At 39.7% G+C, this 288,358-nt stretch overlaps 6 protein-coding genes across 10 annotated transcripts; 4 read left to right on the top strand and 2 right to left on the bottom strand.

The window, feature by feature from the left end:
- Nucleotides 1-28,970: 28,970 nt before the first annotated feature.
- Nucleotides 28,971-89,122, bottom strand: CTPS2 (CTP synthase 2). The gene is made up of 19 exons (XM_005516663.3): nt 89,004-89,122; nt 87,384-87,589; nt 84,959-85,129; nt 84,583-84,683; nt 82,720-82,836; nt 81,954-82,037; nt 79,299-79,379; nt 77,793-77,944; nt 77,413-77,545; nt 75,330-75,418; nt 74,330-74,424; nt 73,461-73,523; nt 72,811-72,854; nt 44,924-45,020; nt 43,062-43,117; nt 42,251-42,347; nt 40,759-40,903; nt 32,225-32,335; nt 28,971-30,559 (listed from the first exon to the last, which is right to left on the bottom strand). Exons 2-18 carry the CDS (start codon nt 87,547-87,549, stop codon nt 32,266-32,268), a joined length of 1,761 nt encoding a protein of 586 aa, XP_005516720.1. The 5' UTR covers nt 87,550-87,589; nt 89,004-89,122; the 3' UTR covers nt 28,971-30,559; nt 32,225-32,265.
- S100G (S100 calcium binding protein G) lies at nt 65,808-68,289 on the top strand. Its single transcript, XM_088051489.1, has 3 exons — nt 65,808-65,859; nt 66,071-66,230; nt 68,047-68,289. The coding sequence occupies exons 2-3, from the start codon at nt 66,099-66,101 to the stop codon at nt 68,158-68,160; spliced, it is 246 nt and encodes an 81-aa protein (XP_087907615.1). The 5' UTR covers nt 65,808-65,859; nt 66,071-66,098; the 3' UTR covers nt 68,161-68,289.
- Nucleotides 89,123-89,394: 272 nt separating the features above from the next.
- On the top strand, nt 89,395-109,999 carry SYAP1 (synapse associated protein 1). The gene is made up of 9 exons (XM_005516664.2): nt 89,395-89,644; nt 92,846-92,964; nt 95,242-95,308; nt 96,664-96,737; nt 97,040-97,179; nt 98,741-98,886; nt 102,763-102,821; nt 103,790-103,937; nt 105,556-109,999. Exons 1-9 carry the CDS (start codon nt 89,446-89,448, stop codon nt 105,681-105,683), a joined length of 1,080 nt encoding a protein of 359 aa, XP_005516721.2. The 5' UTR covers nt 89,395-89,445; the 3' UTR covers nt 105,684-109,999.
- A 16,174-nt stretch (nt 110,000-126,173) lies between these two features.
- Nucleotides 126,174-150,520, top strand: TXLNG (taxilin gamma). Of its 2 annotated transcripts, none has more exons than XM_005516665.3 (10): nt 126,174-126,286; nt 134,868-135,183; nt 135,866-135,957; nt 139,184-139,354; nt 140,114-140,308; nt 141,712-141,831; nt 142,783-142,857; nt 145,466-145,558; nt 146,068-146,163; nt 147,149-150,520. In XM_005516665.3, exons 1-10 carry the CDS (start codon nt 126,182-126,184, stop codon nt 147,467-147,469), a joined length of 1,584 nt encoding a protein of 527 aa, XP_005516722.2. In that variant the 5' UTR covers nt 126,174-126,181; the 3' UTR covers nt 147,470-150,520. The 2 variants fall into 2 exon arrangements, with proteins under 2 accessions (XP_005516722.2, XP_087908183.1); XM_088052057.1 differs by lacking the exon at nt 126,174-126,286 and adding an exon at nt 131,230-131,259.
- Nucleotides 150,521-156,866: 6,346 nt separating this feature from the next.
- On the bottom strand, nt 156,867-191,708 carry RBBP7 (RB binding protein 7, chromatin remodeling factor). Its single transcript, XM_088068699.1, is given in 14 exon segments — nt 156,867-157,240; nt 158,054-158,164; nt 158,677-158,734; nt 159,624-159,700; nt 160,249-160,326; nt 160,416-160,542; nt 161,454-161,614; nt 162,147-162,262; nt 162,571-162,744; nt 163,197-163,334; nt 164,142-164,152; nt 165,170-165,516; nt 190,952-190,991; nt 191,551-191,708. Coding segments are annotated over 14 exon segments (1,665 nt in total). The 3' UTR covers nt 156,867-157,171.
- Nucleotides 191,642-287,322, top strand: REPS2 (RALBP1 associated Eps domain containing 2). 4 transcript variants are annotated; one of them, XM_005516666.3, is made up of 18 exons: nt 191,642-191,904; nt 225,827-225,950; nt 228,158-228,306; nt 229,818-229,941; nt 232,746-232,843; nt 234,488-234,626; nt 236,105-236,168; nt 238,454-238,596; nt 241,687-241,781; nt 245,032-245,101; nt 246,983-247,048; nt 251,322-251,364; nt 254,317-254,453; nt 265,591-265,655; nt 276,783-276,866; nt 279,413-279,558; nt 281,635-281,740; nt 282,304-287,322. In XM_005516666.3, exons 1-18 carry the CDS (start codon nt 191,707-191,709, stop codon nt 282,370-282,372), a joined length of 1,920 nt encoding a protein of 639 aa, XP_005516723.2. In that variant the 5' UTR covers nt 191,642-191,706; the 3' UTR covers nt 282,373-287,322. The 4 variants fall into 4 exon arrangements, with proteins under 4 accessions (XP_005516723.2, XP_087907907.1, XP_087907908.1 ...); XM_088051781.1 differs by having other exon boundaries at nt 191,651-191,904; nt 245,035-245,101; XM_014252431.2 differs by lacking the exon at nt 191,642-191,904 and adding an exon at nt 225,262-225,330.
- The last annotated feature ends 1,036 nt before the right edge of the window (nt 287,323-288,358 follow it).

The raw sequence follows: 288,358 nt of genomic DNA, 5'->3' as shown, positions 1-288,358 counted from the left end.
AAAGACAACCCTGTGCCTGCTGTCATGCTGAGGTCCACAGGCAATCAATCACTGGAGTGTCTGCTTGCTGCTGACAGACAGATAAGTGCCTCCTCTTTTCTGTTTTCAAATTATTTCAAGCAACAAAAACAGATACCCAAAACCAATCTCTGAATGCTACTTGAGCAGCAGAGCCAGGGCCTCCAGACAGCGGAAAAGCAGCCCCTGAGCTGGTGATGTGGGGAGAGATGGACTTGGGGCAACCTCACTGAAATGTGATGCTGTATCAGCAAGGATGACCAGGAAGTCCTACCTGAGGAACCTGGGTCAGAAAAAACACTTAGCTGTTTTATAAAGACTTGCCCATAGGAAAGAGAGTGTTACCTTATACATGACAAACCTGTGGGGGGAGAGAGAAGCAGCCTATGGGGAAGGACTGTCCACAGCTCTGGGGTGTGGAGGGAGAGGAGAAGTGCAAGAACATCTGAGAGCCAGTGGATTTGCTAACATACCTTCCAGATATGAAAAATCTCGATGAAAGAGCCATGCTCTGGAAACGTCTGAAGGCCTTTCACTGGAAAGATGCTAAAAGGGGCTTAGGGAAAGACTTTTTGCACTTTACTAAATTCTGTTTGCTTTATTCTAGTTTTTGTTGAACTTTATGTTCCATGTAGCTTTAAAACATAAGCCCCAGAATTCTACAGTTACAGTCTGTCTTTCTTCTCAAGAGAAAAATTGATTCAAAAATTCTTTTTAAATATTCTAGTTTTCTGTGAAGGTTATTGAGTGACAGCCTGAAAAATTAATATGGACAGAAATATCAATTTTATAAACACCAGGTACAGTTATTTTACAGGTGTGAATCCAAATGTAATAACTCATATTATGCAGGCTTCCCAGGTCAAACACTCCATTGGAGGGAATGGAGAAGTTATTTTCTCTACCAAATGTTTTTTTCAAATTTCTTTTGACGAGTAAAAAGTAAGCATATTAATACACATAATTTGTTCTAAATAAATGTAGAAATCTACTTATTTTCTACATCTTCAAGATATCGTTCATTAGTTTCAGCTCCTGCCACCTCATACCAATTAATTTATTAATTTTTAAGCAACTGAAGGGAATGGATTTAGATGACACCTTGATTTCTAACTGATGAGCTCTGTACTACAGATGCTTTTGAGTCAAATAGCTGGAGCAGCCTGACTGGAGTGATTTTTAGTGAAATGTCACAAGAGCATGTGATGAGCTATTGCCTGTCCACATTGGCCCTGAGGCAGCAGGTCAGGGCAGGGATGCTCAGAGTTGCCAGCATGCCTGGCCTCACATGAAGAGAGAAACTCAGGGGCTTGTCTAGGGATGGTGGCAGTCAAAAATTCCCCATCCTTCCCATCTCTGTGAGTAACAAGAGTGAACTGAGACATTTCCAATGCCACTGGCCAAAACTATAAAGGAAAGTATTTTTCAGCTTCCAAATCGTGTTTGAATTTGTTTTTACATAGAATGGCAGAGAAGTATGGCCTAGAACAAAAAATAAGCTGAAATTTCACAGAATCACAGAATATTCTGAGTTAGAAGGGACCCACAGGGATGATCAAGCCCCAATCTGAAGTGAATGTCCCATTCAGGGAGCCCATGCAGGGCTCAAACCCACAACCCAAACTGTATTATTAACACCACACTATGACCAACTGTACTGCAAGATATCTTCTGTGGAAATCAAAGCCATGACTGTGGACTAAAATTTCACTGAAGAAACTTTTAGATAGTACATTAGAAACATTTTTCTAGCATCAGCAACCCCCCAGCTGGCAATTTCTCTGCCAGTTCCTCTCCTAGGGAGACTGAAATTTAGCTACTACAGGACAACACAGAAATTCTCCCTCACAAATCCAGGATTGTATTTGTTTGTACTTTGGCACTCCTGCCAGTAGTCACACAGGGAAAAAGACACATTTTCTTTTCCATGCACAGGGTATACATGGGCCAGGGGCAGCCCTTTCATGGTGAAACAGATTCAAGTTGAATCAAATGGGGTGAGAGAAAGTCAAGTAAGGCACTCCACACCGCTTAAAAGTTGCTCACTTTTCTTGGGTCAGACAAGGAGGACATCAAGGGGATGAGGAAGCTCTTCCTTACCTGTCGTGTCTCAGTCTGGCCTGACTGGTGTTGTTTAAAGCAATTACTCTGTATTAGCCAGGGGAAAGTCCATAAAGGTCCTAGGGAGCTGGTGATTTCACAGTGTCATGGATCAGATCCATGCTCATTAAGCTTCAGTGGTTTCCACCTGATCTTTCCAAGCAGTGTTCACTCTCATCCTGGCCCCAGCTGAAAACCTGCTGTCATTACCCATCCTAAAGATGATGTTACATGTTTCTCATTCCCACTGGCAGAATAAAACATCTGGGAGTTGTTTGCACTAGTAGCAGTCTGGAAAATATGAATATATTTTTTCAAAAGCAAAGGAACAAACTCCAACAATGACTTTGGCTTTGATTTGCTGGAGAGGGTGCTGATGATTGTATCTGTGAGAGAAGATGTTCTCATTTATTCTGAATAGTGAAAATATATTGAAAAAGGATGGATGGAGGGAAGGAGGGAGGGAAGGAGGGAGGGAGGGAGGGAGGGAGGGAGGGAGGAAGTGGCGGAAGTGGCGGAAGGAAGTGGCGGAAGTGGCGGAAGTGGCGGAAGTGGCGGAAGTGGCGGAAGGAAGGAAGGAAGGAAGGAAGGAAGGAAGGAAGGAAGGAAGGAAGGAAGGAAGGAAGGAAGGAAGGAAGGAAGGAAGGAAGGAAGTGGCGGAAGGAAGGAAGGAAGGAAGGAAGGAAGGAAGGAAGGAAGGAAGGAAGGAAGGAAGGAAGGAAGGAAGGAAGGAAGGAAGGAAGGAAGGAAGGAAGGAAGGAAGGAAGGAAGGAAGGAAGGAAGGAAGGAAGGAAGGAAGGAAGGAAGGAAGTGGCGGAAGGAAGGAAGGAAGTGGCGGAAGGAAGGAAGGAAGGAAGTGGCGGAAGGAAGGAAGTGGCGGAAGGAAGTGGCGGAAGGAAGGAAGGAAGGAAGGAAGGAAGGAAGTGGCGGAAGGAAGGAAGGAAGGAAGGAAGGAAGGAAGGAAGGAAGGAAGGAAGGAAGGAAGGAAGGAAGGAAGGAAGGAAGGAAGGAAGGAAGGAAGTGGTGGAAGGAAGGAAGGAAGGAAGTGGTGGAAGGAAATGGCGGAAGGGAGGGAGGGAGGAGAGGAAGGGAGGGAGGGAGGGAGGAGAGGAAGGAGAGGAAGGAGAGGAATCATGTTGTTCTAGCAGGACCTGCTCAGCCTGATCCCCAGGTCTCAGCCTGATCCAGTGGTAAGTGTGTGATGGCACTGAAGGTGATCTGCTCCATGACCTGTCAGGCTGACAGGCCTCTCATTCCCTGGATCCTCCTTCTGGCCCCTCTTGTAGGAGATCACCTCTGCCAACCCCCAGTCAACTGGCACCTCCTCAGTTAGCCAGGACTGCTGATACATGACTGAAAGTAGCTCAGTGAACGTTTCCAGCACAGGGAACTGTGCTGGCATTACACAAGAACAGGCACTGATACTGTAAATAGTGGAGCAAGAAACTCACTCCCCTTGTAGGAGCTGATAGGGACACGATTTTTCTTTCTATGTGGTATCTGCCTCATTTTAGGATCCTATACATTCAATTCACTTGGAGCTATTTTATTCCAGCAGTGGTTGTCACACAACTTGCCACACAGCTGTTGTCAATTAATAACAACGGGATACTATAGTAAAATGAACGGCCTATTAGTTCACATCCTGGTTTATTTTCATGCCTCGCTCTTGAGAAAACCAACAGGCAGCTGCACTGTGACTTTGAACTGGTCCCTATTCATTTCCTACTGGGGTGTGCTTGGCCACCAAAATATATTATGCATGCACACCAGCTCAAAGGAGCCTCGTTCTTGCTTCAAGCCCGTGGAAATAATACATTGGATCTGATGGTTATACAAATAGTAGTAATTATGCAGAAATCAGCCCATGTTCCCTTGGTAATGGCACCTCATTAATTTTGCTGAAACCTCCCTAAATTATAGCAATGAATTCTCCTGTCAGGTTTGGGTTAGGGTTTTCTTTGTTTGTTTGTTTTTCCCTTTCATAAGCAAATTGTGCCATAGAAAATTAAGAAGGGGACATTTCTGCTGGGTTGCAATGGATAGATTTCCCATCCAGTAAAACAGCAGTGGTGAGAAAAAGTGATGTCTAGTACACACTGAAACTGGACTTGCTAACTGCTGTAGAGAAAGTATTACTTTCACCAAAAAAAAATCAAGAATTAGTTCCAGAAGTGGCAGAGCCCAGTTTCCAATGGATTGCTGTAGGCAGTTGAATTGCATGAAGGCTGCAGCGTGAACTCACCATGTCAGTAAACATGACAGAATACTGCAGGGAGAAAGTAATAATAATAATTTTGACAAAAGCTGCTATTAGGCCAGTTGGGGTTTTTTTTATAGTAGTAGTTAATGCCAGATAATCTCCTTTGGAGACAACCTTTGACAGAGGAGAGGACTCTTCACTTGACCCTGTGCACTGTGCAGCTGAAAGTCAGCCATGAAACACAATTCACAAGAGGCTTTGAAGACAGACAGGCATCCCTTGGCTCTTCACATGGGTGCTCTGGCCAATGGCACAACCTGAGCTCTAGCTGGAGTAAGAAAATAAGTGGAAATGCAATGTCTTTGAGACCTTCAGGAGTTTGGCAAATCTGTTTAAAACTAAACAACAAGTCTGAAAATTATTGATAAGGGATATGGTAGATATGTCTCTGCAGCAAAAGAGACTGAGCTTAGTTTCTTCAGGAACCAGGCTAATTAAGATATACACTTTCATTACTGTCACTTTTCACATCAAGTTTTCTTCACATTTTGTCACCCTGTCCTGTTGATGGAGGGGGTTGGTGAACACCTGGCAGCCAGCCAAGGTAAGCCCAACACATTCCTTTTTATGTTTACTCTTTTTCAAAAGTTCTTCTCTGACTATTTACTCTGATAGACTCCATATCTGATACCCCTTATTTTCTCTGTCTTCTGCTCAGGTGTTTCTTATGTAAAAACATGATCACCCATTGTTTAAAACTACGACACCCATGTTTTTATTAAGCTTTAGTTTTTTATTTGCTTCCTTTTAATTCACCAGTCGTGCTACTTAATAATTTTATTTTGCTTTGCCTTTCAAAGTCCATATTCAGTCTTTACAAGTGCAACACATTAATCATTTAATTCTTGAGGTACACATAGTACTTCCAACAAATGCAACCATAGCCTTTCCTCTAACAAGCTTACAGCTCAAATGATAGATGATAGAAGCCTGAGCTGGGGGCAATCACAGAATGATAAGACTTTCACAGTATACACTTGAGAATGAATTGACCACAGGATGTATATAGATCATCACATCCTTGATGGCATGTAACCGTGTAATCAGTGCCTGATAATGGCTTCAAGACATCAAAGCAATGAGGTTTTAAAACAACGTTCTTGTTAGAGTTGTGGGAACAACAAAATAAGTCATCCTTAAGCTGGAGCCTGGTGTGTTTCTAAAAAGGACTGTGAGATGATGTTGCCTGCAGCAGTGGGAGAATGTTTTGTTTTTTTAATTTTACTTTTTCTCCACAGTATTTTGTATTTGCTTGTTGTGAACAGGGAGGGAAAGGGGCTCTTTACAGTGTAAATTTACAGAAGGTGAATGTCAAAGCTGCATGCATAAGGGACAGCAGCCAAGGCTCAGCACCTTGGGAATGGATGAAAAAGTGCCATCATGAGATCTAGAATGAAAGCAGGGTAATGACCCTTCCTTTCCACTGCCTTGCCCACCTGCACCTGTGGTAGCTCCTGTCCATGCCTAAGAGGTGAAAGTATTTGGTTTATTGCACAAGAAATGGACATTGTGCATTGGACTGATCCCAGCAGATCACAGACTAACCCAGTGACAGCTGTCAATCTGCCTTCAGAGAACGGCACCTGGCACTGCTAACTTGCCAAACCACATTAAAATAAAGCATAAACTATTTTCCAAATAAACAGTTGTTCTAGCTTTTAGAGAGAATGGAAAATCAGGGAGGAGAAGGAAGGTGGTCTGCAGGTCAGAAAGAGAAGTAGGGGCACATGGCCAGAAAATGATCTCACAATTGACTGTGATCTGCTTTTGAAAAATAGTTTCTACTCCATCTGCACTAGTATATTTGATGAGAAATTATACTGCTGGAAGAGTGGCTAGACATCTTAAGAAAAAATTAAAGGTTTATTTGATTATATGGGGATAAAGCATTTGTGCAGACAAAGCATAATTAAATACCACACTGTACAGCCCTCAGAATGTTGCTGCAAGGTTAAGGTACTGTCTTTTTCCCTCCCTTGTGCACTGATTGCATTTTGCCTACACACACACACACACACATACACACAGTCTGTCAGTTTGCTGGATTTGCGACTTTTCTCCCAATTTGAAATAGTATTTTCTTACTGGAAAAAATACTTTTGTACCACTGCTGATACCTTCCCAAATATTGGTAGTATTCAGGGAACCATGACAGGGAATGGCTTATTCATCCTGTGTGTTTCTGTCTCTGATCATACCTAGAGACTGACTCCTGTTTGAAATACGCATGTTTCCTGACTGCTTGCCTAGAAAAACAGATATCTGAATGACAAAGGCTGAAAGGGAAACTGCAGTGTAACTGTAGTCTTTAAATTTTTTTTATTGGATTTTAAGTCGGAAATTTTTTTCTGCAGTGCTCCATGGCAGAGAAGTCCAGGAGTTTCTGCTTAGTACCTTCTTGGTGGCTTTGGAGCCCCAGACCCCAGGAGCCAGACTTTATGGATTCTGCTTTCTCACTGGTTTCTGCCACACCTGACCTCACACAACTGAATGCTTCATCGTCTGTCACTGCACAGAAGCCAGGCAACACTGTTTTGTTGGAGTTTTTAAGCACCTCTAAGTGATTTGACACATAACTAATTCTACAAAAGCTCTCCTCAGCTTTTCCATTCTGCGCCTACTTCACTGTCCTCTTCAAGTTGTCTTTTGCAGCATGGCTGCTGAAACTTTGACATGGAAAAGGGCACCTGCTGTTTCTGTAATCTCTGTCTGCCACCCCATCCATGCCCACCCAGGGAAGCTTGTCAGCTTATTACATTGTGCAGTGGGGGGCAAGGATGGCCTTTGGTCAGCACCCAGCATGCAGGGATCTTTCTCTGAGCAAGCACATCTGAGCACAACAGCAACACAAACATATTGACAAAACAGTATTTGGAATAGAAACAGGATTCTGCCACAAACACTCTCGAGAGCTCCTTTCCCCTCTCTGTTGCTGTGAGGAGTTTGATCTCTCTCTGTGCACTGCCTTCACCAAACGTCTTCCACAGCACTCAGGGGTTCTGGGTAATCTGAGTTTCAAGTGCATTCCTCCTTTGTTTTGAATGCAGACATAATAGTAACACTCCTCCTTGATTTTCTTGAAGAGTTTTGTTAATGCATTTCATAGTGATTTGACTTTCTCTCTATTGCCTATTTTTAAGTGTCTTTCTGGCAATAAAGATGTATTTTCCCTCATGAGAGAGTGGAGAGTGTTTACTCCTCAGCTCTTTAGATCTGCTTCACCTTACTCCATCTCTTTCAGATAAGCCATTTATATCAGGGTTGGGGAAATACAGTACATCAAACTTTCTGAAACAAGACAGGAGCAAAAAAATCTGGGGTGTGATGGTTCTGGTATGGCGTGACACAACACTTGTGCCACGTCTTGGTGGTGGAAAAAGGATTCAGCAGCCATCACTGCTGAGGCCCTCAGAGACGTTTCTTACTCAGATCTGGAGTTAGCATCCACAACCTGTTTCCCAGAAAACCACCAGTGGTTAAACACATGGCAAACTATAGCATGTGTCTCTTAATTCTTGAGAAAAATTACTCAAAATCCCTTACATATCCCCTATGTTACAACAATCCAAACACCCTGAAGGGAGGGGAAAATGAGGTAAAATGCAGCATGGATGAAGAGGCAAGAGGACCAGATGGGACAGTCCCCCTGACAGCAAGACGTGTGATCAGTGAAAGGGTCTCCAGAACAATGGTGCAACACCACTGACCTGCCCATCAAACATCACCTTGCTGTTGAGCAGGTATTTTGGCAGTCAGCTCTGTGGGGAGGTTTGTCCTGAAAACTGCTTACTCATTGCTTCATGTCTGGAATAAAAGCTGAGAGCCTGAGGGAAGTTTCATCCTCACAGGTTCAAAGGCCTTCATATAAAACATGACTGGAGGTGCCATCAAACAAAGTTCTTCATGTCCAGCCTTTGTCTGGTGATGCAGCTTTTCTCTTGCCACTCCAGACTCCATTTCAGTCACCCAGAATAGGTAATGCATTATTCCTTCATGTTCATATACAGATGAACAGAAGGTGTAGTCACTATAATAGATCTGGGTCCAGCTCAGCTTTGTCTCAAAAATAATTATGGTTTTAGATCAAGCCAAGCTTAGCTTTTGTCCCGAGTATGGATTTCAGACCAGCCCAAGTATGTAAGCAACCCAACATGTAAGCTCTTTGCAAGGCTGGTTTTGAGCTTTCCAAGAAGCAAAAGGCCTCTGGTACAGACCTGTGTCACTGCACCTGCCTTGATTTGAACTGAAATGATCACTAATCTCTTGAATCTAAAACATATTTTTTGCTTCTCAAAAACGATAGAAAAAAGGGTCTGTTGACAGCTGCTGTTAGGCAAGAAGATATCAAAATGTGCTAAAACAGAGTTTCTTTAGCAGTGTGCCAGAGTCTTCAAATTTTTTTCACCTAGTAAAAATCTGGGATAGTAGCAAAGACTGATTCACACTGTTATTCTAGGCAATTAAGGAATTTTAACGTTTTACCACTTTTTGAAATATCTTAAGCCACAGGTAATTCACTGTAGTCCTAACATCTGTCATTTCCTTGGGAATATTTCACTTGTCAGAAATTAAAATGCATTACTACTAATGAGATATTCTGATTTCAGATTGTCATTTCCAATTCTAAATATAAAAGTACCAGCACATATGACCCCCCACAACTGAATAATTTTATCATCTTTCTCAGAAGTAGCCTCAGTACTTTTGTTTTTTCTTGTAGAAGAAAAGCCTTTACTATAATGACACCCTTATAGTCAAGTGGAAGACATAACATAGATATAATGGAATGAAATAATTGCATCAGTGATTTTGCAATATTTTTTACATAAAAGAGAATAAAAAAATACAAAAGGAAAGTTCTTTAAGTTCTTATGTACAGTCATATAAGGCAGCTTTTGGGTTTGTTTCCAAATGCATGAAAAAAAATACCTAAAAGCAGAGTCTCTGAAAAACGAGTCTCAGCTTTGTCTTTGAAAACTGCAGCAACAGCAGGCAATGTTTGTGCTATTTGTAAATCTCTATAAATTAAATGCCTTTTCTTTTCATGATACCAATATCTCACTTTGCAAACTACGCAGCTATTCATGAGACCTTTTAAAATACAAGTAGCAGATTCATAAACAAGCTGGATTTCAGGGATAATTTTGCCATATGCAAACCTCATATCCATCTCCTGCAGAGATTTTCCTTTTTCAGCAGACCCCTTGCAGCAGGCAAAAGTTTCTGTTGGCATCATCATCCATCTTACTATTTGGCCCTCTCAGCCTTGTATTCTCTATATTGGATATCCTGTATTCGATGTAGGGTATAAGATGTCTCAGGAGGGAACCAACAAGTAAGCAGACATTTATAGACTCTCCCTTTATCTAGCACTCGTAGTTGGAATTATCCCAGTAATTGCTGCACTTATACAACCTGTTCCTATTCTATAATTTAATTCCTCTTCACATGTCTATACATTATAATACTCCTCTGTATACCCCCTTCAATGTTTTACAAGTTGTTTTTAGATGAGTATTAGTAAGTGTATTAATAATGGTGATTAAATAATAGGAATATTTCTTAACTACTTCCTGCTCAGTACTGAGAAACTGTATTATGAATAAACTGTTCTGGTTTATTCTAATAGAAAAATATTTCAGAATACAGCACTCTACTGGATATCTAATTAGGTCAATATTCAGACAGACACTAACTATGTCCCCTTTTCCCATCTCATGTCCATTTGAAAGACAAGAGGAGCTGGTAGATTTCTGCCAAATTCTTCTCCTTTTCCTGAGAATAAGACCACGTGAGGAGATTAAGAGATAAAGGATTTTTTTGGATCATCAGGTCTAGTTTTCTGTTATCTCTATTAGTCATGTCACACACATTTTTCCATAAAGAGTCAAGTGTCTAAGTTTATTTTTCACTCATATCAGTGATCATCTACTGGTTAGGAACATCAGGCTCATTTCCACTTGGAAATTATTCTTGTCCTTGTTTATTTCCAGTTGGTCTTGTATCAGCATTTAGGTCAGCTAAATGCAGTGAGGTCCTTTGGTTAGCTGCCAGAAAATGGGGCTTCCTCTCTTCTCATTCTCCTCTCCTTCTTACCCTTGTTCTTACTCCTCCAGAAAGCACAGATCGTCACAACCATGTGCTGTGTTTTGGGTGGGACCTTATCAGTGGTTCACAGAGGGTAAATAAGACTTTTCCAGTGTCTGCTGAAAGAGCTCTGCCTGATCCAGCCACCGTGTTGGCCTTCCCACAGTAGCATCTCAACCTGCTCACCCTGCAGCTGCTTAGAGTAACAAAGTCTTGTTCCTTCTTCCTTTGTTTGCAGCTGATGAACTCCAGCTCACAGCGGGAATTTTAGGTACTTAGCGACTTTGTAATTTTGACTTCTATAATGTCATTATTTCTTTATTATGTCAAGATTTAAAGTCATCTTTTGTTCCTGCACTGTTCCTCCCTTCCAGCTGTTTCCACCTAGAACTCATCAGTATATTTCTACCTTTTCTGTCAAACTCTAAGATATTTCTGAGTCCCAAATCCAGTATCCAAGGAATTCAGTTCTTTTTTCCACTGCTCATTAGTTCCCCTTGCCCCTTGCATTTTGCTTATCACACATTTCCTTAGTTATCATATACAAATTAACACACAAAACTCCAGCCCTATTAATCATTTCCAGTGAGGAAATGTTTAACCTAAGTTAATCCAGGCAGATTAAAGCTGTTTCACTCCCCTTTTATCAAAAATTAATTGATTCATGAGGGATAAGTATTAAGTTAGACTGACAAAATCTACTGTCAGGAGATGGCAAATCTATGTTGTGTTTTATACCATTCCCCATTTAGTTCCTTGCCTTTAATTATTGTTTTAGAATTATGGGATGAATATTGCTCTAAGTTTCTAATTTGACTGCATTCAGCATTTTGAACTCAAATTTGTTTATGGGAATTGGCATATTTTATCATCAAGTTAATAATTACTGAGTTCACTTGAAAACACAATAATGTTTAATTATTTATAAGGCTTTCTGTGATGGACTATGTCTATTTGAGCACCTATTCTGCTGAATAAACTTCTTATTTGCTTTAAAGTACATTACAAAGTCTAAATTACTGCCATTTTTCCACCATCATAACCTTGATTTTGAAATTGTCTTTTTTATTATTGATCTGCTCTTTCATTTTTATCTGATCAGTCTAAAGAATGCCTGCTTCTCTATACAGAGCAATAAACAGAGAAAACCCAGGGAAAATGTGCCTCACTGTTTTTTCCATGGTTCTTCATTCTACATCTGAAAAGGGAGTTTCTTCATTCATACTGCAATTCTTAAAATGTTTTTAACTTGGAGAAGTATTCAAATATTAATCTACTCAAATGCCTTCACACCAACAAGCACAGATATTAACACTAGGGGGAAAAAAAGCAGCTGAAGATGTGTGTGAATTAATTGTTAATCACACAGTACCATTGTACATTTGTTTTTTTTAAAACTAGCACAAAAAGCCTTTCTGACTGCCATTCTTAGAAGTGTCTCTCTAATCACCTGAAGCATTTATCTTCACACGTCAAAAAACTAGAGGAGTTGACCTAGTTGCTAGATTTAAGGGAAACAAGATATACAAAGGAAGATGCTGGAGGTTTTCAAGACAAGATGTTGCCAGGGTTACATGAATTTGCTCATTCAATCCTCTCCACCACACTTGAACTATTCCAGAACTGCTTCATGTGCCTGCACACTGAAATAAGTGCATGCACCAAAGTCCTGAGAATATAATTTCTAGATGTGGAGAAACACAGCATGCTGTGTTCAACACTGTTTTCAGCTCATTTTGTTCCTTACTCCTTATCAAATCAAATAGTCTATGTCAAAAAAAAAAGAATGAGGTGGTCTTGGTTTGAGGGAACTAACTATTCAGGTGATCAATATATTTTGGTTCTATTTCCATAATGACATGGTTTAATCAGAGTCTTAGCATTTCATATTAGACTTCATGGTAGTACTGAAGAGTTGCAGAAAAGTAAACCTACTTTTTAAGTGTGTTTCCATTCATATCTCACCTTATCAGTATCCAATCAAAATAAAATACTTGTTATAAAAGAGTACACTGTAAAACTCCTTTAGAGTAAGACAAATGTTAAGATTTGAACCATGTGGAGTTTTCCTGGCCCTGCCTGGCCTTGCACCACAGGTCCCCTGTGGCATCCCTTGCCACTCAGCAACCTGGTCACTGTCACATCCCAGTCCTGCCTGCCCCTGCCTCGTGTGTGAATCTCAAACTCACACTGCAGCAGTTTCTCTGCTGGATTCTGGACATGGCTCACTGCCTTGCTTCCTCTGGGACTGTTGGTTCCTGCCACTGTCACCAACCCACCCCTCCTCAGACCCTGTGGAATAGTGCCCACTGCAGAGGGCCAACTAAACCCAAGCTCCAAGGGCACCAAGGGATGACAACTCTGTGCAAAAAAGCTCAAGTCCTGTGGGAGCTGTGGTGAGAATGAGTCTTCCTCTCTCTTTCATTCTTCTAGATGGCTCTGATTTTCCAGGTTGGGGATCAGTCCAACTCAGCACAGTCAGTTGGGAGCCTGACACAGCTTTTCTGTTGGACTGTCCTTTGAGCAAGAAGAATTATGGCAGCATTTGCAGCAGTTAGCCTTGCAAGCCAGTGGAGAGGTTTATTCTGCCTGAGAAGGTGCTTCTTTTGCCGTATTACAACCACCACACCACAGCAGCTACCAATCATGCCTCTGAGCTTCCCTGGGCATCTACAGGGCCAAGGAGAAGCCAGCAGTATGTGAAGCTTGATTTCATCTCAGAAACATCTAATAGGTCTCTGGATGCTGATTGCTACAGATCTCAGCACACCACAGGGTATAAGAAACTAACCTCAGTTTCCATGGGTGACCCATAAAGCATCCCTTTCCTCAGACTGTGCCAATAGTTCTAGTCTTTGCTACGTTTCTCAAGGCCAGTCACTAATTACCCCACTGATTGATGCAGAAAGCTGTGAGGATACACTGCTTTTGTCATCAAGCAACTTTTTAAAAAAATCTTCATTAAGGAAAGCCGGAGATGTGGTTTGTGAGAGGTCCATATGGACAGAACCAAAAGATCTGCTAGACCTACTGGTAAGGCTGAGACCAGAATGATCTCACCTGCTGTATTTTCATTATGAAAATGCGCCTCAGCAAATGGTTAACATTACTTGGGCATGCCTTACCTGGTTCTTGTGAGAACACTTAGTGCAGTGCCCTGCACACCTTAAGTTTTGAAGGACTCACAGAAAGGGGGCAGAAATGGGTTCAGCCTGCTACAGGCACTCTGCCATTGTGACTGCACTGTGGTCTTACACAGATGTAATCCCAGCAGTGCCAGTGCTGTTCAGGCATGTACATCCAAATGAAATGCAGTGTTCAGAACAGAGGCATTATGCCTTGCCTTGCATCATGGCATACAGCCCAGCCCAGCTGCCTTTTGCACAACCTGGCCCCAGAGCCTCTGGATTCCTGATTCCACAAGCAACTCCTAGTGTTCAGCAGCAGAACAGAAGGGCAGAACACAAGCTGTGCATTCACCACCTGCCCCTAAAGGCAGCTCTCCTGGTTCCCAGCCCTGCCTTATTACGGAGCAGGGTCCCTGTAGGGCATAGAGGGGGGTTTCCAAATCCCTGGAGGAGGAGGAGGAGAAGGAGGAGGAGGAGATGAGGTCGAAAATTATGCTGGAGTGAAGAACTGGGGCAGGAGAACTCAAGTATGACCTTGAATTGTAGTGTTCACTGTGGAGACACATCACAGGCTTGTCACCTCTCCTTTGTTCTTGTTCCAGCTGAGCACTCAATGTTCCAATTCTCTCCTAATCAGCATCACACTTTGTGAGCAACACAGAAAGTTTCCCATTTTCTAGATACATCAAAATAATGCCTTGCTTTAATCTCCTTCCTGCAGAGAAACAGAGGGAGAAAGATGTTCTTCCATCTCTTCTTCCCTATACTAAGAGCTGTTTAGTGCAGCCTTATTGACAATACTCGAAAACAATCTAGCTCACTGCCTTCAGAACTGAAAAACAGGACAATCAGGAATCACATAAAATCTATGCTGTCACCACTTTAAAAGCCCTTTAATGGACAGCTCTTAAACCCAGGATCAGATCAGAGGCATGTCCAGGCAGAGAATGACTTAGGGTGCAGTGTGACAAGGTTACAAAACCTAGGCCCCTCCATCTCATTTGTTCTGAAATTTATCTCCATAGTCTTGGACTCACAAAGCAACTGCAAACACTCACTGAAGACAGATAGTCTTCTTGAAATGAGGGTCAAATACTGGGTGACACTCAGCACTAGTAGAACCATAGCTAAAATACCCCAGCTGGATAGAGACAATATATGTCTGCTAGACAACAAATACGTTTTTGCAAGAATTTCCTATTGGCAGTCTTGAAAATCATGCAATATGGTTACTTAAATGCTTGGCTTAGCTACTGAGAAGAGACAACTGCAGATATAAAAAGACAGTATCAGTTTGTGGGAACTTTATTCCATGGTCTGATGGTCTTTGGGGCAGCATAAGAGAACCTGCGCATGAAACAAGAAAACAGGCAAGTAAGCAGTGATCCTGACAAATGGCATAGCCACTTATTCTAATTAACTAAATTTAATTACTGGAGTCAGACAAACTGTCTTTCTACAAGCAGCCAACAAAATCAATACCAAGGATTAGTCACAGCAAATATAGTAGTGCTGCCTGTTAGAAAAGTGGCTGGACATTTCTTATTAGAAGACCTGCTTTTAAACTAAATCTCCCTTGCACAGCTCCATCTGTCTGAACAGAAATTGTCCATATGCGATGTCTATTTTTGACTAATTTTTCCAGAAAATTTTAGCAGAAAGAGTATAACCATTTCCAAGAATCAAAGCAGTGAACAGGATACCACTTTGCCATGCAACTTTCCAGGACAATTATTTCCACCTTCTTAGCCTTTGCTTCAGAGGGAGTACTTAAAATGCAGTAGAAAGTGGAAGCTAGCATCAGGAACTGCAACTGTGCTTTCCATAGGGTCTAGCTAAACTCAGCTAAGCTTTGCAGTCCTCAGACACTCCACAGATGCTCTGAAGTGTTTGACAGCAGAAATACCCAGAGGTGCAGCCCTCCCTAAGAACACTGCACCTATTTCCCTCACTGACGCAATCCAGAAAACCTCTCAACATACAGGAGCACTGGGAAACTCCCCTGAACAGCTGCTGTGAGTCACTGGGGATAAACAAAGAATTTGTACTTAATTGTACCTTAGGTGCCACTCAAGCAACTCAAGAGAGGGACCAGCTCTTTATGAATAAGGGATGCAAATCAAAATAACAAGAAATAAAAAGACTGGCCGGGTACAGCAGATTCAGACTTAGGCCTGGGACAGGAAGGAGGCTGGGGAAGAAGAGCCAAAGGACCAAAAGCTCAAGAACTGGGCCCATGGGAACCTCATGAGGTTAAACAGGGACAAGTACCAAATGCTGCACCAGGGTCAGGGCAATCACCAGTATCCAAAGAAAAGCTGGACATGAGTTGCAGGCCAGAAAGCCACCTGTAGCCTGGGCAGCATCAAAAACAGGCAAGGGAGGGGCTTCTGGCCCCTGCTCTGTGCTCATGAGACCGTACACACAATACTGCATCCAGCTCTAGGGTCCCTGACATAGGAAGGACATCAGCTTGCCAGAGTGAGTCCAGAGGAGGCTGTGAAAATGATCATGAGGGCAGCAGCACCTCTCCCATGAAGACAGGTTGAGAGAGTTGGAGTTGTTTAGCCTGGAGAGATGGCTCTGGGGTGACATTATAGCACCTGGCTAAAGGGGAAGGTACCTAAAGGGGGCTACAAGAGAGCTGGGGAGGAACTTTTTACAAGGATGTGTAGTGGTAGGACAAGGAGTAATGCCTTTAAACTGAATTTTTTGTAGGTTTTGATTAGATATTAGGAAGAAATTCTTGACTGTGAGAGTGGTGAGACAGTGGAACAGGTTGGCCAGAGAGGGTGGATGCCCCATCTCTGCAAACATTCAAGGTTGTTGCAGTTTGTTTATTTAATTTTGTTAAGCACATGTTAAGATTGTTGGTACATTCCTGTTTCCCCCTTGTTGTGTAGTAGTAGTTTAGCCCTAGTTGTCAATATTGTTAACCCCTCCCCTTTTTCCTGAAAATTCCCTGTCAGTTGTCTTCACCCTGCCCCATCTCCTCTATCCATCATTGCAAACCCCGCCTTTCCTTCCAGCTCCTTCTGTGTATTTCATCCCTTCATTGATAAGTTATTGGTTACTATGTTGTTACCCTGCCCTCATTGTATCCCCATTGATCCCCAATATTGTAAACTCCTCCCCTTACTCCTCCCTCTGCGATCCCTGATTGGACCCTGAATTGTGCCCACCCCTGAATAAAACCCGATGCACAGAGGTGCTCGGGGCTCTTTCTCCTGCTCCGTTGTCCCAGCTGGAGCCCTTGCCTCCGTTCCCTTCGCCGTAATAAGCTTATTCTTGGGAAGTGCAGCAGACTGAGCCTCCTCTGTCCTTTTGCCGCAACCCACGACGCCTGAGTCAGCAGAGCCTGGCAGGGGTCGGAGCTCTGTAGGTTCCACAGTGGGATCACATTTCCCCTGCGGTTCCCCACTCCCGGCCGCTGCCCGTGCCAGAGTGGCGTCACAGAGCTAGCCCAAACTTCCGGTGCGGCTGAGGAGCAGCGTCACAAGGTCAGCATGAACAGGGCTCTGAGCAGCTTGGTTTAGATTAAGATGTTGTTGGTCACTGCAGAGGGATTTGGTCTAGGTGACTTTTAAAGGTGCCTCTTAAATCATTCTATGATTTTATCTTGAGACAAGCACCCAAATGGTGGCTCTAGTCCATATTCTGTGGAGGCTCTCACACACACCAGTGTTCTCTCCAAGGTGGTCTCCATGTGGACAAAATTCCCTCAGTGAAAGCCGGACAGAAACTTTGATGCAGTCTAAGAGGTTCCTCAGTGCAATAAGGAACTCCAGGACAAGGGGAAGAACAGGGACTGGAAGGAAGCAGAAGATACGGCACATCGCAAGGCAGGAGAGAATACTGCTGTGAGTGACAGAAAAAAGATTAATATTTCTTATAAAAGAAGAATTCTGATCAATACAAATTAAAATGTCAGTAAGGCAAAGTAAACACATAAATTTTATTAATCCTCTCTACCATGTGTGCTGAGCATTCCTGGCCCACAACAAGAAGAGGCAACCAAGCCTTACCCAACCAGGCAACGAAGCCATCAATAAACCTATCACCACTATGCCTAAGGGAATTCTCTCCTAACCCATTTAAGTTGCAGTGAGCTTAGGAGTAGCTGTCAGATCAGACCTTGATGATCTTTCTAATAATCTCTTCAGGCCACCGGGAAAGAAATAAAATTGAACATTTTATTATCTGACTTGCCGTGGGTTTGGATTTGGTGTTTTTTTCATTTCTTATTTGAGAAATCCAGCCTTTCAAGGACTGTCTTCAAAATCTTTCTACTCATTTCCTTGGGTGGGGCTTCCAGAGAGACATATAACCACATTAAACCAATAATCAATTAATAATTTAATAATTAATATTCACGTGAAGACAATTTAACCTGCTCTGGTTTACTTTACTGTGAGGTGGACAAAAAGACCTCATATTTGCTGCACCTGGGGGAGCAGTCACCTCTGAAAGCATCACAGGTATTCCAGCAGGAGTGATCTGTGTTCAGCCTCAATTTATGTTGTGCAAATTCTTAGCACAAGTTTGTGTCCCAGAGCATCTGTTCACTGCCAAAATTTTGTCCTAGTAATAAAAAAAATAAAAAACAAAAAATAAATAAAACATAAAACACATGTTTCTGTATTTCAGTAGTTGTCAAACATTTGGGCTGGAAATGTTGGTTGGCATACAAACATTGAGAGATGAACAAAGTAATCTGCAGTCTTTATTCATCTAGGGTTCCCCGTAATATGTCTGTTAAGGGAGAAGGCCAGATTATTTCCTGTCTCCTGTGAATCTGCATTCTGAAAATGCATGAAAAAACCCCAGCAAAAGCAATTCAAACATTGAGTTAAGTCATGCTTTGTAAAATAAGTGACATAAATTTGCATGGACAAGAAGGGCAGTCACAGGAAAAGCATTAGAATGCAGCACACAGAGAGACAACTCTCTCTCTTGGTTTCATCTCAACATAATTTAGCTCTCATGCTCTTAAAAAACAGGTGTCACTGTACAGTACTAAATCAGACATGCAGAGTTGTGACTGATCGAAGCTCAGCCAGCCGTCCAGCCTAGCATTTCTGCTATTTTGCTTCATCAGACAGAGCCCCTGATGTGTCTGGTACTTGTCTGAAGCAGTCATGAAGGCAGGCATTGTCAGTACTACACCATCTCTCTTCAGCTTCCCTACCTGCACTGGTGGGAAAGGAGCCACTGAACAACAGGAAACACACTCAATTCTTAGAATCTCAATTCATTCTTCACAAAACAGGTTGTAAACCTTGTTTCAATCTATGCTAGCTATCAGATAACCTGAGTTTTTTCAGGGCAGGTTTTTAGCTGACTCACATCTTGGGGAAAAGCCATGATGCCAGGACTTTCCCACAGTCACCTTTAGAAAACTGCTGCTGTGGTTTCAGATTTAGCAAAGGACTTATCCCATTGCAGACAAGTATAAGGAGAGGGAGAGGAAGACAGAAATACACTTTCCTCTCTTCATGTCAAATTGCTGCATTTAATGGCATCAGTAGTGCAGTAGTGAAGTCTGGCTGAGAACCCCTCACATAAGTTGTTGCATGGCAAAGAAGGAAACTCAGGAGATAAAAGCCCAGGCAAGCATCACACCTGTGATTCTCTTCCCTTGGCAGGCACATCTGGCTTTAGGGAGTGTAAGGGTCACTTTAAGGGAGCTACAGCAAGCACTGTGAATAACTTTTTTTCCTACACTAGCTCGTTTTAGATTTGCTGCCAATTTTTTTATTTGGAGCGTTGTTATAACACTTTGATACAAGAAAATAATCACTGATGGGAGCTAGTAATTATCTGTTGCAGAGATCACAAGAAGAAAAGAAAGAAATAATAAAACATTGGCTGCAGCGCAGTGCATTAACTTGATGCCTTCAAATTCTCCTCAGCTTTCATCTCTTTTTATTTTAGTTACTGCTACTCATCTCTGTGTGGCCTCCTGTGGTTCCTGATCCCTTCCATCCAAAAGGCATATATTAAACCTTAGAACTCTGTCCAGCTTTTTACCAATGAACAATTGTCAAAAGAAAAATACAAATAATTGACAACTTTTTTAAGTCACTTCATAACCTTACCTTCTGGCTTAACTTGCTTCCAGCTCCAAACATCTCCTATTCATGTAAGAATCAAATAGGGAATATTTTTGTTTTCATACAATGTGTCTTCCCAGTCTTATTCCAACACACATTTGTTGTCATCGTTGTAGAAATAAAAAATGCATCTGTTCTTTATAAGAACATGAAGCTTTAGCAGAAAGAAGCCCCATGGGGCTCATATGTCTCTGTTCCCTCTAGTCCTAGTCTCTTCTTTTCATCCTTGGGATGAGAATACAGACAATGTGGGTGTTTGAAGGACATTGTAACGTTACCTTTTCCAACCCCAGGTGGCTAAAATGCTCCCTGATGAATGCCATAAGGAGTCCTTCATTGCAGCTGTCTTGGTGCACAGATGTTGGCTCCCTCCATAGGACAGGTTTGCTGGTGACAGGACAGACCCGTGTGCTCTGTGCCCCACCCCTGAAAGCCACCAAATGAAACCAGAGCAAGGATTTGGATATTTAAGCACTACATGCTCTCTAAGCCTGAGCCCTATGAATAATCACAAAGTTTAAATGCCAAAGCTGCCATAGCCTCATACCTTTGTCATCATGAGCTATTTCACTTTGATAAATTGCATTAGTGATTCTGTGTCTCCCATGGCCAAAGCCACCCTTGAGTTAAAGACCCACCAGTTTTGGTGACACTCATGCCCAGATTTTCACAGTGTGCTAAAATCTTTGTGAAATCTGGTACCATTTATATTGAAGAGGAGATCTGGCCTCTTAATGGGTGTATCATAGTGAGACTAGAGAAAGCCTAATGAAATCCATGCTGGGATATTTCATTATCTTGCAAGCAATAAAGCCATCAAAACAAAGCCATTCGTTATCTTTCCTATTAGGGAAGAAAACAAGTGATCTATATAATTTAGATTATCTCATTGTCCTCCCTGTTCAAAAATGATAGCAGCATAATGAACATTAAAAAAGGCAATGTATATTATTCACTTGTTTCTTTCCACAGTAAGAAAGCAGTGCCTTAGAAGGAGGAATAAGCTTGAGGGCTCAGCTGCATAAAAATTGCCTATTTTACAGCTCATTGCATTGTTAAGTAACATTATAGTGTAATTTGGCCTTTGGGATACAGTTTTACATAGGCTAGACTAGCACTTACAAATTTTTTTTAATATTCTTTTCCCCCAAAAATGCTACACATAACCAAATTCAATATTTGGATTTTCAAATCTGCACTAAGTGGAAATGACTATGAGCATATATGACAGTAGGCTGCTTCTGGACTCTAAAAACATAATTGTTTCTAAAGTGATATATTAAACACTTCAGAATTGCTCATTTCTACTGTCTGTCTTTTTAAAACAGATTATAGGGTCTTTATGATAAGAGCTCTGTCACACTGGCATGCCATAAGGCTGTGATCGTAGTAAGAGATTTGGGACATTTAAAAAACGCAATTATTATAGTAATTTTTGTCCTGCTTTCATAAGAAAAAAAAAATATTTCTGTGACTGCAGCATTTTTCCCTATCCCTTCCTCAGTCTGTCAGTTCTCACAGCTTTCAGGAAATTTTCAAACAAGTGCAACAAAGAAACAAGGGTGTCAGAAATGTTGAATTCCACCAAACTTTGTGGAAATAGGCTAGAAATGCCTAGGTAAAAGGCAGTTATTACTGCCAAAAGACACCAGAGAGTTGAGCAAAGTGTATTGGGTACACTGCTACCAAAGCAAGCCTTGGTAGGAGCCCTTCTGGCCTGAAGTCACAGGCAACTGCTCTGGGATTCACACCTCATCTCTGGTGGCAATGACAATGCTTAAAAAGGATATTTAATGTGCTCCAAAGCACACATCTTCCACAGCTGCCTAGAACACTGGGGACAAATGAAAACAAAAGCTCAGCTGCAGAATCGCCATTGGTAGCATGGGAAAGACACTCAGTACAGACACCGTGTTTAATGAAGATTACACGAGAAGTAGACCAAAGCAATTGTAGAGTAGGTTTAGCCAGTGTTTGAATTCAACAAGGCTGGGATTTCTCATCTAGGGAATGCCTTTTCACAGTTTCCATGGCATTTTTATTTCAATTAAGCCAAAATGAGATTCTAGTCTCCTTGGCTGTGGGAAATAAACTGAAGCCAAAATATGTTGCTTAGAGGCAGTGGCTGAAATAAAATGGAAATTCAGAAGAATGTGTCGTTATATTGCCCATTTCTAGATGACTAAAGAAAACAGCATATAAAAGAGCAGAATCATGTATTTTACTTTCAGACTGGATTCTCCTACGAATAAACAGCAAAATCCCCAACTAGTAGTAAGGACAACCAGACTGTGTGAAAGCAAAAATGTTCCAGGTTTCCCCTAATAAGAAATTGCCCTACAAAGAATATGACCAGCAGACATCATTTTTTAAAAAGCTCACTTGCAATAAAATTTTTTTATTTAGTGGAAGAAATCAAAACTAGGAAGCAAATAGTGGTATTTCATCTCAGAAGGGGAGGGGGAATTCTGCATTATGCTCTGGAAATCAATTCTTAATAAACAAATGCTTTATTAAATAATTACTAATTCAGGCAACTAAAATGGTTATCCTGTGGCAGCACCTCAGCCTTGTGTTACAGATTCACCGTAATATACAAATCTGTAATTGTAAGTTGGCAGTAGAAGGTCCTTTGTGGTAATTTAGCTTTAAAGCAATTAAGCTCTTAATGCCACTGTAGCATAAATTTTTCCTACCATTTTCAGCTTAGCTGAAAGGAAAAGGCTAAATGTTGCCTTTGGGTGCGTGAAGCTGGAACTAAGAAATGGGGAACAAAACCTCTGCCTTGGATTTCCAGAGGGTGGACTTTGGCCTGTTCAGGACATTGGTTCAGAGAGTCCCATGGGAGAAATAGCCCTTAGGGGTCCATGGAGGCTGGACATGCTTTAAATAAAGAAATCTTAATGGCACAGAAGCAGCTCACAGGAGCTGAAAAATAAGCCAGTGGGAAAAACCAGTCTGGTTAAACAGGAAGCTTTCCCTTGAAAGGGAAAAAAGAGAGTTTATGGCATTTGGAAGTAGGGGCAGGCAATTCAGGAAGAGTACAAGGATGTCGTTAGGTCATGTAGAGAGAGAATTAGAAAGGCAAAAGCTCAGCTAGAACTCAATCTGGCCACTGCTGTGAAAGATAATAAAAAAGTGGTTTTATGAATACATTAACAACAAAGGGAGGGCTAAGGAAAATCTGCATCTTTTGTTAGATGTGGAAGCAAACATTGTAACCAAGGGTGAGAAAAAGGCTGAGATGGAAAGGCTGGAAAAGCCCTTTGCCTCAGTCTTCAAGAGAAAGACAGGTTATCCTCTGGGCAGCTGGCCCTGTGAGCTGGTAGACGAGGATGGGGAACAGAATAGATACCCTGCAGTCCAGAGGAAGCAGTCAGTGACCTGCTGTGCCACTTAGATGCTCACAGGCATATGGGGACAGATGGGATCTGGGGACCTACAGACCTGTCAGCCTGTCCTCGGTGCTAGGAATGGTCACGGAGCTGCTCATCTTGAGTGCCATCGTGTGGCACACACAGGTCAGCCAGGGGATCAGGCACAGCCAGCACAGCCAGCCAGCACTTAGGAAAGACAAGTCCTGCTTGACCAACCTGACCTTCTTTGGTGACAAGGTGACCTGCCTGCTGGGTGAGGGGAAGGCTGTGGATGTGCCTACCTGCACCTCAGTAAACCCTTTGACTCCTTCTCACAGCATTTTTCTGGAGCAGCTGGCAGCCCATGGTTGGATGGGAGGACTCCTCGCTGGGTTAAGGACTGGCTGATGGCTGGGCCCAGGGAGTGGTGGTGAACAGAGAAAAATCCAGCTGGTGGCTGGTCACCAGTGGGGTCCCTCAAGGCTCATTATTAGGGTCAGTCCTATTTTATACCCTTGTCAATGATCTAGATGAGGAAATCAAGTGTACCCCCAGTCAGTTTGTAGATGACACCAAGTTGTGCAGGAGGGAGTGTTGATCTGCTGGAGTATAGAAAGGCTCTGCAGAGGGATATGGGTTTGTGGGGTGAAGTATTAGAAGTATTAGGTCAAGATACATTGCCGGAAAAAACAAACTAAATTTCAAGTACACAAGCTCTCCTTCAGATGACCCAAAAGCCTGCCAAAACACTTCTAAATAAATATTTCCTTTTCATGAAGACAGTTACATCTGCCATCAAGTTTGCTTCTCCTATAATTTCACAGTCAAACTGTTAACTCATGTGCAAAAAGTCAGCAAAGCAGAGGGTATTAGTTCAGACAGCAGCAGACACTCATTCTTTTATCAAGTTCATATTCTGAACACTACAGCAAATATTACCAAAATTTTTTAAGCCTGTACAGTAGAATTAAAATTACATAAATTAGCAGCCTTGTAAATTAAGGCTCCTTACTGTTAAAGAACAAAACAGGCTGGTAACAGTCTTTTATCTTTTTCACACTGACATATTCTTCTCACACAATGAGACGACCAACAGATGTTTAACAAATTGTCTTGGAAAAAGCTGATTCAGAGGACTGACATTGGCACATTTTCATTTGCACCTAGATTTTTTTTTTATTATTTTTTTTAATTAGTCATATTTTAAGCTATGATCTTGGTTGAACTTTTACATTTGTAGCACTGCAACAATATAAAAAGCACACAAGCATGACCTTTGTGTGATTCCTCTGACCCACCCTAGTAAGCTTTCTGTCACAAGTCTCAAATAAAACAATCCCAGGAGTTCTTCTACACACTTCTCAAATTAACAAGCAATCATGTCTTTTTTCCCCAGTGAAGTCAGAGCTGCATTACCCTGAGTAAAGAGCAGACCATTACATGTATAGTCTCATACATAATTCAGTTCATTATTTGAGTAGCAGATCTCCTAGTTCATGCCCCTCAGGAGGTCTGATTATCTCCTGATCACAATATTATTCTGCTATCTAACTTCGTGTAGCCAGGAGAGCTCTGTATCTTCAGTGAGTTGGAGAGAAATCTTTGTCAGTCAAAACCTTTCTTAAAGTTCGTGTAAAACTGAAAGGAGATACTCTCAAGAGTGATATCCCTGTAAGTTTGTAAACAAAATCTGGCAATAAAACAGCATACAAAGAAAAACCTAAATTGTTAGGTTCAAACTCAACTATACACTCACCAGCACTGTCTAAAGTTTATAGAAGAAGGCACATTATGCTCCTAAGACTAAGCACAGGGGAAGTACATTAGCCAGCCACAAGCCTTAGAAGTCAATGCTTTACCTGTTCAAAATTTTGGATGCCTTTTCAATTTCTCAAACCTAGGGACTCAGCCAAGGCATATTATTAGGCAGGTATGTTAAGAAGAGTTCAAGCTCTTCCAGGCATTGGAACTATGCTGAGAACAGTTTTCTTTTATGTGCGCAGGCTTCCTTCTATCCCTTTTTGGATAAACTAAATTAAAATCCTGGGTAGGACAGATGATGAGTAGCATATTCCAGCAGAGGAAAAGATAATAAGCTCGTGCCTGAGGCTGGCACTAGCAGAAGCACAAACTGGCACAGGCTCTTACAAGCCAGCAGGGACAGTAACTGGATGGAGGAAGCAATGATGCAGCAATTTACATCCATAGGAGAGAAAAAGGAGGGGAGGTGCTGTCACTTCTTCCTGTTCAGTCTGTGCCATCCCAGAGAAAAAGGGTTCAAGACTCACTTGCCCAAAACCAGAAAGCCTCTTTTTTATGGCACTGGTTTAACAAATGGGAGTCCTGTGCTCTGGCTCCTTTTCCAATGACAGTTTCTGTCTTTTGTTCAGTATCTATTTAAAATTCATACACAGTCTGAAGATGTATGAGGGCTCAGGTGTTCTCCCTCCCTCCCAAGGAATCTCTTGCTGCCTCACCTGCAGAATCATAGAATCACATCCTTGCTGTTTTTCCAACACGGGACCAGTGGGGATTTTGGCAGATGGCCCTGATATTATGAGACCATGAACAATGGTACTGAGAACAGACTTTAACCGTGAGGAGCAGGCAGCCCCCAGAGGAGAGGGGGCCTGGCTGCTTCTGAAGCTCAGGATGAAATTGGTCTTGTCTCCTACATCCTGGGGGAGTGCTCTGGGAGATGGATTGTTATTTTTCCAGGGAGGGAGGCACTACATGATAACTCATGATGACAGATTCTGTTGCTGCTGTGTTTTGTGTGGAGCTGGTCCCAGCAAGGGCAGTCAGAGATGTTTATCCAAGCACCACACAGGGAACACACAGGGACAAGCCCCTGGCTGGACCTCAACAGGAAAGGATTGCTAAATTCAAGGCTTTGACTAACGTGAAAATGGGTTTGAGGCCCAAGAGAAGAATGAATTTTGTATTCTGGGGAGTTCAGGCTGTTCAGGGGTGAGGCTGCTCAACTGAGCCCCCAAAAACAAGGGAGCCAGATACATTTAGCTGATTAGTAACAATGAGTAGATGGTAGTGACTGATTCCCAGTTCAGCACCTGCACGTATCAGGATCTATTATGCTTGGATTGTGCTCGGATTGTGCTTTAATCCAAGACTTGGGTCAGTCCTTAGGTTATCCAAACAATGCTACCGTTAACTTCACTAGCATCTTCCAACTTTTCAGTTTCTTAAATTATTAACTGAGGGTCCACAGAACTAGAAAAGATAGCCTTACCTTTCCAGGAGCATTCCTGAAACACAGAATACTGTCCACACTTCAGGAAAAGCTGGTTTTCTAGGCTCTGGTCCAAATTTGTGAGAGCATGTTACCAGGAGTCCAATAAGGCAACCAATTTCTTCAAATGAATTAGGATGTTACAAGCAGGGAAAATATTCCATATGCAAACAAATCATCAAAGTCTAAAGATTAAAGTACACAATTTTTACAAGATGAAAGACATTTTAATAACTTTATTCCAGTAGTAGGTCAGCTAGGTCACAGCAGGATGTGAAATCCTGCAATCCATGAGGTATTTTAAAAAGCAAGAAACCAGACAGTACTCAAGATTACTTACTTTTATATGAATAAAGAACAAAAGAACTCATCCACTTCTGTGTTCCATGAAAAGTTAATTCACATTTTAAAATATAAAGTTTAAAAAATGTTTACAGATAAAATTAAGACAATCAACCAGAGACTGGAAAATAAGCATTTCTGGAATTCAGAGGGAATTTCCAACTGAGGCAACACTGACAATTTTTTTGGACATCTAACATGCTGATGTAAATGTTCTGAACCATTTTAGGGGAGCTATACAACTATGAGCCTGCTGCATAGTAGAACATATGCAGACTCTTTTTGTGTAATTATTTTAGATGAGCTCTCAATCCATTTTACCCTGTTAGCACATGGTAGTTACCAATTCAGACACAACTGAAAACCTGAAAAATCTGGACAGTACCCAATAAAGGGAGAAATATCTGAGATACTAAATTCATTTTCATCAAAAATACAAAGGCTGCTACCTGAGAAAATGTGAGAAATCCTGGAACAAAATACCAACAATGTCAACAGAGGGGACAGGGTGAACTGATAAGAGGAAGAGTTTGTCTGGATGTTATCACAGAGCTAACAGTTAGCAATTCACTTTGCTAGCAGGGAAAAACTAAGCACTGTATGGGGTAAAATGTCGAGGCACAGAAATACACAACTCCCATGCAGATGGAAGGAAGAAGCCCAGGGAAGTCCCAGGGAAGAAGCTTCCTTCTGCCTGTGTGCAAGGATGAGGTGTTATTCAATCCTAGCTACTGAAACAACTGCATCATTTGTTTACCTCCCTGTCATGCTGAGTGAGTGAGTTTCTGCAGAATGCTGGAAGAGGCCACATGTTCTCCTGAGGGCAATGTAATTCTGACTGCCCCTTGCTCCACCTCGTCCCTTTCTCAGCAGGTTTTGGTCACCTCATGTATGCAAACAGCGAAGTTGTGGGAAACGAGCTTCAGTCAGTTCCACGCAGGTTTCCACAGCCCCTGTTCACTTGTGCTGATCTGGCTTCGCTGCCAGCTCAAGTCCTCTAGGCTGTAATCACACTCCCTACTGTCACTGATGCAGTTTGGGGAGAATCTTCCATTTGCATTGCCATGACAGCTGTAACAGCTCTCATGAGAAGGTTAGCTCAGGTTGATAAGTCAGTTGTTGCTTTTACACATGACTCTCCCTTATCTCCTCAACATCATTTTGGGCAGCAAGCCCCTGCCCATGTGATTGTTGACAATCTGCCTTTTCTTTCCTGAAAACTTCATTTAACTTCCAGCTGCAATTCCTGCTTACACAGGTTCTTGCAGAGAACTTATCCTCTATTTTTAAGGAATTGCTCAAAACTTCTATTGTCTTCCTGGGAAGCCAGGGCTTAGATGCCTCTAGAGGATTTCAGGAGTGTGCCAGAGTCCCATGAACCTCAGGTCACAGCCTTTTTTGGTACTACTCTGAATCAACAGTCACACTCTATCTGATATTAATATAACTTCAGAAAAACAGCAATCTGGCCCATCCTCCCACAAGAATCCCTGATGAGGAATAGTGTATGTTTGGTCAAGCAAATCCTCCTTATTAGATCCAGCCTCTGCAGGTGTTGCACACTAGCACATGAAGGTTATGTCTCCAAGCAGTTAAATCAGGGGAAGAAACCTCAGCTTCAGGGTAGTACACATTCAGTATGTTAGGCAGGTGCTAAAGGACCGCACCTATAAAGCTGACAATGAAACAGGAACCCACACTGCCAAGATGCAGTACTTGACTGGAAACACTCAGCAAGATAAAGTTCTGTCCACAGAATCACTGAAGTGCAATACCTGCCCTGCAGTCCCATCCAAAGGTGGATGCTGCTCCCCTTCTTTACAAACAAGAGCAGATTCTGGTCCAACTCAACCAAGCTACCAAACTTTCTGTGGCACTTCACTGCGATCCCTCCAGCTGGACCATCTCTCTCTCATACTGGGCAGCCCAGAGCTGGACACAGCACTCTGTGTGTGACCTCACCAGGACTAAACAGGGGGGAAGGACTGCCTTCCTCAGCCTCCTGGCAACACTCATAAGGCAGCCCAGGATCTGGCTGGAAAAGGTTTGCTTGCCTTCTTCCATTTCAGCATGCTGCTGCTTCTGTCAGCTCAAGTATGAGATGGATCCCTTGAGGCAGAGCACTGCTTTTACATGGAAGAACACTGGTGAGGGTGCCCTTCCAGCTACACTCCAGGTTAGATGTCTTTCTGACCCCTCTTTTTTTATTTAATATATCACAGTTTCACATAGACAATACAACTGGGACATGATTAAATGATGAATTTTTTCCTTAACTCCACAATTCACAAGTATTGGCACTATGATTCCAAACACTTCCAAATAACTCCATTTATTGAAAATGTTTTGAAAATACAGTCACATATTACAGACGATCCTAGGAAATTCTTCACTTTTCACAAAGCAGTGGCTAGTGTCTCTCAGGGGGGAAGACATACAGTGATACCAATTCTGCTGTCAATATTTCTAAGGCACATATTCATAAACTACTTTAGGGAAGTGCAGCCATAAAAATACATTTTATGTTTCATTACCATTAAAGCTTCTTTTAGTGAAGAGACAAATTCCTGTGTAACCTGAAATTTTCTAGAGCAATGTAGAAATCTCAAACTTGCTGTTTTACAAAGCTGTAATAAGGAACACAGTGCTTATTTTTGTGAAGATACTGACTTTTGATGAATTAAAGAAGACACTTTGCCCAAAACCAAAACGAAACACAATACTCAAAATTTAGAATTTTTCTTTATAGGAAGGTGTTTTCCAAGCATCTGAAGCCCATCAGTTACACAGCTCAGGTTCAGGTGACAGGTTTGATGATGTCCCACTGCTAATGGGATCCTTACACCCCTTACACCCTAATGCTGCCTCACACCCAGAACAGCACCTCTCATCCTCCTCTTCTGTCCCACTGGTTCAGGCTGCAGCCCTGGCTTTTGCAGGGCTGCTGGCAGTTGTGATGCAGTGGCATAACTTCTGGTTTCTAAATTAAAACATAAAATTTCATTCTATTTGGGAATAAGTGCAACAATGATGGAGTGGTCACAGGATGCAGGAAAACAAGGGTGAACCTTACATAATTCACTTCATACCTATTTACTGCAATTAACTGAGTGTGGCACAGCTGGAGCCCAGATAACACCCCAAGTTTATGACTGGTTTTTCTACAACTTTCACACAAGTGTTAAAACTGGAGTTTAATATATGAACGTATTTACTTTCTCTCTTACAAAATGCAAATATGAAACCACTTTTTAATACCACTTCTGTAATTCTGTAGGTCAGAATTATGTTCAGTATTATCAGACTTCCAAGGAGAAATAGAGCAAATGAATTTATGTGAAATCAAATCACTTACAAAAGCAAAGTGAAAAAACTTGAATCCAACATTAATTACCATAATCACATAGAGCTGAGATACAGCAATCATTTTTCATTTGTACATATTGAACAGCAAAAAAAGTAAAAAAATATATATACAAGCTCAATAGGGAAAAAACCTGGAACAGTTTTCTGCTGCTCAAGAGTAAGACAATTTTCCCTTAAATGTTTTAGTGTATTTCCCACCACATTCCCAAGAACTAATGCATTTTTTCTTCCTGTTCCAAGGACAACTGAAATCAGTCAAATCTTCCTTCAAATCAAGAAAGATGTGAACTAGTGAATTGATACATATTCACCTGAGATTACTCTGAAATATAGGACAAGATAATAATGATTAACGGCTAAGGTGCACAACCTTTTGGTAACTTTTGCAGAGAAACAGCATTTACACAGAACAGTTCTGTAAAACTGTTATCTGTAATGAGAATTATTGAACATAGCAGAGGAAGAAACAGTATGAGAACTGCAAGCAGCTTACTCTTCTACTTTCTTCTATTCAATAATGTCCTGTTTCCAAGTTTCTGTAACATAAAAAGAGGGAGAGGAAGGAAGAATAAATGTAAAAGAATCAATTATTAAAAATATTTCATCTGTAACTCAGTTTATTTCATGCTTATGTAATTTTCATTCAAATTTGTTAACTCATTTCGAAGTAGTCCTATGCAAATTCTACAAATAGATGCATTTTATATGCATCAAACAGCCTAAAGTGAAACCACAAAGCTAAATATAGTCTACATGTGTATCCAGCTCTGATTAATGTAGAATTAATCATGAGATAAAAAAATAAATAAGCCAATGCTTTTCTCATTTTTTTATATCTGGATTTAGTTATTTAATCTTTTCTAGAGAAATTCTGTTTAATAACAATTGGTAGCCACTAGTGACATGTTCAAACAAAGTCAGCTTGGCTACTGATAACCACTTAAAAGCATCACGGAAGTACATTCATCCAAGCACTGAACAAGTCACGCTGCAACAGTAAACAGAGAGCTACCATTCAGAAATTCCACTGAGGAAAGCAAGGGCTCTTCCAGAGGGACTGTCCTGTACCTTGTGCTGCTCTCAAGAAACCATTATGATGTTTGGAGGTGGGAAGGATCCAGGCAAGAATGAAAAGGAACATTTTGTCTACTTGTTTTTTGGTTATTTTAGGACAGGCATCAGTACTGTATGTACATGTACCAGGTCATTAAATCACTTAACGCTCTGTTCTTCGCTCTCGTGATTTGGGGATGGATCATTATCTTTAACATGCTGTACAGGAGAGCAAAAAAGAATTCAACTGAAAATCCCAGAAGAAACCCATACATCTAAGGGCTGAACTCAAATTTCTAGTATCTCATGCCCCTACTTTGATCAGGAGACCATGAGGCAGAAATGCATCATTCATATATAGCCTTAATTGTCTGCTTGGCACAGTTGCTTAGTGTCAACACCATGTGAGACGTAATCGGAGGGGAAAGTTATGCCCTCCTTACAAAAGTGCTCAGAGATATTGAGAAGCTGAATGAGAGTGTCATACCAGACCCAGCTCTGATGAATCTGCATAGGAAAAATAAAGTAAGACGAAGTTTCAAGCCCAGATCCTGCAGAGATCAGGTGTTTCACAGGAAATACAACCTCCAAACTAAAAGGAAATATATGACTACCATGTTTACAGGTGAATAAAGAACTAATCCAACATCACTTTGGCAAAGCCTATGGCAAACAAAGCTACAATTTTATAAAACCTGTTTGTATCTTTATCACTCTGCAGATTAAATACAAGTATTTATGTTGGGATGTCTTTGTCCTATCAATGCATCAGATTCCAATTATAGGTGCATATTAAGGCAAAAGAAAAAGTAATGTCTATACAGTGTAGTAGAAGTGATTCCAAATTGTAAACTGAAACACAAAAAGAAAAACGTAATTTAAAAAGGTATTTTTAGTATATCTTCAAACACTAGCACAACTTGGTTTTGTACAGCATCCTACATAAAAGATGTACCCAAAATACTAAGCAGACTTTAACATCTCAATTTCAGAGTTAAGCAGCAGAAGAGGAAACAATTAAATGCTACAGACAAGAAAGAAGACATAAGCTCTCATATGGGACTTGAAACAAATGGAAGAATTAACTTTATCTCCTAAGTCTAGAATAAATCAGCATCCTAAAGCAGTATCAAAACATTTCAGTTTACCTCAATAGCATCATCCATTTCTGTGCTCTCATATAATCATTTCAGCTTGTGTCAGAATAAGGAAACTCTTTTTCTGGAGAGCTGTCATCACTTAGGTCACTGTAGCTGTCACTGTTGGAACCAAAAACAATTCAGAAATATCTAAACCAAGTATTTTATATCAAGCCCTCCAACCCATGATGCATATAATCAACACTTTCCTCAAATGCAACCCATTTCCATAAAACTTCTTTGGGCTCATGCTAAATGGCTCATGGTATTTTAGAACACCTTCCTCTAAAGGAATAGGCTGAAGTTCGTAGTTTAAGACTTGATGTGAAATAATGCTCTACCTGATAAATAGTATGTTCAATTTCTTTTTGCTTGACTCCTGTACATTCATTCTGCATTTTGTTGGTGCTGCATGTCTATGGTCATGGTTAACAAGATAGATAATAACAGGTATTCAGAGCTAAAAATAAAAGGAATTTCTCCCTTATGCTAAAGAAAACCATTGTTTTAACAACAAAAACTTAAGACAACTTTATTAACTCACAATTCTTCAGTTTACACTTAAATGACAATTCTTGCTGATCTAGTCGGAACAGAAATAATTTTCATTGCACCAAGCAATATCCTGACACCTTTTCTAGAGGTTTTATCCCCTTTTGCTGTGTCCTGGGAGAAGCAGGCTGGTTTTCAGAGACTAAACTGCCATGCAAGTGATTGCTATCTAAGTGGCAAGAACAAGGAAACAAGTGAAGAACAGGAATCACCACAGTCACTGAGAGAAAGAAGTGCCCACAAACCACATTTTCAATCAGTGTGATGTCTATTGGGTCTCCAGGTTTATCTTTAAGTGCACTTGAGAAGTGCCTCCAGCCTCAACCCCTCCCTACTATATTTCACTTCTACGATCTGTTTTCCAGATATTTTCATTTCCCCAGATGAGAAGTCAGCAAAGGGAGCCCAGGGAACTGATAGGTACGTTTGAGCAGCAGTAATTCTGGTCAGTCCTGTGACCCTTCAGAGCACAGGCCATGGTGGGTACAGGTGGGGATCTCAGACCTCATTTGTGTGGGAGCACCACAACAGCCTTGGGTACCAACTCTATGCCAGCCACTGACTGCACAGCTGTCTTGTCACACCTCCCCTTTCCCACACACTCCTTCATCCTCCACACAACAGGACCCCACTCACTCGTGTTCCCCATCTCTGGGCACGATCTCCCACTGAGACATCAAGCCCATGACCCACCCAGACAGAGCCTTATCAGGGGAAGCAGTGAGTGCCTGCTGGGTAATGCTTCGAGGGAGCCATGCAGCCCCACAGCTGGAGATCTTTGATGAGACTGCACTGTGGAACAGTGAACAACTGCACTCAGCTACCTGGTGCTTGTTACTGAGCACTGCTTTGGAGCCTGAATTTCATCCTCTCTTCTTAGAGAGAAAAGGAAAACCAAAGAAAGAATAGGTAAAAAAATCAGACACTTAAACAGAGTGGGACAGGAGGAATGGTACCAACAGTCACCTCATTTTATTTCTACCTCTGGTAGGAAAGTCTCCCACAGTTACTGCAAGTCACTGTACCAAATTTGTGTAAAACAGCATAGATATCCTGGCTGTCCTAACATTAAGACTTTGTCTACAGCATTCTGCCCTTTCTTTGCATGACATGCACACTGCTGATGTGGTTCGTATAAAGGGTGTACCATATCAGGCTAGTGTGAAATGCTCAATTTGATCATTTCATCGGCTGGTTATCAATTACACAGTTCAAGTGAGGAAAGTGTTGTTGACAGTATGATCAAACATGCCAGATGCACACAGACAAACACAACATCACCAACATTGTACTTACTTTTTTCTGAAAGTACCCATGGAAACATGGAACAAAAATTCAGTATTATTAAAACAGTTTTGCATTTTCACATCACAGCAAAATAGCAAATACTGTCCACAGAATAGAGAATATAACTGATTGTAGAGAACAGAATAATCTTATGACAGCCCTGATTTAAGTACAAAGTCTTCAGAAAACTTTTTTTTTTTAATTAGCTCTGCTGCCCAGTGGCAATCAGCCCAAAACCATGCCAGAGCTCTGTAAATAACACAGTATGGGAGTCAGGTGCTTAAGTAAAAGTGCTCACTGACGAACAAGGTGAGTGGAGAACTGCCCAGCTTCATCTCTTGGAGGCAGTCAGGTGCTGATGCCCACCCAAAACTCTCATCACAGGTCCTCCCCCACTCAGTGACACAGGTTTTAGAGGGATTCACCCACAGAAGTAGTCACACAGCCTGGCTGCTTCTGTGATTTCACTGACTTACCACCCAAACTTCTTAAGCCTGTTTTCAGTTTGCCGAAGCTCAGGCTCACTTGGCCACTAGTGCAGAGGCTAAAACATTTACTCAGCCAAGGACAATTTTGCTCCTGTTCCCACAATGCCCAATTTCAGTACAAGATTTGACACCACATCCCAAAGAAGGGCTGTCATCATCACATTCTTCACTCCTGCAGCAGCACCTCACAGTCTCCCCTACTTTAGGGTTGCTCTATGGGGTGTAAGTCATTTCTATGTCTCATAAGCAGGCCACAGGGCAAGAAAGGCAGGGGAAATACCCAGGAAAGCATCAGCCCTTGGGCTTCAGACTCAGGTAGCTGTCATTCTCACAATTTCAGCTGTTTGAATTATATGTCTAAGCACACCCAGAACCTGTGGCATCATCTTAAAAATAACACCTTGAGCCCCATGGAAACCTGAACTTCCAAGCGTTAGGCTGCCAGCGGACTTGAAAGCAAAGAGGGACTCGTGAAACTTGGCATATCTACACCTGTGTGCCACAGCTTCAAACCAACACTGGTGTCAGGTTTCTAAGATTTACTCCAATGTCAAACATATTAGTATCATGTGTAATCTGAAGGAAAATTGTAGGTGGCATTAACCATAAGCAAGTCATCTTTTCTTTTTGAAATACATGTGTACTTTGCTCCAAATTACAATGAGTTGTACACAGATGTTAAACACAAAACCCAAGTGGATGCTTCATGCTCACAGTTGTTAATATTAAGTAACCTTACTTAAATCTGCTGTCTGTAAAAGTGGTGGTGATGAGACATCAAATAAACTCAGCTTTCCTTAATGAAATGCTTTTTAACACTGAGCCAAACACTGAAAAAATACATTTATATTTGCTTCAACAAGCTTTCTCTCAGTTTGTGTTCAAATTAATTACCAATTATCTTGGGCAGGAGCCTGACACCCACTTCTTCTTACTTGTAACAATTCTTGCAACAGCAAGAATTTTCTCTTAACAACAAGGAGCTGCTGAGCAGATCAGAGGCCACAAGTTCTAAGACCTAAGTCCAACAGAGTTTTTTTTTGTGGTTTCGGGTTTTTGTGGGTTTGTTTGTTTTGTGGGTTGGTGGTTGGGCTTTTTTTGGGTGGTTGGTTGGTTTTTTGGGAGTTTGTGGTTTTTGTTTGGGTTTTTTGTTTTGTTTGTGTTTGTGTTTGTTTGGATTTTTGTTTATTTAGGGATTTTTGTTTGTTTGGGGGAAAGTTTTGTGTCTTTTTAGGGTTGTTTTGGGGTTTTTTGGTTGGTGGTGGTGGTGGTTTTTTGGGTTTTTTTGGGGTTTTTTTTCTGGAATCTTGAGTATGAAGTGGCAACCAAGGAAAAAAAACATAACAAAACTCTATGCAGTGTCACTGCATCTAGTTAGTCACTTTAGTCATTACAATGAAGAATTTTGGTCTCTTCATTCCTGTAAAATTTGTACTCTGTGAACATTCTGTTTTACACTCAGAAAATCCAGATCAATATTCTTTAGAAACAAAGTATTTGGCAGTTTGAGGGGAGATTTTCTTTCATTAATTTTTAATTTAGAATTGACAAAAAACTCTTTTTCCAGAAACGTGAGGAATTAAAACAGTTACTACAGTAATGCTATGCCCTGCAAGAAGCCAAGCTAAGTGCATTTCTTCCTCAGTGCAAATTAAAGATACATGAAGTACAGATAAATTTAGTACAGGCTGCAGTTGTTGAAGTTGTTTAACTTTTGAGGACTCAGCAAAAGGAAATCTGCAAATTATTATAATTTCTTTGCCCCCCCAAAAAAAAGCTGAATTATTAAAATTATGTCATTAAAACATTACTTTGAATAAATGCGCATTTGATTGTGCAATGGTTATAATTGCAGTCACCCATATTCTTGGTACATATTTTTATGATCATTATATGGTCATAAAAATCATAGATATCATTTAAGGTCATAAAAATTGTATCTATCATTTAAAATTATGGTCATCATGTTACATTGTGCTTCCATAAAACATCATTTCATCTGGGAATCCCTCAGCACAAACCCAAAACTCCCCAGTTCTGACCTGCCAACCACCTGCACTCAGATATCTGGACCTAGGATAGTATCTTGGATAGGCACCAGCAGCTCACTACAATCACTGGAGAGAAGCAGGCTCTGGCAGTGTTCTATGCATAACTGACCCACAGAACAGTTGTAACAAGCTATTTGGTTCCTTAAAGCGCATTTTCACTTAAAAACTATATTAAAAGACTTAAGGTGACTAGCTCAGAAGGGTTTTCACTGTAAACATCTAACATACTGACATAACTAGCCATTACTAAGTACCAGCAGGGTTAAAGAAAGGATTTCCTTTAAAACTTTTCTATAGTTTTCTGTAAGAGCTCTGAGACTAACAGGGTCTTTGCTGTCCCAACCATCCCCACCTGGGAAGCAGTCACTTGTCTTCTGCAGTGACTGTGGTGACAGTGAGGACACCATCCCTACTAGGACAGCTCCCACCCCTGGCTCCTGGAGTGTCATCTTTCGTGGAGCAGACCCTCTCTTGCTGCTCTCTTGACAATCTTCAAATCCCATTTCCTTCAAATCACGTCTGGATTCGGCCAATGGCAGAAGAATGATGCTGTGCCAAATGTGTTCTTGTCTGGGAACAATGTACAGGGGACATGAGGCACCAGAATGTGTCACACAGGTTGTTTCCTGTTCTATTCATGGCTGCTTTCCTCCACAGCTGATCCAACAGATAGCTGGACCATGCTAATGCAGTAAGCACCATATGGGCAAATTTTCTGAAGTTTTTCGCATTTTATTTAATGCACCATTCCTTCTGTTCTCTGGCCACTTTTGTTCCTTGTCTCTGAACACAGCTCATATGTCATCTTCCATTAATAATTTGCCCAGAACTCAAAAGAGCACTCTGTGACTAGATGGCATTGGATTGGTGACTCACATTAGCATATTCACTAACGCTTTGCAAAAGTTTTTTTTGGCAGTAGTCAGTGTTGCGTACACTTACTCACCTAGGGGCACCTCTAATTTCCTATATTTCCTCCCTTGTACTGGATATTTGTGTTTAAATTACTTATCTTTAGTTTCTTATCCTCTTCCTCCAAAGATGTCATTATATTCAGCAGGGATTACTAAATTCCCTACATATCTTTTTGTTACTTTGTTCTGAATACTGCTTTCAGTTCTTATTCAAATGACATTATTTGCAAATAAAATTAATGCACTCGGGCTTTCTGTTGCAGGCCATTAATAAAGGTGCTGGTTGTAAACAAAGAAGAAATAAAGCCTGCTGATGCTAAACTGGATAAGGGGGAAAAAAACAAAACAAAACAAAACAAGCAACATGGCTTTATTGTACTCCAGTGGTTTTGCAACCCATATTATACTGTTCCCAAAGATAAGTCAGTTTTTATTAATTTTTCCAAATGAAACTACATAGATTTCAGTAAAAGCCAACATCATTACATGTGAAGGTCCCCTCTTCATCCACTGGTTTCCTATTAAAACCCATTATTTTCTCTTATAAAGCAGCATATTTGTGGGTATTGTACACATTGAGTCTCATGTTGTTTTCGTTTTCTCTGTCCTTGAAAATGAAAATATAAACTGGTAGCTTCCCACCACATTCCTCACTTCTATATAGAATGGTGACTTCAGTATTTCCATGGAAATGTTTGGCAAAGGTCATGACCTAAAACCATTCGTAAGGAAATGAAGTGCAGGACTTTGATGGTTGGGCACTCGTGCCATAAAGCACAAGAGGCTGAAACCACAAAGGTAATTTGGGTGCCCAACTAGTACTTCCGGTAAATAAGTAACAATTTATCACTGAGTTACTCTGATCCTTTGCTCTGTTCTTGACTGCCTCTTGGTGTATACACCAAAATTTCTAGGAACTAAATTTCCCCCAGAGGACACTTTCCAGTCTCAAACCAGGTATGCTCACGCCTATGTGGGCCTGTGTCTGTACCACACTAGGCCTCACATAAATTTAAGAGACGGTTTATTCACTTTCATTTATTTAGGGCACTCTCCTGGAAGTTGTAATGTACCCTTTAATTTATTATTAGCTTTGCTTACTAGCTAGGGCTTCTGTCCAGGTGTCAAATATTCTAAAATTGCACTCTAATTATGGGGCTGTTAAATGTTCTGGAGTAATAGTTTCCTGTTAAGACTCTCATGCTGAAATACGTATTTCTTTTTGTCTCAGGACTTCATAATTCACTCTCTTTTCAGTGTTTATGGCAGCCTTGCATAGGTGATCTGCTCATCTTGCTGGTTTCCACAAATTCTCTTGCAGCTTACTCTGCTGTAGTCAACAGCACAACTACAACTCACGTGGGTGGTGCTGGATGAGGTGTGCAGAAAATCCTCTCCTCAGATTTCTTTCAGCCTTGCTAGGACATGCCTTAGCTTTACAACTCAATGAAATCACCAGCATTCTGGGGTTTAAAGGTTTACATTGGAAATCTTTCCACTCAGCAGGTAGGTATGTTAATATGAGTGTGTGTGCTGTAATTAACACTGCAATTCCCTCCTGAACATTCTTCTGTACAAAATCTTCCTCTTTTAGCCTGAAAATGCCTTCCTGTTCCAGTGCTGTCTCTCAAGACACACAGGTGTATTACTTCATTGCTGTGTAACTAGATAAATAGCAAAATCTGTAATTTTATATATTAAGTTTTGGGGTATAGATTTTTGACTTTGCTAAATGTTTAATAAAATTAAAATTAGAAGTTTATTCTATTCTATTCTGAACATGAAGAAAAAGAGTTGGGTATACATTCTGAATGATTAATTCAAGTACGTCTAAGCGGGGAAAATTCAGTAATGGCTGAAACTTTAGATCAAGGTTAGATAGCATAGTTGTTATAATGCTAAGGGATGTAAAGTAGCAGGACACGTGCAGAGGACTCATTGAAAATGAAGTAATTTTTCTTGAGAGAAAAAAGTAGGGTTACTTATGGGACAAAGCAGTGTGAGAAAGGATACTGGGGCCTGTGAAGTGAGATGTAGTGTGAGTCAGAGTGCCCACCAAGAGGGTAAGACTGAAGATCACTGTGATTGAAGACTCTGCCTTGCCAAGCACCACAAAAATTTGATCTGTGTATTGCACCAGCACACCTTTTAAAAAGTAGCTAAGGTTATGACCACTTGTAACAATAACAGGCTAAGGTAATAGGAGTGTTTCAATCAAGCTGTAGATCACAAATTCATCTCTTCATATGTGCATCACTGCATAATCAGGCAGAGTGAATAAACACTGATACCTGTAAAGGAGTAGGGAACCAGAAGAGATTGGTCTGGTCTGGCCCGGCTGTTTTCCCATTAATACTCAAACTTGAATAAAATTTCTACTCCTCTCTTAACAAACAGACCTTATTTTAATAGTACACACACACACAAAAAAAAGCCCAGCCTACAGAATTAATAAGTTTGGTGTCTTGTTTAGAGGAAAAGCCAACATGCCAGAGTTGGATCTGTTCAATGTTACTATTCAGTCATTTTATTATTTAATTTTTTTTGTCATTGCTCCCAAGGTTTCCCTCTGACTTCTTTATTATTGCTATTATAATGAAGTTTTAACTGTTATTAAGATTATTGAAATAAACAATTTCAAAAAACATTGGCTAAAAAAACATTGGTACATTCAATAAACCAAAGGCTCTGTGTCCAAGAGACCAAGGACAGAGTTTTGGCTGAACCATCCAGCTCTGACCTAGATCCAAATCCTTCTGTAAGTCTAAAGATATCCCAACTGTTTTATTTCAGGCCTGTCTCTGAAAGATAGTACTTATTTAGCTACTGCAAAATAAAATCAGTGTTTTCTTTGTTGTTGCTATCATCATTCAAGTACAGCTAGGTACGAATATCACTTCACTGCTTGATCCTCTAGCAAATCTCTCCCTATGAAGCTACTGTCAATGGAAGTTAACACAGAAGGCTGCCATCTTCATTTGAATTTATTAACAGTTTTTGCTTTTTTTCTGATTGTAATGTGAGGTTCTGCCTTTAGCCCTAACAGCCTCTGAAAAGGAAGAAGTGAGGAACTGTGCTTCCTGCTTAGAGGTTATTTTACACCCAGGTATAGGACAGGCACACACAGCCACAAGTAAATCAATATGTGAAGAACTCCTTTTCCTCTTCTCGGCTTCTGAATTGAAGGATGAATTGAAGTCCCTCCAAAAATGTGACTGTCAAATTGCAGGCAAGCAACAAAGAAAGATTACCTTGGGGACAATTTACATCCACGCTGCAGATATGCATTCAGTGTCCCAGTTGCTGCTAGCAACAATCCGAGGTATGGAGGTGAAGGTTTCATAGGTCTGGAGGAAAATTCTGGGTGGAACTGAACTCCCACAAAGTACGGGTGATCTACAAGATAGACATCGAAAAAAATTACACAATTTAGGGAAGAAAAAGTAGAAAAACTTTTAGGAAAAAACCTTATTGAAGATTTCAGACTAGTGTCCAGAAGCTGGAGCAGCACATGTGAATTTAAGGGTGAGGCAGCAGAAAACTTCTTTCCACAAAAAGCAACTGACAACAGAGGCAGGTTAGTAGGGCAAACTAAGGAAAAAGCATCCTATGATTCAAAATTATAGAATAATAAACCTGTACCAACATGTAAGGGTGGGGGGAGAGCGGCACAACTGGAAAAGTCAGAGTTTACATTTATCATAGTATTTTTCTTAGTATTTTGGTTTCCATTATCTATTTATGCATGTCTATTCACAGCAGGGACAAACTCAAAGTTAAATCAGGTTGTTGACAGCTTTGTCTAGTCAAGTTTTGAAAGTCTCTGCTGCAAGAATGAAGATTTCACAAACTCTGTAGGTAATATACTCCAGTAATGTCATATATTTTGGCTGTACTGGATGCATACACATTTCATATACTCAAGGAAAATGAACACATATTGGGACCTGACCAAGAATATTTGAGAATGCTTAGGGAGCAGGGCAATGTCACTGTGAAACTGGCATATAGATAAAAATCTATAAAAGGCCAGAGGCCCCTGATGACTAGAAAAAGGCAGTCATCATGCCCTTCTTCAAGACAAAAAGAAGGACCCAAGGAACAATAGAACATTCCTGACCTTCATAACATGAAGGTCAGGAAGACTGGCAAAACAAGTCTGAGAAGAATCTGTCTTTGGATGCAAGGAGAGCACTGGCTTTCCTTAATTCTGACTTCAGCAAAGCGTTTCATATGGTTTCCTACTCTTTAAGTTGGAAGATGTGGGCTATGGGTAGACCACACAGTGTGTTAAAAAAATGGCCAGACTTCTGGATTCAAAGAACAGTGGTGAGTGGTCCAAGCAACAGCATACTTAGAGACACACAAAACTTGACTGATACAACTGTGGAGAACCTGACCTGTATTTGAAGGTAGCCCTGTGCTGAAGCAGAAGGCTGGACTATATGACCTCCCAAATCCTTCAATGATTCTACATAGACAAATCCCCCTAAGATAAATTTAGGACCTTTTGGAGCACATTTGTCCCACAAAATCAAATACAAGCACAGTCTTTGCAAAGTGTAAGACTTTTCCTAATCTGAATTTTCACCCATTGTAATACACAAGTGGAGTTAGCGGTATCCCCAAAATAATCTTGGTTGTTATGACAGCTAAATTTTGTGCCTACATGAAATTCAACAACCTATAGCTTATATAGTTTTAATAGATGCAAGAAGTATTACAAACAAGTAAGACACTCACTCTCCAATTCAATAATTTCCATCCTGTTCCCCTCTGTATCATGGCCAACAAATTTCAAACCTTTCTCTTCAAAGCAATGAGTCAATTCTGGGTTCACCTGAAACATTGAAAGTAATAATAATTGTAGTTCTGTTTAGTTTTTGGCTTTAACAAACAGTAGCAGTTAATGGCAATGGTTGTTACATGCATACAAGAATTAAGAGAATTGGGTAAAGGTTGGGAACTTTTGCTTTCTTGTTTTAACAACTCTGGCATAAATTTGTAGAAGTGGACATGTTTATTAAATAGACAAATCAGTAATTTTAAAAGTTACATTCAAAAATTGAAGCCAAGGTCCCTCCTGCTTGCTGCCCTCCTGAATCCAAGCAGCCTGCATTCCCTCTTTTCTAAATGGCCCACTAGATGTAGACTGACCTCCCCTTTGAACACTGCATTTCAGTGGTTATGACAAAGGCTGTGATGCAGCTCTTCCTTCAAACTGAGGAGCTCTGCAGTGAACTGTCTCATTTCCTTGATGTTTTAACCACTCAGTTAATATCCAAACTTTGCACAGGTTTACTACCACCACGTTCTACTCCCTTTTACAGAAAGTTAATATTATCTGAATCAGTTACAGCATGCACATATCAGATGGTTCATGCCCTTTAGAAACACTGATGGAGTCAGATCCCTTTTGAACTACCTCAGAGATAACTCCAGGAGTCCACCTCTTGTGTGTCTCCTTGAATGACAGTATTTTGAAAGTATTCAGGCACCTTATCTCAGGTGTTTGCACACACAGGAGTGGACCCATACAAAGGACAGTGCGTACCTCGTATCGATGCCTGTGTCGCTCCTCTACAAACATTTCATCACCATAAAGCTTCCCTGAATATACAACAAAAGAGAAATTCAAGCCAGTGTGTTGCTTTAATAGTTGCTACAATTATTCCTGGTAATTTAAACCTCAAAGAAGTCACATTTAACACATGTTAAACATAACAAGATATTCACCTCACTGCATTCTTCTGTTCGTCCTGAGTGATGACTAGTTCCTTTTAATTTACTGTTACCTGAGTTTATTCAGGATTCATATTCAACATCCCTTGACTGGAAATAGCTTAGGCAGACTAGAATCTAAACCTGTTATAACTAATTTAAACTGTACAGCTAAATTAAAAAAAAATAAAAAAGTCTGAGTGAACCAGCTATGTAAAATCCCTTCAGGGTTTTACAACAGTTGCACACAAAAGATGCAGGCAAGGAAGCCTTTTAGTAGCATCTGTTCCATTTTAATAGGTTATGCATGGCACCTGGCATAGTACCTCTAAAGAACAGACTATTGCTTTTCTGTTTTCCTGATCTCATTACCCAAATGATTATTGCAGTCTTCTGTGCATCATCTTGAACACTCCACATTTCACAGCAACAAGTTAGAGGTATGCAGTAAACCAGATTTTAACCATATCTCTTACTTATAATCATGGCTCAAATTTTGCTCTCAATTTACAATAAGCCCATGACAATTACTGTCTTGCTAAGGGAGTGGTACATGAACCAAACCAAGAACATCTTTAAAAATTGTGGAATAATAGTATGGCCATTTTACAAAAAATAGTATAGGTCTTAATTTTAAGGGACCACCTTTTCAAAACTATTATTTCCATCCAAGTTGTAAAGTGTAAGAAGAAGAAATCAGATTTCCTGATTAAACTACCATAGCTTTTTATGACTCTTTCTAAAGATCTGAACGGATCTGAACAATTCTAAATATTGCTCAAGAGTTACAACACATGTTGATTTATATTAACTTTCCCAAGAAGTGTTTAGGTCACACAAAAATTTGTACACTGTGATGTGCATATCACGCATAAGCAAAGTATCACCCAGGCTAGTAAGATCACTAGTATGGGCATCTCTAGAACTGAAGATTTTTCATTAAATGATATTTATATTATAAAATACCATATATATATTATATTACGGTATTACACTTCGGTTTCCTACAGAAGTAGATGTCATTTTTAAATACTCAGAAGGATACATTCCTTAAGTTTAACATAGCTAAAGAGAGAACAGCTCAGATCAGTATCAGGGGCAGGGCAATATAAGAAATACACACCTATTTAGTCAATGGACAAGAATCTATTTTTTATACCTTTGCAGCATCATCTACATTACTATGTAAAATTGTCTGATTAATAGGAAACAAGTATTATTTCAATTTTAAAATACACATAGATAAAATTATTTTTTTTCCTACATTCTGGTTGCTTTTATTTTGCTATCTGAAGCATCCTGTTATAGCAAATAATTTTCCTTTCCTTCAACAGGTACTTTGCTTTCCCAAAACAAGACTGCTCCCACGGTCAGGCTAGAAAATACGAAGAAAGCACTCTGACATTCCCAAGAACATAATGAATTAAACAGCCATGAAATGTATTTCAGTTGTCTCAACATTTTACTCATTTTTTTTAAAAAAGCATTGGACTCCCCAGTTTCACTGGGAATTATGGATGACTGTCACATCTGTTACACTCCAATTCTCAGTACATGTAAATAACAGGATCAGAGTGAATGAGCTCAGGGAAGCTGCCACCTGACTGTTTGCTTAAGATTATAGCATTTCTGATTTTCCTCGTTACAAAGCTCCTACCCAATAGGCAAAGTCATAAGAGCAGAAAAATAACTTACTTAAAACAGAATTTTCAGTTTTAAAAACAGTCCTCCTCTTCCCCAGCCTCATTGTTCCTCCCATATCTCCAGGATTGTGTTCTGGCATGTCAATAACCTGTAGAGGAAAGTTGATCAGACACTGTTTCATTCAATAAATAAAAAAATCCTAAAACAAACAATTGCCTAGCAAGTTGAACAGATTTATAAATGGCAAGTTTCCGTATTTTACCTCCAATCACTATTTGTCTTTTGTTTTTCTAATGTTCTGTTCTTCAATACTACACTGAAGTAATAGACCGACAGTGTTAACTAGTTTGTGACAAATGTTTTCATGCAATGTTTAGATTAACAAAAGCAACTTACTAATTCCTTATTTTATTTTTTGGGGGTGGAAAAATACCACCTTTCTCTTAAAAATTATACCCAAATGTTACCAATAGGATAACTCTGCCCAAAGCTATTCTTTGTGCTAAGCTAGTACACAGATTTTTAAAAATACAAATTCACAGAGAAAGAAAGTCCGCCAAGTGATAAATTCACCATCTCTGGAAAAACAAAGTTCCTGAACCTCACAGAGGATGAAAGATTATCCTGGGGAAATATTCCCATATTTATAATATTCCAACTAGGCTATTTCTTATATTGCTCTTTCTTCTGCTGAGGCAGAAACAGTTGTGCTATCAAGTCAGAAGACCACCTCCTTCTTTGGAAGTAGGAAGAGGGGAAGGGCTTGCAGTAGCAGAGTGAAAAAGGACACTTGTAGCAAGATGTTAAGGCTGTAAAAGCGGAGTATGAGAAGAGGTGACTCCAGTATGTGTGTGCTATTTCAGATTACAGATAAACCTAATTTATCACAGAAAATGGAAAACCATTCCCCCCACTTTACTAAAGGGTTTATCAGACTGCTGAAGAGTTCACAAAACACTGGGTTGCCTTGTATGAAGAATATGTTATTTAACCTAAAATTTAAATACAAGGATGTGCAAATACTGGCTTTGAGGACTGAAGCAGATGGATCAAATGGCTTCTATGGGGGTCAAGTGAAACCCAGGATGGTGGGATTCAGGGCACGTGAGAAACCACAACTTAAGGGAAGGAGTGTACTTAGTTTTGCTCAGTTTGAAAAATCCTGCAGGGTCTCCCTCCAGTTTAGAGGAAATCTGTCTAAGAGAGGTAAAACAGTTCAAAATTGTAGAAACATGAGCTGAAGCTTTGACCTACATGCTTGTAATCACATAAACACAGTCAGTGAGGAATGCAATGACAAAGAAAAGTTCTAAAAATACAAATATTCACATATGTAGGTAATCTCGAATGAATTTTTATTAACCTTAATTTGCCCTCTGAGAGTAATGAAAACAATATCTGATGATACACTTCATAAAGTGAAGTCATTCAATTTAGGAGGGACAGTGGAAAGCGCTTAACCTTTGGCCTTGTGCCAATGCATTTCAGCTGTGTAATTATCTCTGTACAACCTTATACCTTCAAAATGTTATTTATAAGCCATGTATTCATTATAAAATGTCATGAGGAGCAGCTGTGATCAAACCAATAGGATATTATGGATACTTCAATTACCTCTCCGATCAAAGTTGAAGACTTTGCAAGACATTGAGCTAAGCCCTCCTCCACAAATTCAAAAAATAAAAGAAAACCTAGTAATTGAATCCTTACTATTTGTAAAGTATAAAATTTACTGAATTTATTTTCATTCATTTAATTTCACTTTTTTCCTGAAGTAGTGACCACAAAAAAAAAAAAAAAAAAAAGTGTCTCAGAAGTAGAGCATCTGCTCTGGTGAAGTTTTCTGTCATCCTCTGGGTCAGACCCCCACATGGTGCTGCAAACCCTACAAAAAATCTGGCTGGAGAAATGGTCTCATAGGGAAGGTTCAGGTGAGTTTCAACATCAACTGTGCATGTGTGCACAGCTCTCCATCTTTCCCAATACTGTTAGATTTATAGTAAGAAACAGACAAGGTTTGATTTATTAACTTTTGTCATCAGGTGACAAAAGGAGCTACTTATGAAACGTTACCTCAGAACTGCTCTGGCTCTGTGGCTCAGATGAACTCCAGCAACTACAACAGCAGAGCCCTCAATGTTTATTTATTACTTGAGTTTCTCTGCAACAAAGTCTGTGCAGGAAGCTTTTGAAACCAAAGTGGCACTGCTGCCCTATAGCCCAAAGAAAGTACTGAGAATCAGAAAAGCAACTCAAATAAATGAAATATTTTTCCATATTATACAGAATTTATTTGATCAGAAAAAGATGAGTTTTCCAACAGTGGTCATTTTGAACAACTATGCAACTGAATAGATTCTTCAAAGAGCTTATGATTCCTGGCACAGAATAAATCAGTTCTTTGTATGCATTAGTTCTTTGAAGGGCAGCACAGAACAGGCAGGTACTACAAGCAACAAAAAGTATCAGTATGGAGGATGCAAGAATAGGTAAGACACCAATTAAGTCTTTCTTACCCAAATTTCTGAAAACTGCCAGCACTTACAGCGATTTTATAGAGATCATGTATTACACCAGACAGCCAACATGAAATTAAGAATGAATCACTGTAACACAACACAAAGCACACTCTAGATATAAAGCCGTCTGATCACTATTTAATCATATTATTAATGAATAGTGACTTCAACTATCCATGAACAGAAACCTTCTTTCAGAGATCTACTGCTTGGATTGTTTTACTGTTACTAGAAAATATATAAAAGCCAATGAGAAAACCCTTCAAGCCCTGACATTCAATATAGAGTAGCCAAGGTCCCGAAAGCCCCACATATAATAATTTCAGTAATCACGGCAGGACTATTGCATTTTTTCTTTGTTTTGCCTCACATCCTGCGACGTCATTTTGAGAAATACATCTACTCTGGCTACCTTGGCAAGGGAAGGAGAAGGAGTGAGAAGTGTCTGGTTGGGTTTTGTTTGCAGGCTTTGTTTTTGAGGGGTTGGGGAGGGAGACAAGCATTACTTGATTTGAACAAGTGATTGCTAAGCAGCGTTGGAAGCATGTTCTTACAAGTCTGGGGTCTAGGTGTTTTTCTCTTTTCACTCTACCCTTGACTGGTGAGCAAAAGATTTATCAATGCTGAAATAAATTATTACACATGTAAGTGCTGATCAAAGCATCAGGAGATGCCACAGCCCTGGAGATTACCCGAACACTGAAAAGAGGCTCTAAATACAGCACCCGAGATGTGTAAAGTTGACAGGAGCAGGGAATGCAGTGACAGGTTCTGATGAATACTAATCCCTGCTGAACACAGCTATGAAAAAAAATCCAGCAGTGCAAACTGACAAGGACTCAACCCAAACCTAAGAAACATCCTTTTCTTTACTCTTCCATTATTCTTCTGCAGGATTAGTTAGTACTTGCTAGATTTGATCTGACCAATCAATCATAAATTCATCAGTAAACAAACCCAAACACCTGCAAATGGGATGTTTATACTAACATCTATTCTGTTTTAGAAACAAACTAGTACAAATACTTTAAAATACTTTTAATACTTTAAAAGTTGACAAGTGCACACTATCAGGGGCAATGAGAGCTTCCAACTTGGCAAGGAAACCAAAATGACAGATTTTCCCTGTTTATTAAAAAAGTGGGTTACATTTTCAGTTACTGAAAGAAAGTGCAAATATTACATCTGCCTAAATCCCTTGCTCCCTTTTCCCCCCAGAGATATCCTAGCTCCAAGCAAATTCCATCACTGCTCACCCATCTAAAACACTCAGTGTCCTAGGACTAAATTACTTGCCAACAAAGCCACTTGCAGATTTCAGACTACTCAGTGCTTCCTTACTCTGACTGAAGTAATGCTGTTTTTAAAAGGATGTTCACCATCATGTGTAAGACCAAAGCAGAAATTATCAACAGCTGATTTATGCAATTACATACTGATATGAGTAACCAGCTTGAAAATTTGTCCTCTACTGTCTTCAACAAACTACAGCACAGTATCCAAACATTCCAATAAATACGAATTTAAATTTCTTAAAACTCTTAAAATCCCATAGAATATTACTGTCAACCATTTTCCAGTTTGAGTGATCCTCTTCTCCATAGATTTGTTGTTTCTTATTTTAGAATTAAGTAACTGCCATGGAGCATTTATTTATTGAAGTCCAAAAGCTCTCTAAGGATTCTGTCTAAGCAGAAATTCTGCTACAGAATGTTTTGTAACATTTTCTCTAGAAGAATTCATAAAGGGTGTGGCTTCTTTTCAAACAGTGCTTACTCACTCGTAAGCAGAGTGCAATGAACTGAGGAAGTTAATAGAGATGTTGATATGCAAAGTCCATAAAGATATTGCTTAACAGCATTTTGAGAACTCATTCAAGTTATTCCAAACACATGTCCTAGAGTCGGCTTAAAGACTTAATCAAGCAGAAAGTTTCAGACTTAGCATTAGTGAAAGGCACAGGGTCAGACAGTGCTGGCTATAGAAATACACTGGAGTGTCAGTCACACCATGCCATGCAGGATTTGCCACAGACTTGAGTAACTAAAAAGGATGTGGAAGAGTGTTCCCAGACTTCAGAGTGGTCCATCTCACACTATAATTAATGACTAAATACTAATTTAATTTCAGAAAGATCAGCAAATGTGTAGCTGGGAGAAATCTTTCATCTTATCATATACATCTTTAAAAAATCAGAACTCTGCCTTTCAACTCACTGCCTTTGAAAAGGACTTCTGCAGCTGCAATTCCTAGTAGGTGAAATTTTGCCCTTATCAAATGTCCTTAAATATGTATCAGGTATATCAGAAAAAGGAAGGCATGAAGCAAGTCTGCATCTCTGAGCATCGTAAAGCAGAGCGAAGAACCTAGAGAGTGAGCTAGAGCCTGGTGCTCTCTTCATCAAACACCCCCCACCCACAATGGTGAGACAGGAACAAACACAGCCTGAGACTGTTTCAACAGTAGTAATATGCTTGGATGGTCTTTGACTCAGAGAACTATTACATCCTGCAGGGAACTGCCACGGAGCACTGGGCCACAGACAAGCCCCATTAGTTAAACTACACAAAGAAGCCATGGAAACATGAGATTGTCCATAGTAGAGACAAAGCACAGCAGATGTTTTACCCTCCAAACTGCCCAGTGTTCTATACTTGCTCTTCCCTGAGTTCTCATGCATGAGCAAGCATCCATTCCAGTTGTTCCTCATTCATTAACAGACCTGTGTTAGTTTGAACCGCTTCATGATCAGTCATCTCTGCCTTCAGCAAGCAAGACAGAAGGAAAATTATTTACTTCAAGGAAAGTAAGCAGGAAAACTGATTATTTCAAGTGGTCACTACTCCAGACCTTCACTGAGGAGAATTACTGGTATTGGCTTTCAGGCAATGCTCAGTGCCATGACCTGCACTACCCTAGTGCTTCTTGAAGAAATTCTGTTCACCTGCCACAAAAAAACAGTATCTTCACAGGGAAGATAAGGAGAACTAGCAACTTTTTTCCATCCCATTTCTGTAAAGTAATCAGACCACCATCACACTTGCAAGAGAGCCTGCCTGGATTCCAACCACTGATCCTTCACACAGAATGATGTCACCACCCATTTTGATGCTCTGTCCACCTTCCAAATCTGCTCAGTGACAATTTGGTACTTGATTACCAGGGACACAGAAACTGAGGCATTTCTTTTAGAAAGGAAGTGAATGGGAAGCAAGTAGAAAATTACAGATTGACCCATTTTAATTCTTTTTCTAGTTGGAAAGTATTTTTGTTGTACTGTAAAACTTCCCAGCAAAACATAGAGTTGAGAAGAAATCCCTGGAAGAGGTCTTGGATCAGTTGAAAGACACCTATTTATTTTATTTACTGGATATGGAAAAGCATCCTATTGAAAGGATAGCTATTTAAATAAGAAAAGACAAGGTACCTTAGCTGAAAAGTTGAAAAAGAGACTGGAAGTTTTCAAGTAAGAGTTCTAGTCACAGAAGAAAGAAGGAAGTGCAAATGCTACCCAGAACATGAAATCCATGTCAGTTTTAAGAACACAAACCTGAACATCCGTAATTTTTGTGTACTGGCTTCTGTTTTAAGAGAAATTACATTATTGTCTTTTTGATTCAGCCTCATAATTAATTTTTACATTATCTGACAACACACATTTGACTGAAGCTTAAACAAGTTCTAGCAGCTAAGATGATTTCACCAACTAGGTTTAGTTCCGTCTGATTAATATATCATTAAATTGAGGCTTTAAACAGAAGGACAAAAATATACAATCACACTGGTTGATACTGACATATGAAAATTCCTTACCTAAAATTTGGAGTAAATAAATGAAACAGGAAGATCCATAAGGACTTCTCTGCTAGAGATATCTAGGAATCAGCCCAGTTCCACTCCTTCATTTAGGAATTAGGGTATTACGCTTCATATTATGCCCAAAAATCATTGGCTGACCACCACTTTAATGGCTGATTGATCACCTTTTGATATAGACACCAGAATTTACATTTCTGCATCAAAAATAATTTGGTACTAATTGGGCCAAATTGGTATCTCTGATAGATGAACATTCTAAGAAAATCAGCTGAATAGAAGGAAAAACAATGCACTTACTCAGAATAAAAAACCGCTGATGTTTAACTCTTTGAAGAACAAAAACCCCATAGTACAATTCAAGATCCCAAGGAAAAGCAAAGTAGTGAGAAAATATCTTGAAACTTGTTAAAGACACCACTGAGCAAGCATGTTAAACTGCTACAAGGTATTTTGCAAGCTGTATGTCTTTGGAAAAAAATCCCACTAAAGAGAACTGCAGACAGTTGTGAAAGTAAATCTTTATCTATACCCAGTGCCAAAATCTTGTGGCAGTCATTCCTTTAACATGCAGCTCAGCTGAGTCCACTCTGGAAAACCACACAAAGCTGTCAGCTCATGCCAACCACTACAACCTTTAATTGAAGCAATTTGTTCTCATGCACAAGTCTATTTTCTTTTCAACTGTTCTTTTCCATCTAAGCTGAAATTTTGTATAAATATAAACAGATGTAGATAATGAAGGCTGGAGTAGCTCTCTTACTAATCAACAGTACACTCATGCTTCTTCCTACCTTCCACCCCATTCTCTTCATTTACATTTTTGCATTTTGAAACAGCATCCCACAAAGGATCACAATGAGGATGAACACTGTGCAAGCTAAAGTAACTGGTGTTGGAAAGCACGCAGGATTACGTTTACTGTTTAAACTCATCCACGTCTACCATGCAGATACCTAGAAATATTTTACATGCATTTTTACAATGTCCTCCTTCTCTCTTCCTCTTTGAAAGCTTCTGGTCCTGTTTAAATGTCATGCCAGTTCCCTCACCTCCACTTCCGACACCCCATAACAAATCATACTAAATGGAAGGCACTCTAGAACTGAAGCTGACTCCTTCATTACTTAGTGGTCCTCCCAGTTAATTTACTAATTACTACAGAAATTCTAGTAATGTTAATCTTATGGATTAAGAGCAGAACAGACATACTATAACAGGAAATATCTAGGCAGAAAGCCCCTGGCTCTATCACTCTAATTTTAAATACTACTCTTGTCTTCCATTGCATGCCCAGAACAATAAATATACTTTGATTATAGAGAATATGAATGCTGGGTATCTTGTTAGGCATAGAGTATTGACATTTATTCTTCTGAAAAGCTCTCCAGCAACAAGCAATGGAATTTTCTTTCCCCCATGAATTCAACAGCAGATTACTTTCATGAGCCCTTATCCTCCCTCCTGGACATACATCATAATGTTTCTCTTCTCATTCTGGAAAAACTAAAGCCAAGAGCTGGATATCATATAGTGGTCATCAAGGTACTGACTTGTAATTCTAGGATTTTCTAAATCCTATAATTTCCTATTGTAAAGTATATTAGAAAACAAGATCACATAGGGAGATAATTACAACAATGCAACTTTAAACAGATTAACTTATAGGTACTTTGGTATTTTCATTACTGTCTATCCAACAACAGTAAACATATTTTCAGCTTCAGAAAACCAAAAGGAATGATTTATATTAATATCATAGCAGAGATTAATTACCTTGATTACGTCTGCAAGGCATTTCAGGGATGCTTTGAGACACATGCTCTACATTACACTTAATAGCTTCCTGCTTCCATTGCAGAAAAGCAGTTGGCCAAAGACCATCTTGTCTGGAAGATTCTTTATTCTGATAAAACACTTATGACCCACAATACTTTTTTTTTATTTTTTATTTCAAGTAGAAGCCATGATGTCTTCCTTCTGAGCAGGATCCCTCCTGTCTCATTTTGTCTGTCTTACTTCCTCCAAAAACCTAATAAACATCACTGTTCAGATTATAATTTAATTCTGCACTTCTTGTGATCTTCTCCCCCAGCACATTAACTCTATCCACTTCAACATGAAATGACAAAAATTCTCTGGAATTTGCTTTCCTTAACTGTGTTTATAAGGTATAATCAGGGGGTCAGGTTCAGACACCATTCAAAAGGACAAGTGGCTTGACCAGTTGCACCCATGACATGTGCATCAAACGCTGATCGCTTTCTCTCCCAAAAGGGCACCAGTGAGCACCACTGGGATGCCTGGATTCATGTAACAAGCTCCAGAGTTAACATGACAACAGAGACATGCCTGTGCAGCTCTTGCTTGCTAACAGATCATAAAACCAGAATTGCAAATCTTCATATTCAGTTTTAGGGATGGACACGGTACACGCTTTTAAAATATAAACCAACAGGAAGAGCTACCTGTGAGGAAGTAAGAAGAGAGAAGCAGAGAGGATGTGTAATACAAATGGAGAACCACTAGAAAAAGGTCAGAGAGGAGGAGGAATTGGATCTTCAGATCACTTCTTATTTAGCAGTAAGATGGTGAAAGCCTATAGGAAAAAAATTATCAATATTGTTTCTAAGAAAGTAACATTTATAGAACCAACATTATACTTGTGCAGATCAAGCATTTAAATTAGCATGACATCAGCTGAACACACCCAGCAGAATTACAGACACCCTCTGTGAAAAGTGTGGGTGGCCAGGCACAGATTAATCCAACAGATAATGCAGTGATCTACTCAAATGCTACAAATGTTTACTGAGAAACCAAAAGACATTGCCACACAGCCACAGTTCCAGGCTGTGTCACCACAGCAGGACACAACAGGCACCCAGCACAACCAACCTCACAGAGGCCAAGTTTTCCAGTGGTACCCATACAAAAATAATTTCTATCCTTCACCTGCTCCTCTGATAGTCTACAACAGCGGAATGAAGAAACAGAGAGCATGAGAAAAAAAAATTAGTTTAAAAGCACAGATCTACAGTGTATCACTGTCAAATCCATTGCAACTGCAGTTCTGTTGTTCAGTGCCTAACCCCCCTAGTACTGCTGTATTATCACATACAATGATGGATGGGAAGCAAATAAATATAGAATTAAGGAAACAGAAAACCTCGTTAATAAAACAGTCTTCCTTTTGAGAAACTTTCATAATTTTCTTATACTTCACATTATTTTTCTTCTATCACATTAATTTTATTGGGGGGGGTCAGGGGGCAGAGTATTTATTAAAACTACAACTTTAGCTAATAGCTTTTTGTTTATTTTTAATAAAAATTAAATACTTTACAACATAATGAACAGGCAATTCACATCTAATAAAATACAGCCTTCAATACAACCACTTAATTGATTTAGATCCCTTATTTTCAATTGTCCATGTTTTCATTGTCCATGTACTTCTAGGCACATGATCAATTCCAGTTCTCACTCTTGGGTATCTATTAGGAAAAGGGTGGAAGTCCTCAGCTGCTACACAAACTTTTCTCTGCAGGTATCAAGCCTCTTTACAAAGGCAAGTGTGTTTCATTGCCTCCATTTGGTACGGGAAAAATAAGGCAGATTAAACAATTTTTTTAACCTAGCAGAACCAGGACTTCTGTGATATCTAAACTTGTTCCTACACTTTAGAAACAAGGCAGCTAAGGATACAGAAAGCACACATTCCCAGGGGACCTTCTAACAAGGCCAGTGCCTTAATGTAACTTGGTCCCTTATCTGAGTAGGAGAAATGTCTACAGAAATGGCATTCATAAAATTGGACAGTTCATGTAGTTTTCAACATATGAACTCCAGCAATCTGAGTTACGCAGGAATCTGTGAAGAGGTAAACTATTTCATGTTGCCTAATTTCTAGATGTTTTGTTAGTACACAATTTCTGCAAGCTTTTAAGGCAGGCGGGTGGAGAAGATGTTTTGGAGCTGTTATATTCAGCAATATAATCACAGCATTAAGGGATCTGGACAATTCCCCTTTCTTTACATTATTAACTTGCCAAATAGAACAATGGTGAGGAACTAGTTCACTAGTTACAGCGTTTCCCCTGTTTTCTCACATAACTTCAGCTACATTTATTTCTAAATAAATAATTTAAGGGAACCACCTGAGTGCTTGTCTCTGTAGGGACAACAATAAAGACAGGGGCCAATACATTCCAGCTGGAGAATCTCACCAAAACAAGTGGAAGCTTGAAATGCTCATCTAAGTCATGAGATAACCAGTACTGTTCTGCCCTAACATGTACTACACACCTGCACAAAAACAGTTTTGTAAATGTCTCTTCAACATCCATTCTTTGTCAACACTCTATACGCCATCCCAGAGCATCCTCAGTTCATTCTGAAGTGACACACAATATATTGCAGCACTGCCAATGCAGACTCGGGCATACAGTTCTCCATTGAATAAAATGTTCTCTGCTTATTAAATCAAACACTGACAGACACCTACATCCACTTCATCCAGAAAAATGTTTTGTGCACAGCATAAATTTCCCTATTTGATTTACAATTAGTTACACGTAATTCCTTTTGTAAGTACTGGAAAGGGCAAGGCTTTTTTGATAATCCAACATGCATTTCTAGCTAGAAAAACACTTTTTTATGAAGAAAATGTTAAGAAAGGAAAAAGATGGGAGGTTTCGAACAGCAAGAAAGCATTCTTCACAGAAACTAAATGTCCAAATAAAGACAACACAAATATTTTTGAGCTTATATATATAAATACCAAATCATTAATTCCATCCCCCAAATATTTAAGAAGGAACTTGTAAAAGGCATCAAACTAAGAGTCAATTATTTTTATTCATTTTCATTTAAGGAGAAAAATGGCATTGTGAAGTTACTCAATTATCAGGACTAAAAGTAAAACTCAGAACTATGACCATGGCAGAAAAAACATGAGCATTCTGCTTGTGTGCAGTGTCAAGGAGCTGAAAGACATTGCCAAGCTAAAATCCATCTTCAGGGGGAACTCTGACATGCCCATCTCAAATTGAAGTGTTAAAAGAAGTGGTTACAAAACAGGCAAAATAGGCAGTAAAAAAATCACTGGAAACAGATGGTACTCATTCACTTTTGAAGCAACTGAAGGGTGAAAGAGCTGATCCAGTACCTGTGTGAGTGACTGCACATCAGCCTTGTCACCCACAGCCTGCCACGTGGCAAATGCCTCAGTGGAGATAGAGACTCATAGTCTGAACCACCTGATGGCCATGCCAGGCAATGGAGCTGATGCTTTAACAAAAATGTATAAGTACGTTGGGACATTGCCAACAAAGATTCTGTAAATGGAGAGACAGGCCAAGTCTGGCCAAGTGGGCCTTTGGTCTAGATGGAGCTGTGGTCTGACCCAGTGTGCTCTTCTTAAAGTAAAGGTGATACCCTAATATGCACTGTAGAACACCACACACATTGCTTTCCTGTGATATAATCATAGGTGTGCTTAGTTCACAAATGTATTTCATCAGCTCAGGCTGGGTTCTAAGAGGAAAGCAGGGTTCTCTCCTTTTAATTCCTTTAAAGGTCCTCTCAGTGCTATTTGTCACTTGACCTTCATGTTTTGCTGAGTTTCCAAGTATGGGGTGGAATGAAGAAAATAGGTTCACTGAAAAAATTATTTTTAGAAACTTTTTCAGCTGTTTGCTTAAGTACCAGCTCTCTTATTTCTCCAAGAAAACAGATATTATTAAATGTCTCATTACTTTGGTTTCAGCTCAGAAAATGCAAGTAAAAATTAGTTAAGTTGGGTGGGAAGGTGATAATATAAATATATTCACCAGATAATGGTGTTAATGATACTAAATCTCAAAAATGATAATTTGCTTTGTATGAGTTAATTCACACCGTTTCCTTAGTCTCACTTACAATTCCACATTAACAGTGAGAGAAACAGCAAGACAACACAAACCTTGCAAGAACTCTGTTTATTGCTACTTAAAATGGATTATTCTGAGAAAGATTAAAATATTTCTTTGCCACAAGACAAAAACGTTGTACACTAAGTCAAGCTGTGCAAGAAAATACTGTGGCTGATCTGTGTCGTTTGCAGACGCAGCATGTCTGCTGTGATTTGTCAAAATTAATTTTTCATTTTACAGTTTGAGTAATACTGAGGTTCTGGTGTTTTTCCCAGGCTCTTGGGCAACTGCTGGGTTTCCTTCTCATCAGTGAAGACCAAAGCTAACAGTTTCATGGCAAGTTATGTCTCTGATGCCTACACAGGCTCTCCCTAATTAGCCAGGCCAAATGACAATGCCAGTGTCATAGTGTCAGCCAATAAATCTGTATTATCTTTCAGCTGCAATGTAATAATCAGCAAGTGTTTTTAGACATACATTTTCATTAAGTTCAAATTTATAATTCCACATTCTTCACAGCTAGATATTAGGGCTTTTAAATACTAGGATCCAATGAGCATTAGGAGACTGTGCAGATGTGCTGGGAAAAATGGACTTTAGTAATGTCTCAAAGGAAAACCAATGTTTCTCCTTTTTTAACATTTCAGCATAGCTTGCACAGGTATCTTGGGGTTACACAGGTCTGCTCCAAACTGGTGCCAGCCTCAAGGCTGAGCTCCACATGGCATCTGGTGCACTACCTCACAAGCTAAAGACACTTAAAATTTTCTTATAAAATTCTCTCCACTTTTGATTTGGAATCCTAAGAAATTACTTAAATCTACATTTTGTTACAGTTTAGCTGTGAACTCCTGTGTATTTCAGGAAGAAAAAAAACAAACAAAAAACCAAATTCCTTTTGTGTTGAAGGGAAGACTAGTCACTAACCTAAAATAAATTAAACTGGCTTTAAGGTAAATTCAACTTAATTGATAGTTTGTTTCCTCACTAGCACAGCTGAGTAGTGAGTTATGGCTGAGGTGGATAATTTGTTCATTTCAGTTTACAACAAAATGCAAATCTACTTCTTCAAAGTTCTGGTTTACAGATGTTTGAATTGCTCATTTGATGCACTTGTGTAAACTAAGAATTTCCAAACTACTATTCCTGTTACTTATTGAACCTAGAATAATTTGGCTTTGATTTAATAATCAAATTGGGTAATTAGAAAATCTAAAATTAAGCTAGGTATACAAGCACTGTTCTTCCTTAACTACAGTTTCAGTAAGTAGCAACAAGTTAAATTTCTTTCAATAGGCTATCATGTAAAATCATGTAAAAAATAGGAAACTGATTGCTCTATACTGTTAGTTAGACAACTTCCACTCTTCCCATAGGCCTCATTAGTCCCTCTAATTTCTTTGATTTTCCCTCATATCCTACTCTTACTTGGTCAACAGAGGATGGGGAGAGACTTTTCTAGGAGCTTCTTGCTTCCACTGTCCTAAATTCCCATTAACATAGAATTTTAATTAAATCAATGAAAGTTATTAATGGTAATTTTGACAGTTTTCCTTTGGAAATAATTTAGCAAACATCTATCATATCTACATACTAATACATCAAAATGCTAACAAGATGGGGGATTCATATGCCAAAGGTAAAGCCATTACTTTGTAGCATCATTTTTGTTATGTTTCCCATTGGTAATAAAACATACCCCAGAATACCACTAATAATCTGATTTTACATGGCATGGCTCACTTGCAGACTTCTGACTGAGAATTAGTAATTTCTGGAGCTCTACTGGTGCCTATAAGCACCTCTTTCTTCAAATCAAAGAGAGAGCTTTAAAGTTCTTACTGGTGTTGTATTTATTTCTCTGCCTCTGCATTTTGTACTGCTGAGTCTGGTCAGGCCAGCAAGGCTGACCATCCAGATACACAGTGCTGAAGATGAAGAAATTGAAGAGATTCATTCAGATGTTTCTACCAAGAGATGACCTCCATTTCTTCCTGCCTAAGGGCACCACTCATGGTTGCTGCTGTTTTCCCCAAACTTACCTTTTCCTGGCGGAATGTAGGTGGTCATTATCTAGCACAAGCACCTTCAGCTCAGTATTTTGGCACTATCTCAACAACTCCCTTCCACTTCAGCAGTAAAGTCAGCACAGCTCCAGCAGGGTCACAGGGACCTAAAGGGTCACTGCAGGACAATTTTGATGGAAGACCTTCAATGACTGATTTCTAAGGGCTTCAACACAGTTAACTGTGCTGAGAGCCCCCTGTCCCTACGCAGTGTACATCCATGGTAGAGTACACAGGGGTGTGTGGGGTCAAAACACCAGAAAACTCACCCTCCCAGCTTCTGCTGTTTAACACAAAAGCCAAAACTGTTTTAGGGAATCTGGAACCCAGGATTCCCCATCTTTCCCACATATACACAAAGAGAATCAAGATGATCCTATCATGTCACCATACCATCATCTCAAGCTGTAGGCTTTACAAGAAAGCAACACAAACTCATATGGTATCAGACTCCTGTCTGTCAAATCATTTTAAATAAATTCTAAGAATACAAAATGGATTACACCCTTCCAGGATCAAGACAACCAGATATGACATTTCTGACTCACTAGTAGGATTATTACATTGACAGACAGTAGTCCTGGACTCGCATGAAAACAGATTATAACTATTTCTAGTTAAAAAAATATGCTGGGCAAGGGAGTTTCTTACTGGTACATTTTCCCTTTTGAGATCAGGCATCTCAGTATCATGTAATCCCTAAATTATGTGCCCATGTGTCTTAAGAGATGCACCTCTAGACCACTTTTGAACAGTCCATCAGGTTTGTATTGTTGAGAGCAACAACAATGCTATGAAAATTAATTACAAATTCATTTTGTAATTCATCTTGATTCTAACTCTCCTCATCGATTTTTTCTTCAGGATGAAGAAAGATTTTTAGATACAGCTGTGACATCTAGAGACTCCAGGCATCTCCAGTGTCAAAGGACAGCTGAGAAAAGACCTAATCTCACCACGAAGAAATAAACTCACTAATGCCTCTTGTACAGCACTATTTTACTTATACTTACTTTGCCCAACCTGAAACTCAACCAAAGCCACTCCTCCATAAATCCATATATGCTTTGTTGGAATGGCGATTTACACATTGTAGATCGCTCTAAAGAATTTCAAAAAACATACCAGAGTTTACTACGGAACAGAAAGGTTTAGGGTTTTAGCAATTACCTAACTGTAAATTTCAGCTATGGCAGTAACTACCATATTGCACTGCTGCACAAGTCAAGGGTCACAACATGGAAGGAAAATTTTGAAATACATTCTCCCTCAAAACTATCTTGTGCAATGTAGAATATCTACATCACAGGGAGTTTCAGCAATAAATTAGTCTGCCAGATGTGTACATATGGCAGCAACAGCTGACACATATAGTTACAATGAGTAACACATCACCAATTTAAAGCTGACTACAAACAATGCATCTTATTAAATAATTCATCCCTGTAGCAGTCGCACCCAGTCCTATTTAGGGAGACACCTTCAACATCTCATTAGGTGTATGTCACAAGGGAGGGCCTGCAAGAGACTCTTGTCAGGATAACCCATATAGCTGAAGTTTAATTTGTGAGATGAGACAACCCTTTTACATGTCACCACCACAGGTTTTACAAACAATGACAATTTCAACATAGGGAATGCATCACCTCTGACACATAAAGGATTTTACAATTCATCCCCAACTTCCATCTAACAGTTCCATCCCTCAAAGCAATGTCATGTTCTCTACAATGGCTGTAGTGCAGTTTTCTGAACTTCTCACTCATAATCATTTGATCTTTTTCAGAAAGTTTGTTCACTGAATGTTCATTTTCTCTCAGTCTGTCCTTTGTCTCCTTGTAGCTTAACGGTAAGAATCAACTGACAACACTGAAATGTTCTATCACAACTCCCCTATTTGCACTACAGAGCTAGCTCCCATACCTACCATCTAGCACACACCCTGGAAAAATTACCCATGGGTTAGACTGTTAGAAGCCTGTTCCTTTTTGTAGACAGGTCCAGAATGTCTGAAGATGACTACCGGCGGTTGTGGGAATGATTCTCTGCAAAACTCACCAAAGCCCTTAGAGCTCAAATGAATACACACCATGGTAGCAGCACACATCTGCATCTCCAGGGATTTCATTATTTGCACATTATCTACAGTACAATGTATCCCATGTTTACCTTCAGATGCAGCATGGGGATTGGTAATTTACACAGGCACAGACACATGTACATTCTTCATACTAGCACTAGTTCTATACAAATTCTGCTTAGCTTTTTTACTCAATAAGAAATCAAACTTGACACCTGTGCAAGATTTCTTTGCAAATCAGATAGGATTTCATATGTTCCAGAGAGTCCCCAGTCCAGCCCAATTTACTTTAATTGTCCCATCATCTTTCTCTCACATCTCCCATCTTTCTCTGCTACAAAAAATAAGCAAGGTTAACAAAAGGCTTTGATCTAGCAATGGATGTCTGTAAGCTTGAGATGATGCATAAGCACTATATAAGTAGAAATAAGTCAACACTAAGCACAAAGCCACTTCCTGCTCTTTCTTTTCAAGTGCTCAGCATCCACAAAGGTATGTTCTCCATTACAGCAAACTTCACTTTGACAGCAGATGGTTTCAATACTGTGGCTAGGCTGTAAAATAAGCCTCACAGAGATTCCTGAAATTGCTTTAAAGTAGCTGGGCTTACATACAAGTGAGCCTGGTACTGCTACCATAAAATAAACCAAAGAGGTGGAAAAATACTGGAGGATTAGGGTGTTAACCCATCACCAGAGGATTAAACAGGATGATTTGAGATAGTCACTGCCCTCAGGTGACAGCCCCACCCCTGTAGAGAGTGCCCTGTCCCTTCCAACAGTGTCAATGAATGACATAGAAATCCAGTTGCAGACCAACCCAGTTTACAGTCCAGCACATTAAGGTAAACAAGGAGCACAGATTCACATAACATTCAGCCATCAATGGTGGCAGGAAGTATGTGACAAGGATAAAAGAGACAGCACCTGGGTTACCATCCCATTTAATTCATCATTAAATGCACATGACTGTGACGCCATAAATTTCATCCCTCCTACCACTAGTGGTGATGCCTAAACTTCAGTCATCCTTGCAGCTTCTGTTCCTTACTCTCCACTGTGACTGGAATTGCCAGCCCCAAATATGCCAACAAACCAGTTTACTAGGGAAATATTCACCAATAGCCAGTTTTGAGTGAATACTGAATCTGCACCCACCATCACTGAAAGAAAATGACACACAACCATCACAAGGACATGTGATGTGCATCCCTAAACAAACTTAAAAGACATCACCAACTTAGTCCTCTTTTTGCTAATGGCTTTGTATCTAAGCTAAAATAAGTATGTTAATTCCAAAAGGATACTGTGCTTAATATGAATTCTCTAGACCACAGCAAGTCCAACTGAATTATGTCATAAACGGCAAGAATTATATCTTTTCATACATGCAAGAAAGGGCAGCAAGACACTGGAACCAAAGCTGGATTGCTGCTTCTGCACTGGCAGTCAGCTTGCACAGATGTCAAAGCTCCAAGTGCCGTTCTTTAACATAGATAAATACTTCTGTCTGCTAGTCACACATCATCTAAGGGCAATAACAATAACACATTATCTTCCCGTAGTTTTGTTCAAATTCTTAGTAAGCAACCAGAATTCCTTACACCTGGACATCATTCTGCCATTGCTGGGCTGTGCTGGATAAGATGGATGTATTTCAGAACAGCACTTAAGTCCTATAAAGAGGCCTTCTGAAAAAGTGTACTGTGGCCTGTCAAACTGAGTTCTGTGCTGATTCCAGTACAGAGTTCAGAGATGCCACACAGACTGTTGGAGGAGGGCACTGTGGGCCAAATGAGAATGAAGAGGACAAAGACCCAGGAGATCAAACTCCAAATCCCAGTTCTGCCAGTCTCCCATTCAAATAGCCTCATGGATTACAGTGCCTTGTGAATGGAGCTGACCTGAGGACACTGGATTTATCCCCAGATTTGGCATACAACACTTGAGGAAATCACCCAAATTTCCAGACATTGGTCTCTCACTTTCCCAGGAAGATGTTTCAGTAAAACTGGTTATCTATTTTGCAATTAGGAGGTGCTCTTTAATGAACCCTTGGCAAATTAACAAGGCTAATGCGCTGAATTCCAAGTTGTGATCCCTCGAAACGCAGGTTTTCCGTACCACTAAGCATCTTACTACTATGTTTTATACTCAGGGAGGTGCCTCAGGTACAAAGGGAAGTCATTTGAATACTTAAAACAAATCTTGCAAATACTGTAATGTAAACAATACAGATCAGACATACAAGCTTCCTGGCACTGCTTCCAAAAGGGATAAAGCAGTAAGGATGGTGAGGCTACCAGACAGGAGCTGCAGGGAGGAATTAGCAGGTGGGGAACAGAAGCCATAGCAGATCACCCAGTTACACAATACTACTAAAATCTGACCACCTACCAAAGGTGGAAAAGAGGATGAAAGGAGAAAGAGACAGATATTTCTTTTTCATTTTGTTGGCAGAAAGAAGACAAAAGGATTTATTACTATCTTATTGTCATGAACGACCACAGAGTTCATGCCCCGGTTTGGTGTATGGGACTCACCCTCACCCCTACAATGCACCCCAGGCCACGAGCCCCACACTTGCTTGCACTGCTACTCCCATATCCCATAGCAGCAGGAGAGGTTCTGTTAGTATAAACAGCAGCAGCAGCTCCTGAATTTCTGTAGAACCAAAAAGCAAACATAGGAGAAGGTGCACTTTCAGCTTTGTCCCTCAGCTGGACTGGACAGATACTGGGGGATGCCTTGCCCCAGTCCTGTGAATTCTAAGCCAAATGGCAAGTTTTGCACTGAATATTACATCAGTGTGTTTGTCCTCTCCACAATTTGAAATTAAGTGTCAAGAAACTTGACAAAGTCTTCCACTGTTAAAAACCTGTAGCTGGACACCTCCCTGTAAAACAACACATATTGTCCTCATCAACCAAATGTCTCTTGAAATATTTAAATGTGCAACACCTTGAGCACCCAGAGAGGTGAACCAGTGGCACAACTTTGGACACGGCATCTCAAGCAGAATGGGAAATAACTGATGAAAGTCAAGAAGAAATTACTAGATCTAAGTAGCAGGGCTCACAAAGGAAGACTAAACTAGGAAGGAAAAAAAGGGGGAAAAAAAGGAGGATAGGGAATTTCACTGATGTCAAAGGCCACTTTAAAAAAGATGCCTGTTCTGTCTGTCTGCAGAGACAGGAGAATCAAAGCGCTTAAGTACAGCAAGGCTTGTAGACACACAGAAATACACTCTAACAAAACCCATAAGAAATAGACCAGATAAAGAGGCTGTGGATTCCCTATTATTTAAGGCACTTAAATTCAGCAGACATCCAGCATAAATACTGATGACCCTGCTCCAGAGAAAAGGAAATTAATTATATGATCTCTAGGGACTCTTCTAATACTTTTCTGACACTTGGAAGTGAGTGAAAGCACATTCAAATGGGCTGCTAATGCAAGATGTACATCTACATAATTAATCTACCAAAGTTTGCCTGGTTTTCTCAGGAAACCTCCTACTTACCTGTTACGGAATCCTACACCCATACATCTGCATTTCCAAAAACATCCCTTCTGCCCCATCCATCTCCTACAGACCCACAAAGCACTTGGTTTAGAGTCATAAATGATGAAATGACAACTGATTCTGAAGAAGTGATGGACAGGATGAAAAATCTAGTCAGTGGGACTGGAGGCAAGCCCCAAAAAAATGACAACAGACAGCAGGCAGATTAGAAACCACAAGTAGAAACCACAGCCAGAGCCAGCAACTCGGCAGTTGCAAAGTTAACAGTGTTGGGTCATGAAGCATCAACCAAGGCTGATTATCAAGTCCAAGATGTCCCACAGACCATCAATGGAACACGAATAAAACCATCAGGAACATTCAGAATGGAACATGAAGAACCTGCAGGTCACAATACTCAGTTATAAAGGTGTTCCCAAGAAAGGACTGTTTTTCAGAACCTCACATTCAACTTTCTCACTTAGAATACTTCAGGTTTTTTCCATTCACATCATGGAATGTTTTGATTCTTAGCACTAGCAACAAAAATTTTATGCCAGTGGAACTTCATCTCTTTTCTGTGCTAAGAAATAGCATAATGTGGAGAAGTGTGATTAACTACACACACAAAAAGCAAGTCGTTTCTTAATATTTTATTTACGTACTTGGATATTTTAAAAACACCCTTATATTTGCCATTTTCCAAAATGCCACTAAAATAACAAATGCTATACATATCGCCATAGGAGTCTTTTTCACACTTCTCTGAGTGTAATTCATCTTGAAATGAAGAATACACAAATTCAAGCAAGAAAACCTCTCCAGTAACACCTATAAAGACCAAGTAAATATACATCAAGTGCAGTGGATAATGATGACACATTTCAGAGATAAAGAAAATAGTACTCATTTCTTCTGCTAAAGTATCCTATTCCTTTGACTACTGAAAACACAGTAACTAGTGCACTGACTCAATGACACATGGCAGTTTCATAATTAGGGTGGAGCATGCCAGCAACTATAAAGGTTGTCCCAGTCTGAGACTCTCACTGCTGGATACCTCTGAAAGCTTCGGGTTCTGAGTGAGGTAAGCATAACCTAAATATATTGGGTCTTTCAAATCCTTAAACCTAACTTAGATAATTTCCTTTACTGGGAAACTTTATCAATTTTACAGAAAAAAAAACACAACTCTTCTCATCTAGGTTAAGTATTACTCATTAAATGGTTAATTAGACAATGAAGAGAGTGTCAGATATATTTCAAACTGTGATTGTTATCATCTGTTTTGCTTGCAGTTATTCTTCAAGACAACATCAGAGAAACATGGAACATTTACTCAATGAAAACCTTCTGAAGTATTTTACCCAGTATGCTTTACAGGAGGGCAGCACCAGTGCACTGTCCATCGGTGGGCTGAAGAATTTACTTCAGAATCAATTTGCACAGTACCTGAAGGTAAGTTTCACTCTCATTGTATTCACTGTGCTTGCATGGAATGCACAAGAAAAAGGAAATACAGGCAATGATGTTCAAGGCAGATTACTGTACCTAAATTGTTTCATTGGATCCTTAATTATTAAATAAGGCTTGGCTTATAAAACTTCATTTACATTGATGAACAGTAGCTCCAAACAGAAATTTGAGCACAGAGTTTATAAAAAAGTCCCATGAAATCAAATGCAAAATAATCTAAGAGCTTTTCTGTTTGGGTTTGCTCTTTTGCGTTTGGGATTTTTTTCACGCAAGCCAAATTTTACCTGAAATACCTGAGTCTTATAAAATATTTTTAATTCAATCTAAAGAATTCATCTTGAATCTATAAAACATACAGAAAAGAATCTATAAACCTAAAAGAATGTATAAAGTGAAACAGTAGAACACGTTTAAAAGCAAGTGACCTCAGCCAATTTCTATCTACATTAAATTACCACCAATACAAAATAAAAGAAGTTTTGCCATTCCAGAATGATTCTAAGTAATGCCACCAAGCTAGAGAGAGAAATACCAATTTCCTGTATCTAGAAAAAAAACCAAAAACTTATGTTCTGATTTTATATCTATTCTCTGCCAAATCTTTCCTGAACTGCATTAGGACTCAATTTAGATTCTTCTGCTAGACAAATCTTTCAATACTGTGTTTTGGATATCTCACAAAAGCAATTTTTGCTAAAGGTCTGAAATAAGTGGCAATTCCATAGAAAAATACGGTATTTTGAGAATGACAGTAATCCAATTTAGTCATTTCAATTAACATGAAATGGCTTATTAACAACAGACTCCCCAAAAAACCCTACTGAAACACCAACGTTTTTTTCTTTCCCTCAAAAGACAGCTTAGAAATTGATTGCTAAAAATTAATAGAAATGTGATGGCAAATTCAGAAATACAATGCTTTTTATAACACTGAAGACAATTCAGCATCATACACGTTTTCCCAGACATGTGGAAATGGAACTGTTCAGAAAAAGAAATACTGATGTTTTCTATCTGGACCTCAGACATTTTCAAACAACAAGTCTGTTTGCAGACATTTATGGTACCATAATAAATCAATATCAAAACATAACAGGTTGTTACAAAACATGCAGAGATACATGGTATGAGCAAAAGATAACATTTTATAAATTTAAATTATAACTCCAAATTTAGCTTATATTATTTAATTAGCCTGATCAGGGTTCTTACTAGAATATTCACTGCATCAGGATGCTACATGCACTCTTTACCAGACACAACAAATAAAAGCTAATAATCTAAACTAAATTTAATACATTAGCAAGATGTTTTTAACAGTAAATACAGTATTCCTACTAAAGAGTGGGGAAGGGAGGGAAAGAGACCCTCAGATCCTGGCCCAAAGCATAAAGCAGCAACATTTTTTCAAAACGTGCATGCAGGGCCCAATTTAGTATCTAATAAAGGAGTAGGTTGTATGCATATTAATTTTTACTGGTGATCATGTACCTGCTGAAGCTATTTCACCTGCTCCATTTCCCAGATCCTGAATTTACCCAGAAGACTGAAGTAACTCATCTGAGTAATACTTCATATTTCTCAAATGGTTATATATCTTTGTTAACATTTTTGACAAGCAAGAGCAGACACTGTCCTCCTAGCTTAACCAGTCAAACCAGTAAATACACCACCAGCAACACTGATTGTTATTGACTGCATCATTTCTTGGCAACATTCTTCATAGAAAAATGCTCATGGTGATCTAATTATTTCATTCTCTTTTTTTTTTTTTTTAATTCTTGTCCTATAAAAACAGGATCAATTCTCACTTGATAACATAATTAAATCGTTGGACAAAAATAAGGATGGATCTGTCAGCTTTGATGAGTTTATGATGATTGTAAAAAAGATAACTAGTACAGGACAGTGAGCCATCTGCAAGAACAAGTATCACTGCTTTGAAGAAGAGCCTGGCATTTGTTTACATTACGTGTACATCTAAACCACAGATTTGTTATTATTTTAAAGCATATGGAATAAAGATTTAACAGATAAGAAAGTATGTTTGTATTGTGTTTCATCCACAGTCAACAACCACACATTCCAGCTAAAATATCTTCCAACTAGTTCAGAACTACTGTTTCTATTTCATGCTACATTTGAGGTGTTATTCTGCTTTACCTGGGCTATTATTTGGACCTCTAGAGAAATTCAAATCACACAGTTTCTAAAACAGACAAAAAGAAAGGTGCAGCATGCCATTTGAGGAGTACTCCCCAACACTCCTCACAGTTCAGTTTCATCATTCACAAAAGATGACACTCCATAAAACAAGCAGTTCAAACTTTCAGAAGATGAAGCCCTTATTTTCAATAGCAGTGTAACAATGCCAAGTATGATAACTGCAACATTAGATGCTAATTTTAAACTATATTTACATAAGTATGTACTTTTTTTGTTATGACTCTGTGAGTACAGACATATATATATACATTTATATATATATATATATATGTATACATTTATATATATATATATAAACTGAGTGACTTGTTGCAGTTGAAGTTCATTAGCGTAATTTGGTGCAGTCTTAACCTTTTCACTGCATAATTCCTGCATCAGATGTGTTTTCATGGGCATTGTTATCTACTTCAAGAAGAAATTAGTGAAAGAGAAATATGAAGAATGGACATTTTGAAGACAAGTAATCAGTGGATTAGGCACTAATCCTACTAGAGAACTTGAAAATTTTCACTGAATTTTAACACCAACATCATCCATTATCTTGATAAATCACTTAGATCTACGTTGCTTAAGGACTCAAAGACTTGGCTTAATTGCAAAGCCTGTGAAGTGCATTCAAGATCCCCTGCTACTGTGTTTCCTATCTGAATTTCCCCCCCCATGAAATGAGGAATAAAGTACTCCACACCAGTGATGCACGAATAGAAGCCTTAAAAAATACGTTTAAACATTTTATGATTGCCCTAACATGCTCCCAGGCCATTCTTTTACAAAACCCCTTTAGTTGTTGAAATGTGTTTTTTCTTGGAAGAAAGAAAATTGTATGTATTACTTTTTTTCTGGTTTACAAAAGCATTCTAAATTAACAGTATGCTTTGATTTCAAAAGTAATTTCACTACATGCACATTTTGCTAACTAAGCTCCACTAGCAACTTTACACACACACCTGAGTATAATCACAGAATTTTAGGGCATGCTTTTGCATGTGTGAGACATACATTCCTTTTCATCTCTTAGACAACCTTAGAAATTTTGGAATTTAATCAGGTTACTGACATCTGAACAGGAAACATGGGGACCAGGAAACTAACATGTTTTAAGAGTGTCACCTACTGGCAAAATATACTTCTGCACAATTTCTTGAGTATGTAGAAAATGCAGTTATTTTACCCAGTGCAGTAAATTCAGGTTCATGATCCTATACAAGGTGTAATTGTTCATGAAAAACAATGATCACAATTAAAATTAGCTTTGTTTAATCAAAAATAAAAAAAAAAGGAAAATTTTTTACAGAAAGTTATTTATTTCTTCCAGAACAGTATTAGATGCAGCTGCAATAAAACTGACTAATAACATAACTAAAAGGATCATAAAAAAAAAAATAAATCTAAGTTTAATAGTAGAGAAATATGAGGGAAATGGAAAAAAACAAATAACTCTTCATCCATCCAGTGAATCCAGTTCATTAGTCATTCAGACCATATAGTTTCCTTTTAAAGGAGTTATTTTTGAAATTACCACTTGCATAAGAAAATTCATAGCAAGCTCTACACTCAAACAAATGCGTTGCTTTTTTGAACAGCCATCCTTCCTGCAAAGGAGGTAAAAATTTACCCATCATTATTTTTCAAAAAGACTAGGAAATAAAGCAGAAAGCTTAAAAACATATAATGGGAACATTACCTGCAAATGATCAACCAAGATGAGACCAAGAACTTGGGCTGTGCTCACAGCTCATGTATCTCCTTCATCTTTCCTACTGAACTAAGGGAAATGCTCCAGGCCTGGGGAAGAGTGGCTGGAAAGCTGTCCTGAGGAAAAGGGCACTGAGGTGTTGGAGTATGTCCAGCAAACAACAGAGCTGATGAAGGTCTGGAGCACAAGTGTGACAAGGAACTGCTGAGGAAGCTGGGGTTTAGCCCGGAAAAAAGGAGGCTCAGGGGTGACCCTATCAAGCCCTACAACTGCGTGACAAGAGGCTACAGCCAGATAGGGATCGAGCTGTTCTCCCAGGCAGCCAGTGACAGGATGAGAGGAAATGGCCTCAAGCTGTGCCATGGGAGGTTGAGGTTGGAAATCAGGACTAATTTCTTCTCTGAAAGGGTTGTTAAGCATTGGAATGGGCTCCCCAGGGATGTGGTGAGGTCATCATCTCTAGAGATGTTCAAGACACAAATGCATGTGATACTTAGGGCCATGGTGCAGTTGACAAGGTGGTATTTGGTTTAAGATTGGACTTGATGATTTTGGAGGTCTTTTCCAACCTAAATGATTCTGTGATTCTCTGTAATACTGAGTTACATAAGTACTTGACAATTGTAGTTTTTATTTCCAGCAAAGAAATTTGAAAAATATTCAAATTTTCATAGATGCAGACAATAAAAAGAAAAACAAAAGAGACCAAAATATTTTCTAAGTATTTTACATGAAGCTATCAACTTCAGTAGTACAGTTTTGAGTACCTGAATGCTCAGCAAATTAAGAAGCAATGTAAGTAACTGCATATTTTATGATGCCACTCAGTTCCCCTGCCAAACTACATGTCAAGTTTTGTCTCTTTTTTAAAAAATAAAAGGAAACGTAACTATTGCCTCACAAGTATCTTTCTTTTCCCTCTTCAGTTTTCAAAGGAGGGGAAACCAAAATAAAAATACACTGCTTCAGTCCTAAGTTAGGCACAGTTACTACATCAGTTTGATAGTTCAAAAGCTTCAGTAATCTGCTGCTCTTCCAATTGTTTTTATTGATTATATAGAATATCTAAACAGCTTTCAGCACAAAATGGACTCTGCTAAAGCAGATTATTTAGCAGCTGTAATTATTGGTAGTGCAAATCTCCCACTTGGAATGATTTACATCTGTTTCTTGGCCAGAACTGAGGTGTCAAAGATCAGATTAAGATGCTGAAATATGACTGTCAATAACCAATTTCAGAACCTTAATGCAGCTCAGAAAAACAGACTAGCCATTATACATACTGCAATGATAACACTTCCATTGTAAACAATGTATTAATCTTCTATGACACATACATTCACTCCATTATTTTCTTAATTTTATGTCCACATAATTTTCTCTTTAACATATCTACCTGATTTGCCCTTGAATGTAAACCACAAATCACCCAGTTAAATACCATTAAATAAAACTGGCACTCAAAAAGCTCTAGAAATAAGGATGCCCCAGAATCAGTCTTCTGTGCTCTACCTTCCTACAACCTAAAATTTTACAGTAAGCTTTCAACATCTTCCACATTTTACAACATATTACTATTATGAAATTGACTCCTGCAGTGAAAGAGTACATATTTGCACATAGTCAAGGAGAAAGAAGAGACCTCTAACTATAGCAAGGCCACAAATTTGATGCCAAAAGCAAAGTTTATCTTCACTCACCTGAGGACTTCTCCAAACACCACCAAGTTCTAGCAGCTAGTCTCACCCTGAAACTCTGAAGGTCTTCAATTTACCTTCAAAATTTCCGGCTAGATTTTCTTTCCTATGCAAACAAGCAACTTCGACAAACTGAGCAAATGCTCTAAAAACCCATTTCAGACTAAGCAGACGTGAAAAAAGTATGTTTTACTTGCAAATCCAACAAAATTCTTTTGAAAGAAACAGTAGGCCACTGTGAGCAACCCACCTAATTCACCACTAGAGCAAATGTTTGCATGTCACACCAAAATACTACTTTATTTCTCATATTTATTTCTGTTCGTTTTCATTTTCTTAAAAACCCTCTTTCCCTGATCACTCTTAAGTTTACTACATTAATAATGTGATGAAATCCACTCTAAAATCCTATCATCAGCATATGATGCAGAGAGCCCTGCCATATCTGGGGCATTGACATTTTTGTCAAAAGGACGACCATAAGATGCATGGGGAGGACAGGTGTAGTGGTTATTTATACTAAATATATACATATATATCTATCTATATATATATATATTTGTATAAATAAGAAATATAAGAATTTTTCAACCCATTTCCATTTAATCCTGATCTTGTCACATAAATTTTTATTTTGGTAATAGCTTATGCTACACCTTTCAGTTCCCTTTCATATTTTATTCTCTAGTAGAGCCAACTCCCAGCATGAGTTTACACACAAGGAAACTATTAGAAAAATCACAAAAATAAAGCTAAGGCAATTCACAGAAGCAAAGAGCCAATGGCAAGAGACTATCAAAAGAAAATACCTTTCTAAACAATACTGAGTAAGAACAGAAGATACCACCTCATGTCCTACCACGTAAAAACTAACACAGGAGGAGCTCACTTTCTAACAAAGATGAATGTTCACGAACACATGCAAGGAAAAAACAGTACTTACAACTGGGTTTTTTGTGTCTGGGTCAAATTCTGTAGAATTTGCATCTGGAACAGAAGTTCAAAGTAAACACAGTACATTTGCTCTACATGCACTACAAGCTCATAACAGCTCTGTGGCATTTCAGGGCTTGTCTACATTTATGTTACAATCTCACATGCTGAAATGCATCCTGCACCACTTTTGAAGCAATCACAGGAAGTATATGACCTCAGACACATAAGTTTCCTTTCCTGCTTCCCAAAACACTTTCCTTTCAGCTCTTAGTATTAGAAATTCATTGATAAGTTAAATGTCTTCATACTACTACTGCAATGGCTCTTGTCTGGCCACTCTGGCTAATGAAGGCAAGTGAGAAAACCACTTCTCACCACCAGCACACTTCAGAAAGACTAGAGGTGAACTCTAAGCACACTTTCTTCTACACTCTTAGATCCAAAAGCAGGTTTCAAACCATCTGCATAACAAAGAGTTTTTACTCCCTTATACAAAGAGGTAGCAAAGGGTACCTAGCTGAAAATGATCTTGCTGCAAGAGTTAAGTATCTAACAATCATAAGATCTGTAAACAGTTCTAATAATAGACATACATTTCATATAGAGAATAAAAATTCCTCTAAACAAATGATATTCATACCAGCATCCTGAGCTCACCTTCCCAATTCAAACAGTTTCTTGCGAATTCCACAACTGCTAACTGCATTCCCAGGCAAACTCCTAAATGAGAAAACAGAAACTCCAGAATTTCCAGGACAAAGGGTAGGACTAATTAAGTACTTGCTGTTCTGTCTTAAACCTGACTGCTTTGAAATCTTGGTATTTGTTACATATATACAGACTTAGAAAAAGCTAAACCAAAAGCAGCTGCTCAATGTAAAACTCACACTTCAAATTTGGCACACAATAAATACATGTGACGTAATTATGTGCTTTAAACCCTTTCAAAGATACTTTATTCCTCTCATGTATTTTACCAAAAATTACTGCAAAGACAAACAGAAGCTGAAAGCTTGGATATATCCAGATGCAAACTCCTTTGGCAGCTACTCAGACACTTTAAAAAAAGTAAGAAATGTGGAGTAGGAAGTAAAGCCTCAGAGGCACACAAACAGCACTTACGACGTCTTTGGACTTTATCGTAATAACATATACCAGTAAATAAAAACAAAACATTTAATAGAGCAAAAGTGGTCCAAAGACACCTATGTTTTCTGCACTTTGTTTAATAAAGAGAATGATATTGATATAATTACAATGAGAAGCAAAGACTCTCCATTTTTGTACATGCAAATTAAACCTTTTCAGAAGGGATTGTCTTTTTTTCCTTCCTCATACAGCAGATGTGGTACAGGACTATGCTCCTGGGGATTCTTTACATGGCAGATAGTCACAACATCACATATACTTCCCTAAGACAGCATCCTTCCCTAATGTGGGAGTTTGGGTTTTGTATTTTTCTAATCAAATCAATTAGCTTGCTATACATTCCTAAACACAGTAATTTCTCACTCTAATGATCTTACCAAGGAAAGGCTTTTTCTTTGTTCTTGCCCAGGAGATAGCTTGGAGCTTGCCTTCTGTTCCCCTAATTCCAAAACCTCCTGGGACCAGAATGCCACTGTAATGACAGCCATATATAAAAGAATTAACATATAGAATCAAGTCAGCAGAGGAATCCACACAACTTGAAGACACTTGAGATTATAACTCTTATATATATATAACATATATATATGTGTATATATATATATATATGTAACTTTTATATATATAAAAAACTTACATTTGTATCTATATAAAAAAAGATTATAAGCAAGATTATATATAAGCAAGGACAATTCATTACAAGTATGTTTTCTATGACCATTCAGAATACAAAGAAATTAACTCCAAAATTGGACATGTTTCATCTACCCACCCCAATCCTCATCTGACCAATATCACACTTCCATGAAGTTTCATCACAGTGAAAATCCCACTGCTTATTTAAATATAGCTCAAATAAACTAGCTATATATTCACTACTTAAAATCCTAACACCCAAAACTTAGATCTTCTAACACCGAAAAAACTAAATGCATCTAGACAAGAAACAACATCCCTTTAAAAATACAAATTTAAATCCTAGCAATGATTCTTAATAGAGACATTTGCAGTGTACATTTACAAGCATTCTTCACTATGCTGCATATTGACAACAAAAAATATGTGACAACTGATCTGCACTATATAAAAAGTCCAGATATTCAGAAAAGCAAAACAACAACAACAAAAAAAAATCAAAACCCTAAACCAACAGCCAAAAACCTGCAATTTGTCTAAAGAGATTCAGCAGACCTTGAGGATATATGTTGATATTACAATTTGCTAAAGCTTTTCACCACCCATGCAATTTATCCTTTCACTTAAGTAACAGAATTCTGGATGCATTGAGAAATTATTTGATTTATTGAAACATTTTTCATCACATGAAATAAGTATCATGGTCTGCATTTGGGATGCAGAATGCCCAATGTCACTTACTCTGCTTTGCACAGTTTGTGCCATGCCTGGTGATATTTCACTGAGTTCTCTGCTTCTGTAGAACGCTCAAGTTCTGTTGAATCTATGTACTAATAGAGAAAAATATGCAATGAAATGGTCTCTTCTTCTACAGAAAGAACAGCAAACAGTATATAATCAAGTGTTAAGAGAAATTATTAGGAGTTTCAAGTGAATTTGCCAATAAACATGTAACAACTTCACTGAAGACCCAGTATTTGCTTTTAAGGTGGGGTGTTTGCTCTAACTGCAGCAATCTGTGCCCTTTTCTTTGCACATAGCTCAGGAGCTGTGTCTGCCTGCAGCCTCCAGGTAAGCAGAGTAACTAGAATGCTTTGTAACTCTGAACCAGGTTACTTTCCTATGGCAACCAGGGCTAAACAAGGACTGGTGCTGACCTTATCCTGCCTTCCCATTAGGATGTGGCCAGGATGTTTACTTTCCTGGCTTTTGCGTGCCACAGCTGGTCCAAAACTGCATTGTCTTTGAGAAAGGTGTTCCTGGGGATTCTTGGGTAGAAAGGGAGAAAAACTCGTTATCTATGCCCTACTAGAAATACTGCATTAGAATCTCCAGTGTCATTAAAAAGCACAGATCCTGATGCACCGCTAGAGTGAAGTGAGGGGAAAATGTACTGCACCGGGGACACAAAAGATCAGAGTTTGATTCTGGGTTTTGTCAGTCTTTTTCTCATATTAACATAATTAATAACATTCTGATGTAGAGTCCATTCTCCATAAAAATGAGATCATCTGAAATGGCAGAACTCACCTGTGTGCAGAGAAAGGCAACTGACAAAGAGATTGCTGAAAGTTTCCCAGACAAGACTGCTTTCTAGCAAATATTTTCTACTTTTTCCACATTCCAGAAGGCATCAAAAATACAACAGAAAAATAACTACTTTTGAATGTTGCTATTCTATACTAGAAGAATATTACACAATCAACTAAAAAGACACTATGATACTGCAAGGTTGGAAAGAGAAATTAATGACAGTTGGAGTTAATTGTATTCTCCTTGCCAAACATATAGAGAACGAACATTTATCAATTTAAGAAGCACCAACATTTCATCATTCAGGTTAAGCAGTTTCTTCAGAGTATGGGATTGTACTGAAAGCCTCTGGGCATAAACACTAAAAGGAGGTTTGGACAGTGAAGTACAGTGGGAGCTGTGTCTGTTAACATTTCAACACTGCACTGGAGCTCAGCAGCCATCAGCTTTCATGCTTGTTAATGCAGAAGCCTCACCAAAATTAAGACCAGCTGCACGTGAAACTTGCTGTGCATTTGCAGACAGGGCACCTTTCACCTTTTTTTTCTAAAAGCAAAGCTATTTTTCATAAAGAAAAAAATTCCCACTCCACAGCTATCAGTACAAAACACAACAGTGACACTATCACATAGGAGAAGTCTCAAGCCTCACTCCCTGCTCAAAGCAAGTCAAATTAGAGCAGGCTGCTTAAGGATCTAAAAATCTCCAGGGATCAATTCTGGCTGTTCCCACTTTCTTGTTTCTTCATGCACACAGAAACAACTTTTTAGAGTATTAGCTAATAATCTTCTCAGGGAACAAAAGAAGTCTAACCACCTGCCATTTCCAAAAATCCTAACTTTCACCTTTTCTTTTTTTTCTTTTTTTTAAGACTGGTACATTTGCTCTTTTCTAGTAATAGAATAATTAGGTTGGAAGATCCTTGAATCCAACTGTTAACCCAGGACTGCCAAGGTCACCATAAAACTATGCGTCATGAAAACAAGTGAAATTGAAACTACGATAGTAAATATAAATTTGCAGATAAAGTCTGCTTTTTCACCAGATCCAGTCTGGGCAACTTCAGTGTTCCTTTAAGGTAAGTTTAGTTTCAAGTAAAATATTTAAATCTGTAAACATTTCTTTTGAAAAACTGGATGCTTGGCCAGTCAGTATTTATCTGCATGATTCATTTTCTAATTTTCACATGACTTAAAACTGCCTCACATGATGGGAACTAGTAGGTTACCACAGAATGATACAGTAGTAGAATCAAAGTATTCCTGAAAGCAAAAGCCAGAAATATCCTCACCATTAAATCCAGTTTGTAATTAATTGCCAGTGCAGAGTGTTCCAGAGCTTTGAAAACAGATGCATAGCAGTCACTTAGCTTTGTGTACTTGCCGACGAGAGCTATGGAACACACCTTCAGCAACCTTTCGTATCTGATAAAAACAAGTTCTTCAGTCACTACACCAAATTTCACAAAATAAAATCATTTCAACGTTTGCTTTTTCTTAACTCCACAAAATATCTTCCAAAATTTCCAAACTGCCAATGGTTTTAAACCCAGACCATTCCCAGGTGTTGATAAGCACTACACCCAGTCAGTCCAGTTTGGTGACTTCATAGCAGCTAAAACCTAACCTGAATTACAGCACTTCCAGAGAAAGCAGCAGGGACGTAGAATACCTGCAAGCCATTTTCTTCCACTTCATTAGAAGATCACTTGGCTGGTCATCAATAGGTAAATTTAGCCTCTGTTTAAAATACTTAATGATGCCTTGCTCCTCCAATAGGATCGGTACTCGATAAGTAGAAGAGACGTCATGAATAAATATCACCTAACAAAAAAAGGCAGAACATAAAAAAATTAAATTTTTCATAGAAAACATTTGTTCTACTTTTGGATACTACATGCATTTTTTATTCTACACACATTCTGGTTTTTAAATACCTTCCTTTTGAATGAGCAGGAGAGCACAGCTATTTAATATTTAAGGTTCCATTAAATCTACAAGACAGAAGTTACTCAAAAAGTAAAAATATGTTTTACTTCACACCATCATACAGGCTTGTCAAGCCTATCAATGCATCAGTTTTAATGCAAACATCTGGCCCCACAAGCACTTGTGCTTGCTAGCACTTCCTTCCTCCCCTCTCACAAACCTGAAGAGTATTAACCATGAAAGCAAGAAAACAAATTAAACCTAACAAAACAGACCAAATTTGGTTGTGATAAAGTCTCCTAAAAGTATTTTGCTAGCGAACTAGGATATGTAACAGTCCATTTAAGGACCTTTTTGTTAAGAACACATTTCTTATAAACTGCACCCAATCTGCCAGCAATTAAGCTGATTATGTGTGGTTTACCTGAGATCACAGAACTTAGAATCTTGAGCACAAGTGTTCTCTTCCCTGAAGACATAACAGTAAAGGATACTCTCTTTGCTACCCTTGAGCTACTTCTGTTCATCACAAACTTTGGACATCTGTGTGCTGCCCCATGCCTCTCTATGTGCCCATCCAATCTGAAATGCCACATGATCACTTGCATCTGTTCTACCTTCAGCATTACCCACTACATTGATGAGTAAAATGTTCTCACTTGCAAAAATATTACAGCAGTCAATCAATCAAAATTAATATTCAAATAGCAATTAATTGTAAATTATTAAGGAAAAAAACAGATGTGAATTATAGAAGAATATATAACTATGCAGTAGATGGATGCTTAAGGGCATAAATAGCTTATTATATATTATCACAGTAAGAGTGCTTATGTGGCTGTGACCATCTGTGGACATAAGCAAATCACCTAGCTTTAACCACACTTTGCATCCATTGTTACAATCACCTGAGACAATTTATGGGTAATAAATACATAATAATAAATAATGAAGTAAACCAGCCATAGTTGTGAAAACTGTACAGTTTCATGCTATGTATAACAACTAACCATGCACTCAAAATCTATTTTTATTAGCTATTATGCAACATGCATTTAAATTATTAATGACTGTTTGACATAAAACTTAATATATATACTCCTGATATTTTGAAAATGCTATAGCATCCAAAAGAGCAAGATAAAAATTATAAAAACAATTACATATGAATGAAGCAGTCAGAAGTTGAAAAAGAGAAATGCAAAGAAATATTTGTACACTTTCCCACACATAATATTGAAGTACAGACCTGCTCAGGCTCCACATGACAAAACATGGAAATCTTCTCCTTCACAGCCATCTCTATAGGTTTTGCACTTCTGCAGACAATCTGTCATAACAAAAGGAAAAACTTAAATATTTACTAGGCAAACCAATAGAAGATCCTCAGTACCTCAGAGAGAAATTAATCTCCTTTGGAAGCAGAGCACAAACAAATGTGCCTTTTTTTACTCTTTCCCATCTTCTGGAGTTCTACAATATATCATAGCTCACAAGTATCACAAGCAAGGCAGAAGAAAATCAGTCACCTGCCCATACTGATCAATTTTCATTCATCTTTCATTGGCATTCTCTGTAATATTGCTTCCTCAAATTCTTCTTTCTTATAACTACTATTGGAACAATCTTTGCCTCAAGTCTGGCAGCTCTGTAAGTATGAATATAATGAATCAAAAGGAATATTGTAATCTTATCAGGAAGATCAGATTTAAATTGAGAGCAATAATTCTTAGCTTACATGCATGAGTATTTCAGTACTTTAGCACCTTTTTAATTTACACATCATGACAAAAAGGAGGCCAAAGAAGAGAAAACTAATTTTGAATTATATGGAGTTTTTACTGGTCCTAATATTTTGCTGATACATTTAAACCCCAGTAATTTTATAAAATATTGACAATTTTTAACCAATGAAAAAAAAATAGTTATATGTTTTCATGTTTGTTGGAAGGGTTTTTTTTTTTTTTGCATTATGTAACTCCAGGCAACTAGATCAAAATGCAGAACTGCTCTAGTAAAGTGCCTACTGATTACTGTGTACTCCCTTAAGTTATTTTGAAACCTGAAAGTATAAAAAAAAGTAGGATGATCCTGTTGCGAGGTTCATTACTTTCCCCATCTTTCTAGCAAATGCAACTACATAATTTATCAAGCCCCTTTTGCTCAGAAACTTGTAGCTGCCCTCTGATCACCTTGCTAATGTAGCTTAGCTGCACTGATACCGATGGAGTCTAATTAACTTGACCTACCCTTAGAAGTAATTCTAGAAACAGAAAAAAGGGCAAGGGAAAATTAGTGTGCTTTTAAATCAAAATGTAATTAGGAAACGATTTGTACATTCTATTCACTTGAGCATAATTCATATGTGAAATGTGGTACAATTTGAAGCTGAAGGTGTAATTCATAAACCTTGATACTACGAGCATGTGAGTAAACCTACTTTGAAATCTATCATCTGTTTTTAATTAAAGACAAATTTAAAGTTTATGCAGACACAGAAATCAAAACAATCAGAATCAGCATGAAAATAACAAAACCACAATAAAAATGACAGAGATACACCACAAAGGAACATAACACACAGGAGATGAGGAGCAATTGAATCCAACAGAGCAGCCCTGACAAGTGCACACTCGAAGTGCTGCATCAGAGTACAGGATCTCTACATCCACAGCCTGCTCATCTGGCACTGAGAACACCCTGAACAGAGGGGAGAACAAAGAGGCTCAGGCACACAGAGCTGAGCAGCCACCCCAGGGATGCCCGGGAGCAGGCAGGGAGGCAGCAGGGATTCAGAACAGGATGAACCGGCTCGGGCAGCTCAGGCAGCCTGGCAGTACAGCTCATGCAGGAAGCTTTCCTGGCTGCTCCTGAAGGAGCTGCCCCATGTGCTGCCTGGCCAAGACAGCAACCATTTAAATACTGGCCTGAAACAGCACTCAAGGAACTTTATAAGAGCATCAAGAGGCTGCACCCCGAGTGAGATCTGTCCCTCCTTCAGGCATCAACAGAAGCAGTCAAAAAACAAAAATTATATTGTGCTCCTGGCAGTCCCAGAACAGCTCCAGGCAAGAACCCAAGATGCAAGACAGTGACTATGTTTGTCTGTTGTCCTTTTATTACACAAACTCACTGAACAGGCTTTTTAAAGAAAATTATTTTTTGAAGTGGAGGGAGAAGTCAGGCCCTGGCAATTGTCCTAAAGGCCTCCAAAAAGCACAGGCAACTTCCCCTATGCAGTTAGCACTTCAAGAGTGATTTTGGACATTAGGCCGTGAAACTTGGAGGACAGTACAGCATTACATTAATAAAAATCTTTCCTTCCACAAGCTGGTTATGATTCCATGTCACAACCATTTGACACCAAACACATCTTTCACATATCCTATTTCCAAATCCATTGGTTTTTAGTTAAAAACATTCATAAATGTAAAATGAAAGAGCTCAAAAAAGAATAGAAAGAAGCACAACACAAAATTTAGCTGTGTGACTATCTTCTTAAGAATAATTTTTCTTTTTTGAGGAAATACACATTGCTTCTTCTTAATAATGCATTAAAAATTTCTGAATGTTACAAGATAGAAACATTCTAAGTCTTCCTACAAAGTGAATTGAGATTTCAACTATTTTTACCAGTGAAGTATTATTTTTGCAAAAGCTTGCCTTTAGAAGAACATAGCTACAGTCCCAAGATATTGCAAGAAGTTAGTTGAATTAAGTTAGCTTAGGGTGATTTTGAGTAATTTGATTTCCTGTGGTTTTAATGGAGCTACGCAGTACATATTTAGCATTTCTCCTAATATTCTCATCTCTCCTGAGAGACTACAGCTTATTCTTTGAACACAGGTTATGTAAGGACATTTCTAGATGACGTATAAATAAAAATCCGTACTTATTGACTCACCAAATCTGGAGACAAGCCTAGACCCCTCAGTGCTCGAACACTGTTCTGTGTTGGTTTTGTCTTCTGTTCACCAGTAGCATTAGGCTGGAAAGGCACATTTTGAAAGCTCAAATACCACCTCACATCTACTAACAAAGCACTTACAGATTAAAAAAGAAAATTCATTGCATGTAATATTATTTGCAGGAAATATATCCAAAAAAGAGCCATAATATGCCAGAAACAGAAATGGCACAACTGTTATTACTTGTATATGAAATACTGTGAAGAAACCAAAGGGTTCCAACTCAGGTTAAGCTTCTTTCGTTGTTTTTTTTTCCAGAGAAAAAAATTCCATATAATTTTCTGAGGCAGAGGAAGAATAGTCCAAAAGTTGGATAAGGCTAAAAAATGGAGAATGTCCAACACAGCACAAAACCTTCAGTGACTGTTCTTGGAATATTCACATGTAGTAAATAATTCTGTTCGCAAATACACAGAATTAATCCTCTCAATTGCTGTTCAATTCTCTAATCCACAGCTATAGTTGGCAATTATCTTTTTGTCTGTAGAAGGCAAAATCTATCATCATTACAAACCTTTGCTAACCAAAATATCCCCAGTGAGTAGTGAAGCAAAATTTAGAGTCCAAATAAAAAATACTTCTAGTCCTGTACAAGGAGTTATAGTGGTCTTGACTTGACTCCAGCATGAAAGGGTTAATGAGACAAGTAAACTATAGAGCCAATATAGAGTAAAATTTATTTTATTAATTCTAATAACTTACCTGTGGTACTAGGCTAACATGGATATTACAGAAGTTCTCTCTTTTTGCTTTGAACTGAAACTGTCTAAATGCTTCAACAAATGGCATTCCTTCAATATCTCCAATTGTTCCACCCAGCTGAAAAGAAAATGGATATGTCAGAGTGGCAGAAAGCAAAAACAAAAGAAAAACAAGTCTCATGTATTTCAAGATGTTTTCTGAAACTTTTATCTCAAAAAAAAACCCCTGACAATTGAAATTTGCAAAGATACTCTACAAAGTGCTTTCATCTACTCTGCACAGTTTGCATCTTGTGGAAAACATTAAACAATTTTCCAGTTTTGTTATGTTCACTTTCCACCGAATACATAAGCTTCCCACGGGAAGATGTGTAGTGCTGCTGAATAATACATGCTTCACACTGCCTTCAAAGGGGTGAACCAGTAATCAATAGTTAAGCTGATGTGAAGATTTTTGCATAGAAAAACTTAATTTGTGATTAACTAGAGACAGACATTTCTCAGTATTACCATAGCTTTCCAACATCAATAATTCTTTATTAACAAGCCAAAAGGCAAGACTAAGTTTATGCTGAAATTTATTTATAAAGGCAGAAATCAGACGCCTTTCAAAGACACAGTGAGCTATAGCAGACTAAGCACTGAATAAAGCAGCTTTGCACACAATTCTGATGAAATATTTGTATTTCAGAATGATCTTCTTGTGCCACCAAGTGGTTTTGGCCAGACTTACATATTTTTGGTATTCCAGTACCAGAAAAACTGACAACTACATTTGTACATCACACTCATTTAGTCTAACTCCTTCAGAATTTTACAATGAAAAAAATGTTACCATTATTTTTAGAGTACTGAAGAAAAAAAAATTTATCAGGCTGCAGGTACAAGTGTGCAATAAAAAAACAAACAAAACCAAACCAAACCTGTAGTTTATGGAGTGATATGATCATCACTTATTAATGTTTTTGTACAACTTTTGTATTTACTTTTTCATATTTTTTTTAACTTAAATATTTGACTCCCACTGTGAATATCATAAAAAGATGTATAGATATACTGGTAAGTGTATTTCAATCAAGGCAAATTGTTCTGAAGAAACACTGAGTAGTTCTGCTGTTGGGTCACATAGCTTATAGTACTATTGATTGCAGTGGTCACTTTTGGCATTAAATCTGTGACATCGTCTTTCATATTCTCAAATATAATCTTTTTTCATTATTTTCTGCTGTAATAATACTACTAGCACTTACTGGCTCTCATCCAGTTGTCTCAATGCCCTACTAAGCATGGGTAAAACTCACCTTTCCATTGTGCAGAACATTAGTGGGTGAAGTAATTAACAAAGTTGCCTCCAAAGATCTTAAAGACAGCATCAGAAATTGGAAAACTAACTTACACATTGTTTAAATATATTCCTTTAAGCATGACCACAAGCAACAAGATGAACATTTGAAGTTCTATGGAAAGCTACAATGTTAAAGGTCCTCCTTACTGACCATAGAAGATTTCAAGTATTACACAAGTTTTCTCCAACTATTAACAATATAAAGCTTCAGTCAAGCATATGGATCTTGGAATAGACAGTTCACATTACAGTAACTGCTTTAATTCTCTAAGTTAATAAATTCTGAAGAAGCTCAATTTCAGACGTATTCTAGAGTGGATTTACTCAAGTAAACAACAGCTGTAGAGATAAGACCATGCCTATCCCTTTCAGAACAAAGCAAAGAATATAGAATGTGTCTTTGAATTTCTACTCTCCATAAAACTTCAGCCTGACCTTTTTACAGGAAGCAGGAAAGAGAAAGCAAACGAGCTCATTATGCTCACTGTAGATATACAACCTAAAAGGTTCCATACATACCTCAATTACACAGATTTGTGGCTCCTTTTTGTCATCATCCACTGGAACTTTTGCCTGATTCATTACCCATTCCTGAACTGCATCAGTAATGTGTGGAACAACTGTAAAACAAAATCAAAGGCGGCAAGCACAACTTACTTTAGGCCCATATTACTAATTTTTGCATGCAAAAGGGGTAAAGTGAACAGAAAGCCAAGAAAGTACTAGGTTCTTTCTCTAGTTCTCCTTTCCTTGAGCCCAGAAGACAGGAATATGCCCATATCTTTTGGAAGGGAGAAAGGAGTAAGGTGGTGGAGCAAGAAGCAGCCTATTCGAGCTGATCCCTTCTTTTGAGAAGACTGAATGGACTAGTATCCCACAAAATCAATAATATTACCTTGAACAGTTTTTCCCAGATAATCACCATGTCTTTCTTTATTAATGACATGCTGATATATCTTTCCAGTGGTGATATTGTTATCTTTATAGAGATTGATGTCCAAAAATCTCTCATAATTTCCCAAATCTAAGTCAACTTCTCCACCATCATTCAATACAAAAACTTCACCTGCAAAAACAGACAGAAAAACAATAAAATAATCAGAATTATCAAACACACAGCAGGAATACCATAGATGTCTTAAAAAAGAATAAAAATAATTTAAAGTATATATAACAACATATCAATAAAGTCCATACGGGAACTCAATCTGCATTGCCATTCTGTATGACTTAATACCCAAGTCATTAGTTTTACATCTAATGTCCATCCCTCAGACGCATACAATTTTGCAAATAAAATATAAGTTATATTGCCAAAATATTTAAGCAACATAAATATTTAACCAGCATTTCAACAGCAGAATAATCCTTCATTGGAAGAAAACAATCTCTAGGAATCATAAATCAGCAACAAATTAAATATTCATTTATTGGAGGAGAGAAAAACTATGCTTTTATAAGCATGAATTATTATACATGCTCAAAGCGTTTCACTATAAATTCTTGTTGTTTGGATCTATTTTAATGACTGAGGCTTGGATCAGGAGTAAAGTTATAATGAACAAAAATGCTTCTTCAAACATGATGATTGTTTCCGAGTCAGTTGTTTCATCCAGTATATTTGGTTCACCATGTCCACAGCAAGGGTTACTTCTGACCCTAAAAAATTCATTTAAAATACCCTTCAGGTTCACACTTTTCTTAGGCCTCTAAAGAGTCTCTAAATTCTGAATCTAGTCAACTTCTGACAGAACTCAATTTTCTAGATCTTGAGGTAAGGCTGGAAAGCTCTTCAGAAAAACTGTAAATATTCTGCCATGACCCAATAAATCAATGGCAAAACAAGTTATGTGACTAATGCAGAAAAAAATAAGAAGTGGACTACAGAAATGTATATATATCCTACCAAAGTACAGCACTCCACTTCCATGAACTGCCTAACAAATCACTCCAATGTGTAAAACAGAGTGGAAGAATTATTCCTGATTCTGTGGGCACTTAATAATTCCTCTATATGTAGACAATGTATTAAATCATCATATATTTATACATCAATCATCCTCTAAATCATCATTTCTGCCAAGAAGTCGAATGGAATCAACATTTCTCTTAAGCAGGCCTTGAAAGAAAAGAATTCAAAAAGTATTATTAAAAAGCCTCTAATGTTTACTGGAAAACACTGAATTAATCATATCAATCATATTTCTGTCCAAATGTTAATGAAGGAGGCTTGCCATTCTGGCTCATGTAACTTCCATGTACTATGTAGCAAGCCAGTGTTTCTTCACAAGCAGTAAGAAAATTTTCAGTGAAAAAAAAGAATTCCATGCCATAATATTTCACCTCCCCTGTACCTGGTCCAGAGAAGGAAAATATCCTCACAATCTCAAGCAATCACAGCAGTTGTATGACCCACCCAACTGCTTAAGAAGCAGCACATGTGCTCATTAAAGTGCAGTAAATTTTTTTACTGCAAAAAAAAACTCATTTTAAGAGAAGTCTGATGTGCTCTGCTCTTCCTCTACTTAAAAAGCAAAGTAGTGTTTTTTCAGTTAAGAAGATACACATATTTATCTTCAGTTCCAAAAATCTTGGTGTGAATTAAAAGTAAGCAAATAAAATCCAAAAACATAAAAATAATTAGAAATGTCTACTGGCTGAAGGCACTTGGAAAACCAGTTTTTAATAAATGTACAAGTAACAAGCCACACAGTAGAAGGAACATTAAACATTATGAATAAAATGTCTTCTAACTCATCAGCAACAGTCAATACAACCAATGTGGCTTAGAGAACCAATCAATCAAATTATGCATCTACTTTAAAATCATAGCATTAGCAGGTTCTCTAAGCTTCACTAATGTTTTTGACCAGAATTTTTTTACTAAAATGAGAATTTAAGCTAACTCTCATGAAGGTACTTATATTAGAAGGCACTAATACCCAGAACAGCATTCTCAAGTAACTGTTAAGGGCTTAAGTTTCAAGTAACTTTTATAGCACTATTTAAAAGGGGTTTTTAATCAAGTTGAACTGAAGAGAGCACTAACTGACCCAGGCTAGGATTTTCCCAGTGAAGTGGTATTTTAGAGAAAGGAAGCATCTGCTCATAACAGTATCTTCAAAAAAACTTGATTCTGTTTCTTAACTTAGAGCACACAGTGTCCTTGAGAACACAGAGTAAGCAACAGACTTTCAAAGTAATGATAAAACCACTTGTAAGCACTCACTGCTGTTTCTTAAATAATAAAAAATAAAACCAGAACACATAATTGTAAATACAAATGTTTATGGGAAAGGGAACAGCACTGATCTTCATACCATGTTCGTACGGTGAAAAGGTTCCAGCATCTATGTTTATGTAAGGATCAATTTTGATTGCAGTGACACGTAGACCACATGATTTCAGAATGGTGCCAATGCTGCTTGCAATGATCCCTTTGCCAATGCCTGAGATGACACCACCAGTCACTAGGATGTACTTCATTGGAAAATCAGCACACGTGCACAGACCTTGAGCTGGAAATCTAAACCAAGAGAGATGTACATCTGGTGAACGTTAAATTCATGTCTGGGAAGATCAGAGACTCAATCTGCAAAGAATCTATACTTAAATGACATTCAGCAACACACAATAAAAATGACCACTTTGGAATCTGGGAGCAGGATTCACCTCTCCCAGGTTAAAAACCAGTATGTAATATAAACAGGTTCACCTAAACAGGTCCTGATGAGGCTAATCAACACACAGAGCCAAGGTATTAATTTACAGTTCTACACAGAAAGGAGTGATGGGTGGCAAATCCACAAAATAACTACAAAAACTTTTTACCATTTATATGTTTTAGCAAACAAAGGTACCAGTGTTCATCAGCTACAAGCTGCATTTTTCCACCCATCTGAGACAAGATAACACGTACCTCATCTGTACACAAATTCTCATTCCATTCAGGTGGCTGTGGAGGCTAATCATGGAACAATTTCTGAACAGTGACAGCATGGCTCATCATAGAGCAAGAACTCTAGGGCCAAGAAAATCTTTCCTTACTTCAATACCCAATTCACCCAAAACAACATGCAACAGCACATCATCTAATGGCCCTCAGTATAAAGCAGCATGGTTCTTCAGCTGTTGGTATGAAGCAGCAGATAGTCAATGAACATTTTAACTCTTTTTATTATACTGAAGTAATATAAATAAGGCGTGGATCTTCAGGAGACTGAGTTCTGAAATGTAACAGTGTTTGTTAGGAACACTCTCACATTTCTGTTATTAGGAATTAATAAACTATTTGCTTATCAATATGATCAAAAGGACAACCATAACCATTAAATGTATTTAAGTCAGGAGAAAAAGGAACATCAGGGATAAACTTTTCCCTGTTATTTAATTTTCATATATGATTTTTTTTAATAGAAAAGATTTTAAGACTTGGACCCTATCTCTGTTTAGACTATTCCTTCAGAGCTCAGCCAACTTAGTTGTCAACATTGACATCATAAACATCTAAGCCATTTCCAAAGCTCTTTTCAGGAAAACAGGGGGGATAATTTCAACAACGGTATACATCTTGAGTACACGCCACTTTAGAACTCGTAAATCTTGCTTACAGAAACCAAAATTAAAACTTTGCTGTGACTTCAGCAAAAAACAGCGATATGCCAGCAGCTTCAGGAAACGCATTTATTTGAAATAGGTAGAGAGCTGCAGGTGGTCTGGAAATTCACTCGTAAAAGATGAAGGAAATAAGAGTTAGGGGAGGGAGAGCTGAAAGCGAATACTGGAAGAAATCATTTTGCTGGGACATGGCACACGGAACACTTTGTCCAGCCTTATCTACAGGAGCTGCCACCTCCAGCACAGATTTGTGGGTGCTGCACCCCAAACGCGCCGCACCGCGGGAGCGCTCGGGGCGCTGCAGGGAGAGGCCTCTGACTTACGGAGCTGTGAAAGGCGGCTGCTCCGACCAGAGCCCGGCAGCGCAGACGAGGAGAGCCAGCCGCGGGAGAACCGAGCCCAAGGCTCCGCCGGCGGGGCGGGGGCGGCGCCTGCCCGGGGGGGCACAGCCCCTGCAGGTAACGCGCCTCCGAGCGCAGCGCCGGCAGCAGGCAGCGGGGACCGGGGCCGCCCCCGCTGGGGACACCCCACCTCGCTGGGGACACCCCCCCGCTGGGGACACTCCCTCGCTGGGGACACTCCCTCGCTGGGGACACCCCCCCGCTGGGGACACCCCCACAGGTGCCGCCGCGCGCCCGCTCCGCCCGGGCCCGCCCTTCCCGCGGCGCTGGCGGCGGAAGTGGCGCACGCGGAAGCCGCGCGCACGGCCCCCCGGTTTCCGCAGCGGCGCCGGCGCGCCCCCAGCGCGGCCGCCGCCCCTGAGCCATGTTGCGCGGCCTGGGCAGCTGGCTGGGGCTGGAGCGGGCGGGCGAGGAGCAGCTGCTGCCCGCCGGCAAGAGCAGCGGCCCCGCGGAGCGGGAGCAGGACCAGGAGGAGGAGGAGGAGGCAGGGTCGGCCGGACAGGAGCAGGGCGAGCTGCAGGGGGACTCGGAGGCGCTGCTCAGCCAGGCCAAGGGGTTCGGCAGTGAGTGTCCCGGGGCTGCCGGCTTTCAAATATGAGCTGAGGGTGCAAATGTGCCTTTCGCTTATCGCATCTTTCGGAGCTGTTTTTAAAGGAGCAACGTTTCTTAAGTATCTGTTCTGTTGGCACTAGGGGAGGAAGTCTCTGTGGAGAGAACAGATCTGTCTGCGTAGAATAATCTACTTCGTGGAATGCTGTGGGCGTTTGTGATTTTTTTCATAGGAAAATAATGGGATTTGATGATTTTGTTGAACATGTTTGCATTCTTAGAATCACAGAATGGTTTGGGTTGGAAAGGACCTTGAAGATAATCTCATTCTGACGCCCGTGCCGTGCGCAGGGGCACTTTTTGCTAGACCAGGCTTAAAGCCACATCCAGCCTGGCCTTGAACGCTGCCAGGAATGAGACAAAGCTGTAATTTGCTATAAATAAAATTCCTACTTTACTGTAGTGAATTTTTGGATAAAATTAATCCATAGTATAGACCTATACTCATTACTAAAGCTTTTTTTAAAAAGAGGTTTGGGTTTTTTTAAAACTGATGCTCTGAAATTCTGGATCAGTATTATCTGAGATCTGATCATCTGAGATTAATCTGAGCTGGTTCTTTACTGTGCATCTTCTTGGGCAACTGAACTGCAGCAGTTTGGTCTGTGTACTTCGGTCAAATATCTGTCTAGTTGTGGTAAATTGGTTCTAATCTACTGATTGCTCTGATTGTTCTAATCTGCAAATTGCTCTGATTGTTCAGGAAGGCAAAAGGACTCTGAGTTGCAGGGAAAGAATAAGTATTGATTATTATTAATATAAAGATCTGTCCCATAACTTGCTCTGTAAGTGAAAATTTGGTTTAGTGGTAAGTGGGTCCATTGTATGTTACACCAGAGTAGATTGTGGTGGAGAGGCTTCCTTGCTTGTTTTCTTGTTGTTACACATTTTTACACCCTTTCTTGTTTTAACACATAATCCTAGAAACCTCTGCATGGCCAGCAACTTGGATAGCTGTGTAAAAAGATTCCCCTGGCACATAAAGAATTTTACTGGTAAAACAAGCCCTATAGACATTATTTTTTTGTTCATTATCATGCCGTTACAGAAATTATGAGCGTTTCACCAAAGTGAACTAATAATAGAAATATTGCTAGATACATGTTTTTAATACAGGTATGGACTTGTAAGATGGAAGACGAATTTCTTAGTCATTTGAAAGTGTTATTTTCCACCACTAATCCTATTTTTCTAAGGCTAAATACCACCCTTTCTGCAGTTTTAGAAGTACCTTAGTTCAAAACAGTATTTGCCCTAATTGGAAATAAAAAGCATTTTGCTCTTCACCATGGTTCCAGGACTGGCCAAAACCACTTTGTGCAATAATGCCAGAATGTCACTCCAGACAGCAAATATCTCTGCACTTTTGCACCTAAAACAATTGCATATGTGAGAGTTTCCAGGGATACATGAAACAGTCAATAAAAGCTGGTGAGGAGTGAGCTGTCCAGTAGGTTGCTGCTTCCTCTACTCTCTCATAAGGGGAATAATTTATGTGTCTATATCTAAAACATGGAACTTAACCTTTTTCTTATACCTGAATCATGTGATGGGTTATAAAGCCTGATAACAGATATAAAAGGTGCTAGTAACTACTTGAAGGATGATGTTTGGTTACCACCATTCTGTGACTTGTAAGCGAAAGTTACATATAAAAAATTGTCTTAAGGCTTGGCTAGACCTCTGCATATTTTGGTATTGATTTGGTGATATCATAACAAGAGAACATTTTATCCAGCACAGAATGTAGTCAGCTTTCCAAAAGGTGATATCAGTGTTCCAAAGTAACTAATTTTACCAGTTGCTAACAACCATGTGTTAAAGGAACTTTTTTTTATTATTTTATTTTTTTCATTATAAGATAAGTTTTTACATTTCTAACCCATAGGGAAACAGGATTTTTTGAGAGTTCTTGAGAAGGAAAGTGGTCTTTTGTTTGAAACAGAAGTGCTGGGTTTTGGTGGAGTTTTGTTTATTTGTTTGGTTTTGGGGTGGTTGGTTGGTTGGTTGGTTGGTTGGTTTTTTTGACAACCCCCTTTACAGAAGTCAGAGGTGATTTTCTGAAATAACTGAAATATGTGACTCCTATTGAGCTGACTACCAAGCAGCACCCCCATTTTGCAGGGCTGCTCTCCAGACACTCCTCTGCCAATTTATATTCATCCCATGTGCAGAATCGAGTATTTATTCTTGTTAAATTTCATGCCATTGATGTTTGCCTAAATGTTCCAATCTATCTAGATCCCTCTGCATTTATTTTATTTACTATGGCACTGACACAATGTATGTACTGGAACTGAGATACCATAGTCATAATGCAACTATTGAGATACAATTAAGCGCCTGTGACATCATGCCATCTGAGAAATAGTACCAGTGTTTTAAAATCACTTGTCTATAAGCTTGCAAGTTTGTTCTCCTTAATTAAAATAGAATAATACAGTGCAGATGGCCATACTTTGTGTGTGTAGTTCTTTCTCTGCCACCTCTCTTCACTTCAGCACTACTAATACAAAGAATGTGAGTCTTTGAGAATATTTTTCATTGCTGTTCTGACACTGAATATTGTCAGAAAATATGGCTCTGAAAAACGAGTGCTTTTCATGGAGCTAGAGAGGAAGACAGTGCAAGATAGATAAGGACAAACATCAAGAGCAAGCTTCTGTGCTAAGACTTTTGAAGGAGGTGTTACATGCCTGAAATATTTCATGGATTTTCTGCCTCGGTTTATAAAACTTTATTGTGCATGTTGATTTTCTTAAAAAATGTAATTCTGTGTTAATACTGTGACTAAGTTACTTTATGGCTTAATGTATCCAAAATACTTACATAAAATTAGGAAAGACACATTGCTTCAGAAGATTCATTGGAAAGGAGTATTTAGAGGATCATTACCAATGTTTGATTTAGTAAACAAGGTTCATGTATAAATATTTGATTTACAGAAAATTGTGATCATCATTAAAGAATATAAACTAGAAAAGGATAAATAGAATTTTAGGGGTTTTTTGTAGGCCAGAAGCCAGGTTAAGTTATTTTGAAAAAAACTTTTAAGTAGGTATCCAAATGTCTAAAGAGAAGGAAAAATACATGTAGAAAGAGAACTGAACGTAAAGAAATCTATTCTCAGGTCTTTCTTTTTTTGTCTATGAAAGGTTACCTCTTCAATTTTGCCTCTGCTGCTACAAAAAAGATATCTGAGTCTGTTGCTGAAACAGCACAGACTATAAAGAAGTCTGTAGAAGAAGGAAAAATTGACAGTATCATCGATAAGGTAATTTGTTTCTAGACAGTTGATCTGGAAGATCTGTTTCTTACTGTTGTTACAACATGTGGCAAATCTGGCATTTGGTAACATTTCTTTCTGTATGCTATCTTTAGATATTGTCTTTCAAGAGATACTGTGCATCTCTTGTCATGATGAATGATATGACTGAAATGTTTATTCATGGTAGAGTTGCCAAAACAATGGTCACCCTGTTTTTATCAGTGCTGCACCTGTGTTTCTTCAGTTCCCTCAGGATGTTGATATGCTGGAGAAAGATCAGAAGAAAATATGAAAAATGCTGATGTAGGTGGAAGGGCTGGAAAAATTTGAGAAAGGCAGCTGGGGAATGTCTGTCCCAAGATGTGTGGACTGGTTTCTTTTTTGCCCCACAGCTTATTTAGTTGGAAAAATTAATGAGGTAGCTTGCTTAAAGAAAGGCACCTCTGTGCAAAGGTCAGAATTAGCTTGGCACTGTACATATTGCATCCTAGGACCCTAGGGGTATACAGGTACATTTTCATAAAAACCAGTGAGCTAATGAAACAGTACCTTGTTATTGTCCTGGCTTTTTCCCCACCCTGACCCTGACATGCTGCTCTTGTCCTCTCTTCCTGTCAGCTCCAGTTGCTTAACTTGTGCCAACAAGTGTTCTTCCAGTGCTGTAAGCCACAAACTTTACAGATGGAAAAGAAAAAAAGAAAAAGGCAGCAATAAGTACCATTAAGTGTTCTGTGTTTGTTATTGGGAGTATCTTGGAAGGGAAGGGAAAGGGAGCTGGTCAAAACCATCCCAACTGTAGTAGGACTCTGCATCCAGGAGTGTCTGACACAGGCAAACCCCTTTTCCAGCTCCTGCCTCTCAGACAGCCCTCCCACGGAACTACAGCATTGCCTGTTTATTTTTTTAATGCAATAGAAGTCTACTTCTTGATATAATTAGTGTTTGTGTTATCTTCCAAATGAATCATCAAATTACATCAAATTAATTTCTATTATGATCACATTTTACATTTTGTCTTCAGATTTCATTGACAGTTGGCTGTATAATAATAGCAGAGATCTATTTCCTTCTACAGTAATATCAGAGTCTAATGTAATTTTGATCTACATCAGAAAGGAAAAGTCAAGTAACAAGGTTATTTTTAAATTTAATACACTAATAATAATGCCCCTAAGAAACTGTAGCTAAATACCATATTTTGTAAGTATATTTTATGCCTCAAATACCGTTTTCTTTTTTCTGTAAATGTCTTAGAGTAATATGAATTCTCTGTTTTGATTAATCAGTATTACATAGAGGAGAATTATACCTGTATCATCATAAGGCTTTCTTCTTATACCATATAATTATTTTTATTCCATAAGTAGAAAAAATAATAGAACTTTAAACCAGAAGGAACCACAATAATCTGTTTGCATAACTGACACTACTGTAGTTCTCTCACTGATAGTGATAGTAAACTGGAATACTGGATCACTGAAGGAAAACAAAGTATAGCACAATTTATCAAGATTTAGCTTGAAGACTTCTGTGCATTTTGGCAACTTGTTAATCCATAGACCTCACTGCATAAAAGTTGTATTTTGTGAGTGGTTTAAGTATTCATTTCTAACTTCATCTTTTTTGCCTCTGCTTTCAACCACAGAACACTTGCATTCTTACTTCTAGATTATGGCATTCCAAATTATGAGACCATTCTCCATTTTTTAAATTCTGAATTCAATATAGAATATTTCTAAATACGATTTTTTTAATGAAAATTTGTCAACATAAATGGAAAAGTTATTTTCTTTCAGCAAAGCAAGTGTTCTGAAATCCAACTTTACAATTTTGAAAGTCCTGTTTTTTCAATGGATGTATTTCTTAGGCAACTCTTGAAGCTTCTTTAAGGCTAAGTGTTAGTGCTTTAAAAACATGTTTAAATAAGTCTAAACAGTCTGCATGGTCTGTATTTGATACAGTGAGACACTAAGTGGATATGCATTGAATGCCAGTGTTCAAATTATCAGCTAAGATTTTCCATCTTTTTTTCCTTGTCCCCTGAACTTAATAAAACTATAAATATAATTTTGAAAGCATACACAATAGTTTTAAATGCAAAAACAAATGTTTCAATAAAAGGAAGTGTATGATTGACATGAAACACCTTTAACTTACAGGAAGGGCCACTATGGATATAAGAATATGCACTGTATTTGAAAGCACATTCTGACTGAATATAAAACAGGAAGAGTGAATTTTAATTTCTTTTTTTTAATTGTGGTTCCCTAATTTTTATTTTAGACAATTATTGGAGACTTTCAGAAGGAACAGAAGAAATTTGTCCAAGAGCAGCAAAACAAAAAATCAGGTAATATATGCTTTTTTTGATGATGTCTATCATAACATAAGTGAAACCTTGCTGAAAGCTGGATAATTGAGCTATGTCTAAAACTGATCTATCAAAACACTATTTAATGAAATACATTATGACAGAACTTAATGCATATGGTGATATAGGAAGATTATATTTTTAAGTGAGGTTACTGTTAAGTTATGTAGTTGGTTTAGATTTGCTTTTTAACCAAATTCTGCTTTGTGAAATAAACTCAAAGATCACCATGCTAGCAAAGTTGTTTTCTCACATTGTTTCATCTTTTATCTTATTTAACGTGTTACCTGAATGCAATAATTTTTGACAGTTTGAGTAAGTAGTGACTCTGTTTATCTTTAAAATGAACCAGTTTTAAATGGATAATGATAAAAAATTTCATGGTGCTTGTAGTTAGTATGTGCATCTGGTTTCTTCTTGGAAGATTGCTTATGGGATTGTGTTGCCTATATTTCTGTCTTTTTGTCTATTAGTAAACTTGGGATTCTCTTAATGTATTTTTAAAAGCTCCATGAAAATAGATAGCTGGATTGGCCAAAGGGGGATAACAGATGGCCTGACTGAAAGAAATATCAGCATCTGATGTGGATCCATCTGGGTGAAAGATCTTGCTGATACCAGTTGCACAGGCAAATAAGTGTTACTAGTTTAAGGGCACAAGAATTATTTATCTGCTACAGGTGCATCATGTTGTCTCCGTAGGCTGAATTTGCATTGATAGTGAAGAGATTGATAAATATCTATACATCTATAATAGTTTATTTTCCTCTCTGTACAGCCCAAAGAACTATTTTGAAAGTATCTGCATAACAATACAAACCAGCTGAACTGGAGTAGGCTTACTTGGTGTGTAACATGTTGTAATTCATAACCAATTTATAACATTTTTCTCCATTGTTAAAGAATTGGTGTCTTCTAGGTGTAAGTTACTTCTCAAGCTTAATTTAGACAAAGTTTACACATTTAAAGTGGATCTGGAAATACCATTTGCAGGCAACTTAATTAGTTACACAGCACTACTTCAGTGGCAAAACTAAGAGGCACCAAATTCTGACTGTTGCATGCTGCAAAGAAATCCCCACAATTTTATTTTTACAATAACAGCGATCAGCAACTATTTGATTAATACTTTTTTACCTCAGATAAGCGAAGATCCATTCCTAGGGCTTCTCTGTTACACCATGGACTTAGTTTAGGAAAAAGACGCAATGACTTGGCCTACTGGCTTACTTTTGTAACACTTTGTGTCAGTTACATTATGGTAAGGTCTGTTATTTGGAGTGGGGTTTTTCTAAGTAATATAAATGCAGTTATTTTCCTCTTTTCAATACTAGAAGCAGCAGTGCCTCCCTGGGTAGACAGCAATGAAGAAGAGACAATTCAACAACAAATACTGGCCTTATCAGCAGTGAGTATTTCACTTCCTGTAAGGTTTGAAATTTTCTCTTGGAGAAATTAAAACTACTGGGGGGTTTTTTAAGTCCTTTTTTTTTAATTATGTGTTTTCAAGATACTTTTAATATGTCTATCACCACACAAATCATGTGCAAGAGTAAATAGTTCTATCAGTTTCAATTTGAACCGAAGCAGATCCTCAGTACAGTTTTTATTTTTTATAAAGACTTCATAGATTGCTTTGCTGCTCTTGTGTGTGAAATATGGTGTCCTTTTTCTGATATAATTTAATGGCCATAAATATGTTCTTCAAAGGATAAACGGAATTTTCTGCGGGATCCTCCAGCAGGTGTGCAGTTTCATTTTGACTTTGATCAAATGTACCCTGTTGCACTGGTGATGTTACAGGAAGATGAGCTTCTCAATAGGATGAGGTTTGACCTTGTTCCCAAACAGTAAGTAATTTCTGCTGGTAACTGTATCATCATGCTTTTAATGTGTCTGTAAATACCCATAAATTACTCCTTGTTCTTTTCATTTCCTTTGATTCTTTATGTTTTTTCATTGTCTACATATATTTTTATGTGCTAGTGTCTAACACATAGAGTATTGCCACGTGCATTGCAGTTTAGCAGCTTGAGGTAAGGAGTATATCTGTGAGACAGAACTAATAATGACCTGTGATAATAATGATTAATGTATGGGGGAGACTCAGTATTTCCATGTTCAGTGTGCTAAATTAAATTATTTTTTTTTCTCCAAAGAAAGGTAAAGGCAACAATAAAAGTGTTCATATCTGTAGGTGTAACTGACATCCCAAAAAGGTGATTACAGATAGTCAGAGACTGCCTCTGGAGAAATGGTAATAGAATGTGTCACAAAAAAGCAGCAATGCAAGCAAGAAAAACTGGATTTGGATAGGAAATGGCAAAAGCTCTGTGTTGCAGAGCTTTATTCTGAAGCTGTTATTCCCTGTCCAGTCCCAGACTCTGTTCCTAATGCTTGTTTCACACCTCAACTTTCTATTTTAGTGGGAGTTCCCAACATTAGTCTCCTTGTCTAAGGATGAAAATGGAAAGAAAATCTTTCCTTGTGACATCTTCTGTCTTAAATCTCCTCCTTTTATGAACCTACCCAGCTCCTCATTCTGTTTACCTTCTTCTCTGTTCAGTTCTGAAGATCAGCCCATATTCTCTGATGCTCTGTCTTGAGCCTCTGGCCATGCTGTTCTTGCCTTTCCTGCCACATTGCTTAATATGTTTGTTGCCTGTTCTTAGTCTCAGTGGTCACTGTTTGCATGAAGAGGTGTGAAGGTAATTTCATTCTTTCTTAACCTACACAAGTTCCTCCCCACAGATCTTGCCATTTCTGCGGTCTGTTGCCTGTGGTTTAAAGTTGGTTCTCTTCTTTCTTGCTAGAGGAATTTCAGAGGGAAATGTTACCTGAGGCAGGGGGTAGTCTCCCACTTGTTGGAGCTGGTCATTTCCAAGATGGCAGTTTCTGGTTACTAAAGGTTCTGTGGACATGCTGAAAGATGTGCAGATAGTGAAATAGTACTGCTGCAATCTAGGAATGGCTTCTGCCAACACAGCTGTTCCAGTTCCACCTGATGTCTAGGGAAGATGTAGACAATTATAGTTTGACAGTGATAGAGTGTTTGGCTTAGAGGGGAAGAGAACGGGGTTGTTTGTCTTGTTGGGTTTGTTTACATAGTTTGTCAGGAGAGATGGAAGAACATCATATTTTTCCTTACCGTGTGTTGCTGCATGCTTTTTCTAGAGTTATAACATTACTATTGTAGGTTCAAGTCAATTGCAAATGTCTTGTGAAAGATCAGGAACTTTTAAAATGATGGACTTTTTAGTATGTGTTAATGTCACAAATTTCTTTTTTAAGTTTTTACTTAAATATCAGCTATGTCTACTCCTCTCTGCATATTTAATTTTATTTCACTGCTAGATGGCTAAAGGAACCATATTCTAAATGCAGTAATCAAAATTTGTTTGTTCTCTCTAGTGTAAAGGAGGAAGTGTTCTGGAGAAATTACTTCTACAGGGTGTCCCTAATTAAACAGTCTGCACAACTCACCGCGCTTGCAGCTCAACAGCAAGCAGCAGGAAAGGAAGAGAGCAAAAGCAGAGAAGAGGATGGTGAACTGAAAGGTATGGGAAACATTTGTTTTAACCCAGTTCACTAACTTAGTGTCATGCCGTTGTCTAAAATCAGAAGAAAAACTTTCCAAACAATATTAAAATTGATAACATATAGAGCAATCTTTTAATGAAAGCTTTCAGTTGCACATATAATACCTATATGCATATGCAGCATCAAATTTTCACCATTTTTTAAAGTTTAATTAATTACCATGTCTAGCAAGTACATTCAATAGGAGAGCAGTTGCCCTAGTAACCCACCCTTGGATCTGCCCATTGGAGCCCCTCCAGGGATTCTTATCCCTATAACTTGTTATATCTACAAAGTATCTATTATTTCAGCCCAGGTGCTAATGCAAAACAGGATGTCCTTGTTAGAAACACTTTTTCTTGAAAATAAGACCAAACAGAATTTTAAGAATGTGTCATAATATGTGAGAAAGGGTAACTACTGTTCTAAAGTGTGAGAAAGTGCTAGAAAATATACACCTATATATTAAAAATGTACAAAGCTACAAATATATTTAAAAAGCTAAAAATCTTTAGGCATCAACAAATGCTTACTGTATAAATCAGATGCCATCACTTTTTTATCCTGGATTGCCTATTAAATCAGGGCTTCTCTCATCATACTTGGTGTCTTTGTGTAGATCAGGGAGGAGGAGGCTCCTGCTATTAAGCTGTTTTCCAGTTTCAGCCAACTTTGTCAGAAGAGGGGAAATCTCAAGAGGAGAAATGTTGTACTTGGCTTATGACAGCTCGTGACCATTAGCAGTTGTAGGTGTGATTTTTTACTTTTCAGACAGAAGGAGGAGATTCCCTTGGTTCACTTGCTCAGACAACAGGTACTAGCCAGCTGGAATATGGTTTGCTCTTGTCTTCTTCTCATCATTCACACCAAACAGAAGTTAGTGAGTGGTACGGGGTTAGAACTACTGTGGAGGAGTGCAGGGTGTGGATATGCCCGTAATGTATTGTGGAAACAGAAAAAATGGGGATCACGTGGTTACCTGGGATTCAGTCTTGAGATGAAAAAGCTGCTTCAACAAATGTGTCTTCAGTTACATTGATTAGTTTCTACAAGTGGTTCTTACTGACCTGACCCTCTTACGAACCACTGAACCTCTTTACACCTTAACAGATTCTGCAAGTAGAAATATCTGAGGCTTAAAGAGTATAAAGCAGTTAGTTACTGGCATAAACACAAAAGATACCCATTGCTCATTAACTCTTAGCTTAACCTAGGTGCACTCACCACCTCTGGTAAGACACCTGAAGGATCTTGGCAGGCTGGGTAGGCGCTGAGCAGAAGGAAAAAGCCTTTGCTGTACCTTGGAATGGTTCTTATATTCCCAATATCAATTAATTGCCATCCATGAAATCCACTAATACTTATGTCCTGTTGACACTGCTGTCCTGACTGACAGTCAGCTGATCACTGCCAAGTTAACTTATTTTTCCTCCTTTTTGAATATAATATCTTTCCATATAGGTATTTTTCCTCTTGAGACACCTTTCTTATTCTTTTTACAGACTTTTTCACAGGTCTTTTGCACAGTTTAGTAATCTTCTACACAGTCTGAGCTAAGATTACTCAGCTGGGCTTTTGCTCCTTGGATGGGCAGCTGAACTTTGGGGTGAAGGGAAGGCTACAGATAGAATTACAAAGCTGGGCTTCCATGTTGCATATGTGCCTTTGTCAGTTTGTGTCATGCTTCTCATAGATTTTGTTTGGAGTGTGCCTGTGTCAGCCTAGGCAAGGTCCCCATCTACGTGGAAGACGTATTTTTCTCTGAGTAGATTCTGTAGTAGCCTGTCGTGTCAGCATTGCCATACAAGCAATGCTGACAGGACAGGCTACTCCAGAATATACTGTACACCAAGAGGCACCAATTCCCACAACTTTTATTCAGTTCTTCACTGTCCCAAAACTATGGTTCTTCTAACTGAAGTGTCTCAACTTTGCAGGAGAGATGGCATCTGATCCTGTTGAACAACAAAAATGTTATGTTTGAGTCATCCAAGCCCTTGGAAAGTACCATTCAGTTAAAGTGAAAGTTGCTGGATTCTAGTAAAATTCCCATTGTGACTAAAGCAAAACATAACTTCATTTTCAAAAAAAGTCCACTGTCTTTTGCCCTATTGCAGCTCTTCTGCAGTTCAAAACACCAGTGTGGGATATGCAGATAGATTTACTGACTGCATGTTCTGTAATGGCAAAGAAACATGTACCAGACTGTAGTAAATGCATGTTTTGTTTGACTCATAAATTGGGTAGATTTGGGAAGCTCTGAATTCTATATGTTATTTTTGGTTTAAGTAACCTTTTTGAAAGTTGGATTCCCTAATTGGAGGCTAAAACTGGAAGTAATTGCCTGTTAGTAGTCATTCATAATGTTCAGGGTTTCTTCTTAAAACTGTGTCTGTAAAATAGAATTGTTAGCCTTCCATTTCTCTGTCTCCTCCTTAGCTGCTCTTTTCATTAAGTTAAATGAGAGTGGTTGATGGAAAAAAGACAAATGGAAGACATTCCACATTCTAGTGTAAAGGCTATGTAAGATTTATAACAAAATGCCAAGTTCTAGCTCTTCTCTAGGCATTAGTAGCTCTGTAGTCAGGAACTAAGTCACCTTGGGATGAGAGCACAATGCAGGAGGAGTGGGAGAGATGCCAGGTCAGTAGGTCCAGAATGATGCTAATGGTAGGTCAGTCACACCTGACTGGGGCATGGCCCAGCACAGAGCAGCTGTGTCTCATGTGCACGAGAGCAACAGGTGGGGCCTGAGGCACCTCTCTTGCACAGCAGTTACTGCCACATCCTGCAGCTTCCCCAAGCAGGGAATGCTGGAGCCTCTTTGGCTGCAGTGTTGGGTACAGTGAGAGATCCTCTGGGCATAGGAAAGTGGAAGGAAGAGGGAAGATGGGACAGAGCAGTGGGGATTGGGTAGATGAGCTATAAAAGCAGTGACAGCTACCAATTAGGGAATGATTTTAATTAAAACTGACCTTAATTTAAAAAATTAAACACAAAAAAAATCAGAAATTGCTGAGTTAGCAGGAAGAATCCACCTGGCGCCCTGTAGGAAGAAGAGCTGCAAGCTCAGAGCTGCTTTGCATGTTTAAGCAAAAAGAACTGCTAAGCAAGCACTCCACCACTACCACAGCCCCTGTATGTTGTTCTTGCAGCCACCTGGCTCTTCACTGTAACTCCTTGGATGTTGCATGAGGAAGAAAGCTGGGATGTTCCTTTACCTGCAAGGGAAAAGATCTAACCTTCCTTGTAAACAATTGTTGTCTTCCTAGCACTAAATAGAGAATGCACAGCGAGTTTTCTTAGGAAATTGACACCAGCTTCTAGGGTTTGTTTCTCAGTGACTCCCATTGCCTGTGTGAAGGGCAAGGCTGCAGAACACTGTTCTCATGTGCCCTTGGGGGTGTGCATAGTACGTGTGCAGTCTGGTCTGCTCAAGGGCTGACTGGCACCCATGCCAGCAGTAGTACCCAGCCAGGGGAGTTTGAGAACTTCTGTAATAGACAGTGACCGGATTGCAGACTAAGTGTATACATTTGTAGCTGTAAAGATCTTGGGATGTCATTTTGAGGGTCAGAGGGGTCCTGTCTATTAAGTTTGGAGCCATAAAGAGGAAATGGTTTGCTAAGTTTGTCTTAATTAACAATAGAAAATTGTTTCTATTTGTTTTTGAAAATGGTTCACCTGTGGCTAAATTCAACCTTTGGCCACAAAGATTCCTTAAAATACAATATTTACTTGTATATTTAATAGCTGTGCAAATTATATTTTTAATTATTATTATTTTTAATTATATTTAATTATATTTAAATATATATTTAAATGTTATCTACCTTTTTTTTTTCCGTTGATAGAAACAGTACGGCCAAAAACACCACCTGTTACAATAAAGCCTCAAATAAAGTCACAAGAGGTAAAAATGCTGTTATATTTTATGTGGGATTTAGTATGTGGAGCTGTTCCTTAATAGGTAATTATGCATCCTTTTGAGTAAGTTCTGCTACGAAACCATAATAATATAGTATCTGATAGTCCTAACCTGCTGCTGTTTTGCTGTGATATTAATTTTTAGCATATAATCTTGAAACTCATTTTCAGTAGCAGAAACAGAAGTTTATGTGAAGAATGTTTTCCTTAGTATCCTGCACATTATGATGTGATTTTACTGTCAAGAGTGAAATTTCCAAAATGTTTGGAGTAGAAGGTTAGCATTGCATTGAGACACTAGCAGTACCTTCATAAAAATATATTTGTGTGCCATGTTCTGTCCACCTCTTCAAGCTGTGGTCAGGCTGAAGTATAGAAAATCTAAATGATGTATTGCAATAGCAACACTTGTTTTATTTCACTTTTGTTTGGTACTGCAAAAACCTTTACTTTAGACACATAATGACCCAAGTTCATTTCTGGATTGTAAAATTGGTGCCAGAGAACACTCTTGGCAGAAGCAGAGCTGTGCATTCACTTGCCAATAATATGCAGCAGGCAAAAATTTGCAAAGAATAGTCCTCTCTTAATCTTACTTTGGTGTAGAAAGCTATTACTGAATTGTGGTCAAATTTTTAATATTTAGGTCCTGTTCTAAACTACACAGGAGTTTGTTATTGTTTCTGAAGATTACAAACTAAGAATTAAAGTTGTTAAGAGAGCACAAAAAGACAGCCTAGAATGTAAAGCAGATAATTTTCAGTATAGCTATGTAACAATTTTGTTTGTACAAAAATACTCTTAAGGAAAAGTAGCCAATAAAGAAAAATGTTGTGAGAGTAATGTGTCTGGGTTTTGTCAACCATATTAAAAGCAGTCACATGAGCAGAAGTATGTATTGGTGGCTTGTTTTACCCTGTCTGGATAAGTTTATACTAAAGTGTCTTGTTGCAGGATGAGGAAGAGATTTCCACAAGTCCAGGTGTATCAGAATTTGTGAGTGATGCTTTTGATACCTGTAATCTGAATCAGGAAGATCTAAGAAAAGAAATGGAACAACTAGTGCTAGACAAAAAGAAAGAAGAGACTTCAGTAGTAGAAGGTAAAACTACTATTACCTATTACCTGTTTCTTACACAGAGCAGTTCTAAGACAGGTTTATTTAAAAGAAAAAAAAAAAGTTGAAATTCTATTTAGAAAAGTAGATCTGTGACCATTTTTTCCAAAGTTCTAAGACAGGTTTATTTAAAAGAAAAAAAAAAAAATGAAATTCTATTTAGAAAAGTAGATCTGTGACCATTTTTTCCAAAGTGTATGAAACAAACTTCAATGAGATATTGCAGAAATTAATGATAATTTTCTCCATGGTCAATCCACATCTTATACAGAATGTTAACTGTGAGTAGTTTAAATCTGAAGAACCTAAGAGTTTTAGGTCGGTCTTTTATGAAAGTGAGTGTGGGGTATTTTTTTCTTTTTATCTCCTTTCTCTTTCATAGGTTCTTCTGCATATTAATTGTTTCCTTTGATTTACATCCTTGTAGGTAAAGTATAGTATTTGAAAGTCAGGCTCTGTTTTCTTCTTTTGGCACCAGCTAAAAAGGCAACATTTGTACCAGACTATGAGCTTGAAGAGGCCTCTGCCTATAAAGGTTTACAGGCATTTGGAACAGTTAAAATTTAACAAATAGTTCTGAGAATGATGATAAGAAATTAAGTGGATATTAATTAAATAATTCAGAAGAGCTGGTATCAGTGTAAAGAGCATAAAAACAGTCTGTGATGATGTGACTCTGAGCCATACATCATTTACTATGACAACACTTGAATATGTAGATGCTTACCATAAAAATTTGCAAAATTTTCTTAGAATGTGCTTTGGATTTTGAATCATTGTTTTCTGATTTATTTTTTTCTGTCCAATACAAAGCCAAGCTTCAGGAATTGTAATGAGTAGTATCAATTTCTTGCATCTAGTTCTATGATGAAAGTGTTTCAGTAGGTCATTAATGTGTTACTTGTCCAGAGAAATCTCAGCTGGCCGGACTGAGTTGGACTCTGGAATTGCGTACCTTCCTATCTAGGCTGAGCAACCAACCAACGTGTAACACATCAAACGCCCATCTCCTCCCCCACACTCTTGCCTATGATAGGTAGAGCTAATTAAAACAGAGATTAACAACACAAGAAAGCCTTCTGACTCATTTTTTGCCCTGAAGTATGAAATATTATTACCTTTAACCCTGATTAAGTGAGCTTGCCTAACTACAAAAGTCAGTGAGGAGAGTACTTCCTTCTTTGTTTTAAACTAGCTTCAGTATTTGATCTTGATTTCTTTTTTCCATAACCATATATCCACACTTTTACAAACTTCATTTTTTTAATGAAGATTTAGAATTGCAAAGGGAGATTCAGTTGATAGTAGAGTGAAAGATTGTAGAAAACTATCTTGCAACGTGACACTCATAATGACTCAGCTGTGTATTTGCTCTTTATGTCTTTATTATAGTATGCATATAGGAATATAGCCTTGTATATTAATTCTTACTTGTAATCAGTAAGAAGGTGAAATTTCTGAAGTTCCTTTTGATTCTAAAGAGAATAGTCCGTCAAGTTTAGGGGATGTGAGAGAGATTCAGTGCAAATTCATCTAGTTTTATATAAATAAGTAACATTCAATATAATCCATTTCATTCTTGCACATAATTTGTCTCTTTTAGAAGAAACTGCTGATTGGGAAAAGGAATTACAGCAAGAGCTTCAAGAGTATGAGGTGGTGACAGAATCAGAAAAGCGTGATGAAAACTGGGATAAAGAAATAGAAGAAATGCTGCAAGAAGAAAATTAAGCATTTTCACAAAATCACTATAACCCAAAGCTCTTTTGGAGGACTGACATGGATATATGCTTTCATATCTTGCTTACAAAAATATCTTCAGAAGACAGAAAATAATCCTAAAGTTGTTATAATTCCATATGGGAATACAACCAGTATTTCTGTTCTTTATATGAGCAGTTTCTGAACTTCTATATTCTTCAAAAGAAAAAAAGAGGACGTAGATACTGCAGGTTATAATTAAAAGAGATAACATTAATACATGAAGCAGTGGTTCAGTTTGAGGCATTTTTAGGTGATCAAGAAGCCCTTCAAAGAGATTTCTAAATCTTAATAATCGCTTCTTTTTTTCCCTCTTCCCAGCCTTCTGTTTGGGATGTTGTAAGTAACTTAGTCCTTGACAACAATTCTCTCTTGACATTTGCACTCTGATCCCTGTATAATCTGTAAATGTGTACTATTTTTAAGGTACTTGTAGTTGGTAGATTTCACATGTATTTAACTTCTTTGATGTATGTAGCCAAAGAATTTATAGAAAACCCTATTGAATAACTTTAAAGGATTTGGTAAAACATACTAATGCAGACTCCAAAAGAAGCTGATTATTTATCAGTCAAGCAGCAAACATTTAAGCATTTAAGTTAGGGTAGAATTAGCAACTGGTTGAATTAAATTTGGGGTTGTTAATCATATTGAGATACTGCCTTTCCCCACAGAGAGAAATGGTTTAATGCATTCTTTCTGCAGAAGGCTGTTATGTTTCCATGTAATTTTACTGTATAAGCTGAGAGCAAATTAAATACTACTTCTTATTTTAAGTGCTGAAACATTTATGTAAAAACTTCCACTGGTTTGGACATCTTTATTAAATACTGTAAATATGTATAAAATTGGCTCATTTATTTGGAGGGGGGGCAGTGAGGAGTAAATATGCTTCAGATACATATATTAAAAATACACTTTTTTACAGTGCTTAAGACATAGAATTTAAATTTAAAAACAGGGTTTTTCTCTAAAAGGTTTTTGATTCTTCATAGGTATCTGGATGTTTCCTGTGGTTATACCATTAAGTCAGTTCCTTTATATATAGATAAATGAAGATTTTATGTTCTGTTTGTCATCTGTTTGATAAACTTCTATGACAAAATATTCATCCAATTCCAAATACAAAGGAAAATCGGTAACATTGAGTAGGTCGGAGCCATTAAGCACAATTGAATTATAGCCATCTTACATATAGTAAGTTCTGTCTTAATGACATAATTCTGCAGAAGACTTTTGTAAAGAGACTAAAGAGATTGTAGCTGTAATTACTCAGTCAATATTCATCCTGTGGGAAATTAAAAGAGCTAAGTACAGTGCTGTAACTGTAAGAAAGGACTATTTTAAATGGTCTCCATTAGCAACTTGGACAGAAAGTTCTCTATTTCTCATTATGGAAGAGCAGTTGTTTTAAACCTGCATACATTTGGCTTCTCAAATTAGTTTATTGCCATACACTTTCTCAACTGCAAACCATTTTAAGCACAATTTATATTTTTATTGTGTTTTTCACTTAGTAAACAGATGTGAGGTAAGTCACGGTAAATAAGAGGTACTTAAGGAGCTTTTTATATCTGGGATTAATTAAAGACAACAAAAGTTAAATCTGTTATGCTTATAAAAATAAGACTATTCACAGCTTGATGGTTACTCTTGACAAATACAGCTGCTGTAGATTTAAGCTGGAAATATTAGAATCTGTGTACTGTGCAGTTTGATGTGATACCTTCTAAAAAGATGGGTAGTTCTATTATGATGGTGGCAAATATTCCCTGGATGACTGAGAGCTCCAAAATCGCTGTTCCAAAAGTCCACTTAAAAATAAGCCTGATCATTCCTAATGTACTCAAGTATGATGTATGATGGCCTTATTTGCATGGGGCTTGTACATCAAGCCTCGTTTTTCTTGTCATGTAAGCATAACCTATATAGAGGTCATAGATACTAAATTCCATTTTTCATAAAAGATGGTTCCTTCATATAAAATTTTAATTATTCCCTTTTTGTGAAAAGCAAGTATATCTATAAAATAAAAAAACCCACTGCTTAAATTTGCATTTAAAAAATACAATAATGTAGCAAGGCTGAATCTGACTTGAGCTGTGATATTTCAAGTCTCTTATCGAAAGTCACATTAATATTTTCAAATCTGGGTATCTGGTTTTAAGCTGAAAAACTTAGGCAAATTCTCCACAATCCTGCAGTTTTCAGGCCTGGCCTATGCCTTTCATTTAGTTAGGTGCTACAAGTGCCTATCAGTTCTTATTGTGTATGGGAAGAGGGAAAGTTTCTGCATTCAGCTTGCCACGTGACAGGAGTACAGGTAGACCTCTTCATGTTCATGCTGAATTTTGCATGCCTTTGTACCCAAATGTGTCATAATAGTGTATTACATATGCAAGTGTGCTGGTCTTTTCTTATCAACATCGTTCCAAGCACTGGGATGGTGCAGATGCTAAAATCCAGCAAAACAGTGCCACAAAATCAGTGACAAAAAGAAACTAAAAAATGAATGTAAATAGCATCATCCTGTGGATACAGTGTGACAGAAAGTACAGTTGTTCAAAACATTGAGAAGAAGTAAACAACAAATCAAAAGATAGTTAACAAATTTTATTAGAAGATAAACTTGCAGGCTTTTTAACTTTTGGGAAATGGGGCAAAGATCACCCAGGAATTATGTAGGTTAGCTTAGAATAGCTCTGAGATACCAACATCTCCACTTACTCTGTGCACTGAAAAATCATCTTCAGCTATTAATTCATAATTCAAGTGTGTATTAGTTAATACCTATATGGAATTTTTAAAATTCAATAAACTATCTGGAGGAAGAGGAAAGTTTGTAAAATCCAGGAATAAGAAAAGTGTAGTGAAAAGTTCCTCTACATTTTGATTTGATCACTTATAGATGATCTGTTATCAAAGTTAATCAAAGCTTTCAGTTTCCTGAATTGTTCTAGTAAACTTTTAATTCTTTTAGTTTTTTGCCTCAGTATTTTTTTTTTAACTTGCTCTTTGGTGATCTTGGTGGGTCAGTGGGGTGATGTATGTAGTACTGAAGTGCAGGATGTCAATTTTAACCTCATGCATTTAAAGAATAACCCTATGTGCAGGAGCCTGTTGCTGGGCTGGGAGATGCATCCTTGAACTGTTGGCCACTCACATATTACTCACTTTTACTTTGCAGTATCTATTGCACAGGAAGGAGCACAGTGTGTCTGGTTACTTCTCTGTGCACTGCCAAGCAGTGGCAGCTGCATTGGGCCCTCAGTCCTGGGACTGTGTCAAGCATGTGGTTGTACCATTGATGCAATTATCTGTGATCATAAAAATATGAGCCAGACACAGGGTGATAAAAAGGGGTACTTGTATATAAGGATCCTCAGGTGCACAGCTTGTTAGGTGGAAAATACGTGTTAGGTGGAAGATGCATACCCCGTGTGACATATGTACAATTTTTACACATTTTGCAAATTGGCATATCTGACAAGAGCCCTGCACTTAGCAACATGCCTGGTGGAGTAATCCCCACAGTTCTAGTACCTTCTAAATTCTCCCCACCTGCAGTGGGGACCAGGCCCTGTTTACAAAAATGTGTCTTGAAAAGCTGGTTTCAACCTTGGTTTCTAAGGAGAACCAAGATAGCATAGGGGTTCTAGAATTTTTTTTGTCTTCCTGCCTAGGAAAATGCTGAAGCTAAGCTACAATAAGAAGCTACAAAGCTACAAATATATGTGCATAGAATACAGACAATATATAAAGAAAAAAGGTAAAAAACAATACTGTTTAGCACCCTGATGATGGTTGGGGTTTCAATTCAGCAGAAGTATACAAGATGTATTCCCTGGCCTGACACTCATGTCTCAGTAAGTGCTGACTAAATAGATCTGTAACAGCAGTACAGTAGCCTAGCCTTAAATAACATTACCCATTAGTAGATTTTCCTTCCAAAATAATAATTTTCAATGCTCTTCTCTTTTGTTTTAAACATTTGGATGGTTTGTGTGTGTTAGATCATCATTCTAAATTTTTTTTTAAGAAAATGGCAAGTCAATTTCTTGCTATATTTTCTTTGTGTATGTTACAGTTAACTGTTGGAGAAAACAATTTCTACAAAAATATCAAAAGACACGGCTTTGTGTGGAGTTTTTCGTAGGGGGTCTTGGGTCTCAAAGAGACATGAGCAGTTGTTGGTTGCTGTAAAGTTGTTTATTGTATGAATCCATCAGCCTGGAAGGCAAAGAGTTCAGAGTATTAAAGTCCGTGCTAAAAGCTTTCTGGCATAAGTCCTGATATTCTGAGCAGTTTCCTGGCATGAAGTCACGATGGTTTGGGTGCAGAAGCAGTTGTGGCAGTTTCTTCTTTCTGTGTGATTCCTCTTTCACCTCAGTACAGGGGATTATATTCATAAATCATCCAATCAACTGAAAAGATGATTCTAAAACATTTTTTCTACATCAATCTAAGCTTAATTCTTAATATACAAAAGTAGCATCAGTTTTACCTAAAATTTACATATAGAGCATTATCTGTGTAAGTGAATAATACTATTTGCTCTATCTGGAAATGCAAGCTATGTTTTCATTATGTCTAGACCTAAGTTCTGTAAAGTGTAGCACTGCTGAATTTCAAACTAGGCTTTAGGGCTTTTTACTAGCTTTTTACTAGTCTCTTAAGGCACTTGAAATGTTACATTTTGTATCTTTACAGTATTACAAATATAACATATAATTCTTTATTCTCCTTCACGAATTTTTATCCAATGCTATATTTATCACAGTCCCCCGCCTAATAATTTATCACATTAAAAATTCGTGTTATCTCATTTATTCTCAATGGGGAGGACCGGGGACTTTTAACAAATATTCATCCTCCTCCCAGTCTTTTAGAGAATCCCCACAGTACCCTTGAAAAGAGTAATTTTCTTCAAATTTCTTTAAGGCTTCAACTGCCTTCTCGTTTTCTCCTTTTTCTTCTAACTTCATTAGTTTAGATATTTGGTAGAAAGGAGTAGGCTTCCCTTGGGCATTTTCTGGATCAGTGGGGAGGGCAGCGATCTGCATTCCCTGAACAACGGAATGTATTAACCTGATGAAACAGGGAATCAGGCACAGGAGAAAAATGATTCCTGCAATTGAGCAAGTTATAAAGAACACCAACTTTTTCCACCAAGCTCCCTCTCCAAATATTTGGTCCCACCAAGAGGCTTGTAGAATAGAATTCCACTTTTGGACTGGCACATGTGCTACTTTCTTTATTTCAGCGGCTAGTCCCCTTATTGTCTTCCCATAGTCATCTATCTCCATACAACATTCTGATTCATTGTACTTACCACACACTCCTCCTTCCTCGGCTAATAAGTAGTCGAGGGCTAATCTGTTTTGATATACAAAAGCCCTCATTTGCGAATGTTGTTTTGCCAGAGGCTCTAAGGCTTCTGAGGTGTGGTTGGAAACTACTTCCACCACTGCCTGCAACCTGATGAGTCTGTTGAGGAGGTAAATAGGTGTTCTATAACCCCAGCTGCCATCATTTGCCCAAGTGGCGGGCCCATAATACTTAATGATTCTTTCAGCAGGCCACTCTTCTTCTCCCCATTTTTGACTGCCTCCAGCCATTGGTAATTCTCGTTTTAGTTCCCTTTCATGTCTATTCAATGTCTCAAAGAGGAGAGCTCCTAGCAATTTGCTTTCTGTTCTAGGTAAGGTGAAGAAAAAGGGCCTAATTATTCCTAGGGTGCAGGACCCCTTCCATTTCCTGGGGAGCCCGCTGTATGCTTTCTTCCCACATATCCAGTAAATACCGTCGGGGGCTTTCCAACCTATGTTTGTTTTTGCAGGATCATCCCAATATTCTTTTAGGCCTTCTAGTGTATGGAAGGGATTGGCCCCGGAGTTTTTGTACCAGCATAATTTAATTAATTCAACCCATTCGCAATGATTCCCCCGGGTGCGACTCCCGCGGGTGGTTCAGGTTGCCAGATCTTTGATTTAGTGTCCGAATTCACTGTGAGTGTATTTATACACGGGGTATATCCCACCAAATCAGTGAATTCCCTCCCCTCTCTGCTAATACAGACAGTGCCAATTATTCTCTGGTCTATTACCCATCCCTCAGGTCTTTGTGTCGTTTTCGACGTTTTTGATCCCTCCCATTTTAGGAGTTGTTCTGGGGTGAGTCCTTCTCCCTTCCAAGGCCACCTTTCGGCTGATTTTAAACCACCACAGATCCAACAGTTAGATAGACCTAATTCCGTTGCTATTTCTTGCATTAGGTCAATAAAGAGATTTTGGTTGGGGGTTGGTAAACCCCAATCACTGTATTGTTTTTCTAACTGTTCATAGTGTTCACTAAGAGACTTTAGTCTCTCTTGTTCTAACCTCTTTTTCCTGATTTCTACTTCTCGCCTTTTTAACTCTTGGGTCAGTTGTTTTATTTTACTTTCAGGATCCATCCCTTCCTCATCTTTTGAAAAGCAGAATATTTGGTCGAATTGTAAACAAATTCGGTCATCATCACTTTTTTAATAAATCAAGGATTATTGGTTCATTGCTAAAGGATGCTTTTTCCTCATGTTTTAGATTTTTGCCTTCCCAGTACAATTTTCCCCCCATAGTACACGTTTTTAATTTTGCTTTGTCATAACACAAAGGGTTGACCTTATAGTATGCCAGAAAAGTAGATTGTCTTTTTCCTCCCATCCATACAGTTTTATTACATTGGCCACAAGTTGGGATCGGAGGAAGTATTCCAGCTTCTCTCTTATGTATGAAGTGGGAAGCTTTGGTCTTTCCTCCTGTAGGAGTCTTTGACTGCCCGTCCTTAAGACCTGCCCCTGAGTGGTAACACCAGACCTCCCTCTTCAATTTACAGAGACCATACCGAGTACCGTTAGACAAGCAGAACCCTTTTTGTTGTCCCAGAGGACAGTCAATTATTAGTCTGGTATCTGTGGCAGTCAGGCACTGCTCACTCTTCCCCAGGGGACGCTCCCCCGGAGGTATCTCGGGAATTATTCCCTTGGTCAAGCACACGGCTAGACTCAGGACAATCAGGATTCCCCACCGGCGTATCCCTCTGCCTTGCCCTTCGCCCGTACAGAAATATACGGCGGGGATTACCATCTTCTCGGCAGCAAGGATATTCTTCAGGGGCCCTTGTAGTCCTAATGGCGTACCTTCTTTTGAAAGTAGCCCACCAAGACAATTTAATTGTATCTGTCCTACACGGTACCTTGACTGTCTTTCGGCACTCGATCGTTAGTGCTTCTGCTTTGGCGTCTAATTTTCCCTTTATCCCCTTTTGGTAAATCAGGTACCACTCAGGAGAGTCAAGTTCTAAAAACCCCGCCCGGGTAGCAAGTATTAAGAGACGGCTAGTCACCTCCTGTTCCTTAGTCAGACAATCGGTACACAATCCCTTGGGCCTGTACCCTCCCCAACAGTGGGTTACCCAAATTTGTTTACAATAAGCACACTTAAAATGTATAAAAGGAAAACAATCACAATCTGCGTTGATGCAACTTATCTGGTCGTCACTGGTCATTTGTGGTGACACTGAAGCTTAATTTTTAGCTCTCCCGGAGGGGTGGTGATTTTCCACTCGGAGGTGTTGCAATCCTCAACCTTTTTCACTCGAGATGAATGTGTCCAGCCCCTTTCTGCAGTCCGAACAGCAGTGTCAGTGGTGAGGAGAACGAGGAATGGTCCTTCCCAGTGTGGGGTGAGGGGAAGCTCTTTCCGAGCTTTGATGAGGACTTTATCCCCAGGCTGTATCTGGTGTATCGCGAATCCCAGAGTGGCGCTTTGGGGAATAAGCCCTTGCTTTCGAAGGTCCGTGAGTCTGTGTAGATGGTCCCCTTCCTTCCTTTCAGCCTCCGGAGGGCTCTCAGGAGAGCATAGAGCTCGCAAGCTTGTGCGGACCAGCTTGCTTTCAAGGGACCTGATTCTACAACTTCCCCGGATGCACCATTTATTATCGCATATCCTGACTTTCTCTTTCCCTCAATAACTTTCGAAGATCCATCTACAAACCACTTCTCTCCCCCTTCTAAATCCTGATCCTCTAAGTCCGGTCTTATTCTGGTCCGCAGCTCCACGGTCTCAGTACAGTCGTGTAACAATTTTTCTGGAGGTTCACCGAACAGGAACTGAGCAGGATTTTGTGCAGAAGTAGTTTTTAATTCTAAACCAGGTGAGCTGATTAAGATGGCTTCATATTTCAGGAGCCTGGAATCAGTCAGCCACTTCTCTGCTTTTTGCTGCAATATGTTTCTCACATCGTGGGGAGTGTAAACTACCAGGGGAGCTCCAAAAGTTATTTTCTTAGCCTCTCCCACCAACAGAGCCACTGCTACAATTGCCTGTAAACACGTAGGCCAACCCTGACTAACAGGATCTAAGAATCTTTGAGAGAAACCCTATAGGCTTCTTTTTTCCTGCCCATTCCTGGGTCAGGACTCCCTGTGCTGTTTGTCCACTCACATCTACAAACAACTGAAATTCTTTATTCGTATCTGGTAGAGTTAGTGCGGGGGCAGTCATAAGGACATTTTTCAATTTTTGGAAATTAGACTCATCCTGTTCAGTCCACTTCAGCCTGTCAGTGTTCAATCTTTCATACAAAAACTTCACTTTTTCACTGAAACCCTCAATCCACTGCCTGCAATATCCCAAGAGCCCTAAAACTTGTCTAATTTGTCTTTTTGTTCTCGGTGCAGACAACGCAAGCACCCTCTCAGGGTCCAATTTTTTTTTCCCTTGAGATATCCAATGTCCGAGGTATTTTATTTCAGGCTTTGTGAATTGCAGCTTGGATTTTGAGACTTTCAAACCTTTCCTTCCTAAAAAGTTCAACAAGGCAATCGTGCTTTTCCTCACGCTTTCCTCAGTCAGTCCAGCTATCAACAAGTCATCTACATACTGCAAAAGCTTTGTCCCGTCCTCAAGAATAAATTGGGTTAGCAGCTGTTCTAAAGCTTGCCCAAAAAGGTTCGGAGACTCCACAAACCCCTGGGGGAGGACCGTCCACCTTAGCTGTTGCTTCCAGTTTGTATCTGGGTCCTCCCACTGAAATGCAAAATAATTTCTGCTCCTTTCATCCAGAGGGCAAGTCCAAAAAGCATCTTTCAAATCAATCACACTGTACCACACATCTTCAGGTGAGAGTCTGTTTAGCAAGGTATAGGGGTTGGCCACCACCGGAAACCTAGTCCAGGTCCTAGCGTTTACCACTCTTAGGTCCTGGACCAATCAGAAACTGCCATCCGCCTTTCTTACAGCCAGGATGGGGGTGTTATGTTGAGACATGCAAGGCTCTAAAGTACCCCCTTTTAAGAGGTCATCAATTACTTGTTTCAACCCCCTTTTCCCCTCCATCGGGATGGGATATTGTTTAACCCTTATAGGGTCCTCAGGGTTCTCGATTTCTATTTTGATAGGTTTGATATCTAGCTTTCCTACCTCTCCTTTTGAATGCCATACTCCAGGGTTTATCTCCTCCTCATCCTTAGGAGTCAGCTTAAATATTTTCACCACCAATTCAGAATTTTTAATCATGATATTAATTCCTAAAGCGACAATCATGTCCCTCCCCAACAAATTGTAATCAGCTTCTTCCACTAATAACAAATTCCCTAAGCAAATTTTATTTTCAGATTCTATTTCTACATCCTTTATTACGGGCACTTCGAAGGGGTCCCCCTTTGCACCGATTACAAAAACTTTTTCTCTGCTAGCCACACATCCGTATGGCAATTTCTGCAGGGTACTTCTCTCTGCCCCAGTATCCACAAGAAAACTTACCTCCTGTTGTTGGGGGCCCACTTTTAATTTTATCAAGGGCTCTTTGGATTGTTCTGGTCCCCAAATTGAAGAGCCCCCGACACCCCTAATCCTCCTGAAAAATTTTCTCGTCTTTTATTCTTTGTCTACAATTCCGCTGAACGTGTCCTACCTGTTTACAGTAGTAGCATTCAGGGGGTTCTCTCCGTGGGGTCGGGGCTGCCCGGTGAGAACCTCGAGGTTTTCTGGGCAGTGTTTTAAACTTACCTTGTGCCTGCTCCTGTTTCTGGACCTCCTTTACTGCAGCTACTAAAACTTTAGCCTGTAATTTCTGCTTCTCATCCTCCCTCCTCATGTATACTTTTTGAGCTTCCCTTAGGAGCTCCTGGAGGCTTTTATCTTGCCACCCCTCGATCTTTTCTAATTTTCTCCTAATGTCCTCCCAAGATTTAGCAACAAATTGTGTTTTTAACAGAACCTCCCCCACAGGAGAGTTTGGGTCAGTTCCAGAGTAGATTTGTAAACTTCGCCGTAATCTCTCGATCCATTCAGTGGGTGATTCCTCTTTCCCTTGACACTCTCCAAAAACTTTGCTAATATTCTGGCCCCTAGGGACCGCTTCTCTTATACCTTGGATAATTATGCTCCTCAAATCTACCATGTTCCGTCTGCCTTCCTCCGTCTGTGCATTCCAGCTCGGGCTTACGCTAGGCCATTTCTGGTTGCCTGGCGTCCCCTGTGGATTGCGTCTGTCCCAGTCCCTGATACCGGCTTGTTTAATCATTTCTCTTTCCTCCTGATTAAACAATGATCTTAGGATTGCCATAAGATCATCAAAGGTATAAATACTACTCCCTAAAAATTCATCTAACCTCTCAGCCACACCAAAAGGATCATCCAACAACCGCCCCATCTCTTTCTTAAATGCCCTTACATCTCTGGTGTTAAGGGGTACATTCACAAATCCGATCACTCCTGGGGCCGTCGGTACTTCCCTGAGAGGGAACAACCGGTGCCCTTCTTCGCTCTCTCCCCACTCATCGCCCATCATTCTCGCTCTCAAACGGGTTCTACTTGCGGGAGGGGAGTTGGTGATTGTGAGTTGTTTCCCCGTTATCAATTGTGGGAACTCCGCCGCCACCCGGTTGACGGGAGGGATCCCCTCCGTTATATGGGGGGGTCCCGGTTGTGGCGGCCGGACTGGCAAGGACGGATAGGGTGATCCCCAGCCTTGCGCAGGAGAAACCTCCGAAGAGGCTACTGTGGCTATGGTGTTTGCAGGCGGGGACAGGGGAAGGGCTGCCAGCATAGCTGCCGGCGCCGAGTCTCCCGCTCGGGATGTATGCATCTCAGCGGGTTGGTATCGGGAGCCCAAAGGTGCTGAAGGCACCACTTGATCTATAGAGGAAGGTCCAGCCGGTCCATGATATGGGGGTGGTAAGTGGTCGAGGGGTTCCCAGGATTCAGCTCTCAACTCACGTTTTTCTTTTTGTTTTATTAGGAATAGCCCTACTCTGGCGTTTAACCAGAGTTCAGCATATTCCTTCTCCTCGGGATCTGAGGGGACTTTGTTCTCCACATAGGAGAATAATTTATTACACGTCCATTTTTCGAATGTGCCTAACACTGGCCAAGTGAGGTGACTTCTCAATTCTTGTCCTCCCCCAACCTCCATACAGTAATGTATCAATTTTGCCTTGGATTTTCCCTTTCTCTGGGGACAATCTTCCCAGTGTTTTAACATCCAACCCAAGGGGCTTTCCAGCGGGATGTCTAGTGATCCCTCCCCCTGATCGGAGGGGCTTTTCTCTGTGGTCTTTTTTTTAAGCTTACTCTTTTTCTGCCCCATATTTCGCAAATATATATTTTCTTACCTGTCTTCGACTCCTCAGTGAGTCTGTTTCTGTCTCTGCGTTGTGCGCTTACCCAAGGAATCAAACTTTGCCGATACTCACCCTTCAGCGAGCTGAGCTGAGGTCTCTTGTAATCGGTACTTTTTGATCCTCTTCCGGACCTATACCTTGATCCGTTAACTAAAAGGGTTTACCAGTTCCCGAGCTCGACAGGACATATCCTTCCCCTTTTAGTCCCTTGCAATCAGTCCCCCGAGATGCCCTTTCGTCTCAGGTTTTTACAAGCGTGTTGAGAAAAAGCTTTCACTCTGGATCGCTTCCTTCGCGGCCAGCCAATTCCCTCGCGGGAGGATGGAAACGCGGCCTTGAAATCCACACTCGCTTCGTGATCAGATCACGTCTCACACACTCGCCCGATCGCCCACTCAACCAGCAGTACTTACAGCTATTTTCCTGCGTGGATGTCTTCGTGCGCAGCAGATGTTTTACGAGTGAAACAAGCCGCGGCTTCCCGAAGGCTCCGTGCCTTCCTGAGCTCTCTGCTCCGGATCCGTTTCCCTTTTATTGTGGTTTATCTCAGCCTAAATTTAGTTCGGACGTCGGAACGAGCTACGGGGGTTCTCAACTCACCAGGCCTCCAAAATCAGCGGGGGTACCCTTCCTGGGCAGTGAGATTCCCCGCAGTTTTCTCCAATCCGAGTCACGGCACCAAATCTGTTATAAACGCAATAGAAAAATAGGGTTAATATAAAAAGCGATTTATTATAAAACAATTTCAATCATAAGCAACGAGAGAAAAACCACAATAAATAAATCAGCGCAGCACCGGGTGGATAGGGGTCTGCACCCAGAGGTACAGATTTCCCAAATCCACGAGGAAGGGACTGCGGTCCGGGGTTTTTATAAGGATTTTTGTATCCTGAGGCAAAACCCGGGATGGGCACAGTCCAACAAAGAGTCTAGATGTGTGGGTGAATAGACTTCCCGGATCCGTCGAGCTGAGTCAATGGTCGACGGGGCAGAGTCCTTTCACATGCGAATGGCTCTGAGTGTCTTCTGATTGCATCTACCGGGGTGGAGTGGCCAGTTTGGGTGCGGAGCAGATGGATATCTCAACCGGGCTACTCTTACTGTCCGGTTTGATTGCCTGTGTCCTGCTCTTTATTTCGTGCTGATAAGCGTCGCAGTCGATCGTTACTGTCCAACTCGGGAAAGAATCTCTGGATTATTTTACATTTTGTATCTTTACAGTATTACAAATATAACATATAATTCTTTATTCTCCTTCACGAATTTTTATCCAATGCTATATTTATCACACATGTTACCCATGCTTTCAGGGTTCTTTTTCTCCTGGGATTCTGTTTTCTGTCTAGACAGTCTTTTAAATCAGTTCTCTGGAGAGACTTGACCATTGGCTTAAAGCCTTATTGCTGCCTAGAACGGGGACACCATTTGTTAAGTTTTTTGTGGGGGGTCTTGGGTCTCAAAGAGACATGAGCAGTTGTTGGTTGCTGTAAAGTTGTTTATTGTATGAATCCATCAGCCTGGAAGGCAAAGAGTTCAGAGTATTAAGGTCTGTGCTAAAAGCTTTCTGGCATGAAGGAAGTCCCAATATTCTCAGCAGCAGCAACTTCCTGGCATAAAGTCCCAATGATCTGGATGGCAACAGCAGAAGCAGTTGCAGCAGTTTCTTCTTCTTTCTTCTTTCTGTGTGATTCCTCTTTGTGCTGGTTTTGCACTGATTGATACCTGGTGAAGAAGGAAGAAACCACCCATGGAAATTATTTTTCTGAGAGAAGCTGCTTAGAGCTTCTTTTGTGCCCAGAAAAAAACAATAGCTGGCTAGTTCTGAGAATTCACAACTTATTGAACCATTTAGAAGTTGGATCCACCTCTGTGAATTCCACATTTTAAAAACAGACAAGCAAAGGAAAGCTCTCTCTCAGCCTTGGACAGGTAACTGGGGGCCGGCACCTGCTTGGCCGGTATGGCCTGGTCAGGCCAGGCCAGGCCGGGCTGGGCTCTGCTGTGGTGCCAGCCGCTCCCGGGGAGCCCTCTGGGTTCCATTCCAGCAGGGTGGCCAGGGCCCTTCCCAGGGGGGCCAAGCCCTTCACAGGGAGCCCACTGAGGCCTTTCCAGTGGTGCTGCCAGGCCAGGCCAGCCCATGGCTCGGCTGAAATTCTGCCACTGCTGGGCTTCGCCAGAATCTGCTGGGCAGGAGGATGGGAAGCCATCGGCCTTTGGCGTGCTGCCTCTGAGGGGTAGCCTGGCTGCTGAGATCCTAGCCACCCTTCCCCAATACAGCCACCAAAAATCATCCATCATAAACAGCTCTGGCTGCTGCCCACAGCAGAGATCACATCCCCATCCGCAGGCCTGGGCAAGCTTTAACCCGTTCACTGCACAGATGAGACCTGCAGACCTTGATCCTCTCTCAAGGGAGAGAAAAGGACAGAGTGATGATATGTTGGAAGACAACTTGAAGACACCAAGGCCAGTGAAGAAGGAGTCAAGTCTCAGATGGAAGGATAATGAGGAGATGCCCTAGTATTGAGGCTGAAAGTTGTTTTGGTAAGGCAGTGGAGATGGACTATGATACACTAAAATATCCCCTTTAATTCATGAGTAAGTATGGGGGGATGGAGTGTTCAAACTGTAGAGGTGAGCAGAGGTATCCATTGATGAAGCAAAATAGGTGCTGAAGAGACTGTGATCCCATGAGAAGCTTGAACAGAGAGAGTAATGAAGATCCTTTGGCCCCAGGGAGAGAAGAAGAAAACTTCTGTTCCCAGAGATAGAGATGATTGCAGAGATAGATGAAGAGAACCTTTGCTTTTGAACAGCTCAGCCTTAAAATAATGCCCCATAAGTTGACATGGCCCATAAGCGCAGTTGCAGGGGCTGTGAAAATGGGAGGAGTTTCACGATTGCAGATTTTTCCCAGGCAGCTCTATTAGTGGAAATGAAAAGCCACGAGAGAACTGTTTCTTGTGGAGAAGTCTCCATGGCATGGCAAGACAAAGCTCCTCTCTCTACAAGAGCTGATGAAATACTATTGTAGAGCTGGTAACTGATTGAAAATCCCAGGTTTTGTCTCTACGTTGTCAGTTGGGAAAGAAAAGAAGTCAGGCAGGGGGAGGAAAAGTGTTCTGAAGGTTTTATTCTGATGCTTCTTATTCTTTTAATCTTGTTAATAAAGTTTTCTTCATGCCTTTTAAGTTTTGAGCCTGCTTTGCCCTCCTCCTAATCCATATCTCACAGCAAGAAATGAGTAAGTGCACTGGTGATTTTAGCCAGTGCTAAACCCTTTCACCTCAACACAGGATTATATTCATAAATCATCTGATCAGCTAAAAACACGATTCTGAAACATTCTTTCTACATCAATCTAAGCTTAATTCTTAATATATAAAAGTAGTGTCAGTTTTACCTAAAATTTATGTATAGAGCATTATCCATGTAAGTGAATAATACTATTTGTTCTATCTAGAAGTGCAAGCTATTTTTCATTATGTTTAGAGCTAAATTAATTCTGTAAAGCATAGCACTACTGAACTTTAGGCTTTAGGGCTTTTTACTATCTCTTTACTAGTCTCTTAAGGCACTTGAGATATATTTCTACTTACTTAAAAGTAAAACTTACACTCTTACTTCATATCTATGTGGTTTAATATATTTTAGTTTCTCCAAAGGCTTTAATTGAATCCCTGCACTTTTTCTTCTCTCTGAGGGACTCAAAGAAGCTCATATTTCATGCATTCCAACAGCTGTTTTATTTTCAGTATAGCCCAGCATTTGTTATAGAAAGATAGACAGATCAAGACCATGCATACATATAAATGCAAACCCACGTGTGTCATAGTGTCTAAATATATTAAAGAAATTATAATGTACTTTTCAACTGTTACTTTTAACTAGATACCATTGTGAGACAAAGGGCAACAAAAATACTTAGCATTTGCTCGTCACACAATCATTTGTAACGAGATGGCTCTCTGCAGAAATTAAGAATGAAATCACTTGCTTCGTTTTCGAAAAGACTGATTTTCATTATGGACAGGTTGGGGATATTTTCCTTTGCTAATTCAGGAATTCATGGATCTATGAGAATCCTCTCTAGATAAACTTGGGAGGTATAATTAACCCAAAACTACATAGGCAGATAGGTTATTTTGTCTCATTGTAATTCTGGCAAAGTAGGGAAAGACAAGAAAAATGCCTTTAGTTAAGGGCTTTATATAAAATTAGAAGAAAAAATATTTTGTACCCTCTTTGATATATGATGCTCTAAAGAAAACCATGCTTAGTGTGGTTTTGGTTTTTTTTTATTTGTATGCCATCATAAAACCTTAATTCTGCAGCTGCTTTTGTTTATTTCTTCTCGTGGCTATGGTTTCCATACACAAATGTGAAGGTTTAAGAGCCAGATAAAACTGCTGCTTTTCTGCATTTCCTCTCTGTCCCAATTAAACCTGTTTACCTCACAGTCAAATAATGGCCAGAGAATGGGTTGATACACCCAGCTTCTTGTCCCACTTCAGAAATGTTTTAATATTGGCCTTGATGCCAACAATTTAAACATCAAACAGTTTTGGTTGTGCTGTATCATCATTACCTTTCATCCTGTATCATGTGTAACAAGATTTTCAAGCCCATGACTTGTTGGGTGGATGAAAGATCCTGCTGTAAGGATGTTACTGGGGTGGAGAGGAGCTTCCACAGATATTTGCTGCGGATGTGGAAACAATGATCTCTTGGTGGGATGTAGTGTCAAAAAATTAGTGGGCATGTACATGGAAGAGCAGGAACCATTGTCTTAGCAGGTGAAAATACAGGTGCAATGGACCTTTCAGGTGGAGGAAATGTTGTTATCCAACCCACTCTGGATTTCTCTGGCTGTAGATGTACTTATTAGTCAGCTGAGATGTCTGAGCACATGTTGAAAACAGAATGGTTAAAAGCAGTTAGAAAGACCACTACTAAGGTTTGCCGTGAGTCAGCTAGCAATCTCTCCATCCCAGCAGCTGTGCTATTCCCAGTGGAGCTGGCAAGCAACCCAGCTTTTGAGGCCAGGTGCCAAGGGCTACAGCAGGGAGTGGTCTGCATCCCCTTGGTCTAGGGAAGCAAGCAAGAAAGAAAATCACCAGCACATTTAAGTCACAGGTGCAAGAGTAGCTTCTGGCCTGGGTATCAGGCCACCAGTCCTGGCCACTGTAGCTCAGGAAAGGACCAGTTTTAGAGTGAGCAGTGCCAGGCTCACCCAAGCCCCACACCAACCGCCTGCCTCACCATGGGCTCCCCTTCCTACCCTGGTGGCTAACATCTGAATTATATTGCAAAGTATGTTTGCACAAACATGCAACTGGCTATTGTTCTTATTCATAAAAAAAGTACAGCTCCTTTTTAAAACTAATTCATTACTTCCCTGGTATTGTGGGGTAAGAATTTATTGATGTGTGAAGGGGGAAAATAGTTTTTTTTGTTTTGAATTTACCTGAGAAATGGGTGACATAAGAACTTAACTTCTTTGTATATCCCACAAGTTAACTTTCTTGAGCCAAGCGAAAACCTTCAAACTTCACTCTTCAAATTTTAATGGGGGCAGTTTTACATATACCAAATAATGTGTAGCAGCTTTCTTCAAAACTCACCTTTGGAGGTCATTTTCTGGAAGTGGGGTGTAACATGCAACATGCACATATGAGAAAGCACCACCCAGCTGACACATGCTGGTTTCATTTTCTATTTCTCCTCATCTCATTCCATGTGTACCCCAGCATCTTGTTTGTTCTTATCTATAGCTGTATAGTATGTTCAGCCAGTACACGTTTGCAGTATTGTCCACAATGGATCTCAGGCAACTTCCATAGCCACCACTGAATTTTAGGATCCTGTGAAGCATGGTGATTTGGGTTGGGTTTTTGATTTGTTTGTATTTGTTTGTTTCCCTCCTGCCTTCATTTTAATTTTTGATTATTTTTTCTGTGAAAAGTAACATTGGAAGAATTACTGCTCCTACTCAGTGTCACAGAGGGAAATGTTCCAAGAAAAATTCTGATAGTCCTGACCTCCTTCAAAGTTCTAATAGAGGCAATTATCATAATCATCATGAGGAAAGGACAAAATTAAATAGTTTCCTGACTGCATTGTATGTTGTAACAATGCTGTAAGGAAAGAAATAGTATCTTTATTTCACAGTTTCTCAATTGTCTCTGGTTAAACATTTGAACGTCTTGTTCTGGTTGTCACCTTGCTGATATGTTTAAACATAATGGAGGAATTAATTTTTCACCCAGTTGGCTGGGAGTGCCTCTGCAATGAGGGCAGCAAAGTATCTGAGATGTGTCAACCTGCCTGGTAAGTGTAGAAGGTTCATGAAGTCAGACTACTCTTAAGCAGGGTGATAACCACATAACTTGGCTGTAGCTCATAAAAACAGAGTACTCCAAGAATTCGCAACAAGTTGATGACTAAAGATTTCTACAAATGGATACTGAGTTGTATCTTAAATAATAATTTGAAAGAACTAATTTTCCTAGAATTTTGGCTTCTTGCCTGTCAAAACTTGAGACCACTACACCTTCTTGGCAACAGCCAGTTGGGTGGAACAACTACTTGGCTGCTCCTGGTGCATAGGATTGCATGAGCAATATCCAGCAAGGTCATTTACAGGGCACAACTGAAAATATGTTCTCAGTACATGTATTTACTTGCAGGAATGGAATATAAATTTCCCAAACTGTTGACATGCACTTTATTGGTAAGAGAATTTTTGAGGGAAAGCATGTTCACAGGAACACAAGAAGTGACACAGGGAGAGAATATTAAATGTATTTAAAATATTAAAAGTAATTATTTTCATTCAATTTCTTATTTTTATTTTCCAGAGGACAACAGGATTGCAAGCAAACAGTGCACCAGAGATCTGAGTCCTTAAGCCGATACCTCTCGCACTACACCTGCATCAGCTATACTCAAAAAAACCCGAACTTCTAGAAAACTGACTTACTAGGAAGAGTATCTTTCTTCACAAAACAACCATAATTGATCTGTGTCACTTTATCAGTAGGAAAAAAAAAAAAAAAAAACCCCAAATAAACATGTTCATATGTGAAAAACATTACTGCTGGAAATATATTCTCTAACATCTGATAATTTTTGAATAAAACTTTCTTCTCCTTGACAGAGCAGCCTTGTGCCTGCTTCTGCTGCACAATGTATACTAACCGCCGGGGCACCCAAATTCACCGAAATAGGGCTCAGTTAATTTTATTACCGACAGCAAGAGCTCTGTGGTTCTTTATTCCATTCCCTCTAAGAAACTTGTATTTGCAATTAATTTTCCTTCCATTCAAAAAGTGTCTGAGAAGTGGACAGTGCAAAAGTAATTTATGTTTTGTAAATTATGGGTTTTTATATATAGATAGATATATAGATATATAAAACAATGCTTGGGAGAAATTAAAAGTAATCTTAAAGCGTATTTAAGGATTTCATGAGCTATACAGGGATCAAACAGAGCATGTTTCATGAATGGATCTCTTCCACTCTCAAATGGAAGGGATGCATGGAGAAAATACTAAAACAATACTAAAACAACAAAATTCTGCTGGGGAAGAGGAGTGGGCCTTCTTCCTTTTTCCAATAATTTTTACCAGTATTGTGTATGTTTGTAAAAGAATAAGGGTTTTGGGGGGACAAAATTTCCATCTAAAGATCAGGATGACACCAAAAAGTGTAAAATTATTTTTCATTTGGAAATGATCAGTTGAATACTTCTGGTATGTATAGATTTAACATGTAAGGACAAGATATTTTAAGCAGTTACTACTCCAGTGAAACTACTTTTTTCAAGACTGACGCTTGACCTATTCTCAGAAGTAGTAAGTGCTTATGGAGGTTCAGAGTGGTATTTTTAATCAGTAACTCCAAAGTTCCTGTCATATATGGGGTGGGTAAGTTTATTCCCCCGGAAAGCAGGAACATATGTATACATACGTATTTCTAGGATGTTTGCTTCCACCAGTTTTAAGTTACCCCCTGCAGCCCCCGCCACCCTAAGCCCACGTGTGCACAGGGCGCGGGCGGTGAGTGCAGGTGTGCCTTGGCAGCTTCATTCTCCGCTCCGTAGGTTGAATCCCCGTTTCCCCAGACGCGACCCTTCCTGCCGGCGCCCCGCGAGCAGGAACCCCGTGGGCTCACACGGGCATCTGCAGGGGCAGCGCTGCCGGCAGCCCCGGCCTCGGGTGCGCCCGCAAAGCAATTCCTGCCAATTCCTTGCGCAAGTCGCTCTCCCCGCGCGCACGCCCCAGCTCTCCTGCAGGAGCAGCAGCCGAGTATCACCGAGTTCGCCAGTGAGCCTCCCTGACTGGAGATATTCCAGAACCGCGTGGATGCCACCCTGTGCTCTGGGATGGCCCCGCTCGAGCAGGTTGGACCAGGTGCCCCACTGTGGTCCCGTCTAACCTGACACACTTTGATTCTGCTGACCCTGGCCGTCCCGCCCACTGCCCCGTCACGGACACGCCGCTGAGTTGGCCCCAACTTCAAAGCCATGACCAAACCACGAACCGAGACGACGGAGGCGGAATGCAGGACAGGGAGGGGACCGGCGGTCACTGACGCCGTCCGCCCGGGGCCATGCCGCGTCCCCGCTCCTCGACGGCAAGACTACGACACCCAGCACACCCCGCGGCAGGGAGGGCGCGGACTCCCCCACGTGAGCCTCAGGGCTGCGCGGCGATTGGCTGCGGACGGAATGGAGGCGGGCCCCCTGGGAGCACTTCCGGTGCCCCGCGCTCGGCACTTGTTTGGATGCTGCCGTCACATCATGGCGACGCGCGGGGGCGGCGGCGCGGCGGGACCGACCCGGCGGAGCCCGAGCAAAAGCGGCGGTGGGGACGAGGTGGCGGCGGCCCCGAGCAACAGCCCCGAGGTGAGGCGGCGGTCTGGTCAGGCCCGGCGGGAGGGAGCTCCACCTTCCCCGCCCCGCCGGGTCGCGGTGCCGCGCTCCCCGCCTGCCCCGTCCCCACGCGGCCGCCCGGCCCGGGCGCACGGGGCAGGGGCGGACAGTGCCCGCGCCGCCCCTGCCGCTCCCGGGGGCATAAATCTCGGGCTGCCCCCGAGGCCGGACCCACCGAGGCACCCGCGGGTGGGTGTCGGGGAGGTCCCGGCGCGGCCCCCGGGGGGCCGCGCTCGCCCCGCGGAGTCGGGGGCGGCCCCTCCGCGCTGCCCGAGGGTCGCGGGGCGGTCCCTGCCGAGCGCGGGCCGGCGGGGGCGGCAGCACGTGGCGGGCCCGGTGCGCGGGGGGCGGGAGCTGCCGGGCGAGGGGGGCTGCCGCCTCCCCGGGGTCCCGCCGGCGGCCCCCCTGTACCCTCTCGGCATGGCCGAGGTGCGAGGCGGGAGCGGACCGTGGCTCTGCCCGCGGGGGTGGCAGGAGCGTTTTCTTAACCTCCGGAATAGCAAAAAAAAAACCCAAAAAGGCCTTTTTTTCTTTTTCCATTTTCTACCGAAACCACGCTGAAAGCAGGGCTGTTCCTGGTGATTTTGTAATAATTTCTGGTTGCATATCTGTACGAAAGGCTTAAAATACCTGTGCTTGGTCACCCAACGGCAAAGACTTAAAATACGCTGTAATTCAGCTCCTGCATGTAATATCACCAGCTCTGTGTTTTATGTGACAGAACTGCCTGGCTTATCTCATGTGCTTTTGAAGTATCTCATCCTGTGCCCTTACGTAAATTCAAGTGGCTTTTTAGTGGTAGCTTTTTTCCATGGTACAAAGGATAACATCTCAGAAATAGTAACTTGGTGGTGGTGGTTTATTTTGGCTATTAAAAAGGTCTAGGAAGCTGTGGAGCTAGTTTTCTTTATTGAAATGCATCGTCCTCTGCAGTGTGGTGTTTTTGGTTTTTTTTAGTTCTTACTAAGAAGTAGCTTGTAAGTAACTCCAGTGTCTATTATGAAAGATGATGATGAGGTTAAAAAAACTCTGCATTCCGTATTCTTTCAAATACAGTGGAAAGGAATTAAATTATTTTAAAGAAGTGAAATATGGCAGGCAATGTTAAGCAAGTTCGACTTTGAACTTATTTTTGTGAATTAAAAATCGTTCAGCGCTCTCTTGTAGATCTCCCTCCCCCTGCTTTGATATTATTTTTAGGTTCCTTGTGACCTGTTTGCGTTGGGAATTCAGAACTTTTCTACCCTGCTTTTTCCAGAATCATACTGTGGGTGACTACAAAACTATTAAGTTTATAGTAAAGAGGAAGTGAAACCTCATTGGTGGAAATGATTCATGCTATATTAAATGTTTTCTTAATTACTACCTGTCTCAGATGCTTATATTAAAAAAGGTCTTGTTAGATGTGCAGCATTTTGTCCTGTGGGTAAATGCCCTGAAAGATTCCATGTAAGCTTTGGATGCCTGCAATGATTTTTTTGCTAGAATTACAGGAGGTGTTTGTCATGAATTTTTTAGGTTGTTTAAAGAACCACTGGCAAAAACAGATTTTATATAAAAGCAAAAGCACAACGGAGTTGCTTGGCGAGGTTCACTCTGCTACTTAATGTCTGGTTAAAGCATGCACAGAAAAAAATGCAATAGAATCAGTCGATTTAAAACTAAAATTAACCAAAATGATCAGCGTGGAGGCTGGAATGGGAAAAGGGTAAGGATGAAAAGAAATAAGGGGGACTCTCCTTTGAGTCACTTAGTTCAGAGTGAATCCTCCCTGCCAAACTTAGCCCCAGGCTTGACTGATGTTTTAGGCACAAAAGCACTTGAACTTAACAGCACTTAATCGATGCCTCCAGTTAACCAATTCAACAAAAGATTCTGTAGAATTTGCTATCAGTACAACAGTAAGTCACTTACAGGCCTCTCTCACGAATGTAAAGCACTTAAGAATCTCAGAGAGCAGCATTCACAGTTCATTTGCTATAGCATATTTACGCTGCACGGACACAGACTTGGAAGAGTATGTACCAGATATATATCTGTGAAAAATTCCCCTCAAATCCAGGGAAGTACTCACGTTGGATGCCTTTCTGTCTTCTCAAGGGGCAAAGAGTTGAGCCTTGAGGAGTGGTATCAGCCCAGGCTCCATCACCAGCATTTGGCAGTGATCCTCCAAGAGTAGCAAACTTGGGAGTTTGCTGGGTCTGAGAGCTGTCCCCCCAGAGGGAAATGCTGGCCACAGCCTGCCGCAGTCCAGGAGAGCTCAAGGGATCTCACTTAAGATGCTGTTTATAGCATCGCAAGAGAGAGGGCTGTAGTCATAATAATTTTTCAAACTGGCTCCAGTTTGGGTTGGTAACTTCCCTTGAAAGTCACGTAACAAAAATATTGTTCCAGTTGGGTTGTTATTCATGTAAAATAAAAGAAGTTTTCAAGGATGTTTGTTAAAAGCCATGAGCTTGTTAGACATCACTATTTCCTGGGAGCAGACAGTGTTTCTGATAAGCTCTAGATCAGCTTATTTTCCTGGGTGTTTGTCAAGACCAAGGCCTCAAGTAGGCCTTGAGATCATAGTGTGGCCTGGTGGGGGCTGTGAGAGATGCACCACTGCTGTTTTAACGTCTTAAGCTAAGTGAGGGAAGAGACATTTTTTTTTTTCCCCATTTGTGTTTGAGGTAAATGAAAAAGCTTTTCTTAAAAGCAGGTATGTCATCTGTGTCATGAGGCCACTGAAAGAGCAAAAAAACCCAGCGTGGTTAAGAGTAACAGGAAGAAGTAAGGACTATAAGCAGGGGTCATGTGAGAATGTTTCTGAATCTATATCGAAGACCAGGTCTTGAATTATAAGGCTGGGAAACTTAATGGTGGAATTCTGCTAACAGAGTCTGTCTTGATTTTTATGAAGGTAAAATACAAATTTAGGAAGTAGGTGTTTCTTAATAGTCATCCTGCTGTGTTGGAACTCCTAACCTTGCAGTGCTTTGAAACTAGTAACGAGCAATAATGCAGGTTCCTCAGTCTGGTGTTTGGAAAGTAGATAAATGAGTACGCAGAACATACTTTTAATATAATGACAGAACATGATGAAATGTTTGTTTGAAATGACTTTCAGATCTCACAGCTAAGATCTTTGTTCAGTGGGGAAGCCACCTCAGAGGCAGGCCATTAGGTTTGAGAAGCGTATAATTAGACTGCATGATCATTCAGGTCAGTAAGCACAGTATAGAGAAGTATTGCATAGGCAAACAACCTTAATAAGCAAGTCTTGTGGTCAGAAACATCTGAATAATTGTGTCTAGATCAGTGGATGAAGGTGCACCTGCTGTAAAATTCAAACACAAATTTTGTGACATCCTAAATTGGTGGTTTTCATGCAGAAGTTGTAAATAAAATTATTATCAAAAGTGATGACTTTATTTAGCATAACTGTTTGTTGAAAAATTAATTTGTGGAAAAGTATATTATATACATGTTTTCAAAATAAGCTTTTCTGTGTTAGCATGAAAAGGTAAATTGCTGGGATGCAGGAAGCTTAATATTAGTTATGAACCATACACATTTTTGATAATATGACTTTTCTGCTGCAGTATTTTTTTTTACTGCAGTGGGTCAGGATAAGGGGTGTAAGGCTTTTATGACCAGTTGCATGTGAAGAAAGTTTGAAAATACAGTCAGCTGAACAGTGTTATTCAAATTATCTCTTTTGGAGTCAGATGTTGAGGAATTGATTATATATTTACTTACATTGTTAAGTTGTCTTTGCAGTTGTGAAAATCTGGTTTATGTACATATGTTTATTCCAAAGCTTCCGGGATATTTCTTGAAAGGATTAGCAATTCCAAAGCTGAAGGGTGGAAGAGTCTTTTCACAGCACAGTCCAGCTGCTACTCCGGGGTATGTAGGAGTTGTTTTCATAGATTAATGCTAGCGCTTATGTTTTTTTAGCATAATTAGCTAAAATACAGGAGAAAATGGATTCTGGTGCAGCTACTAAACATGAGTTTTTTTATTGAAAGGTACAGACAAGTATTTTCAGGTGGTTTAGGGAAAGATTGCATATGTGTATGCACAGGAGTATGGAATACAGGTAAACATGGTACTGATAATAAGCACAGTATATTTTAAGTAGCACTGTGTGCTGTAGACTTGTGTAGGTAGTAGAACAAAAAAATAAGTGGGTTTGTGATACATTTTGGCACAGCGGTAGGACAAACTCTGTAGGACAAGTGTCTGTTCTGTCCTTATATACAGTGCCTCTTCCTGAAGCTGTACTGTGTGAAAGAGAGCTGGCTTAGGCTGTTGTGGTCATAGCCTTTTTCACATATGGGATATCGGTCTTGTATGCTGATCTTTTAGGCATGAAATAAGGTAGAGTTTTCTTGATGTGCATCTTTTTTGATCGAGGTATAAATTGAAGGAACAGAGCAGAATGAATGAAAGCTTTGGGGTGAACAGGAGCAGTGTTGCCAATAATCTTCCTACAGTCATCTTCAAGTGGTTTGTCCTGTAACTCCTAAAGTAGCTTGAAAATGACATGCTTATTCAGAAATGTCAGCATCTTGCAATAGTTGGTTTCACAGCTAGATAGGTTGCACATCTTAGAGTTTTGATAAATTTTTGATCTTACCAATTTGCACGTTACCTGTGCAACATACTATTTTTGCTTCTCTATAAATCTTTCTAGGCATATAATGGTCTGACTCTGGGTTGTCAGATCATGAGCCACCTGTGGTTGAAAATGGCTAGAAGCTGAGAGAGCATGGTAGCAGCTAGAAAAGGTACCGGCAATTTCAGTAGAAGGTCTTTGCTGGGGTAGTTTTGTTTTGGTTTTATTCAGTCAGTACTGAATCAGCACAATTATAGAATGTGCTGTGGGAAGTGCTCTGTTCTGGCTGGAATGTTAAACTGAGTTCACTAGTCTGACGAGCACACATTTGAAAAGATGAGAGGTAAGAGTTAGAGTTGTTCTCACCATTGCCTCAGTAAGGAGAGAGCAAGTTCAGTGATTAGTATGGGTTAGTACTTAACATTCTCATTGTGTTGTTTATTATTCCTATACTCCAGCTTGAAGCTTGATACAGACCAATCTGAAACTACCTGTAGTTAAAGTGTTTTAAGAATAGCACTGAGTATAAGAAGGGTGTTAAGATTTCTGACTAATGTTTTTAATATCTAAAGTTACAGCTAATGTAGAAAATTGTTTGTTAGTCATAATCAGGAAATCATCTAGATATTTGTGTTTGTGGCTTGTGTTAGGCAATAGCAGACTTCTGTTTTTTAAAATGAAAACACTTTCTAATTTAGTTTAAATAAGTTAGAATTTTAATATGTCGTGCCTCTACTGTCAGATTTGCTAGAATTTACAGACTGTAACTTGACAGATAGAGTTTTAACTGAGTTTTTGCTTTGGATTTTTTTGTGTGTGTGTTTGGTGTCAGATTGTTCTAGCTGCTGGTAGAACCACTTCTTTGAATACAGTATTCTAGTCTATGGTCAACAATTTGTAGTTGTATTTAAGATAAGAAAAACAGGGTATTTTTACAAAGCCTGTCTACTGCTACACAGATTTGGTTTTGCAGGGAGCATACTTGCTTGTCAGTAAGCTTGGATTTGTTCCATGTTCACTGGAAAACCAAAATAAAGCTGACAAGTTCTATATATTTTCACCATCTTTCTAATTTTCAAATGTGTTTGAGATGTACAGGACACTTGTACACAAATACACAAACCTTCAATTCAGTATTCTGATAGGTTATTTCTGCCTTTTCTGTTTGACTTAGGAGAATGAGTCTGAAATTCTAAAAGTCCTTGTGGCTTTTTTAACAAAGAATAGAGAATACTCAGAGTTTAGAAATTATTATTGTCAGTAAAAAATTGAACTGACACCTAATTTGACTTCAACAAAAAGCTCTGCTGAATTAATGAGGTGGTGGTGTTCACTTCGTGAAACTTCCAGATGCTTTAGAATATGCATGTGAATTGCCAGCTCCGAATTGACATTTAGGTTATTACTATGATGGTTTGCTCAAAAAGACATGGGCATTTCATGACTTACTGGTCACATGTAGACCCCTGCTAGTAGCTGGGTTTTTTTTCACTGGAAACAACAGAATTTTCTCAGAGAAAAGCCAGTGAAAATTTTTCAGTTGACTAGGTTTGAAGCAGTCACAAACTCACAGAAACTGCTCACAAACATGGTCTTGTTGATGTTCCAGTCCTTCAGTAGCCAATGTTAAGTACGTACCTGTGGTGAAAATAAGGTATTTTGTGTCTAGTTCCTTGTGCTCTGATTGCGATTAGATTGACTTTTATTTTTTAGAGGCTCTCGTGCTTTGGCTTCTTTCCAATCATCCTGTTTCCACTTTTGTTGGCAGGATTGCCTATTGCTGTGCAGTGAACTGGGTTGAGGAACTGATCTGGCTGTAGACTGTTAGAAGAAGTTGCACAAATGCTGTTTCTAGCCCAGAGAAGCTTGGGCACTGCTGCTCTTCAATATGTGACTGCAGGCAGTCAGCCCTTCTCAGCTCCTGTTGGAGACACTGGCACATTTGTGCTCTGCTTTCAAAAAAACCCTCCAGAGTCCATCAGAAAGTCTGATAATGCTTAATGCTTTTGGGCACCAAATCTGAAACTTTGCATTTGAAGCAGACTTTCTCTGTTTTGCAAGACTACTTGGGTACAAGTATCTGAATCAGAAGTTCATGTTCTATGCAAATAAAAAACCTGCTGGTTTCAGCTGTTCTGTTGGTACTGCAGGTACTCTTGGAATCATGTTGTGTTAGAATAATCTGACCTTTCTTGTCTTGTCAGTTTAATGTGACACTGTGTCTTCAGCTTCTGTATGAATCCTGGTTTTTAGATGACATCTGTGCCATGGTTTCAGCCCTTGGTACATACAGAGAGGTGAAGTGAGCTGTTGTTACCACATTTCTTGTTCTTTTGTGTTTATTTGGCTGGCCCTAGAGGGGTAAGCCTTTCCTGGAAGACCCACAGTTTAAGACGAGCCAAGGGGAAAAAAAATGTGCAATTTACAGATGACTTTTTAGAAGTGTAAAATCTTGTAATTGGTTATTTGTTCCAGCAGTTCAATTACTGCATGACCTTTGTAGGCATTTATCAGTGTGTTGTCTGCCATGGTTGAATAACAAAACTTCAGTACATTTATATTTGTCCATAAAGCATGTGCAGCCTTTCCACGCTCTGTGCAATGTGAATCTTCCTTGGCAAGTCAAAAGTTGCTTCTTAACGTCTTCAGAGATTATTTGCAGTTAAAAAGCTTATTGTCCTTTGAGAAAGACACTGTGTGAATTCCATCACCTCAAGAATGAATCTATCTTGAGATAAGGTCTAAAGAAAGGGATTTGCTTTAAGAATAGAGAACAACAAAGCTGTTATGTGTGAATATTGCAAAAAAAGATGTATTTGTTTAATGATTTTTAAATAACCTTTTCAAACATGCTGAACAAATTTGGAGTTGAAATACATCTCACAATATATTATTAGTGTTGGCTGCATTCCTTTGATGTTGGCTCTTCCTTTTGAAGAGGAAAATAGTCCTGTGCAGAATATAAATCCCAGTGCAAACCCCTGGCTTTAAGAATTAGCACATTTTTTAATAAGTATATGTAAGGTAATTTGAAGTTAATTTGTGCTTAAACAGCGTAACTGTATATAAACGAGCTCTGTTTTTATAGTTACTTGTGATTTTAAGGAAATTTACCTTCAGTTCACTAAAAACAAAACAAGCATTTTACTTTGGCAGTGAGTTAAACTCTGCTTACTGTACTTTTAACTATCGATGCACGCTGTATAGTGGGATTTGCAAATGGTCTGCAAAAAAACCACCCTGCTATCTTCAAGTACTGTCCCGAGTCCCAGCCTCTGCAGCATAACCAACTGAACAAAAAAAAATCACACCCAACCAAACACCCTTGCAATTCTCATCAGCCTGAAATGTTTCTATAAATTCAGAGCGGTGCTCAGGTGATTGAGAGAGAAGTCTGGAGATCCTTAATAAACTATAGAGTGTTATATAGAGAACATTGAGTATTCGGCTCTAAAATATGACTGTGTCACAGCAGTGTTATAAATTAACTGGTAGTGTTTAACTTTTTGGTTAAGTGATTAAACATTTAGCATTATAGGAAATATTTAGAGAAAGTTCTGTTTAATTGAGCAGAAAGAATGTATTCTTAAAAATCATAGGCAGTAGTAGGCCAAGCCAGAAGCCAGCTAATATTCACTTTTTTGGATAATTTCATTGATTTGAATTTTACCATTTCAAAGGTGCTGCTGGTCCTGTTTACCATCTTTGTTAAAGCAACTGGTCTTCCCCAGTTAAGAGCTGAGGGCTTTGTATTTGGCGTGACTGAAGTAGGTCAAGCTCTTGCTGTGTGCCATTGAAACAATGTATTTACGTGCATTTCATTAGACTTCTTATCAGGGTTTCTTTTTCACATTTTACCCTGATTCGTCCATGCAAAAGAAGGGTGGAAGTTGTCATTTTAAACACATTTGCTTGACTGTTTACGTCCATTTCCTGCTTTCCATTCTGAAGGTGGTTGGTGGTGCCATGGAAGAAGCAGCTGGATCTCAGGAGATGGGAATGAAGAACCAGGATCAGCTGGTGAAGAGCAAGTGCACTGAGTTGTCTGATACAGCGTTGCAGTATCCCCAGTCCAACTGTTACAGCCTGGAAAACACAGGCGCGCTGGGGGAAGCAGAGTGTATCACAAAGAACAGAAAGCACCCGGGCTCCACATGCTGCTCCCAAGAGTCCCGTGAGGAGACTCCCGGGAGAGAGGAAGCCCGTACTGATCCACCTGATGGACAGCAAGATCCTGAGAGTGAAAAACACAAAGAGAAAACTTTGGGTGTGTTCTCTTTGGCGTTTTGATTTTTAAATAGCTTTAATATTTTTGTAAAATAGCTATGGATTTGCTCCTTGTCTCAGATTTACTCTGTAGCCAAAAACTTGTCACCCGTAACAGGTTATTTTGAGAAACTGTGTGTGCACTTCTACTTGGGAAAGACAGTTCTTAATGCATATGTAAGACTCCTTCAGCTGGCAATGCTATTTTTACACAAACTTTAATAATAATAATGTGGTAATTGCTAATCAATTTTTTGAGCTTTCTGGTTTAAATCTGGGATTGCGGTGTTCAATGCTGCCAAAGGATGGCTGATAATTAAATTTCTAAATGCTTATTAGAAACATATCTGCCAATACTTAACCTTCTAAATGTCATTTTTTCAGATTTCTTTTTTTTTCTATGCAATTACAAAACAAAAATATTTTTGTGCTTTTATATTAAAGTAATTTTTGCTATCCTAGTTGTCAAATGGCACATCGGGCAAGATAAATTTATTCTTGCTGATGACATCTTGTGATGACTTCCCATTTGTCATCTCTTAGGATTATGAAGCTGTCAAACCAGGGAACAACTTAAATCAGGCTAATTTATCATGGATCTGTATTGTACTTCTAAAGACAGGTTGCTTTTCTGGTATATGGTTTTTCTTCCTCAGTATCATTGTCTGTCATCCATTTCATAGGAAAAGAAGTGTTATTATTAATGCAAGCCTTGAACACACTTTCTACTCCAGAAGAAAAGCTGGCAGCTTTGTGCAAGAAGTATGCTGATCTGGTAAGTAATTTGTAAAGATAGCAGAAATTATTCATGTGTTACTATTAACTATGGAATGCAAGAACAGCTAATGAAGGACAATTAATGATTTTGAATATTTTACAGTGTTGGTAAAAAAGGCACTCAGACTGACTGAGTATTGCTTCAGCCAGACTTTCTTGTAGTCATTTCACTTCTACATGAATGCCCAAATCCAAAGGAAAAAAAAAGGTTTTGATAACTCGGTGTCGAAACATAATATTAGGATTAACAGAAAAGTTTAGAGTTCTTTTGGAAGTAATTATTTTCCTAGTTCTTGATAATGCTTTTGTGCTAGTGTTGTATCATTGTAGGATAAAGAGAAAGAGCATACTATTATACAGAGATGGGGGGAGGAAATGTTCAGTTATATTTAACTCTAGTGATTTTTAGGAAAGGTGGGACATTGGGAAGATCTAGGTTGAAGTTTGCTTTGTGCTTTCTGATCATGTAAAGGAACAGAAAGAAAGGGTTGCATTTTTTCAGTAACAAACCAAAAAGAAGGAGTTCATAAAGTACATTCCGACCTTAAGTAGGCTGAATGGTAATTTATTCTCTAAAATAATTGATCACAAAATTGGGGGGTTAGATGAGACAGTTCATAAGCTTACTTCCCAGAATGTTCTTGGAGATAACAACACTTGACTAATTTTTCTTTAGACAGGGACACCAGGAATGGAAAGACTTGAAATCTTGTGTGTATTATGTTTTCCCACCATATTTGTAGTTATAAATGAATGCAAACAAAAGAGATTACAAAAGCACAAGTTTTCTCTCTGTAGCTGTCAAGTGTATCATATGCATATATTTCTGAAAATGACATAATGGCTGCACAACATGTCATAACTCTTCTGAAATAATTTTTTTTCCTTTGAGATTTATACTGTCTCCAAAACTTTGAGGATGATATAGCAGGTGGTCTTTTTACTCACAGAGGCAATATTGATTACTTAAGAACAGACTTAAATGAGTTCTGTTATGGAAATCCTGAGTCCTCCATGGAGGTCTTTTACATTTTTGCTTTGTTTTCCTTGCTCTCATGTACTCTTGGTTCATGCGAGTGCATTTCCTTTAAAACCAGCAGCTTGTCTAAGAAGTCACTTTCATTTAAATGACAAATAATAGTTCTGAATTGTAACTCAAGGATGGGGAACCTACCTAAAAATGAGCTTCAATATTGTAAGTGTAAAATGCTGTAAGTTAGTTGTTCCTTATGAGCAATTGCTCGTGCATGTGATGCCTTTTTTGTTTAAGCAAACAGCTCCCATGTCACCTCACAGTGGTGATGAGGGCCTGCATCAGGAGCTAGGCCAGTGTGAATCCCTCAATTCTGCAGAAAGAAAGGAGTCTGCCCTATTTCACTTTGAGTTTTATTATTGATGGAAAGATCTCAAAATAATTAGGGAGAAGCTACACCAAATAAATTGTAATCTCCTTCAAGAAGGTTGGTAGTCAGAAGAGGTGTGTACTTGTTAAGGTTTTTGCCCTCCTGGGAGAGGATCAATACACTGTTGGCAGAATAAGCATTCACAGTTGCCATCCTAGAAAACCACTTGATGTCCTCATGGTGGTCAGAATGGCTGAGGAGCTGGATGGCAGCTTGTCTGGGTGTAAGAATAGTTTTGTTTCAGCTAAATGAGTTTGAGGGATGCCCCTGTTCCACTTAGAATGATTAGGTTGGATCTGATTGTGTTCCTTTTAAGATGCATTCTTTTCTTCATGATAGTGTTGGAGAACCACTGGCATATGTGTCAGCTTTAATGCCAGCAGAGGTTTGAACTGTTTATGACAGTGCACCTACAATGCTTTTTTTCTTTTTTTAAAGATTCATCATCTTTAAAGCTCACTGTCAGGTTTTTCATTGGTGTCTCATGAAAAGGACTGTACAATGAAGGTAGGAATGCCTCTCTCCTGGCGAAAGATCTTCCACAATTTTTTTTTTTCCCGTAATTTGGAATCTATCAGGAGATCAGCCTGTGATGCAGGAAAGTTTGCATCCTTGGTGATAAGTCTCACACTGGCACACTTTTACAGGCCTGAAGTTTCATAGGTGTGCAGACAGCACAACCACTTGAAGTGGTGTTTTCTGGCCATGCAAGAAAAGGGCTTTTTATATTTGGATGTGAAAATACTCCCTTAATCCGTTTCCCTAAACGACATTAAATAGACATTTAATTTACTGTTGTCGTGGAGGTCCTTAACTTTATTCTTTCTTTTGTGCTTATGTTGAGTTCTTTCAGAAAACCAACATTGCGTTATTCTGTTACGGTGATGTTGCTCATTGCCAGCCCTTTTTTCCTGTGGTATGTCCCAAGGCTGAGGCACTGTCTAATAAGGAGCAGAGTAACACTTAACATTGTTGCCTTCTTTGCAAAGAAACAGCCTCTTAATAATATGGTTTCTCAGGGAGCCCGAAAATCATGTATAATGGAACATACTCTGTGAGATATTAGTGCAAGAAACTTCTCTTCACTGGATTTTCATAGAATAGATTTTAAAATATGTATACAGAGTTTAACTGTGTCATCTACCATGTAAACAGCCTAAAGGAAATAGAACAAAAAAATTGCTTCAAATGGTTGAGACTGCAGATCTCTTAAAGTCTGGACTATGTAGCTGTAATAGTAGCTGACTTGATTTGTCAGGGCTGCTAGTTTTGTATGTTCTTTTCTGAAATACAGCAGCATTTTACGAACTTGTATGAATTACTGCTTCCCTTGGTAGGAGCTCCTGATGAGAAGGAGCTTTGTACAGTTCTGTGGTTTTTCTTTTTGATAGCAAAAACAAGACTGATTGGATAAAAAGTTGTGTACTTTCAGGATAAGAGTGGGAAAAGTTGTGACTTTTTGAAAAGCCAGTCTCAGTTGGCTGTTGTATCTGCCACATTTTCCTTTCCGAGGCCTACTCACACCCCTGTAGATGAAAGCAGGCTGATAGCTCATAGTCAATGACAGGTACATGATGCTGCCTGTTTCTCAAAAGCAAATGTTAAGTTGGAATTGGTATGTTTTCATTTTCTGTCCTTATGCATTTAGAATTGTCTGGATGGATGATGGCAGTTTCTCTTTAAAATCAACTTGGGGTTTTAATAAAGTTTTACTTCCTTGTTTTCATCCAAAATGTTCAAAAGTTTCTTCAGTGTGCTCATCTAGATGCATAAAGATTGTTTCACCTATGTTCATTTAACAAATTTACTCTCTAACTATAGTTGGAGGAGAGCCGGAATGTTCAAAAGCAAATGAAGATTCTGCAGAAGAAACAAGCACAAGTTGTAAAGGAGAAAGTCCACTTGCAGAGTGAGCATAGCAAGGCCATCTTAGCACGTAGCAAACTGGAATCTCTCTGTCGGGAGCTTCAGCGTCATAACAAAACTTTGAAGGTTAGTTTATTTACATAAATTACAGTGCTGCTGGTGATAGAAGTCTTACAGATCACTTCTTAAAATCAGGACTGCTGCTTTTTTTCCTTGTCACTTTGCCCATTGCCTGTGTGTGTAGGAAATGAGTGGCATGTAGTGTAAGTGTAGCTGATTTTAAGGTAAGGAATACAGGGATAGTTAACTTGCTGATCCCCCTTCCCCCCCTCAAACCAATTCATATTACTTGCAGTGTTTGATCTTGTCGTATTTGTTTCTGGGAGCAGTGATGATGACTGCTGGAAAAAATAACACAAGTGAAATAATAGCAGCATGAAATGGCAGGGTAACAAAAAAGCTTAATTCTGTCAGAATATAATCGATGGGAGAGAAATAGAAGAGAGCCAAGATAAGATAAGAATCTGATTGCTGTAGAAAATTGCATTATAGTATCAAAGCTGGTTTTTACATCTGGATAATGCTGACACTTGCAAAGGTACTTACGTAGCATCTTAACACCAGCCTTTGAGTAATGTTGTTAGTGGTAAAGACAAAAGTTTCTAAGAGTCTTGCAATTTCTAGATTCCTTTTTCCACACACTTCACATGGGTAGTCAGCATGGCGTATTATGATCGTGGCTTATGTTAATTCTAGCACTGTAGAATTTGAAACTGTACAGAAGTGAATTACTGCCATTGTTTCTGACTCAAAAAGTGCATGGTTTGATCTGAATGCTTTGAATATTCTATATTTAAATATTTTATGAATATTTCTTCATAAAAGGAAGAAAACATGCAACAGGCGCGTGAAGAAGAAGAAAGAAGGAAAGAAGCAACTGCACACTTCCAGATCACACTGAATGAAATTCAGGCTCAACTGGAACAGCACGATATACATAATGCCAAGCTCCGTCAGGAAAATATTGAGCTGGGGGAAAAACTGAAGAAACTCATTGAACAGTATGCATTGCGAGAAGAGGTACTTACAGTACACTTGTAATGGGATTTTATTAGTTCCTTGACTGTAAGGATCAGATAATTATTGAAAAGGGAAGAAAACCCCTCATGTTTTCCAGCCATTTTATATATAATTTTTTAATTATTCTCTTTACTTCACTACTGAGAGAAATTTAGTAGTTGTTCAGCTCACTGTCTGTCCTTCCTGACTGGTTTTGAATATCTAAGTTCAAGATGCACTGGAGAAAGTCTGTCATAATGAAAGTTATCAAATAGAAATAAGTTGTCCAGAGATTGTCAAACCTCTGCCTTTAGATGCATTTTAGAGCTCAGCTGGGCAAGATGTGAGTAACATGATCAAGCTTTGAAGTTAACCCTAGTCTGAGTCGATTAAATGGCCTCCAAAGGTTACTTCCAACATAAATACGTATTAATAGTTGAAGTTAATCAGAATCATAATTTCATGTTGTAATAGGAGGGGATATAAGAGTTATTCTGGCTTATTTCTTCCATTTCATTAAGGTTGGTGTCTTTGGGGGAAGCTCCTTTGTGTACATAGCTGCTCTTGTTGGCACAGAATAGAAGTAAGCTATCATGCTTTAAGAACATATTTGTCCTGGTGTCATGAAAATGTCTCTACTCTAGGGCTAACTGAGCTGTCTTTAATTGGCACCAGGATGTGAGCTAGCTGCTCTAAGCTACAGTGATGGAAAACAGCCAATTCTCCTTGTCCAAGAAAGAGCTGAGCTGCATGGATTTCTACAGCTAAGATTAGTTGGCTGGTTCTTTGTTGGCAAAGGAGGTTTGGAGTATAATTTCTCAACTGTTTCTGGGAGGATGTTTTTTTGATTTGTTTTTAATCTGGATCAGTTAGTTAGAAAGCTCTCTGTAAGGTAATTCCCCTACCTTTTGCAATCATGAAATACTTGTATCTACCTTGAGATTATATGGAGAAAAGATAGGAAGTTGCCTTGTGCTACTTTATGGATCGAAGTAAGACTGCAAAATGCAACAATTTGTGGGATTTCATGAGCTAGATGAACTGTTGTTGCAAACTTTTGCTCATTTTGAACTTTTTAATTAGGAAGACTAGAGCTTTTAGAACTAACACAATAAGGATTAGAGGTAGATAAACCACCTTTAGAAGCAAGGATGTAGACTGCTTATTACAGGATTTTTGAAATGTCTGGTGTGAAGTGACTGACTGTATTGTACCAACTTAATGAAACGGGAACCTGGTTTCCATGAAAGACAAAAAAAGGGTAATTACAGCATATGGGGATAAAGGGAGGGAAAAAAGACACGTAAAACAGTCTTTTACCACTTTCCTTTGGCATGAAACTTCTAAACAATATGCATTTCCCCAAACTACATTTACCAGCAGACTGTCTATATTTGACTTTGTGATTTTCTTTTTCTCTTTAGCATATTGATCAAGTGTTCAAGCATAAGGAACTGCAGCAGCAACTTGTGGATGCCAAACTTCAGCAAACTACCCAACTTATTAAAGAAGCAGAGGAAAAACATCAGCGAGAACGGGAGTTTGTAAGTGAACTCTATGTATGTTGAGACAAATAAAACCCACCAAACCAGACTTGGCCTGATTTAAAGCAAATGCAGCAAATTGAAAAGACCATCTTTTGAAAGTTAGGGTAGATTTCAACAAGGAGACTGAGATTTAAGTTTTGTATATGATGCCTAGGATATTGATGTCGATGCTAACAGGCAAGTAATGTTATTTGTTAGCATATTTTCCAAGAAAATGCAAAATACTGTTTAAATTTTACTTAGACTTGGAAGCATGCTCTGAAACCCCAAATGTACTTTGTGCAGTCAAGAGTGGTAACCTCTGGTTTTATGCTATGAGAAATAACAAATTCAGAATAAGGCACATGTTTTTCTGCACTCTTTGCCCCCCAAATTGTGTGTGATGTTTTATTTGTATGTTGATAATCAGCAATATACTTGCAATCTTCTGAGATGTTTTTTTCCAATGAATCTGTAACTTCTAGACAAAAAAAAAAATATTTTTTTCTGTATAATCTTAAAATGACCATCTGGATTCTTCTGGTTTTTTTGAATGTAATCTCATAAGTCATAAGCAAGTGAAAATATCTTCAAACATGAACCTACAACATGGTGTCAAGGTGACATAAAATTGGTTTGAACTAGTCTGCAGAAATAATATAGTGACTGGAGAAATGAAAGTGGAACTATTCATAATTTAACAGTTCAGACTTACTAGAGAAATAGAAATATTAACTCACATTACCAGATAGAGAAACATCTCAATGAAACTCTCTACATGCCATCACATGCTTTAAAATTGTATATATGAAAATATAGTGTAGTAATATAAAAAAGCCTGTGTGAGAAAATGTGGCCCAATAGCCCTTGGGTGTTGTTAACATTTGTTCATTTTTAATCATAGATTGAGTTAAGCCATTTTTGGGAGTACTTTTTTTTCATTATACAGCTTTTTGCACTGTTTTTTAGCTGCTGAAAGAAGCTACAGAATCCAGACACAAATGTGAACAGATGAAGCAACAGGAAGTTCAGCTGAAGCAGCAGGTACCTTTTTTTAATGGAGAGATCTTCAGTAACAGTTCCAAGAAGAAAATACTAAGAGATTTGTGACTGTAGTGAACATAAGGCAACGTCTGAAAGAACTTAATATTCATCAGATGTTTGTGAAGAGTACTTTGTATTTTTTAATTAAGTTTAAAATTTAATCTCCAGTAGGTAACTTCCATAGTGAAGCATGAAACAGAAATTGCAAAGAATTGGTGTTCTGTACTTGCTGTTTAATTCATCTGGAGAATACTGTTCCTAGAAGGTGCTCAGCGTTGAATTTCTGGAGTTAGTGGTCTTCTGAATGAATAGTGGTAATACTGCAAAGACTAGGATTTACTAAAGCTTAAGATTAAAAGCTTAGGAAAGCTTCTCTGAAAATATTATTCTTTTGTGACTGTAAAGAGTTGTGTGGGGATTTTTGTTTAGGCAGGTTTTAGAATGTGTTTCTTACTGTTTCCATCACCATGTGTTGTGGAGGATTGGGACCAAGCAATCTCCCTTTTATCCCTGTAGTTATTCAGATTTAGTAACCTGAGTATCTCTGTCCACAGACCCTGCTGTCTTCAAATTGTTTTCTTGTTGTAAAGTAAATGCTACAGCAAAATCTCCTCTGAGAGAGATGGTCTCCAGTTTTTGTGCTTTGGTTCTGGATCACTTCAGTCATTGACTGCACATGAGCTCAGCACGAGGCACAGGGAAATGGTAGTTTCAGCCAATACCAGAGTAGTGGGAAGCAGTAGCTATTCCCTTCACTGTGTGTCTGTTACTGCTTCATTTGATGTTTTGTATGAAGTCTGTCCTGCTTTCAGCTGGAATAGAGTAAATTTCTCTCTAATCTGTGTTTGAGTCACTATAAGAATAATATTGATAGCACACAGATGTTTTGGCTGTTGCTAAATTTTGATTACTGTAAGTTGAGGGCTGTTTTATGTCTCATGCTCTGCTAATGAGGAGGTACATAAAAAACCTCAAAAACCTGGGAGCACGGCTGGGACAGGTGACCCTGGCCAAAAGGCCAAAGTGATGTTCCAGATCAGAGAACATCATGCCCAGTATGTAAACTGGAGGAGTTAGCTGGAAAGGCAGCTGATGTGGGCTTGGGAATGGGATCTGGCATTGGGCAGTTGGTGGTGAGCAGCTGTCTTGTGCATTACTTGATTTTTCTTTTCTATTCTTATCATCATCTATTATTACTGTGTTTTACTTTGTTTTAATTACTAAACTGTTCTTACCTCAACCTACAGTTTTGATTCTCCTCCCCATCCCTCTGGGGTGGGGAGTGGGGATGAGTGAACAGCTGTATGGTGCTTAGTTGCCAGCTGGGCTTAAACCATGACAGTGTCTTTGAAATCTGTTCCGTGCCCTTTTTTCACACATACTGTACCCAATTATTTTCTTCTTTTCTGGGCTTTCCAGGAGTTAGGTTTCAAGTGTCTATCTGTGTAGTTAGGTTCAATCACATATGTCTCCACTGGACTTGAACAGGAATATTCAGATACTTCCAGATAGGTTTTTGACCATGCTTAATCACTATTTTTTCCAAGTTGGCTACCCTTTATTTAAAATCTGCCTCTCTTGTTGTTTTTAATGGTTACAATGGGTATAGTTAGTGGTTTCTTGAGGCAAACAGATTTTTCTGTAGAATAAGATGAACTAGAAAGTTTGGTGACAATAATGGCAGAGTCATGATGTACTGCTGACAAGCTAGGCTAATTCCTGTTATGAAATTCCCTTTACTAATAGAGCAAACCACAATATTTCAATGCTCTGAATTGTATTGTCCTGGAACCCCCAGTGTAAGAATTGAGAGAACTTGCTACTCTTCAGTGGGAGTAAGAAGTTACTGTGAAATGGTCATGTATTCTTAGAACTATTAAATCACACACCGATTAGGAATAATTTTTTTAAACTATATTATTATATTTTATTGTATTTTGTTTCTTGTTGTAATGTAAATTGTTATTATATTTTGCAGTTATTTCTTGGTGATTTATCTTGTGGTGCAGGGCAAGAAAACTTTCTGTCACTGAACGTTAATGCTCTTTTTAAAGTGTAACGCTTTTCACTGTTACGTGAATTTCTTTTCAGTATTCACTTTCTATGATTTTTGTTTACTGGGCAGATTACATTGGTTGTGAATGTGTGATTTTTTTTTCCTGAAATCAATCATGTTTATTCTGTCCCAGCCTTGTTTATTAGCTTTGGCTGGTGAAAGTGGAAAGGTAGGTAATTCCTAAGTTTTAATTTCACCAACCAGGTGCTGAATTTCCTGTATATGTGTATGTCCACAGAATTTTTTTTTTCCAGTGGGGAAGTAAAAATGAGGTAGTGATGAACTGTTATGTCTTCCAGCATTTTATTAAACATAATATTCTTTTTACTTCAGAATATATTGGTGTTCAATAAGCACAGAACTCTACTTCACATATAATTTGAATAGCATGTTTTCAGAAAAGGTCTGCGTGTTCCTCAAATGGAAATTGTAGTATAGCTTAAAATAAGGAAGTTCACATTTAACTATTTCTAATTTCATTTTGCATGTACCTACATATTTTTGTATTTGTGTATGCTGTTCAGATTAATGTCCCTGCCTTTTTTCCAATAGCTTTCTCTTTACATGGATAAGTTTGAAGAATTCCAGACCACCATGGCAAAAAGTAATGAGCTCTTTACAACTTTCAGGCAAGAAATGGAGAAGGTATTTATAGGATTACCTAGTTGCATTAAAAGTAATATAGAAATGCATGCTTTTAGTGGTAGATTTTAGAAGCATTTGCCTTCTGAAAATATAAAGAGTATTTTGACAATTTAACATGGATCATAAGATAGGGTATAAGAATTATGGAAGATAAATGTAATTTTTTTCTGTATTTTGACATACTTAAGTAATACCTGAGTTGTCATTTCACTGTTTTACCAAATACTGGTTCTAATTCTTTTTGTTTGTGCTTATGTTTTAAAACTTCTTCTTAAGGTTTTTATTACTTGTACTTGAAATTTGATAGTCTGTTTCTTTCTAGACTGTATTATTTTCTTTGAATGCAGAATCTATATTTGTGGGGTTGCTTCTGTGCAAAAGCACTTTTACAAAATAACTTGTTCAAACTGGACTTGGAAATTAATGCTAAAAAGCCTTAATTACTCATATAAAACCACCTATGTTGCAACACAAGCCACAAAATTAAATCTTTTATTTATCTTTTGTAGATGACAAAGAAGATTAAGAAACTGGAAAAGGAAACCATTGTGTGGCGTACAAAATGGGAAAACAACAACAAGGCTCTTCTGCAAATGGCTGAAGAGGTAATCATCTTGTAAGCAGCAGTGTAGTTCAGCTAGAGCCTGTGTCCTAGGGAACTTCATACAGTTTTTCAGTTTTAGAGAGCTGGAAGTAATACACTGTAGCCTCTTCTTGGATTGTCTGCATTATGTTTTCTATTATGTAAGTTACTGTCTTCCTCGGGCATGGAAATGGAAGGCTGCTATGTAAATCTAAGCTGATGGCGCAAAAAAAATTGTGCCTCATCTTTGCTTACTGTTTAATTGGTGGGATAATATTTATGAAAACATACAAGCTGAAGGAATTGACTGTATTTCAATATGCTGAGCAAAGTTCAACGAGTGTTGTGATAGAAATGTGTTTAAAATGCAGAAGACTGATACGAAGGAAGTAACTCCTGTGCGAGAGATTGATTGCTTTCTTGCATTGCTGCAAGGTCACAAAATGTCATAACTTACTTGTAGTCTGGCAGGAGCTGCATGATGCAGCTGTACCCGCACTGCCCAGGGCCTGGCTCGGGTATGTGAGGTCTGGCCTTGGCAAACTATGCTTGGTTGAGTAGGATCTGTTATAGTGCTGTTTATCTTACCCTCCATTCTTATAAGGAGCTAGTTGGGAGAGCCATGAGTATGTACACTCTGGCCTGGATTCTGCTGATGGATTGCGGGTTTCCTCTATGCCCTTCTCCTCCCCATAGTTGCTATTATTTGGCTTGTGGTTGACAGCGTTACAGGATTTCTTATTAGGGTTCTGGTTGGTGCCCAGCCCTTGCTTACAGTTAGCACTAAGTGGCTATGTAGTTCCCATGGTTTGTTTTGAAAGGTGTCCATTGCCACTCCAGCTCATGGCTAGGTGAAGTATTCTGAGGAAATTGGCTCTAGTTCAGCAGAAATTTGGCCTGCTGGATTAAGACTAAATAGTCAGAATTAAATAGTGATGATTCTTTTCATTAATTTAAGTGGGGGGGAAATGGTTGTATCACAGAGTTTTTATTTCTTTTGTCCTCAGAAAACAGTAAGAGATAAAGAATACAAAGGCTTTCAAATAAAACTGGAGCGTTTGGAGAAGCTATGCAGGGCCCTTCAGACGGAAAGGAACGAGCTGAATGAGAAGGTGGAAGTGCTCAAGGAGCAGGTTTCTCTTAGAGAAGCAGATGTGGATCTGGCTGTGCAGGTGTTGCAGTCCTGCACACTCAATTCCCACGAGGAGCTGGGAACTCCCATTGACACGGAACCAGGAATCCAACCCGATGCAGAATCACGTGCGGGAAATAGCTCAGAAAAGACTGTCTCAACAAGTCCTGTTCCTGGCACTGAATCTGTAGACTAAAATGAAGTGTAAACACTGTATTGAGAGATATATTTTGTGTATAACTTTCTCTGTTGGTGGTAACTATTTGGTTTTGTGGTGAAAATTTTCTTACTTTTTCTACCATATCTGTATTTTCTTAGAACTACTGGACTTATGTGGTACAGGAAGCTGCATAGCAGCTTTAAATAGCTTAAACTATAAATTTTCCACAACTGTGTTGCACATCTGCCTCATTTTTTAAAAGAAAATATTTTTCCATAAAAGGATGCATGTGCGTTTCCTCCCCACAACACAAATCACTGTCATGGAAGACTGTGTACAGATCTAATATCGTTTGGGGAAAATGGTGACAGCAGGTCACTTTTGTTTTAAAGAACAGCACTCTAGTTTTGTTCATTGATTTGCCACTCAGTATACTAAAGATTATCAATTTTTCCAGTAAATTTGTCTACATAAGGATGTCTAATGGCCAGTAAAAAAGTCAGCTTTCTCCCCTATATATGTTTTCATATATATGAATGAAAAAGTAAAGGTCCAGAATATAGTAAAAGATATGTTTAAAGGGTTTTGTGTACTTTGTGGTATGAAAAAACAGCTTTGAAATACATTAATTTGCAGCTGGTGAAACAGGGTGTACAGCTTTTTGCAGATGTCTCAGGGTTGTGTTGTAAAGGTTAGTTTGGACTATTGGCTCTACCTGTGAACATGTTAAATATAAATGTGTGGGGAAATGTATAGTGATGCTACCGAGTGGGATTTTGCAGCCGTGGAGTCTATTGCACAGGTGTTGGTCACATTCTTCCCTCTTAGCTGCAGTGTGTCCACCACATGGTTATCCTGACTAGAGAAATCCATTCATGTCTGAGCAAACCTCTGGATTACCTGAAGAGCTGGCAAGTAAGACACTTCCTGCTGGAGGTGTGGAAGACAGGAGTCTGGCATATAGGCTTCCTCTAATAGCCAGGTATGCACCATATTTAAGTGTTAGTTAAGGCTATACTGGTTATAATTGAACGTGAAGATTCAGATACATCTTCTGAAGTACAATGTGGAATTTCCTGCACGTTCAACCTGAAAGCTGTACCAGTTGGCAGAGTGCCTTCCCAGTCTGGTTATCTGGTAAAGGTGGTACTTCACATGCTTACACTAACATACCACAAGCAAAGCCCCCTTGTTAACCTTAAACTATGTTGTATTTTCTTAGAAAATTTGATATGCACATTGACTTTTCTTGAAAAGAGCTAGGACCAACATTTATTTTTTGGCAAGACAATATCATCTAACTACAAGCTACCCCTAACTTTGGTTCCCCTGCATTTACTTTCTAGTTTTGGTTGCTGTCATTTTAAGAAACATGAACATGTGTAGCATTTCCTGGTACTTAAAAGTTTTTTGCACTTACTTGGGAGGGGATTTCTGAATCAAGCACATCTCAACGAGCTTCCCAGCCCCATTGCCCTTGGCAGTTCAGTGGCTAATTACTTGAATGTTCAGGCTGCACAGTCCTTTTTCTGTAGTAATGTTATGTTGAAGTAACTTAGTGGTCTCAGAGAGAAAGGTCATGTAAGGCCTATATATATGGTTTAGCTCATACCACTCAGAGGAACTGTGCAAAACTTAGATTTCTAAAATGGAGCAAGTGGGAAGCTGGCCATTTTTCACCTAGATTGTGTGGGTTTGGTGTTTGTGGTCCAAGCACAATGCAGGAAATGAAAAGAAGGTAGTAATGAGCAGTCAGGTTAGATTCAGAGCTTTGTAATGTTCATCATGGGAACTGTATACCATAAAAATAACTGGAAAGAAATATTTCAGACTTGCTGTTCAAATTACTTGCTTTATAGAATCAAGCTTGAAAAAACAGGTGTTGTGAGAACTGGCTTTCAGCTAACACTAAGTATGATATCATTTTCTTGAGGAAAAGCGAAAAACTTTGTATCTAGTGCATCATACCCTTGGCAAGGTAGGACATGGAGTTTTCTGTTTTTACAATTTATTATTTGGACATTTGTATTCTGAACAATTCTTTCTGTAGTGCTTGTTTTACATGGAGGCAAGAGTGAGTTTTTGGATCCTGCTGCAAGAATAAAGGGCTTTTAGAGACATGACAGATGTGTAGAACAGCAATACAAGTATCTTTGTCACTGACTAAATATGTAAATGAAGCTAAATGCCCCAAGTGAAAGGCTTTTAGAACGGGGATATTTTCTCTATTTTCTACCCTCCGACATACCCTTATCATAGCAACTTATCTGGCCAAGGCAAGCTGTACTTTGCTTCCTGAAACCAGTCAGTGAAGTTTCATGCATTGATTATAAAGTGTTGTTTTAGAAAAAAGGATACAAACTGATGTTAGGGATAAGCTCAGCACTGTCACTGATCTGCCATACTGCAGGCTATTGCACTGCCAGGCTGCCGCCAAAGGGGCTCCAGAAGGGTTAAGTAAACTTGTATTACTGCCTTTCTCCCACTACTACAAACCATTTAATTTGGGATGTAAACTGATGTAGCCTGAGATGAGTGTGTCTAATTGTCAAAACTGGGGCCTGATTGACAGTTTCACCATGATTAAGCTGCAAAAAGCTAAATCGTATGTGGTTCAAGACCCAAATACGTGTATACATACACACGTAAGTTAGGGCTGTATCTGTATTGTTTTGTCTTTCCTTTCATTACACCTGCTTATGTTACAGTTCAATTCTCAGGTGTTGCAGAAAATCTACCTCTTTGGACTGTAGATGGAAATAACTGTGAAAAAAGTGATGCAGAAATCTAGTTTGTGCTAAACACACTGCTTTATTTTTACAACCCATGTCTGCTTTCATGAGGAAAAGTGATAAATGAACAGGCAGTCTTTGTTTTGCTTTTCAAAAACATTTTGTAGAGATTTTTCACTAATGTGAATCTGAAATTTTATCTACTCAATTCTGTATAGATTAAGTAAATAAGTATGCTTAATATATTGGACTCTGAGTTTTTCTTTAACATCATACTTGTGTCTTCTAACTGAATCTGCTGAAACTGTATTTATTTGAAAAGTCAAAACTGAAAATTAAAATATGTGAAATTTGATTTCAAGTGTATTGTTGGAGTGAGCTGCCCTGGGAGGGGGTTGTTCTGGGGTTGTGGCAGTGACTTGTGGTGGTATCTGGTGCAAGCAGCCCAGGGCAAGAGGTGAGTGAGTAGGTGCTACACTCTGCTCGCCTCACCTTGAATGTCTTAAGGTGAGGGTCACTTGGACCATGAAGGGCAGGAGCTCTGGCTGAACCTGCCCTGCCTGCTTTGAATTCTGCTCATGCCTTTATTTATCCATCATAGATCAGTTGGGTGCACTGTAAAAAATGTGGAGATTTATGGTAAAAAATAAGGTTTTGTAGTAAGCTCCACATTCTGTGTGGTCATTTGTATCTAATGTATACTCCCTCCCAATTTCCTAATACTGAAAAGTGTTCTAGTTGCCTTTTTTGGTATATACTCTTAACATTTGGCAACTTCCCTAAACTGGGTTTTGTTTTGGAACTGGTTTTGAGTTCAGTTTTCCTTTGTGTCTGTTTTTTCTAGGTAGCATTTGGAACTGCTGTACAGCAACATACTCTGATGTGCTCTATGAATCTTTAAAGATAGTATTAACTTTTGAATTTTAGAAAATATGTTAACTTCTTTGAAGATACCCGTTGTATAAAAAGTGAGCAACAGAGGTCCTAGCCCTGAGCCTGTTTTAGAGCTGTGCCAAGTATTTTGAAATCCATCTACATTGTCTAGTCTTAGTTGCTCTCCTTGTACTTCAGAGTATTTCTTATATCTCAGACTTGTCTCCTCAAACGAGCTGCCTCTGCTCCTGTGTAAACACCTCTTTCTCTCCTTTCTTCCAGTGCATGCTAATACAGAGGTCAAATTTGTAATTATTTCCTTGGATCTTCCCAGTCTCTTCCTAAGTTTCTTATGAAAACTGGTCAGATTTGCAAGCTTTTGCTAGAGGGAAATTTGGTCACAGTTAATAGCTGGGGATTTTGTCTTTTTCCTTTTTTTAATCAAGTGCTAAGTCTCTCCTGCTTATGGAAACACGTGCACATACATTTGAGCTGTAGTTGTCTAGAGAAGAGTACCTCTGCGGAGAGAACTTTTCACCAGCTGCATTCTGAGCCCTCCAGGCATGTGTGTTGGATGTAGGCAGAGATACTTGGTTTTAGGCCTTTAGAAAGTTGCTCCTCACAGATATTTTTTGTTCCTTTCTGGTTGGTTTTGTTTGGTTTGGGTTTTATGTTTTACATTTAAATTTTGATAATTCCACCTTTCTCTTGTTTAGACCTTACTTCTTGAAGGAAGGTTGTATTTCCTTCTAGCAGCCTAACTCAGCCTCATCTAACTGGGCTAGCTTTTACAGACCTTGCTGACTGGCATCCATCGAGCCTGAACTTTTCAGTTATTTAAGAGTACTGTGGTGCCCATGAAGGCTTTATTTTTCCTTTAAAACTGTTTGTTATCTTTTATCTTTGGGGTTGCACATTGTTTTGGATTTGGGGCTGTGCTTGTCTCATGGACTGGGACACTTGAAGCAGGCCTTTGTGTAATTCCAGACTATGCCAAGAACACTGCTCCTACAGCTCTATTTCAAGAAAGTAACCTCTTAGAGCCTTTAGAAATTTAAATACCCTGTTACATGTCATGATATTTCAAGCTGAGGAAATAAATGTCACTCCTTTTTAAACTTAATCTGAATACAGCCATGTGACAGATACTCCATATTGATGTAGTTCACCATCACTTCCACCAGATTTATGTCCTGGTGTTAAGGGTCAAAATAACTATCTCAGTTCTGCCAAGTCCATGATGAAACTGGTATTTAATTTGTGTAATTTGTTGGAGTTGTTTGGTTGGTTTCTACCCTCTATGCCTATGTTCATATAAAACCATTTGATCTTGGTCATGCTGCCCCATTATATAAATCCTGCTCATCAAAGCTTTTGCTGGCTTTGTGTATCTGCTGTTTCCTGCTGGGTGGTTACTGACTCTTCTCCTAACCCTGTTCTCCAGAATATGGATTTTATGCACTGTTGATGTTTTAAAAGAGCAATTAATTTCCTTTTAAAGGGAAAGAATAGTTGAACTCTTAAAACATTCTGTTATCCATATTTGACTCTGCTTGAACTGTGGGAAGCTTTGGATTTCAAATTCATAGGACAGAAGTTGATGTTGAAAAAGTTATGAAGTATCTACCCCACCAAACATCTCAGTGGCCATAAAGCAGCAGGTCAAACTGGGTGTTTGACTTAAATGCTTGTTTTCTGTAGAGAGTTTACACAGCCTTGTTCAGCTGTGTCAGTGCTGAAGAGGCATCGCCTACATATGGGAGACAGTAAAGCATAGAATGGATAATGGCATAAACTGTGTGGCTATGTAGCAAAAATCACCTGTTATCACACTGTTAATGTTCTCAAGGGTCTTACATTTTAGCAAATGCAGCAAATATTAAGCATTTCAGCAAAATAAAAGCAAATGCAGTTCTTGAAACACAGTAAAGGAAAACCTTGACCTTGCTTTTTGCCACACTGAAGCAAAATGCAGGAATGTTACATACACTCTCAGGTTTGTTGTTGTATAGGTATCAGTCTTCCAAAATATTTCAGTATCAGTTACACTTAACCTTGCAGTTCCTCACAAATATTTCTGTCAGGTTTATCTTCAGAGGAGTTGGTGATGCAAACCATCTCATTCCATTCTCAGGGAAGAGTGGGAGCAAAAATTAGTGATGCACACTAGTAGTGGCCCTTGGCTTTATTAGCAATAGAAGACCACTCTGCCACAGTGCTGCTGCTCTCCAGAAGCACTGGTGTGGTCTGACAAGAGCCTGGTTGAAGATTTTTATCATTCAACTTCTGGAAAACATGTCTGTTGAAATAAAACAGCTGGTTTAAAATACATTTTATAGTTTCACTGACAATTATGCTGTATTTCAGTACAAAGAGGAAAGAATTTAGATTTCTTTGGTGTAGGCTGAAAACCTTGGAGAGAAAAAATACTGGAATATTGCATCAAATACATTGGTGTTGAAAATTAGGAAGTCACTCTGAACTGGCAGTTTTTAATTTTAAATTACCTTCTATAGTTTTGGTTATGCCTGGTCTTCTGGTAACAGCTAATACAAAAAACGTAAGTCTAAAAACTGTACACAGTTCCCTTGAAAAGAAAGGTCAGTGGATGGAAAGGCTGATGGTGCTTCCTTTCCCCAGCACATAAGAACCTGCAGGAGTAACACACTGAACTAAGTATGCTCCATAAATACACCTAAAGTAACTCTTGTTACTTTTCTTTTTTTTAATTTCAACTTCTATTATCTTTACTACTACCACACAGCAGTGCATAAGCAATTATCTAGTTCCTGTGGGAGGCAACAGCTTTTAAAATCAAAATCATATGGCATTCAGCTAAATAGACTTCAATATGATGATATTCCAATGTTTCACAAACATGCTACTCAGTTTTTTTTAAAATATTTTTTAATGCCTACTTGCAAATTAAAAACCATATTGGTCCCGGCACTGCATTCTCTGTAACAAAACACTTTTAGCCAATCAGATGTAGACTCTCATAATTAAATACTGCCTGCAGGACTGAGCAGTCTTAGAGCTGCCTAAAAAACTGATATGAGATTGCTGCTACCAAAGGAAGCCGTGTGAACACAGGTTTGGAGAAAGACAATCCAGACTTGGGGAAAAGAGCAGTACAGAGGTTGGATTTACTGCTGCACTTTGAAATGCACGTATAGTTAATGAAATTATAGCTCTCATTTAGTTCCCTTACTAATTATTGCATCCTTTCAGCTGTAAGAGACCAGGCACTAACTGCAGCTCTAGGCTCCAGGTGGCTGCTCCTCTGTGCTCTAGAGGGAAGTAGGGCTTTCTGGGACATTCAAGGTTCTACCAGTCAGTGATCCCTACCGATCCAGATCTGAGCTCTTAGCATTTCAGTAAAGAAAATCAAGAACAGTGGCAAATAGAGGGACTTTTCACATGCCCAGGGAGTAGTAATGGGTAATGACTTTTAAACCCCAGAAGGTAGATTTAGATTAGATATTAGGAAGAAATTCTTTACAGTGAGGGTGGTGAGGTACTGGAACAGGTTGCCCAGAGAAGCTGTGGATGCTTTATCTTGAAGCTCCATCTGTGGAAGTGTTCAAGGACAGGTTGGATGCAGCTTGGAGCAACCCAATCTACTGGAAGGTGTCCCTGCCCATGGTAGGGGGCTTGGCAAGCCAAACCCGTATTTAGAGAATGCATTAATTTCCATTTCCTGTGCATGGTATTTTAGTGTTTGTACACCCAAAACAGCAGCAGGACCAAAGCACAGTCAATCAAGCAAGTGGCCAAGGTGTCCTTTGGCAGGTTTGACCTTTCATGAAGTTTAGCACATCCTGTCCACTTGTCATCTGCCTTCTGAACAACAGCATCTCAGCCTTCCAGAGGAATATTCAAGCTCTTTTGCACCTACCTGCACCACTTTAATAGGAACCATTATTGAAAAAGGTGTGGAGAGACAAGTCCATGCATGGTGACCCAGTGACTATAAAGCAGAGGGGTGCCCTGGCAACAGCAGATAGGGAATTAAGAACAAGTAGCATAAGAAAAGCAAGAAGAGCAATGCAGTTACTACATTCCACTTTCCTATTCAGTTAGGCAGTGAACAACCTCAACCACATTTCACACACAAAGCTGGAATCACCAATTCTAGGGATGAGCTATGCTCTACAGGTTGGTGCCAAGCAGCCAGGAGGTCTTCTTGAAGTGAGCACTGAAGAGGCCCAGCAGCAGGGAGAGCTCAGAGCACTGCTCTATCTGCACCAGGAGGAGCCACCACCATGTGCTCGGGGAAGTATTTCTATTTTTCCAGAAAACTGGGCCATTGACATCTTCATTTCCTGCTTTTCAAGAGGTGTGTGTGTCAGAATGATTGTCAAAAGAATGCAGGGCCTGACCAGAAACCACCTCTCCCTTCCGTGTTTAACGCTTATCAGGTGCTGTCACTTGCACTTCCCCAGCAGGGTGGGGGAGAGAACAGGAAGAAAATCTCCTGGGTACAGCTGGAAGAGTTTCAGAAGTGGATGAGGGGGGAATTAAACCATTGCCCTCTCCCTGACACAAGTCAATGCCCTGCCACCATCCAAGCAATGCCAGCACGAAGGGCCCTCTTTGCCTTCCTCCACCCATTTTATTGCTGAGCATGGCCTAAACTAAGGAATATCCCTTTGGCCAGTTTGGATCAGCTGTCCCAGCTGTGTTTCCTCCCCAGCTCATGCCCCTTCCCCCCAGTCTACACAGAGTACAAACACTGTCCTGCAAGAGCCAAAGCACTTACCAGCTTTATCAGCATCATTCCAGCCATAAATCCAAACCACAGCCCCCAGCACCACATTGCTGCTCGGCTGGACATGCACTCCATCCCAGCCAGAGCCAGCACAGGCACCTTCAGATACAGCTTGAGCCCAGTAGTCTAACTTGTTACAGTTCCAGTGGAGAAGAGAGCAAGGTATCACATTTTCAGTATCAGTCACCACTGTCATCTCTCTTTTTTTTCCAGCTTGAGCAGAAAGATTAGGAGAGCCAGCAATTAATTTAATTAAGGTCTTAAGTAGCTAAGAGCTATAAACTCCACTTAGACACTTAGATTTGTCTGACAGCTCCCAACAGAATCCATCACTTGTTGGTAAATCCATGATAAATATGAAAGAATTTTGCTTCTATACAGGCAACGTTCTTGAGCTTTTCAGTCAGTCCGAGGTTTAGAAGCAAAATACACTAATGTATTTCAGGCAACTGCCCAATTGCCTCACTCAAGTGATGAATGCAACAGGAAGACTAACCAAACACAATTCACTGAGAGGGCACTGGCACCTCAACATTTAAGAAAATTATAAAGGACAGTGCTTTTACCACCACCCAAAAAAACCCCCACAGCCCACTAACATAAAATCCACCAAAACAAATAAAATCCAACCACTAATCACCCAAACACAAAGAAGTTTCTTGAGTCTGCTCAAAACTTATACTTGAACTTTACAGATCTGCTGGGTCTCCACATGGATTCCCTAAACCTCCTCCTACACCCATTCCCTTTGTGAAGAAGTCAGGGGTTTTTTTGCATGAAGACAACTCTAATCTTCCCAGACCTTTAACTGTGGGCTAAGTATAAATTAAAAAATACACAACTTTAGCACCAGGCAGCAAATTCAGTTCTATTCTATTATTGAATGCAAGAAGGCATTCATCTTATGCTAGTGGATATCAGACACACCAAACTTTTTTCTTAATGTATTTTATTTATGCAAAACCAATCCAAAAATGGTATGCAAAAGTGAAAAGCTATTTTTACATATTAATAAAATGGGTTTTTTTAAATATACAGTTTCTATGTGTGAAGAGTGAGGATTTGACCATTTTATTTACAGGAACACACTGAGTTTATTTAAAATATAGAAGGCATTAAGTCATTCTTATTTTCTCTGAAGCTAATTGCTGTACAGTATACAACAGCTCAAAATGCCCAAAGAACCAGGGGTAGCCCATGATGACTTGATTATACAAGCTTTTTTGCTTAATCCAATTAGGAATATTCTTGTTTTGATGTAATGCTTCTGGTTTTGGAGGGGTTTTTTTCAGGGCTTTATTTTATGTATACAGTAGTCAAATTATATTACTATGTCATGCCCAGTGGTTCCTTTAAGAAAAGTTACATTCCTTGAGCTTCCAGTTCAGCTGCTGTTATATCTGGTTCTTCATCATTGTAAATGTTTTCTGCCTGAAGACAGAAAACATTACATTACAAGTGATACACACAATTGTTTTTAAACAATCTTCTACACTTCATATAGAAAAACACCTTGGTGTTACCAAGGTGGCACAGCTATCATCCCCTCCTTAAAGGGATTTTCTCCCTGCCCTTTCTTAAAGAGCTGCCACATTTAGGAATGTATACACAGTGGCTACATTTTGGCAGCTGCCTTCTTGCATTGCTCCATTTCAACAGCAAAAGCAGCAGCCATTTAACCACTAGACCTATTATGAGTATTTTATTTGCAATTATTTCAACCCCAGTCTAAATACACAAACCAAGAACAGGTAATAAAAAAAGATGCCTGACCTGTAACATATATTTAAGTCCGTTAGAGTTTTTAAACTGAATTTATCCCCATATTACTTTATTCCACATTTCTAAAATAGCTGATCCATTTCCTGTAATGTAAAGTAATAGGAGCTAACTAGGGATTTAAAAGGCATCCTGCTTTATAGCCAACATATAGGGGAGAGCAGGGGGCAAGAGTAAGTCTTGGCTAATATTGGATATAATTTTGCAACTGCTTTATTAAGAATAAATCTTAATATTAATTAGTACCTAGGACTTGGAATCAATAATTCACTAACAGTTGCTTTTATTCAAGTTGTTTTAGTCATGGTTTTCTTTTTAAAGACTTACACTTTTTGATTAGATCAAGAAATGTACAGCACAGACAATTTTCAGTCCTTGAAGGCACAAGCTCCCTAAGAACAAGCCTTTTCAGTTTCATTTATACAACAAGCTTCAGAGTAACTCTAGAGCTGTTGTGACACTCACCATCTGCCATATCTGCATTATGTTGTCCTCTGATACAGAACAGAATACCCAAGGCTCATTAGGATTCCAACTGAAGTCTGAAGTTTTGGCAGTGTGTCCTCCATGAATAAACTGTTAAAAAAAACCCCACAAGCTTCAGTAAGCCATTTCAACTCTAGAGAAATCTGTTAAAACCCAGGATTCTTAAGTTAAATTCATCATGCTAACAACCACCCAAAAGCAAAACTTGCTACTAGAGATTCACAAGAGATGTAAGGAAGGTGTGTGTTCAATTGCTTCCCATTCACTGCTTATGGACACAGATGCAGTTGCTGAGACAGCATTTGAGATAACAGTTCCTATTATTACAGCAACAACTGACATCCTCAAAATGGTCTCCACACAGGGCTAGGCTGTGAAATCCAGCCATATTTCATTCTGATTATCTCTAAGAGTACTTGCAGAGTCACACAAGAAATAGGGAAACCTTCAGAACTGAAGAGAGGAAGCCTACAGAAAATTAAAGCAGTGGACTGGAAACCAGGGAGGTGAAAAGATTTATGAACAGCTTTGGTTTTAGCAGCACAGTGACATCTCACTGCCACGCAGCATGTCAGCACACTGAAACCTGAACAAAAGGGTACCAGCAGCTCAGGAGGCCCATCTTCTGCATCCTCTGCAGGTTGCTCTTCTCCAATTTTACTGTAAGAAAGTAGTTTACACTTTTTATTAAAATGACAGTTGCATTCTCTGTCAGCTTAACTGAACAGTTCCTGGCCTTTGTTTCCCATATTTGCAATTGGTTTTTCTCACTGTGAAATATCTAAGCACCAGGTGTAAAACATCAGCTGTCTGGCACTGTCATTACTGAAATGGAATCTTAAATTATGAAGCACATGGAGGCAAAAAAAATCACTTACTGATGTGATACCTAAAGATTTTTAGCCTTTTTTGCATTTGTAGCTTTGTAGATTTTTAATATATAGTTGTATGATTTCTAGTACTTTTCCTGCCCTCACATTTTAGAACAATTAGAATAATCTAACACATTGCTGAAATTCTGTTTAGTCTTAAGAACAGAATTTCTGACAAGGACATCTTGTTTTCCAACAGAAGTGGAGAGACATAACAAGAAATAGGGCAAAGAAACTCCTGGACCAACTCCAAAGGAGGAGACCCAAGGGTGTTTTACTGGGCCAATTGATCTCCTATTGGATGTCCCTGCTAGATAAACTAATTAATTAACCTTTTAAAAATTGCAGAAATCCTTTGTCACACATACACATATATCCGGAAAGCTTTCACTAAAGAACTACTTTTTATCCAATCACTTTAACACTGTTGCAAGTTTTGTCTCTTGAATCTAGGCAACAAGTGAACAACAGAAAACAATGCTATTAGCAAGAAATTCTGATGGAGAAGTAACTTTACATATACTATGCTGTTTCTATTTATACCCAACAGACCAGGCCTGAGGCAAGCAAGGAAAACCAGAGAACAGCACAAATCAAACCTGCCAAATTATGCAGGCCTGCAGCCCGTTTTTTAACCATCTGCTCATATATACTAGGAGAGAGGTATTGCTCCTCACCTTAGATCCCATACATTAAGGCGACGATCAGTACCACTTGAAGCAAGAATGGTTTCATTATGAGGAGACCAGTAAACCTATTGAAAGAAAACAATTTCAGTGGAGCAGTTACCGATTTCTAAAGCATATCCTGAATTACCAGCACCCTGGACACTAATTTTTAACTATACTATGTAAATCAGTTTCTCCCAGCACAGAAGATATCCAGTAGCTCAAAAAAAAAACTGCTTTACTCTTAAGGTTTCTCATACTGAACAGACAACATTATTTCACTACTATGGAATTTGTCTAAAAATCACTGGTACTTGCACCTAATTAAATAGGCAGAGTTCACAAAATTAGATTTGAATCCAAATCCTCCCTACAGCATGTTATTTTAGAGAAACCTTCTACTTGTACTTAAGGTACTTGTGAACACACAGTATCTTTTTAGCAGTAAGTTGTTGACTACTTGCTTCAAAGTCAAGTGGGGAAAGGCAGAAATAAACTACATGGTATTGTCTGTAATTGTCAAACTCAACATAGTGAAATTTGGTTCAACAGAGTTATTTGTGTTGCAAGAACACAAATTTACATGTTCTTGTCAAAGTCAGTACTCTTTTCTACAGGCTGCTAGTTTACCCACCTGAAAAATCTCATCCTTATGAGACTCAAAAGAATGGAGTTTCAGCTTTAAGTTTCAAAGATCCCACAGAGCCACCATCTGGGAGACACAAGCAACAAGAATTTGGTTTTACTGTAACAGCTTTCATCCACACCACTTAGGAATGTAAAGTATACTCAAGTGAAAACCTTGTCAGCAGAGCCAGTTGCCAGAATGAACTTGCTGTAAGGATTGAAGGACAGACAGTTGACCTCAGCTGTGTGAGCATCTACTGAGTGACTCGGCTTGGACGTGGTATTAGATCTTGTGTCCCAGCTGTGGCAGTGAAGGGTTTGGGAAAGGGAGGAAAGAGGGAAAGCAAACAAACTTAAGATTTTATAGGAAGTTCTTTTTCACTACAGCTTTTACTATTGAACTCAACTCTGAAGCTACAGTTTTCATTCCAAAACCATCAGTTATTCGTGTTTGTTGTACATGAATAGATTGCACCAGGAAGCCGACACAAATATTAGTTACATCTTCTTTTCAAGTGCTGTGAACACATTAAATGACATGTAGATTTCAGTGAATCTGCACCATCACTGTAGCTGATTGACATAAAGAGCTACATAAAATCACTCCAAATTTCAGACCTTTTTTTATTGAAGTGCTGTGAACTAGATCCACTGGCAGCAATGATATTTTGGTTTTTACCCTTTTTTCTTTTATATATTCTCTGTATTCTTTACACCTAAATTTGTAGCATAATCTATTTGTGGCTAGTTTTCCTAGTAGTTTTCCATGCCCTTTCCCTAGACAGAAAAACAAAACATATTCCAAGGGCCCCTATCCTATCTTGGTTCTCCCTGGCTACCAAGGTTGAAAACAGCTCATCAAGACACATTTTCATAAACAAAGTACAGCCAGTACCAAGGGGTGGGTGGGTGCTGCAGAGAAAGGGCTTGACCTGGGGGGTAATTGCATCAGCACTTGTCATCCTAATTGGTGCTTTTTTGTCAATTATGCTAATTTACTAAACTTATAAAACTGTATGCACCCTTGTAGGGGATGGGCTTTTGTGGACATTCTTCCATAAGAAGAATGCCCTGGAGGCCTACAATAAAGATCCACTTTTATATTACATCCCATACTAATATTATCTTGAAAGTGTGTGTTGTTTCATTCCTAGGCTGAAAAAAGGCATCAGCAGGACACAGCAGGCCCTACCCAAAAATCTCCTAACTTACATCATAAGCTTCTGATCATCTGCCACTGATCCAAATAGAGACTCGTGGTGCAGCTGCCATGCCATGTCTTCCACTACTGCAGAGTGCCCAGTAAAAACAGCTTTTGCATCAGCAATCTTGCCCTCTTTGGGTCCAGCACTTACATCCCATAAACACACTGTCTGTAAATAAGCCACATTCTATTGAAATGCAGACTCTGATTGTATCATCTTTCAAATAAATAATCACACTCCACATATAAAGACATGACACTCCTGAAGCAGTTCTTTGCTTTTGAAAAAGAACACTTATTCTGCCATAAATGAGAGCTAAGTTATCAGTTTTCTGCTTCAAGGCCCAAGGATTGTTTAGAAGGTCACAAAAGCAATTTACACTTTTAAAGTCCACAAAGAAATTTATAAGCTATTAGTTATTGATCTTTGAGAGTCTTACTAATTTATGGTCTTGACCCAATCCAGTTGAAAGGGTTTCCTCCAGCAGACAACTATAAAAGCATTCTGTAAGAACCTTAAAAAGAACTCATGGTTGATTACAGCCTAAAGCTGAAAACTGACAGCCTTTAGAAATGTAGTTACAATGTGTGAGAGCTTCCCCACATAACAATACACAGCTGCACCAGGACAGATTTTCTCTAATTTTCTACTATAACATAAATTAGGCTTTTTTAAACAGGGGAAAAGATATGGTTTTTACATGATCATCTGATGCACTGAGAAGATGTCCACTCAAATTTGAGTTCCATGATAAGCCATAGCCTTCCTTCTGGTGTCCTTTTAATTTAAGGTCAGGATTACACTCTCCACTTGGGTCTGAAAGACAGGAAATTCCTTTCATTTAGCATCTCCTTGCACATCAATCCATAGGAGCATCACTATCACCCAAGAACTTTGTTCCTGTTGCAATAATTGTATTTTATACATGAACCTCTTCAGAGAATGCTGCTTCTACCAAGATTCTTTTACAAAAGTGAACCTAACCAGCAGTTAAAGTCACTGAAGATACGGGCCTTCTCCTTTGGGTGCCAGAGCCCAGCAAACCTTTCCCAGTCACAGTTAAACACAAGTTTATCCCTCTTTAACAAGAGGCATTTTGCTTAGCTCCAAAGAGTCAGACTCACCTGGTTTTGAAGGATGTTCAGTGTAGTGAAACACCAGCACATCAGCAGACAGTGATTTTGTCACAATGATGCAGGGATCCTGCAGCATGTAATGGGCATGGTTCACTTCACCCTCATGGTTAATTTTAATCTCCACCTCAATTTTGCCAGTCACAGATCCAAAGCCCCCAAATTCTACAATTGTCAGAAAAATGTCAGTTTATCCCATCCATTATTTTAGACTACTGAAACAGCATCTAACAGCATATTCCCTACCCCAAGCAACAGTGGTAGCACCTTATTAAACACAAGCAAAGACTAGGAAAGACTCACACCATGTAACACAATAGCATTAAAACTTTTGGTATTTGGAATCCTCTTCCAGAGCTTTAGTCTTTATTTGAGGTAGATGTTTACCAGTCTTCACCAAAACTGAGACTTGGTAGAAATTCTAGTAGGGACTGCATATCAGTGTTACCTAAGCTCTTCTGAAACAAAAAGTTTCCTCTTTTAAGGTGTCTAGAATTAGTGTGGACTGGTAAGTATATGTCCACTTTTGTATTTAACAGAAAGTTAGAATATTATCAGAACAACTGAAAGCAGTAATGTTACTGCTCAAACAGAACCTAAGAATTCTGCATGCCCACCTCCTTTCTCACTGTCAGACTGCAAAGCATCAAACTGATCATTGTTGGGAATCTGGACTCTGGCAACAACCAGGTGGTTCTGTTCATTAGACGTGTGTGTTCCCAAAATCAGCCAGTGCAGAGCATAATCCTTTCCTTCTAGCATGTTTAGAACAATAATGTTGGAATAAAATTATGTGCTCAGTTCTAGAAGTTCCATAGCTTGCATCAATAACCCTGAAGATCCAAAACAAAGAGATGCTCCCAAAGAGATCCTCCCCTTTGTTGCAAAGACTTGTGCAATAAAGCAAACTGGACTCTTCCATGAGCAAACCAAAGACACAACCAGCAAGGCTCAATTAACAATACAAGGCAGTAAACATTGCCACTGTGGCTTGAAAGGGACAGCTACAGTTTGCACAGCAGCTAAAGGTGACACCAGTGCCTACTCTGGTCTAATCTCCCTAGAGTCTCACAGTATTGATTTAGGAAACAATCGGTACTCCTTTCCATAAAACATAAATCCTGAAGGGACAAGTGGCAACCTATTTTAGTTACTTCTCTTAGGAGCTTTTACCAGCTATCTTAACTAGAATCAAATTTCTCTTCTGGTGGTTGAATGCAACATTTAGCTAAAAGTGAACAGCTGGATGGATGGTGCCATTTATCTCTGAAAGGACAAATTTGAACAGTAAAAACCAAGCAACCTCTGCATTCTTGAATGCAACAAATTATGTTGCCTGAATCCAAGCAATCCAGAATCATTTGGGTAATCAAAGTACCAAAGGTATTACTACACCACTTACAAATGTAGAGGGGGAAAAAATGCAAAACCGAACAAGAAGCACAATGCACGTGCACTTACTTGCATCAGGAACAGGTGTCCCATCATGTCACATGCCATACAAACAGGCAGTCCTTGCCTTAAATGGCTTACATATTTTGACACTGGATAATTAGAAATACCAGGTTTTAAACTGAATATTAAATCAATCTGCAAAATATGAGGCAAGCAGAAGTGTTCTTCATAAGGGCTCCACACCCTCAAATCCCCGCTGCATTTTCTCCATGCCATGACTAGTTAGCTCACATCTCTCAACATCATCCCCAAATATTCTGGTACACCAAATGAAGCGATCACCTAACCCACATGTAAAACATCCTGTATATAAAGTGAAACTTAACAGAAGAAAGAGACCATCCTCTGATAACTGCATGAAGCTTACGCATATGGTATTTTAAAATCTACCTAAATCCACATTACGTAGTCCCTGTCCACTACCTCAGTGGAGCCCTGAGTTCTGTAGTAACAATTTAAGTTCTGCAGTAGTTGGCATATGAACAGGTTCTATCCCCATCTTCATGGTTCCTTTAAGAAATTAAACTGAGCCCACAATTTTTTTCAGGGGGATGTGGAAGAATGTGGTTTAAACATGCGAATTCAACAATGAACCAGAGACAAAACCAGGATGCAAAGAACCAGTTTTAAAATATTCTTTTAAATAAGCCCAGACTTAGAAGATATCAAGGTTATACTATAGCATAAATACTATAGCTTGGATGGACAAGTATATATAGTGCACATGAGGAAAAACAGTCTCTAAGAAGGAGCTAATTTAGTAGGGAGATTTCTTGATCAGAATTAACTATACATGAGCACTAGAAATAAACTTAGAAATAAATTACTTAAAATTAATTAAATTAAAATTAAAAAAAATTACTTAGAAATAAACTGAGAAAGATTTCTGTGTTCACACCTCACACCACCTTCTGCTAGGCTAAACTAGACTTCAGTGAACTATCAATTTGTGACCTTTTTCCTCGATGCTTCTACACACCCGAAGGGTTTTTAAAGCTGTAAGCAAAATAAAAAGCTACAAGCTACCAAAGAGAAGTCTAACCCAAGCTGTTCTCGTCTTGCATGGTTTTTATCCTCAAGTAACTCAGCGCACACGGTTAACAGAAAAGGAGCCGTGCGCCTCCCCGTCCCTTACCTGGTCACATCAGGCAGCCACTGCACCGTGAGGCTGGGCCACTCCAGGGCGTGTGTCATCACCAGGTCGTACAACAAGGGGGTGTTTTTCCTCCACATCTTGTACTCCTCACTGATGACACACTCCTCCACCGCGTCCTCCAGCACTGCAGGAAAGGGAAAGGATGAACCGAGAGTGGAAGGGGGACACAGCCCCGGCCGGGGCTCTACCGGGGGGCGGAGGAGGAGGCAGAGAGCGAGCACAGGAGCCTCTGGAAAGGCGGCGGGAGGGAGAAGGGGCGAGGGAGTGCAGGGAGCCCCGGTACCGGTGGGCGGCCCCGATTCGGAGGCTCCCCGGCCCACAAAAGGCTGCCGGGATGGGGCGGGGCCGGGAGAAGGTGAGGCGGGGTCGGGAGAAGGCGAGGCGGGGTCGGGAGAAGGCGAGGCGGGGTCGGGAGAAGGCGAGGCGGGGCCGAGGGAAGGTGAGGCGGGGTCGGGAGAAGGTGAGGCGGGCCCGGGGGAAGGTGAGGCGGGGCCGGGAGAAGGCGAGGCGGGGCGGAGGGAGGGTGAGGCGGGGGCGGGAGAGGGTGAGGGGGGGCGGGGGGAAGGTGAGGCGGGGCGGGGGGAAGGTGAGGCGGGGCCGGGGGAGGCGAGGCGGGGCCGGGGGAGGCGAGGCGGGGCCGGGGGGAGGCGAGGCGGGGCCGGGGGGAGGCGAGGCGGGGCCGGGGGAAGGCGAGGCGGGGCCGGGGTAGGTGAGGCGGAGCCGGGGGTAGGTGAGGCGGAGCCGGGGGTAGGTGAGGCGGGGCCGGGGTAGGTGAGGCGGAGCCGGGGGTAGGTGAGGCGGAGCCGGGGGAAGGTGAGGGGGGGCCGGGGGAAGGCGAGGCGGGGCCGAGGGAAGGTGAAGCGGGCCCGGGGGAGGTGAGGCGGGGCCGGGGGAAGGTGAGGCGGGGCCGAGGGAAGGTGAGGCGGGGCCGGGATAGGTGAGGCGGAGCCGGGGGAAGGTGAGGCGGGGCCGGGGTAGGTGAGGCGGGGCCGGGGGGAGGCGAGGCGGGGCCGGGGGAGGTGAGGCGGGGCCGGGGGGAGGCGGGGCGGGGCCGAGGGAAGGTGAGGCGGGGCCGGGGGAGGTGAGGCGGGGCCGGGGAAGGCGGAGGCGGCTGTGCTGCGCTGCGGCCGCGAGGTGGGGCTGTAGGTAAAGCAGCACCACCGAGGACACCTCTATTAATTACGTTTTACCTAATGAGCCCTAAATCACATAAAAAACTTGCATATTAACCCCCCCCCCCCCCCGCCTTCACAACTAGAAATGATAGAATCATTGAATTGTAGACTGGTTTGGGTTGGAAGGGACCTTAAAGATCAGCTCATTCCAACTGAATTCCAGCCCTGTTGGGCAGGGATGCCTTCCACTAGCACAGGTAAGTAAATCTGCAAGTAAAAATGGCAACAGTGGCTACAGCTCAATAGTTACTGTATTTTTAGCAATGGTGCTGAATATTGCTTAATTCCCTAGAAGAAATGTGTGTTTGAATTATTTTTTAGTTGCAGTTGTGGCATGGAAGGCACTGGACTGCATTGCTGAACTGTCAGACACACAGCATCAGTCAGTGTTACCAGAGTTTTAAATTCTATCGTTCCCTAATGGGGTCGGTGGTGGTGTCTCATTCCCTGGCAAGTGACATGGCTTTCTTTGAGCAGCCACGTACAAATCAAACGTATGGCTCTACCACCATCCAAATCAAACACCATGCCTGCCCAGCCTTGCTGATCTCTTCTTTCAGCTATCAGTAGAAAAAAGATTGTTTAAGGCCAGCTGGATGGAGCTCTGAGCAACGTGATCTAGAGAAGGTGTCCCTGCCCTGGTCAGGGGCTCAGGATCACTATGTGATCTTTAAGGTCCCTTCCAATTCAAGCCCTTCTATGATTTAATTTAACTGCTTTCAATTCAGCTTAAATGAATAGTGCTTGCCTTAACCAGGGTAGATCTTTCTGGCAGCTAATAACACTTTCCAGAACAATAATGGAAATAGAGGAAGTTAAGAATCAGGTTAGATTCTCCCAAATGCCCTTAAAGATTCAAAGGAATTTTTGTCTCTAAATACCATGTGTTTTCTTGCCATGTTGTAACTTCCAGTCTAAAGATGAATCCTTGCTTCAGTGTTAAATTCACAGAGATGAATTATGTATCACCTTATCAGCCTTATAAATAAAGGCTCATTTGCATGGAGTCCCAGAAGAGAAGGAAATCAGCTCTAAAGTGGAGCTGACTTTTAGTGAGTCCACTTTTAGTGGACCTCACTGTGCGCAGCAATAGATGGTGGCAGGAGAGGGAAACAGACAAATAATAGATGGCATTTAATTTCCCCTCTGTGAGGACAATCTTCATGGACTGAGCCTTCTAGGGTCTGGACATCAGTTTTTCAAACAAGGAATCCAGTTCTGGAAAATGTTTATGTCTAGCAAAGGCAGGAGGCTCCAAGGCTGGTAACGGCAGCCAAAGGTTGTAGCATGGGAATCAGGGAATAAGATTGAGGAAGGCAGCCAGCTCCTCCAACTGGAAGCTTTCCCTAATAAACCATTGCTTTTCTGACCAGAGTGTTAAAAAGCAGAAATCTTTTGGTGAAGTTAAATAAGTATATATTTATCTTCTCCTTAACCTGCACAGATTGGAATTATACCTATGCATGGCTTACTTATTTAAAATGTGAATCCTGTTAAATTGCATGGAAGCTGTACAGTAGTCAGCTCCATAGGAGTGCATGAGTTAACACAGACACAGGGCCTTGTCCTGCCAGATGTGGCACCAGCTTCCCTTTGGCACTGCTTACTCGATGCTTTGGGGTTTGCTGCCAAGTATGTGTCTACTCCTACGAGGTGCTGAGGCCTTCCTAAAACATTTTCAGAGTGAGGACTGAACCTTTCAGAGCCTGTGTGTTGTTACAGAGCATTGATCACTTAAACTTCAGATAATGGATAAACGAAATCTCTGTCAGGCTTCCTGGTTTTTAGTGACCTCTGTTAGTTCTCTCAGAAGCGTTATTACGTGGCCCCTTGAAAGATGAAGCACATATAAGCATTTGTCTGTGATGCTCTTTGTGATTTTGCTGTAAACAGCAGTATTTGTGGCCACAGCTTACCTGGAATATGATAGGGAAAATGTGAATTAGTTTTGAAAAATAATGGACAAAATTGCTCTTCAATGATGTCATGTAGAGCTTGGCTGCACTATAAGTGAAGAATTGCTCCCCAACCCTCCACAAATTTTTGCCAAATCCTCTGTTTAGGATCTGGAAATAAAGTTAGATTATAATAGGTTCCAGAACTAGTACTAGCTTTGGTGAACAAAACTTGTTACATCTAGATATCAAAATAGTTGGTAAGTGGCCAGCACAGTTCCTTTCTCCTTGTTAACAATAACACTTGCACACAACCACATTTTCTTTCCATTTAAATCTGTGCACCAAAAATCCTGTTATTAAGTGGTCTTCTCCCATTGAGTTTTATCATGGAAGAGATAATTTATAATACTACATCTATCAAAGACAGCACATCATCAACTCTTAAGTTGGTTATTTGCAATTCATTGGTGTGATCATATCTGTGGCCGCATATCTAAACCGTATCCTTTGATTCCCACATTTTGTAAGGAAAGCAATTACCCAAGGCTGTTGTTCATCATCTGCAGTATGTGTAAAATGCACCATAAATTAGTTCTGAAGTGAAAGAGTGACTAGAATCATAAGTTTCATTTTTATTAAGCTATACTTCTTTCAGACCTAAGCATCAAATACTGCATCTTCATTTCAGTAGAAAACCATCTCCTGCATCCTCAATTGTATGTGCTGCATCATGCTTCAAACTGCAGATATATTTATGAAGAATTATATGCACTTGTTAATTTTAGCTTAAAGACACGTATGCCAATTCATTATTCTGCAAAGAATTAGCTGGCTTGCTGTTGCTTCTGTCTCTTATACATTATGCAGAGGTGATGGATGTTCTTAGCATAACTCAGCAAGTAGGTGTAGGTATTACTGTGAATGACAATCTCAATCAGAAAATTGTGTAGGGTAAAACAAGTTTGCACAAAAACTCAAAATTGTCCATTGAAAAAGTAAAACAGCAGCCTCAACAGTTATTATACCTCTAATATATTTGCTGTCACTTCATAGTCTCAGTAGCCTGTTTGCAATAAAGCATCGTTTTCTTAAAACATGTAGATAAGAAAAGCACACTTCATTTTAATTGATGCAAGCAATCACTCAGAATTTCTTGAAATGTGATCATATTTATTTTCCCCACTGCTCATCCAATATTTCTTTTTATTTACCCAACAATTATCATCTCCCCAGTATCAATCACACCTAACCTGCTGTCACAAAAAATCTTGAGCTGCAGCCATGTCTTGGACACATTCTCTGTGACATGCAGGTTGCATTTGTCTAATGACAGCATGTCTCCAATAGTTCACTTCTAAATAGCCATGACTGTGTTTTATCCTGACATGCAACATCTGTGTACTGCACAGCCATGTGCAAATGGGAGCTTTTGCTTTGCATTGAATATAGAGAATTTATGGGAATGTTGGTACTTAGGGGAAAGCATGACTCACTGAGATGATATCCAGCGTTGTAGACAAATACTCCTCTTGCACCTTTAGGTGGTATTGTTCCCACCATTGGGATGCTGTAGTGGGAACTCAGGAGCTGGAGGGTTTGAGTAACTAGCACTGTTTGTCACACTTTCAGCTAACTGCTGTAGGTTGTATTGAATTTCAAGCTGCAAATGAGAGGAAGTCCTATAGCAGTCTTATGGATTCCTTCAGTATTCAGGAATATAGAGTGTTTTACTTTTGAAGTGGAATATGTTTATTTTGTAAGGTACACATCAAGCTTGTTCTCATATAACAAGTCACTGTTTCACCCCCCAAAGTAGCACTGCACTGAGCTAAGACTAATCCAACTCTGAACACTTTTTTATGTTGCTTGCATAGACATGGCAATATTCCCGCAACAACTGGGCTTGTTGGGCTATTTCTGTGCTCTGTGATATTTGTTTGGCATTTTCTATGCTTTTTAAAAAAATAATTTCATGTAGAATAGCAGGTAGATTATTTGAGAAATAGATATCAGTGTTTGTATAATTGGCTTGGTACATTTTCATTAATTTTGCAGAGTACTGAAACTGGTTGAATTACAGAAGAGCAGGGGAATATGTGAGTAGTTTTTAACATGTCATCTTATGAAATAGTGCTGCAATATGTGCTGTTTTGTGTGCTATATATTTTCAATATGTGTTTTCATTGTAGAGTCTGCTGTAGCTCTGCAGCCTCTGGCCTGGACAGGTTATTGCCCATATGTGGAGTTGCAAATATATGTGGAACTGCAGGGATATTAAAACAAATGGCAAAGAATATTTTGCTCAGCAGAAAATACTTTGGCTTTTTTGACAGATGTAGCAGATACGCAAATTTTTACAACAAACAATCTATTTTCCTGGAAGTACAAATGCTTAAATTAATGCCAACATGGAGATTTTCAGTAAAATGGAAGGAGAATTCTGACTTCTGAAGCTTCCAGTACTTGGCTTAATGGAGTTCCTTGTTGCTTGTTGCCTTGGCCTCCCTCATTGTGATCTTGAAGGAACTTGGGGAGCATGAATTGGGTAGTTCCAAGTCTGTGTCTGGGTCACAGGAATCAGAGAAGACTGTAATCCAGACACTGCTGTTTTCAGTTACGTGGAAAGGAGTCGAGGCAAACTGCTGCTCTCAATGATGTGCTGAAGCACAGGAAAGTCTCAGCCTTTCATGCCAAAGAAGGTGAAAGGGAGTTGTTTATTATAATCCATTTCCTCTTCAACTTCCACTCTAGGGCTTAAAAGCCTCTGCAAGTATTCAGTGAAGGTAAGTGATCTCCACTCTTGCCTTCTAATCTTTGGGAATGTTTCTCCCCACCTGAGCTGCCTGGCCTTCTTTTTCAGAGACTTCTCTGGGGTCACCATATGGTTTCTCTCTGTATTCTTCACTCTTACTCTTTTGAGATTTGAAGCAATTAATAACAGCATTATCTTCAAGGTTTGGAATATCTCAGAGGTGAGTCCACTGAGACAGGAACCATGCCAAGCTGTTTCAGCCCACTGATCCTGTTTTTGTGGTAATGAAGATTTTTGTTTATGCTGTTTGATTTACTCAGTTATTATGACAGAACACCCTCATGTGCAGTTTCTGGAAGCTCTAGAGATCTTGATTTTTATATTGTCTTCTTTCCAAGGGTTTGAAATATCAAGAACCACAGTCATGCACGGAGTAATGGACAGGTGTGGCATCAGACATCTGTGCAGCTTCTTATTTTGGGAGGCGGAGGCTGGAGCCTGAGGAACTATGGATTCACAGTGTGCACATCATGTAAGGGAAGAAGGAACAGGCAGACAGATCTGCTGAGACCTGGTTGGTGCCCGTTTACATTTCTGCAGTCAGTTCTAAAATTGGTGGGTACCCAAGCAAATAAATTTTGCTCCTATTTCTGCTAGTTACTCCCAGTGGTGACTCAGCTGAAGTGGCATAGCCACATGCTCAGAAATGCAAGAAAAAGGGAGAGTGGCATGGCCCTATTGTGCCAGTACTTAGCACATTCTTATATTCCCTGTGCACCAGTTCAGTGCTGCCAATGCCATTTTGTTAAACATTTCAGAGGATATTTTTATGAACAGTTTAAGCCAGTCTAAGAACATAGCAATATCAGCTGGTCTCCCCTCTTGCTCACCACTCTTCTATTCTGACCAGTGCTAACATTCATGAGGTCAGTGGGGAGCTGAATCAGCTCACCACGGTAGCTGGCTTTCAGTTTTTTTGCAGAGTTGATTTTCAGCCAGGTGATCAGGTTGAGCATACTCATTGCATTTCTTCCTGGTTTTAAACCAAGCTCCAAGGGGAGGACATGGCCATGGGCAAGAGCAGGGATGATTCATTCAGGTTCTGGTTTCAGATTAGTTTGCACCACCAGTTGTGAGACTGCACCATGGGCCATGCAAGTCAATAGTTGTAGCACTCTGCTGCTGGTTCACTGCCAAGTCTGGAGTGTTCAGTTCTGTGAACCACCCAGCTAGGAGTATTGTCTCTTTGCCACTTGTCTGTCTTCTGAGGATGTAGAACCTGAGAAGGAAGGTGAAAACTCCATTCACATGCTTTCATTTGCTGACATGGGGGAAAGCTTTAAAATTCCTACTTAGTTACTGGTATAAGTAGGATATATAATTAGGACTTCAGTGGGAGACATCTGAGCTAAATACGAGTACAGGAACTCACATTGTCATGGGACACCACTGAGACTTTATTTGACATGCATTTAAAATATTCTTCAAAGTGTTTTTTTAAATGAAAAGGGTTTAACAAAATTGCTGGTTTGCTGAGAGGCAGCACAACTGGATCAAATTAAATGAAATCTGAAATTTAAAAGCATCTTGTGATTTGAGATACTGCAGAGAACCTCTTTAAAAGGTATCTGAGACTAAGAATCCATCAACTGAGGAAATCCCTAGCACTAGGGGCTTTAGAAAAATCTAAGCTTTCATATTTGAACTATTTCTTCGTACAGCTGGAAATCTAATGTAAACAGGGCCAAAGCAACTTGGCCAAAGCAATTTAGGAAATCAGAACTGCTGACTGCTAATACTAGCTCAGATTTCTAGCCCCGTGCCCAGAATGCTAACATTTGGCTTTGTTGTTTTGTTTTTCTGTGATTCTCTGCTGTGAGGTGCAGTGGGGGAAGAGTAGAGCAGTGATAACTGTTAACACCTCTGCCCTGTTTCTTAGGAAGGACCTGGTTTTTGCTGAAGCTTAGGGAGACAAGTATAGACTACATGTTGACGTGTTTCTGTGCAAAAAGTAATATTTGGCTCTTTCTTACTTTAAAAACGATTGCACATGGGAGGTTAAAGAGGGTGTGAATAACCTTGTTTGGAGGAGTGACACAGATGCAGTAGGTTGGATGCCAGAAGGGCTCTGTTATTAGTTTTGTGTTACTGTAACATCTCTATGCCACAGGTACAGGGCAGCACCTCATTCTGTCAGCGCTCTGCAGACATTGAAGGGAGATGCCAGTTATTGACCTGAAGATCTGTCTCTCTCTTGGATTCTGAGAACAAGACAGTTGGATGCAGGAAGACGGGGCAGTGCAAGGTGGCAATTATTAGTGAGCAAAATAAGCAGTTCTCATGGTTGCAACCTTCCTGGCAGCAAAGAAAATATAGAAAGAGAATTTAAATTTGAGTTTGAAAGAGACACAATGTGGCTTTGTGAATACTTATGGGAGAGCTGTGTCTGGATGAAACAAGCAAGTTAGAAAAAGGGATAGGTAACTTTTCAGATAAGATCGGGTTGGTTTTTTTTGTTTTAATTTGGTTGCCTCTCAAAGGAGTTGTTTTATAACCCTGACTGCAAGACTTGTGGGGTTAACAATAACCTTTTAGTTTGGACCAGGCATGAATTTTGAACCAAACCTTGTGATTGTTCACACTTAGTACACTTTGGTTTACACTGCAGACTGGTCACAGAGCACTGGTCTCTGAATCCTTCTTGAGAGAAACTAAATTAGAAATATGTTCCACCTGCTAATGAGGGGATCAGATGTACAGAGCTAGACAAAAGAGAATCTAAAATTATGAACACCTCCCATCAAATACATTTAGCATGGAGTCAAGGTCTTCAAAAGCAGTTGTTTTACTCTACAGATCCACTTCTGTTCCATGGTACTATTTGCTAGTGTTAGAAATAAAGTACCTTGTTTCTTTGATATTTTTTGTTGAAAGGAATATAGCTTTTTGGTAGACTTTCAAGTGCTTTTTGCTTATATTTCTTAAACATGTTGGTATCTGATCATCTGTAATGTCAGTGGAGTTTGCTTAGGTAGCATTATGTGCTCTGCTTAGTATTTGCAGTGAAATTGAACCAATTTCAGAACAAAGTTTCTGGATTCACAGTAAGCATCTTTTAAGCTAAAATGATGTACTGAAGGTAAATCTCAAATGCCTACTCAGCATTTTTGCAGTGGCACATGTGGAAACACACAGTTAAACATAGTGAAGGTCAGAAATTCTGTCTCGGGGGATTTTGACTTGAAATGTGAGAGTTTTAAGAAATATGTTACAGGTTTTAACACAACATTTGGAAACACTTTTCCCTCTTTCCCATGTGTGGCCATGGAGTCATTCATCAGTCTCTTCTCTCCACTTACTTGGCTCAGCAGTGGAAATATCTAGGGGCAGTCTTCTGTTGATCTTGTATGTGTTTTATTAAGGTCTAGCATGCTTTCAGATCCCACAGAAGAGTTCAGAAGATAAATATTCTGGTAACATGTGGAACAGAAGAAGTTGAGGTGGGCTGAAATGTGGAAACACTCCCCAGTCTCCATACACTTAGAGAAAGGGAAGGGAAGAATTTACCACAGGTTGTTAAGGGGTAATGTAGCACATTTTCAGAGTCAACCACAGGGAAGAGGAGGGCCCCAGAGAAGTGAAACCTGGTTCTTCCCTCAGACTTTTCCTTGGACTTGAACAGGTACCCACAGACTCTCCTGTAGTGAGGCATTTGTGTCTCTTAAGACTTACTTATGTAGAAGAATCCCAGTTTCATTTGGGCTAAACTGCTACAAGAATGAAGGATAATAAATTCTACACCCCTCCCCCCCCCCCCCCCCCCCCATTTTACCACAAATCCCAGGCACATTTATTTAACAAAACTTTTGTAATACAATTCAAATAAGTAGCAACATGGGCATTTAGTAGCAAGGGGGAAAAAAGTAATGCCAAAATTAAAAGCACAGAACCTACCTCCTAAGAAGAGATAAAAGAATATTAAACCCCATGTTACAAGAGTCAGGTCACACTTGTAATTCATTCTTAAAACTCAAAAGTGTGCCACAAAGACAATAAAGCTATTTTTATATAATAGAATCCTTGAAATACTTTGTATTTAAGTAGCATTTTTCTAAGTGACTGATAATGGCATTTATGTGTTCACATGCAAAATCAAGTCTATGTAAAGACCTGTTCTGAGAGGGGTAGGGCAGCACATATGCCATGATGCCTGGGGTTTTTTTCAGACATCAGCTTGCCCCTCTTTTTTTCTGGGATAACAGCATCTTACAGGGAGCCTAAAGGAGTGCCAAAGTAGCTACTGTCTCAGAGGAAAGTGAGAAATCAGCTGCTGACACTGAAATCTTGCAAGTGTTGGGCAACAGAGCTGGTTTGGGAGTTGGTGCTGTACAGGAGGTCAAAGTTTTATTCAGGATTCCTATTTATTTGTGTTTAGAATGCAGCACAACCTTGATAATGCCTACAAGGTGATCTTTCAGCATGAGACAGAGACCACTAATGGGTCCTTGACCCTTTTTGCTAACAGGACCGTGTTTGGTCACTTCAGAAATTCTTACTAGCAGAGAGAACTTGTGTTAAAAGAGGACAAAAAACAAACATGAGGACAAAAAACAAACAGCTTTTTTGGCACAGGTGTTTCTGCCAAGCTAAGAGAAAAGCAAAAGAAGAGACTCCATGAAAATTTTGAATATACTGCATAGCAAAGGAGTGTGGAAAAAACACATCTCCCATGCTGTTTCTTGTGATGTCCTCTTTGTTTGCTGAAGGGTGAACTGTGAGATAATTTCTGGGTCATTTTTCTCTGCACAGCTGTATGATAACAGCATCTGGACTGACCACACCAATTCAGGATATTGATTTGCAAGACTTTAACAGAGTTACCAGAGCCAGCTCTTTCTCTGCATAAGCAATCATGCCATATATTTCCACCCAAACTTGTCTGATTTCACTTTCAAAACCATTAACTGAGTTTGACTTGCTGTATATATTGGAAAACTCCATTTGCCCACAATTACCCAAACCTGAAATTTCTGAAAGAAGTGTTGTGAGAACAGAATCAAAATTTCTGATCCATTCAGCTCAAGAAAACAGAGTCCACAGCAAAGTATTACATGACTGGAGATACATAGTCCTCATAGGTTGTTAGTGCAACAAAAGACAGTACAAGACTGTAGGCAGGCAGAACATGATTTTAATTTATAATTCCCTGAGTAAGTTGATTTTACCCACTCACACTCTCATGCCCACATACTTGCAAGCACTAAGACATGTGCGTGTCTGACAAGTTTTGGCAGGATCACCTGTATGCCATGGAAGGCAGCAGCAAATAGCTTTCAGGTCTTCACTACATCTTTTGGGTTCCTCTCTGTGGGTGACAACAAATGGGTTTGGACAGGTTTTTAAAGTCTCTAGGTATTGACTGTTATTATGGGACAATATTTTTGCTGAACAACCTTGTTTATTTTATCCTCCATAAATACTCGTTAAGATAGCTGCTCTGTTTGCTTCTTCTTTTCACATGTCTTTATGACTATGGTCTGTCTCAATGCTGAGATAACAGGGAGGGGAATGGCTCTTCCACCATGCTGTGGCCTTGCTGCTTTGCTCTGTTGTTTCTTCCGGTGCTGTTGTGGATTTCCACCCAGGCCAATTCTAGTATTTTTGTTACCTAGCTTTATACACTGTAATGGCAAATTTTTTTTTCCACCTTTTGCTGTAAAGAAACATGCAATACATATGAGCATACTTGGCTGAGGATCTGAGGCCATGGCCCCAGAAAACTTTGAGCTGTATGCCAGATTTTCTTTCAAGTGCATTACCTCAAGGGACATCATTTGAGTGTAACTAATTATCACTCTGCAGTGAAGTCAACTGAACATCTTTTTACATGCCTGGATACCTGCCTTTGACCTGAGGCTACTACTCCTGCTTTCTAACCAGTATTGCTCCTAATATGCAAGAGAGGAAGGTGGGAGAATGTCTCACAGCTTATATGAAAATACAAAGCTTATATGAAGAAATAATACTTTTTATTGTCAAAACTGAAACTCCCCTCCTCCCAAACCAAGCATTCAAACTTAGTTCTTTCAGCAGGTCACTCGGGGCACAAAAGCATTTTAATGAGGACTGGTGTAAGCCTTGCAAATATATATTTCAAGCTGTTTCTTCATGCTGCCTATATTCAGGAGTGCAGATGTGCTGTGTCAGGTCAGCTGCAGAATAAAATGGAACCTTTCATACATTTTCCCAAGTTCTCCATTTTTAGTGTACATGAAGAATTTTTGATAAAGACCTTTTAAAATCTGTACTTCATTATTTTCTCCTAAGATTAGGCACACTAGGGTTTGAAACTTTTTTAGTTATTACAGGTTATTGACAATTTCAAACTGACATTCACTGTCTCTGAAAATAAAGAGTATTCAGTTCAAATTGCAATAAATTTTAGTCACAAGATAGGAATTGCCAATATAAGAGATTTACCTCTGAAAGATAGCCTGATGGAAAATGTTTTGTCATCTGGAATATGTGATTTGTTATCCTGGCTTGAATCAGTCTAGTGGAGCCCTGCCTCAGCAAATGCATCTAGCCAAGTAATGAGGACTGTGGAGCCAAAGAGAGTAGTTTTTCTTTTATGATTCTTAGAAAGGTTTGGTTTATTTGATTATATTTATTTAAGTGGCTTGCAATCAATTAGTAGTCACTAAAATGACACAGCACTTAAAAAATGTTTGTGCAATAACTAATTTGGTCATCAGCTGCAGAGTTTAACTCTGCATTTATTTCCTTTGGTTTTACACATTTGTAGCTTAGGTCTTGGAATCACATTCAGTAAAGAAATAGCTGCAAAAATAGAAATTGTTATTGACCAACTCTTTGTTGTCCTCTTGACAGAGATGAACACAACCACATTTTCAATGTCCACCGTTTTGGAATCAGTAGAGAAAAATGGTCCTTCAGCCACTTTACTGTGAAATCTAGTAGTTTAGTAACAGATCTCAAATTACTTTGAGAGGCAGCTGATCTTGAAGTGCTAGGTATCATATGATATTGGCTTAGAATCACATCAATGTTACTTGTAAGAGATTTGGAAAGTGTAACAGGGCCTGGGCAGTGAGGAGAGCAAGGATTGGCAGCATCTTAAATCATTGCAACTGTTTCTGGAATGAAAAACTACACAAGCCTTAGAATTCTAACCTGCCATCACAGTAATTTCTGTACCACAGCCTTTTGTCATCCTTTGCAAACACCTTGGAAACGGTGATAAGAGGGTTCAGAATAGATACAATGCTCACATCCATTCCAGAAGTATGGCCATTAGTCACTCAGGAGAGAGTTTAGGGAAAAGTTTCTCTTTTCCACCAGGAAAAGGAGATACTATTTGATCTTTGCCTAGAAATGCAGATTTTAAAATACTGAATTAGAAAGCCTGCATGAAGAATGAAATACTAGAAGTTCACTGATTCTAAAATTTAACAGGTGTTATGTTTTTGTCCCATAAATTTTCAGTTGTCCTCAATGAGGTAAAAGAATGTGTTATGCTGTCCCTAGGATTTAATACATTGTAATTGCTAGCATGCTAGGGCCATGAGGCATCTTCACAGAAATGCAGCTAGGAGCAAAAAAGGTACCAGACCAAGGAAGTTTGAAGTTCAGTAAAAAAATGAGGTGTTACCCATTCAGTACTGTATGTTGCCAGCATAAAAGCCACAGAAAACCGAGGAGGAAAACTCTGAAAAGACACTGCATTTTTAGCACAGAATCATAGCAAGACAGCATCAATCAGCAGCCTCCCATAGTGTTCCTGGTTCAGCCAGACAATCTGAAAGCCCAAGGAATGACTTTGCACTTGTGCTTGTACCAAGCAAGCTGCAGGAGGCTTTCCATCCTTGCTTAGCACAGTCAGTGGTACTAAGAGCTGTATTTGTCAACAGCTTTGTATTGCTCTCAGTATCATGCCAGTTATCCTTGCTCCTGAGGTTTCTGCTGGCAGCACTGTCCATGCTAATGCTGCTAACAGCACTGCAGCTGAATCATTGTGAGCAAAATTCTTCACAGTGCACCAAACTCAGGCTGATTCAAAATAGCAGTGATGCACTGTCATCAAAAAGTACCTGCAAGTAGAAGAGCTCTCATTAAAGCTGGTCAAAAGCTTCCCAGTGGGATCAGCTCTGCTTTTTGTATCTAGCTGGGGTAGACAGTAAATTGAACTTTATGATACAGTAGTTTTGTCTAGAAGACTGCACCTATTTGCAATATTCACAAATACAGACAGTTGAGGGTAGAAATGTGAAAAAAATACTTAGTGGGAGATTTTTAGTGATGTTACAGTCAGAATATTCACCTTTCCTTCACCAGCTGTGGGATCACGGTTAACTCACAGATCTCATGGTACCTTTTTCCTAAGGCAAAGACAGAGGTATAACCTAAGTAGATGTACTGAAGGTAGCTTGAGACTAGCTAAAGAGACTATAGGAGATTATTATACACTTAGGTCAATGAAGGCTCTAAAGCCCATTAAAAATTCAGCTAAACATTTGGTGTCCTGGCCACCCCGAGATGCTGCAGCACCTTTTTCCAAACCACCTGCCCATAAGTTCACTCTGGAGTGTTTGTGCAATTTATTAAATGCAATGTTTACTACCCAATTAAGACATTTGCCTGCTCCCTCACACCTGCCAACAGTAACATTTACATGCTGTGTGAGCTTTAGGGGCTTGCCTGAAAGCTGAGATGCGTCTTGATCTGAGCAGGCAGGTATTTTAGAGGAGAGCTGCAGCCTCTGACCTTGCCTCAGATCCCTTCAACCTTCTCTACCAACAAAGACTCCATGATTCCATCCACATCCTGAGCTAGACAGAGCCAAATTGGCACTCCTGCTCTGTAGGAATTAACCAAAGTGGCATCTCTTATGGAGCTGCCAGTGAGACAGCACAAGGATGTTAAGTGTCTGCAGTTTATGCTCTGCCTCGGGGGTGTGTGTGTGTGTAAGAATGCCAAGGATCTGGCTGGGTCCTAACAAAACTATGCTCCAGTAGGTGCTTGCAACCCACAGATAAAGTGCAGAACTACCCCAGGATGCTGGGCCTGCTGAGCCAGCTCTGGGGGAAACCCAGACACCCCTCAGAAACACCCAGGAGGGTGTCCAGCACCACCTCATACTAAAAAAATGGATAAAACACCTTGTATGCTGCAGTATGCAATTTTAGCCATATGTGTAAACAGGCATAATCTGTTCTTTTTCACTGGCTACAAGCATTTGTAATCTATATACCTGCTGATTTTTTTACTTTGCATTATTTTCCAGAGTACTGAACTCAAGTGATTTTTATATTGAAATTATTTAAAGGATAATATTAAACAAAAAGTTTAAAAAATTATACTGACATTAAATTCCACCTTGCTGTCAACCATCATTCTCTGGGGTCTCAAATGGAAACAACATTGCCTTCCTCCCAAAACCCTCTCACTGCCCTTGACAGGAGGCAATTTTATTTAATGAAGACACCCATATTTCAGAAGACTCATACTTCACCTTTAGGTATCAAGTGAATTATTCATGAGATCCTTTGTCTCCAGAGCATTCCAGCTGCTTCACCTCATTGTAAAATTGTAAAAGAAAATTAAAGTTTTTTGTGAAAGTGCAGCTGTTGCTTTGAAAAGCATCTGTTTACCAACTATTACTGGGAGGCAGTAACATCCTCAGCTTTTGCTGTTAAGTAGCAGAAGTAAAAGACCAACAGAATTGGGCAAACAGATACACTGGAGAGAAACAAGCACAACTGATAACATCAGCACTATGAGGAAATCAATATTCAGATATTTGCAGAATGTGCTTCACATTCTGCAATTAATATCTTGAGCAGTACTGAAAAAAAGGAAGTAGCTGAGCTTTTTTCCCCCTCTGTATTCCCTTTTCTCTTAACATATAACTGTTCTTCACTGTGAGAAATTTTGTTACAGACCAGCCCTGTCATTAGTGCAGTAGGTTGATAGGTATCTTAAGTCGTGAGGAAACCAATACAGTCAGCACAGCCATACCTAAACACAACAGTCTGCATTTCATCTGATTTGAGAGCTGAGATCCACATGGGCTGATTCAATTACAGAGTAGAATTCCCTCTAGCAACCATGGGCCTTATTATTGTCTCATTGGCTACATGGTTACTTAAACTTGCACAGATGTGTAAAAGTGTTGCAAAAGAAAAGATAATTTTTTTCCCTTAGTGATATTTTAGTACTGTGGAAGTAGAAGCAAGCTGTACATAGAAAAATGGTTAAAAAACATCACCATACCCTTAGAAGTCAGACCAGACTGAATATATCTGTGCCTATGCATATTTGTACAGAGTAAGGCCACATCTACCACGCTGCAGATAATCTGGTAAATGTCATCACCATTTAGAAAATATGGCTGAAAATTAAGGAACTTATTTTACCTTTCACTTTTCAGCTTCTGTGCCTATAAAAGGCTAGAAATAACATTGTGTAGGCTTCTTGCTTGTGATATTTCCTAATTGTGGGACACTTTATTTCTTTTTTTTTATTTTTGGAAAATGTTTTATCTAGAGCAATGCTAATACAATGACACTATAATCAGATATAATTTTCAGTTATCGAACCAAAGTAACATTTAAAAATGTGATCATAATCTTACAGATTCGAACATAAAGATAAGAAGATATATATATTCATAAAAAAATTACTCTCTTCAGTGCAGAAGTAGATTTCAATTACTCCTAATTAATTCTGGATCTCCTGAGATTGGTATCTGGTTTAATATAGCTGCCTTGCCAACTGCATGCTACTTTCCTCCTCCTGAGCATGAAGATTTTTCTCAGTATTAATTTAACTGATAATATTGGGTTTAGCTAATAGCTGCTGAGGCAGCTACAGTCCTTTCTGAATTTCACGGATGATCCAAAGAAGCTACAAGCAAGTGCCTTTTTAATTCAAGCAGTACACATCTGCTCAGGACAGAGCTTCAGGAAAGGAAACAGGGATCAACAGGCTGATTCTTTTCCATCAGTAACCACTGGACTGCAGAAAGTTAAAAAAAAAAACAAAAACAAACCCTGAAAGTTCTACAAAAGAAGAATAAAATATTTCAATAATACTACGAGATTGCTGTACCCTGGCTTGAGTGACTGCTGCAAATAAAACCTAATGCTGACATCTTCGAGCCTTCAGAAGAGAAAAACCTTTTTGACTAAAGCTTTCTGTCAATGTTGTGAAGGTAGAGACAGACCAAGATTAGTGCTCCTACTGGGGAAACTCTGGGGGCACCCAAGTACCCAGAAAAGAGAGAAATGTGGGAAAGCCACATTTCAGAAATTTTGCTTCTCAAAATTCTTGGGTTTTTTGGGGTTGGTTGGTTGGTTTGGTTTGGTTTGATTGTCTTTTCTTTTACATTAGGAATGCTGATAATTAAATTATTTTCCATTTTCATATCTCTGCTGAGTTTTCTCAGGATAAGATAATTGGATTTTTCTGAATCTATAGGATTAAAGATTTCTAGAACTGACATTAAAAAAATCCAGAAAGGATAATCTGTCTTTCTTGCAGATTTCAGCATCTATAATATTTCTTACATGGTTTTGATTTGTAACTACTCCAAGCAGCAGACTCTCTGAACATCTTGTTCACTGAATGTCCCAGAAGGACCAGTTTTCTATTGCAAATTTCAAACATCTCTGATATTACCCTGCGATACCATAATCTTGTCTCTCCTTGCTGAAATGTTTTTGATGTGGATATCTTAGAAGAAATATACTTATCTGAAAGCTCATTATTACCTATATGTTTTTTTTAATTCCTACACATTTTTTAAATATTGAAGGATTTTGCAGAACTCATACCCAGCCATCCTGCTTTAGCTATTCTTTTTAGCTTTCCCCTTTGTTTGTATTTAATTTTCTTTCCATGGCATTTCTTATAACTGGAAAAGTTGCTTGACTTTTTAGATGATGACTTTTCATTTAGATGCCTGCTCAGGATGCATTGTTCCATGAAAGCCTCAATGACAATTCACTAAAATAGAAAGTTATACTGAGATCAGGCCTCATTTGGCATGGTCATTTATTACGAATCTATTACAGTGCTATCTATCTTATAGTAAATTTTTAGACCATTAACCAACACATTCTTAACTTAGCAGCTGTGTGTAGCCCTGTGTAAATTCAGTATTGTTTCATGGATTTTAAAGGTAAGCAAGTACAAAAAGATCTTGTTCTTAGAGTACAGGATTACTTGACTGTTTAAGTACTAAGAGTTAGTACAAGAAACACTCAGTTATGCTACAAAGTGCAGTAAAATTTCCCTCCCCTTGCAGCCCCCACATCCTATACTCTGTTTTTGATTGTAGATATTCATACTTTATGAAATTATTCATATTGATTCACTCCAGTATTGCTAGTTAATAAATGCAATAATGACAGCATAAATATGACAGTCACCTTTTCTAGAAAATAGTACGCTTTTCTAGAAATAAGTAGGCTTTTCTGTAACTATATTAGAACATACATTTCATAAAACTGTATCTTATTTACTTTGAAAGACAAAAAAGAAACACCAAAATTTAGCAAAAAAACCCCACCAACCCTCCTGCCAAAAATCCAACCAACCAACCAACCAACCATACCCCACAAAAAACAAAACAAAAAACTCAAACCAGGATATCTGAACAATTTTTATTCCTTCAAATTAACTACACTGCATGTTCATTAAATTATAACCAACACGTTAGAAATACTCCTCCCTTAAAATATGCACAGTCTTAGAGAAGGCAAGTCTTGCCAAATGTTTATTATTTAAACTAAGTGCAAAGTACAACAGTGTTCAGAAGCACAGCTGTTCAAAAATGCTTGTCTGCTTGCTAGGAAAGAGGGTGCATATTCCCTACAAACCCAGGGATTCCAGGAGCAAGGGCTTTGCTTTTGAGCCATCCTAGTTTGAAATGCTTCACCTGTGGCTTCAGCAGATCCCTTTGAGGTTTCCACAAGGCTACAAGACATTCACATTTTTAATAGCTTGATATGTAAAAGCAAAACCAGCAGACATCCCTGGAAGTTTTAATGTAGAATGGCAATCTTTTTTAAAACTTTTTGTTTCTAGCTGTGCTTTTTCAGGACAGAACTAATCCTGAATTTCATTGCAGTGTTCCTGCACCTGAACAGAAGGGATTGAAATATTAGTTATGAATTTGAATGGTATTGTAGGGAATATCTGTAAGCATCTAACTGACCAAGCACGAGAGAGTAGCTACACATCCTGAGGCCCAATTCCAATTGTTTTTCTAATCTTAGGGCCAGGAGCAGTTGATGTACCACACCCATAATAGTAAACAGGAAAGGCTGCATCTATTGCTTTTTGCTTTGCCCTGCAGTGCTGTGTGACAAGGGGAGACACAGGATATGTCTGGGCAGTTCTATGTGTGCAAACCTGAGTTCTTCAGTGCTAATGCTCAGACAGAAGACAGGTTTTACCAGTGGAGAGAGCTTAAACTCTGCCTGTGTAGAGACGTCTTCCTTTTTTTATTTTTTTTTCCTTCTTTTTGGTTCCCTTCACCCTTTCAGAACATCTCAATGCCCAACTATCTCACCAGAGATTGCCTGTATCTCACAGGAGATTGCCTGTATCTCACAAGACTGCAGTATGACTGGAAAATATTTTCTTTTACTGCTACTAAAGGATGTCTGCAGGGTTGCACAGCAAATGTAGCAAAGGTAGGAGCAGTACCACACTTTTCTGAGTCTCAGTAAGATACACTCAGTCACAAGACTAATTTATCTTTCTTGCACACACCTTTCTTCACTGTGATGAGATATTATATCTCATCTCTGTACTGGGTAATAATATGTCAGCTGTCAACTGCCTGGAATTCTTACACTGAAAAAATGGTGAATGTATATAAATGACAAAGCAAATAGTACTCTAACAATATTTAGTCTTCACCAGTCAAATACTGACAATAAGGACACGTAACTAAAAAGATAAGATTTTTATAATAATTGACATGATACTGGCTCAATAATACAAAAAAGTGTATATGCACAGACTAGCCTTTATTTCAGGACTGATTCTATTTCTATTTTAAAATGTGACTTTAGATAGTTCAATATCAAATCTATGAAAGACTTTAAACATATTTCAAAGAATAGAAGCCATTTCTTTTCTGACATTGCTGTAAATTAAGAATACATTCAGTGAAGCTGGTCCAGAGTGAGGAAGCAAGCTGGCAGTACTCTGTGAAGAGTGGGTCAGCCACCCCTATTCCCTCCTGGAGCCTGCAAGCAGGAGAGATGTTTTGAAGAGGGATCTGGGGAGACCATCTTGCTCTATGCTGCAAGAGGCCCCCAGGGGAAAGCTGTTCCTGTGACTATGCCATAAACCATTTGTGTTCTGTCTTCACTGTGGCCCAGGTCAAGCAGTGTAATTCACGTGGGACCTCTTGTGTTCAGCTGTGTGGCTCTGCCTTCCACATGGGAGAGAGGGACTGAATTACCTCTGTGGTACCTTCCCCTGCTTGCTGCCTGCTGACCATGAACAGGCTGGTGATGTTTGGGCTGGCAGTGACATTGAGAGGCCAGCTATGGTCCGTGTTATTTTTCCTGTGTATCTCCTGTTCATGGCCTCAGGGGCTCTGACTTTCCGAGGCTGCCCCTGCTATGGGAGGGCTTTACTAGAAAATGGGAAGACCTTCTCCTGTGCTGCTGAGAAAAAAAGCCTGATCCAAACTAACACTACTCAGGTCTCTCAAGTTTCTTATCTTTGAAAGCAATATCCCAAGTATATGTTTGAACTTAGAGGGTGGGAGAAGGGAAAGGGGGCTCCTACATGATGGTGTCAGAGTGGTTCTGCACCGGGCAGTGGCTGGCACATCTTGGAGCAGTTCCACCAGCCCGTCCATGCTCCTGAGCCCTGCCCCGCTGCCCTGCACCAGGCACAGCTGCCCAGCTCGACAAACCCCACTTTGAGAGAGGTTGTGAAGAGGCCGGGGCATGGTGCTGCAGGTGAGGGAGGTGAAGCTCTGGCTGCTGGGGAATATGAACCAGCTGTGTCTTTCTCCATCTGCATGTGAGATTTGAGAGCTGGAGATATCACATTGCAGGACTGGCTGCTGTTACAGTGCCTTTTGCATAAAGAGCCAGGCAGTGACAGCACAGCCCCTCTCAGGCTGATGCTGAATGAAAAACTTTATCATATGCAGGTTACAAGCTTTACAGCACAGTGCATGCTCCTGCTGAAAGTACCTGCCATGATACTTTCTGCAGCTGCAATGCCGTTGTTGTACCTGATTTTAGTCTGGGAAAATGAATCATAAATAGAATTTATTGTTGGTTTATCTCCACTGTCTGTACTAACAGCAGAAGCCAGAGTGAATTGCAGCTGATTTGTTTGTGGTTTATGTTGAGTTCATGAATTAACTGAAGAACAAGGTAGACCACTTGCTATGTTAAAATGTAAGAAGGAAATTGGCGTAAAGGCCCAAAATTCGACTTCTTTAGGTTAAAACTACATAGGAAACTTGAGACTGCAGTAGCAGCACTGAAAGCCCTTTATGGTTGTTAGGTTATCCCATAACTGAACACTTACTAGAATTTATTTCCAAGTCTGAAGGCAAAATTTTGAGTGGCACATTAGCAAATGAGTAAGCGTACAGTGATTTTTTACTTGTTATTTCTCCAAATGGAAAATTCACATTTTGGTTTGCATTAATGGCTTCATTGCAGTGATTAATGTCTCTGTGCCTTTCTGTGATTATTTTTCACTTAGGAGTGTGGTTATCAGTAACAGATAGTTAAAAGAAACAAGCAAGGGTACATGAGCTGCCATACAATGCACTAAGAAATTTTCTTTAATTGTCATCTGTGCTCTTATAATAGCCCCTTCTGCCTAACGTGTTTCTCTCCCTGTCCATGAGAATAGACTGAACTTCCAAAATATATTGCAAGTTCTATATTTTACCTTGTATGTGTGGGAGAAGTTATTAACAAGTCCCTCTTTTATTTTTTTTTTTTTTTTTTGTGTGAGACTTGCAGTATCACATAGATTTTCCCCTGGCAGCATTTCTTGGTTGAAGCATTCAAGTATCTGATGATGGGACCTTTAGAGATGATCACCCTTCAAAGTAAGGTGTGTTCTGGTTGAAATCTAGTGTTGCTGAAGGCTTTGTAAATTTCCTGAGTTAAAGGACAATTGATAGAGGAACAACATGTTCTAGTGCTTGGTTTGTTGAGTAACCTTTTGCTTCTGCAGAATAAAAAAGTGGATATTTAAAAACTAAAACTAAAATAAAAACACACACCTAAATTGTTTTTCAATTTCACATGAAGCCATTATTTTAAAAGAAATAAACCGGAGGCACTGTGATGGAAATCAATGGAGATGCGGCTGTACTTTCCTGGAAAGTTTCCTAAAAAGCACTGTACTCTTTTTGTCCTTGCTCTTACAAAGATGTGTGCATGGGCTTTGCTTTCTGCCACTAAAGCTTATACAACATGCATAAATCTTCACAAAAGGACTTTATAAAAAGACTGTCTAAACACAACTAGTTGTGATATCGTTTTAAGTTACAAAGCTTTCTTGGAACCAAGAAACTTTACATACCAGTAAATCAAAATTATTCAAGTATTTATTGTTTGCTAGAAAAAATAATGTCAGTTATGTAAACTGGGTTGAAATTCGACTTATGAAAGTATGGCTTAGATCTGTGTGTGGTCCTCTTTCCCTCCTTCCCTCCTCTCTTCCCAACTAATTAATATATGGATATTTGTCAAATATTTTGTGACACAAACTCTAATTCTTGATTATATACTCAGTTGCTTATAGAAAACAAACAACCTGCCTGGAATTGCATGTTCCACAATGTGCAGTTTATGATGCCATCTAATTTTTGAAAACAATTAATTGGTCAGAGTAGAAAACAGTTACTATTTCCTAGTCTTTTTAATGTATTAAAAATGTTAAGAAGCTGGAGAATAGGGAATCAAATTTTACAGTTCATTAAGCATTTCTCCTGTTTTTCTTAGAAACGGGATCTCTTCATGGAAGCAACCATGCAAAGAAGAATATAAGTATTTCCATGGTGAATCTATACACGAAACAGCAAGCTTGTCAAGTATATTCCAAGCATGTCTGATACCATGGTCAGGAAACATGCCCCACCAGTTGCTTGCCATCAAAGTCTTCTTTGATTTTGCAAATAAAGTAAATAAAAAGAATTGTTATGAGGAACAATGGGTGAGATTCACTTGAACTGGTTTGGGAAAAGCTAAATCACAGTTTTCCAGCCAACCATTTGCATGAGTTTCCAGAGCTTTACTTGGCGATATATGGAGTGTTTCCACTGTCAGTGGAAAGCAGCTGCCAGCCAGATCTCATGCCTTTGGGGCCAGGACAAGTCTGACATGATCGCAACCTTAAGACTTGTGGAATAACACATGAATTTGAGTGACTAGTGTGTGGTTGTACTGTTCACATAAAAATTCCCAGGATCTTCTATATACTAAAATATTGGGAGAATTTTTTTACAGGAGGTTATGTATTATGTCATATTATACATGACAATTTATATCAATTTATACCCTGAACAAAATATACTTATCCATATTACTGTTATTTCCATTAGCACATCTTTGAAAGTAGTATTTATTGTGTTGTTTTTTGGGTTTTGTTTTTTTTACTACAACCTCTGTCTCCCTCCCACACATGATCATACAATTGTTTGCAGGACTGCTGCTGGCTGACTTCAGAATAAGTAATTGCATTACTAGTTGGGTGGGGAGGGAAGGAGGACCACACACAGATTTAAGCCATAGTTTGATAAGTCAGATTTCAATTCAGTATACATTACTGACTATTTTTTCCAGCAAACAATGAAAACTTATTTGGATTCTGATACTGATATGTAGCATTTCTTCACTGTAGGGAAGCTTTGTAATCTCTAATGATGTCACAACTTCCATGTAAACAGGAAGGTTGAATCTCTCTTCCTATGATATTTGTATTGCTTTTGTTATCATTAAGTGTCTCTTAGTCTGACTAATGTACCCTCACAAGAACTTTAAAGCACACAAAGGCTGTAGACGTCATTGCAAAAGGTGCACTGGACTGTACAGAAAGTGGCTCTGGTGCATGGGGTGCATTAAAACTCCCCATAAGGAGTGGGTACAGTAGAGTAAGTCAGTGTGGTTGGCACAGCTGAGTGCAGAGCACTTGCAGGGAGCAGGCAAACACCTGAGCACCCCCTGTATTCCCCGAAGGCAAACAGGGGTGGTCAGCTCACACCTGGTGCACCTCTAGGCTCACACTTTGCAGGCATAAGAGGCATGGATTCCCCTGCCTCCTCCCTCAGCTTGTGGTAGTTCTCTTCTTTCATGTCTTGGAGACAACATGCTGGAGATAACAACACTGGAGTAGACTGGTTGTGAACACAGCCACTGTGTCATTTCTGATGAGAGTGGGTTGTATGGAGAGAGGAATGCAAGTTTTAAAGGTCAAGGAAGAAGAGAAAATTGTCCAAAGGAGAAAAAAAAAACAACAGTTGTGTGTGTTGGCAGTAAGAGGTGTGGCTGGTGAGACAAACTATTGTGTTCTGGACAGTATGTGTTTCCAAAATCTTCCTGCCAGGGTCCACCTTAGAAAAACTTTGAAGAATTGGCTGACACATCAACAAATATCAAATGGTGTCTGCCGGAGTGTTGGCAAAGGGTGTATTTGTTGTGATGAGACATCACAAATATTGAGCTGGTCAGTTACAAATGAGCATCTTCGGGCACAGGAAAATGCACAGTTAACACAAATTATTCATAGAGTTTTCTTTTGCTTGTCAGGGTAACACCTCTCCTGTTCAAGTTCAGCTGGAAGCCAGCTGTTCTTCCATAAGCTAGGTTGAAGATATTTTATCATGAGAGTTATATATTTAAGTATGGCAACAGTTAGGTATGGCCCTACATTCTCTCCACATGGCTGGCACCATTTCCTCAGAGCAGTATCTTGTGCCTGGCTGGAGAATAGAAAAAGGCCAGTGACATCTTAGGACTTTCCAGGTGATGTACCCTGCAGCAGAGAGCTCATTCACTTCTCAAGAGGACTTACTTAATTTTTTTTAGCTACTACAGATACTTGCCACTTCAAGTCAGGCTGCAAGATTCAGTTGCTGAAATAGTCTTGTCCTTCTGTGTAACAAGATGTTTTAAAATAAGAAAATACAATTACAATCTTCTGTCCCTGAAAGAAAAAAGATTTCTCCATAACACTCCATCCTTAAACACAAGTATCAATTATTCACCTGCTAACAGCTAACAACCCATACAGTGCTCCACATATTGAGAAGGCAGGAACAGATCTTCATTTTGGATTAGAGGAATTAAGAATTTGAATGTTTTGTGCAAGTGAGAAGGAGGCACAGATATGTGGTGCGAAGATGACAAAGCAGATTAAAAAAAAAAATTTAAAAAGAGGTAACAATGTTCAGTTAACAAGAACAGAAGTGATGAGCTAGTAATTTTTTTTTTTTGCTCTACAGACCATAAATGGAACTATTTTCTAGTAAAAATGTTATGTGAAATTATTAGATTTGTATTTATTTTTTTTTTCCCTGAATTAATAGTAAAGAAGCATATAAAAATCAAACCACATTGACTTCCCAAGTGTTTTGCATTTGGGAACACAGATTACAGTGCTGGCCCGACATTGCTAATGGTGCAGGATAGAAACAAACAGCAGGTAGTCTGATTTCTCCTGGGCCAGCCCATGTCTGTGCACCAAAGCTTCTGTGAAGAGGACTTGTTAACTCCTCAACTGTAAATATCAACAGATATTTGCAACCTTGTAAATATCTGTGATTAGCTCATTCCTTGGAACTCCCCAAAGAAAGGCTGCAAAAAACAGTATGAGACACACAATCTCCTGGCTGAGATGTACCCAGCCCTCCCACCTCGGTGGTGACCCGCCTGTCTTGTGAGGTGCTGCTCGACCTGTAAAGGGAACATTTACAGCGTCACTGCTGACAAAGGAGTAATAAAGAGGAAGCTCCGCGAGCAAGGGGCTCTTTGCCCTTCACGTTAAAGCAAAGACTATGGAGAACACGGTGAGATGCTTCTCTCTCAAACCGTCATGGCTAATCAATTAGGACTCGCTGCAGGGTATCCAACTATGCCGTTTCTTTTCGGTGGTGCCCACGTGGCACGTTCAGCAGCAGGTGCTACACTGAAAACACTACTGGTGAGGGATGCCCCGTCCCTGGCAGTACTCACGGCCACGTTGCACGGGGCATTGAGCAACCTGGTCTAGCGGGGGGTGTCCCTGGCCATGGCAGGGAGGTGAGAACGAGACGTTCTTTAAGGTCTTCCAATCCAAGCCATTCCGCGATTCTACGATCTGGAGAGAAAGCGGGGTGCTGCGGAGCGCCGTCCCGCAGCGGGGCAGGAGCGGGAGGCCCGGGAGCGCAAGCTGCCAGCCGGAGGGGCCGCGGGGAGGGCAGAGGCGGGGCCGGCGGCGGCGGCCGGGGCACTGCGGAGCCGGCGCGGCGCTCACCGGGCGGGGACTGCACCTTCGCCGCCGCAGCGCGGCACCGCCCCCGGCCCCCGCCACACCTCCCGTCCCACCTCCCGGCCCCCCGGCCGTCCCCCCGCTCCCCGGTGGCGCGACACTAGCTGCCCCGCCGAGCGGCTGTGCCTGCGCCGCCCCGACATGGAGCAGGGACCGGCGGGGGGCCCCGGCCCCGCCGCCGGTACCGGGGGTCTGCTCCTGCCCCTGAGCGAGACCGAGCAGCAGCGCTACTCCGAGCTCTTCTCGCGGTGCTGCCCGCCCCCCGAGGCGGCCGCCGGGGGCAGCAGCGTGGGCGAGCTGTTCCGGGCCTCTCAGCTGCCCCCGGACACGCTGCACCAGGTGGGTCCGGGGCTGTCCGGTCCAGCTCCCCCCGGAGCTGTGCGGCGGTTTGGGGGGGGTGCGGGACGGGACCCGCTCCCGCAGCCCTTCGGGAGAGGCGCTGTCTCTGCTGGGAAGCTGGGGGTTGCGGGCGCCCCTGTGCTGCCCGTGGGGGCCGGACGAGGCACAGCCCTGTCGGCAGCGGGGCAGAGCGGAGCGGGGCCGGGGCTGCTCCGTGCCCCCTTGCCTCCTCCAGACCGGCGCTGGCTCCGCGGCTCTGCCCTCGGGGTGCGGTGCGTGAGGGGCCGCCCGTGCCCCTCCGGGCCACCCTGAGCCGGGCCGGGCAGCCGAGAGCACCGCGGGCTCCCGGCCGGCTCTCCCTGTCAGCTCGGTTGTGCCGTCGCCTTTCTCAAAAGAACCCCGAAAGTCATAAAGGCAGTTGTATCAAAGGACGTGCCATGTGCTGAATTCCTGGTTTACCACTGTGGGCTTTTTCTTAAATGTTTTTTCAGTGGGAAAAAAAAATCCGCAGGTAAATGATGTTGCGGTGTTTTATGTCAGTTCTTGAGCGCAAACACAAGGTGCGAAGTGCGGGGGTCTCCCCCATCAGAGCCCCAGGAGTGTTCCCCAACAGCGGCTGTGAGGTGGAGCCCTCCTGCTTTTTGAGGAAAAAGACTTGTCCGGGGTGGGAGAAAGCTTGTGCCAGCCAGTTTCCAGGAACAGGGAGGAACCGGATTTGGGGCTTCTCCACCTGCGGATTAGTAATTTAACTAACATGCTGTAGTTGCCTAATGCGTCCTGAACAGAGATAAGCTATTCCTGTTTGTTTGTGTATTTATTTATTAATTAAACTTTTATTTTCAGGAGTTTTGTTCTCAAGTAGATTTTAGTTAGCTAGCAGAAAAAAGTTATGTTAAAATGGAGGTCATGTACCTGGGCACTGCCCAAAGGTAGTGAACTCTACTGCTGGCAGATAGATAGCTGGCAGATCATCTCTTAATGGGTTATAAGAATTCGTATTGCACAGGAGATTCTGAATGAAAATTTTGGCGTTTCAAGGATATTTTTCTTCCTTGTGCTCTTTACCAGATCAGTAAAAAAAAATCTTACCAAGCACTGTACATTGAGCACCTTATATTGAACCACACTGTGACCTTGGTCTTACAGGTGAATCGAGTGGTGAAAGTAGAGATTTTGCATAGATACAGCACTAGGAGTGTTCTTCCTCTTTCCTTTCTTTGCAAAGAGGAAGAACAGGACATTTATTTTCAAATAAGAAGGCTTATCCGAATAGCCACTTAATTTTTCAAAGAAGTGTGGAAAAAAACCCTTATTTTTGCTATGTAGTTTCTTACCCTATCATTTAAATGAAGTTTATTATTATGTTATTATCATAATTTATTTTCAGGGTCGTTTTGGTAGTAACGTGTGATTTAAGCCTGGAAATGGTGAGGTGTTGATTTTGGTTTTGTTTTGGGGGGTTTTGTTTCTGGATTTGTTTGTTGGTTGGTTTTGACATTCTGGGTTTTTTTGACTATTTTAGATTATTTCCAGGTATATTTATGCTGTAGGGAGAACATTACTGGCAAAGAAGCCTGTAATTTGCTTCAGGAATATTCAGATAATAAGGCCTGTGGGATCTGGGTCTGTTTCTCTTTTTCCTTCCTTCCCTTCCCCTCTTGTTTATAGGACACTACTCAGAGTGGCATTCTGCTCTACTGCTAGTGTGCCTGTCCTCAGAACCCACTGCTGTCAGGTATTCTTACATTTATTGAGACTTCAGGAAAAAATAATTAATGGAATGAGTTAAAAAAAAAATTGCAAATGGGGTTGTTTTGATAGGGAAAATCTCGTGATGTTGTTTGAGATATTTTTCTGATGTTTTGTCTTATTATAGTCCAAAAATGTGATTTAATATTTTCATATTAAAAAAATCCTACCATTCTAACAGTTAGGGGAGCAATATACAGAGATTCCTGGTACATATTTTCTCCTAGTACAGGGAACACCTATTTTAGGCCAAGACAGCTCATCTGGGTTAAGATAACATGCTTTCCTTGAAATAATTTCTGAGTATGAATGTTTCTTGGGGGTTTTTAATGCTTTTTAAAGTCCCCATCTGTCACTGTTAGTGCTTTGTATACAGGCAGCATCCCTACTGATCGACTGAGAAATGGTCATGCTGACTTTATTCATGTCAGAAATAGGGAGATTTGGTTTGGAAACCAATTCTGGATTTCTACTAAGCAGAGTCTGTTCAGTGCAGAAGGTACTTAACACCATTCTCTGACCCTTGCACAGGCTATAGGAAGAGACAGTTAAGGATGGTTTTGTAAGCAATGTGCAATTTGCAGCTTTTTATTCTCAAGGCATTCATTGAGGAATGGTTGTATAAATCAGGATGCTTCCAGAACTGACATTTAGTGCCGTGGCAGTTGCAAACCTGTGCTGTTGTCTTCAGTTGTACTTATGTAATAAGTGGGATACAACTTTGAGAAAGGAGCTTTTCCTTATACTCTTTGATTGAGATTTATTACTCCTCAGGATGATGCTCACAAGCATCACAGGAAATCTTCCTCCGCTTCCTTACCTGTAATGGCAGGGCTTGCTGTCAAGAGAAGAATCAGTTGGTGCATCCTAGATGGAGTAGTGCTGTTTGGGATGCCAGATCCTAGGAGAAAAGCAGTGGTGTGTGCTCTCAGACAGCAAACAGACAAGGGTTTAAAGGTTAGTTGGCTTACTCCATGAAGTTACATGGATGAAAGAGGCAAAGTAACAGAGATGAGGTAGGGAATGTGAGAGCATGTGGCAGAAGAGGAAATGCTGGAATAAATGGAAAAAATCCAAGAGCAGCCGGGTCAGTCGGAGCAGATGGCGTCCACCCGAGAGTCCTGGGTCTTGCTAAGAATGAAGTGATTGAACACAGATTCATTACACCCAGGCTCATTAAAGCCAGCAATTCTGCTGGGCAGTAGGGTTCAGCAGAGCTTGTACTGATTTTGCTTTACTTACAGACAGGATCGAACAATGAACTCAGCAAGAGTTATTTCAGTTCTGGAAAAAAGGTTGCAGTTAGCACTAAAATTAAAAATGTCAGACACTTCATAGGACAGAGAAGGGCATGACAGGGACAGAACAGCATGGGTTTTGTGGACTGTATAATCATACTTCCCCAGTGTACTGAAAGTCTTTGGCTAGACGTATTGTTTGGTTAAAGACAGAGTCATTAAGATTGTATTTAGACTTGCACAAAGCCAATGGTAGATCTTTTACCAAGGGCATTTAAAGTAACTCTGCAAAATGTCTGTAATTATTTGCCTGAAAGGTCAGTGCTGGGGTTGTTTTTATTTTTTACAGTATTTGTGTTGAAGGAGAGGGAGCAGACTAGTCATGCACCGTGCACTTATGCAGATTGTCAGAATGAGAAGAAATTCAACAGCATCAGCTGGATTTATATATATACATAGGTGTTGATGAGGTTGAAAATTGTGTTCTCTATGCTTTAGGCTCCTAACAACGGGGGAAAAAACTGAATTTGTACAAAGAAAAAAAATTTTGAAAAAAGTATATGTTTTTGATTCAGTGGGCCCACAAAAACATCAGTGATCCTACAGCATGCTTTGTTACGTAGTTCATTATCAGTAACCCTTCTAACAAGGGGAAACAGCAGGCAGAGGTGGGAGGAGGGCAGGAGGCACCACTGTTGGCCATCAGTGGATGACTAAAAGAGGATTGTGTGGCCATGTGGGCAAACTCTCTGGGGTTTTGGGCCTATTCCTTGGAAGATCAGTTGGATTTTGCTCCCCAAGTGCATTTTGAGGGCAATATCCACACTGATGGCTGTGCCAGGTGCTGACAGTGGCTGGTTTGCCCTGTCTCATTTGGGGCAGTTGACTTGTGATGCTGTTTTGAAGCTGGCCACCAGCAAGTACATACAGCATCTGCTGCTTGAGTCTGGGACCCCAAATGTGTTTGTTGTGGGTCCCAATTAACAAAGGGCTGATGTCTGCAGGCATCCCAGATAAAATAGTGCTTTACAGAATCACTGCCCTCTGATCAGCAAAGGAAATGTACCTTGTGCTAGTTTTGTTGTTTGTTGACATTACTATTGTCTCTGAATATTTTGTCTTAAGAAATTGAGGAGCAGAACTGGACTCAAGATTTACACTAAAATGCTTATTTCTTTTCATTAGTTTCCAGCCTTATTTGATTAATTCTCACTCGGTTGTCCGACAGTATCTTTAATTCTCACTTTTATAGACCTAAATCTTGTTTGTGGACTTGGCACAATCAGCACAGAGATCCAATTTTCTTAAGAAAACACATTCTTTCCTCTGCAAACGAACACACTGTGTTATTTTGAGCTCCAGGGATGACAAGTACTAATTGTGTGATGCTGGAGCTGTACAGGCAGTGCATTTTTTAGCTGGGACTCTCCTTCCAGCACTGTGTGAATAGGGAACACAGACAAACGGTCGTGCTTTTCTTCCACACACTTCGTGAGTTAACTTGTGTTTATTGTGCCTTGTCTCTATAGTTACAACTCTACACTTTAACTGTATTGTGTTCAAAAAGCAGAAGTGTGGATAGGCTAAAAAAGGAAAAAAAAGGTTATGTTGATATTTCTTTGGAAAAATGCCAGTAAGGATTTGCTTTCTGAAATTTTTTTTTTTCTTAATTCTGTAAGTATAAATTATTACCTGCAGGATAGCTGGGGTGGAACTGTCTGCTTTGAACAGGCAGAAAAGAAAAAGAACTGTGGCAGCTACAGTGTGAGCTGTTTGAATGAGGAAAGTCTGGATTCAATGTTACTTTACAAAAATAAAATTCATTCTGTTGCAGCTGTTGGCAGAACGTGGCATTATACTTGTGCTGGCCATGTGATTTTGTTGAGTGAACAGTTGGTCCATCAAAAAGTGGTGTTAGAGAGAAGTTGCATCCTACTGATATCTTTGGGTTGGGAAGAAACAAAAGCATGGTACATCATCATGTGAGCAGTGCAGCAAGAGGAGGAAAGGGAAACTGACATTTCAGTGTCAGTACTTCTGACCATGATCTCCTAAGCTGTTGTTGCCTTTCTAGAGTCACAAGCAAACTTGTGTTTATGTAAGCAAGAAAATGAAAAACCCAGATACAGTTGTATTGTCACTAAGAAAATTTCTAAATTGTAACAAAGTAAAGGGTAAAACTTCACCTGGAGCTATCTTGCTGATGTGTTCCATTAAAAAAATAAAACTGAGGTCTTAATACATCTTTAAACTATTTTTTATGATATAAACTATCACTTCATAGTCACTGCTTACAAGATTAGTAGTTTTGAGTGCATCAGTGTTGACATACACAGCAGATGATTTGTAGAAGCCATTCTTTCCAAGCATGTTTCAAATCACACTGTAAAGCAGACTCTCAGGCCTGCTTGTCACAGACATCCAGTGGGATGGTCAGAATTAGTCTGGTCAGGGCCTGCAGCCTTCTGTAATTAACCCTCATAGCAGCCAAGTGTCAATTAATTATTTAATTTCCCAATAAAATAATGCTTTGCTGTGCCAGTGATTTAAAATAATACAAAAGGGCTGAGGGAAGATCCATTGGGATGAAAAAGAGTTAACTTTCTTCATGAGACGTTGCTGCAGTATGAAGCAGGGACAATGAAGAATGGTTTTCATTTTTATGTTTTCAGTAAGTGGTTTTGTCATGGTACTTACATAAGTGCAGTGGGGTTCACCAAACAGTTGAGTATAACCTCTTCTAGTCTTGTGTATCTCTACAGCATCTATTTTGTGATGTTTATACACAGATTGATGATGTTGCCACAGTCTGTTTTGCAAAGGAAATGTTGAACACAGTTCACTTGGGTGGCTGAATCTGGCTCAGACACCCCTGTGAAAGAGGCATGGTATAAACTCTGAAAACATGAATTTAGCTGAGCTAAAAAGCCTAGCTAAGATGGGTTCATGAAAGATGGAGCAAGTATTTCTTGGACAAGGAGTCAGGATAACTGACCTGTTTAAATTTAAAATATTATGATTTGAGAAATACAGCTGATATAATAATTGTAAAGCAGTATTCTTTGATGTATTAACATCTAAACATACCAACAGTTTGGTAAAATAAAACATTAGTGAGCCATATGTGCTAGTTCAACTTTTGAGACAGTCAAACAGTTTAACAGCTGAGTTAATGGATAATTAACTAGAAAAGGTTGGTGGAGTAGAAAATCAAGTGTGAACAAATAGTAATCCCCTCTTCCGGAACAGAGGGAATATTTTCTTTATCCATTGTATTCCACAGCATTATTGGCTGACACTGCATAAAATTGAGAACTCTGTTAGGGATAACTTTTTTTTTGTTTATCATTATTTTTTTAAATTTCACTTTTATTCGTTATTTCTGCCTTTAGGATATGATGATGAGGTGGGAGGATGTGGTGGGATGAGGTCTGTTAGTTCTGTGATCTGGTAGGACATAGTGACCCAAAAAAATTAACTAAATTATTAACTGCAAATTATATATACTTCAACTTATCAAAGTGTTGAAAAGGCAAAATGTGTTTATGAAGTTCAAGATCTTTGTATTTGTAAGATATGTGTAGCTTTTGTTTTTTTAGCAGATGAAGACTGTATTTTTAAATGAATTCCAGTTCTCAGCTAAATTTAACTTTGCGTATGTTATACAAGTAGGTGTGTTTCTTATTAACAATTGTAATGGAGCAAATTTCTTATAAAAAGAATTAAGATTTATATTAGATGATGTGGTTGCCCAAGTGTATTTTAAATTATTACTTTGTGGTAAGAGCAAAAACGTTACAATATTTTCTTTTTTAAAATGTCCTGTTTTAGTGTTGACCAACTAACAAGACAGGTCTTTATCTAGATAATTATGAAATTAAGGTCTTATCTCTTTGGACTAAAATAATGTTTTAAATTGCAGATTTTTTGGGGAAAATAGGCTAACACTGAAGTTCAGACACTTGGTGCTGCTGGGTGTTTCAGATTGGGTGGTACATTTGCAGAGGGGTGTTGAAGTTGCTCCTCTGTATCCTGGGCACTCTCTGGTCTGGAACAGGCTGCTTAGAACTGCTCTGAGGTTACAGAGTGACCACCTGTTAAATCACCTCTTGTGCCTGTTTGAGCCATGCATTGCTTTCCAATGGGCATACATTGCTGAGAGAGCTACAGGAGTGTCCCATGTTCAGCACCGTGAAGCCTGAAAAAAAGGGGGGTCTTGAGTAACTTTCGATGGCTTGACTATCAGAGCACATCTTCAGTGTTTTCTTCTGCTTTATTTTTTATGTCTATAGGATATTTCCTGCCCTGCAGTCCTTCCCCCATCCAAAAAAGCTGCAAATATTGGTTCTAGTATTTTAGCCCTGCACCTGTGTAGTTCTCCATTCTGCATGTGCAGGACTGGGTTGGTCCCTTCACTGTCAGGAAGTGGTGGGGAGATGCTCCTTTGGGCTGAGCCATAAGAAAGTGCTGGGTTTGGGCCTCATAATTCCCACTGGCTTGGTGGAACTGAAAATTTAGTGTCGGCTAATGGGAAACACTTGGCTGAGCTTGAATTCAGACTGTCTGAACATGGTCCATGGTGTCTGCTTGCTCACTCCAGTATGAGTCATGAAGCTGAATTCTACTTTCAGTAGCAAATGTCTATAGCATTACTTTATTATTATGATTATAAATTTCAAGTGTCTTTTTGGCTTGAGCCTTTCAAATTAATTTACCTTTTTTTTTTTTAATCCTTTCTTTTTCTTAAAGTGTCTTTCCACACCAAGAAGCATTAGATCAGCTTTGGCATAGGCAACATTTCACATTTCATGCATTATTTACTTCTGGCGTAATTTACACAATGATGTCCTATGGAAGCCAAGATGATGGTATTCAGAACAAAATAATGTGTCTAATCATTTGCAAAACTGGGTGAGTGCTGTGGGTTAACAAACAGTCAGAATTAGTTTGTTGTGAACAGTAACAGCAGTGGAACAGTAAAAGGTGAAGTACTTTGAGATTCCAAATGCCAAAAATAAGAATAAAAGGGGAGGGAGGCCGAAACTCAGTTGTGTGATTCTGTATTTTTGCTTTCTCTCCTCTGAATAATTGCGGTCTTTATAAGAACATCTTTATATTTTAATAGCTGTAGGCTGCTTTTCCTTTACTGTGTACAGATAGAATTGCAAATAAAAATTGTGGTAGAAAATGTGCCATAAATGCTGGCATATTGTGCATGGGCACTGGAGATGCTGTCATGACTGACTCTAGCGTTGCTGTTTTGAAATCCTGTGCTCTTTAGCTGAATCAGACTTTTGGTTTGGACAGACAAGTAGATTCTCAATGACTGAAGGATACACATAAGGTGCAAGCATGTTGGGTGAAATAGTGATAATTTTGTTTTGTTTAGTGGTGTGGAAGAGAAAAAAAATTAACCTGCTTTTCTAAAAGATGTGTTGATTCCAGCTAGAGGTAAACGATATATAAGGTCAAGGAGGGGCAGGAAGTGTCTTCAGCCTACACCACGTGCAATGGAATTCTCAACAAGGCTGTGCCTTCAGCCAAGAAAACTTCTGACAGCTCTTCAGTCTTATAAAAATGGTCCATAACTGTCAACTAAAGAAGGGTTTTAATAAATGTTATTTATTAAGATAACTGCACAACTGTAGAAGATAATGTTTTGTGTGTTTGCTGCATTGCCTTTAAAAGGACCTGCTGTAGTTGTAAGCACTAGGGAAGTGAACTCGGGAAACATGTCAAATGTGATAAAACAGGAGGGGTACAGGAAGCATCAAGGTTTTATTGGGGTAGCCAGTCCAAAAAATCATGTAACAGTAACTATGGATGAAGGAAGCTCATTTTAAAAATAAAAATAAAAATGATGGAGTGGGAGATATGTCTGTAAGAGATTTGTTTGTGGCAAAAATGCATTGTGTCACAGAATTTTTGTTTTCTTCTGTATTAGTTAAGTCTCGTTTTGTATGAAAGTGGAACAACACCCAGAACTGCATTTTTATGGGAAATGTCAGAATTTCTTCCTGCCTTCTAAGGCAAATTTAAGAGAATATGCAAGAGAAGTTGCTTTGGAAATGTTTAAAAACTTGTAATGTGTTTAATTAAATCAAAACACTTCGTTATATGAACTGCTTGGATGTTGAAGCACTGTGACACCTTAAACACATGAATTTTTGGGAAGGAGGTTGTTCATGTGCATCATCTGTAGCTCCTTTCTGTTCCTTACACTAATTCTGCTGTTACAGATAGAAGTGGTGGTGGCCAGGCGGCCTGTTCAGAAGGGAGACTCTACTGCCTCAGAGATGTCACCTGCTGAGGAACCACAAAGGTGTGAAACATCAAAACAACAGCTTCCAGCACTCTATGGTACCTTTGTGTTAAGGTGACCTGGAAAGAACCCATTTCATTTCCTGGTAGAAATTTGAAAGGTTCATTGGAATCGTAGTAGATTGGGTTTGGGTTGGCTGTTTTTTTTTCAGGAATAGATTCAAGATGTTGCAGTATTTTCATTTTGTCTAGTTCAAGATGGCTGGATCTGGTATCTGCTTTCTAGCTGGGGAGGATTTCTCATGTTTTTTGTGTGGTGCTTGCTGCTTCCTGAATATTAACTCCAGTGGTTTTTAGCAACTGTAAATGCCTTCTGCCACTGCTTTCAGAATGAGGCAGACACCAGCTATCAGAACTGCCATGCAGGGTTGTCCATAATTCATTCTGACAAGCAAGAAACAAATGTTTAAACCTCTGAAGAATGAGCTTTTTCTCTGTTATTGCAGAAATTTGTGGAAGACCTAGGTAATTGTAGCTGCTAGAAGTGTTTTCCTATCTAGCTACATGGACGTGTCCCATATGTTCAGGCTGTCTCTTCTGTAAACTCTGACTTCAGTATTAATGCAAACAAATTTTCCTTTGGACCTTATATACAGCAATACTCTTCTTAAGTGTGAGAAGGAGAAACAAGCCTGTTCCAAAATAGGTGGTACATTTCTGCAGGTCATGGTGGGCTGATGTCTGTGTTACTGGCTGGGTTCCTTTCTGGGTTTGGAACCTGTGAAGTTCATGCCTCCCAGCAGCTTTTTGTGCTTCTGGTACTTACAGGAGATCCCTTACCGTGCTGGTTGGAAGCATAAAGAATAGATAGGCTGAAGAGATTTCCCTTTTAAGAGTGTGTAAACAAAGACCTTACCTGAGGCTAAGATAAGTAGGAGCAGGACAGCAGTGAATGCCATTGGAAGCAGTGGATGTGAAAGAGATTGGAGGAGCCTGAAGGAGTCACCCAGGTGGCCAGTGTTCATTGGGGCTTCTCTGGTTTGGGAGGAGATCAGAAGGCAAAAATAAATAAAACCCAGTTATGTTGTTAATGGCTGCTCTCTGTTTTTGAGTGATAAAAGACAGGGTCCAGGAAGCTGCTTGTTTCTGGTTTTTATTAGATGCTTTAGGTATCATGATGGTGAACAGGTTATAAATATAAATGTCTGCTGCAGATGGAAGATGAAACAGGCTAGAACCCAGTAACCTTTAAAGAGAGATAACATAAAGTTTAAAACTGTGTTGAGATCTGAAGCTTTCTACAGAGTCTTTGGGTAATCTCTTGGAAAGCCTGGCAACAGCAAGAGAAGAATCAAACCCAAAACAAATAAACAACCCCTCAAAATTCCCCAAAACCAACCAAATTTTTGGAGCCAAAATCTTACTCAGTTTTTAGGTTGGGTTTTTCACCAGGTGCTGCCAAGGTTAGAAATGAAGAGAACCTCAGCTTTCAGTTTTCTATGCCTGACATATGGTAGACATGTAACAAATAGTATGCTTGGGGTTTTTTTGCAATTCTGTTATATCCTGCTGCTACCCTTGCTTAACCATGGACTTCTTTTTAAAAAGGCACTATGCTATTGTTATTCTGGAGATACAGTATACCTCTAAAATAATACAGCTGTGAAGTCATGTCTGTCAAAACATATTTTGAGTGTTGTGAGAGGAAGGAACCAGGATGGGGAGCCTGGTGTTGACGATGTTACAGCACCTGCTCTACCTCACAGCATGACAGGTCCCAGGTTCACTGGCCAGAGCAAATGTTTCAGAGCAAGAAAAAGCAGCATTGGGCAGTACTGATGTCAGCAGGAAAATAATTCTTAGTGTTATTTACATCAAGTTATCAGTCCCTTATTTTCTTTCTCCTTCTCTCTACCCCCTCCTCCACCCACAGCTGTATTACAGTAATTATATCTTTTATTTGATCTAGTCTAAATCAGGACTGTCCTTGAGGAGTATATTCTCCAAAGGAGTATTTTTCCATAGGAAATACTCATTAGCTGTTTTCAAATTGCATTACTTACTATGCATATATTTGATTGCAGGGGAAGTGTGCAAGAGGTAAAGCTTTCCTTAAGTCTAGAAAGGCACTTTGTTTCAGTATAACTACTGTATTTAAGCCCTGCAACAAAAGAGATTACTCTGGAAATGGAAGGAGAGTCTTCTGTTCAGGTACTGAAGGATGGACCTAAAAGTAAGTATCTCTGAGTGAGGGAAACATCCAGAAGGGCAAAAGTAAAAGAGACATTCATGAATATTTTTTCTTTCATTTTTTTTGTTTTCTTTCCTACATTGTTTAAATTTTATAGTTTAAATTATTTAGCAATATATAAGTGCAAATATTACTAACTGTCTAATTAATAGTTGAGCACCATAATATTTTATTGTTCTTGGAAGTTGGTCAAGTTTCAAAACGTAGGTGTTTCACATTTTAATGGAAAGAAAGAGGAGTGATGTGTCAAGGGCTGTAGATGTGAAATACGTTTAAATAAGTGGATGAGTAGTACTATCTAGCTTTATGTGTTCCTGATTCCCATCCATATGGAGAATTCAGGGGTCTAAACTGAGAGTTGCAGGACCATCCTATGCAAATTGGCATTGGCCCAGAAAGGCATTTCTGCAGTTTTCACAGCACTGTCTCACTGGGGGGCTTGAGTCATGTGACTCCACAGAGTAAAACTTAGGAGCAGTGAAATTATTTGGGCCAACTTTAAATACCTGAAATTGTGCTTGGCTTCCTGTTGACATTTTCTAGACAACATGTCTTGCAAGAAACATTGTACAGAAATTTTCCATTGTAGAAGAACATGAAACTATTTCAAAAACATTTCACCATTGCTCTAAGATGGCCAGGGCTATAGTTTTATGATGAAAGAGCATAATGGAGTTGTATAGTTCCAAGGAATGGTGTGTTTGAATCATAAGGTAATATACATTGCCCTAATGGACCACTTCCCAAACTTAACACTTAAAAAATGTTTAACCTCATATGGCTTTTCAGTACTACATAATAAAAAATGGTTTTTTTGCTCTACTCCTGATGTTTCCATTCCGTTAGACTTTTCTGTCAATGCTTTTAATGATAGCCTCGCTCTCTGTTGAGTTCCCCTTTTCTTGTGGTCTATCTAGAACTGCTTCAAGCACAATGCTAGAAGTACTTATTTGCAACAGACCATTCCATTCACCCCTATGTAGCTGCAGTAGCTCCTTTATTACCAAGGTTGCAAGGAGAATATCAATGCTATTTATATCCTTGTGTGAATACCCATCAGTCTCATTAACCATTAAATGGCTGAAGACAGCTTTGAGTTTCTGAATGTGTAATGTATACTACAGGAAAGGCATCCCTCATCTGGTTGCATGTTAGGGGCTGGCTTGACATGTCACCCCATTCTTTATTCAGTTCAGGATTTTATCTCCTGCTAGCAATGACCTATCAACTAATGGTCTTTTTGTTATCACTATATGACTAACCACAGACCTATATTCCTGAAAGGTTTTGCCATTTCCTACATAGCTGTGTGCTTTTAGCTAGAAAAAGAGATGGTCTCCTTTATTACTATTTATTCTACTTTACCTTGCTTACTGTAATCTAAAATTTGTCAATTTCCTATGTCATGAGCTGAGGTTTCTTTGGTCTGATTTTCGAAAGATGTGAGGCTTGTGCAACTATGCTATTAATTCAGCCCTGTAATAACTTCTGAATTTGTTAACTATTTCAACAAAATTGCAAGAAAATTGAGAGACTTTGAAGAGTACCTGAGAGTTATGCAGAGGGACTAAGTCATCTAGTAAAAGAAAAGCCTATTAATTTTGCTGCTGAGAGGAGCATTCCAAAAGGAAATCAGCCCATGTTTTAACATTAAAGAATCCCTATAGGAATGTCACCTCAAGACAAGGGTCTGGAGGAAGTTGGGATTTATTGGTTCTGTTGCTCCGAGACAGCTCCTTGACCGATGTAGGCTGCTCAGGGAAGTGATCAAGTCACTGTCCCTGGGGCAGTGCTGGATTAACAGTTGGACTCACTTAGGGTCTCTCCCAACCTAAATGATTCTGTGATTCTAAAGAGTGGTGTGGGCATGAGATAAAAGATGTCTGTAAAATGGCATTTTAAAAATCGCTACTGTAGTAGTGAGTGGAGAAGAGCAAAAGGGACGGGCGAGTGCCTCCGTGTCTGCTCTGTGTTGCTATTTTTGTGCCCCTCTTTGCTCCCCTGTCTCTTCCCACACAGCTCCACCTGCACTTCTCTTTGTTCCCCTGGCTTCCAGCTGGCGACTTCCACCAGCCAAGAGAGCTGCTGGTTCAGCACTTCTCTGCATCTGCCAGGAAATAAATAAATAGAGGGATGGGAAACGGAAGGGATGTGTTCTTGTTCATTTTGTCAGCTTTACTTAGGGCTTTTTTTTTAATTGTATGCCTTGCTAAAATTCCTTACTTTGAGAAGATTTCCTTTAAACTAGAGCTGAATCCTATTGCCTCCTCGGTTTCCTTAGTTTTCTGGCATTAAGAAAAATGCAAGTGCTTGGACATTGGTGGTGATGGATTCTCATATATTCTGCTATTAAATAACCACAGCCACTGAGAGGTTTAATGTTGTCCCCTAAGGGCTTGCCAGTTCTGTTTGCAGGCACCTCTTGCCGACGGAGTGCTTTGCAGGATAACCTGCACCTCCATTTGATCACTGCAGGGCTTAGGGAGCTGTCTGTCCCATAAATTCCCTCTAACTCCCCATGAAACTGAAGACAGTGTGCCCCAGCACTATTCTTGTTCCTTTTGTGCTAGTTCTTTCTCCCAGAGTTTCCAGCCTTTGTGACTGCCATCTGCCTGGGAGTTGGAGATAATATCTGTTCCTTCCCCCCACCCCCTGTTTTTTTTAAAATTGTATTTAAGCCCAGGTTCCCAGTGACTCCAATTGCTGTCTCAGATTGGGGATTGAGATGACCAGGTGGATTATCCTTGGCACAGCAAAGAGATGAGCCCCTCACATGCAGTGGGCCAGCTCAGCATATTGCATTGTTGATGGCTACTTCTAAATTAAATACCCAACATCATTGCCATTTGCTCTTTCCTCTCTCGTTTGTGTGAGGAGGAATTAATTTTTTCAGCTATGTCTAAGAAGTCTAGGTCATTCAGCAGTGATTTCCCTGTAGGTTTCACTGCCTGGGGTGAGACAACTGCCCTAGCTGTGCTGGTGTACAGGAGATTCTTCAGCTTGCTTAAGTCTCCTTTGCAGCAAGATTATGTCTTATTACAAAACATTTCTCTTGTGATATATTTATCTCATTAATTATCTCCATATCTATTTCATCCTTAATTAAGAGGATGGTGGAGCCTTCTGAAAGTATTTACAGATTTTTTTTAATCTTTAATAAAAATCCAGTGGTTTTTCTTATGAGTAAAAATGACTAATAGACTTTCTTTAATTTCTTACTATTTCTCTGCTGTCTGTTTTTCTTTACTTGGAAGGAACATTTGTCTTACTTTTAAACGTTTATTATAGAAATGTTTAAGTACAAACATTGCAGGAAAATACTTTTTTGTACAAAACCTGCAGGACTGTGCCCAGTGGAATTTAAAAATAACAAACTCCACCATTCATTTTGTGGCAGAAGTGTTTTTGCTGATACTAAATCTTGGAAAGAATTATGTAAGGTTATCTAATTATGAGCCAAGCTTACCTTGACTGTGTACCTTTTGACTTTGTAGATGTGTTTTAGGTCTTGAGCTGTATAAAATGCTTGTGACATGGTTTGTTTGACAGGCTATTTGGAATGCAAAATAATTTCAGAGGATGTATGCTTGTGTTTAACCAGCTTTCCCAGTCTAGAGAGATGTTTGTGCATGTTCTGAAAATGCCAGGGCTGAGCTTCCTCTGAGAAGCAGGATACAAGCAATGGGTAATACACACCTTCATCCATGTATCCCTGCTCAGCTGGGTCTGGATGTTCCTCTGCTCTTCGCTTCCATACTGATTCTGCTGCTTGTAGAGCAGGAAGCTGGTAAGGGGGAAGAACAGTGAATCTGGAGTGGTCAAGGATCCCTTTAGTGTACAAAAGGAAGAGAGTTTGATCATTAGTAAGTGAGGCTGCCCAATAAGACCAGACTTTGTCATTTTCACTTTTCAAAATATGACAGGGAATAAAAAAAAAAGGATAATCAGTAAAAGGCATGTTTGAGATTTTTTGTAGATGTTAGGTGTAATTGAAAATTAGTGATCTTTCTGTACTTTTTTCTTGAAATGGCTGCTGAAGCAGGGACCAATGGACACAGTCTTGTCTTTCAGGACTTGGGACTTGTGTCCTAAGTTGCCCCAGAGTTGCCCTCCCTTGCTCCTGGCTTTCCACAGTGCCTTTTCATAGGAAAAAGGCAAGTGGCAGCATGAGCACAGCATAGCACTTTTCATGGGCCAGTGGTAGCAGAAACATTAACTGGTTCAGAAATGAGTCGTGACACCTGATGGCTGTGTCAGCACAGAGAAGGGGCTGAGCTGCACCAGCAGTACTGATAAGACCTGTGAAAATCATGGTCTAGGAAGTGCTTTTCTTGACACCTCTGCCCTTCTTTCAGACCAAATGGACACCAAAGTTAATGAGTTCTGAAAAGTATTGGAGAGAGTATTGTATGGTGTGATCACATCAGTCACATCTTTACAGGAAGCGGAATAATCTACAAGCATGGAGAGGACCTTGGACCATCCCTAAAGATCCTTTCCTGCCCATAGCAAAATCCCATTGCCATGTATTGAGTAATTTGTTAATCCTTGGTGCTAACTCTACAACTTTTATAGGTAATGCACTCTACTGCTGCCTTATCTTTGGGTTCAGGCTTGTTTTTAAGCCTGATGTTGTTTGTATGCAGTGTACAGAGGATATAAAGAACAGATTATTCCTCTTTTTTTTCAAGCCAACTGCTACCGTACCTCCTTTTAGTTTAGTGCTGCAAATTGACACATTTGGACATTTCTTCAGGATGTCTTGGGAAAGAGCAAGCAGAAAAATCTTTCTTCAGGAATCTTAAGGTAGCATTTGCTTAGTAAGACAGAAAACAGTGCAAATGGTCACATCAGACGTAAGAATAAAGCCAATATGGGAGTGATTCTTCAGAGAAGTGGGAATTCCACTGTGGCTTACTCCTGGGTTCTGAGTGGGGATTCCCTTGTGCCTGAGGGACAAAGCCCTCAAAGGCCCTGGGGAGCTGCAGTGCCAGGAGAGGTCCTCCCTGTGGACAGGGCTGTAGTGCCCGTTCTGCTGATCACAACCACTGATCATGGCCCTCAAGACAAAATGCATCAACCAACTGCAGGAACTTTACTGTCCATCAGTGAATTGTGTCTGGGGTCATTGCCTGTCCCAAAACTGTCTCCTTGCCCCAGTGGGCTAATCCCTAAAGAATTCATGAAGATTTTGAGGTTCATAAAAGCATGTTAGTTTCCAGCAAGGCATGGTTGGAGTTTCTGCACGTGTGTTGAAATGGTGGATTGTGTTGTATAGTGTGTTCACCTGTGTCTGTGTTCTTTCCTTTAAATTCTACTTTTAAAAACATACTACTGTTAGTGACCACCTTGTGTGGTCATGTACACTTCTTTTCCCTGAAACCAGCATTGGTTGTGGACCAGAAAATAAAAGCTTTACAACAGCACCCAACATTCAAAGAGCCCTCAGCTGGAAATACTGGCACCAAACTGAACTAACAACCCCAAAATTAGGATTAAAACCCACAAAACCCTCCCAAAAGTCATCCCTCCATAAGAGAATGAATTCATGGTAAATCCTTGTTGAGTTGAAAATGTTTCTTATTAATTAATTTAAAAACAACTCATATCTGAAGCCTTGGGAGCAAAATAAGTTGGATGATTGCCATCTCATATGTCTGTCAAGACTTACAGAAGATCAGCAATTACTGTGCAAATAATTTCATTACAGAATGCTTAAGAAGGAGATGTAGGAAAAATGTTTAGGAATTGGTTTACTGTTACCTTCTGTTTCGTTCCTCCTATTCTCAAAGTTTCATCTGATGTGGACTTGTTCAATGTGTTGGGTTTCCATATCCTGTGCTCTCATCTGCAGTCTGTGTTGTAGGCTGGGAACACAAATGGACTGTAGGTGTCTTGCTTAGGAATCCAAGTTGAACCCTTCCCAAAGTTTTTGTAGAAAATCAATTTCCAGTGGGGATTGTCAAGGTTTTTAAAGTTAATACTCTGTGGAAGTGCCTCTAGCTTTTTTAGCAAGAAGGGAAAAAAATAAATCTGGTATTCTTATGCAGTCTGAACCGAATTTGTACTCTTGATGTGCAATAAGTACAATTATATACCTCATTAAAAGTTCTTGTTTAAAAGGACAAAAGGTTTTGTATTCTTTCAGTTTGAATTAATTCATTTTGACATTAAAGTATAGTGCCAAAGATTTTAAGTGCTGTGGGAATTATTATTGTGAAAGCAGTTCTGAGGGATTTAAAACAATAAGAGCCTGGGTATGGTGCCCAAATATTGTGGCATTAAAAAGAAAGGTACAGAATACAAATAAATTCCAGTATAAACTGTAGTTTAATTGAGTCATTTTTACACAACTTGTTCATTGTAAGCAAGAGGTTTTCTATATTTCTGAATCTGGAAGAATGAAACAGGTAAGCAAATAAGTTTCTAAAAGGGCATGGCTGTTTTAAGAGTAAGGCTATCTGTCTGAAAAATAATTTTTTAATTGGTCTTCCTAACTGTATTATTTATGTGGCATTTGGAATGCTTTTTCCTGCTTAATGCATTGTGGTATTTGCAATTGTCACTGTTTTTTGGTGATTGTTTGCATGGAAGCATTCAGATTACCAGTAAATTTATGCAGTTCTTAGGGTTTATTTGAGAGAAAAAGGTAGCACAGTTTGTTACTTGTCAGATTTAAAATCATCCTGTTTTGCATGTACCTCAAGATCACCTGAATATATAGGCATAAAATTCCTCAAAGCTTTATTTTATCTGTCAGTATTAAATACCCTCTTTGTGCCAGTAAGGTACATACAGTGCTGAGAGTCAGAATTATCTGTGACATCAGTCCCAAACAGGATTTTGAAACTGTAGTGAGGAAATGCAGTGTATCTGCCAAACATGTTGAGAAAAGTATTTTATTTTTTATTTTTCTCCCAAATATTTTAAGAATTTGTACTCACCATAAATTTTTCTGAGAATTAGGAAGTTAACATTTTAAAAAAATGTATAATGGACAGTGATACTTTTAATTTCTTGTTGCTAGTTAGAGTAGGCAAGTCGTTTAAAATCAGAACTAATGTCATGCCACAGATTATTTTAAAAGTAATTTTATCTTGATGCTTCACTTTTTAATAAAACCAGAGTCTTTCAGATAGTATTGCAAAATATGTATACACTGATTTGTTTCCAGAGAAAAAGTGCTTGTGGGTAAATAGTTTGAGTTTGTTTATTTCTGCTTAAAACAATTTTTTTAGAAGTTGAAATTCCTCTGTACAGATGCCATAGAACAACTTAGAAAGTTAGTGTGGCTAAGGACTTGAAGAAAGAAAAAATCTCCCATTCATGCTCGTCAGCAATGAGCCCACAGCTTGGTGAGCAGCAGAACATCAGTGGAGGCGCTTCTTTTTGTTTTCTTGGTGGATGGATCACCAGGAGAGCAGATGTAAAACTGGTGTATTTCCCCCACCCATATACAACCCCCAGAAACTTATAATGCCTCTCTCTCCAGCTCCAAGAAATTCTCAGTATCTTGCATCAGCCCTTCTCTCCCTGTCAGCCTACCCTCAAATCCAATGATGAAATGTAATCTATATCTATTTTAAGTATTTACACATGGAAAAACCACTCCTGCTTTCTGACTGTCGACCTGGTTTCAACAGCAAAATAAAACTAAGCCATAGTTGAAAAATTACAAGTGAAGAAATATGGCAATAATGTGTTTTCTTTTGTATTCAACTATTTTCCTCTTCAATTTAAACTTGCTTTTGCAGTAAGTTGTCAGTAGTAGGAACATCTGAAATTTAATTATCCAGTGTAAAATAAAACTAGAGATACTCCAAACTGGCAGCACTTTCTGTGGCAGTCTTGCTGGGAAGCAGCTGGGGAGGTAGAGCAGTATTTGTTAGGTGGGACTGATGTGGAGTGTTTGGAATAGGACTTTCCTTGTTATCTTGCTTCTCATGCCTAACAAAGTGGTTGTTGTAAGTCTACTAAGCCAACAGATTCCTGCGCAAAAGCACTAAGGGAATTAAAAGCTTAAATGGTTCCTGCACTCTGAGGAGTTTAAATGGTTTAGTCAAGGAAAATAGGGGAATGAGTATATATTTGTTAAATACTTCTGCTTGTTCTCAGTTAGGCCTCAAACTAACATAGTAGTTAAGAAACTCGGGGGTTTTCAACCCTTGAGCTTTCCTAGTGAATTTGCATGGGGCTGTTTTAATATGAATCTGAGAGAGAAATTTTTGAAGAAAAAAATTTGTACCTCAGTCATTCAAAGAGTACGTGCTTAGTAAAATATAATTTTTATTAAAAGTCCTCTGCAGCTTGGTTTTTTTTTCTTTTAAGCTGCTGCACTTTGGCTCCTTTTGTGAATATGTTGTGAGGTTTAATTGGACGATAAACTATTTGTGCTGCAGGACTGCTCTTTCATTTAGTGCACAATTTAGTGCAAAGTATAAGGCAGAGGGTTAGGAGAAGGAAGAGAGACTGCTGCCTTTAAGACATGAACTGGCATGCAAAGCAGGCTTGGGTTCTAGTATTTAGCTTTCTCTTACTTTAAGCAATAATTTGCCTAGAGACTTCTGTCTAAATATAAAATTTCCCAGTATTAAAGAGCAAGAAAGAAAATAAAGCAATTGAAAGGAAAAAGGATTGCTAACTAGTTCATTCACTATCCTGGTACATAGGCTTAATTTTCAATACTGAAACAAAGTCATGCTAAAAATGAACAGATATTTAGAAAAGCTGCATGTGACAAGCTTTTGGAAATAATTTTTTATTCTGATATGTAGTAATGTGTACAGATGTCTTTTTGTTTTCTAGATTAATTCCAGAAAGTCCTGTGAAAATCATAAAAGCCTTACAGTTAATATTCTTAAGTGCTTTGCCTGCTGTGTTTTCCTCTCAATAATAGAGGTGCATTAAAATAAGCATATTGTTAATGGTTGCATTAAGACCAAAGAAATGTGAAACTGAATAATTTTGCATTTCAAATACCTTGTGAGTTCCTCTTGCATACACAACTGTGCTGAGAGCTGGAGAAGGTGTTTCAGCAGCAGCCATGAGTGGAACTGGTACGCAGTTGCTCTTGTGTATGCTCAGTGCATCTCTGCTGAGCTACTTTTTCTTGAATGATGGGCCAATGCAAAGTAATTGCTTAATATAATAGTTATTAGAGCAGATTGTAAATAGTGAGTATGCAGCATTACAGAAGACAAGCATGGAACTGTCTTCTGATGGGAAATGCAGACTTACTGTCCTGTTTTTGGGTTATGCTCCATTTGTGGATTGTCCCTTTTGATTGTAGAAAGATTCCTTGCAGGGTTAAAGAAGTACTAACTCATCTACTTTGTGTCAATCACAAATAGATTTTAGCATAGCTATTTGTGATTCCGGTCTCATTTGATACAGAATTCACAGAGTTTTTTGAATTTTGTATCAAATGAGACCTGGATCACAAATAGCTGTACTCATATCCTTATAAAATCACTGAGATTTGACTGGACCTTTGTTTCTTGCTTTGCAGATAGTACATTTCCTGCAGTGATCATTAGTGCCATTGGAGAGCTCAAATCAGCATGCAGCATTGGTTACAGATTGCTCTCCATTTTACCCATCTCTTCAGAATCTAATAAATCAGCAGTCTTTTTTTCTGTGCAATGTTTTAATTTCTCCCTTATTAATTTGCTATTTTGAGCCATAAATTTTTGTTGAAAGTTGTGTCAAGAGTGGAGAAATGAAACAGGGATTTCCATACCTATTGCAAATCTCTGCCATTGGGTTGCTCCTCTCAGCTGTGCAAGTGTGTGAGTTCCTTGGTTTGGTGCACAGATACCCTGCATGGAGAATCATTGATGTCTTAAAAGTCCAAAGTAGTGTTTGCAAGTGAAAGTTAGGCCATCATTATCTGTATCAGAATGGGAGAGAAAAGTTGAGCAGGAATGGCTGTGGCAATGACATGTGATGGATCATGCAGCATCTCTGATAGCTGAGAAATAGGCTGTGCCATTAAGTGACTTTTGCCTTTCCAGAGTGAAACAGCTTAAGCTGTTCCACACAAATTGCCACTGACCTGGTGGTTAGAAAATCCTTTTACAGAATTTCACTCCTGACTTACCTCTTTGTCAGTGAATTATGCCCATTTCAATTGAGTGCAATGCTCCTAATAACATGTCAATTAATTTTAAACTGCACAAATCTTCACTCTGCCTTCAAGACTTGGAAAACAAGCTTCATCACTTGCGCCCTTGGGGTTTTGGAAAAGGAATACTTTAAAACCTCTGTAAGACTTTTGGTCTCCTTTTCTAATATACAGAATTTAATTTCTGTAAGTGGTTAAAAAAAAGAGTAGTTTTTCTGAATAGTTTCTGTATCTTTAAACCATGTTGTTAAAGTTTAATTCTGGACAATTATCTCTTTCTGTAGTGCTATGGAAGATTTTGCAAGAGAGTTGGTGTTCTTAAGTGATGTATTATTTATTTTTGCATATTGTGATGTTTGGGTCTTAGAGTTGTTTTAAGCAATTAAAGAGTAGGGAGGAAATGTAATGAAAACAAGCGTGAAGGTGTTGCTGAGCTGAATATTTAAGTACTCATCTGTATTGCACTGGCCAGAGTGAAAAAATCTGGTGTTATAAATCATATGTTAGAGAAAAATGTGTAAGAAAAACTATTCAGTTTCTTTACTGGAACCAAAGCCCATTGAAAACAAAGAGATCCAGAGGGATCAGCCAGAGTTTTGTCTTGTACAAAAATCTTGCTGTTGAAGAGTCTTGCGTGGGAGAGGCCATTCAGCTTTGATCCATGTGCCAGGCTTTCAAAACTTCAATCCAGAAACCTGGAGCTGATGACTTTGCTGCTGTATTTTTTTGGCCAGCTCTGCTATGTATCACTGGGTGGGTTTGGGCCACTATGTTTTTGTGGGGTCTGAGAATATTTCCCAGATGCATATCCTGGGAATGTGTTCTGCGTGGAAGTACTGAGAGGTGCTCCAGGAGCCTGCCTGTCCCTCTGCTGTGGCCCTGAGAACCTGCTATGCCAGTGGGCTTTTGGCATGGCACCTGTGGATCCCACGGGCAGCCAGAGACAAGGCAGTCGTGCAGCTGATCCACAGTTCAGCACAGCTGCACAAAATTCAAGTCTCAGCTCAGCTCACTACCTCTGCTTTTATTTCTTTTGATAATTGTGGAAGCTGGTTACTTCTCCCACATATTAAAGGATTTGTCCCAAAAGTCATGGGAAACCTGACTCAACTGCCTATTTTTTAGAGCAAAGTGATTAGCTCTGAGCCTTTATGCACACATCTCCCACATGAGGGGTTTTCCAGACTCCTCTGAAAACCCTCACTCAGGGATTTGAGCTCATGGAAGTGGAAGGTCTGCAGCTGGGCACTTTTGGGTGCAGCCTGGCCACCTGTGCCTGGAGCTCCTGGGGCATTCTGGAAGGGGCGCAGTGCTGGCAGCGTGGGAGTGGGAAGTGGAAGGCTCTTGAGCTTTGGGCTAGGATTTTGTAAGAGTTTGTGGGAGGAAACCTGAAGAACAGATCAATGCACTCCTAGTCAGCGCTGCTACTGCTGCTTGAGGCCAAAACAGCTTGGCAAAATGAGTTAAGTGCTGATGACTGCTGAAAGGGGAGTTTGGATTATTGCCTCTGCCTTTTTAGTTTTTCAAAGTACCTCATTATTTGGGCAATATCCTGTGTATTTGAACTCAAACAGCAGAAAACTCATGTTTATTGTGAAACTTCAAAAGATTTTGAATTTCTTCACAGGCCTTGCAATGATGCAAGTTGTCACTAAAATATGAAAAGCTAAACACTGGATGCTTTTCTGTAATCTTTCTAGACAACATTTGGTGTCCTCTGTGTTCATCTTCTGTCATCTACAACCCGCACAAATTTATCCTGGACAATTAAACCAATGGCCCATGTGGCTCAGCATCCGAGTGTTTTGTCCCTGTGCAGAGGTTTGAGTGAGTTGCCTTGTTTGAGTATGATCAGAGATGAAGAATTTATTTACATCTAGGTTGTAACTGGGTGCATCAAGACTGCAGTGATGGCTGGAGGAGTTGTGTCCCATCAAAAAGTAGGAAAATGTTTGCTTAGAAGAAAAGGCTGCTCACGTTCCAAGATAAGTAGAGAAATGTTTTGCCTGGATATGTAAAGATAAAGGCAATTGTCATGAGATTTGCTGTCGGTCACTCTTGGTATGCTTTCAGCTGTGAGGACGCCTACAAATGGAACAGATCGTTAAGTTATCCTGGCATAGCATCTGAGAGTGAAACTCCTGAAGTATTTTCTTGTAGTTACAAAGATGTGGAAATAATAAAGCAGCTGTTGTAGAGGCAGCAGGAGCACACTGCAGTACCGTCTGTCGGCAGCCCTCTAGACCTCGCAGTGCTGACTTAAAACAGCTTTGTTTTCTGGAGTTCACTTCTAGCAGTGCAGTTACTTGGACAGAATGGGAAAAGAAAGATTTGCCTGTAAAGGCACATATTTTGGGTAGCCTTTGCTTGATTTTCATAGTGGAGCTGTTGAAAGAAATTTCTGATAACAGTTAATTTTTATACTTTTACAAAAAAGATTATAAACCTTTCTGCCCATTTTCTTCACTATGCTTGACTCAGCACTTACCTAGCAGTAGTTTCCATTGTTTTTCATTAGGTGCTAAAAGAGTCTCTGAATTTGCAAAGATGTTTTGCTTGTTCGTAACACATTATGGTGTGTCCACAGGAGGTGATATCCTTATGTATATCCTTAATGCTAAGCTTTTTCAGCCTTTTTCAAGAGACTCTTTGCACCTTAGGCGAGTTTGGCAAGCTTCTTTGTAGGTGATGGGGCAATGATTTCACAGACTGTTACTTGTACTGAAGCTTTTTATGGTGATGTTTTAACATGAGAAAAAAAACGGAGTTGTATTGCAGAACTTCATATGTGTACTCATTTATTGAAGAGTAAGTTGCAACAGAGAGTTGATGTTTGCTTCTTCAAAGGGTGAATTAAATCCTGTCTAGCAACACCTCGTTGAATTTTCTGTAATACACATTTGTTTTGTATGAATAATACCCAAACGGACGTTTTACTTCAACAAGAAATAAGGCATCAACCCAGCCAATGAGGATTTTCTTTTTCTTCAGAAAAACCTGTTATTTCTCAGTCTGTGGTATGCTGTTAAGAGACTGAAATTTAACAATGGTAGGATAAGGATTCTCTGTATGAATGACAAACTACAAGATTCAGTTATATGTTTTTATGCAGACTTGGAGAGTCCAGCATTTTAAATGGCTTCAGAGTTCTATTATAAAATGTTAGTGTTTTCTGGGTTTTTTTTTTAAAAAACCTGAGTACGTGTTTTAATCTGAACTGCAGCAATGGAGAGACAATTTTTCCTTTTGTAAAAAAAGGCTTGGACAGATTGCAGAAATCTTTCCTTCAAAGATTCGATTTTTAAGGCTGAGTTTCAAGTTACATTTAATTTAAACTTTGTATATGTATGTATACACAGCATTTTGAATAGATTTTTAAAAACGTGCATTTTGAAATACATTGGTCTAATAATGAACTCAAGCTTATAAATGAGTGCCATATTTTTAAGTCAGCGAAAATGTACTTTCAAGATCAAAATATGCTAATGGATATACTGCTTGTGTAAAGTATTACTTGAAATAATAAACAGCTTTCTTGCCGAAGTAGTCTAAAATGCCCAAACCACAAGGATTTTGTGCGGTTAAAGTAGTGTTCTCCTTTAATTTTCCCATGATCATCCTGTGTTTTCATTCCCACAGGATACTCATGGAGCTCCTATGCAAAACATGGCATTTCCACTTGAGCTAAAAAGCAGCTCCCCATTCACTCTTACTAATAAGATTTAGATAATATTTTCGTACAGTCTCCAGAAAGTGAAAGTTTTAGGAACAGATGGATATTTTGCTTGGCCTGGTTCCATCCCTGGCCAAATTTCAGTGTGGATAGTTACATCCTGCCTCCATCAAGCCCTTGCAGTGTCAGTTGCTTGTGGGTAAGGGGAGTTCAGGATAATGTGTCTGCTGAGTGGACAAGAATTGGAGAGTCTGGGTTCTATTCTGTCATGTCCTGGACCTTCTCTGTGTTACATCCCTAGATATGCTATTGAAAGAGACGAGGTGGGCAGGAAAATGAACAGAAATCCTGGGATGACTAGTGCCTTTACTGTCTTTGCAATGTATAAAACATACAGTGTTAACCAGCTGTAGGATGAGCTTTATGAACCTCTTGTCCAAGAAAATTAAATGCTCTTGGCAGGGACTTGAATCAGAAGAAATTTGGATAACCCTTGTGGAAATTTTCTGCAATTTACTTGTTTGGATGGGGCAGTGTGACAGCTCTGTGCTTGCCATTTTACTTGCTCTTACTCCCTTGCTTCCACAGTCGAGATTTGAAAAGCAGATAAAGCATCTATAACTCAGTTCTGTGTACTTTGCAAATTTCTGTGGGTTTTCAGGTTTTAACAGTGATTTCTGGCAAGGCTGTGCATGCAGCATTTCAGAGACTTTGTACACCTGCTAAGTTTCCATGTTGCCATATCCAGATGTAAACTGATTATCTACAAAGGATGTGAAGCAATTCAGTGAATAAATGGATTTATATTAAAAAGTCTGTACTGATTGTTGGTATCTTTATGCCAAGTTCTTAAAGCCGGAATAACCTGTTTTCAGACTTTATTTTTGTGTTCCAAGCATTGATAAAATTTTACTTATACTCCTACACATATTTTTTGACATTTGCTGTATTTATCAATCTTGTTAATACAAATTTGATGTAGACAGTGAATATGAAACACAGAACAACTCTAGATGCATGGATGCTGTTCTAGGAGAATTTATTTTCCAAGTAGAAAAAAAAAGGCAAGGAGGTTTTGAAAATAATTTTCTTCATCTCTTTCACCTTTAGGCTTTTCACATACTCCTAAAGGTGTATGTTTGGTGAAGGTGGTGCTAAGATTTCCTATCAAAGATTGAATGAAGTATCAACAAATGTATGTAATAACCTCTGACCTAATGCTGTAGGCACTGTTACCACAAAAATAATTTACTTGGTGTGACAATTGTCAGGTATTTCTCAGGAATCGGCCTTCTTAAATTCCCCTATGGGACTGACATGAGATGAGTGTCCCCCTTTTCCACATCACATGCAGGTAAATGATTGAGTAGCTTTTGTATATTAAAGACAAGAGGTTGAGCGTGGGAGATGGCATTTCTTTCAGGTATATTTCAGTGGTTATAAGTATTAGCATGTATCAGCAGTCTTTAATCCTTGGCAGACTTTTTCTTGCCAACACTCCTTAATAATTGAAATAATTTCATTATCAGTGCTGACTCACATGTCCTCATAGCTGTATAATTCAGATCAATATTTTTGTGACTTGTGGTATGCTGGCATTACCAGTCTTCCCACTTGAAGAGAAGTACTGCATGATTCACATGCTTGGGTTTCCTTAGGCATCTATAGCTCACTGTTGTACAAGAGAGAGGACTGGGCACTGACCAAGTGTGACTGCCCTGCTCCTGCCTTGCTCCTCCTCACAGGCTCTTTAAAGATTGAAACCAAGTTGTGTTACAGGTTGGGGTTATTTTTAAACTCTGCTAAGGAATCCACATTTTCCAGTATATAAAATGGTTCTGCTGTTAAGCTTCATTGTCAGACTTGGGAGTTGTTTGAACGTGGTTTTGTGTTTGTTTGATGCAGTTCTGCTGGTGGTCATTGGCTGTCATGCATGCACGGACAGTGAACACTGAATTGTGAGCCTTGTGGTTCTTGGTATTGGCATAAAATGTTCTGCTTGGAGCTGATGGAAAAGTGTTCCCAAAGTGAAATGTTTTCCCCCCAGATATGCAAAGGTGTGTGATGGAGCACTAGTGCAGACAGATGTGAATGGTTCTGAGTCATGCCAGGAGGAGGGAGTTTAGGGAAACCTTGATGGTGCTGTCAGCACGTTTTTGCCTAACGCAGGGGGTTGCTCTGCTGCTTTTAGCATAATGTTTGTTATGTGAAGTTGTGAAGCTTTGTCAGTTTATCTGTTGCTTGCCTTGTAATTTAAAATTATGGTGTTCTTAAATGTACAGTGATGATCATGCAGAGCTTAAACCATGAGAATGTATTATAGTTAGCTCTTTAAAAATATACTGTGTATGTGTTGTCTTCTGTGCTATAAACTGTTTTAAATTTTGTTTTAAACATTGGAATTCTGCTTGTTCAAAATAGCTTGATTTTTAGTAAGCATTTCAGGTGATTCAGGTTTAAAAAAATCTAAAATAGAGAAAGCATCTCTTTTTAAAAGACAAGATGACAGAATAAAATAAATAGTTACAGAAATACCACTGATATGACAGAGCAGAGGTAAAGAACCTAATCCATGGCAGTGCCACTTCCTACGTATGTCTGGGAATGTAACACCCCAGCATATTCCTATTGCCTTCCCAGTCAGTAATCCTTGATGTCTTGTTTCTTACTTTGCTTTAAATATTGAAGAAATAGATATGTAGCCCTGGGCTCCAACTAGTATTACAAATGTCTGAACAGTGATCCATTGAGAGAGAAATACCTGTTTAAGAATGTAGCAAAACTTGTCTGTAACAAGCAGATCAAAGAGTCTGTAAACACAAATTTATAAAAAAAAAAGGGTAAAGTGGGTCAGATGCATGACACAATTTTGAGATAAGCTGTTGATAAGCCACTGCAGCAAATATTTGTCTTTGAAACTATTATAAGCGGCTGGTTGACCCAGAAGGGAGCCTGAGGTCACTCTGTGGTTGGGGTCTGAGCAGTGGCATCACAGCTGGTTGTCCTTGGGAGAGCACTGGCTGAGGTGTGCACTGGGTAATGGCAGAAGCTTTTCAACACCTTCTCTAAAATTCAGAGGCACCTGATAAACTGGAAAATATTTCTACTTCTTTATAGATTGAGCAAGGACAAGTAAAATAGATGTGCATTCTGGGGTTGCACCAAGATGGAAATTGTAGCAAGAAAATTTTGTTTAACATAGAAGCCAGTGATGGTCACTTTCTTTTTCCCTCCAGATGAGGTGACTCATTCAGCTTACACGTGCTCTTGCAGGATCCCACAGCCCACATAGAGGTGTGAGTGCCTTTGAGCTGGATTTGCCCACAAATGACAAGCAGTGACCATCTATGTGTCAGGTAACAGCAGGGTGACAGGGAACAGACAAAAATTGTGTGCCAGCCTGACACAGAGGATGCCACAGCAGCTAAATGTAAAAGCAAAAGTCCCAGGTCTACCTTTGCCTTGAGCCTCTAGGAGATTAGAGTGTAAGTATTTCTGATTATACTCCTTTTTTATAATTACAGAAAACAAACTTCAGCTCTCAGCTTATATTCAGTTTCTGAAGTTTAGTTCTTGCAATCTAAATTAGACCTGCCCACTGTTTGCAAGGTCAGTGCTCTTGGAGACTGCAGTGGAAACTTGTTTGGAGAGAACTGGAGGGAGCTGGAACAATGTCAGATTGTGCTGGGAAAAGTTGCTTCATGTGGGATGTCTTCAAGGAGCAATTATAAAAATAACACTTGCTGTCAGCCAATAGAGCAGAGCAGTGAGTGGATAAAAAATACAAAAATCTGCTCTGTGTTCCAGTACCTGATGAAGTAGAGCTTTTCTATTAGAAGTTTGCATGGAGCACAGTGGTTTCAGCTGTGCTCCATGTGGTTTCAGCAGCTCTTCTGAAGAGCTCCTAGTTACATGTCAGATTTTAACGTTTATGAACTGGAGTTATTTTTTTTAATACTTACTAAAAAGTATATATTTTTGCAACCCTATAAAAACTTCTGACATGTCAAAGGTGTGCAGGCTTATAGATCTTGCTCCTTCTCCCCTTCTTATGCGTGCTTGTGAATGTGGTATGATTCCTCTGCAGAACAAGTGTGTTAAGGCTACCTGCTGAAAACCCATTATCTACTCAGCATGTTCTTGCCTCACAAACCATTGAACAGGGCAATTTTCCACAACTGGAATATTGCTGCTGGCCACCTGATCAGGAGGAGTCAATGAGGCCTTCTCCAGACAGCTGGAAGTACCCTCATGATCACAAGCCTTCACCACCTTCTTCAACCACTCTGGTATTTTCTGGAAAGACAGCACAGCTGGGCAAACAGTCCAGAAGAGTCCTGCAGAGCACTGGTGATCCATTTTCGCTACAGGTAGTGGAGGAGCCAGCATGGAGAGGTGTGGTGCTACACCTTGTCCTAATGAAGAGAGAGGGACTGGTTTGGGATGTGAAGGTTGGGGCAGCCTTGGCTGCAGTGACCATGACATGGTGGAGTTCAAGAACCTGTGTGGGGGAAGTGGGGCAAAAAGTAGGGTCCCAACCCTGGATTTCAGGAAAACTAACTTTGGCCTCTTCAGGGATCTACTTGGAGGAATCCCATGGGTTAGGGGTCTAGAAGGTATGGGATGGGTCCAAGTGGTTAAAGTTCAAGCATCAGTGCTCCAAAGATGACCAGGGGACAGGAGCATTTCTTAGGAGGGGTCTGAGAGACCTGGACCTGAGGTTTCACCTGAGGAAGATGGAGAGGGGATTTTATCAATGTATGTACGAATATAAAGGGAGGTGTCAAGAGGATGGAGCCAGACTTCTTGGTGGTGCCTACTAACAGGACAAGGGGCAACAGGCACAGAAAAACCCCGAAGGAAGTTCCTTCTGAATATGAGGAAAACTTCTTTACTGTAAGAATGGCACTTTCTCCTTCACTGGACATTTTTGAAGCCCTTCTTGTGTGCAATCCTGTAAAACCAGCTCTAGGTGATCCTGATCTCCTGAGTAAGGAGATTGGACTCAAGGATCTCCAGAGGTTGCTTCCAACCCCAGCTATTCTGTGATTCTGTGTGATTTTGGACTAACTCTGTCTGTCTTAGATTTGGCAAGCAACATCTGTGACCCACCACCATGAAAAATTATTTCCAATATGTTCTTCATTACACTTCAATACTACGCTATCACTAGAGGGTTACAGTTTTCTGCTGGAGAATTAGAGGGAAAATTGTAATACTGTAATTGTAATACTTCCCTTGAAATGTCAAGGTATGCAACTTGTTTTGATTTATGTATGTGTCTGTTTAGCAGAAGCAGAAAATACCAGTTCTTTCCTTGCTGGCTTGCTAAAAAGCATGCAGCCCAAACTGACAACAGGTTCAAGGATTTAAATGAAAAATTACCATATCGCATTCATAAGCAATGCCTTTAATTTGGATGGACTTTGGGAGACTCCTGATAATGTATCACACAAACTAGCTTAATTTCAGAATTGCATATCACTAAGTGTAATCTGCCTATCAAAAAGCTATGTTCACTGTCCCTGTGAAAGGTAAAACCAGGAAACAAAAAAATAATGCAGCGTTCAATTTAAGCTGCTGCGGAAATTTGAGCAGGCAGCATGTTCTGGGGATTTGATTTTGGATAAAGGCTAATCTGCTACCAACTTCTGTGATTGCTGGAGAGAGGGGCCGCTCTGTTGGTGCCTCTAAGCAGGGTTCTGATGCAGATAGTGTGAGATGCTGGCTGGAAGGAGCAGACCCTGTCCTTTAATTGGACAAGTAACGTGACGAGAGTAAATGCCTGTACCTGCAATTAATCTCTATAAATTCCCACAGTTAATTGTGTAATAAATTTTACTACTCTGTCAGCTTCCATCTTTTGCTCTGGACCATTAACAAAGAATTCAGAGTCTGGTTGCATAAATAACAGAGAAGTTTGTGTCTACAAAATTTATTTCTGTTATCAAAAAGCAAAATTAGAGAGAGGCAGTTTCTGGATGGCTGGCTATGAGTGTGCTTGAGAAACATCACTGTATTTTTGAGGGATGAGAAGTCCTTGAAAAAATTTTTATTCCGTTTGTTCAGGATTAAATGTTCATGTTTCCATATGAGGAACAATCAGAGCATTTGCAGCATTCAACAACCTTAATATTTCAAAGTATAGAAAATATATGGAAAATGAACTCTTCAGGAAGGTAGCACCATCTCTGTGAATGTCCCAGCTGCTCAGTATTGCCTTTTTCCAGCAGCCAGCAAGAGCAAGCACATTGTGGTAACACATGCTCCATGTCGGTAAGCACAGGCTGGGCAGGAAACATAGGAAAAGCAGGAAAAGAGCCCAAGAGGAGAAAAGTCCCTATAAGGTGTACCCTATAGGCACACCCAGGGACTTTGTCTGCCATTTCTGCCCCAGAGCAGGAGCCATCCAAGCGCTGCCCCTGGGTCACACAGGAGCTGAGCACCCATGGGAGGGCCTGGCTGCCGGTGGGTGCCCAGCTTTTGCAACTGCCCTGTTCAGCACTGGTGTTTTTTTTAACAAACATTTCCCATAACAGACCGGAGCTGTGAACCCAGATTGAATTTCAGCTAGGTTGTACCCCTTCTCCATCTGCGTCTCCCGTCTCCCCAGGCTAAGATAAGCTGGTGGCTTCTCACATACCTGTCACAGAAGCCTTGTCCCCCGAGCTGCCGGATCCTGGCGTGCCTGGGCGTGAGGAGCTGTCTGAAGTGCAGTGCCGTGCATGGTCCTGTCCATAGTCCAGTCATCTGCTCCACACCACTGCACCAGGCAGAGCCAGGCTGCTGGCTGGGGAAGGACCATGCAGGAGTGGCTGGTGTGGGCATTGGGACTGGGGGAATTGGAAGCATCCAGGACCCATGAGGAGAGCCCTGCTGTGGAGCTCAGAAAGGGTACCAAGGGTGTGCCAAATCATCCATCTCAGTCACATCCCAAATGCCTTGCTTTACCACTGGGAAATAAAAGAAGCAAGGCCAGTGATAGCGGGAAGGGTGGAATAAAAAAGGCCACAGTAACAGAAAAAAAAATAGAGGAAAGAGAATGACAAATGCTTCTGGTTAATTGAAGCTGTCCTTATACGGAGATTCAATCTCCCTTTTCATCAAGCTGTAAGAGAAGAAAAACTATTTGATGTGTCTTGTGACCAAGTCTGAAACTTTTAGGAGGAGAAAGTAGCCAGAGCTCATTCAGTCAAAGCAGAGGCCACATCCAGAGAAGAAAGGGTTTGCTTGAAAACAATTGTCTTTGATTAGTAAGAATTACCATTCCAAAACATCTGATTTTTTTAGTAATTGCTTGACCTTACATTTTGCCACTGTGTATGTGTATGTATACATATTAAAATAAATCAGAAAAAATAGACTATTCATTTGTGCTATTTGCTTATATGTAGCTTAATACTTTCTGTCATGCTGTCGTAGCTTGGGAGCCAATCCATAGACGTGGCTTTCCAGAAGCAGCACTTGTCCATGGAGAACTGTGAGAGAGGCTGCACCTTGCCAGCCAGTAGACATTGCTAATCTAGGTGTATTTTCAAGAAAACAATTTGAGATTTCCTATTGTGTCTGGGACAAATGGAGTTTTGTTCTAGCCCTAGTGCCTGTCTGAGGTTTGTTTGTGAACATCTGGGAGCTCCAGGCATGGGAGAATTGGCACCTATGCTTAAAACCTGCTGATATCTGCTGTTTGTTTAGGCATTGTGTCTGAGTGTGTAAACATGGTGCTCTTTGCTTCATAAAAGTGGCAGAGTGTTGTGATGCATTTAGAAAAATGGTATGACCTGAGAGAATGTACCCTCAAAATATAGAATGTAAGTTTCTCTCCCTTATCTCTTTCTCCCCAGTTCTCCTTATTGGCTGTGTGGAAGTAATCCACCCTCTTCCCCCTGCCTTCAGAAAGACGCACGCTATCAATATTCTTCCTCTTTCTCTCCTGCTCTCTTTCTCCATGGGATCCCAAGAACAAGAATAAAGCTGAACTTCCATCTCAGCAAGGGAAAGAGCCTTGTTTTTAGCCCTCTGGTCCATGCTATATAATCTCTCTCCTGTTTCCCTGGCTGCAGCTGGGCAGATGGTGGCAACAAAGCAGAAGATAAAGAAATAATAGCAGTAGAGTGAAGCAAATAATGAAGTATACATAGAATTTAAACTTAAGTGCTGTGACTATGTTAATTTTTCATGCAAAAAATTGTTTGCTCAAGTAGTGTGCTGGGGTCTTTTGTTGTGTTAATGTTCCAGTTACGGTAATTATTTGAACTGTTGTTGTTAGGGCTAATATTATGTATAACTTTCTAAGGAAATCACAGCTTCTCTGGTGAAAATGTTTTACTGGACAGGGTACTTAAGAACTTCTAATTTCCTCTGCTGTTAAAATCTTACATAGTATGAAAACCCATAACTTGTTTTAGGATAGCAGTGTTAACCAGTAGTGCTTCTGAAAAGTGCAGCAACTACTCAACATGTCTTTGGTGTACTGATGTTCTTAGTTGAAACAAATACTTGTAGTAGAAGACTTCAAATACAGCCAGCATTTTGTGTTTCTAAAGTTTTTTCTTTGTTTATGTGGAGATATTGACATCTGGAAGAATGAAATGCATTTAACCGACAATGTGTCTCTTCTCTCTTAGATTACAGAGGTTTGTGGAGCCAAGCGTGTGGGTTATTTTGGTCCTGCTCAATTTTATATTGCTTTGAAGTTAATTGCAGCAGCACAGTCAGGGTTTCCAGTACGGATTGAGAGCATTAAGAATGGTAAGTAGCAAATTTTGCTTGCAGTACTATGCACTTGTTTCTCACTTCCTTTAACACTTGTCAGCTCTCCATGGCGGTAAACTCTTTATTCTTATGTTTCTATGAACAATTTTAAGGAGCAGAGAAAGAGTGGATGGCAATGTTACATGCTCTGAGTGAGTGGTGTAAAATTGCAGAGAATTACAGATATGGGAGATCTGAGATGACATCCCCCTCTGGAAAAGGCATTACAAAGGAGTGGCAGGAATGACAGATGATCAGTGCAGGAGATGCATTTCTCTCTCACCTTCAGCCTCTAATCTTGACAGCTGTCCAAATTGGGAGCTGATAGCTGCTTTGGGTGGAGGCACATTGTGGGGGACATGGACAGGTCAGGGAGTCCCTCTGTGCAGGGCAGATTGTAACACTCATTTGCTTTAGCAAATAATCCTGCTGAAATAAATGGGTAGTGGAGATAAAATCACAGTGCTTACTGTGAATAGGTGTGAAAATGTATATTAGATATATTTTAAAACAGCTTTATTCTTCCCAATGAATTGTCAGCAATATTAAATGTACCATTTTTGGTGGAGAGGAAAGCTTCTTGGAAGAGTCTTATCTAACTCAAGCGATGAAGAGAGAAAGCAGGTCCCTTTCAGCTGTGAAACCTTGATAGCAGCTTGGAAGGAACTCCGTGTTCTTGCTTCAGTGATGCACACTCTGCCTCAGCAGGGCTTACAAAACACAGGGCTTTTTGCTTGAGCTTGAACAGGTTTGAACCTTTAGCTCCCGTATCCTGGGTGGGTGCTCAAGCCGTGCCCTGGGTCTGTGCTTGCACCATCCCACTGGAGGAGCAGTGCAGCCAGCCACAAGATCAGAGACAAGGCTGGAAAGGCAGCACCTACCCACAACCCTGCAATCAGGTCACTGCTCCCAGCACAGCTTCTGCTCTGCTGTCCCTAATAAGGGAAATGAAATGTCATATTCATGTGCGTTGCAAGGCACAGGGAGGGACTTCCCAGGTCTGCCCCATCCCAGGGAGGGAAGGCCCGAATGACAAGCCCATGATGACCTGTGTGAGCTGAGCTCCAGTGGTGCAGAGCTCCTGACCAAGTGGAGGGGGTCAGATGCAGCTGGCAGAGTTTGATTCAGTGCCTTGCTGGAGCAGGAATTTGAACCAAAGATTAAGAGGAGTGGCTTGGATGTGTCTGTCAGTTTTCCTCTATGGACAGCTTGTTCACTCTCTCTTGCATTGCTGTCCTTTTTAGATATGTTAATTAAAACAAAAAACAACAACAAAAAACCCCTAAAAAAACCTCTCAACAAACTAAATTAGAAACCTGGACTGAGATTTACTCTGTATGTTTTACAAGGCCAGCATATGCAAATAATCCACAAATTTGAGTGAAAACAGGTACTTGCAGTCCTTGTATTGATATCTTTCTTACTGTTTCAATAAAATTTCAGTAAATCTTCTAGTGCTAATTACATTTTCTCTAGAAAATATATGAGCACCTTTAGAGTGGAGTGAGTAAAATGTACCAAATTTCAAGTGTTTTATTTTTTTAGTGGTTGTAACTGTGGGTGTAAAAGATTACAGAGGTGATGGATAAATGGTTTTGCTTGGTGTTGAGCATTCTGTTAATTTTAATTGTATTGATCTTTTAGGGTGACTGTACACCAAAATAAATGGCGTTTCTGCAACATAATCAGGAATTGTCTTAAAGAGTGACAAAGTGTCAGTCTCTTGCTCAGCACAGCAGATGCAACATGGGACCTTTTGACACAGCTGTCTCTCTAGGCTTTGGTGTGATCTCTGAACCCTATTATTTTTGATTTGTTCCTTTTATGATGGCAGCATTGAGGATACTGTGATCCTGACTGATTAATTTATCTGTCCCACAGTTTCTGTGGGAAACTATTCTTTTCATTACAGGCAAGGTTTTGAAGGCAGGAAATGAGTTTGCTGCTTGCTTAAATAACATGCACAAGGCTTATTTCTTTCTTTTTGCATGGGGAGATTATATATTAAGCTAGTGAATGTAGCTTTGTGTAACATTCACATTTTTATTAAGACATAAACAATCAAAGGAGTCCCACACTTAAAAAGATTACAAATATAACTAGCAATCTTTTATAAACTTTTCGTTGGTATTACAAGATGATACTGCTTAAAGTGCTTCTAATGTTCTGCAGTCTCAATTGTATTTTTCTCTCTCTTAATAAAGAATTGCCTTTACCACGATTTATGGCACTGAAAAATGACACTGAAGTACGTTATGGGACTCCAGCAGAATTCCATGGAGTTAAATTTCAGGTTCCACATGCAACTTTGGAAAAAAATTCCTACAAAAGAACAGATGAAGGGGACAAACAGGTAACAGGCTAGTCTCCTTCAGGCCAACAAGTCATTATGCATCCTCATTTTGGGTCCAGTTCTGTGAATGATTACACTCACAGGGGCTTACTCAATTTTCCAATACTAGACAGGAGATGAACTCCTGATGTACAAATAATCCCCATCATGCCTGTGCTCTGGTTTTGATGCATCCCAGTTGCTTCCCTGAAGAAAATTCTCTATATGAGCTTGCATAAAGCTGTCAGCCCTATAATATTCTGTGTAAGTTCTTTCAGTGTTTTTCTCCTACTTAATCTACCACTGTTTCTTGAAAGAAAGTGGGAAAAGCAGCAAATACAAATCTATCTGTGAAACAGAACAAGAAAACGAGTGATTTCCCTTGGCCAGTATGGTAATGGACTAATGGTCCTTAGTCACTCTAGAAATACTCAATTGGAGATGAGGTGTTCAATCATGAACCACTATCTTTGGGTGGGGTAAGGCCCCCAAGTTTTCTTTCATTTTTGTTTCCCCAAGGAGTAGTCCAGAAGACATCTGCTTTTCTTTTTTTTTGCTGAGTGAAGCATTGTCCCAGCAGTTCTGAGATGCCAGTTTAATGAAGGATCTAAGGGACATTCGTATTACCTGTATTTTGGAGAGTAGAGAGCACTTGTTCAGATACAGGAGGCTTCACAGTGCTGCATAATTTTCACAAAGACTGATTTGCATAATTTTCCCCAGGCTTGACACCTTCTCCTGTTGTACAGTATCAGGTCATGTTGTAAGTGCCTGGTGGAAGCACTTTTATCTTCCCAAAACAGTGCCCATGTTTATCACAGGGTGCGTTGGCGTCAGTAACAGCATTCCCAGCCTGAGGTCAGCCAGCAGGAGTGAGCTGATGACAAGATACACAGGTGGAATAACAGGATGAGGAAGAAGAGCATGTATGCCTGTCCTCTGTGTACTGACACCAAAGCAGAACACTGCCCTCAAACCCCTGGCTCCATCTGGATTATCTGTGTTGTATTTTCCTCTTTATTCAGTAAAACCTTTCATGCTTACAGCCTTTTCTCAAGCAATCTCAGTAAATCAAAGGAAAGAGAAAGCTTTAGGATAGTTACCCAGTGATACTTACAAATCCACAGTATTTAAAATACTGATCCAGGGATGTATTTTAATTTTTTGTACTTTTTTTTTTGTAAATATGAAAAATGATCTTCCACAAAGAACGCACTCACATTATGCAAATTCAAAGCTATCCACTGACATTGAGCCTTCTACATATACTACTTCAGGCATCTTTGGAAATAAAATACATTGAGCTGACCATTGTAAGGCTTTGTTATAGCACTGCTATGCTTTATCCTTCAAAGACTCAGTACCAAATGCTGTCTTGTCTGTTTTAAGCCTTTTCTTGGAAATAAAGGGCCTGAGGATGCTGCAGTGTTTTTTTGTTCATCATATTGTATGTGCTTTTGCAGCATTACTTGGTTGTTTCTTACAATTTTTGTCTCAGAATTGTGTTTTGTGTTGGTGTGTTTTTGAAATAGGAACCCAAGTCTCCTCTGATGTCTCCAATTTGCTCACCTCCCTCTTCTCCATCTACTTACCAGAGAATACCACTAAATTATGGATATGGTAAAGCAAGAGGTGGGCTGGAACAGCAGCATGGAGGTAGGATAAAAACGGCAATGAACATTGTATTAAAATATTTTTTCTTTTCAATTTTTTTTCCCTTATCAGAAGTTCCAAATTCTGCTCTAGCTACACTAGAAGTAACCAAATTCTAGTGACAATCAGGCTAATGATTTTAAAATTCAATTAGACTCATGTTTTGGAAAATTATTTGATCAATTTATTTTGACTGTTCAATCCCGTCTTCCTATTCACTTTCTATTAAATTAGATTTATGTGTGACTGCTCACAAATGCTAATACCTAATCTCTGACAAGGCTCTGCAGTATACCCCGGTGGCAGAGAGCCTGCAAGTATTGTCAGAGTGCATGATGGTTTTAGTTTCATTAGAGGGGAAGAAAAGTCTGCTCCCGATTTTAGCAGCCACATATTAATTTTCACATTGGAAGTGAACCTTCTTTTGCAGAAACAGATAATATCATCTCTGGTTTTGTAACAGAAATAATAATAGGATGCGAGTATAAAAGCAGTCCCACAATGTAACTTAGGTAATTCAGACAAAAACAAGGCACTGCCTTGGATGCTCCTGTCCTTCATTTTGATGCCATTAGAGTAGGTGGGAAAACATTCAAATTTTAATCAGAGGCTAATGGGGCAGAAGCCAGTTTAACTATGGTTTTACAGGTTCCTGTTAATAGTAAAGCACCTGTGCGCTCATAATTGCAACATGTGCTGACCAAGTTGGTGGCAACAGGAGACATTGGTGTATACCATCATCCCTCCTGCTTTACATTAGTGTGTTTGCAGTGAGTGAAGATTGAAGCATGCTACTCCTTCACCTTTTGTCCTTATTTACAAATGAGTTACAAAAGAGCTATTCAACATGTTGAAACTCAGTACAGCTGTGATAAGAATGTGTTTGACACTATAAAGTGGCCTCCACCTGAAAATTGTACCAGTACTGAATCACAGGCATTCCCCTGCTGCGGAGGTAAACTGCTGCCTGTTCAGAGGTGGGATTGATTCTGAGAGCAGCACATTAGTGCAGTTGTGAAGTGAAGAAGACACGTGGCAGAGAGCCCATGCTGTGGAGAGCTGGGCAGGGGGTGTCCGTCGGGACCGGCTGACCGTGTACCTGTCGAGTGCTCTGCTCTTTTCTGGCACTCTGTCCCAGATCTGTCAATGCTATGAGGGAGTGTTTTGGGTGTTGGGGTTTCTTCCTTCTGAATTTGGTTGTGAATGTAACTTCTCTGAAATTTCTCATGGACTCAGCACCTATGCAAAGTGATCAAGGACAGCATCATCCAGTCCAGCTGTCAACATCTCCCAAAAGTAATTATTTAAGTGCTCAATTTTCTAAGGTAATAAAATCTTAGAGGTGCAGAACAATGGTTATTTTTCAGAAAGCAATTTTTCCTATTTTCCAGAAAAGGAATCTCTCCTGTTTTAATCCCACTGGGGATACTTCAGCCAGATGTGTTCTCATTGGTAGTGAGTGGTTAACATTTTATGACCCACGCTGTACCAAATGCCAGGCCTAAGGCAAGACCTGCTGGTTCTTCCTGGCCTTTCAGATAAAGATCCTTCCAGTTTCCTGAAGAGCACTGCAAAGGGCAGCTGTGTGTAGTGCATGTGGAGGAGGTGCTTGTGCCCCTGCCCTGGCCTGTACTGCAGATCTGACCCTCAAACTGGACACGGTGTCTCCAAGGGCAGCCCTTTGCACTGCAACCAGGACTGTACATTTTTCTTTATAGTTCTGTGTGTTATTCATGCTAGCATGGCTAGTACAGCCATGTGGCTTCATGCTTAAACCTCCACTCTGAGGGCATCTAAATGTTTCCTACCTTTCACCTTCCTTCCTCCCTCTTTTTTTTTAATCTGAAATTAGCAGTAACTTGTACAGGAATGAAAATAGAAATACAGGATAAGGTTCCTTAGGAAAACAAGGGGGTTAGGGGTATAATTTTTAAGCTCTTCCTGAGGTCAGAAGTTTTAAGATTTCTTGGACTTCTTCTTCATCATGAGTCTTTAAAGTTCTGATTATCTAATGTAGTATCATAATGGTAAATTTTAAACAGGCCGGCAGCAGTTCTCAGCTGTGTAAGGGTTTGCAAGTGAGTTGCCTTTTTGTTTGCATACTTGCTCTATTTTTAAAACATTGTTCCTAAAATGTGTCGTTGTGTCGCTGCTTACTATATTGACTGCAGTGGAGCCTAAGTGACTTACTTTAGCAAAAGAAGAAGAAAATGTTACTTTTTTTCACTAACTTTACTCCAAATAGTACAAACTGATGAGTCACGTACTTTGATTTTCAACAGAAATTAGGGAAGGGAGAGAAAGAGTACACAGAGAAGTAGTGAAGGTTTGGGAGGTTCTCTCCCAAATTTGCCCTAAACCAGGACACATCGCATTGTCAAAGCTTTTTTTTTTTATAGCCCAGCTGAATTATTTTTTACTTAAAATAGTTGTTGTGATATATGTGGCTATATGAAGTGTATAAATGCATGGACAGGTAATATAAATGTATATTTAAACATGATGAACAGTGATTTCTGTTGTCTAGCAGTATATAAGTGGCAGTATCTCAGTAATGTCTGAAGAGGAATGATGCAATGGGAAAGACAAGTATGTAACTGGAATTCTCTTGCATAAGAGAAAATGGATTTCAATACTGTAGTACCTGGTTTGCTTGGTAGATGCTTGACCAAATAGACTTAATGCTCTGATACAGTGTTCACAAACTACATTCTCAATCTTGTGGAATTTTATTATTTCCTTTAGCTTAGCAGGGTTTTTTTTATTATCCTGACATTTATATATTTAATTTTAAATGTCTAATGTAGCTCCTTATGAAGTCAGACACTCTACTCACCAGCCAGATGGACCATCATCAGGGAGTTATGGAGCCAAGTCTTCACTCACCTGTTCAACTCCTAACCGGGTAATGAATTGCATATTTTTCTTCAGTAGTGCTACTAATGAAATAATAGAAAAATTTGAAAAAAAAGCAGAATATTCTCACTTTGAAAGTGAAAAGTGTTCTCTGTGGTGTTTTTAGACTACAGACTGAAGTGTGCTTTTTTGGTATATGAGGAAAAAAAGCTGATGGTATGGAGAAATTACAATAAGTAATCAAATTAATTAAATTGCTAAAGGTAAGTCGAAGTAAAACATTTTCATTTAAAGTACATGAGATTTCACAGAGAGTCCTTCTTGATTTAGATTGCTGTCTGTAACACTTGCATGGTATTTATGCCTTCTGCATATTTTGGTTTTTCACCCGAGTTGGTTAAATTGCACTTTAAGCAAAATATATTAATTTCTGGGTATTTATTTGTTTTTATGAAAATGAGTCTTATATTTTCCTGCTGGTTGCAAAAGCAGATCTTTCCTGTGTGCCAGTATGCCTGCTGTGCATTTATTATGCAAACAATTTGTTTGCCCTAAGGAAGGGCAAAGCTCTCTTAAGGGAGATATTTTCCTAAAAAAGTGAAGTGAGTCTCCTACTCAGAGACTCCACCCTTTCCTGAGTGCTTAGCACCTCACACACACATTAAAATGTCACCTGAGCCTCCAAAAGAGATCTACAGGTAGTGTCACATAATTTGTGTTAGCTTGAAATTAAATTGGGTGCATTTGTGTAGCACTTTGAAATGAAAATTAATTTACAGCTTTATGATGTTGCCTGTTTCAGGGATCTTTTGATGTATTTCAGAACTGGTGTTTTGCATTTGATTCTTGGGAAACAGACAGGTATGTCAGAGAAAGGGTTTCATAGCTGATTGTTGTTCATTCTTGCCCTCCCTTTTTAAGACTCATGCAGGCTCAAATATTGAATACTCATTTATTCCATTTTAACAAAGACACCAGCTGTACTGGCAGCCTTCTTCTAGATACCTCCACCTGCAAAAGGTCCAGGCCTCCCTTAAACAAGTTAATCAGAGAGCAAAGATAGGGCAAAGAAATAATTGGATTGAGTACCCTTCTCCTCCAGAGTATTCCTTTACCCAAAGGAGGATTTTTGCTTAAACCGTGGGTAGTCAGAGAGGGTCTCTAAGGACTTGTGTGTCTCCCTGACTTAGCATAATGAGTGCTGAGTTACTGGGATGAGCAGAAGGTCCAGAAGTGGAATATCTCCATAGTTTACAGCACCATTGCTAGATTAAATATGTAGTTTCATAGTGAAGATAAATTTTCATGCACAAAGCTGCATAAATGCAGCTTTAGGTCCTTTACTGGTTCCATCCATTTGAGGTGTACAGTGTGCAGTTCAGGGTTGAAATGCATGACAGAAAAAAGGACCCCCAAAATTAATCTAGAGGTAATTAAGTATGACTTGGACTTTCAGTGAACAGTAGTAGCGAGATTTCCTTTTCCTTTGAGTGATGGTCACATAAAACTTCCTTTAATTGCAGATACCTAATAGTCTCAGTTTTAACAGGTAAGCAGTGGGATGGTCATCAGTGTGGCCATTTCTGCTTCTTGTCTTCTGAAAATTTGTCTCTGCTACATAGAAGAGTATGAGTCTGGTTTCTTGAGGTTCCTAGTCCCTCCCTGTGTCTGGTACCAGTGTCCCTCCCTTCAGTCTCTTTCAGTGGAGCGGGAGCAGCAGGACAGCAGCACCCAGTACTCAGATGACCCTTGGAGGATAACAGAGGAGCAGCGAGATTACTACATTAACCAATTCAGGTCCCTGCAGCCCGACCTCAACGCCTTTATTTCCGGTAATTTTTACCAAGCACTGTGCACATCGAATAGGGGGGACCAGCTGGGAGGTGAAAAGTGTTAAGTAAATAAATTACTTTTTCTCTGGTAGCACATTTGTAAGAGTTGATTATGTTTTGTTTTTGAAGGCAGACTATTCAAACCAGTATTGTGGCCCTTATATTTTCTCCTAAATACTCTGATTTTAGAAAAATAATTGCATCTAAGGGAGAAGTGTTGGCAATTTGGTAAAAGTTAAAATGAGCTCTCTGCATTTGATGTGGTGTATTTGTGGATCACACCTGCAGTGTATATTGAGTTGAAAAACCCCTGGGGATTGTGCTGGCTTATCCAGCAGAACTGTGGCAGTGTCCATGTGATGACAGTGAAGCATGCAGTTAACTGCCCTGGGTGGTCAAGCCTGAGGCTGATGGTTCTGGGCAATTAAGATTTTGACCTCTACGTAATTAGGAAACAATCCTGGAGAGGACAGACATGGTAGAAGTATTGTTAAGAGCATACTGAGATGGCTCTGTTGATACTCAGATTTCCATCCTGAATCGAAGGTCCAGGCTGCTTGTGAGAGGAGACTTTGCCATGTACAGAGCTGGTCTGGCAAGGATTATGTTACAGGTTTTAAACTGAGGCAATAGTAATGAGCCCTGCTGTATCACTAGGGTTCAGGAGGCTTCAATCCAGCTGAAAGTTTAAAGAAATTACCTGCTGCTAACTGAAATTAGTGCTTCAGCAGTCCCTCACTGCAGTTAAGTCTCCTTCATGCAGTTTGCTTCAAAGAACAAATGGTTGTTCAGTGTGGATTCTTTCCCCAGTGGTTGCCCATGGGGAAGAGGATTATCATCCCAGATGTTTGTGCTTTGTTTTCTTATGATTTGTAAGCCTGTACCCAGGAAGGGCTTCCAGGTACTCCTGACAGACTGTGCATATGAGATGGTGAAGAAGTGTGTTTGTTAACTAGAAACATGAGAAGGGCTGCTATGGCAGGATGAGTGAGGACAGGAGCTGTGTGCTAGCTGAATCTCCTGCAGTTTCTTTTTTCTTTTCTTTTTTTCCCCCTCAGTAAAATTTTCACTGCAGAGAAAAGCCATGGTTGAAGCAGCATCTTGGGAGAGAAGTGCAGATGTCAAAGCATTGTACTGCCAAACACATCTGGGTGAAGCAGGGCTGTTTGTGTCTGTTATTTCATCATTGGTGACGTACTTGTTATGCAGGTTAGAGTCACTAGTACTAAAGCAGGTTTCCCTTTATTTATTTTTCCCGTATGGGGGGAATTGAGAAATGAGGTCAACAGCTCTGTCTGGCTTTCTTTATCATTTACTCAGAAGAAGACAAATGGTCCAGCATCTATTGTAGCATCTGATTAATCTGAGCATCTCTTGGACATAAATTAACTGTCTGCTTCTGGCATGATAGACCTGGTAAAAGGGAAGAATTGGGAGAATTAATTTCCAATAGTTGATGTGGCATGCTTTCCCAACAGGTTCCATAGCAAAGAATTTCTTCACAAAATCCAAGCTTCCCATCCTGGAACTTTCTCACATCTGGTGAGTACTGTAATAGTGTTGGGGATGCCTCTCATGTTTTTTTAAAAGATGCTTAATTCAAGAGTTCTTGTTAAATTTTAAAAGTGTCTTTAATTATAATTATTGCTCTTATCTCCAGAGTCACTTTGAGGCCCAAGCAGCAGGGTGGTCATTGCTTTTTCTGATACACTTGTTTTCTGGAGAGATGTTTACCTACTCAGCAGGACTGGGAAGGTTTGAATGGCAGCGTAGCTGAGAGCTGTTCTTGAGCGTATTGTAGGCAGCATCATTAGCTCAAAGAAATGTCATTTTTCATGAAATGACACAGAGGAGAAGCACCTCTGGAATGTTTTAGATGTGTTGTTGGTTTTATGTTTTTGTCTCTGTTCTGTCAGAGGAGGCCTAATTAAACAACTGCATAATTCATTAGTGCTTTTCTAATGAACCAGTGTGCTTACATTTAATGAGCTTATTGAGAAACAATTGTGGATGGAACTGTATGTGATAAAATTTGACAAGAATTCTATTATATTTTCATCAACAACATGGTGCTTTGTAATTTGTTGTCATCATTACATGTCTGATAGGAGGAACAAACAATTTTAAACATGGATCAGAAATGGGGATAGTGATTTTGTTTTTCTATATGCTTTTATGAAGAGAGATGAGAAGAAAAGCTTGCAAGAGCCTAAACATCTGTCAGGGTCAAAGGATATGTCTGGAATCTTTTCAAAGCGGATTGTCAGTTGTGAAAATAAAAAAAAAACCCCAACTGAGGAAACATAATGCTGGGGGAAGTGAATATTGGAATTTAAATTTAAGATTACTTAAGAAGAATGGATTAACCTAATATGGTAGCAAAACAGATTTTATTTCTATTGCTGACACAACTCATTCTTCGTGCAGAATTTCAAGAAAAGTATTCCTTTCTAGTAGATACTTGTAATTTTGTGGCACTGTGATTTATCAGGTTGTGTTGCTGTGTTAAACACATGGAATGTTTCAGTCCTTGTCACTATAACCTCAACAGTTTGATAATGCTTGTTACATTCAAAGAGTAAAAAATTACATTTTTATTTTCAACCATGTGCCCAAGATAAAATATTACTCAAATTTTACAAAGAGTTAATTTATAAAATTTATAAAATTGAATTTCTGAAGATTAATTTTTGTGTTTGTGAAACATGCTAGAATTAGAGAGAACCATTTAGTAAGAAGTTAACAATATTTAAACTTATCAAGAGCATTTATTTTGCTCTTTTTTAAACGTTAGTCAATGGTGCTAAGTAACCATTGCTGAAGTCCATATGTAACTTTTTCTGCTTGAACTGTTTTAAGATCCTGCATGGATTAGCCAAAAGTGCTTCCAAATACTGGAAGGTTCATTCTGCACTTGGAACAATGTGCAATTAATCTCTGCTCAGAAGGCCAACTACATCCTGGGCTGCATCAAAAGAGGTGTGACCAGCCAGGCAAGGGAAGGGGTTCTGCACCTCTGCTCTTGTGGATGTAGACTCCATCTGGAGTGCTACATCCAGCTCTGGGCTCCCCAGCACAAGAGGAACATGGAGCTGTTGGAACAAGTCCAGAGGAGGTCCACTGAGTTGATCACAGGGCTGGAGCACCTCTCCTATGAAAACAGGCTGAGACACTTGGGGCTGCTCAGCCTGAAGAAAAGGGTCTGGAAGATTTTCTATCAGCTTTCCAGTACCTAGCGATGTCCACAAGAGAGCTTGGAGAGGGACTTTCCACAAGGGCATGTAGTGATAGGACAAGGGGGAATGGTTATAAGCTAAAGGAGGGCAGGTTGAGATTAGATATTAGGAAGGACTTCTTTACCATAAGGGTCATGAGGCTTTAGAACAGATTGCCTAGAGAAGTTGTGTACTTCCCATCCCTGGAAGTATTCATGGCCAGGCTGGAAGGGGCTTGTAGTCACCTGGTCTAGTGGAAGGTTCCCTGCCCATGGCAGGAGAGTTGGAATTAGATGATCTTTGAAGTCTCATCTAACCCAAACCACCCTATGATTCTGTAAGTATAGATTATGTATTTAACTTTCTAATATACACATACCATCATATTCAATAGTATGATGTATTAAAGTGTACTTCAGTGAAAAATGAAAAAGTGGCAAGTCAGTTTTAGAAGATCAGCTTACTTCATCTTCCTTGAGACAAATGTGCAAATCAGGATCAAGTGTACATGACAAGCTCTTCTCAGAGCTGCATTTTTGTCTCCCCCATGATGGCACGCTTATGTTTCCCTGAGGTAACACCTTGGAAAACGTGTGCCTGTTTAATCCACAGGGAACTGAGTGATGTGGATTGTGATGGGGCACTGACACTCCCGGAGTTCTGTGCTGCTTTCCACCTTGTGGTTGCGAGGAAGAATGGTTACCAGCTGCCTGAGACACTGCCAGAGACGCTGCTGCCCGAGTACCTTCAAGCAGGTAAAGTTCCCATGGCAAGTCATATCCCTGCAGCCATCTCAGAAATCCAATGTGTGTGTAAGACAGGTTCACTTCCCATCCTGGCATGGGCTTCTATGCTGTGTAATGATTCTCCAGCTGCATTTAAGGCATGTGTTTTTAATTGTGCTCATGAGATGACTGCTGAAGAAGTAATACCTCAAAGCATAGAGACAGGGATGCAAAGTGGAGCAGTCACCTGCCTCTTAATGTCTGCCCCTTTGCTCTGTTGTGCTTCAGGTGTCAGGACAGATAAAGACAGGACAGACAGAGATGAGTACCTGTAAAGCAAAGGGAATCCAGCAATGGCTTTAAACTGAAAGAGGACAGGTTTATGCTAGATTTTAGGAAGAGATTGTTTACTCTGAGGACAGTGAACCACTGGAACAGGTTACCCAGAGCAGCTATGGATGCTGCACCCTTGAAAATGTTCAAGGCCAAGTTGGATAAGGCCTAGAACAATCTAGTCTAGTGGAAGGTGCCCATGCTAAGGGAGATTGGAACTAGATAATCTTTTACATCTCTTCCAGTACAAACCATTCTGTGAGTCTATGATATAGCTTTTAATTATTTTGATGATTTTTCCTTAAAGTATCTATCTCTAGAGGATTTGTTAAAAATTATACTGGACTGCATTAGAATTTCATATGCTAGTGTATTTTTAGATGGAGATACTGTTTATATCAAAGGTTGAATTTTTTTGTAATTTATTTTATGTAACCCACAGGTTCTTCTGTGGGTAGTTCGCATTAATGACGGGAGGATTGCAACAATTTGTGTAGCACAAGGATGAATTAATCTAAAATGTAACATACTTAGTAACAATGTGCAGTGAAAGACCTGCCCTTTCCTTTGTTCTCTTCATTTATGTCTCTTTTAATTATAAATGGATGTTGAAATATATACTGTTACAACTAAAAAATGTGCGTGACTCTCAAGGGCAAGGAGGATTAATCACAGTGCTAAGGGATAATATTTAAGACCTAATAAAATCTCCATTAAATTTGATGACACTGAGTATATTAAAAGGCAGGAAAAGAACAAATCAAGCTGCAGTTAGGAAAATTAAATGCTGACCTGTATCAGATTTGTGAAGTAATTTCTGATGTAGTCATGTTCCCCGTAACCCACTATATTCATATCCAAAGCAATGAGCTTCTGGAAAACATGCACTTCTAAATCTTTATCACTTTCAGACTCTCTAATTACATTCCCCTGTCATAATTAAAACTACCTTTTTCCCTCCAGAACCACCACTTTGTTTGCTACTTTCATGCCTGGTGTTACAATAAATTGGCTTGTAAACTCATTCATGCAGGTTCTTTTTGGTGTGTCTTCACATTGAATCTTTTTGGGTAAAACTGCAGTGGAAATAAATATCTATAGTAGCAGGGAATCATTATGTCAATGGGATAAATAGCATGATAACCTGCAGTTGTTCCCTGGGACTCATCTTTTTTTCCCTATTTGTCCCTTTAAGCACTTAGTTCTACCATTTTCTTAGATTATTATTGTTTCATGTTGTTGCATGAAACCAAGCATTTCAAGCAAATCTACATGGAAGAGGTGAAAGGACTAATTGTTTCTTGTGGGTCCTGTAAATACCCCAATAAGATTAGTTCATTAGATAATGAACTAATTCTGGTTAATCTACGGGTCTGAAAATGCCTTGTGCTCATTCTGCTATCTGATCTGCCGTATTTTGAAAGAATTGGATTAATAAAAGCAGAACATCTCAACACACTGTAAACTTGTGAATCACAGAAAAGCATAGAGCCCTGGTTGCATTACTTCTGAAATAAAAGCATTGACAAGTATGTAAGTGCCTCATACAGTTACCTAAAACGTCAAAAGCAATTTTCAAGAGAAATCTTATGTTTTCGTATTTTCATAATTTGATTCCTTTAAAATTTAGAATTTTTTTTTCAAATTTTATTTGGCTTCTTAGGACCCTGAAGAAGACTACTGGAAACTGTTTTTCATCAGGTTGCTGTATTAGTTTCAGAATGAGGCATAATTTGGTTCAATTGAATTATTTATATCTGATAACAATGCTGTTGAATCTTCAAATAAAATTACTTGGAGCAAAAAAGCATATAAGAATGCATTAATCTTGATAGTTTTATGACTTGGCCTGTAAACTGCAAGTACAACTGGGCCAAATGCTATCCTGGTGGAGTTCCATTGACAATTTGACTTGCCACCTTCTTTTTGGAAACTTTTATTAAAAATAATTTGCAGAATCTCAAAAGCTATTTGCCCTGTGTGTAACCCACTGTACTGTAAATTACGACAGATCTCCAGGAGCTTAATTTATTGAGATAAAATAAATGCTAGCCAAAAAACTAGAAATGTGGTTGTTCTGCCTTTTAATATATTGATCTTTTAAAAAATATGTTTTCCAGCTCATAAAATAGATTTACATCAGAGGAGCTAATCCCAGAGTGATACCAGCAGAAGGACCTGAGCTTGTGGGATAGAAATTAGCTTGTTATGAATATTCCTTTGAGAAGTTAGATATGATTTTTTTTTTCCTTTTTCCCCCCCTGCTCTCAATGTTGTTTACTTAGAGGTGGTATATACTACAGCATTGTCAGTGTTTAGTGCTTTGCTTTTGCTGACCCTCAGTTTCAGAGTATAATGTAGATTCTACTGTACTTTTCAGTATTCAAAAAGTCAAAATTGGAGCTGAAGGTAACGTAAGTACCTTTAAAATTATTAGAACAGGTATAAACTGTAAGATCAATTAAGTTGATACTGGACTGGGAGAAGAAAAATTTCTTCCAAATTTCACCATTATTTCTACAACAGAAATTATACAAGCTATCCCTTTTATGACACTGACTTACTTAAGACACAAGATAGAAAGATTTTCTTTGTGATGTTTGTCACCCATGTCTTATGGATTAGGCCTGAGATGTGAAAATGAAGGGCAGAATTATGCTAGCACAGGTTTCTAAGAAGTATGTATTAACCAAAGACTTGATGTGTCTCTGTGTTTGGCTTTGGGTTGTTTTTTTGTTGGTTTGGGTTTTTTCTACCTTTTTTCTGTTCTTTTTCTTTTCCCTGCAGCTTGTTTGAAGCCCATACGTGACTGTGCACTATTTGATTCTTACTCTGAGGCATTGCCAAGCAGCCAGCAGACCCGGGACTTCAGTCGGACAGAGGTGAGAAGGTCTAAGCTGGTGCTTACCTTGCAGAGGGGAGGGGGCTGGGCCAGCTTCACAGAGACTGTGCTATGTGAACAGCAGGACTTTGAGTGTCTGAGAGGACTTTAGGAATCTCTAAGCTTCTCATTAAGCCATCTCAAACCCCCCTCTCAGCCATCTCTTCTGTGTATGGAAAGGGCTGACAGGCTTTTCAAGAGATATTCCCACATAAGATTTCACAGTAGTCACTGAGGGACTGTGAGATGCTGGAATCTGCAGAGAGGTAGGCTCTACCTGTTGGTGTCCTTCAGGGCTGCTGCACGAGGGGCAGTGGGGCACATGGACCGTGTTCGGGCGAAGTATCTGCTCAGTCTAAACTGGTTGAAAATACGAGGCTTCAGCACAGACCTAGAATCGTGGAACCATGTAGTTTGGAAAAGACTTCCAAGATCATAAATTCCAACTGCTAGCCCAGCACTGCCTTCTCTTTATAGAGAGCAATAAGATCACCCCTGAGCATCCCTTTCTCCAGGATAAACAACCCCAGCTCCCTCAGACACTCCTTTTGTGCTCTGGAGCCTCCACTAGCTCCATTGCCTTTCTTGTAGTGAGGGGCCCACAGCTGAACACAGTAGGTTTGGTTGGATGGAACAGAGGCTTTGGACTAGATCTCCAGAGGTTCCTTTCAAACCCAGCTGTTGCATGTTCCCGTGAAGTCTGCTGCAATGAAAACTGAATTAAGGAGAAGAATTTAACACTGAGGTTAAAATCCCAAACTTTTAAAGACCCTATAGAACTGAACTAATCATGGCCACTGAGTTGTGCCTGAATATTGCAACTCTCAATATATGTCCTGTGGGATTTAAAGGTTTAGTGTTAAGGTAGTTAATCAAATGGCAGACTGACAGCAGAAACCGGCCCTTCTGACACTCTTCCAAGTTTAAAAGTAGTGATATGTTATGGCAGCTCAGCAAGGCTGCTCTCCAGCTTGCTCTGGGGAGTCCCTGGGAGTCCAGAATTCATCTGCTCCCTCATCAAATCCATCTTGGTAGTGGCACCACCAAACAGAATCTCCTAAGCTTCTATGGAGCAGAGTGTTCACTTTGGGCAATGCTGCAGCCAGCACGTCGAGCACCCAGTGTATCTTCTGGAACTGTTAAAATAAATGTTGTATCCCTGGGAGGTGTTGCTCATCCTACAGCAGCTTGGCCAAAGCACAGCACTGGGCTTTGGAAGCAGCACTGCAGATCTGGTAGTGCAGGGTGCTGGTATGTTGGCAGCATGGGCAGGTCCTTTACCAGAATCACCTAATCCCTTGCTATGATCTTATTTTGGGTGGCTTGCAACCTAAACTATAAAAGAAGATGTAGATATAATATTGAATTAAATTGTATTTGAAATGTAAGCAAATATATAATTATGTATCTTTCATGCACATAATTAAAAAAACTTCCATTTACATTGTCCAAGATTAATGGACTTTAAAATCTCCCCAAAAGTGATTTGAGAATCATTTTGACTTGATTTTTTTTTGTATTCACCTTATGTTTTGTACATTCAGAATTAATACACTGAATGAGTATCATTTGGAAGGTCAGTAATTCATCTTTCATTCATCTCCCTCAGTGGGAAGTGCAGCAATTCACTATTGCATTTTCATTTGTATCTTGGCTAGCTGAGGAATTATACTTTAGATACTTGATCACTACATTAAAAATATATTATCAATGCAATCTGTTAGGCATTAGGTCCATTTCTTTTTTCATTTCCACCTATCACCCATTCGGGCTATTTAATTTCATTTCAGATGCCTGTTTTTACTGTGACTGCTGAACTACAATACTGCAATAAAATAGAAACAGTTCCTGAATGCATTCATAAAGAAAATAATGGTGGGAGACACGTCACCTTCATGCTAGGTTTTGTTAAACTTAAAAAACATACTGAGGCTGCTGATATTGTGCTTGGGAATGACATGGATGACTGATTTTTTTATTTACCAAGGAAGTTTTGTCTTCACAGTTTTGGTTTTTTCTCAAGTTTTTGTCTCCCACTCTCCTTTGGTTCTTTTCTGCAAGCTTTCTCACTGCCAAAATCTTAAAGTTAAAACATGCATAAAAAGACTGGCTGAGGTTCCTCTGGGCTCCCTCAGAAATGTCATGCTCACAGTTCATTAAAATTTCTGAAAGTCATTTCATCAATTAAAGCCTGCATTGAGTTAGGTCTGTGGTCTCATGTTCCTCACTTGAGTGTCAGGGCTACCTATGGTTTTGAAACGTTTTGTTTATACATTTTCAGAGTCCTGAAGCCATATTTTTGTTCTGTTGCTTTCTCAGAAGTACTAGGGTGTCCCATTCCTCAGAAACATTATAAAACAAATCTCACAGACCTTTTCTGTGGAGTTTTCCTTTTTGAACTATTGACTTGAGATTTTTGTGGTTTTTTAAAAATGCCTATGAAATTTAGGTTTCTTAATTCATTTGTTTAGGCCAAATTTATTTCAAGACATTTTCAGGTCAAACCTCTTCCATGCTTCCTGGGAAAAAAACAAAAACCAGTATCACTTAATATTTAAAGAAGTTTAGGGTTTCTGATATTTGCTTGAGTGTTTTATTTGGTTGCAGAGTGTATTCTTGTTCTTACAGATAATGGGGGTAGAATTCGTTCCAGCAGAAGCTCCAAGAACAATAAATGCCTATAAGTTGCTGCTGAAATAACAGAAAATGAAGGAATAAGACTGGGGAGAAATTCCCTGTTTTCCTATCAAAGGCCTGAATAGGCCTCCAGCAAACTTGCTAATGAAATTTGTTTTTCCCATTTCTATGACTGCATGTTGAAGAAAAAGAGTAGTTCAAGGATCAGCCACATCAGCTAGGAGCCTTTAAAGGACAACCATGAGGCTCTGCAGTGCAGCTGGAGTTCTGGTTAGAGAGACTTTTTTCATGGAGACTGGAGAAGCTTTCATCTATCCTTACACAGGTGTTATATATGGCTCTGTTGGGAGAAGTCTCTCCTTACATATAGACCTTATCTCCTTCAGTCATTCACTGTTGAAGTGCTCCTCTAACTAATTTCAGGTGTGGAACTGCTGTACCTTGAAAAGCACAGTTATACTGTCTTTCCATAGGTCTTTTATTCTTCTTTATCTAACAAATAAATTGTGGTGCAAGAAAAAGTGTCGCCATTGTGTTGATCTGTATTCTTAAATATTTGACTGTGGAAAGGTAGGAGTTGTAACAATTAGTGTAATTAAATCTTCTTTCTTTAGAAGTCATCAGCTGAAGAGGTACCTGATAACTCTGCCCTGTTACAAGATGGAAAGAAAGATGACAAACAAGGTATTCAAATAAATACTTTTTTTCCATTAGGGATTAAATTATATGTGTTTTTACTAAGCCCCTATATTTGGCGACAGAAGCAATGGTGTGTTTAATTTCTAAGATGGCCATGTGTTGCTAAAGATTTAGAGACAACTCACAGCAGCTGAGTTGAAGACAAATGGAGAGGTTTGCTTCAAAATTAGTTCTATCATATGCGAATGATATGAAATGTACCTTCCAAAATATGGCTAGTTCTAAGGCAATTAATGTTGTACTTCTTACTTAAATAAAATTTTAATTGTTATCAGGAATTTTTTAAGAGTAAAGATTACACTGTGCCAAATTTTCAATTTCCAATTTTGCAAGAAATACCAACACTTCAAAATCAGGTTTGACTCCTATTTGAAAAAAAAGAATCCCCGTATTTTCTTGCAAAGCAAAAATTTTAGTCAAATTAGACTGAAAAGATTTGATTCATTCATTTAATTTGACATCCATCAGCAGCAAGTCATGTGAAATTGAAGTGATCTTTCTCTTTTTTGCTGTAGTAGCTTCTATGACTTCCAGAATTGGCACCGGATCATCACTGAGCCATTCCTTCCCTTTTATATTCCTGTTTCTCAATTCTTACTTGCTGTCCCTCCATTGTAGAAACAAAACAGTTGTGGGTATTTTGTTGTCTGATTCTCAGAGCTGCAGATTATGTATTAATTAAAATAAAAAATATCTTGGCCTCCCAGATGTCCACACGTTAAGATTGCATCAGAGCTGTGAGACCAGGTAGTCCACATTCCTGATTCACCTTCTACACTCAGGTGTGACAGTTTGACAGATTCCCAGTGTCCCCTTTTCAAAGAAAGTTTGTCAAGAGTTGATGTGTGTTTGTAAAACATTTTTACATGTCAGCATATTCCAAGAAATCAGTGTTTTGTTGACAAAGTTTGTTTTCTTGCAAAATGTATAATGACCAAGAGAAGGACTTGAACCTTGAAGGTTATTGCTTTGAAATGTCTAGGGAAGATTTACTTTTTACTAAGGGAATATTTTTTCCCTGTCTAGATGACAAAGCTGTACTTTGATTTTTGTAGCTGACATGTCAAGTCACATGGGAATGTGTTTTGAGACATGAGCTCCTTCAGGGAGGCTGTATTTATGACACAGATTGCTACCTTTTCAGCCAAAGAACACATACTTCTGTTCTACCTTTTATTACTATTCTGACAAACATGAGAACAGACCACTCTCCTGACTGAGGGGATCTCCCCATCAGTCAAGAACATGCAGTTCAGGACAGTAGAAGCAAATTTTCCTGCATTTTCAAAAGTATGCAAGTAAATTAATTTCACTTAGGTTATAATGGAGTTAAATTTGGAAGATAATGTAAACTGAACAGGGTTACAAGACGCAAAACTTTTCCAACATGTTTTGTTTTATAAAGGCAGATCATAAATCAGATGAGGTTGGAGGGCAGAAGGGTTCAACCTCGTTGCTAAAGCAGGTTCATCCTAGAGCAGGAGAGGTTTCATTCCAAGTGGACATTTAACACTGAGTGTTACAGTACATCAAACTACACTGTAGTGCATTAAAAACTCTATTGGAAAGGATGCATGGGGAATGTGGAAGGGGAATAAGCACTCAACCCCACAAATTCTCAAAATTTGAGATTATTTGGCAACTTGAGCATAGGTCTTTCTTTCTGTTGACTTTTGTGCTCTTGGAAATTGTTACTTGCTTGAGTGCTTCAGTTTTCTGAGGGTATTTGGCTACTTTTCAAGTATGTTAGGTATTATAAAATATCTAATACCAGTTTAGGTGTTCCTTTCTCAGATCTGATACTTCTAGATTTTACCCACACAAATACTTAAAGTAATTATCTTTTCTTTTTTTTTTTTTCTTAAGCTCTTAAAGTAAGCACTACTCTCAAAACTATACCAAAGGAATTTCAGCACTTGACTGTGAAAGCAGGTAAGGAAAAAAATGCCATGTGTTACTTGCATGAGAATTTTGATCAAGTATTTCTGTATCACAGTAAGCCTAAATTAGTGTCACTTGATTAATTTTTGAAAGAACCTTTTGCTCTTGTACTATTTTCCTACTGCTATTAGCTTTTACCTCATAATGACTATTATTTGTAAGATAAATATCAGTTACCTCTTCAGGTTGTCAAAAGGTTTTCTTGCTTTCTTTCCCTCATTGTTAGTGTATGGGCTCTTCCTGTGTGGAAAATGTTTTAAGTAATTTTAAAGATTCTGAAGTTTTCTGCTACAAACAAGATGCAAGGGCATGAATATTGTACCTCATGGTAAAACCTCATCTAAAGTATAGAATGACTGTGTAATGTTTTGGTAACTGTTCTGAAATGTCCTGTTTTTTGTGAAAGCTCAACTTTCCTATTTTGTGTCAAGGAGTTAGAGGACAGGGAGCCTTCTGGAAACACAGACCTTGAAGTACTTAAGATACTGACACAAGTTTTTGACTCAGGGCTTGTTTCTTTGTTGAAACCACTCCTGATTTTTCCCTCTCCAGCTCCAGCATACACTCATTCCTCGTTCCTATAATTCTGGAAAATGTTGTTTTTTGAACAGCATATGTCAAAATTATTTATTTGCTTCAGAAACTTTCCCTGCCTTCAGTTCATTTCATCAGACCTCCCTTGCCTTCCTCTTTGTTAATCTCTTTTTACAGTGGTAAGAATGTTTGTAAGCCCTCCCTGGTCCCAGTCAACCTAAAATCTTGCTTACTCTTCCTTTTGCATGAATATTTTTACTCTTGAAGATATCCTTGATTAAGAAAATGGACCCCACATGTCTGTCACAGCAGTTTTGCCTTATAGCTCGATTTATTCATGGCTGCTCAACAGCTGCATGCCTCATTTCCCAAATCCTTTTTTTCCTGGCTTCTTCCCAAACGCTTTGCTGCTGCCAGATTTGCTATCTTCAGCTCCTATTCTCAGAAGATTGCTGCTTCTCCTTTCCACACACACACACACACACACACACACTCTTGCACATCCCTCTCAGGGAAAAGGGAGGGTGGCTGCATGACTTTCTGTTCTGTTCTCCTTCCCCCCCCGGGTTTCCCCCAGGAGCATGGGGGAGTTTTACTTTCACAGTTCAGCAATTCTGTCTTTAGTACATTCAGGAAAAAAACTTATTGTCACCTGCACATCTCTGTCTTTCATCTGCTCAGGGAGGTCTTCCCCATGCTGCTGTGCTCCTCCAGCAGTGTTGCTGTGTTTGTATACCAAGGGGGACAGTGGCAGAATTTCACTCCATCATCGTGGCTCCTGTCCCTGCAGGGTTTCCACTCTTGCTGTGCTGCACATTGAGGATTTGAGCCAGCACATTCTCAGGTTGCAACTGATGTGAAAAGTGAAAATGTTTATCTATCCAGTGGAGTAGATGCAGTACAGTAATGGAGTGGTTTTTTTCAGAATTAGTCACCATTTTGAAAGGTCATTGTAATCATTAACCTCCAGCATGGAAACTCATTTGGGATGAAGCAGGAGAAATTTTACATGCTTCTTTGGTTATTCATTTAGCCTGTTTATGTAAACTCAGGAAAAGATGATAGTCTGTGAAAGTTTTCTTTGCCATCAGAAGGTCTAGAAATTTGAAATCAGTAACAACTTTATATGCTCAGCACTCTGAATATCTGGTCAGTTTATTTCGACTTCCAAGTGCAGGATCATTGTTGACCTTAGCTTTTAAAGGATTGAGGGCCAAATTTCCAAGTGTTTAAATTGTACGTTTCTCTCTGTATGACGAATAAGAGATGAGTCATTGACGTTGATGCTGACTAGTGGGGAATGGTTGGGTTTTTTTCTTTAGCCTTTCACCTTTTTCAGCACAATTTTCCACCTGATCTTAGGCCTGTAAAACAAGGAGGCAGCTGTTGAGTGTAAGATGTTAGGCTAAAGTCAAAAGTTACCAAATCGGCATCTTTTGGAATGTTAAAATGAAGTTGTCTTGCAAGAGGGCTGTAGGAGCAGCTCAACACCCAAAACAGGATCCGTCACACCCTCTTTAATTACTGCAGACTAAGCTGCACAGTCTGTCAGTCTCTGTTACTCCAGGAATCGTACAAACTTTTGGATAACCAATGTCAATTATTTACTCAACAGGTTTAACGTATCCATTTCATGAAAGTTAGGATTGTGTAACCATAGCAGTAGAAATATGGAAAATTTGTGAACTGGATAGTTTTGTATCATCTTGAATGATTTTGTCATGTATTTGTATAAACCTGCACCTCAGACATGAAGTGTGCACAGACTGAACATACCAGAATAGCTGCATGTTTTGTGGAAATCCTGCCACAATTATTTGTATGTCCTAATAATGAACTACCTGCTTCATAGTGCTTTTTGTATTATACTACTTCTTGTGAAAGAAAAGCTGAGTCTGGGTATTCTGTAATTGTAGCCTTGAATTTCCTACTTTTTCAAAAACTTAAAAAGAAAATCCTTGGCAGTAGCATTCTATTTCTATCATTTTTTGTTAGTAGTCATTTCAGAATTCTCTCTTCCGTTTGTGCTTTCCTGTTTACCTCAACAGGATGTCCTTGGAGAGTTTGAATGTCAGTTTTACCTACGGGTTTTTTTATATGAAAGGCTTTCTAAAAGAAGTATGAATAGAATTACAGACTCCATAAGAAAAGGAAAATTTGAAGATTCTTAAACATGGTTTAGCTTGGAAAGGATTTATACTTCCTATTTCTAAGTGGCATATTTAATAATTGTACATGTAATTTAATAATCAGCAATCTCAGCATTGGAAAATTGGGTCATATGGCTGTAGGGAAGCAGTGTCTGAAGTTGTATTCTCTGGGAGTTTGACACAGAGAGAGGGAGGAGGATTATCACCACTGCATATTTTAATATTAATTCCCTCTCCCTTCTTTAGTTGCTAGGAAGAGTTTGTTGCAGAGAAATCTGGAATGACTGTGAACTAGTTTGGGGATGACAATCTACTAGAACTTGGTTTATAAGTGGTCACTGCCAGCTGCAGTGGGGTTTATTCTATGCAAAACACCAACTAGCTCTGCATGATCCAAAGAGCAGTTTCTTTTATGCAGAGCTAATGTGTGGCTGTACATGTGCCCTATGCTGTTACTTGTCTTCTGTGAGCCTAAAGCCTCCTATGGAGGGTCTGTGCAGTAGTACAGTGCAAGCCATTAAAAACTCAGTATTTGCCAGCTGCTGCCACAGGCAGCTCCTGCTCGGTGGTTTGGAGGATCTGTTGTATTCTCAGGTAGTGCTCTGTAGTAGCTGGTGATGAATGTCTGACTTGAAAGTATGCATCTATCTGAAGGAAGCTAGAAATTCCGACAATTATATTTTTTCTCCATCCTACTTGTTTCTCTTGAGTGTTGTGCCTTGATTAGTAGACTGGGAAAAAGACAAGAATTCACTTTGTACGTGCACTGGGATCATTGATGCTGCTGTAATACTTTGAGGATATCTCAGTGGGATGAATTTGAAAGCAATCATGCAGATATGTTTTCTCAAAATTATCTGATACTAGTAAGGAGAGTAACAGAGAAGACAACGTAAACCACGGAACAGCCTCGAGGAATTACCCAGAGATGATAATTCAGCACTGTTGTTTTCCTATCACATAAAACCTGTGTGTGGCAGGATATTTGGAATTCATCCAAATACCATAAACCCATTTTAATGGAAATGTGTTTGATCAACATGTAGACTTAAAAGCTTTCTTCCTTTAAACACCTTTCCTTCCCAAGGTCAGAACAGTCTCAACATGACATGTTAATATTTTGTAATGGGTGATGTACATTTATACTAATCAGTTAAAGTATTTAGGAAGGACATAAACCTTTGTGCTTTTTGAAGCAGGATAAGTAATAGATACCTGGACTAAGAACAAGATGTTTTCTATAAAAGGTTTATGTTGTTCCTTACATTGCTTTATCACAACTACATCCATGACTACAGGTGAGAGCTACCAGACCTATTGCTCTTCCTCTGTTCTGGTAACCAAATTAAAAATGTGAAGCTCTCACTACGTGTTGCTTTTGAATTCTTAGGACATTCACACGCTGCAAAAAACAAAGGGGAAGGAGAAGTGAAAATCAATCCCCATTGCTCATGTGAAATGAGTATACTCTCACATCCACATTTGCAACACTCACATGTTTAATGGACACTGATTCTGAAGCTAAAGACATTTATTTAAAACACAGTATTTTAGCAGTTCTTTTTTCTTTTCTATTCCAGCTGCTCAAGAACCTAATGCACTCAGAGCCAGACCACGATCCAGGTACTGCTTTCATTCCTGTTTTGGGAAAAGGCATGCATTCCCTCGGTGTTAGACACAAGGCATCAGAACTGGTGTTGGATTTTTTTTTTTTTTTTAATTGATGTTGTGCTGGAAGTACAGCTCAGATCAGACAGATTTACCAGGAGGAATTGTAAGCTATAGACCCTACATAAATACTGTGCTGGGGCCCCATGATCTCTGGTCATAAGGTGCTGGAAGTTTTGCCTGTCTGCCCAGCTCTGCTGCATTGCCAGGGTGGTGACTGCCTCCAGCCCAGCCCCAGGGGCGTCGTGGCAGGGCAGCTGGGACCACCCCATGGCAGGGAACATCCTCAGCAATTCTGTGCTCTTACAACCTGCACAGTGATTTCAAGTGGAGGGAGACACTGCACATTCCCACGGAAACAGCAGTAGTAGCTCAGCTCTCAGGTGTGGGTGAGTGAATCCTTTCATTGGCATCCATGTGCTTGGCTGTGGTTGGTTGGTGCATGATGGAAGGACTTCAGTACTGTTGTGTGCTAGATGTGAAACCTGCTGAATTTGGATGTTTGAAAGAAAAGGGAAACCAGTGCCAGAAAATATTGTATATAAATGGATTCCATCTTGGGTTGGTTGTCACCTACTGGTGTATAGCCATGTTGTTAATTTACCTTTTCATTTTTGGTGCTAGTTAGAGGACTCTGCTTGGGATATTTTTGCTTGGGTAATGAGAGTATAATCAGAAGCTGTCTGCTTACAGGCTTGTCAAAGCCTGCTAGTAAGAGAGGATCAGCTATAAGCATGGTGATTGAGGATGGAAATCCTCTGTTCTTAGGACCTATATTCGGGAAGGCTGAACTGCCTTGTCTGCTGTTTTTCTGCTGCTAGCCAAAGTTTTTTAGTTTCTGCAGAGTTCTAAATTTTTTAATTTTCTTGCTGTGTTACTAAGTTGCAAATATGCAAAAAATGTGCACAAATACATAGAACAACAAATGCTTAAACAAGGTCCAAACAAGTCACTTGAATATGACTGCTCTGTCACATGTGGCTGTCTCACATCTGACTGTATGTCACCACTTCAATGCAGAACTTGAGACTAAAGATGCTTGAGCACATCCTTGAACTCAGACCTGCAGTGCTTGTTGAAAATAGGATGAAATACCATAGGGGGATTTATTTTTCTCTTTAAGGAATGATTGGGATGTTAGGAAAAAAATGTGTACTAATAGACTTCAAAACCTTAGACTAATAGACTTCAAAAACAGCTGAAAAAACTTCAAAAAAGGTTGGAATATATTCAGTAACTGGGGAAGCAAATGAAAACAGTGAAAGAATTTGTGGTGTGAAAAGTAAATCTGCTAAACTTGGTGGTGATAATGAACAAGTAGAATTTCTGGTGGCTCCTCTGGTGGGTCCTAAAAATTCTGATTGGAAGGGTGAGGAGGACTCTGACAGTTCTGTTAGAGAAAGAAATAAATCAGGAAGTCTTGTCTCTAGCAGAACCAGAACAAGAAGATGGAGTAAATCAGTGTTTCAGGTTCCTCTAAGAGGAATTGTGGGACTGCTGGGAAAGTTGTCTATGTGCATGTACTCTTTACTATCTGTGATTTATTGACTTGGAAAAAGGATGTTGTGTCTCATTGTGACAATCCAAATGATATGCATAGCATTACTAAATCTGTGATGATGACACATAACCCCACCTGGGGAAATATGTAAGTTTGGTTAGAAATAAGCTTTTTATGAAGAAAAAAAGAGTAGTTCTAGAAGAAGCAAAGGAAGGACTGAGCAGGAGAAAAGTTGAGGAGCTAGATCAGAAAACTAGGGTATCAGGATCCCAAATCCTGAACTTCTCCCTAAAGAAGATCTTGAATGAGATTTGAATTAAGATGTTGGATTAAAAGGAGTGACAATGTTGATTTTATATGGAAATCATAATGGAGTGGAAAAACCTAGGAGTCTTGCAAAGTTGTATGAGGTAGGGAGCAGGGAGACATAGAATCTCCATTAACTTTTTATGAGTGGTTGTATGAAGTGGCTCATAAATGAACAAACTTGGACCTGGAGACTGAGGGTAATAGGATGTTGCTCAAAATGCTCTTAATTGGACAGCTAGCACTGGGTATTAGGAACCTGTTTGGCAAAAAAAAATGGTCCATTTACCATTAGTGGGAGTTCTTTCTGTTCTACTCAAATGTGCTTTTGGTCTTGCCCTGACATGTAGAGTGTTTTACAGTAAGTCTAACATCTCATGTTGTCAATGCTCATTTTGAGCAGAGTCTTGATCTTGCTTGGTCTTGGTTTTCCTAAACTGATAACTACAACAGCTGAAAAAATTGGACAGTATTTTGCAAAATCAAAATTCTTAGCGAATGCAGCACACCACATTGGGATTAATGTGCTCTAGGAGGGCCTGGAAAGAGGAACTGAGCCATGCATTTGAGTAGTCACTTTGGAGCCATTCAGTTTTTCTGGATTTTGTGGAATTTGGTGAATGTTTCCTATGGAAAATTTATTCTAATAATTAAAAATTTATTCTACTAGTGAGAATATTACAGATTACGAAATGTTTACTTGCAAGAGGTAGATTGAATTTATATCTGTATAAACACTACCCTTGCAGTTGGGAAAGGCAACAGAAACTCCAAGGGCTATATGTGGGGAATTTTTCTTTGGTTTATTCAAAATAGTTGCGACAATTATCCTGCTGGCAAAGTTACATAAGAAGGCCTCAAGCTGTGTTACAAAAAGCCTTAAAAAATACTAGCCCTGTAAGCATGACTTGTTCCTTTCTCCACATGCTCTGTTGCCAAACAAATCTGTGCTGTTATAAGAGGGAACTCTTAGTCATTAGGGCAAGGAATTTCCACTGTGAACCTGACTTCTGATTTAGGTACTATTCACTATAGTTGTTTAAAATTAAGTTTTGAAATAAAATATTTTCTGCTTTTCTCCAACATGTTTTTTTCCTTAGGTCTTATTCTAGCACATCAATAGAAGATGCCATGAAAAAGGGAGAAGAGCCCCCTACTCCACCTCCCAGGCCACAAAAATCACATTCCAGAGCTTCCTCATTGGATCTGAACAAAATATTTCAGCAAAACACACAAGGTAGAGTTCATTACTTCTTCTGAGACCGTTCAGGTTAGCTGTGTGCTTGGCGACTCCATCTGTTTGCAGAAATGCTTGGCAATGTGTGCATATGCTGCAGACAGTAATGCACTGCAGAGCAGGAGTTCTGCTTGTGCACTTGCTTGTGCTATATTGCCACTGAGGGGAAAAAAAAAATCACTGTTTCTATAATCAAGGTGATTATAATGTTTTCTGGCACATAATGGGAAGCATAGCATATAGTAGTCTGTCATCACTGACTGTTTATAACTAGTCTGGCTATTTAGACAACTCTCATCAGTAACTACAATATAATTGATTTTTATTACTACTTGCTTTTTGTAGTTCAGAAGCAGGAAGAAAACCCTTAATGTTTAAACTGGGAGAAAGAAAGCAAACATTTTTGATGTTAAGATCTAACATATGCGTGAGAACAATCAGAAAAAAAAAAGTCATTTCTTTTGACATGGGTGCATGTTGAGGGCAGAGAAAGAAAATATAGAATAGTAGCTGGAGTGAACTGAAAGAAAATGACTTTTCAGCGTTACCCTTCGAGTGTGCCTCTTGCCTTCAAGTGGGAAGAGGAGCTGTTTGTTCAGGGCAGCAGTCACCCAGCGTGGCTGTGCTTCAGCAGTGTCCTTGAACCAGATCAGAGGTTTGTGTGCTGCACACCAATCATCTGAGTCAAGGACCAGCTTAAACACAGGCATGCTTATGCTTCAGAAGAAAGCCAAGGTTTGGCTGTGTCAAGGAATGTTTAAGTGGACTCTCTAATGTGGTTCTTGGAGTTAAAAAGTTTTACCTCTTGCTATATGGGAGTTGTTTTGTGCAAACACTAGAGAGAATTCAAGAGTCTTGCTATGTGTGCTGATCCCTGAAACTCAGTAGGAATAAACATTTTTTTTTGCCTTACACAGAGGAGTAATTCCTTATCTTTGTTCCTGTTGAGGGATCTGGTGCCTCCAATTTTGATTTTGTTATACATCAAAATAAAACCGCAAACAGAGCCAAGTGCACATTTTCTACTGCAACAAATCTTCTTGGAATCCAGATAACAAGTATAACTGGGAGGAAACTGGACAGAAATAAACTTGGGTTTAAATTTCACTTGGAACACAAATGAAAGAAGAATGTAAATTCTTAAAGAAGTCGTTCTGTGAATGAAAATTGACATCTTGCTTTTGCAATGGTTCATTTTGAAAGTCACAAACTGGTTTCTTTTGGGGAAGTTAACAAACTGTGTGCAGTTTTGGGTACCACCATATAAGAAAGACATTAAACCACTAGAGAGTGTCCAAAGGAGGGGGCAACAAAGATGGTGAAGGGTCTGGAGTTGAAGCCTTATGTGGAGCTGCTGGAGGTCACTCCAGCAGCCTGGAGGAGAGGAGACTGAGGGGAGGCATCAACTCCCTTGTGAGGGGAAGAGGAGGGGCAGGCACTGATCTCTTCTCTGTGGTGACCAGTGACAGGACTTGGAGGGAATGGCCTGAAGAGTCAGGAGAGGTTTAGGCTGGATATCAGGAAAATTTTCTTCACTCAGGGGGTTGGGAAGTGGAACAGGCTCCCAGGGGAAGTGGTCATGGCACCAGCTGTGAGTTCAAGAAGCATTTGCACAATGCCCTCAGGCACATGATATGACTGTTGAGGTGTCCTGTGCAGGGCCAGAAGTTGGATTTGATTATTCTGGTGAGTCCTTTCCAACTCAGGATATTCCATGCTTCTATGTATATCCAGCATGACTAGAATAATCCTATTTTGGTGCATTAGTTTTTTGTCCTGCTAATTCTAGTTCAGAAATAATTTTCATTTGGGGAGATTGGTGGATAATCTGCTTCCAGACCCACAAAGGAATGCTCAGTAGTACAGAGTTTTGTTTTCAGTTCCACACAGGTCATGCTAATCTATAGGTATCATTTCTTTAGTTGTAAAACTATCTGTGCTTTGAAGCATTTGTTTTGTTTATTTCCTTTTTAAAGGGCAAAAAGTAAAAAATATCTTTGAGTAAATTCAGTTAAAGACTGATGAATCCCTGTTGTGAGCACTGGAATTTTTTGTCTGTTTGTTTGTTGTTGTTGTTGTTCATTTACCACTGCTAGATCATGTTTGTCATCATCTTATTATGCCTTTCTTCTGGTCAGTATACACAGAATATTTATCTGTGATGGCTGGGGTGTCCAGCAATGCATTAGCCATCGAAATGTGCTTTAAAATTGTTGAAGTGGGAGGTAACTGGACTTGAAGAAGGCACCTTCATTCATACTTCATAGCTGTACTTCCCTGGGATGCTGCAACAAGTGTTACGCAGGACAGACATAAAAAAGCATAAGAACTTATTGAAAGGAGCCACCACTTTCTGCAATATCCAAGTGAATTTCTGTTAAGAGACAGAAATCTCTTCTATTTTTGTTTTTATTCGTGTAGTCTTTATGTTAGCATCTGAGAAAAATCCTGTGCTGCTACACTCTCAATGTATTTCTTTTTGTTGAATATGTAATCTCTGGCATTTGGCCTGTGTTCGTGTTAAGAAAATACTTGGCTAGAGTTTATGCATTCCTGGAAGGACAACAGCAGGTTTTAAGCAGAAACAAAAATGTCATTTTAAATGCATAAATGACCTAGTTTTCTTCTTCATTTCTCCCCTAGCCTGGTCTCTACTCAGATACAAGCAAAGAGCTCCCAGAGTAAGACCTGGGGATTTGAGGGGGCCAAAACTGGGGCAGCTCAGACCCCGGTGATGCTGCAGCATAGCCCCAGCTGCCTTCTAGCCTCAACAGCAGCAGTAACCTGGAGTCTGCCTTGAGGCAGTTCTGGGGATGGGGCAGGTCTCCGTTTAAGTATTAAAATGTGAAAATGCATCTGTTGTCATCTGATGTTTTGTTCAGTTCTGCTTGCTGCCCATGACAGCTGATAAAGAATTTACTTCTGGGCAGTGACAGCTGTCTGAGTCTTGTTAGTGTCATACAGTTCCCTCTGAAATACACTTTTAATTCCCATTTAGTTTTGTTTCTGAGTCACATAACTACTTTTAATGAACAGTTCTGTTGAACAAAGGATACTTGTTGGGAAAAGAGAATTTGCTTTGATGAAACGACAAGATTGTCATAAACAGTGTAGTTTTGTGTTATCTGGAAGCAGATTGAACAAAACAGCCATATAACTGTTTACAAATGAATTTTTCACTGGAGGTTTTCAGCACTCATTTGCTTTTGAAACTCACCTCCTGCTGTGGCTGTCCCTGCAGTGAAGAACACGTGGAATGCATGCACCATTTTTTACGTAGGCTTCTAAGGAAACACTCACTGCAACCTGAATTCTCTGCTTCTGGGGTGCTGGTTTCAGCCAGCAACAAGGGGATAGTATTTTGGGGGTTTCCTCACTTTTAAAATATGAGGTGTTAAGTTCCACACTAGGTCAGGTGGAGGCATGATAAGCATTTTATTTCAAGTGCAGTATTTTCTGTCACAGATGATGTTTTCCTGACTACAGTCAGATCTGTGAACTGTACTTAGCACTGCTGGGCTAGTGATGGCTGCCAGACAAGAAAACATCCTGTTTGTTCTAATTTGATGTTCACAGGAAAGGAACAAGGGAATAGATTTTATTGGTGTGCATCAGCATTCCCATCAGTGATACAAGTGTGTCCCCACATCGCTCCTGTATTTCTTCATATACGTGTTTCCCAAGCAGTTTGGAGTGGTACTTGTATCATTAAGACTCAATCAGTACAATTGTCTTCCCTCTCATTTTCATTAGTGCTAAAGGAAGACTGTTCAGCATCATGCTTTGCCCTCCTTTTCATACCTTTGAAGAAGGCTTTTCATTATTTCTTTACTTCATCAGACTTCCATTACTTCATTCAATTAGCACATCCTTTCCTTGTTTGAGCTTACAGGCACAGTGGATTTTTGTTTGCCAAGTGTGGAGGTTTGTGAATAGTTAAATGTATGTTGAGCTATCTTAGTTTTTTTATATTTGCCTAAGTAAAATTCTTTGTATTTCTGAATGGTTTTAAGTCTACATGTAGAATGAAACAGTTCGTAACTGTGTAGGAAAGTGGATTTTGAGAATTAAAATTATTGTTGCGCTGATGTCATAGATGTTTTGATACAAACAGGCCCAAACCACAGTAACCGTAATACTGTTGTCTCAGTTATTTTCAAGAATATCTTTTCAGCTAGATTGTCTTTTTAGCTTAGTGAGCCAAATGCAAGTGACTTTCCCCTTTGTGTATATGAAACTGAGTACAAAAAACCTGTGAAACTTAACCTAGATAAGCATGATTACTATATTATCTTCTGTATTTTTTTATGCTTAATTGTATTTCTAGGAAGTGTCTGTATCCATTGAGGTTAGCTGTCTGAATGATGTAGTTGCAAAAGACAGACTTTTAATGGGTGGTGCAGTTATGTTTTTGTGTTACTAAGTACAGATTTCTTAACTAAAATTTTATTTGAAAACCAAAGTGACAAGGAGGAACTTAGAATAGTAATGTTCTTTTTTTTTAAGGCTGAATTGAATTAAGTAATTAATTTCCAGGACTCCTTCCTCTCATTGCTCTTATATTAGTCTTGTTTTAGTAAAATCCAGCTGCTTTCTAGGGATTTTGTTCATGCTATAATATTGTACTATCTTGCATGTTACTGAGTTGTATTTATTAATCAGACCATTAAACATTAAATTAGGAAGACGAAAATTCTGAAGGACCTTTTATTTTAGAGAAGAGCTAATGGCAAATACCCTCATCAAATATGCCATTTCACAAATTATTGTGTGCATAGTGTACAACTTGCTCTAATATTGCAAGCTTCGAGTGAGGAGTGTAGAATCAAGTGATTGACTGGTTGTAAGGGTTGTGACAAATTTAAATTAAAAATGTCTTATGCATTGAGCACAGAGAACACAAAATTGAGCTGCTATTCATATTTTTCTCTGGCTATGAAATACATTTTTAAAATAATTGCTGCAAGAATACTTTTTTGAATCAGAAAATATTTTTTTTTCTTTTGAGAATCAGCCCCTGATCTGGTACTGGAGCTCTTGGTTTCTTTCTAGTCCTGTTCCTTTTCAGAATATATTTGATGACTGAGCTGAGCTTACTCTGAATAAAATATTTATGTCTTCCTTTGGATTTGAATGGAAGAATTTTGTGCCTGTCAGCCTTTCAGAATTTTTTATAAAGGATTTATGTGTTTACAACTGTGTGACTTACTTCTTTGCCCAACTGGACAAGATCATAGTTAGGGTTAAATAAGATGGAGGAAATAGTGAGGATATAAATGGATGAATAGTTGCTGCATGATAGGAATCTGATGGGGTAACTTATTTTTGCATTTTTAGGTTTTTATACTTTTATTTATATCTTGAAGGGTTGAGTCTGGACAGTACTTTACTGGGGTAAATCTTACCAGCCTTTCAAGTGTAGCTGCTTTTTTTACAATTTGTGTCAATATATTGAACTTCAAAAAAAATTATATTTTCCCATTTCTCTAATCTTAGCTCTTTCAGGGATTGAAGAATGATTTCCAGTCTATTTTTGTCCTGTTGCAGGTTGTTAAAAATTAAATTTTAATCCAAAAACTCTTCTATAGAAAGTCATTAAGGTTGAAATGTTCTAGACTAGTCCTACCAGCCCCACTGACCTATTTCATGATCCCATGTGTGTTCTGTGAAAACATGTTCATCCATCATGGAACAGCTTTATAGGTTAAACAAGATAGGATCTGCTGTGTCAGGTGTGGAACAGGAGTCAAGCTGCCTCCCTTGTGGGGAGGACACTGGGGATGCAGATGTCCCCAAGAAGCGTGTGAGCCTCAGGAGGGACCGGAGGGGTGATGCCTGGCAGCCCCCTGCTCTTCCTGGCTCCCTTGTGCCTGTTCTGAGCGAGTCCATGTTGGAGGTGGTCATAGATGGCCAGAGCTGGACCCTCCAGCACTCCCCCCCAGGTCTCCAGAGGGGAGAATCTCTGCCAATGTGGATCTGTGGGAGGTAGCTGGAGGGACTGTGGGTGGAGAATGAAGCTAAAGGTGAAGCGAGACAGAACAAAATCTTGGATAGTTTTGTTTAAGGGCAAAGGGAGGAGGGAGAAACCATCCCCAAACAGAAACATGCAGAAAAGGAAAGGGTAGAGAAAACAGTAACTAGAAAATTAAATGGTTTAAGGAAAACGAGGGACAGGGAGGTAAAAATACAGATGTTGTATATGACGCAAAGCAGAAAACAGGTGTTTAAAAAAAAATCTGTTTTACAGAATTTCTTAACACATGCTGAAATTCATGGATAGAACCTTAAAAACAGACATCATAAAAAAAAATCTCTAATGATATTTTGCTTGTTGGATTTGGAAGTGACCCATCAGACACATTAGCACATGGTGTCCTAAACGGTCACAGCTGTGAGCTCATAGTGCAAAAGCAATAATTACTTAAGGCCTAGCTATATCTCTTTTTAATTACTTGGAAAGTACATGGATTTTCCACTCACTTAAGGTTCAAATAACATTCTGTAAGGTTAGCACATGAAACACACCTGTATCAAGACTGTGTATCTGTGACATCAGGTGTCATCGTTTGCTGTGACACGAGAAACTGCCTGCTGAGCAGTTCCAAAACTAACCGTGAAAAGAGAGGTCATTCTGCCACTGACAATGCTTTCTACAGCATTTCTACAAAACTGATAAAGTTAATGTCAGGAGTCTAAAACAGGTGGATTTTTTCCACAATGCTATTACCTTCCAAAGAGACAGTAGCAAAAATTATTGAAACAGATCAGTGATATTTCACAACCACCTTACTAGAATCCTTTATTAAATTTACATTCCTGGCTACAGCTTTACAGGTTTTTTTTTTTGTGTGTGTGTGTTTTTTGGGGTTTTTTTGTTTGTTTTTTTTTTTTTTTAGACACAGTAGTGAGAATTAATAAATTGGATCTCTTGAGAAATGGTTATTTCACAATCACTTGATAATGCTGCTGTCAGAAATGTAAATAAATGAAGTTGCACAAAGAATGGTGTCAGTGTTAGGGGATAACCAAGTACTAATTTCAAAAATAGAAGTTTAGTAAGAAGGAGGTAAACAGAAGCCAGCTTAGACACAGAACTTTTCTGTGCTCTGCCTTTGGCAACAGAAGCAGGAAAAAACCTCTCCAGAACAGTGTCAGAGTAGAAGGGTAAAAATGCTGGCCTGGCTTCCCTGGGGAACCAAAGCCTTAGGTAGTTGGGGGAACTGAAGAATAATTCATTCTGTCAGCTTATCTTTTTTTTTTTGAGCTGATTGCAGTACCTTATTCCCTTTGCTTCCTGATAAAATTAATTGGTTGGTGTTTTGTTCAACCTGATCTGGGAGCTCAGAACTCTGAAGCAGCATAAACTGATGGAAATCTACCATGCAACCAGCCTGTCCTTTGATCCAACAGTACTTTACCATCCACTTGAAAAATGCCAAATACATCAGCCAGACTCTCTCTCTTGACTTGAGATGAGTTCAGTCTCCTTGGGTAGGCAGGATGTAGTTTCAGTTTGGCCTGCAAGGTACAAAATGGCTCTTGTCCTAGGAAAAGCACCCTTCTCTTCTTTCAGGAGACTGCTTACATATTAATTCAGATGGGAAAGAGGGTGTACATTTTTTCCACCCAAAGTTTAACTTGTCTGAGGTGATATTCAAGCTAAGGTGATGGACATGTACGACCAAGATGTCATCCTCATGTAGGGAATTAATATTAAATTTATGACTTGGAAATATTTCAGGAGATATAGTTTTATGTGCAGCTGTTCCAGTATTAATTTTAAAAAACAGAAGGCATCCAGAAGCTCAGTGTGTTATGGCAGTTTTTTCTTCAATACTGAAAACCAAGAGCATAAGTGACTGTCATCGGTTAAGAGAAGTACAGCACCTTGCTCTTACATTTCTCTGAAGGATCCTGTGGGCCCAGACTTGTTCATCCTAGTTTTGGGATTCTCCACTGCAGCTGTATCTGGTGACTCAAGGACCTACTTCCATAGGTTTGTGTGGGCTGTTACAACTTCTGTTTTTCTTTCATCTTCTCTTCCTACATCTCATAAGTAAAGGAGCTATCTGAGTGGTTCCTAGGATTGTTATTTTTCACTGCCACAAATAGTGATTAAGTGCTGAGTGTTGTTGTCTGCTAGGGAAGCTGGAGGCAGAGTGGTCAGATAAGATGACATGACCAGTTCTCAGAGTATACAATTGCAGCCTGCTGTTTGTTTTAAAATATTAATCTACCTTCAGACTGGAAAACCTGTTTTTTTAATCTGGTGTGGTGTCATGTTAGTACTATCAGACCTTTGTGGTTGCCAAAATAGGGCAGAAAAATGGTCTTGGAAGGTTTCCATGCAGATAATCCATCTTAAAGTGTAAACATGCTAAGTAAAGAGCCATGATTTTTGAATTGAAACCACTGTCTTCGTGGGAGTAGCTAGTGCATGAAAATGCTGTCATTTACAGGAATAATATCCATGTGATATGGATACTTAAATCTGTTTTACTGGTACCTGTATGGGCTTTCTACAGTGCTGTCTGTGGGATTTGCCTTACACAATGGGGCTTTGAGGAGTCTGGTCTAGGGGGAAATGCCCCTGCTCGTGACCAGGGGGTTGGATTGTGCTCATCTTTTAGGTTCCTTCCAGCTCAGACTGTTCCATGATTCTGTGGCTCAGCCTGGTGTTTGAATGCCAGCAAGTTGCTCAATAGCAAGAGAACCTGTGCAGGGCCCATCCATCTCCCTGGGCTTCTGCACAGGGTGAAGACTTGTTTTCAAAGGTCAGGGACATCAGCTTCTCCAGGCTCTGAGGCGTGTACCTGGAAGCACCACATTTGTCTGTTTGTTTGCTGCTCAACCCCAGGGTACTTGGTTTTATTGTGGAAACAGACCTTTCCCTGTATTTGTGTCTGAGATAAGTGGTGCTGCCATCTCTGACAGCAGGAGCTGGTCTGTGCAGGGCACTCTCCCAGGGAAGAGTAACCTGGAATAGCCAGATAGTACGAGTCACCTGCCAAGGCACATGAAAACCTACAAGTGTCTGTTTGTACTCTCCTCTTTTAGGGCAGTGACACCAGAGAAGGCTGAAGCCTGAGGGTTTTTTTTACAGTTGTTAGGAGTCCTCCAAAGTCAGCTAAGTTTTGCTAGTAATTGTGCTCACATAAGCATGATTTCCTTCTACCAATAGGCCAAAGATCTTCTGCAACAGCAGGAATTCTATGAATATTTCATGAGTAGCTTAAGTTAGAATTTTTAGGATTAAAAAGAGGAAACTGGGTCAAATGCATGTGTTGTAAGCATCCAACTTCTTTAATGCTAGATTCATATATGTAGCATTTTGGAGGTGGAGAAGGAGGGTTTTTTGTGGTGGCTTTTTATGTATGGTGATGTGGTTTTTTTCATTAGACTGTTTTATGGACCAATTACTTTTCTCTTTGGAATTTTTTGGGCCAAATCCCAAGAGACACATGGAGTTTCACAGTATGTCCAATGACTTTTGGAGATGCTTTTCCAGCACATAGTATCTGAGATAGGTGTTGTTTTCAAATATTGTCACTAGCTGTAAATGCCAAAGCCACTGCCCAGATAAATGAAATAATAACCTGAAGTTCAGATTAAAGGAAAGGAAGGTTTCTTCCTTTCTAAAGATCACTTGCATGGGAGAGGTGAAGAATGTAGTTACCACATCATGCTGTTATTGCAATTGTCTTATAAACAGAACTAATTAAATGCCAGAGAAAGGATCCTGATGACTGTTTATTCAAATATCTTTTACACCTGTAGGTGTGTTAGTGGCTCCCTGGCATACGTTCAGTTCTGTTTTAGATGTTTTAACTCTCTCTGGTATTGAGTGCCATATCAGGTTTCATTTTATAAGATACAAGAGATGATGAAACAGAAAATAAAAAAAAGCCACCAGTGTTATAAGTCTTTTTGGAGCTGTAAATAGTCAACATTACTGTTTTCAATGTTTTCACACACAGTTTTACTCTCATGTCACAATTATCTGTAATGGTTAGTATATTATTTTCTTATTTTCAGTCATATAGACATTTTTAGATTTGGTGTATAAAATATATAATTGGCTAAGCTATAAGACAGCTCTTAATGGTCTTTGTGGTATTTTTAAAATATGAATGGAAATAGGAAGTGTATAAATGTAATGGATTGCTTAGCATTATTGTGGTAAAGAGCATTCCTAAGTTGAATTCTTGGGGGTTTTTTGTTACACAAAGATATACCTGTGCAAGATGGACTGTCTAGTGTTTGCCAGAGCAAGTGCTGAGCATTCAGTGCAACAGGAGCTTGGGGAGGGTAACCCAGTTAGTCCTGGTTGGTGTCTCTGTGCCAGCCTAGTCCTCCTCTCTGCCTCCTCACAATTGCCTTTGTACGCTCTCATTTGTCATGTAGTTTTGTCCCAAATAGGTTTTAGGTATTTTTAAGAAAACAAAAAATTACAGTATTGCGCCAACGTCATTATTACCCTCCCTTTTGCTGGCTCAAACTCCAAGCTGACATTGTTATCTTTTAGGGGCTTGAATTAACTGTTAGGATTTGTCTTCCTCCTCCCTCTGAAGTACCTCCGCTGAGTAGTAGCATGCAAATACAAAATAAAAAGCCAAATAAATGGATTTCTTTTTGGTTTATTTAGGCTTTTGTGCTGTTAGCTTCATGGCAGATGTTTTCTTTTCAAGGCTGTACACTATCAGAGTGTGTTTTATCCAGCGTGAATGCTAATGTCTACACTGGGTGCTACAGTGTCACTTTCAAGAAGGGAAATATTTTTAATGACAAAGAACAAAGTCTGAAGAACAAGTGGACCCTTTTTCTGTGTTTCTTTAACTGGAATTGGATTGCTTTACCTACAGGTTTTGTGGCTGACTGGCTTCTTTCTCTTCTTTTTATCATAACATTTGGGAGTTTACAGCAATTAAATTACTACTCATGAAGTTATTTCAAACAAGCTTTTGCTCAATAAAGATGGAGTTTGGGTTTTATTATTAAATCTTGAATACTGTCTCTTCACTAGGAGGAATTTCCACTTATCCTGGGAATTAATTCTGGGTTTATCTGGTATTAAATTACAGTGGTTTTGTTTGGTTGGGTTTTTTTATCATCATCTTCTTCTTTTCCCACTGTTCAGCTGTGAGGTCTGGCTGGCTGCCCCCACCACCACCTGCACTGCCCCCTCGACCTTCTGTGTCTCAGGTATGGACAAAGCTTTAGTTCTTTGCTGTGTGTTATTTATTTATGTTACCATTGCAGTGGTTAGCACAAGTTGGCTTGGACACAGCAGTTGCTCTCACTTCCAAGCTAATGAAAATCTGCAGTTTGCAGTTCCATGTCCTCCTTCCTGTGTGTCTGGCTGGTGTGTTGCAATGTCAAATTACAGACTAATTAAACTTCTTTGCAGTGGAGCTGACATGCACCCCCTAGACCTAACTGCAAATAAAAGGCTAGCAAAATTAGTCTGTTAAAATGAGTTTAATGCCTGCAGGCATGGGCTTGATACCTGCTGTTGCTATTTACTTCTTGAGCTTCAAAAACACTGAGGGCATCTGCTAAGGGAACCGTGGCATGGAAGTGTGTATTGCACCCATGGGCTTAAAAAAATAATGCTGAAAGGAAGCAAATGCCACGATAGTTGTTACATTTCAAGCCATTAGCGGTGTGCTTTTATTTTGCATTTTGGCTGAGTTTTTGGGTTTTGAGTTTTAGAGCATGACACAACTACAGCACAACATAAATCGACAAAATCATGCATGTCTGCATCAAGATAATTCTTCACCTTTCAGGAGATGATGAAGGATCATAATCCTTTTCTATGTTGTTGGCTGTGTTAAGTCTTAGGCAGAAATATGCTTCATATATTACTCCTTTTGATGAAGCGTATGGTAGGAAACAAATCCACAGGGGAGCTGACAGCTCTTACATACAAAAAGCTGGTTAGATACCTTCCTTAGGGCGTAATGGACATCACTTGAGCTTAAGGGATCTACCCTTAAGAGTGTGCTGTTGGACACCTCTTCCTGCACAGTGCTAATGATAGAAATTATTAGAGGCTGGTTGCCAGATGCAGCTCAATCAGCAGCTTGTTGTGCTCTTTTTCTCCCCATCCCTTGCTACCACTGAGTGCAGTTTCTGGCTTGAGGACTGTAGAACACTGTAGTTTGAGTTTGCATGTTTCCCCAGTCCAGATGGCATTAGTCATGCTGCTAACAGCACACACCCCTTAGTGCCCCCATGACATTGGGGAGATGTCCAGAGACATCTGAGACAGCATTTCCCTCTGGCTTTCCCAGATCCCCCCAGCACAGCTCCCTGCTTCCCAATCCCAGGTCTCCCAGCACAGCTCCCTGCCTCCCAATCCCAATCCCAGTTCCCACATCACAGCTCCCTGCCTCCCAATCCCAATCCCAGATCCCACATCATAACTCCCTGCCTCCCAATCCCAGGTCCCCCAGCACAGCTCCCAATCCCAGGTCCCCCAGCACAGCTCCCTGCCTCCCAGTGGTGTGCCTGCAGCAGTTGCTGCTGTACCCTATGCCAGCCCTCCTGCCACTGCTCCAGTTTCCCTCAGCACTGGCTGTGTGCAGTGTAAGCCCTCTTGCTGCCATTGGGAAAAGCACTAGCTACAATAAATCCTGCTGTCAGAGAACAAAACCCTTGGTTTTAAGTAAGGTTCTGTTAATTGTCCGTTCTCTTATCCTGTGGTCAGATTGTGTTTCCTTAGCAGGGGAGTGTCACCTTAATTTGTTTCTGCATGTGCAGCAGCTTCCTTACCAAATACTGAACCAAATGCTCATCCTACATTGGGATATGCAAAATGTGGGACCTTTCTAAAATGATAAACACGAGAACATTCTCATGTGAAATTTTTTATTCAGTCCTCTCCGTTACAAAGGTCTGGTTTCTGAAAAAGAAAGAGTGGTTTCTCTGTCTGTTCAGTAATGAATATGCAGCTGGTGCTTTGCTAAGATGCGTCACTTACATTTACTTCATTTATTTCTGATGATATTTAAAGATATTGAATCAAATATCAAAATACTATTGTATTAATGTCTTCTAAAACTATCTAAAACTGGTCCTTGAAAACATGATGAACTCCATACTCATCACATTATTTATTTTTTTCCCCAAGCATGCTCTTCTTTGATAAAAATAGCAGACAGTAGGGAAGTTTGTGTGATGAGGTCATAGTTCAGCTGAGCTGACCTTTGCAAATAGCATGTAAGCAATAATGAGCATATGGATTACAGTAGTCCAGTGGGGCCCTTGATTTAAAGAGCACAGAGAAGTTGGAGGAAGGAATCTGCTTTCAAAGCTGAGACAGGATCAAGACCTGAAGAAAAGACATGGGGCTGAAATTGCATATTCAGCTTTTTTTTTTTTATTTCAAGATTTCCCAAATTCTCTCCTTAAATTTCTGTTTTAACTTATTTTTCAACGTTATTGAAAATCATTGTTTAGTGTAATTTTGCTGTACCACCTGCATTTAAGCACTGTTAATGACAAATGTAGCTTGGAAGTGAAGGAAACCCTGCATGTTTCAGGTGGCTGTGCACCTTATAAGTAGGCTCATGATATGATGATATGATTATTTTAGCCCAGCTTTGGAAATAATTTGATGGAGGAGGAGAGGGAAATAATTTCTTACACCATAGGACTATGGATTTCTATGGATGACTGAGAAGCAGCTTGAACTAGTTGGCTCTTTAGAGTGAGATTAAAGGTCTCAGGGGACATAAAAACCAAAGTGTATAAAAGAGAGGTACCCAGAGGTAGGTGTTACATTTCAGTGGATCAGAAGTCCAGAATACAGAGCAGAATATAGAAATTGTACCTTGACTTTAGTCCTGTGTTGCAGTGCTTTTTAGTAGAATTTATTTCAGCCTTTAGGAAAACATTATTTTTCCTGTCAGAACCTCCAAGGTAATCAACCTTGGTGAGTTACTGAATCACTGGTTATTCAGAGTGTGCCAAACATCTCTACTTATATCACAAACTTCCTAAATTATGTCCACATCCAACTCTGCTTCCATAGTCCAGGCGGCTGAATTCTGAGGGACAAGGATTGTATCACAGGGTGAGCAGAGCACGGGGTGGTACTTACAGCTGATACTGTTGTGGCCTTGACTTCACAGCTCAGGGGATGCACAGGTTTACTGTGGCAGGCTTGAGTCTTGGGATGCTCTGAGGACCTGGCCAGGTTATGGCAAATAGCAGCAGGGCTGGCTTCTCAGCTCAGCTTGCTGCTGCCAGCCCATGCTCTTCCACACCTCTGCTGGGCTGACACCTTTACAGGTGATGTCTGCATCTCTTTTTACTTCTACAACAGCTTTTTGAGCTGGTGGATTTAAGTCTGTGTTTCTCTTTTTTTGATGGCCTCTAAAAGACTATGGTAGGATGTGTCTCTATTGCCAGTCAGCATTTTATTGACTTTGTATCGGTTCATAAGCTGTACTTAAGGTTTTCTCAGAGCTTTCACCAGACACTTCTCTGAGGCAATGATGCTTTTATCTGAGGTCACTATGATAACTGTAAGTAACCTGAATAAGTAAAGGTGGACAAAAGGCCAATTTAAATAGTGTGGATACATCATTATCTTCAGTTCATGATCTTTTAAACCAAATTCCAGCCCATACCTCTCTGCACTCCAAGCCATTTTGAATTAATGTTCACAGCAAGACATTGTCAATTGCAGAATTAACTCTTTTACTAGATTAATCAATTAATATAAATTAATCAATTCAAATTGCTTTCCAATTAAAAAATTCATTCAGGTTTTGCCTCAGTTCTGTAGAGTTCTTGGAAAGATTATGTATGGAAAAGCACTTATACATAGACAAGAGGAGATTTTTTAGGTATGTTACTTTGAAATGTTTTCCTTTTGTGCATCTCACGTTTACCAAGTCTGCAGTAGCTTCTTGGATTTAAGGATAATTTTATCCATATCCATTTCCCAACTATTTTGACTATAAGTATTTAATATACTACAAACTGTTGTAGACTTAGGATACTGGCAGTGCCTTACCTCTGCTTATTTCCCATGGCATGCTGTAGTACATAGAACAGATAACCTGTCGCTTTTGGAGATACCTACTGTGATTTTTTTTCTGGGCTTGTAGAGAATGGGATTCAGTGGCTTGGGTAAGTTTTCCTCATCCTGTGTTCCTAACTTGATAGTAAACTTAAATCAAGGAGAAATGGCATAAAGGTGACCCCAAAACTCCTGTGCAGATCCAGGGCTGCACAGAGAAAATTTGTGTAATATGAAGGTGCAAGTATCATGGTAGGAAGGCAGAGTAGCTATGCAGATGATTTGCAGTGACACAGATTTCAGATAGAAAATAACTTTGGGTGCTCATGAATAATGTTCTGCTGGAGCTAAACGTGTATGCACATTTCATACAAGCCCCTGTCGTCATTTTTTTTTTAATGGAAAACCAAATAATACTTCATTACTGTTGGCTTTTAAGCCTACAGAAGTCATTTACTACAGCTGCTTTCTCTGGCAGATTTAGTAACATATTTATGTTAATAGGAATTACGGATGAACACCAAAAAGTAAATATAACTTTAGGATTTTATCCAAAATCAGCTAACTATCTGTAATGTTGCCCAATTAGATCAACATTCCTTTATTTAAATTACTCTATTTCAGTACCTTCCTGTCCAGCAATGAAGGCGTATCTTCAATCCTGCCTGTGCTGTATAAGGGAATTTGAAAACAGTGGGACTGGAAGAAAACTTTGTCTATCTTGGCTGAAAAAACTGATGTTCCTGGTCTCTTTTCCCAGAGTCACAATTTTAAGCCTGTTGGTTTTGTAAATTCACACTGGTTTGTGCTGCACTTTTATTTCTGGAGACCTTGGGATGTGTTTTTCCCACTGATTCCATGCTGGCAGTTTTGGCAGGCACTGAAAAAATTATGGGTGAAGGCAAAGCATTCAAGTGAAGTAGAGTAGGCAGCAGCTGTTAACATTATCAAATTGAAGTACCCTGAGTACAGTGCAGCTCTAAAGATTAAAATCACACTGTGTTATAATGAGCTCAGAATTCGGCTGTCAGTTTAGTGGCCGTTGTTATCGATTTGGTGAAATCCTGGAAATGAAGCACTGTGAGGGGTGATGAGTGGGTCACCCTGCCCAGTCCTAGCACCTGGTGGTGTTGGAAAGCAAAGATATTGCTCTTTTTAATGTATTGAATGTTCTGTTCCCCAAATGTTATTTCATAACTCCTTGAAGCTTTTTGGACATTCATCATCCAGAATTGCAACTGAAAACTGAGGCCCATTTCAAGAAGTTGTCTCTACTAACATGCCTCCACGTCCTGCTGAATCTGGGGAGAGCCATGAATGTTGCTCAGGTTGGATTTTTAGCCATCAATCACACGTGCCCGTGCTGAAGCCAAGAGGTGGGGAAGGACTCCTGTCCTGCTGAGACCTCTGGGCCTCCAGACAAGGATGGCCATGTGCAGGCTCAGTGCTGGGAGGTGGTCCAGGCAACCCCCTCCCCACCAGCATCTTTGGCTAAAGCAGAGATACATGGAGGATGAGGTCGGACTTGGTTACGAGGTTGTTCGGAGAAAATACTCTGGCATCCCTTTATTCTGTAAAATTACATGAGGAATTTCAAGTGCTGGCAGGACACCTTGAATTTATGCAACTTTTCTGTTGCATAAATAAAAATTACCCATTGCAAAAAAGTGAAGATTTTGCTTTTGGCACCATGCAATTTTATACATGATGGTACTCTCCCAAATAACTATTTTATATTAAATGAAAGGAATATTTTTTAGCTTGCATTTAAAACCACTGTACAAGGAAAGGTTGGGTTTTTTTTAATTATCTCCATGGTTTTGGCTGCAGAATAACGTATGTTGTATAAGCCATGCAATAGGTACATGAAGAAGCATGTAACAATAATGAAACTGAAAATCTTCTATAGCATAAAAGATTTTGCCATCTGCCACTTTAATATAATACAAATGGATTATCTTTCTCTCATGAAAATTATATATTAAATCTAAGACAGCCAGACAAAATAAATTGTGATTTAAGAAGTGGTGGAAAGTAGCACAGTTAAAATTGAATTTGAGGAGTAGTTGATGGATGCTGTAAAATCCTTCCTAGAGAGGTTTCTGGAAGAGTGAAAGAAGGCAAGTATCTTAATTAAAATGTGTTGTAACAATTCTTTAATTTGGCTTCACATTTATCATAACAACGAAAAAGGAGCTAAGTACCCAATGCCTGTATCTCTCTAGTGGAATGCACATATGCCTTTCTAGCTTATGTTAATCTGGTTTTGTGGAAGTTGAAGTATTAAAACAGATTGTTAATGCTTCCATCTGGGTCCTATTCTTTCCTTGTGAATGAGCTGAACATTGCAGCAATTTGTTTGTATTTACTGCCTTTCTCCTCAACCTTATCACCAGCCCTCAGATAGCTCAGAGAAAGAAAAAGCTTATCCAAACTTGAGGGCTGCACAGTGCTGAGAAAGCAGGCAGCACACTAAGACCCTGGCAGCTTGTTGCATTTGCATCCCTGTGGGGTTTTTTTTTCTGTCTTACCATTTTCATTTTTTGTAATAAGCAATAAAAAGAATTGATGATTCAGTGTGGGATGCAGGAGACTCACAGAAACTGGAATTGAGGTGTCTCAACTTACCAGAAATTGGCTTTAAGCACAAAAATACGAGTGTTTAGAAAGGAGCAAAATACCTCTCAAATGAACTTACACAGAGATGATAGAAGATTGCAATGGGCACATGCAGAGTGTTAAGCATATTTGGTATCTTACTTTTTCTTACAGATAAGCTGTTCTCAATACTTTTTTTTGCAAAGCTAAGCAGTGGCACTATATAGGTAATGATTATGGGCTACTCCAATGAATGCACAAAGATAATTTCATTTCTCTGAGTAGTACCAGTGACTACAATGGCACTATTGCCATGTGTAAAGTTAGCCTGGAGCATAAGTGTGAGTGAAATTGAATTGTGGTAATGATTGAATATATATACTTCATCTCTTGCAAAAAGGCTATCACATAACAGAAATACGAAAGCTTGGTGTAGATCTTCTGTTCTGGAAGATCAGTTACGGATTGTCTTGAAAAGTGGGTGTGAAATCTACATATAATCCAGCATTGCAAAGCAAAAGAACTGGAAATGTAAGTGAAGAACCAGTTGTTAAGATACTGTGTTCTCCTATGGTTATGAAAATCTTTCATCTGTTAAGATACTGTGTTCTCCTATGGTTATGAAAATCTTTCATCTGAGGCTTTCAAAGCACTCGGTGCTTAAGTGAGCATTACGTATTCTTGTAGAAAGGTAGTGTTAGGTGCCGTCACGTGGAGCACTGAGATTACCAATGAGTGATCAAGGATCATGCAATGAAATAATGAGCATTTGCAACTCTTAATACTCTCCTTGACCATGAGGAATTATATGTCCTAATGCTCAGTGCTGGTCATAGGCCGCAGGATGGGCTCTGTCTGTGGCCATTGCGCACAAACTTTGTTGGCCAGTTCTACCTTCTGCCTGGAAGAACGAGAAGGGTATGGCTATTCCTAGAAAAGTCAAGACTGTGCTAAGGAAACAGGAGATACTGTCTATTAATATAACTGGACTTGTCTCTGCAAATAGAATCTCTTCAGAAGATTTGGAATAGAACACTCTCTTGCTCTTTTCTGTCTTCTGTCTCTTACCCTGCTTCCCAAAATCAAGATCCCTGTAGGTAAGTTTATTCCATTCTGAGGATGTGAGACATCTCCATCGAAGCACTTCTACACTAGCATAAATGGAGTTTCCTTTGGGAGACCATATTGCATAATTTATAATTAATAAACCAACGGTGAAGAATTTAAACTTGAAAATAATTGTGCCAAGATATGTGATTATTTTAAGACATTTCTGTGATTGTAGGGAAGTAGTTTATTGCTATATTTCTGAGTGAGTTGTGGACAGACTGTGCTAAGCATGGTATTAAAATGATGATGAACTAAAGGGAATTCACCTCAGCTGCTGCTGAAGGAACTCCTTTTACTTGTACTCCTCTAGAGGACCAGAGTACTATTGAGCCAGGCTCTCTCTGCCCAATAACAGCAGGCTACAAATACCCCACATCGAAATCAGTGAATGAAATCTGTGAAGAATCCCTCTGCCAAAGGAAAAAGCAGGAGTTATTTTTCCTTTAAAATCTGTGTGGGGACAATGAGGGGAAAGATCAGCTTGCAGATGTATTTGTAAAGCCTCTCAGAGAGGCCTTTGTTGTGTTGGCTGCACCAGCAGACCTTTGCAGTGAGTGATGCGTGTGCCAAGCTCTCAGAAGTGGCCTGTCCCACGTGCCACTAGGTGGCACTTTAGGGACATGGCAGGCACTTGGTTTCCTTCATTATGCAGGAGCTGCATCACCAGAACTAGGGTTTTTTGGTTTTTTGGGTTTTTTTTTTGGGGGGGGGGGGGATGGTGGGGGAAGAGGGTGAGGGTCGGTCCGATGTAGCTATTTCTATATTTTTACCAGCCCCTGCACCACTGGCTGCTGAGCATTCTCATCCTCATGTCCTGGCAGCAGTGGCCAGCCCAGTGACCACAGCCAGCATGTGCCACAGCCCTGAGCATGGGCTGCAGGCCGTTCCTGACAGACACATCACAGCACTCAGCTTGCAAAATACGTCTTGCTCTCACAGATTGTGAAATCTTACCCTTTTTGACATTTTCACTGTGTTTTATATTTGCTTTCACCGGAACACCAGGTTTACCCTTTCTTTCCTTTTTCAGCTCCCTTTGGTTTAAAACAGTATTCTCCTGCAATGAGACCATTAAAAAAACAAAAAAAGAGGAAGAACGGAAAAAAGAGACAGTGGTTCTGCAAAAGTTTGGGTTATGTTTTTTTAAAAAATTTTCTTCCCTCTCTAGGCCCCTTATCTGACAGTGATTTCAGTTCTGATTATTTGAAACAGACATCTTGGAATACCAGCCTGTTCAGTTACTCCTACACTGTTTGAACATACTAATTATTCAAAAGCTGCATTTTTTTATCTGTACATAAATAACATGGAGTTGGTTGGTTGTTTTGTATTTTTTATTCCTCTCCATTCTGTGGACTAAGTTAATATATGCTTGCTTTTGATGCAAGGTTTAGTGTAGACCCCAACAAGAGTGTGAGCACGAGAAACTGCCTGCCTAGCCAGATTAAGGCAGGTATCTAGTGCTCTCTGTCACTAAAAGGTCACTGAAAGCTGTCTTTCCTGTACCCTGGCACTGTTCTGTGCAGCAAAGCTATATTGTGAGGACTTTATAGTATAGTATATAGTGTATCTGTGGTCTCTCTGAAGAGCTGGGTTTACACTTACTGTCCTTAAATGAATGAATGGGTTGTCAAATTGATGTGGTCTAAACTTACTGTGTGGTTCTATTCATTATTTGAACTTTGCCATCCCCAAATTATTCATGAAACCCTTGTGGATTTTGCCAGGCTACTGCTAACAGTGCTTAGAGCCTTCATTTCTTTCAAATGTATAAAAGCAGTTGTAGAAATCAGGGAGGTTATGAGCTATTCAGCTTGCTGATAAAGAAATATTCTGTTGCATTCAGGACTTTTAAAGGTCTTTGATTTTTATAGGCACAAAAAAAAATTGCTTTTTTCCATTTCACTCTATTTGACCAAAAATCTACATTTACAGAGGAAGCGCTTCAATATATAAAAAGCTTTTCAAAATTCAAATGTTAGCATCCATTAGTTATTAATTTTTTTTTAAAATTGAGATATTCATATTCAAATACTGGAAATATTACAGTGCGAGGGGCTCTTTGGAGTTTTTTAACCATCAAGTAACACGACAGATGTAGCACACTTAAAAAGGGTGGGAGAGAAAATGTTAGACACAAATCTTGTCAGTCCTCTTCCTCTCTCTCCTGAGGAATTTCACATGCATTTTAAAGAAACTAATTTCAAAACTTCCACCTCTGTGCACTTGTTTGATATTGTATGGTTGGAGAAGAGCAGTGCCACAGAACCACATTTACCTTGCACCTTTCTGTACAGCTCTTATTGTGTCTGTTATGGAAAAAATAAAAATGGTATGGAAAAGTTCTTCCTTTTTAAATATACCAAATTCAGTGCTTTCTGTTGTTTTTATTTAACTTACACTTAAGCACTTGGAAACTTGTGACTGCTACAGAGCTTGGTGGGCCTATGCAGAAACCTCTTGGCAACAGTGAGTTAGATTCTTTGGTGTGCAACAAATGGTTATTATGGCTAAAATCCTGGCCCCTTAAAAGTTTGAGGTTTGCCCTATGCTTGGTTTTAAACACAGGCTTTCACCTGTGTAGAAATTAGCTGCCTTTGAGGAGGGAGGAGGATTGCAGGTTGCCCCTGCTGCCTGGGGGCCATTGCCAGCCTGACTCCAACTTGGCAGAAGCTGGGAAAGAGGAGGAGAGGCTGTCTGTCAGTGCCAATTGGCCCCAACCTCCTGCTCCTGCCTGCCTTCCCCATCTTAGAGAGGCAGCCCATACCTTCTGGACAGAAAACAGCCACACCATGTTTATAGTATCATGTTTGCTGCTGTGCACCTGGGGACAGGCCGTTCTAAATCCTGCCACCCTACCTGCTGCTGTGCCCTGTCCTGGTGGAGGAAATCAAAAGGTGCCAAAAACTTTAATGAGAGGCAAAGCAAAGGATTAACCCTCTGCTTTAATTTGCTTCTCAGTCAGATAATTTGGGAATCAGGTGTTTTGTTTTGCAGATGTGTAGATCTGGGTGGTGAGTTTTCAGCTGGGTTTCTGTTTGAAATGTGAGAAGGGAGGAGGGAAGACTTGTCTGCTATTTTATGGTTCGTGTTTTCAGTAACTTTGCTGGAATTTTTGGTATGATTCTGGCTTTCTCACTCCAGCCTCACAAACTTCAAAGACAGAGGCTTATGCCTATGAATTTTCATTGCCTTCAGGTGATAATAAGGTGACAGGGCATATCCAAGATCTTTCTAGGTTTTTTCCACTCTCTTAGTTTTTCTCAGAGTATTTAGATATAATGGTAATTCTAGAAGAAATTCTGGGTACTAGATTGTTTACATTCAGAGACATGGTTCCTAATGCTTCACTAAAAAAACTTTTCTCCTGTTTTCCCAGTGCAATGAAATGCAAGAATATGGTTTCATTAAAAATCTGCAAAAGATGTATGTCATCCATTCAGCTGTCAACCTAGATCTCCATTTTCCCTACTGTTGAATTGTTAAAGTAACTTTTCTTTTGTGTCTAACTTTTCCTTTCATTGACTTTATTGCATGTGACTGCTAGTCATTTTTTGGGTGTAGCAATGACTGATTTGTTGTTGCAGACAGAGCAACCATCTGAGGTTGAATTACACCCTCAGATGAACAGACCCCCATCGCAGGCAGAAGAAAACAGTTCAGCAAAAAAGGTGAGATCTGCACACATTGTACCATTATGGAGTGATTTGCCTTCATCAACAAATGTGGTTATTTTAAGTTTAAAAGCAATTAAACTGAGGGTTAGGGTTATGTTTTTACATGTTTACCTTCTCTGGAGGTCAAGACACTGGAGAGAACTGTGATCATATGTGACATCAACTAGGATAAATCATTAAGAAACCTCTTAGTATGTACATATTGATGCACGTGCTTTGAGAGAGGCAGCTTGCCATTTATTTCAAATCAATAGGGGCTTGTGGAGCCTTAGGGAAAACAAAAAGAGTTTGATTGTACTCCAGCCCTGTCTCACATTAGTTCCTCCAAATTGTGATGTACTTCTTGGTTTCAGTTATTGAAGATTTGATTCTGATGTAAATACATCTGTTTGCTAGAGGTGAGGATCTGCCACTAAATGTACATAGACTAGGAGAGATTGTTCAAGATGTGCAGTTTCTAATATGTTTTTGTATGAACCTATAATTTGTAAAATTAAGCACTGAAATTAAAATGGCACACTTCAAAGTCCCTTGCTTAGGGATGGAGTGGCCTTAGCAGTGGCTGTGAGCATTTTCCCTCTCCTGGTCATGCTCTGACCACCTCCTTCCACCACCCCCAGCCAGAACAGGTTTGGATAGGGGGCAAATATAGATCCTCCCCATTCTGGCCCCTCCTGCAGCCAGACAGCATCTGCAAGACATTTACTGAGCCCAGCCAGGAACTTTTGCCACGTGCTGGATGTGCCATGCTCAGGGAGCACCATCACACTTCTTAGTGTAACAGGCTGTTACAGTGTCATCATTTTCCGTATGTGACAGGGCTTTCTGGGCAGTGTCCTTGCTCTGCTTGTGCTCATCATATGCTACTTCTAGCCTGGCCCTGCTTTTCCCTTGCTCTGCTTTGTAGCCCTGATGGGGAAGTGAAGTCCTTGTGGTCCACCTCCTTCATGCTCACCCTCATCCCACCTGGTTCCCTGAACTGCAGCGAAGCCCCAGGCTGTGGGAGGCAGGTGGTTGTTGCACTTTTGAGCCACCTTCCAAAGCCTGGTGCAGCAGCAGCCAGCCAAAGAGCCCCTGCCGAAGGATCTGCTTGGACCATTGCTTAAAGCGTTGTGGTTTGAAGGGAGGAGGGATTTATCCTGTGGTTTTAGTAGGGTTTGGGCAGTTTAAGGTAGACTGGGATTGTGTGTTTGGCACTGTAGTTGTGGAAGGCATATGCAAGTTCCTCCCTTGCTGTATGGGGTGTGTTTCCAGGGAGCTGTGTCTGTGCAGAGGGTTTCAGAACATGGCATTACCAGAGATCTGTGCACTCCTGATGTGCTGATATCCTGATCAGAACATCTGATAATATTTTTAGATGTTTTCAGTAATTACACAACTGGCTTTTAATGTTTAAACCTTTTTCCTTATAATTCAAATTCTTTTAATAATTGCAGCCTTTCTAATATGAATGATTGATGATCTTATATTGGTTACATTTTGTATCACTCATAGTAGTCTCTTGTGAGTCAGGCTGCTTACTACAGTGTTGGATTTTTTTCCTTGTAATTGCTTTGTCATAAAATGTTTCCCCATTAATTTTTTTTTTCTTATTTTATTAACATTTGGCAAAAACACAGTAGTGAAGGTAATCTAGCCCAGTAAAATGTGTGATATTGAAATTTGGTCTTTGGTTTTGTCTTTGCTGAAAAACATGTCTCAAGTCAGTTCAACTTTTTGAGTCCTGGCTTTCTCATTCATGAAATGAGGCAGTAATAGTTATATCCCTTGTAAAATAGATCTAATAATAAAACACACTGAAGAGGATATGTTTATGTTTATAATTTAAATCAGCTATAAGGTGGTAAAATTACTTCTCATTGCAAAAGAAAGGGTGTCTTCATTTATAATAATGAAAACACTTCTTACCACTGAAGTCATAAAAATCCAAGACTCTGCTCTACCTAGAAAACCCAGACTATTTCTTTGCTGTAACTTATCAAGAGAAATAGCTGGCCTTCTCTACTTCAACACATTAACTTTGCATGGATAATTTAATGTATTTGTATTTCAAAACTGTATGCAGTGTTTTTTCATGTAAGAGAGCAGGGGAGAAGGGAGAGGCTCCACGCCAGATGTGTGAGGCAGTAGGTTGGAATACAAGTGATTGATTATTGATTCTGTTCAACTGAGCATAGTCAAAAATAAATCTTCCTCTGTTTTTAATGCTTTTGGGTCAACCAGGGGCTAGTACATGTGTTTATACCCCTGCCTCCACCTCCACCCCATGCACACTAAGCTATAAAACCAGTTATGAAGAGCCTGTTGTCCAGATGAAGGCAAAATACCCTTTCATTCATGAAGGGGTTGCAGGAGTTACTGTTCCTTTTTCAAAGTCAGAAACCTGAGAGGCTATTACCAAATTGGAATTAAGCTCTGCACATCTTTAAATTATGAAATCTTTAACCAGCTGTCAGCAATTTATGTGTCACAAGAATTCTCCAGCCTAATGATGGGGCACATATGGCCTGACTTAATGTTGCTGTGTTTTTTCCTTTCAGGAGGTTGTTCTTGCTCAACCACCCTCCAAACCTGCCCGCAGGAAGCTCCGGACAGAGGCACAAGGGCTGGAGACCCCTGAGCTTTCTCCCACTATAAATGTGACTTCATCCCTGCCAGCAGTCAAGCCTCACCTCCCAGTCCAAAAGTAAAAACCTGTACCAAGCATGTCAAACTGCAATATGAGATCTGATATAGCAGGGTTTGCTCTTTGTGTAATTTTGTGTTTAACAGTTCTGTTTCTGAGAGTGCTTCACAAGGTACAGGTCTCTGAAATCTACATCAGTCTTCTCAAATGCAGACTAAGCTCATAGTGACTGTCAGTGGTATTTTGTAAGTAGATAACCTCTTCAAAGGTGTTCTACTTCTGTACCTCGTAGACATGTATGAGGAGCAAGCCTAGCTGTTCAACCATCTCTAACACCAGCATCTCTAACACAACTTAATTTATATGTGACAATGTGTGTTTCTGCCTTGCATGTGTCTTCTGGAATTTTGCTCCTTCATGGAAACAGATATGACCACATAAATGCCCAGGAAGCTGAGTCATGAAAGGCTTGATGTTGGTCATATGATATTTCTTCATTGCAAGGCATGTTAGAAATGAGCTTGCCACTGGTGGGAGGTGAGCCACAGACCACTTGTAGTCTGTCCGATAATGGCCAAACCCAAGATGTGTTGTTTGCTCTCGTAAATACAGCTGTCAAAGCTGTCAGCAACAAAGACTTGTAGGGATTTCACTCTATGTATATTTAATAGTGGTGGAGAAGGGGCTGTACAGATGGTAAGTGAAGGCACTGAAACCCTATTGGGGTCTGTGCAGCTCTCTCAGCTGAAGCACTGTGCAAACATTATACCCCACCGTCACCCAGGGCCTTGCAAAAGACATCTGATTCAGTCTGAAACAAAATCAAGCTGCCCAAATCAACTGAGCGTTTCTTGGCAGACTGTTTATCAGTAGACTGAATCTGTGCTGCATAATTGGAGATTAGAATAAGTAATAAGACTCCTAGGATGCTCTTGAAGTACTATTTTGTGCTTTGGGAGTGCATATTCCATAGTGGTTCAAAGATAACAGCATTTGTTAACATCTCAATCCTGTCTTGTCTATATTTCTCCTAAAATATTAAAATGGCCACAGACATATATTGCTTTTATTTTTTTTTTCCTATAATTTATTACTTTATAGTCTATGGAGAGTAGTTTGCAGGAAAATAGTGAAGCAGAAAACTGACAGTTCACTGGAAGATAACAGCACAAAGTCCTGTCACTGTGCTGCGCGTCTATTGCAAAAATCAGTGTCATCAGCTCTGTTAAGAGAGAAGGGCTAATGAGGACTGTGTGCCACTGGACCTTATTTAAATAGGGCATGTGTTTTAGATCCAATCTGGCATTAGAGAGTTCTTGTTTCCTCATGTGAAACTTTAAAATAATCTGTTTGGAAAGGGACTTGGATATTCAGTCAGTATTTTCTGTGTTTTCTTTCTTTTTTGCTGTTATCTCTCTTGCTTTGAATAGGTTGGTCCTTATGTACAACTGTCTCCTTTTATACCTGTCCACATAGCTGTTATTTCCTCCAGATCAGTTACCACTGCCTATGAAGCAATAAAAATTCTTAATTAACAAAACAAGTTCTTAAAATAAAAAAGGTACATCCTTTATTTTAGCTGCAAAAGAGTTGACAGAAGCCAATCCGTCACCTTCCTGTTTGTGATGTCACATGGTTTTGGTGGAAATGACCGTTTTGTATAAAAGAAGTATTAATTTCTGAAGTAAAGAAACATCAGAATTATCAAAAATCTGAGACAGAATTTTCATGCCAATGTCCTTTCTTTCTGTATGGAATGGTTTTTGTATTTTCTGCTAACTACTCGTGACTATTTAAACTCTACAAGTCTCTGAAAACAGCTAATGCAAAGATGCTGCAATAAGCGCAGCTGTGCAGGGATCATTCTTAAACTCAATGAGAATGCAGTGTTTTTGAAATAATTGATATGGCCTAAATTATTTCTGTCATTCAGGTTAAGAAGTTTCAAATATTCCACCTGATTCAGTCATCTCATTTCAGCGTTACATTTTTCTTCTTTTAAATCTGTAGTTTGTACCATGTCTTTGAAGTGTAGTCCAGGGTGCAGAAAGTTAGGCAAAATGGGTGGCTGTTCTTCTGGCATCAGCCAGTGTTGAGACTCTTAATTGAAATGTTTTGTATCTATCTGTCTGGCAGACAGTCTTCCAAGCAGAAAAGGGCTATTCAGACCGCTATACGAAAAAACAAAGAAGCCAATGCTGTGCTCGCCAGGTTGAACAGTGAGCTCCAGCAGCAGCTGAAGGTAAGGAATGCATTGAAAATCAGTGACAAAGCTCCCTGCAGTCACTTACATGTCACCTCCAGCAGTATTAAAATCAGAGCAAAATATAGGACAGTAATTGAAATAAGCACAGATATGAAAGCTTTTAATGAGAACACATTGCCATCATTCCTTGGGTCAGGTCTTGTTTGCTTCCATCTTCAGCAGGCCAGTACTGTTACCTGTGCTTTGCAGTAGGAAAAGACAGATAAGTTTGTCTAAGTTCACAGAAGAGAACTGAACTTGTGCTTTGAGTTATATTGCAGTCTGGAAGCTTTCTGATAGAGCAGAGCTCTGCTGTTTTTATGGAGACCAGAAGACTTGATGGGTACTCCTCAGGCACATCTTGCCCTGAGGCTGAGGGTTCAAGTGCTCTCCCACTCTGGGGCTCTGAGCCTGCCCAAATGGGAACCTGGAGGAGCTGCAGTCCAGCCCAGCTCCACACTGGCAGGGAGCCCCCTCATGGGAGGTCAATGAGAGCCTGCCTGGAGCAAGGTGGTGCATGTGAGCATCCCAGAAGTTTTAACACACCTCTCCTCCTGCAGGAGGTTCACAAGGAACGCATTGCCTTGGAAACGCAGCTGGAGCAGCTACGTCCTGTCACCGTCTTGTGACTGCCCACACGGCCGAGCAGAGCAGTGTCCAGCAGCCCTGCAAGGAGAGTCCTGTGCAGCTGAGCAGGGTCTCTGCCAAGGCAGTGGGGAGGACTGGCCTTGGCAGGTCTCTCTTCACCCCATTTATGCACATTTTGCCTTTGCAGGTGAGGAAGGTACAGAACCAAATACCTGACTATGGAATATTTCTGAGTGGGGGATGCTTTGCCTTTTTTCCTCCCCCTTCCTAGCCTAATGTGTAAATGCAGTTTATCACTGAAATGAATAACCTGAGAGTATTTTATTTATGTAAAGAATTCCTGATTTATATGCGTTTTGGCAGCACCTCCTGCCCCGATCATTAAGAGGTACAGAGTTCCTGAGTTCTTGCTTAAATTGAAAACTCATCCTCTGAGATGTGCTTCTGGATGTTACTGATTCCTGTAGGATTGTATCATTGTAGAGTACCTGTGGATTTAACATACCATAGGAATAGAACTTGCAAGATGTACAGAATCTTTATCCTTAATCACATGTCAAATAATTATTTTCTTAGTACTGTTTATTATGCAATCACGGATGTATTTTAATGTTAGAGAACTTATTTTATTAGTTCAAGTCATATAAGAGAACAGTAAAAAATACTAAAATATAATTATTTTGGAAATTAGGAAAAAAATCTTTTTGAGCTACAGCTGTTTCTAATCACCAGTATTTGAGCACTTGCTTGCAACTACCAGTGACTCTGCATTCTTTTAGCATGTTTGAGATGACTGGGGTATAGCTTTTTTCTTTTCTTTTTCTTCTTTAACCAGTAGTGTACTTCTAACAAGAGGTTAAAAATGCATTCAGGGCATTTTTATAAAACCTATTCTATGTACATTCTTATTAGTCTGCTTTGTTGTCTTAATAGCTGCTGGTATGTTTTAAGGATGTGTACAAGAATTGTACTTCCAGAAGAGGGAAGATAACAGAAGTGCTATGTATGAGGCTATAAAATGTGAGATGGAAGTAATTGCCTTTTACAGCAGGCTTTCGTTAAGGCTCCTTTGCACATCAGTGGAGATGCTACTGGTAGGAGAAAGCTGCTAATGCCCAACTATTTTCTAAATGAGGAAGCAAAGATTAATCTTTAACCTGCATTTGATCCATGGATGCAGTGGTTGGTGGCTTTGGTCTCAGTTCTTACAGTGGAAGCTGGTTAATGAATGTTGCTGTATTTCTTGGGGCAATACTCTTGGACTGGGTGACTTCAGACATAAAGATGTCAACCCTGCTCCCACCATGGCTATGATGTGCTTTACTGGAAGGGGATGTCACATACCTGTTGTCCATCTTAAACATGACCCTGCATGTGTCTCACTGCCCTGATTTAAGTGTATGTGGTTGCCTTGCAGAAACGGTGCAGTAATTTTGTCACCCTTGTGGGTGTGATGCTTGCTCCCTGTAGCTGTAGGACGGTCCTGGGGCCAAGAGGGAGGAGAAGCAGGTTTGAATCAGCTGGGTAACCTTTCCTTGGGGCATCATGGAATGGCTGCCGTGGCATATCAGAGGGCACCAGAGCAGCCAAAAGTTGAGAGATAGGAAAGGCATCACTGGGAGTGCTTAAAGTGGTAAGGAAACAATCTACTTTTGCTGAAAGGAATGTGGAAGGGGGACGTGAATCCAGTAGTCTGCAGGTGAAAATAAGCATTGGCAGAATTGTTACTAAAAGTCTGGTTTTGTAATGCACTGTTTTTGATTCAACTAAAGATCACTGTGCCAACAAGCAACAACTGTTCTTCTGGATTTGGGACTTATGTGGCTGTTGCATAGCTGAGGTCAGTCAGGTGGTCATTCCTCATCAGTGACAAAATGTGAGGAATGCAAGCTTTTCTGAGAATCTGCAAAAGAGCCTCCGCCCTCTTGCTAATAGTGGTATTGCTGAGAATTTATCATCATTTATTTCAGTTGTTCATAATACTGCTGAGTCATTCCTGAGATTTAATGAGGTTAAGTGGTCACCCTGTTTGCTTTTTAGTTCATACATTGTTATTTGGTTAATAAGCCCTTACTATTTCATAGGAAATAATCATATGGCACACTTATTTTTTCTTTAATGGGTGATTTTTTAGGGAAGGCTTTTAAATGATTACAAGGAAGTGTGCACGTTGCATTTTTAAGGCAGTGGAGGACTTTTTCATGTTTGATAGGAGCTTCCTTTGAAATAATCTCTCGTTTATTTCACCTGAGTTATTCATGGAATATATGCTGTTCAAGGGAAGAGTGGAAGAGTCTGCTTTGTACTGTTGTTTTCAAATGTCTCCCTTCTAAGATCCAGGAGTTTTTTTCATTTACTGGAAATTATGATACTTGCTTAGCCAACAATGGAATACTTTCTTGGCTGTTATTTTACCACTGGATTAATAAATAAAAGTATCTAACAATCTCTGCATTTTTAGCATTGCAATCAAATGCCTTCAATGACTAGAATGTGAGTTGATTTGTATTCTTTTTGGTGAAATGTCAGCCATGATGATGATACACCACACATTGGTAAAGTGAAATATCAAGGAGAGGTGTTGATCTGTTATACATATGATGCAGGAGGTCACTGTTCTGTGTGTCTCAATGGATAAGCATTTATGATAGCCCACACAAAATGAAAAAAATGTGTCTGTTCTTGGGAAGCTGTTAGCATTTTGAGGAGAGGAGAAGGCATCATGAAGCAGACAGTGCTTCTGGCAGTTGCTCCATGCGGCCATGCTCATGGCTACTGTAAACAGGCCCTGGCTGCTCCACATTCACATCTAAAGCCAGTATTACAGATTTTCTTCAAAACTACTTTTTCTTTAGAAAAATGTGGGTGGAGCGAAATCATCATTTCTTGCAGAACTTTCTTAAACTTTGGATGGGAGATGCTCCTACATCTAAAAGCATTTGGTCAGAAAGGGAGACCTCACAGTCTTAATGTTCAGAGTACTTTCCTGACCTACAGGTGAGTGATCAGCTTTAAGCCCCTGACATCCCTGACCCAGAACAGCAACTAAGGTCTGCCTGCCCCAGCTGCCAGCCTGATGAAGGAGTGGGATCACATTCCCATGCATGAGCTCTCACTGTCCTCAGTTTGTGGTTTCTGTGGGTACTTGAGCAGAGCACAACATGCTCAGTAAGAGAGGATAAATGGGAACAGGTGCACAGCATCTTTGCGTCTGACAGGATGTGCTGGCCATGAGCCATCAAGTCTTCAGTGGGCAAATAAATATTGTTGTCTGCAGGACAGGGCTAGGCAGAGCAGATAAGGATCTTCCTCTGTGTGTGTGTAAGTGTGCACTCGTGTATTCCTTTTGTTCATGTATTTCTTTATTGGGTCTGTTAACTTTCATATCACCTGATACCTATATTTGTTTCAATCTATGGTAATTCCATGGTGAAAAAAGAAAAATGCCAGCTAAGTGTAGTGACTGATTGCCTTTGTAGATAAGCCATTTTTATTTGAGCTTTCCAAAATAAATACTGACCTGGTAATTAAGCAAGGCAAACAGTTTCCATTTCTGAGGCATTCTTTTATTAAACAAACTACCTGTGAACACACATTAATTCTTAAGGATCAATGTCCTTCTCCTAGTTATTAATATTATACTAGGGTGCAGTGGAAACATTACCAGCTCTGTCCAGAAAGTCCTCACTTCTCCCTTCCAGAGAGTTATGGTGATGTAACAAAAGTGTGCTTAGTCAAGGCAGCCTTGTTACTGGTACATAGTTGGATATCCTGTCAAAGTCAAAATATTATCTTCAGACTGCATGGCAGTAGTTTTCCTGATGGAAATTCCATATCCATGTCAGGGAATTGGTTTGGCTATCATCCAGACAGTTCCTGCTTGACAGATGATCAGAGGGCTGGAGCACCTCTCCTATGAAGACAGGCTGAGTTCAGGTTGTTCAGCCTGGAGAAGAGAAGGCTCTGGAGAGACCCTGTAGCACCTTTCAGTACCTAAAGAGGCTACAGGAGAGCTGGAGAGGGACTTTTTATAAGAGCATGTAGTGATAGTACAGGGGGGAATGGTTTCAAACTGAAAGAAGGCAGGTTTGGATTACATATAAGGAGGAAATTCTTGACTGTGAAGGTGGTGAGAAGAGGTTGCCAGAGAAATTGTGGCTGCCCCATCCTTTGAAGTGTTCAGGGCCAGGTTGGATGGGCCTTTGAGCAACCTGAATAGTGAAAGGTGTCCCTGTCCACAGCAGGGGGGGTTGGAACTAGGTGATCTTTATGGTCCCTTCAAATCCAAACCAGTCTCTGATTCTATAACACTGCCAAGGCTAGCCAGCATAGGGTGATGAGGCTGTGCATGGTAAAATGACCACAAAGAGATGGCTGGGATTTGGAAACCTTCACAGGAAGCATTTAGGATGGGCATAATGTGAAAGTTGACTGTTGGTGATGCATAGGTTGCTTTCCTCCCAGCTGAGCTTTCAGGCCAGGAGGAAGAAATCCTGTAAAAGTTGCTATCTGGGAAAAGAGGGATGTCTATTTTCCATCAGCCTTTCAGTCTTCAGCATACAGTCCTTGACAAGAAAATACATGAGTTTGTGAAGCAACATATTTTATTGACTAAAGAGTAAAGTATTTTTTTCAGGAAAAAAAAGTAAATCTTAGTGATTTCGTATCTTTGAAAAGAGATGACGTATTTTGAAGCTTTTTTCAGCTATCTTGATATGTGCTATGAACATATGCATTATGTTTTACTCTGTTACTGATTTTTTGATATAAAAAAGTTGTATTGCAAGTGTTATGGTTGTTAATCTAAAAAAATACCCCAAGGCTATTATATATTTTAATTTTAACTTATAAATTAGATAGCCAGATTTAAGTAATTTGTTTTCACAGCTGCAGACTGTCCCCGTGGTAAGCTGCGAAATGTATAGTGTTCTATACTATGCCCATCTAATTTTGGAAAATGTATGTGATATGAAGCTGGGTGCTGCATTAAAATAAAAGTGTCCAATGAGTTCAAATTGCCTTGCTTTTGTGGTTTATTTAGGATGTTGATGGTACAGATCTGCCAGGAGACCAGAAACTGTGACACCCAGTGGAAAAAATACCATGTTGAAATGGCTGACCTTCAGCTTTGAAAGATGAAATCACTTACATTGGGATTGTGTGTACACAGTAGAGACAGAGAGAGGCTTATTTAAAGTGAAATCATATTTCCTTAGGCTACAGTTAAGTCAAAACTTCATCTTTGCTTTGTCAGGCCTTGCTTTGTCAGAATTCAGACATAACTCCCTGATTTAGCCCAAAGAGGGACACTCTTTCAGCGCTGTGAAGGAAAAACCATTCCCAGCCTCCAGCAGACCCTTAGTCAGAGGGTGGCCAGGCAGGACCTGCAAGAGGACTTCAGGTGCTCCACCTGGAGTGGATTTGGCCCCTTGTCAGCTGCAAGAGCTGAAATTAAGCTGGGAAAATGAAACCATTTGAATATCTGGCCTTTGTGGGCAAGGAGCCAGAGGGGACAGCATATTCTGCTCTTTAACTAGTATGATTTTTAAGAATTATGTCACAGCTATCCAAAGAGCAGAGCTTTAAAAGAGGAAATAACGAGTGATAAATTAATTCTTCCAGCATTAAGCCATGACAAGGGATGTTTTATTGGCCTAAAAGTATGTCTCTGGTGCACATGAGGCACAAGGCCAAGGCGTTAAAAACTTGTAAATATCCTGTGGGGAGCTATTTGCCATCAGCAGTGGGATGGATTTAGATGGCTCCTCCATTCTTAGTTTTTACAATTAGATGGTACTCTGGGGTGCCTTCATCCAAATCTAGATTGGCTCTCCATATTTAAATTCATGGTTCCAATAATCTTTCTTAAAAATTAAAAATGCATCTTCCTGCTCCAGAGAAAAGTTCTTAGTCAAAGTGGGAAAGAAAAGAGGTAGGAGAAGCTTCAAAAGCCCTTTTTAATCTGTTTTTTCAAGTAGTGCTGCTTTACAAGTGTGCCTGCTTCAGTGGGATGTTTACATGGATTTT

The sequence above is a fragment of the Pseudopodoces humilis genome, chromosome 2 (assembly GCF_049639895.1).
Source record: "Pseudopodoces humilis isolate 2021_Gansu_Grassland_sample_001 chromosome 2, ASM4963989v1, whole genome shotgun sequence".
Taxonomy (NCBI): Eukaryota; Metazoa; Chordata; class Aves; order Passeriformes; family Paridae; genus Pseudopodoces; species Pseudopodoces humilis.
This window is presented reverse-complemented; position numbering and strand designations above follow the sequence as displayed.

Coding starts and splice junctions, on each gene's coding strand:
- S100G (XM_088051489.1), top strand. CDS start 66,099: ATGGAACATTTACTCAATGAAAACCTTCTGAAGTATTTTACCCAGTAT. Junction 66,231..68,046: donor AATTTGCACAGTACCTGAAG/GTAAGTTTCACT, acceptor CTATAAAAACAG/GATCAATTCTCACTTGATAA.
- CTPS2 (XM_005516663.3), bottom strand. CDS start 87,549: ATGAAGTACATCCTAGTGACTGGTGGTGTCATCTCAGGCATTGGCAAA. Junction 72,855..73,460: donor AAACTGTTTGAATTGGGAAG/GTGAGCTCAGGA, acceptor CTTCTGTTCCAG/ATGCAAATTCTACAGAATTT. Junction 32,336..40,758: donor GGATGTAAATTGTCCCCAAG/GTAATCTTTCTT, acceptor TGGTTCCAACAG/TGACAGCTACAGTGACCTAA.
- SYAP1 (XM_005516664.2), top strand. CDS start 89,446: ATGTTGCGCGGCCTGGGCAGCTGGCTGGGGCTGGAGCGGGCGGGCGAG. Junction 89,645..92,845: donor CCAGGCCAAGGGGTTCGGCA/GTGAGTGTCCCG, acceptor TGTCTATGAAAG/GTTACCTCTTCAATTTTGCC. Junction 102,822..103,789: donor CTCAAATAAAGTCACAAGAG/GTAAAAATGCTG, acceptor GTCTTGTTGCAG/GATGAGGAAGAGATTTCCAC.
- TXLNG (XM_005516665.3), top strand. CDS start 126,182: ATGGCGACGCGCGGGGGCGGCGGCGCGGCGGGACCGACCCGGCGGAGC. Junction 141,832..142,782: donor ATCAGCGAGAACGGGAGTTT/GTAAGTGAACTC, acceptor ACTGTTTTTTAG/CTGCTGAAAGAAGCTACAGA. Junction 142,858..145,465: donor AAGTTCAGCTGAAGCAGCAG/GTACCTTTTTTT, acceptor TTTTTCCAATAG/CTTTCTCTTTACATGGATAA.
- REPS2 (XM_005516666.3), top strand. CDS start 191,707: ATGGAGCAGGGACCGGCGGGGGGCCCCGGCCCCGCCGCCGGTACCGGG. Junction 229,942..232,745: donor GCTGGAACAGCAGCATGGAG/GTAGGATAAAAA, acceptor TGTCTAATGTAG/CTCCTTATGAAGTCAGACAC. Junction 279,559..281,634: donor CCTCACCTCCCAGTCCAAAA/GTAAAAACCTGT, acceptor TCTGTCTGGCAG/ACAGTCTTCCAAGCAGAAAA.